We start from the raw sequence: 288358 nt of genomic DNA, 5'->3' as shown, positions 1-288358 counted from the left end.
GAGGTAAGAGGTGGGGTAGTAGGAATTGGGGTGGAGGTAAGAGGTGGGGTAGTAGGGATTGGGGTGGAGGTAAGAGGTGGGGTAGTGGGGTTAGGGGAGGAGGTAAGAGGTGGGGTAGTGGGGTTAGGGGAGGAGGTAAGAGGTGGGGTAGTGGGGTTAGGGGAGGAGGTAAGAGGTGGGGTAGTAGGGATTGGGGAGGAGGTAAGAGGTGGGGTAGTAGGGATTGGGGAGGAGGTAAGAGGTGGGGTAGTAGGAATTGGGGTGATGGTAAGAGGTGGGGTAGTAGGAATTGGGGTGGAGGTAAGAGGTGGGGTAGTGGGGTTAGGGGAGGAGGTAAGCGGTGGGGTAGTGGGGTTAGGGGAGGAGGTAAGAGGTGGGGTAGTAGGGATTGGGGAGGAGGTAAGAGGTGGGGTAGTAGGGATTGGGGAGGAGGTAAGAGGTGGGGTAGTAGGGATTGGGGTGATGGTAAGAGGTGGGGTAGTAGGAATTGGGGTGGAGGTAAGAGGTGGGGTAGTAGGAATTGGGGTGGAGGTAAGAGGTGGGGTAGTAGGGATTGGGGTGGAGGTAAGAGGTGGGGTAGTGGGGTTAGGGGAGGAGGTAAGAGGTGTGGTAGTAGGGATTGGGGAGGAGGTAAGAGGTGGGGTAGTAGGGATTGGGGAGGAGGTAAGAGGTGGGGTAGTAGGAATTGGGGTGATGGTAAGAGGTGGGGTAGTAGGAATTGGGGTGGAGGTAAGAGGTGGGGTAGTAGGGATTGGGGTGGAGGTAAGAGGTGGGGTAGTGGGGTTAGGGGAGGAGGTAAGAGGTGGGGTAGTGGGGTTAGGGGAGGAGGTAAGAGGTGGGGTAGTAGGGATTGGGGAGGAGGTAAGAGGTGGGGTAGTAGGGATTGGGGTGGAGGTAAGAGGTGGGGTAGTAGGAATTGGGGTGGAGGTAAGAGGTGGGGTAGTAGGGATTGGGGTGGAGGTAAGAGGTGGGGTAGTGGGGTTAGGGGAGGAGGTAAGAGGTGGGGTAGTGGGGTTAGGGGAGGAGGTAAGAGGTGGGGTAGTAGGGATTGGGGAGGAGGTAAGAGGTGGGGTAGTAGGGATTGGGGAGGAGGTAAGAGGTGGGGTAGCAGGGATTGGGGTGGAGGTAAAAGGTGGGGTAGTAGGGATGGAAGTGAGAGGTAAAGTATGGCTAGAACTAGTGCTAGGGTTGAACATGAAGCTAGGGTTGGGGTTGAACCAGGGGCAAGGGTTGATCCATGGGTTGAACACGAAGCCAGGGTTAGGGTTGATTCATGGGTTAAACATGAAGCTAGGCTTATGCTTGATCCATGGGTTGAACATGAAGCTAGGGTTATGGCACGGGTTGATCCAGAGGTTGAACATGAAGTTAGGGTTGGAGTTTATCCAGGGTGTGGACATGAAGCTAGGGTTAGGGCTAAGGTTCATCCAGGATGTGGACATGAAGCTAGGGTTATGGTTAAGGCTAAGGTTAAGATTGAGCCAGGGATTGAACATGCCTGCAGACAACTCCTGTCTTCACCAATATGTCCAGTAAAAATATGTCTTATTCTTGTTTATCTAAAATACGGGTCACATTTTATGAGGATAGTCTGGATAGTCTATCTGTAGATGATATCAACAAACTACATGTTGATACATTTAGAATAAGGGTTAGGGTAAGGGTTAGAGCTAGGGATAGTATAAGCCAGATATTTTGACTTGCGGTTTTATGTGTCTTCATACTGACGTGGCTTTATTGAGTTAAGTCTGTGTTTTTTGGGGCCAATGCAACACACAGGAGCTCCAGCAGAACCGAGTTGTATTCAGCCTGGCTGGCACAGCTCCCAAAGTCCCTCATTAGCTCAGGGTTCTCCAACCCTATTCCCGAAGAGCTACAGTCCTGTAGGTTTTTAGCTGGTTGATAAGCTGAATCTATTAGTTACAACTGGGGTTGGATTTAAAACCTACAGGAGGGTAGCTCTCCAGGACAGGGTTGGAGAGCCCTGGCACAGCTGACAACACATTCAAATCAAGTGCATTTGTCCCGTCCCCCCCCTCCCTATTCCTCCCTCCCTCCCCCCTCTCAGCGGCGTGGGTGAGAGTGATTCCATAAAGCAGGACATAAATCCACAGAGACGCCCCAGGCAAGGTCTTCATCAGAAGTTAATTCCTCATCACTTTACATAAAGTTGTCAGTGTACCTGTATAATACACTGTGCTTTAGGGAATATGGGCTGGGAAATGCATGCATCTATGTGAGACTACTCACACAATAAGCAGTATACAATGTAGAGCGCTTTCGAAATGTATTCAGACCCTTTGACTTTAAAAAAATGTTGTTAGATGACAGCCTTCTTCTAAAATGCATTAAATTATTTTTTTCCCTCAATCTACACACATTATCCCATAATGACAAAGCAAAAACACTTTTTTATATTTCTGAAAAAATACAAACCTGAAATATCACATTTACTCAGTACTTTGTTGAAGCACCTTTGGCAGCAATTTCAACCTCAAGTCTTCTTGGGTATGACACTACAAGCTTGGCACTCCTGTATTTGGGGAGTTTCTCCCATTATTCTCTGCAGGTCCTCTCAAGCTCTGTCAGATTGGATGGGGAGTGTTGCTGCACAGCTATTTTCAGGTCTCTCCAGAGATGTTAGATTGGATTCAAGTCCGGGCTCTGGCTGGGCCACTCAAGGACATTCAGAGACTTGTCCTGAAGCCACTCCTGTGTTGTCTTGGCTGTGTACATAGGGTCTTTATCCTGTTGGAAGATGAACCTTCGCCCCAGTTTGAGGTCCTGAGCGCTCTGGAGCAGGTTTTCATCTAGGATCGCTCTGTACTTTGCTCCGTTCATCTTTCCCTCGATCCTGAATAGTCTCCCAGTCCCTGCAGCTGAAAACCATCCCACAACATGATGCTGCCACCACCATGCTTCACCATAGGGATGGTGCCAGATTTCCTCCAGACGTGACGCTTGGCATTTAGGCCAAAGAGTTCAATCTTGATTTCATCATACCAGAGAATCTTGTTTCTCATGATCTGAGAGTCTTTAGGTGTCTTTTGGGCAAACTCCAAGCAGACTGTCATGTGCCTTTTACTGAGGAGTGGCTTCCGTCTGGCCACTCTACCATAAAGGCCTGATTGGTGGAGTGCTGCAGAGATGGTCGTCTGGAAGGTTATCCCATCTCCACAGAGGAACTCTTGAGCTCTGTCAGAGTGACCATCGGCTTCTTGGTCACCTCCCTGACCAAGGCCCTTCTCCCCCGATTGCTCAGTTTTGCTGGGCGGTAGATCTAAACTTCTTCCATTTAAGAATGATTGAGGTCACTGTGTTCTTGGGGACCTTTAATGTTGCAGAAATGTTTCGATACCTTTCCCCAGATCTGTGCCTCGACACAATCCTGTCTCGGAGCTCAACGGACAATTCCTTCGACCTCATGGCTTGGTTTTTGCTCTGACATGCACTGTCAACTATCGGACCTTATATAGACAGGTGTGTGCCTTTCAAAATCATGTCCAATCAATTGAATTCATCACAGTTAGACTACAATCAATATGTAGAAACATCTGAAGGATGATCAATGGAAGCAGGATGCACCTCAGCTGAATTTCGAGTCTTATAGCAAAGGGTCCGAATACTTATGTAAATAAGGTGTTTCTGTTTTGTTGTTTTTATACATTTACAAAAATGTATAAAAACCTGTTTTCGCTTCAACATTATGGATTATTGTGTGCAGATTGCTGAGGATTAATTTTTCTTTAATCCATTTTAGAAAAAGGTTGCAACGTAACAAAATGTGGAAAAGTCAATGGGTCTGAACACCTTCCGAAGGCATTGTATGTACCTAGGTGCATAGTATGGTACATTAAGCTTTTCTGATTGTGGTTTGTCCGCTTTTCTGTGCAGAAGGAGATGCTTTGCCATTCAGAAGCATTTTTTGAATGTGTACTGCGGAAAAAAAACGATGTCTGCATCAAACAAATCATCGCAAGGGGTAAGCTTTGCCCCTGTGAATTCGCTGACAATTTGCATGAAACATTTAATTGTAGTATTTAATCATCAGCATTATCATGACCACGGTGCCAACAGAGAAGACAGGTTTACTGCAGAAATTAAAACACAAATGGAGATAGAGCAGGCAACAGATAGTCAGGTAAGATGAAAAAAATATCGCTGTGGGATTTTCTGATGATTCTGCACTCACCCTCTGTGCTTAATTACATAATTAATTATCCCATCACGGAAAATTGGGGATATTTAACAAGTAGTCATTAGTTAATCTTCAGTTACAATGCACAGACACGAAGGTCAATACCATAAGTCATTTAATTTTATATATATATACGTTCAGATACAATGGCCTGCAGAGGTAGTTTTAGACTGAATTAGACACTGCCACCAAGAGTCATTTGTCATTTTTAATGGGCCTAAAAAAATAACCACTGTGCATTTTCAAACAAAAAGCACGCAGACGTAGCCTTCTTTCCTATATCAACTCTTAACTCTCTTTGAGATTGTGCTATAATATAATTAAAACAATCATCCTCCAGTTAGAATCGGATAGTCTCACATTCGGCAAATTAGTTTGGGTGTGTGTTTGTGCATGTGAGTGTGTGTTGTGGGGTGTAGGTAGATTTGCCTGTGATTACTGTGCCATGCCCCCACTCTGCGAGAGGAAAATAATGTAGGATTCTGTGCCCTTTGTGTTCACAATCTGTGTTAATGCTGAACCTATCAGTTGATTTAACCCTTTGTGGCAGACGGCAGGAAGAGGTAAGGGGAGGTATCTTGCAGGTCACTGGCTCCACCTTCGGGCCTTATATGGACTTCCTGCCCCAACGAGGCAAGGCTGTGATTTGTTAAGCCAGGGAGGGCTTGGGGATAAAATAGGAAGCAGCCTGCACAAAGGGGCAGAGTAGGAGAGAACCAAGAGTGGTATGAAGAGTGAGATAAGCGAGAACAATATCTGTGTGATTACCTGTTGTGACCTGGACTGTCGGATTACCCCCCTTGTGTACCGGACTGGCTGAGGACCTGAGTGTGAGGATTACCCCTGGAAAACTGAACGGACAATGAGAACGGCTTTTGGACTGTGAGGTGATTGGTGCATTTCCCCCTCTTCCCCAGTTTACCAAAACCCCTAATAAACTTCCCATTTGCATTCTATTTGTGCTACTGGTGCCTGTTTTGTTACTGATCTTGGTGATGTGGAAACCCCACACCCTTGAGCCTGCTACACCCTGTGTATTCTTAACATTGTGTATACTCCCCTTATCAAGGTAAAAAATGACACGCCTTCACTAAACCCCTAAAATAAAGCAGCTTAATTGAATTTTAAACCCAAAATCTATTTTGCATGAAGAAACAACCTGTAATTCATCAAACTTTGTGAATATCTGGGGTTTCCCTCTTCACAATGCAGATAGACTGCATTTAATCAGTGGACACCACTTGTTCTTATTACAACACACCTGTCATAATTGTTTTCTTTAGTAAAGTAGAGGTTTATTATTGCTGAAAGTACTGCATGGGTGTACATTTTTTTGTTGTTGCAAGAGATAGCACTTGTATAGCCTATGAAAGTAGCAGAAATGTGCAGAAATTAGTTTTGAATGCATTTTATTGAAGGGAAACAATAACAGTCAAACCTTTTTGGCAGCATAGTGATATTGTTATATAATGAGGAATTCAACTACAAAATACTAGTCTTCTCCCATGTTTTGCACCATTGCCCCCACCCACAAGGTGTATAAACAACAACACAAGATAATAGATACAAAACAAAAATGTGAAGAACATACATCAATCAACTCTTATTAGCATGTTTAGGACAGAATGCAAGTGTGTGTGCATGGATTTTGCAGATGTGTTTCTCACATGTGCAGCACATAGTATTTGTTTTTACAGTCCTCCTTTGGGGGGCAGAACTGGCATATCCTCTTGCCTGCCCCAGCTGAAGCCTCAGGTGGATCAGGACAAGATTCAGTCCCCTGAACAGCTTTCACAAGCGCTGCAGAGGCTTGTGGGGTTACAAGTGCCTTTCCCAGCTGCTAAATTAACACCCTCCTCTTGTTCCACTTATCAGGCATCAAGTTAGGGTTGATCTTGTTCCATTTCATGAAGGCATTTTATGAGGGCACATCGTGATCATGATGTTATGGAAGATGCCCAGGGGCCAGCGGGCAGTTGTCCTCCTGCAGCTGTAAGTTCCAATCCCCTTGTCCAGATTGTCCACGCCTCCTTTGTTGTGGTTGTAGTCCAGGATGATAGCTGGCTTCCTGTCCTCACGATCACTGATCTCAGCCCTTTTGTGCAGTGTGCTCAGGAGGACCACATTCTTGTTCCTCTTTGGGAGGTAAGAACTTAGAGTGGGGGTGAAGGCAAACTTTGATAAGAAGGCTTCTCTCCCCCTTATTGCGAGGAGTGCAGGGGGGAGTTCAGGCTTGTTCTTTCTAACTGTGCCAACCATGGTGATCTTCCTCTTCAGGAGCTTCTGGCTGAGTTCAATCTGTAGCACACATAATCTCAATTTCTCATGTGTGTCTTTGTGGTTTTTGTGGTGTGTAAATTATTTTTTATAACTGCCAGGTCAAAAATGACCCTAAGAAAATCATTGTACCCTGGTGGTGTACAGTTTTCATGGAAATATGAACAAAGGTGATGTTTCACTTTTTCTGATGTTGGTCACTCTAGGAAAAGTAATCAAATTTCAAGTTTTCTCTGCTGTTTAACATAGTGGCGGGTCATTTTTTTTACCCTTAAGACAACACAAGGGTTAAACACCAGGGACTATCGAGACTAACCTGGGATGTGGGTGACTAAAATCCATGGAAATCTAAACCTTGAATCTTTTAACACCCTTGGACACATTTGTTCATACAAAGTTTAAATAGGAGAATCAGGTCATGACTACGAATGACCATTCAGGTATTGTAGGTGGAGACTCCTCTATGCAGTACAGAAGTGTAAAGCCGGTGTCCCTTCAAGTTTCCAGTTCCAGGGTGTTCAGACAGCTCATCCTGTGAGGTCTGAAGGTGCCCTTGACTGACTGACTGTCTGGGCTCCAATGTACTGAGGTTCTGTCACCACTGGGAGAGGAGAGGTGTGGGTGGCATGTTTTAATCACTAGTTAGATATGAGCAGAGAAAGACAGATGAGGTTTTCCATCTGCATATCAAAGAGGACCTGTCATCTATATCATCTATTATGTTGTCACAGAACAATTTTTTCACACTTAGAAATTCACCTGCATTCATAGCTATGTCTTGAAGGAAAAAAGTTCTGTATGGTTTAATAAGATAAAGTACATGTGAAGATGAACTCATATTATGTTAGCGATTCGTCGCATTGCAGCAGAGGTTGGTTGGGTAAGTGTGTTTACATATGGCACATAACAGAAAAGGCCTACAATATTGACACATTCAACTTATCCAGTATATTGGGAGTACCGTGGGTGTCAGTGAGAAACATCACTGTTCTGCTACACTGAGCGTGGGAGAAGAAAAACAAACACAAAAGGTACATCATCAACTCGTATCACCTGGAACCATATATGCATAACCCTTTCACGTACAGATGATTTAACCAAGACGACTTGGGCTTGATTAGATGTTCTCCTGGGATAAAGAGACAGACTGCCGCTTCTTCCCTGTGCCAAATAACACCTGGCCAGGGGCTCTCTAGTCTGTTTGTCCTCAGCCTTCACTGTCAGCGCTCTACGATAGGACTTTATTTAAGTTCCTCCCTATGGATGGGATTTGAGCAGAGCATTGTTGAGATCTCAAGCAGTTCCTTATCACAGGCCTCTCACATTGTGCTCATAGAGCCATCACTCAGTTCACATTGCTGTGCAGTCAAGTACAATAGCGCACTCAGAAAGGGTGAGTCTGTGCAAGTCAGTCACCTTGAGATGGTTGATAAGCAGACGTGTGAGGCTCGACGAGGGAAGATTTATACAATCTTTTTGAGATCACCAGAGAAGTCCCTGGATAGAAAAAAAACGGTGATCTTGGCCAAGAACACTTAAGCCAAGAGATGTGACATCTCCATGACAACTAGGCTGCAGAGCCACCAACCTGTCCCAGAAGAAGCCAGTGAGAGCAGCCAACATTGACAACAGCCCACATAACTTGATTATGAAAGAAAAGCTAAGGGAAAGAATTCTGTAAGAAAGTAAAGCCTCAGAGAAGTCATGAAATCTCAAAGGTCAGATAGGTTATTACAGTAGCTGCTTTGCCAACTTTTCATCCTGATATTTCCTGGGTGAAAGGTGGATGAGTTTGTTCACTTACCCACATTCAAAAATGCACTTTTTAATGCATCTACTGTCACAGTGTGGCAATATCTACCCGCTCATTTAACTCTCTCTCTCCATCTACCTATCCAAACCAGGCTGACATGACTGTGTTATTAAAGGGGTGTTACACCTCTCTGTTCACACATTCAAAAGCTTTTTCTTTACCAAGCTCTGAAGCTGGCTGTGTCTAAACAATCAAAGAGTGCCGTGTCAGTGGATGGTGTTCTGGGGTTTCTTTTCTTGTACGATTGTCTTGGTAAACAGCTGCTCCTCACACTTCAAAAGGCTGGCAGCAGTACTGGGGTAAAGCATGTTTCAGTAGGGTAGTGCTAGGCCCCGGTGTTCTATCCTAAATTCACCTTGCATTGGAAGAAGAAAGAATGCCGGGTCCCATGGGATTTATGAGGGAGCGTTTCACCAGTCGTTAACAAGATGCGTAGAGAATCAAATCAAATCAAATCAAATTTATTTATATAGCCCTTCGTACATCAGCTGAAATCTCAAAGTGCTGTACAGAAACCCAGCCTAAAACCCCAAACAGCAAGCAATGCATGTGAAAGAAGCACGGTGGCTGGGAAAAACTCCCTAGGAAAAACTCCTGAGAAAGGCCAAAAACCTAGGAAGAAACCTAGAGAGGAACCAGGCTATGAGGGGTGGCCAGTCCTCTTCTGGCTGTGCCGGGTGGATATTATAACAGAACATAGTCAAGATGTTAAAATGTTCGTAAATGACCAGCATGGTCAAATAATAATAATCATAGTAATTGTCGAGGGTGCAACAAGCACGTCCGGTGAACAGGTCAGGGTTCCGTAGCCGCAGGCAGAACAGTTGAAACTGGAGCAGCAGCATGGCCAGGTGGACTGGGGACAGCAAGGAGTCATCATGCCAGGTAGTCCTAGGGCTCAGGTCCTCCGAGAGAAAGAAAGAAAGAAAGAAAGAAAGAGAGAATTAGAGAGAGCATATTTACATTCACACAGGACACCGGATAAGACAAGAGAATACTCCAGATGTAACAGACTGACCCTAGCCCCCCGACACATAAACTACTGCAGCATAAATACTGGAGGCTGAGACAGGAGGGATCAGAAGACACTGTGGCCCCATCCGATGATACCCCCGGACAGGGCCAAACAGGCAGGATATAACCCCACCCACTTTGCCAAAGCACAGCCCCCCACACCACTAGAGGGATATCTACAACCACCAACTTACCGTCCGAAGACAAGGCCGAGTATAGCCCACAAAGATGTCCGCCACGGCACAACCCAAGGGGGGGGCGCCAACCCAGACAGGAAGACCACGTCAGTGGCTCAACCTACTCAAGTGACGCACCCCTCCCATGGACGGCATGGAAGAACACCAGTAAGTCAGTGACTCAGCCCCTGTAAAAGGGTTAGAGGCAGAGAATCCCAGTGGGAAGAGGGGAACCGACAAGGCAGAGACAGCAAGGGCGGTTCGTTGCTCCAGCCTTTCCGTTCACCTTCACACTCCTGGGCCAGACTATACTTAATCATAGGACCTACTGAAGAGATAAGTCTTCAGTAAAGACTTAAAGGTTGAGACTGAGTCTGCGTCTCTCACATGGGTAGGCAGACCATTCCATAAAAATGGAGCTCTATAGGAGAAAGCCCTACCTCCAGCCGTTTGCTTAGAAATTCTAGGGACAATTAGGAGGCCTGCGTCTTGTGACCGTAGCGTACGTGTAGGTATGTACGGCAGGACCAAATCGGAAAGATAGGTAGGAGCAAGCCCATGTAATGCTTTGTAGGTTAGCAGTAAAACCTTGAAATCAGCCCTTGCCTTAACAGGAAGCCAGTGTAGGGAAGCTAGCACTGGAGTAATATGATCAAATTTTTTGGTTCTAGTCAGGATTCTAGCAGCCGTATTTAGCACTAACTGAAGTTTGTTTAGTGCTTTATCCGGGTAGCCGGAAAGTAGAGCATTGCAGTAGTCGAGCCTAGAAGTAACAAAAGCATGGATTAATTTTTCTGCGTCATTTTTGGACAGAAAGTTTCTGATTTTTGCAATGTTTCGTAGATGGAAAAAAGCTGTCCTTGAAGCAGTCTTGATATGTTCTTCAAAAGAGAGATCAGGGTCCAGAGTAACGCCGAGGTCCTTCACAGTTTTATTTGAGACGACTGTACAACCATCCAGATTAATTGTCAGATTCAACAGAAGATCTCTTTGTTTCTTGGGACCTAGGACAAGCATCTCTGTTTTGTCCGAGTTTAAAAGTAGAAAATTTGCAGCCATCCACTTCCTTATGTCTGAAACACAGGCTTCTAGCGAGAGCAATTTTGGGGCTTCACCATGTTTCATTGAAATGTACAGCTGTGTGTCGTCCGCATAGCAGTGAAATTTAACATTATGTTTTCGAATGACATCCCCAAGAGGTAAAATATATAGTGAAAACAATAGTGGTCCTAGAACGGAACCTTGAGGAACACCGAAATTTACAATTGATTTGTCAGAGGACGAACCATTCACAGAGACAAACTGATATCTTTCCGACAGATAAGATCTAAACCAGGCCAGAACTTGTCCATGTAGACCAATTTGGGTTTCCAATCTCTCCAAAAGAATGTGGTGATCGATGGTATCAAAAGCGGCGAGAAGGAGTGTGCTTAATGATTTATCCTTTGCTGCCACAGTGGAAATCAAAATGGATTTCTGAAACGTCTTGACTCTTAAATCCCGATCTGGAGGACTGTGATTTATGGGCCTGACGTCAGGAGCGGGCCGCTCTTCGGTGTGTCTTACTGAGCTTGAGTGATACAGCATTGTTGTCTCATTGGGCTCTGTTCTGTTGTGTGTCTTAGGTATTGTGTGTCATACTTTCCGGTCCTATGTGGGATGTTTTGTACTATGCTATCTTTGACATGGTTGGGTTGTGTTGTTGACACAACACCGCTGTCAACAAAGATAAATCACAGACTCACAATCGTTCATGAATAACACTAGAACTGAATGATGTGATGCATAAGCAAACAGAGGTGGATGCAGCTGTTGTGGGAAAACATTGACTCTGCACCAGGCTATCAGTTGTGGTTGAGTTGGTCTCATCGGATGTTAAGGTGTAAATAGGTCTACAGAGAGAACCCCAAGTGTCACTGGGAAAAATTAGCAAGTTTGAGTTCTCTGGTACTTTGTTTAATGACGCAACAGCATCAAGAAGCTGCAACAGTGAAGTCTCCGATCTTTGGTGTATGAAGAAATAGTAATTCATCCCTCGGCTCCAAAGCAGACCTGTCTGAGATGACTTGCTCTTGTGAACATGAAGTACCAAAGATATGAAACAGAGTTCATGTCTCATAGAATTATATTGCTGATAGAGATACTGTTCTTTTCAGAGAAAAGCCATTTGATTAAGTTTAGAACTAACTCCCTGTTGAAAGTGAATTATACACAGAACACGTGTTAATGATCTGGGAAGCAGATAGTTATTTTTGTCTGAATGGTTTGACATATTGATGAAAAAGTAATTGGTATGATTGAATTTTCAAAGTATATTCAATTATTTCATTCTGAATGATCCTACAATTGATGTGATGGCTGACATGGCCTTTAGAAGCCAGAACACTTTGAAGTCGACATACAGTGCCTTCAGAAAGTAATCACACCCCTTGACTTTTCCACATTTTGTTGTGTTGCAGCCTGAAATGAAAATACATTTACATTTGTTTTTTTCACTGGCCTACAAACAATACCCCATAATGTGAAAGTGGAATCATGTTTTTAGAAATGTTTACAAATTAATTAAAAATGAAAGCTGAAATGTCTTGTCAATAAATATTCAACCCTTTTGTTTTGGCAAGCATAAATAAGTTCAGGGCAAAAAATGTGCTTAACAAGTCGAATAATAAGTTGCAGACTGACTCTGCATGCAATAATTGTGTTTAACATGATTTTTAAATGACTACCGCATCTCTATACCCAGCAAATACAATTATCTGTAAGGTCTCTTAGTCGAGCAGTGAATTTCAAACACAGATTCAACCACAAAGACCAGGGAGGTTTTCCAATGGTTCGCAAAAAGAGCACCTATTGGGTAAATAACAAAGCAGACATTGAATATCCCATTTGAGCATGGTGAAGTTATTAATTACACTTTGGAAGGTGTATCAATACACTCAGTCACTACAAAGATACAGGTGCCCTTCTTACTAACTCAATTGTCGGAGAGGAAGGAAACCGTTCATGGATTTCACCATGAGGCCAATGCAGATTTTAAAACAGTTAAAGGGTTTAATGGCTGTGAAGGGAGAAAACTGAGGCTAGATCAACAACATTGTAGTTACTCCACAATACTAACATAAATGTGACCGACTGGCTCGATTCGGTCCTATGTAACAAAATTTGAATTGGTGTTTACTACATTGGATAAAAGTAGAGACTCAGAGCTAGAAAATTGTATATCATACATTGCAGTTGAGGAACAATGGGAAATTAATTCTGCTTTGAATGCTGATAAACTTGTAACCTCACTTTTGAGAAAATAGCTCTTGAATGTTTTTGTACACCTACTGGAGAGCTCGTCTTTGTCTACACCCATTCAGCATCGTTCACACCCTCTTAAGCCCTAGCCACACCCATCTCTTTAAGATTTCAGATGTGAGGCCACGTACTAAACAAGCAAATATTTCAAGACTAAAGGCTGGTTTATACTACGGGTGTGTTCGTTGTAAACTCAGAACGTTGTCAGATTGGCTGAGTGTTGAGCTGAGCGTTCTGGCCTAACAACAGCAGTCAAGCACCCAAGCTAACTGGCTAACATTGGCAAGATTGCTAGCTACTTCCAAACACAAATGAGAGAACAGCTCACTCTGACCATTTTACTCGCCCTAGCAGAGCTCAGATGAGGGTGCTCTGAAATCGGAGTAGATGGCCAGGGCAAATTTACCAGCAATGTCTATCGACAGTTGTTTTAGTGACATGAACATTCTATTGAAATGGTTACTTGCATAGTGGAATATTTTGCTCAGACATGTAGCTAGCTAAACAATGGACAAAAATCCCAACTCATAATGTCACTACCCTGCATGAAACTGCAGGTAGCCATTTGCTTTGCTAGTTAGCTAGCTAACATTAGGCAATAACTAGCAAAGCAATGGCTCTTATATACAAATAATATTACTACACGTAACATTAGCTAGCAAGTCAGCCAGCTAATGTTCGCTAGCTAGCTAACGGTATGCTTTAACTTGAAATAAACGACTTTCTGACTAAATTAGAAATGTGTAATATCTGAAAATGTAGCTAGCTAGACTATCTTACCTGTATACATGGATGGATGCTTCTCCCTCTCTGTCACAGATGCCATGGTTGCCCTTAGTTTGAAGATGTAATCCGGAGACAGGTGTTTTATACAACAGCCTTCTGTGTGTTCTCTTTTCGACTCCCTCCGCATATTTGCAATCAAAAGCCAGAATCTTCTCCATCTCCTTAGCTATCATACTCCAATTCCACAGTAGAGCAACACTTTAGCTTTTTGCAGTTATTATGTTATTATGTTATTTTTGCAGTTATTATGCAGTTATTATGTTAGTCCTCTTCTGGCTGTGCCAGGTGGAGATTTTAACAGAACATGGATAAGATGTCCAAATGTTCATAGATGACCAGCATGGTCAGATAATAATAATCACAGTGGTTGTAGAGGGTGCAACAGGTCAGCACCTCAGGAGTAAATATCAGTTGGCTTTTCATAGCCGATCATTCAGAGTATCTCTACTACTCCTGCTGTCTCTAGAGAGTTGAAAACAGCACGTCTGGGACAGGTAGCACATCCGGTGAACAGGTCAGGGTTCCATAGCCGCAGGCAGAACAGTTGAAACTGGAGCAGCAGCACGGCCAGGTGGACTGGGGACAGCAAGGAGTCATCATGCCAGGTAGTCCTGAGGCATGGTCCTAGGGCTCAGGTCCTCCGAGAGAGAGAGAGAGAGAGAGAGAGAAAGAGAGAGAGAACTAGAGAGAGCATACTTAAATTCACACAGAACACCGGATAAGACACATAAATTACTGCAGCATAAATACTGGAGGCTGAGACAGGAGGGGTCGAGAGACACTGTGGCCCCATCCGACGATACCCCCAGACAGGGCCAAACAGGCAGGATGTAACCCCACCCACTTTGCCAAGCACAGCCCCCACACCACTAGAGGGATATCTTCAACCACCAGCTTACCATCCTGAGACAAGGCCAAGTATAGCCACAAAGAGCTCCGCCACGGCACAACCCAAGGGGGGACAGGAAGATCACGTCAGTGACTCAACCCACTCAAGTAACGCACCCCTCCTACAGACGGCATGGAAGAGCACCAGTAAGCCAGTGACTCAGCCCCTGTAATAGGGTTAGAGGCAGAGAATCCCAGTGGAGAGAGGGGAAACAATCAGACAGGCAGAGACAGCAAGGGCGGTTGAAGTCTTGTGAGGCGTTTGTTTCTCAAACTAGACACTCTAATGTACTTAAAACCTCTTGATGCTCATCCAGCGAAAAACTCCTATCGACATTAGCATAACGAAATTAAATATATATTTTTTTAAAATATAGGACTGTCTCATATCGTTTTATAGATACACCTCTCCTGAATCAACCCACGTTGTCCAATTTCAAAAAGGCTTTACAGGAAAAGCAAAACATTAGATTATGTTAGAGGAGTATATCGTAAAAGTAGCCACATAGCCATTTTCCGACCAACCACATGCATCACAAATAACCAAAAAACAGCTAAATGCAGCACTAACCTTTTACAAACTTCATCAGATGACACACCTAGGACATCATGTTAAACAATGCATGCATTCTTTTGTTCGATAAAGTTCATATTTATATATAAAAACAGCATTTTACATCGGCACATAACGTTGACTAACTATTTTCCCTCAAATGCATCCGGGGAAACAGTGCTACAATTTACTCAATTACTATTCGAAAACATTTTTAAAATGTAATATTGTCATTCTAAGATTTATAGATGAATATCTCTTGAAAGCACCTGTAATACCAGATTTAAAAATATCTTTACGGGGTAATCACACTTTGCGATAAAAGGGGATGCGATACTCAGAAAATTACCTAGTAAATACAGCTCTGCGCCATCTTGGAACAATCGCATATCACATCTAGTCTTGTATACTATTGTCAATAATCCCTTACCTTTGGTTGTCTTCATCAGAAAGAACTTCCAGGAATCCCAGGTCCACAACAAATGTATTTTCGTTCGAAAAAGTTCATCCTTTATGTTCCATTAGCTTGTTGTTGTTAGCGCGTCTGAAGGCTGCTCCAAAACTTCCGTCGGGCGCGGGACAGCTATTTCGACAATTTTTTTTTTTTTCCCATTTAGGTTCGTTCAAACATGTCAAACGTTGTATAACATACATCTTCATGGCCTGTTTCAACAAGAGAGCCAAAAAGATTCGAGGGGGACGATTGTATTGTGTTTCAAAACGTTTCGAAAGGAGGGGGTAGACAGGGCCGCCGGCATCATAATGGTGATGGCCCTCCTCATGTGACCAATTTCAACAGCATGTCATTCATTCAGTTTCCACAGTAGAAGGCTCAAACCACTTTGTAAAGACTGGGGACATCTAGTGGAAGCAATAGGAAGTGCTCAATGAACCATAGCTCACGGTGTGATTAATAGGCAAAGATGTGAAGTTGAGTCCACAATTCAGAATTCCACATCCTGTTACGATCAGTCTCGGGGTTTTGACTGCCATATGAGTTCTGTTATACTCACAGACACCATTCAAACAGTTTTAGAAACTTCAGGGTGCTTTCTATCCACAAGTATTAATTATATGCATATCCTAGCTTCTGAGTTTGAGTAGTAGGCCGTTTAAAATGGGCACAATTTTTTTTCAAAATGCGCTGTGGCGCCCCCTATCCTAGGGGAATGCCAAGAGTTAATTAACCTCTTGCTATGTTGTGCACCGGGGCCTCCCACTCCTCTTTCTATTCTGGTTAGAGACAGTTTGCGCTGTTCTGTGAAGGGAGTAGTACACAGCGTTATACGATATCTTCAGTTTCTTGGCAATTTCTCGCATGGAATAGCCTTAATTTCTCTGAACAAGAATAGACTAAAAGTTCTTTGTTTCTGGCCATTTTGAGCCTGTAATCGAACCCACAAATGCTGATGCTCCAGATACTAAACTAGTCTAAAGAAGACCAGTTTAATTGCTTCTTTAATCAGGACAACAGTTTTCATCTGTGCTAACATAATTGCAGAAGGGTTATCTAATGTTTAATTAGCCTTTCAAAATAATTAACTTGGATTAGCTAGCTAACACAACGTGCCATTGGAACACAGGAGTGATGGTTGCTGATAATGGGCCTCCTTATGCCTATGTAGATATTCCATAAGAAATCAGCCGTGTCCAGCTACAATAGTCATTTACAACATTAACAATGTCTACATTGTAATTCTGATGAATTTGATGTTATTTTAATGGACAAAATATTTGAACGGTAATGTGTGTGTGTGTGTATATATATAGATAGAAAGATAAACAGATCTATAAAAATTGTTTACCTAATTTTCATATCAGACGACCCCTAGGCCATAGTCCAGCGGTTCCCAAGCTATTTCCTACTTTGCAAGGTCTGTACGTGTCACGCCCTGATCTGTTTCACCTGTCCACGTGCTTGTCTCCACCCCCCTCCAGGTGTCGCCCATCTTCCCCCTTTATCCCCTGTGTATTTATACATGTGTTTTCTGTCTGTCTGTTGTCAGTTCGTCTTGTTTGTACAAGCCAACCAGCGTTTTGTCTCCGCTCCTGTTTTTCCCCTAGTCTCTCTTTTTCTCATCCTCCTGGTTTTTGACCTTTGCCTGTCCTGATCCTGAAACCGCCCGCCTAACTACTGCCTGTCTCTGACCCTGAGCCTGCCTGCCGTCCTGTACCTTTGCTCCACCTCTGGATTACCGACCTCTGCCTGACCTGACCCTGAGCCTGCCTGCCATCCTGTACCTTTGCTCCACCTCTGGATTACCGACCTCTGCCTGACCTGAACCTGACCCTGCCTGCCGTCCTGTACCTTGGCCTCTGCTCTGGATTATCAACCCCTGCCTGCCTTGACCTGTCGTTTGCCTGCCCCTGTGGTTACAATAAACATTGTTACTTCTCACAGTCTGCACTTGGGTCTTACCTTGATTCCTGATAGTACGTGCTTAAACCTGTTAGGGACAGACGTTCCGCTAGCGGAACGCCTCACCAATATCCAATGGTATAGAGTGCCGCGAAATGCAATAACTTCAATTTCTCAAACATATGACTATTTTACATCATTTTAAAGACAAGACTCTCCTTTATCTAACCACACTGTCCGATTTCAAAAAGGCTTTACAACGAAAGCAAAACATTAGATTATGTCAGGAGAGTACCCAGCCAGAAATAATCACACACCCATTTTTCAAGCTAGCATATATGTCACAAAACCAAAACCACAGCTAAATGCAGCACTAACCTTTGATGATCTTCATCAGATGACACTCCTAGGACATTATGTTATACAATACATGCATGTTTTGTTCAATCAAGTTCATATTTATATCAAAAACCAGCTTTTTACATTAGCATGTTTTGTTCAGAAATAGCATTCCCAATTTACTAAATTACTCACGATAAATGTTGACAAAAAACATAACAATTATTTTAAGAATTATAGATACAGAACTCCTTTATGCAATCGCGGTGTCTGATTTTAAAATAGCTTTTCGGTGAAAGCACATTTTGCAATATTCTGAGTAGATAGCCCGGCCATCACGGCTAGCTATTTTGACACCCACCAAGTTTGGCACTCACCAAACTCAGATTTACTATAAGAAAAATTGGATTACCTTTGCTGTTCTTCGTCAGAATGCACTCCCAGGCCTTCTACTTCAACACCCAATGTTGTTTTGGTTCCAAATAATCCATAGTTATATCCAAATAGCTCCGTTTTGTTCGTGCGTTCAAGTCACTATCCGAAGGGTGATAAAGAAATTCAAAATATTCCATTACCGTACTTCGAAGCATGTCAAACGCTGTTTAAAATCAATTTTTATGCGATTTATCTTGTAAAATAGCGATAATATTCCAACCGGGAGACGTTGTATCCGTTCAAATACTGAAAGAAGAAAATGGAGTCGTCACACGAGCACACTAGTGTCATTGTTCTCAGAAGTACCACTCTCCAAAACCCCTACTGTTCTTCGCCCAGAGTTATCATTCAATGTTCTGGCACCTTCTGCGAGCCAATGAAAGCCTTAGAAAATGTCACGTTACAGCAGAGATCCTGTATTTTCGATAAAGAGGCTACAGAAGGTCAAGAAATGGTCAGACAGGGCACTTCCCATATAGAATCTTCTCAGGTTTTGGCCTGCCATATGAGTTCTGTTATATTCACAGACACCATTCAAACAGTTTTAGAAACTTTAGGGTGTTTTCTATCCAAATCTACTAATTATATGCATATTCTAGTTTCTGGGCAGGAGTAATAACCAGATTAAATCAGGTATGTTTTTTATCCGGCCATGAAAATACTGCCCCCTATCCCAAACAGGTTAACCAAGATGTAGAATTCAGCATTTGACATTACCTGACATATCTTCATATCTTTTTTAGTATGGGTCCAAACACCAAATATTTGGTTGTAAGCACAAGACATTCCCAGAACCTATTTACAACATGTTGCTTACCAAATAAACCTATGTCCTTGGCCCTCTCCAAGGGGAAGACAGGAGAACATGCAGTGTGGGATGGTACATTTCAGGCCCTGTCTGTCTGTCAGGGTGGTCTCACCTCCAGGGACCTCATTAGTTGCTTTGACACTCTACTTTCCACTCCCCAAATATCTGATTCCATGACACAACTTGCCTTGATTAATTAAGCATTAGCACTGGCCTTTTCCACCAGCCAAGAAACCAGCACACCACATAGAGAGAGGGGGGAGAAAGAGAGCGAGAGAGGAAGAGATTGAGAGCGAGACAGAGACCACCATAAATGTCCCACAACATTGCAGTAGCATCGTATCCAGTACTCCTCAGACCCCTTGTCTTGTTCCTGTTCTAACTGTGGACGTCTCAGCTCTACTGAGGTAAATAATGAGGACCCAGCAGGCCGATAGCAGAACGTCAGAGTTCTCAACAAGAACAAATGACCTCACCAGAGTGCTGCTGCCCCCTCACACATCCTCTCCTCAGAAACAGGACACATGCAGAGGACAGTTGAATCATGCTAACATCAGTCAATCCACTCGTACGATAATGCCTCTGTGGATGCCCAATTATTTCTATACTTTTAGCATTAATTTCTCTCAGACTCATGACGTTTCATGAACTATTTAAGTTTAAAAAGGAACACTTCACTGAGAAAATGCATGCATAATGTTTCTCAACATGCAATCCCTCTCGACTAAGCAAGCCCTTAAAAATCGTTATGATGAAATCTTAAATTTTACCTGGTGAGCCATATTTGATCATTTTTTGGCAATGTAATGAGAATTTTGCCTGTAAGAAATGCTTGAATGGCCAGTAAAATAAAGTGGCTGCAGAATGCATTGTGTAATCATGCATTTAAACCTACAGTATACTCCCTTTCTACAGTAGACATTTTACTGAAGTGGATTGTGTGGAAAGAAATAGAAAGTGAGACTACTCTGGATCTGTGCAAAGTGTATTTGAAGGCCTGTGAGACTGTGGCCCTGTACACAGACTGGAAACCGATGACTGCTTACCTTTAAGAATTATATAGCAATGCATTGTTCACAAACATTGACAAGGTCTAGTCATGCTTATGTGGCTGGGAGAAAAGCAGGAGTTCAAACGATACTTCAATCGTTTTCTTAAACTTGCTGTTGTAAAACACTATAGACTCATAAATACAAAAGGGATGAAAATAAATAGGCCAAATGGCATTTCTGTGTTTTAAAAAGCTTTTGAAAACAAAATGCAAAATAGCTTGGTTAAGTACCTATGTCTTCACCTCAAGTACACAGCAGCGCAACAGTCTGGAGCTATTCAGCAATAAATGTCAGGGCCATAGTTTTGTTGAAGAACATTCAGTATTGTGCTTATATAGTTCAATGTGCACAATAACAGAGTCTACTCATATTTACGAGACAGTGAAACATTGCAAGACCAAAACACATTTGAAACTTGTTGCTGAGTGTTCATCAAAGTTTCAAAGCAATAACCTCAAAAAACCCATAGTATTTGTACAATTCCTAATGGTTTTTGAAGAATACAGCCGAGAAATACCTGAAATAGGGACATAGAGTGTTAAGCCTGCTTCCTCTCTCGGTTTCTTCCTCGGTTCCTGGCTTTCTAGTGAGTTTTTCCTAGCCACCGTGCTTCTACATCTGCATTGCTTGCTGTTTGGGGTTTTAGGCTGGGTTTCTGTACAAGCACTTTGTGACATCTTCGGATGTTAACAGGTCCTTATAAATACATTTCATTGATTGATTGAATCTCCCAGAATAAGAACCAGTCATTAAAAAGGAAGGCTGCAGTATGGAGTGTAGCCTACACTGTGAGTGACTATACTGCTGGGCTTCACCTGCTGAGCAGCTTTTTGGGCTACACAGCCTCCTGAGGGGGGTTCCAGTGGAGAGGTGGAGGGAAGGAGGGTGTCTTATTCATTAATCCCCTCTATGGAGCATCACTGGCAGGCCTGCGATGGGAAAGTTCAGAGGCGTCACAGGGTGAACAGGCTGCAGGATGCTGGATGAGGTGGAGGCTTCAGAGGGTATTCTCCCCAGGATACTCAGCCTGTCTGATCTTAGCAGGTGAAGCCTACTGAACAAGTGTCTTACTGCAGGGGTTTGATGTCAAGGGGGAGGAGACAGGTTGTGTAAATTAGGGGAGAGTTTATGTAAATAGACAAGAGAGCCAATCCACAGGTAACAAATCATTAAGAGATGGAGGCCCACCCCCTCGTCACTCCTCCTCTGGGTGGAGATGGAGCTCTGTGCAGCTCAGGGAGGACAATATAGTTGTATAGAGATCACATTGTTGTATCTTTCCCATTACGGCATCTGTGAGAGCATGGGCAGCACCATTGAGGCCATCTCCATTTTCTTATTTTTCTATTTCCATGAGTTGGTAAACAAACTGAAAGGGTGCATACTCCCACCTGGAGTGTGTTGTTTGAACAGGTATGAAGGCAATGTTGGCGATGTACTGCCACCTGCAGTTATGGAATGGATGCTCACAAGTATAATTCATTGGCTGATCCCTCCTGATGACCTCCTGATGGAATTATGTGATCCTTACCTTAACCCATAGCAAGTCCCGCCCAGTTGACTACTTAAAAATTGTGAAAGTCCTCAATGGTGTTGCCCATGCTAAAACGGCCCATAGAGTCCCCTATATAACTCTATGGGAGGGATTGAGAGAGACTAACCTAACGTAGAAGGTATAAAAGAAACACCTGAGCAGTGTTTCTTTCTTTCTGGTCCTGATGAGAGAGAAAAGATGTCGGGGGAGGTTCTCTTATGCACTATTCAAGCAATACCAGTAAATTTGGAGGAGGAGTTAAGATGGAGTGCATCCGGTTGGCTGCCCGTGCTGAGGGTGGGGAGAGATTGCGAAGGAATGGGAGGGAACGCTTAAAGGCATGTCATGTCAGTCTTGCTGGTGACCATAATTAATTATGGCAGCATGACATTCAACATAGGTGTAACAAGTGTAAAAATGGATTTCACAGGCAAGACAGGCAAAGTTCTCTCATCCTGCATGTCCCTGGTATGCACCAATACACACAGGGCTGCTGTTTCAAAGGCAGGGGTATACTATCCTGCAGAGTTCCCTACAGACATAGTGTGAAAGAGACAACATCCAGATTTCAAACAAACAGCACGTTGTCGTGCGATTCCATGTTAAACCTAGTTGTGGTGCTGCATTTGGCATCCTTTATCAGTTCAATTGAAATTGACAAAGAGTATCGTATGTGGAAACCAATCTGCTCTTTTCCTGGTCAACACCTGTGCGACCAATAGAAATGGAACAGCATTATAACTGTGCAATACATGAAAAGCACATAAAATTGTTTAATATAATTATCTCAATTATGTAAAAAGAAATGTAGATGGAAACATGCATTAAAAAGTAAAAAGAATGCAGTGGATGTTTTCTGAACTATAGCACGTTTCCCTCCAGACCTAGGGATTCATTTGGTTACAGCCATCTTTCTCCTCGGATGCAATTGTGCCATATTTCACTAAATAATACATGTTGCAGCTGTCAAATATAATTGTCCTTTCATAAATGAACAATGTAAGTTTCATGAATAGACAAAATAAAGAATGTTTGGGGGTTTCATTAGTTCAATGATTGACAGAGGAAGCCCATTTCAATTTGTACTCATAGACTGGATAGAATGGCTATCGCTGATGGGGATATGGACTCAATTGGGTTTATAGGCAATGTGAAAACACAGGGACTAGAGCCAGGAGCTTTATCTAGCAGGAGGCTTCCCATAGCTCCTATTTTGGACAGGGTAGGCCCGAACAGGAGTCGAAAAGTCTCACAGACTTGATGAGTCATATATCTATCTCTAATCATTAGCTTTCCTCTCTTACATAAAATGCAAATGTTTTATGGGTAAAGAGTAAATGTTCATGTCTTGCGATCTCTATTGAACCTTGACTTCACATTTTAGTTTTCCTTTTGTTTTGGAAAAACATTCGATTTGACAGGTTATGATAGAGAATACAAATCTTTCCATTAGAAAAGAGCTGTGATGTTGGCAGAGATGCAGAGGGAAATTGAGAAAAAGTTACAGTTCATGGACTGTGGCCATTCCAGCAAAACAGAATGAAATATCCATAGCTAGCTTTTATTATTTCTTTGTGGGGAATGGAAAATGATATAGACCAAAACCGGAAAGTAAAACTGAATATTCTATTCATCCAATAATTGTATGTTGATTTCAATGCAATGACAGGGTGGAGGGTTGTTATGGTTGTGTGAGCACACATTAAGAGTGAATTTACAGACCTGCCTGTTCATCATTTCCTCTTTAACATCTCCTAAATGACCCACTCACAGCAGCTTGTCCTGACAGAAGGGTATCATCATCTGTATCGCTGGGTGTTTATTGGTCTAAAGTAGAGGGGGACTCACACTGAAACAAACAACACTGTCAGGGTGCTAAATTGTAGCTAGGGCTGTGCAGCACCTGTGTTGGCTGTCCCTATAAGCACCAATGAATAACAGCAATAGTAGTACTGTAGTCACCCAGGTGAATGAGCAAGGTGCCAACTGTGGTGAAAGAACCATTCTCAAAAACTCTTCATGGGTATTGAAATAGAGTCCACACTGTGAAGCAACAACTTAGCACTGTTTTAATGGGGAGAGTAATTAATGATAAACCATTATCATGAGAGTGAATAAGGGAGGACGTGGAGGTAGAGGAGGAGGAGAAGGATGACAATTAAAAGAAAGAGAGAGAAAGAGAGAGGGGGGATTTTTGAACTCTATCCCAAGCAGTGGTGACCCGTCATTCAGAGCCCCACCTGTTTTGAGCCCCGCCTGTTTAGCTAAAAAAATATTTACAGTACCAAAAATGTGCAAAACTGTCATCAAGGCAAAGGGTGGCTACTTTGAAGAATCTCAAATATAAAATATATTTTGATTTGTTTAACACTTTTTTTGGTTACTACATGATTCCATATGTGTTATTTCATAGTTTTGATGTCTTCACTACTATTCTACAATGTAGAAAATTGTCACGAATCTCTCCAGTACTGCTGCTCATTCCGTGCACCAGTTCCGGAGTTCTACGTCACCGGCTTCTAGGTGTCACTGAACTGGTTCATTACCACCAACCCCTGTCTTGTCTAATTACGCACACCTGGTTCCTATTTTCCCCTGATTAGTAATTGTATATACAGTATGTGCCCTCTGTTCACCATTGTGTTGTCGGTTATTGTTGCCATGTCCGTTGGTCCTGTGAGTACCTGTGTTGTTGTTTCGGCTTTCATGCTACGTGTTTTGTGCAATTGTTATTACGGGTCTCGTCCCGTGCATTGTTATTACGGGTCTCGTCCCGTGCATTGTTATTACGGGTCTCGTCCCGTGCATTGTTATTACGGGTCTCGTCCCGTGTATTGTTATTACGGGTCTCGTCCCGTGTATTGTTATTACGGGTCTCGTCCCGTGCATTGTTATTACGGGTCTCGTCCCGTGCATTGTTATTACGGGTATCGTCCCGTGCATTGTTATTACGGGTCTCGTCCCGTGCATTGTTATTACGGGTCTCGTCCCGTGCATTGTTATTACGGGTATCGTCCCGTGCATTGTTATTACGGGTCTCGTCCCGTGCATTGTTATTACGGGTCTCGTCCCGTGCATTGTTATTACGGGTCTCGTCCCGTGCATTGTTATTGCGGGTCTCGTCCCGTGCATTGTTATTACGGGTCTCGTCCCGTGCATTGTTATTACGGGTCTCGTCCCGTGCATTGTTATTACGGGTCTCGTCCCGTGCATTGTTATTACGGGTCTCGTCCCGTGCATTGTTATTACGGGTCTCGTCCCGTGCATTGTTATTACGGGTCTCGTCCCGTGCATTGTTATTACGGGTCTCATCCCGTGCATTGTTATTATGGGTATCATCCCATGCATTGTTATTACGGGTCTCGTCCCGTGCATTGTTATTACGGGTCTCGTCCCGTGCATTGTTATTACGGGTCTCGTCCCGTGCATTGTTATTACGGGTCTCGTCCCGTGTATTGTTATTACGGGTCTCGTCCCGTGCATTGTTATTACGGGTCTCGTCCCGTGCATTGTTATTACGGGTCTCGTCCCGTGCATTGTTATTACGGGTCTCGTCCCGTGCATTGTTATTACGGGTCTCGTCCCGTGCATTGTTATTACGGGTCTCGTCCCGTGCATTGTTATTACGGGTATCATCCCGTGCATTGTTATTATGGGTCTCATCCCGTGCATTGTTATTACGGGTCTCATCCCGTGCATTGTTATTACGGGTCTCATCCCGTGTATTGTTATTACGGGTCTCGTCCCGTGCATTGTTATTACAGGTCTCGTCCCATGTATTTATTAGAGGTTTAACCTCGCTCTTTGGTTTGGGTTATATCCCTGTGTGTTTTGTATACGTGTTTGTTTTGGGCTTTGTCCCTGTGCGTTCATGACATGTTGTGTAATCTGGGTGGAGTATTAAAATCCCCTATTACGTATTCCAGCGCCTGTCATTTATACAACGTGACAGAAAATAGTAAAAATAAAGAAAAACCCTTGAGTGACTAGGTGTGTCCAAACTTTTGACTGGTTTTATTTATATATATTTTTTAATTTAACCTTTATTTAACTAGGCACTGTATATATATATATATATATATATATATTATTTTTTGTGTGCCTGTTTTGCATGTTATTTTGGCATTAATACGTGTCACATATCAGTTTGCAAACTATGCCAATTTTTTTTTTATCATTGAGCAAGTAAAGCTGCATACAAACATGGTGTCTTTTTTGCTTTCTTGAGTAAGGCAGCTCCAACATGCAGGTGTTTCAGCCTAGCTCAATGCTTTCTGTGGTGGTGGGGCAGCCAGCAGAAAATATGGAGAATAGGGGTTGATAATATTCTCAAGTTGCGCTGTGATTGGATCAGTGTTCTGTCACTCTTGGGGACACTACGTCACCGCAAAATCTACGGGGAGAGCTCGAAAAATCAAGCCCTTTGGGTGCTGCCATAGAGTTACATTAGAAGTGCCCATCTAAGAAGACTCAACGTCATTGGCCACAGATAAAATGACGACAAATCGCATTATATCTACCGTAGCTTTGATTGAACTGATCATGTCAACATCATATTTTCTAATTCTTAGCCAGCAAGCTAGTAACTGTCATCATCAAGAATCAAGTCAGCATTCTACTCGCAAATCCTTTTCAACCCTTGTTATATAAAGAGAAATGATAGATTAAACGTGTGAGTGCTCATTGGCCATTGGACATAAACACTACACAACAAGTTGGAAATTGCAAATTCAACAATGGGTGGTTTAGAAGGAATCAGTGGCTAACTGCAAGCATTACAAAGCAATCACTAGCTAGCTATTCAGTGGAGTCAGGGTGTGTGTGGTCCAAGTCTGGGATTAAGGGTTTCTTTTCCAAGTTTAAAAGGATAAACATTCAACATTGGCCATGCTGTCAATCCAGCATGACTTCTGTCACGTTCAAAACAACTGGAAACTCAGAACTGGGAAATCTCAGACTTCAGTGAATTCCTGACAACTCGGAACTCTGGGGGGGGGGGGCTCTGACTGGGAAAATACATTTTGAACGGTCATCCAACTCGGAATTCCAAGCCGGGAACTCAGGCCTCTTTCTAGAGCTCTGACCTGAAGATCACTGACATCATGATTCGACCTAGTTTTTTTTTTTAGATCCCAGTTGTCTTGAAAGCACCATAAATCCACCAAAAAATTGGGGGAGTTTGCCCCACCAAGATTGACATGCTAAAATCACCACTGATCTCCAGTAATTAATTTTGAGTACTTCTGTTGCCCGTGGTCAAACAGGTGTCACTTGATTGACATTTCTGAAATGCTACTGCCTCTGGAGGGCAGAGGAAGGAAGACAAATTAAGAGGTAAGGTAAGGTTGCCTGGTGTTGTTTGTGCTGTATTGGTGGGAAGCTACAGCTCAAAAATAAAGTGTACTTATTTTGCTGCTGCTTCAAGATGCCTACATAATGTAGCTCATGTGTCTTTAAGAAAAATGGGGAAAGTGGGGGGTTGGAGTGAGGTCGGGGGGATTGGGAGAGTGGAGGTCAAATCATTGTTAATGTCACATGATACCATGAGTCCTTCAGGCACTTGAACCAAAAATGAGTGAAATGGTCATTTGGAGTGAAAGATAAGATAAGAAAACATCAAAGAAAATGGTAACAATAGTTCGACCCAAGACGTTGGGTCGAACTATTGTTAGTTCCCAGATGTGCTCAATTGGATTCAGGTCTGGGGAACGGGCGGGCCAGTCCATAGCATCAATGCCTTCCTCTTGCAGGAACTGCTGACACACATGAGGTCTAGCATTGTCTTGCATTAGGAGGAACCCAGGGCCAACCGCACCTGCATATGGTCTCACAAGGGGTCTGAGGATCTCATCTCGGTACCTAATGGCAGTCAGGCTACCTCTGGCGAGCACATGGAGGGCTGTGTGGCCCCCAAAAGAAATGCCACCCCACACCATGACTGACCCACTGCCAAACCGGTCATGCTGGAGGATGTTGCAGGCAGCAGAACGTTCTCCATGGCGTCTCCAGACTCTGTCACGTCTGTCACGTGCTCAGTGTGAACCTGCTTTCATCTGTGAAGAGCACAGGGCGCCAGTGGCGAATTTGCCAATCTTGGTGTTCTCTGGCAAATGCCAAATGTCCTGCACGGTGTTGGGCTGTAAGCGCAACCCCCACCTGTGGACGTCGGACCCTCATACCACCCTCATGGAGTCTGTTTCTGACCGTTTGAGCAGACACATGCACATTTGTGGCCTGCTGGAGGTCATTTTGCAGGGCTCTGGCAGTGCTCCTCCTGCTCCTCCTTGCACAAAGGCGGAGGTAGCGGTCCTGCTGCTGGGTTGTTGCCCTCCTACGGCCTCCTCCACGTCTCCTGATGTACTGGCCTGTCTCCTGGTAGCGCCTCCATGCTCTGGACACTACACTGACAGACACAGCAAACCTTGCCACAGCTCGCATTGATGGGTCATCCTGGATGAGCTGCACTACCTGAGCCACTTGTGTGGGTTGTAGACTCCGTCTCATGCTACCACTAGAGTGAAAGCACCGCCAGCATTCAAAAGTGACCAAAACATCAGCCAGGAAGCATAGGAACTGAGAAGTGGTCTGTGGTCCCCACCTGCAGAACCACTCCTTTATTGGGGGTGTCTTGCTAATTGCCTATAATTTCCACCTGTTGTCCATTCCATTTGTACAACAGCATGTGAAATGTATTGTCAATCAGTGTTGCTTCCTAAGTGGACAGTTTGATTTCACAGAAGTGTGATTGACTTGGAGTTACATTGTGTTGTTTGTGTTCCCTTTATTTTTTTGAGCAGTGTAAAACGGTATGCACCAGGGTCGGTGCAGTGATATCGAGCCTATAAAACTTTGTAAATGTATAAGGCGAAGCCCAACTCGCTGCTGAGCAAATATCTTGGATAGATATGTCATTAAATAAAGCCCAGGATGTAGCCATTCCACTAGTAGAATGAGCCCGTAGGCCAGCAGGAGACTGAAGACCCTTACTTGTGTATGCCAAAGCAATAGCCCCCACTATCCAGTGGGAGAGGCGCTGTTTAGTCAGCGCTTTACCTGTGTAAGGTTTTGCCTAGGAAACAAACAGCTGATCATATTTTCTAAACCCCGTAGTCCTGTCCATGTAGATGTGCAGAGCGCGTACTGGGCACAACATATGTAACCCGTTGATGTTCCCGGAGAGGAAAACGGTGGGGGATAAAAAGCTACCAGCTCAAGGGGAAGACGCATCAAAGATGGTTAATAATCTTAGTGATAAAGGTGGGGTTAGGCCACAATGATACCTTATCGTTACCGGGTGCAAATTGGGCACATGACGGGTTCATTGAGAGTGCGTGAATGTCACATACACGCTTGGAGGAGGCCAGTGCTGGTAATAGCGCTGTCTTAAATGAAAGCATCTTCAGATCCACCTAATCCAGGGGTTCAAAAGGCTGTTGGCGTAGAGCATCGAAAACAAGTCCCATGACGGGGCCAGATGTTTGGACACACCGGGCGCAAACGATGTGCACGCTTCATAAAACGGGCGACAAGGGGCTGCTGCCCCACTGTCGTGCTCCCAAAACCCACATGACAAGTCGAAATATCTGCCAGATATACCTTAATAGTAGAAAAAGCCTTTTCTTTGTCTAATAATTCCTGTAGAAACGACAGGATTACTGGGACAGAGCACTGGAATGGCACTGTCTGTGGTTTATAGCACCATTCCTCAAACACGCACAATTTACAATCATAAAGGGACCTGGTAGACGAAGCTCTAGCACTCTGAATTACATTTTGGGGAAGCCCGGCAGTGTTCAGATTGAACCGTTAACAGACCAGGCCCAGACTGCCAACCATTCTGGGTGAGGATGGAAAATCTCCCCGCCCGCCTGGCACAGTAGGTCCTGACTCAGAGGGAGGGGCCACGGTTGACTGCATAGTAGTTGTGTGATCTCCACTAGCTAGTGTTTCTCAATGTGATGTTATTGGTATGAGAGATATACCCTTCTCCTGTACCCTTGCTAGGGTGGGGGAAATCAATGTCAGTGGGGGGAATGCATACAGGAGGATGCGTGGCCACTCGTGCGCCAATGTGTCCACTCCCATCGGTGCATCTCGATCCCTCAGGGAAAAGAACAGTGAACACTGTGTATTCTCCAGACAGAAGTTGGCATATCAGCGTTACCGACTTCAGATGAGTTCTGTGACACTTGTGGGGGTCGTAGACGAAAACGGAGTGGTTATAATAGGCGTTTTTGTGGAAAGACCCGTTGTCAGGATGTCTCATGGTTTGATAAAAACTGCTATAGTTTGGCCACCTTCCACACATATGTGCAAGGCCGACATAGACAGATGTGGTGGATTAAGATGCAGCACATGCAAAAAAACTGATATCGCTAGCTTAAATGGACAGATTTTGATGGGGATTTGTTTTATTATGTTAGATTGACCCACGGGTGTGTCAATAGACGCACCTGTGGGCCTTGGGGTTTACATTGTAGTAAGAGTATCAATATGTCAGGTTCATTTTGCTAGCTAGCTTTCTTCAGTTCAGAGTTGCACCAAATGATGTAGTAATGCTCAAATGTGCACAGCTTACTCCAGGCATTACCACACAACACATTTAGGCAATACGGATTCTCTAAATATTAAGTCGGCTCAAGCTACTTCAAGCTAGGCAAAGGAGCGAATGCTGACCCTGTCCATTACAATGACTCGTGTCAGGAAAGGCTGTGAATGGATAGAAAGAAAGGCATGGATACCCCGGCACCTTTCCTGAGGTTTTGATGCAGTTTTAGCAACAACAACACAAATATTTGAGCATGAAAACACCAGAATCATAGAGAAAAAACATTAGATAACAAAAATAAATAAGAATAGGCTTTCATTAAATATTTTTTTATTATATTATAACAGGGGAAGCATTACCTGCCCCTCCTACCCTAACTACACATCGTTGTAGTTTGGGTTGTGACAATTTGACCATATTACAGTAAGTAGGTATGATATGAGATAAATTACAGTACTAATGAGGCCATTGTAATTGGGGAGCAGTTCTGATATGAATTCAGAGTTAAGGTTCAGTGAGTCATCACCCCCTACTTCTTTACTCCAGTGTCTGTCTGCCTTTGAATCAATACCCTGAGGTGTTTCAGATTCAGAATAATTCTGACCATGGCATCACACTCTTTCTCATTTGCCTATGATATAATGATTCATTCTGGATCCTCATTCATTATTACAGTGACTCCTTTGAGAATGACAAAAGTAAGGACTGATAATTTGAATATCTGTCTTTCTGTGAAGGTGTAAAAGAGCCAGTACCATCTCTAGTTAAATAATTTCTATTCCAAAACCAGTATTCTAGACAAGTGTATTTTTGTATGATTTCACATTCAACTTAACAAATCTTGTTTTTTTTTTACAATGGTTCTTTTTCCAGAATATTCGGAATATTTCCGACTCCATAGCCATATCCTCAAAGGGAAATATCCCATGTAGTGCAGAGCCCGGAGCCTGTCCACTTGATAAGCAGTTCCAAAGATGGTGGCCTGGGGGCTTTGATAATGCCACTACCGATTGGAATCCTTGACATAAATCCCAGCGCCTATTTGAAGTTGCATGCCCTCTCGCTCCGCTTTCATTTTCTCTGGGTTGCAGGTGTCTGCCAACGATACAGCCTCAGGAACAGGAACACAGATAAAGTGGATTCTCATGAACTATTACCAGCAGTTTGATTGACCTGTCAGATCAGCATCCCTCTTCTCCGGTTTCTGTGGGCGATTCCACGCCAGGGTAGCCCAAAAATATTTTTGGTATCTCTGATTGTTCTGCCAATTCTGCCATAGAAATTTCATTGGGAGGAATGAAGGACTTTTGACAAATGTATGAGAAAATCATAATGAAAGTGGCAAACATACTCTTTCAACAAGGTGTGAGACATTTTACACATAGAAATGTACATTATAGGTCATTAACCAACCACAGCCCTCCTTTAGGGTTGAACATTCAGAAAATCACCAGCAGAGTTCCCTTTGAATCCATTTTCAATTCCCTGTGTTGGTGGTGCTCATTAAATTGATCATCATTTCAGAACTTGCAGAGAGCCCACTCGGAAAATTTGACGTACTTTTAGATAATATTGTTTCAAATTATATGTATCTAAATGAACTAAATAAAAAAAAAATACTTTTTATATATTAACAATAATATTTTTTTATGTTGAATAAATACATGTGAAACATTTCATTTCAAAATCTAGACTTACTCCACATGTTGCAGCACACTATAAGTAAAATGACACCATTAAGGTTCACGGATCATAGGGTCTTATAGAAGGCACGTATAAGTGTAAGTGTAAAAAGGGACAAAAAAATGTATACACTATATATGGTGATACAAATGTAAAAAGCATGTCAACAATCTTCCTTTGAATAAAGTCTCCATGTGAGAATTGCCAGAACAATCTGAGAATATTTTTGGGCTGTCCTGGCATGGAATCGCCCATGTTTGTGTTTCTCTTACCTCTGCAACCATACCAGAAACAGTTACACCAGTTATGACCTGGAAAGTGTCTATTTTGGCTGTCTCACATCATCAGTGTTAAAGTGCAAATCCTTGGTAACAATGCATATACCAGGGTTATTCAACTCTTACCCTACGAGGTCCGGCGCCTGATGGTTTCTGTTTTACCTGATAATTAATTGCACCCACCTGGTGTCCCAGGTCTAAATCAGTCCCTGATTAGAGGTGAAGAATGACAAAAAAAGCAGTGGAACTGGCTTCGAGGTCCAGAGTTGAATATGAGGGGGATATATATTACCTAATACTGCAGGAATAACATTGGTAGTCTCCATGTATGTCATACCCATGTAGGTACAGTGTAACTGACTACAGTGTACAGAAAATAATCTCCAGTGCCATTGTATCTGTTGATGTATTGGAGTTTCTGTCAACAATGTATTGATGTCATACTTGGGGAAAGGGGGATACCAACTGAATGTATTCAACTGAAATGTGTCTTCCGCATTTAACCCAAACCCTCTGAATCAGAGAGGTGCAGGGGGCTGCCTTAATCAACATCCACATCTTCAGCACCCAGGAGACAGTGGTTTAACTGCCTTGCTCAGGGGCAGAACAAGATATTTTTACCTTGTCAGCTCGGGGATTCAATCCAGCAACCTTCCAGTTACTGGTCCAACACTCTAACCACTAGACTACCTGCAGTATTATGTGTCATATCATGCCACATTGATGCGAGGTTAATGCCTGGTTTATTTATGAAATTCAATTCAAATAATTTCTGAAGCTGAAAAATTATTTGAGCTAAATCATACATTTCATTCAAAGTAATATATGCTGGCCTGAGAGAGACATTATCAGTGTATATGGATTTTTTTCCTCTCTCAGCGATGGGCATCAGCCATTAGAGAACATCAAACACACCATAACTCAGCCTACTTTCTCCTGAACACTCTTTGATGTGTTCTCACCCCTTCCACGAGCCCAGACATATACGCACAACTTTGGATATCACCCCCATCTCAAAGTCGAATGGTTTTGACCGTTTGGAAGTTATTACTCTTCTTTTCTCCGTAGTGTGCCTCACAAAAGTGATTCCCCGTTATGAAATGATCAACTTTACCCTATATATGTAAAAATGACAGACAGACAGACAGACAGACAGACAGACAGACAGACAGACAGACAGACAGACAGACAGACAGACAGACAGACAGACAGACAGACAGACAGACAGACAGACAACCTCCCACCTCTGGAGAGAGCCTTCTAAATGATATGGTGTCATTTGATACACGTTTGATCCCCTCCAGTCATAGAAGTACAGAGCATTCAGAAAGTATTCAGACCCCTTGACTTTTTACACATTGTTACGTTACAGCCTTGTTCTAAAATGTATTAAATTGTTTCTTTCCCTCATCAATCTACACACAATACCTCATTTTAGAAATGTTTGCAAATGTGAGTATATATATATATATATATATATTAAAAAAAAAATGAAACATCACCCTTCAGTTTTTTTTGGGTTTGACGCTACAAGCTTGGCACACCTGTATTTGGGGTGTTTCTCTCAGTCACATCTGGAGGAAACCTGGCACCATCCCTACCGTGAAGCATGGTGGAGGCAGCATCATGCTGTGGGGATGTTTTTCAGTGGCAGGGACTGAGAGACTAGTCAGGACCGAGGAAAAGATGAATGGAGCAAAGTACAGAGAGATCCTTGACAAAAACCTGCTCCAGAGTGCTCAGGACCTAAGACTGGGGTGAATGTTCACCTTCCAACAGGACAAAGACCCTAAGCACACACCCAAGACAATGCAGGGGTGGCTTCGGGACAAGTCTCTGAATGTTCTTGAGTGGCCCAGCCCGAGCCCGGACTTGAACCCAATCGAACATCTCTGGAGAGGCCTGAAAATAGCTGTGCAGCGACGCTCCCCATCCAACATAATAGAGCTTGAGAGAAGAATGGGAGAAACTCCCCAAATACACGTGTGCCAAGCTTGTAGCGTCATACTCAAAAAGAGTCAACGCTGTAATCACTGCCAAAGTTGCTTCAACAAAGTACTGTGTAAAGGGTCTGAATACTTATGTAAATGTAATATTTTGGTGAGATAAAAAAAATAATATTACAAAATGTAATCCATTTTAGAATAATGCTGTAACATAACAAAATGTGGAAAAAGGGAAGGAGTCTAAATACTTTCCGAATGCACTGTATTTCTCACACAGCCAGCCGAGAACAAGGCCCACACGAACCAAGGGAGGATCAATTGAGAAACCATCCATATATAGCCCAAACATTTAATTTCATTAGTAATCCAACCCAGTAGTCCAAACATATCCATGGTCTGGCTCCTGTAGCTGGGTGGTAGCCAGCCCAGCACTAGGGCTAGGCCCAACTAGCAGAGCATCAGGCAGAGCACCAGGCCTAGGCAGCTCCATAAGTCTTCATTCCCCCTCCCGTCCTGGTGTTCTCTGCCTCATTCCATCCATCCATAAACATCCCAGTAAATATGGAACCCCTAGGAGGGCACGGACGATTGATTTGATGACCTTTGGCAGCACTATTTAGAGCTGTGCAATGGCTTGTGGCTATTAGTGATATATCAAATGAAAAATAAACAGACTAATGAATGGTCTAACTTTTACAGCAGCACATATGGAGATGCAGTCTATTTTTATAATGGTTTATGCAGCTACTCATTCCCCAAATAACATGCAGACCACATTCAGTGATCTCACAGAAGGGAGAAATGTAATGATGATGTCCAGTTCTGATGGACATTTAGGCTGCTCATCGGCATGAAGCTAGCCAGAGGAAGGAGCCGTAAGGCAAGTATTTTGGCCTCCGGATATCTTTAACCCTCCTCAGCCTTTCTACTTATCCCCAGTGAAGCCTGTCTCAACCCCAGTTCAATAGAAGCAGAGCCCTTATGGCCACAGGAAAGCAAGCACCGTTCTCAGGGTTAATTGTACTAACAACCATAATAACACACTGCTCCACCACTGGCTGATAGACTGAAATAGTCTCTAGACTATCGCTTCTGCTCTCTTTCTCTCCCTTTCTCCCTTTCTCTCTCTCTCTCTCACACACACACACACACACACACACACACACACACACACACACACACACACACACACACACACACACACACACACACACACTGGTGTACGTTATATAGCCAGAAAAGAGATAAGAAGCTAATATAGATCCATACCTGGGGAGAAGTAATAGGATCCTGCATGGTCTCATACCCAATCTCCCTCACACACATGCACCCGGACACACACATACACATGTACAGTATATTCATCGTTTTTTTCCTGCCTTTCATGGGTCACTTTTCAACCTGATAAAGTATTACAGAGCTGTCATGAACACAGCATGGGAAACCGGCTAGATAGATCCAAAGGATTAGAATGTGATTGAATTGTTGTGAATTATTTATTTAAGTAAATGTTCGTAAATCCAATCACCCCATTTTGCATCCTCCGTTAAACTTATACCGAAATAATTGCAGGGTTGAAGTTTCCTTTGGCTATGGATAATAAGTTAGAGAAATCAGAGAAAAACACCAAGGAGATGGAAATTGTGGTTTGTGTTTTCTGTTCCAAGGACAGCTTTATCTGTCAGGTACAACCGATTGTTGTCCTAATTGCCTGACACACAAACACATACAAATATATATACAGTACCAGTCACAAGTTAAGACACATCTACTCATTCAAGGGTTTTTCTTTATTTTTTACTATTTTCTACATTGTAGAATAATAGTGAACACATCAAAACTATGAAATAACACCTCATGTAGTAACCAAAAAAGTGTTAAACGTATCAAAATATGTTTTATATTTTAGATTCTTCAAAGTAGCCACTCTTTGCCCTGATGACAGCTTTGCACACTCTTGGCATTCTCTCAACCAGCTTCACCTGGAAGGCTTTTCTAACAGTCTTGAAGGAGTTCCCACATATGTTTTTGTTAGAGATGATCAAGGAGGGCAAGAAATGGTCAGACAGGCCACTTCCTGTAAGGAATCTTCTCAGGTTTTGGCCTGCCAAATGAGTTCTGTTATACTCACAGACACCATTCAAACAGTTTTAGAAACTTTAGGGTGTTTTCTATCCAAAGCCAATAATTATATGCATATTCTAGTTACTGGGCAGGAGTAGTAACCAGATTAAATTGGGTACGTTTTTTATCCGGCCGTGCAAATACTGCCCCCTAGCCCCAACAGGTTAAAGATACAGTGGTTGGAACCAAAAATCTCAAATTTGGACTCATCAGACCAAAGGACAGATTTCCACCGGTCTAATGTCCATTGCTCGTGTTTCTTGGCCCAAGCAAATCTATTCTTCTTATTGGTGTCCTTTAGTAGTAGTTTCTTTGCAGCAAATCAACAATGAAGGCCTGATTCATGCAGTCTCCTCTGAACAGTTGATGTTGAGATAAGTCTGTTACTTGAACTCTGTGAAGCATTTATTTGAGCTGTAATCTGAGGTGCAGTTAACTCTAATGAACTTATCCTCTGCAGCAGAGGTAGCTATGGGTTTTCTATTCCTGTGGCGGTCATCATGAGAATCAGTTTCATCACAGCGCTTGATGGTTTTTGCAACTTCACTTCAAGAAACTTACAAAGTTCTTGAAATGTTCCGCATTGACTGACCTTCATGTCTTAAAGAAATGATGGACTGTTGTTTTTCTTTGCTTATTTGAGCTGTTCCTGCCATAATACAGACTTGGTATTTTACCAAATAGGGCTATATTTTGTATACCCCCCTACCTTGTCACAACACAACTGATTGGCTCAAACACATTAAACACACATTTTAGGTTAGCAACAGCAGTGTGTAACTGGTTCAAAAAGATTGAAGTCATATGAAATGTGTGTTTCGTATGGTAACAAAATATAGTTTTTATGAAGTCGTGTATAGTTTTGACAAAAGTGTTCCATTTTGCAAATGATCTGAAGTGTTGTGCTACTTTGGTGTAGGGTTGTGCTAATTGTGTGTAGTGTTTTGACAAACCGGGCCCTGTTTTCAAAATTGTGCTTAAACAATTGAAAAAAACTGTAATTGAAATGCATTCCAGGTGACTACCTCATGAAGCTTGTTGAGTGAATTCCAAGAGTGTGCAAAGCTGTCTTCAAGGCAAAGGGTGGCTACTTTGAAGAATATAAAATCAACATATAATTTGATTTGTTTAACACATTTTGGTTACTACATGATTCCATATGTGTTATTTCATAGTTTTTGTGTTCACCATTATACTACAATGTAGAAAATAGTAAAAAAAATATGAAAAACCCTGGAATAAGTAGGTTTGTCCGAACCTTTGACTGGTACTGTATATTCCCAAAATAGAATCTCTCTGGTGAGATTCTTAAAATAGAAAAAACTTGGTTTATGCATTCACTTCGACTGGTTATGGTAAGGGTTAAGGTTTGTGATAATGGTTAAAACAGAAAAAAAATAAAATGAGTGCTTAGCACTGGGACTGAAGCGTGCGGTTTAAAGGCATCCTCTATCCCCATCCACAACGCCCTAGCAAGCTGCGAGCCTACTAAATGGTGATGCGTGTGCACGTTGCCTCTAGTGGACGGTATTGAAGGCATCTCCCGACATCCTGGGGACCTGGACAAACGTTCAATACTGAACTCTATCTGGTGTGATCTTGCTGGAATTAGTTGAGAATAACCAGGACCTATACTGAGCAAGAAAATCGATCCTAGAAAAACAAGACACACATCAGTTTCAACAGGGTAAACCATCTACAGTACAGTGTATCTGTCTAGAATAACGTTGGTTACGGTTCACTGTGCAGCTTCAAAACGTCACTCTAGTGTCTAGACAACAGTTATGTTCAGGGGCTATTCAGGGACTGATTCAGACCTTGGATTAGGGTTGTTACGGATAGTCATGAATCATGAACACAGTAAAATTCCATTTGACCGTTGAGTCATGGTAATCTCCTCTTATGCACTCGGTAGTACACAACTCGCTAACAACCATCAGGTCGCTAATGGCCTGGTACTCAGGGCTCTATTGTCCCTCTAACCACTCTGACATCAACTCAATCAAAAGTCACATAAAATACTTAGCATTAAGACAGTGCTTTTAAAACTCACCTCACTGTGATTGAGCAATTTAAAGAAAGAAGTTCAACAACAGGTTAAAACTGAGTGGAAAACATGGTCATTGTGGATGTTGTTTCAAAGGCCTGACACAACGAAATGGACAGTGCTTTCTAAGGTTAATTCAAAACACTCATATGTATATTAGAGTTTATGCAAACGCATAAGGGACGGATTGAAATGTACAGAATGGTTACTTGGAGGAAAATGGGGGAAGGTTTAGTATTTTTTGTATCTAGTCCATGGGAAGGTCATGAAATTTGTAATTGATGAAATTTCAATATTTCTCAGTTTTAGAATTGGTAACTTATTATGCTATGTATCGATGTTTGCCCAATGCTGCCCCTCATCTCTGATTCTCCTCTGGGCCTGCAATATCAAGTGCACCTATAGGCTATTTATTGAAGTCTCAATGAAATGATCCGTAGCCTATAGGCTATTTATTGTGGTCTCAATCACATGATCCATTGCCTATAGGCTACGAAGTGCATGCTCAGAGAAGCACAAAGCAAAGTTATATTTCTAAGATAGCTGCTAGGATGGGGTAAATAAAACTAAGCTTCAATACACACTGTAATGGATATTCCAACCATGAGCCCTGGCCTGCTCTGCTCTTGCTGATCAAAGAAACGTTTTGCGTGCTACTTAATCAATGGCTGTGTTGTGTAGAGCTAAGGTCATAGTTCAGGAGGAGAGTCAAAGGTTTCTTCCGAAAATAATTTTGGATTACGGGGAGTAGTCGATACGCTATGTTCTGTTCAGTTTGTGCTTTTTATTAAGTGTCTGCTCAGCCCACATGCCCACATGCTCTATATAGAGCACATTGGGAAAGTATTCAGACCCCTTCACTTTTTCCACATTTTGTTACGGTACAGCCTTGTTCTAATATTGATGAAGTTGTTTTTTTCTCTCATCAATCTACACATTATACCCCATAATGACAAAGCAAAAATAGATTTTTAGAAATCTTTGCGAATTGAAAAATAAATAAAACTGAAATATGACATGTACACAAGTATTCAGACCTTTTACTCAGTACTTTCTTGAAGCACCTTCGGCAGCAATTACAGCCTCGGGTCTTCTTGGTGTGACACTGTATTTGGGGAGTTTCTCAAATTCTTCTCTGCAGAACCTGTCAAGCCCTGTCAGGTTGGATGGGGTGCGTCGCTGCATAGCTATTTTCAGGTCTCCCCAGAGATGTTTGATCGGGTTAAAGTCCTGGCTCTGGCTGGGCCACTCATGGACATTCAGAGACTTGTCACGAAGCCATTCCTGTATTGACTTGGCTGTGTGCTTAGGGTCTTTGTCCTGTTGGACAAATACCCAGTCTGAGGTCCTGAGCACTCTGGAGCAGGTTTTCATCAAGGATCTCTCTGTACTTTGCTCCGTTCATCTTTCCCTCGATCCTGACTAGTCTCCCAGTCCCTGCCACTGAAAAAAACACAGCATGATGCTGCCACCACCATACTTCACCATAGGGATGGTGCCAGGTTTCCTTCAAACATGATGCTTGGCATTCATCCCAAAGAGTTCAATCTTGGTTTCATCAGACCAGAGAAAGTTGTTTCTTATGGTCTGAGAGTTGTTTAGGTGCGTTTTGGCAAACTCCAAGTGGGCCTTTTACTGAGGAGTGGCTTCCATCTGGCCACTCTACCATAAAGGCCTGAGGAATTCCAGAGGAACTCTGGAATTCTGTCAGAGTGACCATCAGGTTCTTGGTCACCTCCCTGATCAAGGTCTTTCTCCCCTGAATGATCAGTTTGGCAGGTCGGCCAGCTCTAGGAAGAGTCTTGGTGGTTCAAAACTTCTTCCATTTAAGAATTATGGAGGCCACTGTATTCTTGAGGACCTTCAATGCTGCAGACATGTTTTGGTACCATTCCCCAGATCTGTGCCTCGACACAATCCTGTCTTGGAGCTCTACGGACAATTCCTTCGACCTCATGGTTTGGTTTGGCTTGGTTTTTGCTCTAACATGCATTGTCAACTGTGGGACCTTATATAGACAGGTGTGTGCCTTTCCAAATCATGTCCAATCAATTGAATTTACCACAGGTGGACTCCAATCAAGTTGTAGAAACATCTCAAGGATGATCAATGGAAACAGAATGCACCTGAGCTCAATTTCAAGTCTTATAGCAAAGGGTCTGAATACTTTTTTAGATAAGGTATTTCTGTTTTTTATTTTTAATACATTTGTGAAAATGTCTAAAAACCTGTTTTCACTTTGTCATTATGGGGTATTGTATGTAGATTGATGAAAAAAATGTATGTAATCCATTTTAGAATACGGCTGTAACAACAAAATGTGGAAAAAGGGAAGGGCTCTGAATACTTTCCGAATGCACTGTATGTAATGTATACAATAACTACGTATTTATACTATGATCCTCCCATTCTAGGGAATACCCACATCCCTCATTATGTCATGTCTGTTAAAATGTTTAACTTGGTTCTTCAATGATAGACGGAACATATGTGGTTAAATTTGATTCTATAGAAACACCAACAAAATCCACCGTATCACATTGAATGTCCACAGGCTCCATGATGGGAAAGCATATGGTTATCAAACACCTAAAGAAATTGTTAGCAGATGTGTACTTTTGTTGCAAGTGTTACATCTAAATAAAGGAGAAATGAAACATTTAAAGAGGAGATGTGTTGGAAAGGCCTATGCTGCCACCTACTGAAGTAACAGCAGAGGTGTAGGTATCCTGATAAATAAGAGTACACGGGGCTCTCAAGTGGCACAGTGGTCTAGCTGTTCCACTAGAGATTCTGAGTTCAAGTTCAGGCTCTGTTGCAGCCGGCCGCAACCAGGAGACCCATGGGGCAACGCTGGGCCAATTGTGCGCAGCCCAATACGTCTCCCGGTCGTGGGAGAGTTTGGCCAGCAGGGATGTCCTTGTCCCATCGCGCACTAGCGACTCCTGTGGCGGGCCAGGTGCAGTACACGCTGACATGGTTGCCAGGTGCACAGTGTTTCCTCCTACACATTGGTGCGGCTGGCTTCCGGGTTAAGTGGGCAGTGTGTCAAGAAGCAGTGCGGCTTGGTTGGGTTGTGTTTCAGAGGACGCATGGCTCTCGACCTTCGCCTCTCCCGAGTCCGTATGGGACTTGCAGCAATGAGACAAGACTGTAACTACCAATAGGATACAATGAAATTGGGGAGAAAAATGGATAAAAGTAACAACCATTTAAAAAAATATAGGAATACACAATTTCTCAGCATATGGACGAAGAAGGCCTTTTTCTAATATTGAATTGTATCTTACATGGTGAAAAATACACACTGAATTGATTGGATATCCCACCAGGGCCAAATCTGAACGTATCTAGATTGAATTCTATGTATACTAGATCAATCCAGACAGGAACAATTATTTTAGCAGGTGACCTAAATCATACATTTGATTAGATTGACAGACATAGTAATAAAAAAGGAACATTTAGGGAGCCTCCAAAGAGGCTGAACATTTTCCTTTCTACAAATAATTTAAAGGACACCTGGAAATTACTATTCCCAACTACAAAATGTATTTTTTTCTCTGAGTAAGAAAAGTTATTGAATAATTGACTACATTTTTATTTGCAAAAATGCTCTCAATGATTTACTGGATAAAAAAATAACAATGATATTGTGATATCGGATCATTTTCCGGTATCATGCTTAATTACATCAATAAAAAATAAATTTAGTGGCAGAATTTGGAGAATGAACCTCTTCTGGACCCAAATTCTATTAAAGAAGTAAAACATTTTTTTTAACCATTATCACTCCCTAGAAAAACAACCTTATGGAGCAATCCTTGAATATATTTTCAGAATGCATCGATAAATTGTCCCACATGGAAAACTAAAGGCAAAGAAACCGTAAAAGACTAAAATAAATACTTCTATTTCCATGACAGAAAAAAAAGTCCTTTTGGACTGACCAATATAGATAGTTTCAAATACATGCAACTTAAAAGTTACATCACAACATTTTAATTTGAAATCAGAACCACCTTGAGGGAATCTTATTTGAGTCAGAAAAGGATGTTCATATGATAGGGAAGATATACAAAACTTTTCAGAGAGCACATCCAACTGACAATCTCTTAGAAAAAAATATAAACTATTGGAACCAAGATTTTAAAAGAACAGACGTTGGCACAAAATGGAGGGAAAGTTGGAGCATAACTAATGAAATTTCAGTTAACAAAAATGTATGCTTAATCCAGTATAAACTAATGTACAGAATATATTATACGAGAGACAAAATACACAAATTCTACAGCACAACGGCAGATTCATGTCTCAAGTGTAAAACCAATAATGACTCAATAATCCATGCTTTCTGTGTATGCTATAAAGTCTGGAAGTTGTGGGTGGAGCTAGAAAGTTGGCTGTCAGAAGTATTACAATGTAAACATACTTTTAATCCATCTGTCTGCATATTTCCACACATGGCATATGGAGGTGTAGTGAGATACCCAGTGGGCTGGATGATTCTTTTCTCATCACTCGTTTAGAAAAATCGTAGTCAATCAATCCGCCATCACTGACACAATGAAAAAACTCTAATTATTAATTATTGAAATATTGAAATAGCATGGGTGATGAGGAAAAGAAATTGGTACAATTTCAGGCAAAACAGATCCGATTATCTAAAGTGATTTATAACAGCACTTTGGTCTGTGATGCATTATGCTTTAAATACCCGGGAAAGACGTGACTCCGATGCATATGGGGATATCACTGTTTAGTTTCTTTAACATTCAGAAGCTGACTTTCCTTGGGAAGCAATCTACAAAATATAAACGCAACCTGTAAAGTGTTGGTCCCATGTTTCTTGAGCTGAAATAAAAGATCCCAGAAATTTTCCATACGCACAAAGAGCTTATTTATCTCAGATTTTGTGCACAAATTTGTTTACATCCCTGTTAGTGAGCATTTCTCCTTTGCCAAGATAATCCATCCACTTTACAGGTGTGGCATATCAAGCTGATTAAACAGAATGATCATTACACAGGTGCCCCTTGTGCTGGGGACAATACAAGTCCACTCTAAAATGTGCAGTATTGTCACACAACAGAATGCCACAGATGTCTCTAGTTTTGAGGGAGCATGCAATTGGCATGCTGACTACAGGAATGTCCACCAGAGCTGTTGCCAGAGAATTGAATGTTAATTTCTCTACCATAAGCCGCCTCCAACATTGTTTTAGAAAATTTGGCAGTACGTCCAACCGGGCCTCACATCCGCCTTCCACGTATAACCACACCAGCCCAGGACCTCCACATCTGTCTTCTTCACCTGTGGGATCGTCTGAGACCAGCCACCCAGACAGCTAATGAAACTGAGGAGTATTTATGTCTGTAATAAAGCCCTTTTGTGGAGAAAAACTCAATCTGATTGGTTGGGCCTGGTTCCCCAGTTGATGGGCTGCGCCCATTCCCAGTCATGAGAAAGCCATAGATTAGGCCTAATGAATTCATTTCAATTGACGGATTTCCTTATATGAACTGTAACTCAGTAAAATCTTTGAAATTGTTTCATGTTGCATTTTTATTTTTGTTCAGTATAATTCTGTCACTATCAATTGATTAAGCTATTCACTTTCTGTACAATAGAAGATGTTTAAACCCAGACAGCTTTTATTCTGTCTGAGGTGGAAAGGTAGACCTAACTTTTGAAAGTTCCATGCTCAGATTCCTAATGATGTCCTCAGATTTAATTATTTGCAAACAGGGACAGTTTCATTGCAAACAAGACACACTGATTTGTCATTGGAGAAATATGATAAGATAATAGGCCTACCTTTCTGTCCGTTCTTAGGCTGCGATTTCAGTAATGTGTGTGGTATTACAGTTTTTTCCAACTGCTTACACACAAAATCTTTTCATGTCACACGATTTTTGAAACCTCTCACTCAAAGTGCAAAACTACACACCAAATATCCAAAACCATAAGCTATTTCTCAGCCTTTGAGTCAGTTGTCAATTGCATAAAACACTTTTTTTCAAAACACTACACACAATTCTCTACCTAAAACACAAAAATCTAACAGGAAGTGACTTGCTTTCCTTTTCCAAACACAACCAATCAAAATGCTACACTTATTCACCAGGTCACACACACACTCCTCACATGTGCAAACACTAATTGCTTAACTGATCACTAACCAATCACTGCTTTACTGTAGTATAGGCCTATAAATAGGTCAAAGGTCAGATTACCTGTTTTGAACAATGGATGCCAACAATGGACAGACAGCAAGAGGAGTAGGAGGGAGAGGCAGGGGACAACAACGAGGACAAATTCAAAGATGAAGAGTTGGAGGAGGAGGGGTAGGAGGAGGACGAGGGCAAAGAAGAGAAGGAAGGAGAGCCATCTCTGATGAGATTGGGCAACACTTGTTGATCATGTGATTAACCACGGTTTGACCATGAGAGAGGCTGGATTGAGAGTCCAACCCAACTTGAGTCGATTTACAGTGGCGTCCATAATTCGAACCTTCAGAAATGAGAACAGGTATGCAACTATCTAATGACTATTTTAGCATTACAGTAATGTACTGTAAAAAACGTATGACTGCATAGTATTGCATAAACATTTGTAACTTTAAGCCATCCATTTACTGCACTGCATTGAATAAATGAGGTTGGTTATCATGCTGTACCTCATTTTTCTGTACATTGTTTACAGTTCCTATGCTGAACACATACTGTGTTTGAATTCTGTACAGAGTGGAAAGGCAAAGACATGGAGGACGAGGACGCTTGTTTACAGATGTACAAGAGACTGCAATAATAAATATGGTTTTGGCCAACAATGCAATTAGGATTCGAGAGATAAGAGAGCATGTCTTGAATAATGACACCATTGTAACAACTGTCGTCATGGAGAGAAGAAGACCAAGGTGCAGCGGAGTTAGTGTTCATGATTTAATTCAAAAAAAGAACACTGGAACACTACAAAACAAGAAAACACCCGACAGCTAACCAGTACTGACAGCATAACACACTGAACAGAAACAATTACCCACAACCACAAAGAAAAACACACACTACTATATAGGACTCCCATTCAAAGGCAACTCAACACACCTGCCTTCAATTGGGAGTCCAATAACCAACTCACATGTAACACAAACCCCTCTGCCACATCCTGACCAAAACTAATACAATTGCTCCCTCTGCTGGTCAGGACGTGACAACCATGTTTAACAACATCAATGCTGTAAGCCTGTCGACCATACAACGCATCCTCCAACGGCACCGAGTGACGATGAAACAACTTTACAAGGTGCCATTTGAGAGAAAGTCTGACAGAGTCAAGAATATGCGACATGACTTTGTAGCGGTATGTATGCAACACTACTTCCAGTACTTCAGACATACCATATTTACTCATCTGTATATCCTTTTGTCTGTTACAGAGAGTATTAGAGCCGGATGCCCATGTAATTCGCCATGAATTTATTTATGTGGATGAGGTTGGCTTCAACCTCACCAAAACCAGGCGCCGCCGAAGAAATGTAATAGGACAGAGGGCAATTACCAATGTCCCTGGACAGCGTGGGGGTAATATAATTATGTGTGCTGCCATCACTCAAAACGGGGTCCTCCATCACAATGCCACACTGGGTCCGTACAACACCGGCCATATGCTCACTTTTCTGGATGCAATTTACACAATGCTTGTCCCTGATCCAGATCAGGAGCCTGCTAGATTTGTGGTTTTATGGGACAATGTTAGTTTTCACCGGGCAGTTCTGGTCCAAAACTGGTTTGCCACCCATCCACAATTTGTAGTTTTGTACCTACCCCCATATTCACCTTTTCTAAATCCCATAGAGGAATTCTTCTCAGCCTGGCGCTGGAAAGTGTATGATCGCCAACCATATGCCCGCAGGCCGCTTCTCCAGGCAATGGAGGACGCATGTGGGGACATAGAGGTTGCCTCTGTCCAAGGTTGGATACGCCATGCTAGGAGATACTTCCCTCGATGTTTGGCAAGAGAAAACGTATCTTGTGATGTGGACGAAGTATTGTGGCCAGACCCAGCCCGGAGAAGAGATGAAGCGTAGCTTAGCACTGGTGACTGCCCCCCCCCCCTACCAATTCCTGGACTGCCCCCCCGGGACCCCACACACACAATTGTGTTCTTTACTGTATTCTAAAGAATATACTTTTGGTTTACATATGTTTATGGTTTTGTTGTATGCTACTGTATACAACAGTAATGTTTGGCCTAATAAATATTTTCTGTTTCTACATTGCATTGTTGTTTACAGTGTACTTGTTACCCCTCACAGCAGATTACTTTCACTGTAGAACATTGTATTGAAATGTAGATATAAGCCTATGAAAGACCAAAAAGCTTTAGATTTAGAACAGTGTTTACATGGTATGTCCAAAAATGTACTATTATGAAAGCAGTGTATACCTTTTGATGCAAATGCTTCATTCTGACATGTGTTTATGGCATTTTGAATGCAGTGTTACATTTTGAAGGAGATGTGAGGTATTTTGCATTTTGTGTGTGCAGTTTTGGGAATTGTGTGTAGAGTTTTGAAAAAAGGAGACAGTTTTGAAAACGTGTGTAAGCAGTTGGAAAAAACTGTAAAATTCCATGGAATTGCATGAAATGTTTATAAAATACATATTTTTTTTATCTGACCTGCAAATACGATGATAGATTCATGCAATGATTTCACTAGAAATTAGATCTTTCCACCGCTACTCCTGTCTACGGTGGTCTGCGAACCCACAACCTTCTGGCCCACAGCCCTGTGTGCTATAAAAATTCCTGCATTGCCATGTAATGTTAATAGGACAAAGAACAAGAAGTGAGGGTAAACGGTAGACTTGTTATCTGTTATCCACTTTGTTTTAATTATTATTTTGGGTATAGGAGAGGGTCACTTTAATATATATTTTTTTACATTCAGAGGGTTTAGGTAAAATATAGATTTAGATGAAGTGAGGGCCCTCCATTTTCATTTCAGAAAGGTCCAACTTTCAAAATGTAGCCCTCCCTATAAGGGCGGAAGGCGAGACCCAAATGCAGACACTGGAGGCAGATGGTTGAGCTCCAGTATTTATTATAACAAAGGGGGTAGGCAAAAGGCAGGTCGGGGACAGGCGAGAGTTCATAAACCAGGTCAGAGTCCAAACAGTACCAGGCGATAGGCAGGCTCGAGGTCAGGACAGGCAGGGGTTCAGTGATCAGGTCCGAGTCCAAACAGTACAAGGGGATAGGCAGATCACTCACCGGGATGTGCTCCATTTGTTTTTAATGAAACTCCCTTCACGTGTCAGGCTCATACAGCAGTTTAGAGAGAGCTCCCTTTGCCGTGGTGTAAAAGTCCCCCTCTTCCACTGTGTCCATTGTATGAAGCCAATTGGACAGAGCAGCAGTATCATAGCAGCAGCAGCTATTCCTGTTATACCATCAGGTCTGTATTGTGTGGCAGCCATTGTGTTTTCCTCCTATTCGTGCATCTGGTACTGCCTGAATAGAGATGTATTCACTCTCAGTCATTCTGACTCAATCATTAGTATCCTACTTGTATGTTGAATCTAATCATCACAACCATGACTGCCATAGCAGGACAGGGGGAAAACATAATTAATAGAGTTTCCCATTCACGCAGAATGCAGTATAGTGAACAGAGAATGCTTGGTTAGATTGATCATGATGAAAAGTGAGCATCTCTAAACCTGGTCAATGAATGCTGAGTGGGATTGACATAGGTACCACAGGAGGCTGAGGGACCACTCAGTAACGAATAAACACTTTGTCCCTGCTTAACTTTCATTCATTATCACTGAGCCCTCATATCAAGGAAGAAAGTGAGAGGGTTACTGAGCAGGGAATAGTTTCTCAGTCCAAGGTAATTGAATCTGTTTCGGTTGGGGGACTATATAACCTCATAAATGATTTGCTTCCAAATTAGAAATGTTGTTATGTGCTCCAGGCATTCAATTATAGTAACAGATACAAGGTGCAAATTATTTTAGTGTTTGGAAGTTACTGAGATTAACCGTGAATTTATAATGAAATTTCAACCTTACAAGATTTTAACTGTTTATGCTTTCAAGAACTGTAGCTCTGGCTCTATATAAACTATTGGTCTTGGGAAACAAATCAAATCAAATTTGGTCGCATACACATATTTAGCAGATGTTATTGCGAGTGTAGCAAAATGCTAAATCTAAAAAGAGAAAGAATCTCAAATATAAAATATATTTTGACTTGATTAATACTTTTTTGGTTACTACATGATTCCATATGTGTTATTTCATAGTTTTGATGTCTTCACTCTCATTCTACAATGTAGAAAATAGTCAAAATAAAGAACAACCCTGGAATGAGTAGGTGTGTCCAAACTTTTGACTGATACTGTTTACACACTACCGTTCAAAAGTTTGGGGTTAATTAGAATTGTCGTTGTTTTGTCTGTTAAAATAACATCATTGCTACAACAATAAAATCAATGTAATTTATAAAATATGTATTAAATATCTTGTTTTTAATGTTCAGTAATTCATTTTAATTTCTTCTTTTTTAACTCATTGAGTAAAAGGAGTTTTCATAAGGAGGCTCGTAAGGATGTTGCCAGATATACAACCAAAATAGTTTTACAGATGCTGGATGAGGAAGCCATTGGTGCCTCTGACTCAGAATCTGAGCTATACAATTCAGATGCACCTGATAGTCCAGCTGTCTGTCCTAGATGATTCTACAGATGGGGAGGACTCCTCCTCAGAGGAGAGTGAAAACCAGTCAAATAGACTGAGTAAAAAGGGGTCTAACTGGAGTGACCCCCCCCCCCCCCAATAAAGGCAGGACCAGAAGCCATAACATCCTGAGGAGCTGCCTAGGGTCTGTGCCGGGGTCAACAGCTGTGTCACCAAAAGATGCCTGTGAGCTGTTCATTAGTGAAAACATCATTACTAATGCGAACACATTTAGAAGGACGGAGAATAGCGACAGCAAAAGAGACAGAGTGTAGAGAGGTCACCAAAGAGGAACTAAAGGTCTTTATTGGTTTAACCCTCCTCGCCATGTGGAGAAAAGCTGGGATGTCTCCACACGGGAGCTATTTTTGGATCCACTGCAAAATCCAATGTATAAGGCCACCATGTCGGTCTTATACATTGGATTCAAGAGGACCAGAGTGTTCAGAGAGGCAACAGGCCACCTGGCAGCCTTCTGGTATTGTCACGTCCTGACCAGTAAAGGGGTTATTTGTTATTATAGTTTGGTCAGGACGTGGCAGGGGGTATTTGTTTTATATGGTTTGGAGGGTGTGTTTATGTAGAGGGGTGTTTTATTTATGTTTCCGGGGTTTTTTGGTTTAGTTCTATGTTATACAGTTCTATGTCTGTTTCTAGGGTGTTTATTTCTATGTTTAGTATTTGTGATTGGGGCCTTCAATTGGAGGCAGCTGGTTATCGTTGCCTCTGATTGAAGGTCCTATAATTAGGAGTTTGTTTGTTTTGGGAATTGTGGGAGATTGTTCTTTGTACTGCTGTGTGAGCATACAAGGCTGTTTGTCGTCCATTCATCGTTTTGTTTCGTGTTAAATAAAATGAGCATTCACATACCTGCTGCGCCTTGGTCCAATTCATACGGCGGCCGTGACAGGTATGTGTGGGACCTTTTCCTAGAAAATTGTAGAAGAATGTTCATCCCCAGCGACTGTGTCACAGTGGATGAGCAGCTTTCCTCCAGAAGTGACGCTTGGCATTCCGTCTAAAGAGTTCAATCTTGGTTTCATCAGACCAGAGAATCTTGTTTCTCACCTAAAGGTGATAGAGTCCATTAGGTGCCTTTTGGCAAACTCCAAGCAGGCTGTCATGTGCCTTTTACTGAGGAGTGGCTTCCGTCAGGCCACTCTACTATAAAGGCCTGATTGTTGGGGTGCTGCAGAGCTGATTGTCCTTTTGGAAGGTTCTCCCATCTCCACAGAAGAACTGAGGCAATGGTAAGATGTGGGGTGATGAAAGAGAGCCATGCCACCACCACTCAGAGCAGCCAGGGCCAGAAGAGGAAGAGGTGCCAGCTCTTCCCAAGCGCAAAGGGTAGAAAAGTCAGCTGCTGGTGTTCTCAGTGCAACACACCCGTCTGCAAAGAGTACAGTCGCATGCTTGTGGTTTGTCACAAATGCATGGACTAAGACGGCATAAGTAAGCATCACACACACACCTTTTAGTGTTCATGTTTTCTCAATTCACTATTGTTAGTGTTGTTTATATTCATGATGAACTTTGGATTTAAAAATAAATGTTTTGAAATATTATAAAACATGCTTACGGTGGGTTTTATTTTGTTCTTCACACTAAAAGGTTGAATGTGAAACTTTGATTGTAAGAAAAATATGCTAATATTTTCAATGGCCGTTATGAATTTTCATAATATGTTATCATTGAAATGTGTGTATCAAACTGTTGAAGAGCGACTAAAAACATTTCAAACAATAAAATAATTATTGAAAGGTCCAAATCGTCACTCAAAATAATTGGATAACTGGATAATGGATAATATTTTAGACCCATATAAATAAAACACATATTACATTATCGGGTCACTTTGACCCAGCATATGCATTCTTGGGGCATCATGTTAACTCTGCATCCTAGGGTTAACTTGCCTCTCAAAGCACTTTATGACAACAGAAGTGAGTGCTACGGGGTGATAATCATTTAGTTCAGCTACCTTCGATTTCTTGGGTACAGTGACAATGGTGGACATCTTGAAGCAATTGGGGACAACAGACAGGGATAGAGAGAGATTGAATATGTCCGTTAACATGCATCACTAACGTGTACTTGTGCGATCTTTCTCTCTTCTCTGTAATTTGATTATAAATAGAAACATGTTTTCTTGAAAGGACACAAATGCCCAAATTAAATCTGTGTGAAGTCTTGTTTATTTTTTTGACCTTTTTTATTTTTGGGGAAAATGACATTTAGCAAAGTGAAAGGAAGGATGGTTATCAGCACAACAAGCGCTGCAGGATGTCAAGACAGCCTGCGGGACATTTGTTTCCGACACTAGCTTGTCCCTTTAAGGAAAGTTGTTTTATCAGGGGAAATAGAGATAAAACAAGCATGTTTTCTGACTTTATTGTCTGCTCTATTGCATAATTCAGGCATTGAGGAATATGTGTTGCAAATGAATGAGATTTCTCCTCATTGTCAGGCTCATCCTCAGTTAAACGAGGGATCCATCTGCAACATAGAGATAGGGCTGTGACTCATCTCCAGGGAAGGCCACAGAGGTTCTCCTATACAGGGAGGAAGCAACTACAGGGAAGAGACTTTCTAAGTAAAAATCACCAGTTTTCGAGTCTGTTTTAGGCAAATCAGTATATTGCTAGAATATTATTAGCACCTATTATTGACAAAGTCCCATTCCTTTGATAAACACCACTGTTACATCACCTTTTTGTTAATGTTTTTATGCATGCTTGAAAAGTGATCATCTAACCCCAAGAACACCATATAATGTTCATATAATGTTATCCCTGCTTATTTAGTTCATTTTCCAAGTCAAGTCTCAAGCACGAATTAGAGATTAGTCTCAAGACTTTGCAATAAGTCAGAGTATTGCATGCCCTCTCTTTGATTGGCACAATGTCTGTGCAGAGCTATATTGCATTATAATGCTCAGGCCTATCTGTTTCACAGTATTAGTGACTATTTTATTTTCCAACATGTGGTGAAGCACAGAGAGGAACGGTCTCCATGTGAGCCAATTAAGGGTTGTTTATTTTCCTCCTCCGTCTAATAAACGTCACTCGCTGTTTTTAATGGCTTGGAAACAGAGTGTGATTAAAATTCAGCCCCTCAGGGTGACCAAACGTTACCAAATGTAAAGCAGGGCTATCATTTCCCCCCTGGCAGTTCATCATTTGAAATGGATATGGCAACAAAGAAACACATAGAAAATACATACTGGGAAGGATATGATGGACAATAAATTAGCAATGGAGACAATAAATTACAGATCTGAGATGGAAAGTAACATTTCATAGTGTTCATGTAATAATATGATATATAGTCTCAACCAGCACGCAAGTAAATGTAATTATGGGTATAAAACACATTGAACCCTCGTCATAATTGTTATTCACTCGTCATTTGCCATATGGGTTACAGACAGTACAAAATATCAATAGGCCTAGACATAAAAAGAAATCTAACTCAACTTCATCATTTTACACAGCTCACACTTATTGAACCTCTCCTACCTCTGGAAACGATTCTTCAGGCAAAGCAAGATTCATCTGTCATTGTTATAAGAGTGAAAAGCTCGAAGCCTCCCTCACACCCATATTCATTGTTCCCATGACAAAAGCTCTCAAGGAGTTTGTCTGCTAGTTCAACAAAAAACAGTTTGAAAGATAATTGAATAAGTTAGAAAGGGAGTTCTGAAAGGAGCTGCCAGTCAGCTCTGAAAAGCACACAGGAGAATATGGATATTTTATTAGTTCCAACTCCTTAATGAAATGGAAGAGGGGAAAAGGGCAGCACTTCAGGAGCTGACTCAACTGACCGTAAGTATTTAGATATCTGTATTTTCTTCTCTTTTTGGACCTTAACTTCAATTGGTAAAGTCACGGATGCTGTTCCTATTTGTTTGCTGGTGTGAACTATAAAGGGGCATTAACTTTGGCAGTGCATTTAACTACAAACAGTAGGATTTGAGTACTAATGAAGATTAAAATCACCCTTTCATGATAAAATAAAGCAAAAACATAAAATAAAAAAATCTAACAACAATCAAGTCATCACATAAGTTAGCCTATTGGGTTAAATGCGGAAGACAAGTTTCAGTTGAATAACTGACTAGGTATCCCCCTTTCCCTTTCCCATAATGCAAATTATACTGAAGAAAAATATAAAGTAACATGTAACAATGTCAACGATTTTACTGAGTTACAGGTCATATAAGGGAATCATTGGAGGCGGCTTATGGTAGAGAAAGGAAACAGCTCTGGTGGACATTCCTGCAGTCAGCATCACAGTTGCTCTCTCAAAACTTGAGACAACTGTGGCATTGTGTTGTGTGACAAAACTGCACATGTTAGGCTGGCCTTTAATTGTCTCCAGCACAAGTTGCACCTGTGTAATGATCATGCTGTTTAATCAGCTTCTGATATGGCACACCTGTCAGGTGGATGGATTATATTGGCAAATGAGAGATGCCCACTAACATGGATGTAAACATATTTGTGCACACAATTTGGGAGAAATAAGCATTTTGTGCATATGGAAGATTTCTGGGATCTTTTATTTAATTAAGCTCATGCAACATGTTGCGTTTATATATATTTTTATTTTCAGTATATTTCACTGTCTCCTACTTTACCTTCCACAGTGCTATACTGTATCTCTTCATCTTTCTAACTATTGCCTTCTCTCATGTTCATAATTGGATGAGTTATTTCTGACATTTGGAAATAGCAAAAATAGCAAAAGAAAACATTGATGAGAAACACTAGGCGATGAAAGTAAAATCACCAAATCTTTTTGTTCTACCCTTTTTAGCATACAGTTAAATCTAGAGCCATGTGTGTAGTGACACAGTAGAGAAGAGTAAAATAAACCAATTTAATGAAGTCTTCCTCATGAAAATTACCTTTCTTGAATGTTTTAACCTGGGAAGAAAGAAGATGGGTACCTGATAAAGTCCTTATAGAATGCAGCAATTATAGACTTGGAGTGAGAGGAGCACAGAGCAGGATCCTGGACTGCAGTGCTTAGTGGGTACAAAGGTGTCTAACTGAGTGGGTTTGTGGCTGTTTTAGAAGCATGGTGGTTGTTAACTCATTTCAGATTCAAGAAGAAGCCTGGGTTCTGAGAGATTTAGTGCCTCTGGTGGTGCTGAAAGGTAAGCTATGAAGCTGTGTGCACATACATACACACACACACACACACACACACACACACACACACACACACACACACACACACACACACACACACACACACACACACACACACTTCACGCTGTGAAATACAAACCAGCGGGAGATGCTATTAATCAGGAGCATTTTCCATCTGTAATGTCAGGCTTGTATAAATGGTTGGAGTCAGATATTTTGAATTTAATCAGGGAACAAAGGTTATACATGGACAATGAAAACATACAAGCAGCACTGCTGCAGCGTTCAGCTAACCTTTTCTAATATGCATCCATTTCCTTGGAGGAAATAGTTGTCGTTACAGCTTCCCGAGAATTGCAAGTGCAGTGAAACAATCTATTTTTCCTGTTTACGCACAAGCAGAACAGAACAACAGGTATGGAACAAGTGATGGAACACAGATGTTTAACATATCCAGGTGACACTTTTAAAAGCTTCTTAGGTCCCAGGGATTCCCACTGCGAAAAAGCTGAAATTCACTACTTTCATTAATCTACTTGCTCTGCCCTCATATTTAGCCTCACATTGAAGTATTTTAGCATTTTCTTTTCAGGACAACGAGGGCTACTCCAGGACAGTGATACGCCATCCCATCTGTTTTGCGCTTAATGGGACTATAATTTGTTTTTCAACAGGATAATGACCTAAAACACCTCCAGGCAGTGTAAGGGCTATTTGACCAAGAATGAGAGTGATGGAGTGCTGCATCAGATGACATGGCTTCCACAATGTCACGACTTCCGCCGAAGTCGGCTCCTCTCCTTGATCAGGCGGCGTTCGGCGGTCGACGTCACCGGCTTTCTAGCCATCGCCGCTCCATTTTTCATGTATCCATTTGTTTTGTCTTGTTCCCTGCACACCTGGTTTTCATTCCCCAATCAATTCATATGTATTTATTCCTCTGTTCCCCATGTCTTTGTGTAGAATTGTTTGTGTTACGTGTATCTTGATATTGTGGATATTGTTACGCGCATTACTTTTTGTCTATGTTCTGTGTTTTGGGCACATTTTATGTTATTTTTGTGCTGTCATTTTGACCGGAATGAAAAGTGCGCCTGTTCACTACACTCTGCTCTCCTGCACATGACTTCGCCTCCGATACACACTCCTAACACACAATCAACCGACCTCAACCCAATTGAGATGGTTTTGGATGAGTTGGACTGCAGAGTGACGGAAAAGCAGCAAACAAGTTCTCAGCATATGTGGAAAATCATTCAAGACTGTTGGAAAAGCATTCCAGGTGAATCTGGTTGAGATAATGCTAAGAGTGTTCAAAGCTGCTATCAAGGTAAAGGGTGGCTACTTTGAAGAATCTCAAATATAAAATCATTTTGAATTGTTTAACACTTTTTTGGTTACTACATGATTCCATATGTTGTTTAATAGTTTGTCTTCACTATTATTCTACAATATAGAAAATAGTAAAAATAAAGAAAAACCCTTGAATGAGTAGGTGTGTCCAAAACTGTTGCCACAAAGTTGTAAGCACAGAATCATCTTTAATGTCATTGTATTTTGATCCGATAGATTTGTCTGTCGGATTGTGTGATTCGTCACCCCAGAGAATGCATTTCCACTGCTCCAGTCCAATGGAGTCCACTTCAGCCAACGCTTGGCATTGCGCATGGTAATCTTAGGCTTGTGTGCAGCTGCTCCGCCATGGAAACCCATTTCATGAAGCTTGGAACTCGGTAGTGAGTGTTGTAACCGAGGACAGACGATTTTTACACGGCTGTCCCATTCCTGAACATGTATTTCTTATCACTTCGCGGATGAGCTGTTGTTTCTCCTAGACGTTACCACTTCACAATAACAGCACTTACAGTTAACCGGGGCAGCTCTAGCAGGGCAGACATTTGACAAACAGACTTGTTGGAAAGGTGGCATCCTATGACGGTGCCACGTTGAAAGTTACTGAGCTCTTCAGTGAGGCCGTTCTACTGAAGGGTGTGTGGTGGGTGTAAAAAGGCATCCTCGTTTGACAAGCAACCTTGGATGTTTAGTGGGGTAGATTAGGAGATAAAGGGTGAGGGAGGGAAGAATGTTGTGGTTGGATGAATGGGGTTGGGATTGGAGGCAATTTTTTTTCTGTTTCCAAAGTACAATGATTCAATAGTTTGTACTTACCTGTATGTACCTTTTATATATCGTTTTTATTTTTTTATTCAATTGCCACAAAAATAGTTTTAAAATAAGTACATGTGAACCTACATATTACCATATTTAAACTCTTCAGATTGCATTTATTCAAATCATATGATAATCAACTCTCTAAATATCAGTGGATTATAGTATATCTTTATAATTAAGCCCACAAGGACCTGTATGAGGTCCAGTATTTCACATTAGCCAGAGGGAGAAGACCCAAGCGGTTTGGCAGGCTTGCTCTCATGGTTACAGGATAAATATCTATGGAGTCTGTCCTCTGGCCCCGTCCCTTTGCAGGGTCAACAGGGATACCTGGTGGGCCTGCCCTGAGGTGAGGGGAGGTCAGGGGGCAGCACTGTACTGACTCTCCCGGCCAGGAGCCACTGCTAAGGCGGGAACGACAGAGATGGGTTGAAAAGGTGCTGATGGGAAATAAAACAGTCATGTGGATGAAGGAAAGGAAGGTAATTGGGAATAGCATTCTTAAATCTATATTCAAATGAGAAAATCTCTATAACATGGTGTGGGCTATGCGATGATGGTGTGTGGGTGTATGTGTGTGAACATGCGTGTCCATGTGTCTTCTCTGTATGTTTATGTGAGTCTTACTCTGGGCTGGCTGGAGAATCCTGATAGAGACTGCTGTGTGTTCTGTAGTTTAGTGTGTATGTGCTGCATCCCCTTCTATGTGCTATCTGGAGGGTCCCGCGGAGCTCCTTCGGGCCTTGCTCTCCAGTCCCAGTAATGATGGGGGACTAATTACTTATCACACTCTGCTGATTGAGAAGCGCTGAAGGATCCCTTCTGTTACCCCACCCCTCCTCACCCCATCCCCCCTCACTCAAACCCTCATGTCTAGCGCCTTGAAGTAGACTACATCTCCATGGTGACAGCACTCAATGTCGCTATGGTGTAGCTGTGTCCATTAATTATAATTAGCCTATAAATCACATTCTGCGAGCAGGAGGAAAAGCATGTAAAGGGTTCTTGACAATGTGTGCCCACGACCAAGCTGAACATATTGCTTAAGTTCCCCAGTGGGAGGGAGATAATGCATCAGAATGTCAATCTTCCAGTGGAACTCTGGGAAAAGCCCCCAAGTGTTCCAAGAGAAATGGGAATAAATCCTGAGAGTGCTTCAACTCTCATTCTCCTTATCCCACATTATCTGTTCAGCTCTTCTCCAAAAATAGGAATCCGGAATACATCCCTGGACATTGAATGCACATACAAAATTCAGCACATAATACAAACAGAGATACATCGATGGAGGGGAAAGATTAAGGCAGGAGAGAGGGGGTGGGGAGAAGCAGAGAGAGCAGCGCTTGCAAGATGGATAGAGGGGCTCTGCCTGCCTTCCCTGACCTTGGGCTATCATCAGACGTCCTTCTCTCCCTCCTCCATCTGTGTGATAAGGGCAAACATTGTGACAAGCTAGAAAAACAATGTCTGAGAAAGACAAATCACTTTCTCAGATCAGCTAATTGAGTAATTGGCCCAAACCAGGGGTCATTCATTAGACCCCTCTCCCACCCACCCCCTACTCTCTGACATAGCACCCCCCCCTTCTCAATTTGTCACTGCAGGATGATCCCCTGGTTTAAGTGAAAGTGATGAAGATGACTGCAGGCCCACTGCGGACACAGCAGGACCCTTCAGGCTAAAGTGTCCCGATCAATCACAGGCCTATCTGGGACAAGCTGCTCCAAAGATATCAGAGGGGATATAGGACACTCTTCCACTGCTATAGACACAAAACAAACACTCACAGAACAAGATACAAACATCTGATGGACAGATAAGTCACAAACACATTGTACCAAAGACAAGTCACACAATAGTCATCTTTCATATATTATGTAATGACTACACCACATTAGTGGTGTATTATTGTAGGTTGGTTACCACTAGGCACTGGTAAACTGAGCCTGGATAGAAGTGATAGAAATGCCACAAAGCAAGAATAGAGTTATAAAGTGCTCAGTAGTACCAAAGAAGAGCCATACACAGAAATACACTGAGTTATGGGTCTGGAGGGAATGTTCAACAGTATAATAAATATGTGAGAGAACGGTCAGAAGCTTGTCTCTGAGCAGTACTACAGCCAGACGAAGATCACTTGAGCACTGTGGAACAACACTACTCATTTGTAACACCTGGAGGACCATTAAAACAAATAACAGGTTGTGGGCTGCTAGTTCACCAATTAATCGCTCAACAATTAATGCTAGATTAAAACAATTAAGCATTTAATGGATTAGTAAATAGTTTATTCATAATTTATTAATTATTAATCCATTCATAAGATTTTTAATATAGATTAAGTATTTTTTGTGTGGCCTCATCTTAATGGTGGACTATTTATACTTGATAAATACTTTATACATGTTTTGAGTGACTTGTGTATTTCTCACATTGGTAGACATTCCAGCAGCACCTGATGCTCCTTAGCCTAGAACATATCAATGGTAAAAGAATATGCACACGAGGATGTTAAAGGAAATATATGAAACATTTTATTCACAAACACTGTTGTGAAACAACTGTCGCAAGGACTTGAGGAAGAGTTGTAATGTGAATGTTTTGCTAATCTTGACAACCTCGCAAACGCAAGCTAATCATAAAACAGAGATGTAGCCTACACACAACAGCTGTTTTTTCTAGAGGATTTTTATTCCTTCATTACTACTGATATGTGATTGAGGTAGAAATGTTACATGTATGATTTGCGGGTAGAAATGTTACATGTATAACCTTTAAATTCTTTCAGTGCTTCATTCTTTCAACGTAGACTATTTAACATTGACATTTTAGTCGTTTAGCAGATGCTGTTATCAAGACGGAGTTACAATTAGTGCATTCATCTTAAGATATAGCTAGGTGAGACAACAATCGTAGCAAGTATATTTTCGTTCAATAAAGAAGTAATCAGCAAAGTCAGTACTAGTAGGAAAATACATGTGCATCAGGATTTCCTATTGCTGCTCTGTATGGCAAGCACCAGGGTCTTGAGGATTATACGAGATTTCACTGGTTCCCTGTGGAGTGTGCGGAGGAGCGGGGTGCCATGGGAGAACTTGGGAAGGTTGAACACCAGGCAGGCTGCGCTGTTCTGGATAAATTGCAGGGATTTGATGGCACAAGCGGGGAGCCCAGCCAACAGAGTTTCAGTAGTCTAGACGGGAAATGACAAGTACCTGGATTAGGACCTGAGCTTGAGGTGGTGGGCCGACATCCAAGCTTAGATGTCTGCCAGGCATGCAGAGATGAGTGTCACCACCTGGGTGTCAGAAGGGAGGAAGGAGAACATGAGTTGAGTGTCATCTGCATAGCAATGATAGGAGAGACGATGTGAGGATATGACGGAGACGAGTGACTTGGTGTAAAGAGCAAAGACGAGAGGGCCTTAAACCTAGAAGACTTCGCAAGGGTGGAGACTTTGTAAACCGGAACTCCCAATTTCTAACACATATCGACCCAGAAGTTAATCACTCAGCTGACCAAAACTACACAATATTTTAGTTCTAGGTTAACCAAGATTAGACTGCTCTAAGGAGTGACTGCAATCCACACTTTGGTTTTGGTCGAAAACTCACTGCCAAGAAACACTTATGTTAGCATTTACGGACTAAAAACGTTATTTTACTCAGCATATTACAACAGTGTGACTGTTTCAGAATAAAATGTTCAACATATTTTCTTAAATATCCTCTGTATTGTGTATTGTGTATTGTGTGATTATTGTTAACCATTAATATGTTTGTTCTAGGGGACTTTTGAGACCTTAAAGGTGCAATATGCTCGGCCATTTCCTGGTTGCAAAAATTCTAATAGTTACATAATTTCAAGCAATTTATTTTACCAGGTAAGTCAGTTAAGAACAAATTCTTACTTACAATGATGCCCTACGCCGACCAAACCCAGACGACACTGGGCCAATTGTGCGCCGCCCTATGGGACTCCCAATCACAGCCAGACATGATGCAGCCTGGATTTGAACCAGGTACTGCAGTGACGTCTCTTGCACTGAGATGCAGTGTTTTAGACCACTACGCCACTCAGGAGCCCATAGTGTAGAGAATGTATAGTGTATAGCAGGGCTGCCCAACCCTCTCCTGGAGATCTACTGTCCTGTAGGTTTTTGGTCCAACCATAGTTTAGCATATCTGATTCAGCTATTTAAGGTCTTGCTGAGCAGCTAATTAGTAGAATCAGGTGTGTTAATTTAGGGTTGGACTGAAAACCCACAGGACTGTAGATCTCCAGGAAGAGGGTTGGGCAGCCATGGTGTATAGTATAGTGTATAGTGAATGTATAGTGTAGAGAATCATTGTACCATATAAACCTCGGTGAAATATATTTCCAATAACCAAAAATATAGTAATTTAAGTTGTTTGAAGCTGTTTTACAAAACCTGAAATGAAAGATGCATAAACAAAACTTAACAACAGGAAGCATAGAAATAGCGCACATAGATCATATCTACCGGTTCTTAGACTTGCTTTCAATGAATATGACAGATATATAACTCACATTTCTATGTGATTTTGGTCGGGTCTCCCAAAACGTTACATATTGCAGCTTTAAGGAGCTCTAGAGTCTAAATTTAATAAATTATGAATAAAGTACTTACAAATCCATTATAAATGCTTTATTACGTAGAGTTATTATAAAGTGCTAGCAAATAAGGTAATTCTTTTGCATTCCCACTAGCTCAAAATCCTATTGGACTACTGTAATCACAGATTAAATGGAGACAAATGGTAGAGTATTTATTTAATATGGAAGGCCATAGGATTGTCGTGTTGGCTGTGTATAACCCTGGGCTCGCTATTTGAGAAGATAAGAAAATGTATTAAAATATCTGAGAGTTATCAGAGTGCTCAATTGTTGAGATTTATGCCCAGACTAGACTAGCAGCTTCATTAAATATTACCCGCAAAACACCAGTCTCAAAGTCAACAGTGAAGAGGCGACTCCGGAATACTGGCCTTCAAGGCAGAGTTGCAAAGAAAAATACATATCTCAGACTGGCCAATAAAAAGAAAAGATTAAGATGAGCAAAAGAACACAGAGGAACACTGCCCTGAAGGCCAGCATCCCAGAGTCGCCTCTTCACTGTTGACGTTGAGACTGGTGTTTTGTTGGTACTATTTAATGAAGCTGCCAGTTGAGGACTTGCGAGGCGTCTGTTTCTCAAACTAAACACTCTAATGTACTCGTCCTTTTGCTGAGTTGTGCCTCCCACTCCTCTTTCTATTCTGGTTAGAGCCAGTTTGCGCTGTTCTGTGAAGGGACTAGTACACAGCGTTGTACGAGATCTTCAGTTTCTTGGCAATTTCTTGCATGGAATAGCCTTCATTTCTGATAGCCATGATAGATTGACGAGTTTCAGAAGAAACTTCTTTGTTTCTGGCCATTTTAAGTCTGTAATTGAACCCACAAATGCTGATGCTCCAGATACTCAACTAGTCTAAAGAAGGATAGTTTCATTGCTTCTTTAATCAGGACAACAGTTTTCAGCTGTGCTAACATAATTGCAAGGGTTTTCTAATGAGCAATTAGCCTTTAAAATGATAAACTTGGATTAGCTAACACAACGTGCCATTGGAACACAGGAGTGATGGTTGCTGATAGTCGGCCTCTGTAAACCTATGTAGATATTGCATTAAACAAATTCAGCCATTTCCAGCTACACTAGTTATTTACATATACATTTATATATACATACACTACACAACCAAAAGTATCTCATTCCAAAATCATAGGCATTACTATGGAGTTGGTCCTCCCTTTGCTGTTATAACAGCCTCCGCTCTTCTGGAAGGGTTTCCACTAAATGTTGGAACATTGCTACGGGGACTTGCTTCCATTCAACCACAAGAGCATTAGTGAGGTCGGGCACTGATATTGGGCGATTAGGCTCCCAGTCTAATAGTTCCAATTCATCCCAAAGGTCTTCGATGGGGTTGAGGTCAGGGGCTCTGTGCGGGCCCGTCAAGTTCTTCCACACCGATCTCACAAACCACTTATTTGTGAACCTCACATTGTGCACAAGGGCATAATCATGCTGAAATAGGAAAGGACCTTCCCCAAACTGTTGCCACAAAGTTGGAAGCACAGAATTGTCTAGAATGTGACTGTATGCTGTAGCGTTAATATTTCCCTTCACTGGAACTAAGGGGACTAGCCCGAACCATGAAAAACAGCCCCAGACCATTATTCCTCCTCCACCAAACATTAAAGTTGGCACTATGTATTCGGGCATGTACTGTTGCATTCTCCTGGTATCCGCCCAACCCAGATTCGTCCGTCGGACTGCCACATAGTGAAGCATGATTCATCCCTCCAGAGATTGTATTCCCACTGCTCCAGAGTCCAATGGCTGCGAGCTTTACACTACTTCAGCCGACGCTTGGCATTGCGCATTGCGAATTAGTCTTGTGTGCGGCTGCTTGGCCATGGTAACCCATTTCATGAAGCTCCTGACGAACAGTTATTGTGCTGACGTTGCTTCCACAGGCAGTTTGTAACTCGGTAGTGAGTGTTGCAACCAAAAACCAACGATTTTTTATGCGCTACGTACTTTAGTACTCACCGGTCCCGTTCTGCGGGCTTGTGTGGCCTGCCACTTCGTGGCTGAGCTGTTGTTGCTCCTAGACGTTTCCACTTCACAATAACAGCAGTTAAAGTTGACCGGGGCAGCTCCAGCAGGACAGAAATTTGACAAACTAACTTGTTGGAAAGGTGGCATCCTATGACAGTGCCACGTTAAAAGTCACTAAGATCTTCAGTAGGGCCATTCTACTGCCAATGTTTGTCTATGGAGGTGCATGGCTGTGTGCTCAATTTTATACACCTGTCATAAACGGGTGTTGCTGAAATCCACAAATTTGAAGGGGTGTCCATATATTTAATATACATAGTGTATATGTACAGCAGTAGTTAAATAGGATGACCATGAATAGAATACAGTATGGATTGCGTCCTACCTGACAGGTCGCTCCTACCAGGTGGCGTGGCGAGAATCTGTCTCCGCACCACGTGCTCTCACCACTGGTGTCCCCCAGGGCTCTGTTCTAGGCCCTCTCCTATTCTCGCTATACACCAAGTCACTTGGCTCTGTCATATCCTCACATGGTCTCTCCTATCATTGCTATGCAGACGACACACAATTAATCTTCTCCTTTCCCCCTTCTGATAACCAGGTGGCGAATCGCATCTCTGCATGTCTGGCAGACATATCAGTGTGGATGACGGATCACCACCTCAAGCTGAACCTCGGCAAGACGGAGCTGCTCTTCCTCCCGGGGAAGGACTGCCCGTTCCATGATCTCGCCATCACGGTTGACAACTCCATTGTGTCCTCCTCCCAGAGTGCTAAGAACCTTGGCGTGATCCTGGACAACACCCTGACGTTCTCAACTAACATCAAGGCGGTGACCCGTTCCTGTAGGTTCATGCTCTACAACATTCGCAGAGTACGACCCTGCCTCACACAGGAAGCGGCGCAGGTCCTAATCCAGGCACTTGTCATCTCCCGTCTGGATTACTGCAACTCGCTGTTGGCTGGGCTCCCTGCCTGTGCCATTAAACCCCTACAACTCATCCAGAACGCCGCAGCAACCTTCCCAAGTTCTCTCATGTCACCCCGCTTCTCCGCTCTCTCCACTGACTTCCAGTTGAAGCTCGCATCCGCTACAAGACCATGGTGCTTGCCTACGGAGCTGTGAGGGGAACGGCACCTCCGTACCTTCAGGCTCTGATCAGGCCCTACACCCAAACAAGGGCACTGCGTTCATCCACCTCTGGCCTGCTCGCCTCCCTACCTCTGAGGAAGTACAGTTCCCGCTCAGCCCAGTCAAAACTGTTCGCTGCTCTGGCACCCCAATGGTGGAACAAACTCCCTCACGACGCCAGGACAGCGGAGTCAATCACCACCTTCCGGAGACACCTGAAACCCGACCTCTTTAAGGAATACCTAGGATAGGATAAAGTAATCCTTCTAAACCCCCCCCCCCCTTAAAAGATTTAGATGCACTATTGTAAAGTGGTTGTTCCACTGGATATCATAAGGTGAATGCACCAATTTGTAAGTCGCTCTGGATAAGAGCGTCTGCTAAATGACTTAAATGTAAATGTAAGTGGTTAAAATAGTATATAAACTTGATTTAAAGTCACCAGCGTTCCATGACTATGTACATAGTTCAACCAGCCTCTAAGGTGCATGGTAGAGTAACCCGGGTGGTAGCTGTCTAGTGACAGTGACTAAAGTTCAGGGCAGGGAACTGGGCGGTCACCTCCTCCCGGTAGCCTGTCTCGGCATTCTTGGTAATCAGGCCTACGACAGTTATGTTGTCTGCAAACTTGATGATTGAGTTGGAGACATGTGTGGCCATGCAGTCATAGGTGAAGGAGGGGGCTGAGTACGCACCCTTTTAGGGTCCCTGTGTTGAGGATCAGCATAGTGGAGGTGTTGTTACCTACCTTCACATGGGTGCAACCCGTCAGGAAGACCCAGGACCCAGTTGCACAGGACGAGGTTCAGACCCAAGGCCCAGAGCTTAATGATGAACTTGGAGGCTACTATGGTATTGAAGGCTGAGCTGTAGTCAATGAGCAGCATTCTTACATAGGTATTCCTCTTGTCCAGATGGGATAGGGCAGTGCAATGCCCATTGCGTTGTCCGTGGATCTATTGGGGCGGTATGCAAATTGCAGTGAGTCTAGCGTGTCGATTGCATCGTATGTGGACCTATTGGGGCAGTAAGCAATTGAGGTGGGTCTAGGGTGACAGGTAAGTTGGAGGTGATATGATCCTTAACTAGCCTCTTAAAGCACTTCATGATGACAGAAGTGAGTACTACAGAGCAATAGTCATTTAGTTCAGTTACCTTCACTTTCTTGTGTACAGGAACAATGGTTGACATCTTCAAGCAAGTGGGGACAACAGACGGGGATAGGGAAAGATTGAATATGTATGTAAACACTCCACCCATCTGGTTTGCACATGCTCTGAGGAAGCAGCTAGTGATGCCGTCGGGACACGCAGCTTTGCCAGGATTGACACGCTTAAATGTCTTTCTCACGTCGACCACGGAGAACGAAAGCTCACAGTCCACGGGAGCTTTGGTGGCCCACGTCGGTGGCTGTGTTTCCCTCGAAGCGGGTGATGAAGGTGTTTAGCTTGTCTGGGAGCAAGACGTCGGTGTCCGCGACATGGCTGGCTTTCCCTTCATAATCCATGATTGTCTGGAGTCCCTGCCACATACGTCTCGTGTCTGAGCCGTTGAATTGCAACTTCTTCTTCTTGTCTTTGTACTGATGTTTTGCCTTTTTGATTGCCTTACGGAGGGCATAACTGGACTGTTTGTGATTGACCATATTCCCAGTCACCTTGCTGTGGTTAAATGCGATGGTTCGCGCTTTCAGTTTTGCACGAATGCTCCCATCTATGCACGGTTTTTGGTTTGGATAGGTTTTAATCGTCACAGTGGGAACAGCATCCCCTATACACTTCCTGATGAACTCAGTCACCATGTCAGTTCATACATCAATATTATTCTCAGAGGCGATATAGCTGCATTACAGTCCTCTAGGGAAAACCAGGCTAGCATGCTAGCTAGCTCTCCAGTGCAGTGCTCTGAACTGTGGAGTGAACTCTTTCCACATGACTGGCTACCTGAAAGCCCCAGAGTAAAAGGTTTATGGAGTAATTAGTAAGGTTTTCATATGTCTCTGCCTCTGTTAATTACCGGAGAGCTAATGGGTGCGTCCGTCCAGTGGAGAGGGCAGAGTAGAGGGGACAAGTGAAATGTTCCTCTATGTAGTCTCATTAACATTAGGTGAGGCCCCCCCCCCTGTCCTCTTATTGACCCATCATGAGGAAAGTGGAACACACTGCTCACTGATCCATGGCGCTGGAGCTCAGTGTGGTGTCAACCTGTGTGTTTGTCTCATGTAGAGGTTTCAGTATGTACAAGTAAAAGGTGGGATAATAGACACCCTCATGGCTGTTGTCATGTTAATGATTACATTTTGTTTTGTTTTCAGCCCAATGAGATTGCGTTACTTAACTTTAAATAAAACAATTATCACAAAGCTGTTTACAAATAGCCTGGTTGCCGTCTTTGTTCAGCTATTACATTCCACTCCTTGCTACTCCTGTCATTTGCCAACAAGACTGGCTTTTTGGCAATCATCAAATATGAACATTCTATCATTAATGAGCTTGAGGAGGTCAGAGGATTTGAACCTGATTCGATAACCCTCATAGATATCACCCAATCACAATGTTTATGCAAATTACACTGATAGGAAAACAAACTTAATTCATTAATTTGATTGGAAGCATTTTAATGTAATACATTTCACTGTAAACATAAACATTGGGTGTGGGGAGAACAGAGGACTCATGTCTATTGCATTTTTACCACCAGCCAATGTGATCACATCACGCCAGAGAAGCTCTCACTATTCAAACTTCCTCGCCAGTTCACTCTGTGAACGCTGTAGCCTATTTAATATCCAGCAAGCAAGAGCAAGGTGCTTCTTTCATCTAATATATTTTTAATGATCAAAATAAGTGACCAAACTCTATTGCTACATCTGGGACACGAATTGAGCTAGGCTACTGGTTCAATAGCTATAAGAGGGTGTAAAAGAGAGAGGCCAGTGGAGATGCCAGTGGAGATGCATGAATTGCACAAAAAGGGAAGAGTAAAGACAGAGATGTGTAAGTTAGAAGTTAATTCATAGGCTGGGTTTATAATTCACCATTTGTATGCTAGCCTATATATTAGGCCTAGTCTACTACAGTGAATTTAGGCGACCCCCACCTGTGCTATGAAAGCCAGAAGATTGGTTTCCATCCAACTGGAGACAGATTTTCATGTGAAAATTCTAAAATCTGCATAAAAACAATATGCGCATTTTCTCACCCAAGATGTTTCCATCAAATTGACTTGTTGCTGATAAAAGGTTAATTTAGGTTCATTTCCCATCCTTTGTAGGCTCTGCCTGTCAATCAGCAGAAGGGTGCATTTGCTGATGTACTGTTAGCTGATCATGTTTATTTTGGTGACGTCACCGGCATTTTGTATATTTTCATAATTAATAGACTTACACATTTTCTTTAGCTGCAGAATATCTCCATGCATTTTAATGTACTCCCTGCTCTCCTTCATTCCTTTATCCAGCTCTCAGAGAGAAGGGCTGTCAACAGTTTAATGAAATATGTTTCCTTATTGATGTTGCCGAACAAATTTCACTTGGTTTCCCAAATTAAGCACTGGTTAGCTGCAGGAACAGGGTTGGAGAGCCCATGGCATACAGAGTTTGGATGGAATATCACCTGTCATGCGCAAAATAACTGGAGTAGCCTACCAACATTAATGAAACAAACTGGTCCTCCATTTGCCATATGGATGACATGTCTTTTTTCTCTTGACCCTGTTCCTGCCCATTTGATAATGGGCCATTCTAAATCAAATCAAATTTTATTGGTCACATACACATAATTAGCAGATGCTAATGCGGGTGCAGTGAAATGCTTCCTCGCTCCAATAGTGCAGTATTATCTAACAATTCACAACAATACACACAAATCTAAAAGTAAAATAAAAAATATATAATATTAGATCGAGCAATGTCGGAGTGGCATGTGACAAAAATACAGTAGAATAGAATACAGTATATACATATGAGATGAGTAAAGCAGTATGTAAACATTATTTAAACATTATTAAAGTGACTAGTGTTCCATTATTAAAGTTGCCAGTGATTCCATGTCTATGCATATAGGGCAGCAGCCTCTAAGGTGCAGGGTTGCGTAACCGGGTGGAAGCCGCCTAGTGATGGCAAATTTGACATAATAGTCAAGACAAGATTCAATTGAGAATAGTCTGATGTGTGAAAATATGATCACTTGATGAGAGAACAGCTGAATAATTTTTTTGCGATTTCTCAAATCATCAATAGCCTATAGTCGCAGCCCATACAGTTGAAGTCAGAAGTTTACATACACAATTAAATGGGAACAGCATCAAATACAATTATACTCAGTTTTTCACAATTACTGACATTTAATCCTAGTAAAAAGTCCCTGTCTTAGGTCAGTTCGGATCACCACTTTATTTTAAGAATGTGAAATGTCAGTATAATAGTAGAGAGAATGATTTGTTTCAGCTTTTAATTCTTTCATCACATTCCCAGTGGGTCAGAAGTTTATATACACTCAATTAGTATTTGGTAGCATTGCCTTTAAATTGTTTAGCCTGGGTCAAACGTTTCGCGTAGCCTTCCACAAGCTTTCCACAATAAATTGGGTGAATTTTGGCCCATTCCTCCTGATAGAGCTGGTGTAACTGAGTCAGGTTTGTAAGGCCTCATTGCTTGCACACGCTTTTTTCAGTTCTGCCCACAAATTGTCTATGCGATTGAGGTCAGGGCTTTGTGATGGCCACTCCAATACCTTGACTTTGTTGTCCTTAAGCCATTTTGCTACAACTTTGGAAGTATGCTTGGGATCATTGTTCATTTGGAAGACCCATTTGCGACCAAGCTTTAACTTCCTGACTGATGTCTTGAGATGTTGCTTCAATATATCCACATAATTTTCCTGCCTCATGATGCCATCTATTTTGTAAAGTGCACCAGTCCCTCCTGCAGCAAAGCACCCCCACAACATGATGCTGCCACCCCCATGCCTCCTGGTTGGGATGGTGTTCTTCGGCTTGCAAGCCTCCCCCTTTTTCCTCCAAACATAACGATGGTCATTATGGCCAAACAGTTCTATTTTTGTTTCATCAGACCAGAGGACATTTCTCCAAAAAGTACGATCTTTGTTACCATGTGCAGTTGCAAACCGTAGTCTGGCTTTTTTTAATGGCCGGTTTTGAAGCAGTGGCTTCTTTGCGGAGCGGCCTTTCAGGTTATGTTGATATAGGACTCGTTTTACTGTGGATACAGATACTTTGTACCTGTTTCCTCCAGCATCTTGACAAAGTCCTTTGCTGTTGTTCTGGGATTGATTTGCAGTTTTCGCACCAAAGTACGTTCATCTCTAGGAGACAGAATGCGTCTCCTTCCTGAGCGGTATGACGGCTGTGTGGTCCGATGGTGTTTATACTTGCGTACTATTATTTGTACAGATGAACGTGGTACCTTCAGGCATGTGGAAATTGCTCCCATGCATGAACCAGACTTGTGGAGGTCTACAATTTTTTTTCTGAGGTCTTGGCTGATTTCTTTTGATTTCCCCATGATGTCAAGCAAAGAGGCACTGAGTTTGAAGGTAGGCCTTGAAATACATCCACAGGTACACCTCCAATTGACTCAAATGATTTCAATTAGCCTATCAGAAGCTTCTAAAGCCATGACATCATTTTCTGGAATTTTCCATGCTGTTTAAAGGCACAGTCAACTTTGTGTGTGTAAACTTCTGACCCACTGGAATTGTGATACAGTGAATTAGAAGTGAAATAATCTGTCTGTAAACAATTGCTGGAAAAATTACTTGTGTCATACACAAAGTAGATGTTCTAACCGACTTGCCAAAACTATAGTTTGTTAACAAGATATTTGTGGAGTGGTTGAAAAACCAGTTTTATTGACTCCAACCTAAGTGTATGTAAACTTCCAACTTCAACTGTATCTTTTCATTTCTAAGGCATTCTATGGTTTGTATCATTCACAACTAAAGTTGCCAAATAACTCTAAATCTAGTGTATAGGACTTGTTTCAAATTATCACTTTTATGCTCAACATAGCCACTTCATATGCGCACTCTTACTCCGGAATGGGAAAAATATCCTTTATATTTTATTCAGCTAAGTAATATATTCTTCTTTCTATATAAAATCAAAAAATAATGGCATGGGACTTATAAGAATATATTGTCTGATAAATTAACTAGCCTATGGAATGGTGCATAACCAGATAACATACAGTAGGCCAACTCCTATTCTGTTTTTCTGCAATACATTTTCTTCATATTATGTTTCTTTAGACCTGCCTAAAATAAATAACGGGTTTATTGTGATGGTGTATATTCAATTGATTTATTTTACTTTTTTTAATGTAGATATTCAAAAGGCACGCATCAGCAGCTGGTATACGTGGAGAAAAGGAAATGCATTTATGTTAATTAACAGTCAATTACCGGCTGACAACATTTCATGACCGCCACAGCCCTAGTTGTGCAAACCCACAGTTTCATCAGCTGTACGGGAGTCTGGTCTCAGACAATCCCGCAGGTGAAGAAGCCGGATGTGGAGGTCCTGGGCTGGTGTGGTTACACGTGGTCTGCGGTTGTGAGGCCGGTTGAACAAACTGCCAAATTCTCTAAAATGATTTTGGAGGTGGCTTATGGTTGAAAAATTAACATTTAATTATCTGGCAACAGCTCTGATGGACATTCCTGCAGTCAGCATGCCAGTTGCACTCTCACTCAAAACTTGAGACATCTGTGGCATTGTGTGACAAAACTGCACATTTTAGAGTGGCCTTTTATTGTCCCCAGCACAAGGTCCATCTGTGTAATGATCATGCTTTTTAATCAGCTTCTTGACATGCCACACCAGTCAGGTAGATGGATTATCTTGGCAAAGGATAAATGCTCAATAACAGTGATGTAAACAAATTTGTGCACAAAATTTGAGAGAAATTTGAGAGAAGGCTTTTTGTGCATATGGAACATTTTGGGATTTTTTAAATTTCAGCTCATGAAACATGCGACCAACAATTTCCATGTTGCGTTTATAAGTTCATTCAGTATAGATGACTTTATCCAAATATTGTTTGATAATTCCGATGACAGAAGTCCGACTGACAACTTCACCAGGGCGTTTTATTGATAACAACCCATTCTAATTTCATATTGTGCCCAATTTTTTGCGCACCCCATGTTCCATAAAGTTGTCATAAATATGAATGGTGTTTACAACTGCCAATCAGCAGCTGTACTGTAAATCTGGCTGCATATTGAACGTTGAGATTGCCGAAAGGCCAGTTTCTTTGACAAATGACAGGAGTGTCAAGGAATAGAATGTTAGCTAAAAAGACTGGTCCCCAGACTAGCTTACAAAGTCTTTTGTTGAAAATATAAATAATGCACAGCTTATCTAGGTAAATGAGCTATACAAGCCACACCACTTCCCTCTCAAGGCCTTTTCCAGCTAATTAAACAGGGATCAGCTCAAAATAGAATGGGAATCAACCTGCTGCGTATGACAGAAAAAATACTGCACTGTCAAAAAAAGGGAACGGTTAGATAACAGGGACCATTATTTACATCCCCTGTAATATCCTGAAATTGTCAGGATAGCACTTTTATTCTCATTAAAAAACAGTTTACACACGTCTCTCTGGCCATATTGCTGTTATGGTTGTTTTGTCAGACTGTGAGGAAGCACCAGGTGTTGTTTATCTCTCTGTGCCTGTTTGCTTGTCTACTAGCAGTCTCTATGTGGGGTTTTTCTATTTCAGGTCTGAAGAGATCAGAGAATGGCCCAGTATGAGGAAGCCTGTGGTGCAATCAGTTCCATGGTGGGTTTGTGAAAAACACAAAGAGACAGACATGAAAGCTGCTGGTTCACCTGCAGAGTGCTGATGATAACCGAACCGCCTTCCATTCCCAGAAACAAGACTAGTGGCGGGAGGTGAATTAGTCATATTTGTGTGTGTGTTACATGGTTTGCATTTGTGCCATATATATGTAGCCATGAACATATTTTTTGAGTATGCATGAGTGTGTCCATGAGCATGTGTATGAGTGTGTATGAGTGTGTATGTGCATGCAAGAGTGTGTGTGTCAGTGAGAGTCATTGAAATGCATCATGTGTGCTGTGGTAAATGGTAAGCTTGGTGATCCCCGAAGGTTGCCCTTTTCAGTGCCATGTCTCAGCGCCTCTACTCTATTGCCTCATTGTCCCAGTGGCCCTGAGGAATGACACTCATAACTTGCAGACTGTCACTAGACCTCCAACATACCTCCAGTCCTTTACATACCCTTTATCGAGCTCTAACAAAAAGATATTGACATGTAAAGTAGTACTGTTCAGTTTGAATCTGTTTTTGAAAAATGATATAAATAAATTCTGAAGGTAACATTCCTGAATAAAACAATGTTGTAGACTCTGAGCTGAAAACTTCTCCCTGCATCTCCTAACCCTCAGATGTACCCACTAAGAGCCAAAGGCAGAGCCAGTCAGAGTGATTGATTCACTCTACTGATGTTTGTTTCACATCCATTTCAAATGTCCATTTCATTGCACCGTGGTTTGTTAATGGTCCTCTGAACCTCAGACAGTGGAATCACATAAAAGGAAAATGTAAGAACCACTTAGCGGCTCACTGTGTTTTCTGTGAGCTGATGGTGGTAGACAGGACGTGGATGGAGATGTCTGTCACACGACATTAGTATTCTCACATTTTACACCTCCTTTCGGTTTCAAAGGTTCTGTTGGTCCTCAGCAGGTGCACCAGTTGCCTTGAGCCTGTTGGCCTTCAAACACAAATGGGTGTGTTTGATATCAGAATCCTCGATTTTATTTTCAGCATTATTTACCTCTCAAATCTCCTTCAAAGCCGACTGAAGCAGGCGAGCAGAGGCCCTGTGAGAATTCTGACAGAATATTTTACTGTGTCTTGTTTTCTTGTTCTGATGGAGAGCTCCGCCCACCTGCTCATACAGACTGTCAGTCATGGATACCTTCACAAAGAGTCCCCCATTCCCATGACCACAGTGTCACTCTCTCATACATCCTCATCAATAGTGTCAGTCAGTCACACATCCACCCCCAGACTGTCCCTTCCATCTACCTACCATATCCCCTAAGCAAGTGGCAAACGTGTCACTTCGACACAATCATCTAGCCTGCCATCACTGTGAGAGCATTGGGGGATAATTTCTGGAGTTCTGTCAGGCTTTTATGCTAATATTGACTCAAGCTATTTTTATCATCACATTTACAATTCTTTTTATGTGCCAAGTTCCTGTCAAATGTTGTCTGAGACCAACTGGAATGATAATGATGATAATTATATTGGAAATAATGATTGGGACATCATTGTGAAAGCAACACTATGATCAGTAGCGAACCATGGCTATTGGACGCAGGCTTCAGTGGGGGAAAAAATATTCCAAAACGTTGTAGTACATCAACTAAAAAATCAAGAAAAATAACAGAAACATAGCATCACTTAGACCTAACGCGCCCGACTGAATCTGAGGTCTGAGCCACGCTCCGGGCTGCCACTCACACCGATACAATACCCGCTATACTAACAACAACCACACTGCTTACACAACCTATGGTAACCTAACGGCATTACTATCACCAAAAAAGAAAACAGTGACACATCAAAGGTTGAGTTTGACAGGCTCGTGATGCAATAAATCAACAAAAGTTTTTTCAAAAGAATTAAGCACAGTACTGACAGGATTCATCCAGCTTGGCCCAAGGCAAGCTGTGGTGCTATAGTGGGGTTACTGTGGTGCTATAGTGTTGAGGGGTTCATGGGATCTAGGTTGCCATGATGAAAACTCCCCAGACATAATCTGTGTGAAGTGGCTCGCCAAGTAGCTCTGGTCCCTCTCCAAACAGCTCTTTAGTTGAGTTGGCAGAGAGCACCTCATTCCGGAAGTCAGGGACTTGATGAACCACACTGGTTTTCCATTTTGCAGGCCATCCTCTTTATCGCTCATCAGGTCAACAAATATCAAATCAGAGAATCCTACATCTGTAGCAGTACTCCTCTGATCTGTTCTGTTGACAGTGCAAGCACCTTCTCATCCTGGCAAGGTTTGCATGTGCATGGTATCGCTGTGGTGCATATCTCTGCTGGAACTATGCTGTTTCTCGCAAAGGTGGTTTGTATCTCGGCTGGAACTGGACTACTTCTCTCCCCTGTGGTTCATATCGCTGATTGATGCACCCATCTCTTGATAGTGAGACCGCAGTATTCTCCTCAGTGTGGGTATAGACAACTCTGACTTCCCATCCAGATAGCTCTGCATTTGCAGCCCTGGCTCGATAGCTTTTACCACTGCATCCACTATTTTATCTCTGGAGACCCTTTATTCGGTCCGTTTTCGATTTGGTCAGCTAGGCTAGAGAATGTGAGTCTGACAAGCGACCACTTAGATATGGTCATTTTCACGTTTTTATACATTCTTTTACATATACTAGGGCATTTTGGAAAATTCTATAGAAATGTAGAGTGGGAAAGTGGACATGCGTTTGGACAATTAATAGTCACTACAGCAAATAAAACTAAATAAAACCATCTGTCTTGTCCAGGACAGGAGTCTACACAGTCTGCACTTTAGCCAATCAGAGCGACAGTAGACCTTTAAACAAACAAGCCATTTGTCACACTGGCCTGCCATCATTCACTTTGAATGCACTGTGTGTTTACAGGCACTTGCAACAGTGTGACTTTAGATCATTAGAACACATTTGCAAAAGCCACAAAATACACCTGAAAGGATTTCTGCAAATACAGCGCACTCAGAAAGTATTCAGACCACTTGACTTTTTCCACATTTTGTTACGTTACAGCCTTATTCTAAAATTGATTAAATAATTTTGTTTTCCTCATCAATCTACACACAATACCCCATAATGACAAAGCAAAAACAAGTTTATAGAAATAATTTATTCAAAATAAAAAACATAAAAAACTTATTTATATACATTAAATATTCAGACCCTTTGCTGTGAGACTCGAAATTGAGCTCAGGTGCATCATGCATCCATTGATCATCCTTGAGATGTTTCTACAACTTGATTGGAGTCCTGTGGTAAATTCAACTGTTTGGACATGATTTGGAAAGGAACAGCTGTCTACATAATATATAAGGTCCCACAGTTGACAGTTCATGTCAGAGCAAAAACTGTGACAAGAGATCGAACGAATTGTCCGTAGAGCTCCGAGACAGCATTGTGTCGAGGCACAGATCTGGGGAAGGGTACCAATAAATGTCTGCAGCCTTAAAGGTCCCCAAGAAGACAGTGGCCTCCATTATTCTTAAATGGAAGAAGTTTGCAACCACCGAGACTCTTCCCAGAGCTGAGCAATCGCAGGGGCAAACTGAGCAATATGGGGAGAAGGGCCTTCGTCAGAGTTCTGCTGTGGAGATGGGTGAACCTTCCAGAAGGACAACAATCTCTGCAGCACTCCACCAATCAGGCCTTTATGGTAGAGTGGCCAGGGGGAAGCCACTCCTCAGTAAAATGCATATGACAGCCCGCTTGGAGTTTGCCAAAAGGCACCTAAATACTCTCTGACCATGAGAAACAAGATTCTCTGGTCTGATGAAACCAAGATTGAACTCTTTGGCCTGACTGCCAAGCGTCACATCTGGAGAAATCCAGGCACCATCCCTATGGTGAAGCATGCTGGTGGCAGCATCATGCAGTGTGGGCGTTTTTCAGCTGTAGGGACTGGGAGACTAGTCAGGATCGAGGGAAAGATGAATGGAGCAAAGTACATGGAGACCGTTGATGAAAACCTGCTCCAGAGCACTCAGGACCTCATAATGGGGAGAAGGTTCACCTTCCAACAAGACAACATTGAATTGTAGCCTCCTCGTCCTTCTGCATCTTGCCTGCCAATGCATGCTTTCCCAACCAATAACCCAAGCTAACTGGCTAGTTTGCTAGCTAGCTACTTCCAGACACAGATGAGAGAATACCTCTTGGACCATTTTACTCACCGTAGCAGAACTGGTTAGGCTGTTGAGATGTTATCTAGTGCGTTTTTGACTAACTATTGCTTTTTTGGCCTACATTTACTGACACCGGTCATATTCAGCAGGTGTTGCGCGTTCGTAAATTCCTCAGTTGTTCTGCGCTATGGCACACACAGACGAGAGTGATCTGAAATTGTAGTAGATAGCCAGAGTGAATTTGACTGTACAACAGTTGTCAAGTTCTTGATAGCTAAACAAATTACACCTGCATCTCTAGCTGTGTATAGCCACGGAAAAATTATACGAGGGAAAAAGTCAGTCACTCATCCACTCCAATGGCATGACATGACATCTTCCTAGCAACTAGCTAGCTAGCTAGCTAGCTATCTACACTACCAGTCAAAAGTTTGGACACACCTACTCATTCAAGGGTTTTTCTTTATTGTCACAATTTTCTACATTATGGAATAATAATGAACACATCGAAACTATGAAATAACACATATGGAATCATGTAGTAACCAAAGAAGTGTTAAACAAATCTAAATATTTTGTATATTTAAAATTCTTCAAAGTAGCCACCCTTTACCTTGACGACAGCTTTGTACACTCTTGGCATTCTCTTAACCAGCTTCATGAGGAATGCTTTTCCAACAGTCTTGAAGGAGTTCCCACATATGCTGAGCACTTGTTGGCTGCTTTTCCTTATTCCAAACCATCTGGGTTGAGGTCTGGTGATTGTGGAAGTCATCTGATGCAGAACTCCATCACTCTCCTTCTTGGTCAAATAGCCCTTACACTGCCTGGAGGTGTGTTTTGGGTCATTGTCCGGTTGAAAAACAAATGATAGTCCCAGTAAGCGAAAACCAGATGGGATGGTAAATCGCTGCAGAATGCTGTGGTAGTCATGCTGGTTAAGGTTGCCTTGAATTCTAAATAAATCACTGACAGTGTCAACAGCAAAGCACCCCCACACCATCACACCTCCTCCTCCATGCTTCACGGTGGGAACCACACATACAAAGGTCATCCATTCACCTACTCTATGTCTCACAAAGACATGGCGGTTGGAACCAAAAATCTCAGACCAAAGGACAGATTTCTAATGTGCATTCCTTGTCTTTCTTGGCCCAAGCAAGTCTCTTCTTCTTATTATCCTTAACTAGTGGTTTCTTGCAGCAATTCGACCATGAAGGCCTGATTCACGCAGTCTCCTCTGAAAAGTTAATGTTGAGATAAGTCTGTTACTTGAACAATGTAAAGCATTTATTTGGGTTGCAATTTGAGATGCAACCCTCCACTGAACTTATCCTTTGCAGCAGAGGTAACTGTGTCTTCCTTTCCTGTGGTGGTCCTTATGAGAGGCAGTTTCATCATAGCGCTTTATGGTTTTTGCGACTGCACTTTAAGAAATTTTTAAAGTTCTTGACATTTTCCGTATTGACTGACGTTTCATGTCTTAAAGTAATGATGGACTGTCATTTCTCTTTGCTTATTTGAGCTGTTCTTGCCATAATATGGACCAAATAGGACTATCTTCTGTTGTCTATCAACAATGGCACGCCACCGATGTCTGTCAATCTGGATGGAAAATTACTAGGATAATAGCGGATGATATATTGCCACGTCTTCAATTTAAGCCTACTAGAAAGTGTGTGCCCTCTGGCCTGGAGGGAGGCTAAAGTAATTCCACTACCCAAGAATAAAGAAAGCCCCCTTTACAGGCTCAAATAGCCGACCAGTCAGCCTGTTACCAACCTTTAGTACATTTCTGGGAAAAATGGTGTTTGACCAGATACAATTCTATTTCACAATAAAGAAATTGACAACAGACTTTCATAACGCTTATAGGGAAGGACAATCAACAAGCAAAGCACTTATACAAGTGACTGATGTTTTGCTGAGAGAAATTGATGATAATTGTGGGGGCTGTCTTGTTAGACGTCTGTGTAGCTTTGACATTATCATAGTTTGCTGGTGGAAAAACGGAAAAACGTATAAACGTGGATAAAGAGTTACTTGTCCAACAGAACACAGAGGGTGTTCTTTAATGGAAGCCTCTCAAACATAATCCAGGTAGAATCAGGAATTCCCCGGGTAGCTGTTTAGGCGCCTTACTTTTTTCAATCATTACTAACGATATGCCACTGGCTTTGTATGCGAATGACTCAACACGATACATGTCAGCTACTACAGCAACTGAAATGACTGCAACACTTAACAAAGAGCTGCAGTTAGTTTCGGAATGGGTAGGAAGAAATAAGTTAGTCCCAAACATTTCTTAAACTAAAAGCATTGTACTTGGGACAAATCATTAATTTAATTGTTTTATTTATATGTAACGTTTTAATATGTTTGGACCCCAGGAAGAGTAGCTGCAAGGCAGCAGCTAATGGGTATCCCTAATAAATACAAACACAAATACCAACCCTACCTTGTCACAATACAACTGATTGGCTCAAACACATTAAGGAAAGAAGTTCCACTATTTACCTTTTAACAAGGCACACCTGTTAATTGAAATGCATTCCAGGTGACTACCACATGAAGCTGGTTGAGAGAATGCCAAGAGTGTGCAAAGCTGTTATCAGGGCAAAGGGTGGCTACTTTGAAGAATCTCAAATATAAAATATATTTTGATTTGTTTAACACTTTTTTGGTTACTACGTGATTCCATATGTGTTATTTCATCGTTTTGATGTCTTCACTATTATTATACAATGTAGAAAATAGTAAAAATAAAGAAAAACCCTGGAATGAGTAGGTGTGTCCAAACTTTTGACTGATACTGCAGCTAATGTGAGGCTCCATGTTTTTAGATTTCTACATAAATTGACACGCTAGCCTATTAGCCATGTTATGACTGATTTGTGATCATTACCATTGTGAGTTTGATTGTATTGACATTCCCAGCCTTAGTTACATTCGGCTGTTTCTATCCAGAATATTGAGCTATTGAAACTGAAACAGTGCATCCAGAATGGAGGCATCAAACAATGTACCAGGCCAGCTGTGATTTATAACCTGATAGCAATATTTTTGGGACTACCAAGAAATGTATTGGTGAATTATATTAATCATGCATTGAACTGCATCCATCTATTCTGCCAACAATGCCTTAGTGTATGTCATGGAATGTTGAGTCAAATAAAACCTATTTTTAAACTCTCGGTTAAGTTGGGTTTGTAGCATAAACTGTGAATTTGATATTTTTGACTGATATTATGATTGTCTGTTTGTTTCATATCTGCAAAGTAGTTAAAACGCTGTCAGTTCCACTTTAAACTTTAGGTCACTTGTTACTTTGCGTGCTAAAATTATTTTGCAATGGGAAGTAATAGTTGTACATTTCAATCGGGAAACACTTAATGGTTGTGTTTTTGTATTCTTATCTTTGGGACCTACTGGCTTTATGGACTGCTTATCATTTAACGGCATGCTGTGGGTGGCTGCTGTCTTTCCATCAGCCCTATTCAGTGGTGTAGCTGTGCCTGGAGAAGTGGGTATACTCAATTTTGCCTAAAAGTTCCCAAATGGCCACCCAGCGAAGGAAATGCACCATCTGGGAAAAAATCCTGTTTTTGTAATTCGTTTTCCTTTAGATTTTTCAAATTTTCACTATCAAAATGACACTTTTTTAAAATAGAAAAATAGTGAACATTTTTGTTCCTTATTAAAACACATCAATCTGATTGGGTGGGCCTGTCAGGGCCTGGCTCCCCAGTGGGTGGGCCTCTGTCCACCCAGGCCCATCCACGTCTACACCCCTGATGCAAATAGTGCATGATGACAATGGTGTATCACAAATAGCCTATTAACCAACACTTCGGACTAAACTCTTTCAATACCTGGTTTGCATACCCATTGTTGCTTTAGTTAAGCATTTACTGGTAGATATCATGATTTGAAATGTCTTTCCTACCCTACAGGGTACCGATGTCATTCTTCTGTGAGCTGCTCCATTCCAAAGCCAGATGACAGCTGCGACACTCTTGCTTCCTGCAGATGATATTCCTCTGAAACTGGGCTATGTGTGGCGAGCATGTGAATATATTTCATGTGCTTTGCGATTGTGCAGGCTACTTTGTGCATGATTTCTCTATTATACTACATAATTGATAAGTCGTATACCTCCACTACACTACTTTGATATGCATCAGTAGGGATTAAAAAGTGAGTATAAGCATTGCCCATTGAAAGAAAAATGGCACATCCCCTCCACTACACCCCTGGCCCTTTGTGTTTTACCAAAAGTGCTCTCTCCTACATGAGTGCACTGGTATTATGGTTGCTGTCCTTTCAGAAACATGAACCTGTCACACACTGAAGGCCTATAGGTTCGCCTCTGCGCAAACATGTCTATAATAGATATAAAGGCTGTTGAGATAATGTGGCCTGGCGAAGCTGTTTTATGCACTGACTGAATGGAAGCTGATAATTCAGAGTTTTTTTACTTAGCTGGTCTTGGCTGGTCTTGGGAAGAAATTACGACATTACAAGTAGACCGAGACCGCTCGAGTATGACAACACTGACTTATACATCAAAATGACCAGAAGACTCATCACAGTTTAGATACATGTTATCTCAAAATTCTTATAAACAAAACCATGTTAAGAAATCTTACAAACCTGAAAAAGGATAAATAAGGAGACACGGAAAGTTGGCTTCTTTTCACTGGGCTTCTCTTCCAACACATGAAGTAGAGAGGCACATGCCTGCAACCGTTGAGAGTTTATGTGAAATGAGCAGTCTGGAAATTTCCAGTAACATGTTAATGTATAATTAGGAATTTACTATCCCAGAAATTCCTTTATCGCGCAAGTGTTCGTGGATGCACGGGAGTACACACTCTCGTATCGGAAATTCCCACCTACAACCGTTCACATCAAATTTCACAGGTGTCACGGCTGTCGTCGGTGAAGGAGGACCAAAACGCAGCAGGTATGTGCAGGCTCATCTTGATTTTTAATAAATACAAAATGAACACCAAAATAACAAAAAAACGAAACCACGAACAACAAAACAGTCTGGTAAGGCACAAGGCTAAACACAGAACAATCTCCCACAAAAGACAAACACAAACACACCCACATATATGGGACTCTCAATCAAAGGCAAATAGACAACACCTGCCTTCAATTGAGAGTCCCAACCCCAATGAATCCAAACATAGAAACAGACACACTAGACTCAACACAGAATTCATGAAACTCACCCAGTGCCCAAAACCCCGGAATACTAAATCAAATGCCCTCCTAACTCATACAACACCCAGAACCACATAAAACAAATACCCTCTGCCACGTCCTGACCAAACTACAATACTAATTAACCCTTATACTGGCCAGGACGTGACAGTACCCCCCCCTTAAAGGTGCTTACCCCGGAAGCACCTTAAAAAAAAAAAAAAAAAAACAACCCCAAACAACAACAACAACAAAAAAAATTCCCCCTTACTAAAGGGAGGGAAGGGAGGGTGGCTGCCGTCAACGACGGCACTGTGCTACACCCCCCCCCTCCCCAACCCACCTATATCAGGAGGTGGCTCCGGTTCTGGCCGTTCCAGGCAGTCGGGCCACTCTGGCAGTTCGGGGCAGTCTGGCCAGTCTGGCCGCTCGGGGCAGTCTGGCAGCTCGGTGCAGTCTGGCAGCTCGGGGCAGTCTGGGCAGTCTGGCAGCTCGGGACAGTCTGGGCAGTCTGGCAGCTCGGGACAGTCTGGGCAGTCTGGCAGCTCGGGACAGTCTGGCAACTCGGGACAGTCTGGGCAGTCTGGCAACTCGGGACAGTCTGGGCAGTCTGGCAACTCGGGACAGTCTGGGCAGTCTGGCAACTCGGGACAGTCTGGGCAGTCTGGCAACTCCGGCAGTTCAGCGCAGTCTGGCCACTCCGGCAGTTCAGCGCAGTCTGGCCACTCCGGCAGTTCAGCACAGTCTGGCCACTCCGGCAGTTCAGCGCAGTCTGGCCACTCCGGCGACTGTTGACTGGCGGGCAGCTCCGACGACTGTTGACTGGCGGGCAGCTCCGACGACTGTTGACTGGCGGGCAGCTCCGACGACTGTTGACTGGCGGGCAGCTCCGACGACTGTTGACTGGCGGGCAGCTCCGACGACTGTTGACTGGCGGGCAGCTCCGACGACTGTTGACTGGCGGGCAGCTCCGACGACTGTTGACTGGAGGGCAGCTCCGACGACTGTTGACTGGAGGGCAGCTCCGACGACTGTTGACTGGCGGGGCTGGGTTTACGCATTTGAAGGCTAGTGCGGGGAGCGGGAACAGGACGAGTCGGACTGGGTTGACGCACTTCCGGGTCCGCACGAGAGACAGGAGCTGGAAACCCAGGGCTATGGAGGCGCACAGCCGGTCTAGATCTTACCTCCTGCACAACCCGCCTTGGCTGGATGGAACTAGTAGCCCTGTACGAGCGGGGTGCTCGTACAGGGCAGACTGGGCTGTGCAGGGGCCTGATGGTAGCCGTGCGTAGAGTGGGAGTTGGGTAGCCTGGTCCTCGGAGGCGTACCGGCGACCAGATGCGCTGCGCAGGCATCCTCCTACCAGGTTGGATGCCCGCTCTAGCACGGCACCTGCGAGGGGCTGGAATAACTCGCACCGGACTGTGCGTGCGTATGGGTGAGATAGTGCGCTCCTCAGCGAAACATAGCGCTCTCCACCCCATACGCTCCTCCATATAACCACGGGTAGCTGGCTTCCGGCTCTTCCTATGCCTAGCCAAACTACCCGTGTGCCCCCCCAAAAAAAATTATTGGGGGTGCCTCTCGCGCTTCAACGCTAGTCGTGTACCTCGGAAACGTTCCCGGTCCATACCAGCCTTTCGCCTTTCCTCTCTCTCTCTTACCACCTGTCCCCATGGAAGGCGATCTTTTCCGGCTTGGATCTCCTCCCAAGTGTAGGAGCCTTCTCCCTTCAAGATCTCCTCCCAAGTCCATCTCTCACCATAGTCCAACTCAAAATCCCACTGCTCCTTCTTCTGCTGCTTGGGCCTTTGGAGGTGGGAGATTCTGTCACGGCTGTCGTCGGTGAAGGAGGACCAAAACGCAGCAGGTATGTGCAGGCTCATCTTGATTTTTAATAAATACAAAATGAACACCAAAATAACAAAAAACGAAACCACGAACAACAAAACAGTCTGGTAAGGCACAAGGCTAAACACAGAACAATCTCCCACAAAAGACAAACACAAACACACCCACATATATGGGACTCTCAATCAAAGGCAAATAGACAACACCTGCCTTCAATTCAGAGTCCCAACCCCAATGAATCCAAACATAGAAACAGACACACTAGACTCAACATAGAATTCATGATACTCACCCAGTGCCCAAAACCCCGGAATACTAAATCAAATGCCCTCCTAACTCATACAACACCTAGAACCACATAAAACAAATACCCTCTGCCACGTCCTGACCAAACTACAATACTAATGAACCCTTATACTGGCCAGGACGTGACAACAAGAATATAGCAGATCCGATTTCCCCCAGAACTTTTCATGCAGTGCGATGATCTAAAGTTCAAATGCAACAATGTTTCACATGCATAACAAATTATTTTCAGAGATAGCTGGCTAACATCCGCAAGCGGGCTGCAATAAAAAAAAACTGTTCCACTAACCAGTTGATGACCATTTGAAACTTAACTTCTTGTTAAAAGTTAATCTTGAAAACAACATCCTCTTCAATATCACCTGCTGCTGTTGCTGCCGCCGCACAACAGACTTAAACAAAAGCTAGCTAGCTAGACCGTGGAAAAACAACATCTTGCTATTGCGCAGTGATCTGTCAGCCTTCAAGGTGGAAGTTTACATAGGTTTTTGTAAAAACTGTCCCACCCATTACAAGTAAAAATGTGATCTGTTGATTCCACTGTCACTCCAAAATTCTGCCCTAATGCACGTGAACGGCAGATGCCTTCTGAGGGTTGAGTCACGTGGTTCCCAAACTGTGGGGCGTGCCCCAGGGGTCGGCAGGGGGAGGAAGGAAGTAAATCCAGCTTTCAACTTACTCTTGGGTAGTGCATCATCAGTTCCTCTTGTAATGTTAGTCATTGCAGAGAGCTCGCTATAACTTGTCAGAAATGTCCAGATCAACTCGCCCATGTCAGCTAACGTTTTTTACTTGAGGTTTTCTAGCCCAGATATATTGTACTTTTGTAGTCACTCAAATATTACATGAATGCACATTAAACATGGCAAAATGTATAGAATTGCATGAAATAAGCTTTAAACCTGCAAAATTCTCCCACCAACAAGAGTGGTGTGAACAGTTTGTATCATGAACAGTGCTTGTGCCCTCAAGTCTTTCGAGACTTTTAATTGTAAAGTTTAACCTTTGCACATTTCATTTAAAAATGGGCAAACTTAGTTTGAACCTCAATTACTGCTTTCCTACTTCTGTGCAAAGCAGGTTAGAAAAGGTTAGAAAACAATTTTACTGGTCTACTGCATGAGATGATCAGAGGTCTCATTAAGAGTTGAACAAGAGTGTGTAAATCTAAGTCTTGTTTAAAAGAACAGTGTAACAGGGAGCAGCCATGGACAGCCATGAACACAGACTGTCTCTACTGTTTACTGCCCCTGAGGAAGAGGAGGACATCCCTGTAAAACAACTTCATGTTTCTGTCAATACAGCATGTGTGTGTCCTACAGCATGTGTGTGTCCTGCTGTGCACCTCAAACAATGATGAGAAAGTTACTGTGGCTGTTTATCACTTACAGGGAGGCAGTTGTTAATGTTGACTTATGTTGACATTACTTATCTGTATTGTGTGCGTGCAGCAGAGGAAACCTCTGGAGCATGGACAGTGCCTTCCCAGGATATAGCCTAGTACAGTGTAATGGATTTTGTTAGTGTTTCTGTGTGTTAACCAGATAAAACCCTTTTGTAATTTAACATCAAGGAAGAGTACAATTCAGGGATATACTGTTATTAAGAGCACACCTGTGCAGTAGAGATGATGTATTGTCCCGTGACCTCCTTCTACTCTGATCTGTGTCTTTTCTGTAGTCTACATCCATCATTCCCAACACTGGACCGAGGACAGGGCAGAGCTATTTTTCCTCATCTGCGCAAAATTGGAACACATGCTTACTTCATAAAATAGTTCAGAGGAGAGAGGGTAAGAGGGAAGGTCTATTACAATGTAATCCTCTCTTCCTGACTCTAAAAGAGGTCATGAATGATCGACATTCTAATGAAGAAGTTTTGAAGGAAAATGGCTCCATGTTGGTTGATGAAAGGGTAATGCATTTCTTACAGTGCATTTTTGGCATTTTACAACAGTGGTCAGTGTCTCGACTATTTGGCTGGATGGCTGAACTGTTTGATTTTGTGTTGTGTGTTCTGAGCTGTGTCTGGCATACAGTGCCTTCAGAAAGTATTCACACCCGTTTACTTTTTCCATATTTTGATGTTATGGATTTAATTGTCATTTTTTATCAACGATATACACAAAATACTCTATAGAAATGGAAGAAAAATGTATGTGTATATATATATATATATATATATATTATTTATTTAATGGAAAATATAAGACTAAGATATCTTGATTAAATAATGATTCATCCCCCTGAGTCAATACATGTCAGAATTGTCTTTGGGAACAATTACAGCTGTGAGTCTTTCTAGGTCTCTAAGAGTTTTGCACACCTAGATTATACAATATTTGCCCATTATTCTTTAAAAAGTTATTCAAGCTCTGTCAAGTTGGTTGTTGATTATTGCTAGACAACCATTTTCAAGTCTTGCCTTACATTTTCAATCAGATTTAAATCCAAACTATAAGTAGGCCGCTCAGGAACATTCAATGTTGTTCTTGGTAAGAAACTCCAGTGTATATTTCACCTTGTGTATTAGATTACTGTCCTGAAAGGTGCATTCGTCTCTCAGTGTCTGTTAGAAAGCAGACAGAACCAAGTTTTCCTCTAGTATTTTGTCTGTGCTTAGCTCTATTCTGTTTATTTTTATTATAAAAACTCCCTAGTCCTTGCCGATGACAAGCAAACCCATAACAGGATGAGCCGCCACCACCATGCTTGAAAATATGAAGAGTGGTACTCAGTGATGTGTTGTGTTGGATTTGCCCTAAACATAACACTTTGTACTCAGGAAAAAAATGAAAATATTTTACCAACATTTTTGCAGTATTACTTTAGTGTGTTATTGCAAACAGAATGCACATTTTGGCATATTTTTATCCAGTAAAATCCTATGATAGTATTGTGGAGTAACCATAATGTTGTTGATCCATCCTCAGTTTTCTCTTATCACAGCCATTAAACTCTGTAACTGTTTTAAAATCACCATTGGCCTCAAGTTTGAAATCCCTGAGTGGTTTCCTTCCTCTACGGTGACTGAGAAGGAGGAAGGGCACCTGTATCTGCCACGACTTCCGCCGAAGTCGGCTCCTCTCCTTGTTCGGGCGGCTTTCTAGCCATCGCCGCTCCATTTTTCATGTATCCATTTGTTTTGTCTTGTTCCCTGCACACCTGGTTTTCATTCCCCAATCAATTCATATGTATTTATTCCCCTGTTCCCCATCATGTCTTTGTGTAGGATTGTTTGTGTTACGTGTATTTCCATATTGCGGATATTGTTACGTGCATTACTTTTTGTCTATGTTCTGTGTTTTGGGCACATTTTATGTTATTTTGTGCTGTCGTTTTGACCGGAATAAAGAGTGACCCCTTTCACTACACTCTGCTCTCCTGTACCTGACTTCGCCTCCGATACACACTCCAAACAGAATCCTACACCTACCATGGAGTCAGCAGGAGCAGGTACCCCGGTCAGAGTCGTCGATGAATGCGTCCAGGAACACGCGGCTATGCTACATCGTCTCGGTGCCATGATGGATTGCGTTGTCCAGACCATGGACCGCTGGGAGAGACAGGAAGTCTATCCAGCGCCTCGACCAGCTCAACCGGGGTTATCGCTACCCGTCCCGTCCGGATCCAGCTCCAGTGGAATACGTCTCTCCCTTCCCAGGGAGTATGATGGGACGGCCGCACAGTGCCAGGGGTTCCTTTTACAACTGGACCTACACCTGGCCACTGTTCACCCAGCTCCCTCAGGAAGGGAGTGAGTATCTGCCCTCGTTTCATGCCTCTCGGGGAGAGCTCTGGAGTGGGCAAACGCCGTGTGGGGAGAGGAAGACGCGGCGTTGGACCACTTTGAGGAGTTTACCTGCCGTTTCCGGGCCGTCTTTGACCATCCGCCCGAAGGTAGAGCGGCGGGTGAACGACTCGTCCATTTGAGGCAGGGGACGAGGAGCGCACAGGATTTCGCGCTGGAGTTCTGGACCTTGGCCGCCGGAGCAGGATGGAACGACAGGGCCCTCATCGACCACTATCAATGCAGCTTACGTGAAGACGTCCGATGGGAGTTGGCCTGCAGGGATGACACCACCCCCTTTGACCAACTGGTGGATATGTCCATCCGGTCGGATAACCTGCTGGTCATCCATGGACGTCCTGAGGGGGCTCTGTCGGTTCCATTTCCCAGCACTCCCACTCCGGTGCCCATGGAGTTGGGAGTGGCTGCGCGTAGGGAGGCTGGAGGAGGAGCCTTCACGTTGGTCCCTCTGGGAGTAGAGGCAGCAGGCAGGGCACTCTGACGTCCCCCCAGGTGAGTATGCACCACTCTCATCCAGAGTCCTCTGTTGTCCACCTGTTTGTTTCCCTGAGTTCTCCCCGCATTCCTAGCATAAGGCGCTCATCAATTCAGGCGCAGCTGGGAATTTTATTGACAGAGCGTTAGCACTTAGTTTAGGGATCCCCACTATTCCTGTGGATAGACCTTTTCCAGGTTCACGCTCTGGATAGTCGACCATTAGGGTCTGGGCTAATCAGGGAGGCCACCATCACCCTGGCCATGGAGACGCAGGGTGAGAGAATCAGTCTCTTTCTCATTGACTCTCCTGCATTTCCCATGGTACTAGGCCTTCCCTGGTTGGCTCGTCATAACCCCACCATTTCTTGGCAACAGAGGGCTCTCACGGGGTGGTCGCGAGAGTGCTCGGGGAGGTGTGTAGGGGTTTCCGTTGGTGCTACCACGGTGGAAAGTCCAGACCAGGTCTCCACCGTGCGCATTCCCCCAGAATATGCCGATTTGGCTCTCGCCTTCTATAAGAAGAAGGCGACTCAATTACCACCCTATCGACAGGGGGATTTTGCGATAAATCTCCTGGTAGATGCTGCACTTCCCAGGAGTCACGTGTATCCCCTGTCGCAAGCGGAGACGGTGGCTATGGAGACATATGTCTCCGAATCCCTGCGTCAGGGGTACATTCGGTCCTCCACTTCACCCGCCTCCTCGAGTTTCTTTTTTTTTGTGAAGAAAAAGGATGGACGTCTGTGCCCGTGCATTGATTATAGAGGTCTCAATCAAATCACGGTGAGGTACAGTTACCCGCTACCTCTTATCGCCATGGCAATTGAGTCAATCCACGGTGCGCGCTCCTTCACTAAACTGGATCTCAGGAGTGTGTACAATCTGGTGCGTATCCGAGAGGGAGATGAGTGGAAGACGGCGTTTAGTACCACCTCAGGGAATTATGAGTACCTCGTCATGCCGTACGGGTTGATGAATGCTCCATCAGTCTTCCAATCCTTTGTAGACGAGATTTTCAGGGACCTGCACAGGCAGGGTGTAGTGGTGTATATCGATGACATTCTGATATACTCCGCTACACGTGCCGAGCATGTGTCCTTGTTGCGCAAGGTACTTGTATGACTGTTGGAGCATGACCTGTGTCATGGCGTTGCCCCCTTTGGACACTGCGAGCACCATCCCCCGACCTCTATACTTCTGACACCATGCTCTGTAAGAGCGGTCGTAAATTCCTACGAGGAGACCCTCTCCTCATGGCCCCAGTATAGAGAGAACAAAGGAGTTCTTCCACCTCACAGAACTGGAGAACCGAACAACATTATGTCTGGAGAAGGTATAAAAGATCGGTGAAGAATCCAGCAACGAACTGGTCCGTTTGGTACAATTTTGTGAAACTCATGAGAGACAATACGGCCACATTACCATAATCATTTTTATAGAAGAGTCTCAGGTATGAGACTTACATCTAAATGGTTGTATAAAATGAATGAATAAGGATGGAACTGTTTGTGAAATTGTGTAATGTGATTTTGGACTGTTTAATTAGGGACAGACGTTCCGCTAGCGGAACGCCTCACCAATATCCAATGGTATAGAGTGGCGCGAATTACAAATACCTCAAAAATGCAAAAACTTCAATTTTTCAAACATATGACTATTTTACACCATTTTAAAATCAAGACTCTCCTTTATCTAACCACATTATCCGATTTAAAAAAGGCTTTACAATGAAAGAAAAACATTAGATTATGTCAGGAGAGTACCCAGCCAGAAATAATCACACAGCCATTTTTCAAGCTAGCATATATGTCACAAAAACCAAAACCACAGCTAAATGCAGCACTAACCTTTGATGATCCACATCAGCTGACACTCCTAGGACATTATGTTATACAATACATGCATGTTTTGTTCAATCAAGTTCATTTTTATATCAAAAAAAGCTTTTTACATTAGCATGTGACGTTCAGAACTAGCATACCCACCGAAAACTTCCGGTGAATTTACTAAATTACTTACGATAAATGTTGACAAAAAACATAACAATTATTTTAAGAATTATAGATACAGAACTCCTTTATGCAATCGCGGTGTCCGATTTTAAAATAGCTTTTCGGTGAAAGCACATTTTGCAATATTCTGAGTAGATAGCCCGGCCATCACGGCTAGCTATTTTGACACCCACCAAGTTTGACACTCACCAAACTCAGATTTACTATAAGAAAAATTGGATTACCTTTGCTGTTCTTTGTCAGAATGCACTCCCAGGACTTCTACTTCAACACCCAATGTTGTTTTGGTTCCAAATAATCCATAGTTATATCCAAATAGCTCTGTTTTGTTCGTGCGTTCAAGTCACTATCCGAAGGGTGACGCGCCGGCGCGTTTCGTGACAAACAAATTCTAAATATTCCATTACCGTACTTCGAAGCATGTCAAAAGCATGTCAATCGCACCATTCAAACAGTTTTAGAAACTTTAGGGTGTTTTCTATCCAAATCTACTAATTATATGCATATTCTAGTTTCTGGGCAGGAGTGAAAACCAGATTAAATCGGGTAAATTTTTTTATCCGGCCGTGAAAATACTGCCCCCTATCCCTAACAGGTTAACCACTCTAGGGTAGGTGGCACCAAATCGTCCCACCTACGTAACAGCCAGTGGAATCCTGTGGCGCGTTATTCAAATACCTTAGAAATGCTATTACTTCAATTTCTCAAACATATGACTATTTTACAGCATTTAAAGACAAGACTCTCGTTAATCTAACCACACTGTCCGATTTCAAAAAGGCTTTACAACGAAAGCAAAACATTAGATTATGTCAGCAGAGTACCCAGCCAGAAATAATCAGACACCCATTTTTCAAGCTAGCATATAATGTCACAAAAACCCAGAAGACAGCTAAATGCAGCACTAACCTTTGATGATCTTCATCAGATGACACACCTATGACATTATGTTATACAATACATGCATGTTTTGTTCAATCAAGTTCATATTTATATCAAAAACCAGCTTTTGACATTAGCATGTGACGTTCAGAACTAGCATACCCACCGAAAACTTCCAGTGAATTTACTAAATTGCTCACGATAAACGTTCACAAAAAACATAACAATTATTTTAAGAATTATAGATACAGAACTCCTTTATGCAATCGCGGTGTCCGATTTTAAAATAGCTTTTCGGTGAAAGCACATTTTGCAATATTCTGAGTAGATAGCCCGGCCATCACGGCTAGCTATTTTGACACCCACCAAGTTTGACACTCACCAAACTCAGATTTACTATAAGAAAAATTGGATTACCTTTGCTGTTCTTTGTCAGAATGCACTCCCAGGACTTCTACTTCAACACCCAATGTTGTTTTGGTTCCAAATAATCCATAGTTATATCCAAATAGCTCCGTTTTGTTCGTGCATTCAAGTCACTATCCGAAGGGTGACGCGCCGGCGCGTTTCGTGACAAACAAATTCTAAATATTCCATTACCGTACTTCGAAGCATGTCAAAAGCATGTCAATCGCACCATTCAAACAGTTTTAGAAACTTTACCCCCCGCAAACTTCCGGCGAATTTACTAACAATTTACTAAATTACTCACGATAAACGTTCACAAAAAGCATAACAATTATTTTAAGAATTATAGATACAGAACTCCTCTATGCACTCGATATGTCCGATTTTAAAATAGCTTTTTGGTGAAAGCACATTTTGCAATATTCTAAGTAGATAGCCTGGCATCACAGGGCTAGCTATTTAGACTTCCAGCAAGTTTAGCCTTCACCAAACTCCGATTTACTATTAGAAAAGTTTGATTACCTTTGGTGTTCTTCGTCAGAATGCACTCCCAGGACTTCTACTTCAATAACAAATGTTGGTTTGGTCCCAAATAATCCATAGTTATGTACAAACAGCGGCGTTTTGTTCGTGCGTTCAAGACACTATCCGAATGGTAAATAAGGGTTACGAGCACGGCGCATTTCGTGACAAAAAAATTCTAAATAGTCCATTACCGTACTTCGAAGCATGTTGTCACAGTTGTCGTCGGTGAAGGAGGACCAAAACGCAGCAGGTATGTGCAGGCTCATCTTGACTTTTATTAACTATCAAAATGAACACCAAAATAACAAACAGAAATACGATCGACAAAAAAAACAGTCTGGTAAGGCACAAGGCTAAACACAGAACAATCTCCCACAAAATACAAGACAAGCACACCCAACTAGTATAGGACTTCCAATCAAAGGCAACACCAAACAGCTGCCTTCAATTGGAAGTCCAACCCCAATTAACTCAACATAGAACCACACACACTAGACTAAACATAGAAATACTTAAAAACCAAACAGCGCCCCAAAACCCCGGAATACTTATTCAAACACCCTTTTAACAAACACACCACCCCGAACCACATAAAACGAATACCCTCTGCCACGTCCTGACCAAACTACAATACTAATTAACCCTTATACTGGCCAGGACGTGACAATACCCCCCCCTTAAAGGTGCTAACCCCGGAAGCACCTTAAAAACAAAAAACAAAAAAAACAACAACCCCAAACAACAAAACAAATTTCCCCTCTACTAAAAGGGAGGGAAGGGAGGGTGGCTGCCGTCAATGACGGCACTGTGCTACACCCCCCCTCCCCAACCCACCTATATCAGGAGGTGGCTCCGGTTCTGGCCGTTCCGGGCAGTCGGGCCACTCTGGCAGTTCGGGGCAGTCTGACCAGTCTGGCGGCTCGGGGCAGTCTGGCGGCTCGGGGCAGTCTGGCCAGTCTGGCGGCTCGGGACAGTCTGGGCAGTCTGGCGGCTCGGGACAGTCTGGGCAGTCTGGCGGCTCGGGACAGTCTGGGCAGTCTGGCGGCTCGGGACAGTCTGGGCAGTCTGGCGGCTCGGGACAGTCTGGGCAGTCTGGCGGCTCGGGACAGTCTGGGCAGTCTGGCGGCTCGGGGCAGTCTGGCCACTCCGGCAGTTCAGGGCAGTCTGGCCACTCCGGCAGTTCAGGGCAGTCTGGCCACTCCGGCAGTTCAGGGCAGTCTGGCCACTCCGGCAGTTCAGGGCAGTCTGGCCACTCCGGCAGTTCAGGGCAGTCTGGCCACTCCGGCAGTTCAGGGCAGTCTGGGCACTCCGGCAGTTCAGCGCAGTCTGGCCACTCCGGCAGTTCAGCGCAGTCTAGCCACTCCGGTGACTGTTGACTGGCGGGCAGCTCTGACGACTGTTGACTGGCGGGCAGCTCTGACGACTGTTGACTGGCGGGCAGCTCTGACGACTGTTGACTGGCGGGCAGCTCTGACGACTGTTGACTGGCGGGCAGCTCTGGTGACTGTTGACTGCCCACGTCCATCCTTCCTCCTCGTTCCTCTGCTGCTTGGTCCTGGTGAGGTGGGAGATTCTGTCACAGTTGTCGTCGGTGAAGGAGGACCAAAACGCAGCAGGTATGTGCAGGCTCATCTTGACTTTTATTAACTATCAAAATGAACACCAAAATAACAAACAGAAATACGATCGACAAAAAAAAAACAGTCTGGTAAGGCACAAGGCTAAACACAGAACAATCTCCCACAAAATACAAGACAAACACACCCAACTAATATAGGACTTCCAATCAAAGGCAACACCAAACAGCTGCCTTCAATTGGAAGTCCAACCCCAATTAACTCAACATAGAACCACACACACTAGACTAAACATAGAAATACATGAAAACCAAACAGTGCCCAAAAACCCCGGAATACTTATTCAAACACCCTTTTAACAAACACACCACCCCGAACCACATAAAACGAATACCCTCTGCCACGTCCTGACCAAACTACAATACTAATTAACCCTTTTACTGGCCAGGACGTGACACATGTCAACCGCTGTTTAAAATAAATTTTTATGCCATTTTTCTTGTAAAAAAGCGATAATGTTCCGACCGGGAATCTGCGTTTAGGTAAATAGACGAAAGAAAATAAAGCACGAGATCGACTCGTGCACGCGCCTAAGCCCATTATCCTCTTATCGGCCACTTGCCAAAAGCGCAAATGTGTTTCAGCCTGGGGCTGGAATGACATCATTCAGCTTTTTCCCGGGCTCTGAGAGCCTATGGGAGCCGTAGGAAGTGTCACGTTACAGCAAAGATTCTCAGTCTTCAAGAAACAGAGACAAGAAGAACAACAACTTGTCAGACAGGCCACTTCCTGCATGGAATCTTCTCAGGTTTTTGCCTGCCATATGAGTTCTGTTATACTCACAGACACCATTCAAACAGTTTTAGAAACTTTAGGGTGTTTTCTATCCAAAGTCAATAATTATATGCATATTCTAGTTACTGGGTAGGAGTAGTAACCAGATTAAATCGGGTACGTTTTTTATCCGGCCGTGTAAATACTGCCCCTATCCCTAACAGGTTAATGAAGGAAACTCCAATTCCCTTTTGAGTCTTAACTAAGTCCTTGGCACGCCCTCAGGGACACAGACAGGACCTGGCATCATGAGACAGCCTTTTTCTGCTCTTCCGAATAAAACCCCCACCTTGGTTTTCTATCACCAGACCGAGCTTACCTCAATTACAAGATGGCTAAAGGTTGGAGACCAGCTTACCTCGATAAAGAGAGGGCCAAGGTTTGACCGTGCATTCCTCTTTCTGAACTTTAACCATACCACGTGGTTCAACTCTTAGACTATCGATACCAAGTCTTTGATATTAATTACTAGTCTGCAGCTAGGAATTCGGTATCATTGAACGTGAAGAACGACAACCGATGAAAACAGCTATTCAATAATGACATGAATGAATGTCACTCTGAACTTTTCAACAGAGATCCTGACGACACACTGAGCGTAAATATATATATTGATTGCAATTATTCCCGAATGAGTGAGCGTTCATGTGCAAAGGATTAGCATTTCAATTGTTATAATTATCAACTCTGTAGTGTCTTCTCAGCTGACCCCAACCCCCTTTTGTCTAACAAACCACCATGCCAGTTTAGCCCACTAGGGCACATTCCTCTATCATTTCTTTGTAAACATATCTACTGTTTGTTATGCATTTCTGTGAATTACTTAGTTAGTAAATAAATGATTTTAAGACAATTGATGTATGGATGACTCATAGAGAAGACTGGGTTTGTGCAGATAACCAACAATTTACGACGTTTGGAATGAGACTGATGAGGTAAAGAATACGTCATTAATCAGGTACGGGTGCTGTCACGGCTCCTCTCCTTGTTCGGGCGGCGTTCGGCGGTTGACGTCACTGGCTTTCTAGCCATCGCCGCTCCATTTTTCATGTATCCATTTGTTTTGTCTTGTTCAGGGGTACTCAGGTGCACACCTGGTTTTCATTCCCCAATCAATTCATATGTATTTATTCCTCTGTTCCCCATCATGTCTTTGTGTAGGATTGTTGTATTTTGATATTGTGGATATTGTTACGCACATTACTTTTTGTCTATGTTCCGTGTTTTGGGCACATTTTATGTTATTTTCGTGCTGTCATTTTGACCGGAATAAAAAGTGACGCCTGTTCACTACACTCTGCTCTCCTGCACCTGACTTCACCTCCCATACACACTCCTAACAGTATCTTTGTAATGACTGGGTGTATTGATACACCAATCCAAAGTGTAATTAATAACTGCACCATGCTCAAAGGGATATTCAATGACAGATTTTTTTCTACCAATAGGTGCCCTTCTTTGCAAACCATTGGAAAACCTCCCTGATCTTCATGGTTGAATCTGTGCTTGAAATTCACAGCTCAATTGAGGGACCTTACAGATAATTGTACAGTATGTGTAGGGTACAGAGATGGGGTAGTCATTTAAAAATCATGTTAAACATTATTATTACACACAGTGAGTCTATGCAACTTTATTGTGACATGTTAAGCAAATGTTTACTCATGATTGTATTTAGGCTTGCTGTAACACAAGGGTTGAATACTTATGGACTGAAGTCAATTCAGCTTTTCATTTTTTATTAATTTGTAAACTTAAAAACAAAATCAACTTTGACATTATGGGGTATTGTGTGTAGATCAGTGAGACAAAATCTCAATTTAATCCATGTTAAATTCAGACTGTAACACAACAAAATGTGGAAAAGGTCAAGGGGTGTGAATACTTTCTGAAGGCACTGTAATTGCCCATGGCATGGTGCGAGTGGCCACTGTGAGTGCTGCTTGTGAATGGATTGGTTCTCTGGAGAATTAAAGTCTCCTGTTGGCCCGATGGGTCTGAGTTTGCTGCCAGATCAAAGGGGACTCAGGCAGGTTCTGTGTCTCTGGCCTCTCCTCTCCTTTTATCTCAGGCTCCACTACACCCTCAAAGTGCTATCCCTGAACAAGACCCTTCTTCACAAAGTTCAATATTGTCATTTTCCTCACCCCTTTCTTAAGGTTATAGCTTTTTTCATTGACTGACCGTGTCATTCTTTCACCGTATGGCCTAAGGCCTACAGGAGGTACTGTTGCCTGAGATGACACAGTCTATTGCCCTGAGAGGTTTTGCATCGAATACACACACACACAAGTCAGGGGTGCTTTTACAGTGTATCTGTGTGCATCTTTTAGAGAGATTGATGATTCATTTGTCAAATGTAAATATATGCCTCGTAATGTGAGCTATAACTATAAAACGTGAGATGTTATGGATGAGACTGCCTTCTCACTAGAGGACATGATACATTGGAGAGTAATAACGAGTAAGAGAAATTGGGCAGGAGACAAAGAGAGGAAACAAATGGCTCCAAATGAAATATTCTTCCTAAAGTATGAGAGGTGCTCAGTCTCTCGTGGCCAGTCATCTCATCCCCACCCTGATGGACAGGAACCTTGAGATTTGGCACTGAGCTCAGGGAAGTTCGGCTTCGGCTTGCCTTTGGTCCAAATCAGTGCTATGCGATTAATCCCTTTCCAGATCTCCGTGCTTCGTCAGCCTCACTCCCAGTTGAGATAAATCAGGCCAGCCCAGTCTTTAACGAGGAGATTCTGATGGTAAAGTCTCCCTCACTACCTCATTAACCTGTCTGGGAGAAAAGGACACAGAGAAGGAGAACATTCATTTTGTCTTAATCTCTAACTTCAAACACGGTTTCCTCTCGTGCTAATTGAAAGGAATGGTTTTCTTTGATTGAAATTATATTTAAACGAGTGATTCCATTGGCTGTGGCATTGGCAGTGGCACAATAAATATTTAGGAGGATAACATCTTTACTAGAGCAAGATCAGCTCCAGGAATTCCAGCAACATAGTAAAAATTGGTGGATCCTGTGGCATTCAATTGAGTATGTTCATCTTTCTCGACACTCCGTTGACACACACACACAGTCCACCTGCTGTGGAAGAAATCAATTATCACTCCAGTCCACAAGAAACCATGCCCTGTAATGAATGACTTTAGACCAATCGCGCTCACATCCGTAGTGATGAAGTCCTTAGAGAAAATCATGGTTGGAAACCTACGCACTGATCTCCAAAAATCCCTAGATCCCTATCAGTTTGGGTACAAGAAGAAGACAGGCTTGGATGACGCTATTGGCACAATAGTGCATCTTATCCTAAAACACAGTGAAAGCCCTGCAGCATACCTAAGGCTCACGTTCATTGACTTCAGCTCCGCCTTAAATACTATCCAAGTGCATGTCCTACTGGAGAAGCTGAAACAGATGAGTTTGCCATTCATAATAAGGTGGTACCACTCCTTCCTTACCAACAGGATGCAGCAAGTCAGAGTTAACTCTATGCTCTCTGATGCCCTGACCACCAGCATGGGAACGCCCCAGGGCTGCGTGAGTACCCCTATCCTCTTCACGCTGTAAACAAATACCTGCATCAGCAGGCACTCCAACTACCTGGTTAAGTTCTCGGATGGCACCGATGTCCTCGGGCTCTTAAACAAAGGCTCTGAAACCAACGGCTGCAGGGCAAAGATTTAAGGATTTGTCATATGGTGTGATGAACAAAAAACAGAGTTGATCCTTGAATCTATTGGGGACCACAGCACCATAGTGGTACACGGGGAGAACGTTGAGCAGGTGAACTCATACAAGTACCTGTGGATCCACACTGACAGTGGGCTGTGCTGGCACAACCATGTGGAGAGCGTTTGCTCAAGCATCCAACAGCGTTTGCACTTCCTGCATCGACTCAGTCTATGAGTCAACCAGAAGCCAGCATGAGTAAGACCTTTAAACAGGTCAACATTCACAAGGCTGCTGGGCCAGACGGATTACCAGGATGTGTGCTCCGGGCATGTGCTGACCAACTGGCAGGTGTGTTCACTGACATTTTCAACATGTCCCTGATTGAGTCTGTAATACCAACATGCTGTGCCCAAGTGCCCAAGATCACTAAGGTAACCAGCCTAAATGACTACAGACCCGTAGCACTCACGTACATAGCTTTGAAGTGCTTTGAAAGGCTGGTAAGGGCTCACATTAACACCATTTTCCCAGCAACCCTAGACCCACTCCAATTTTCATACCGCTCAAAAAAATCCACAGATGATGCAATCTCTATTGCACTCCACACTGTCCTTTCTTTCCTGGACAAAAGGAACACCTACGTGAGAATGCTATTCATTGACTACAGCTCAGCGTTCAACACCATAGTGCCCTCAAAGCTCATCACTCAGCTAAGGATCCTGGGACTAAACACCTCTCTCTGCAACTGGATCCTGGACTTCCTGACGGGCTGCCCCCAGGTGGTGAAGGTAGGTAGCAACACATCTGCCACACTGATCCTCAACACTGGAGCCCCTCAGGGGTGCGTGCTCAGTCCCCTCCTGTACTCCCTGTTCACCCATGACTGCATGGCCAGACACAACTCCAACAACATCATTAAGTTTGCCAATGACACAACAATGGTAGGCCTGATCACCGACAACGACAAGACAACCTATAGTGAGGAGTTCAGAGACCTGGTCAGGTGGTGCCAGAATAACAACCCATCCCTCAATGTAATCAAGACTAAGGAGATGATTGTGGACTAGTGGAGCAGGTTGAGAGCTTCAAGTTCCTTGGTGTCCACATCACCAACAAACTAGAACGGTCCAAACACACCAAGACAGTCGTGAAGAGGGCACGACAAGACCTATTCCCCCTCAACAATTTGGCATAGGTCCCCAGACTTAAAAGGTTAAACAGCTGCAACATCGAGAGCATCCTGACTGGTTGCATCACTGCCTGGTACGGCAACTGCTCGGCCTCCGACCGCAAGGTACTACAGAGGGTAGTGCGTACGGCCCAGTACTTCACTGGGGCTAAGCAGCCTGACATCCAGGACCTCTACACCAGGAGGTGTCAGAGGAAGGCCCTAAAAATTGTCAAAGACCCCAGCCACCCCAGTCATAGACTGTTCTTTCTGCTACCGCATGGCAAGTGGTACCGGAGCGCCAAGTCTAGGACCAAAAGGCTTCTCAACAGCTTTTACCCCCAAGCCATAAGACTCCTGAACAGGTAATCAAATGGCTACCTGGACTATTCGCCCGCCAACCCCTCTTTTACACTGCTGCTACTCTCTGTTTATCATCTATGCATAGTCACTTTAACTATACCTACATGTACATATTACCTCAATTAGCCTGACTAACCGGTGCCCCTGCACATTGACTCTGTACCGGTACCAGCTGTATATAGCCTCGCTGCTGTTATTTTCACTCTTTTTCCCCCCTTAACTTATCTATTGTTTACCTAATATCATTTTTTTCCCTTCAAAATTGCATTGATGGTTAGGGCTTGTAAGTAAGCATTTCACTGTTGTATTCGGAGCTCGTGACAAATAAAGTTTGATTTGATTTGAGAAGATTTATAGATCCACCAATGAGTCAATTATACGCTACGGCATTGTTACATGGTTTGGTAGCCTGACAGTGCAGCTCAAAGCCCATACCTTGAGACTTACCAAGACAGCCATGTCACTTCCCTTCTCTATCCAGGATATTTTCAAGGAGAAAATCATCAGACAGTCCAGAAAGGTCATATCAGACCCAATACATGCACTGAACACAGAGTTCCAGCTGATGCCATCGAAGAGGCGTTATAGGGTGCCAATATGCAGGCTGAACAGATATAAACATTAGTTTGTACCCCTGTCAATAACACTGCTTAACAGCAGCGGAGACATACTGTAGAGACAGATGAGGGAGAGATGGCAATGACGGACTGGAGCTTTGCCTGGCATGAACATATGAATTTACTGTGTGGATGGGGAGACGGGTGTTTGATGGGGGGTTATTCTCTATGGTATATATGTGGAAGCAGCAGCACCCTCTATTGTCCAAGTCAAATTTCCCCTTGGGGACAATGAAGTAGAGTTGAAGTTGGAAATTTACATACACCTTAGCCAAATACATTTAAACTCAGTATTTCACAATTCCTGACATTAAATCCTAGTAAAAATTCCCTGTCTTAGGTCAGTTAGGATCACCACTTTATTTTAATCTTCATTAAATAGTACCCCGCAAATCACCAGTCTCAACGTCAACAGTGAAGAGGCGACTCCGGGATGCTGGCCTTTTAGGCAGAGTTGCAAAGAAAAAGCCATATCTCAGACTGGCCAATAAAAAGAAAAGATTAAGATGGGCAAAAGAACACAGACACTGGACAGAGGAAATCTGCCTAGAAGGCCAACATCCCAGAGTCGCCTCTTCACTGTTGATGTTGAGACTGGTGTTTTGCAGGTACTATTTAATGAAGCTGCCAGTTGAGGACTTGTGAGGCATCTGTTTCTCAAACTAGACACTCTAATGTACTTGTCCTCTTGCTCAGTTGTGCACCGGGGCCTCCCACTCCTCTTTCTATTCTGATTAGAGCCAGTTTGCGCTGTTCTGTGAAGGGAGTAGTACACAGCATTGTACGAGATCTTCAGTTTCTTGGAAAATTCTCGCATAGAATAGCCTTCATTTCTCAGAACAAGAATAGACTGACGAGTTTCAGAAGAAAATTCTATGTTTCCTACCTTTTTTAGCCTGTAATCAAACCCACAAATGCTGATGCTCCAGACACTCAACTTGTCTAAAGAAGTCCAGGTCCATTGCTTCTTTAATCAGACAACAATTTTCAGCTGTACTAACATAACTGCAAAAGGGTTTTCTAATGATCAATTAGCCTTTTAAAATGATAAACTTGGATTAGCTATCACAACGTGCCATTGGAACACAGGAGTGATGGTTGCTGATAATGAGTCTCTGTACGCCGATGTAGATATTACTTTAGAAATCAGCCATTTCCAGCTACAATAGTCATTTACAACATTAACAATGTCTACACTGTATTTCTTTCAAAAACAAGGACATTTCTAAGTGACCCCAAACTTTTGAACGGTAGTGTACATTGTAGTATTGTTGTATGGTGGTATTATACATTGGACATATTATATATTATGGCTCCCAAGTGGTGCAACGGTCTAAGGCACTGCATCTCAGTGCAAGAGGCATCACTACTGTACCTGGTTCGAATCCAGGCTGCTTCACATTCAGCCGTGATTGGGAGTCCCATAACGCGGCGCACAATTGGCCCAGCGTCGTCCTGGTTTGGCCGGGGTAGGCCGTCATTGTCAATAAGAATTTGTTCTTAACTGACTTGCCTAGTTTAAGAAAAAAATACATTTTGTATTGTAGATATGTAGTGGTGTAATAATCTTATATGATGTACTGTTTTATCTTTTGTTTTATTTGTAATCTAAGTGCCTTAATATGTTTGGACCCCAGGAAGAGTAGCTTCTGCCTTGGCAATAGCTAATGGGGATCCCTAATAAATTCAAATACAAAGGGTTTTAACTATCACCAAAAAGGGTTCCCCCATGGGGACAAACCGAAGATCCCTATTTGGTTCTATTTACCACCTTTTTTCTAAGAATGTAGTCCAGAGGAAATTACATAGGTGTTACTTTGAACAGCCCTGATTGAAATGGCTACGAGCTTTCAGATAATGCAGGGTCAGAGGATAAGATCACAACTCATTAACAGGGTTGCAGATTATTTCATCAAGGATCTAATGAACTGTTGATACGGCTGACACAGGGGGTTGGTGAAATGGACTTAAGGGCTTTATATCATGCTGGTTTTATGCACCTTGTCTCGCACTGAAATCAGTACACATATACACACGTGCATGCACATACACATGTGCATGTGTGCGCATGTCAAAAGCAGAGTTCTAAAAAGCATACGTTTGATTGGTTCTGTTTAAAACAAATAAGTGCCCAGTTAGGAACATTTAAGGAGGATAAGAGTTAGGACTATAGGCTACCATTATGGGGCAAACTAACACAACACTCAGATTTCATTCATAGAGCAGTGGTCAATGTTCGTTCTATCGTTCGGCTCTACCCGAGCAGGGTTTGTGACGTTCGTTTGTTAGGTTCTACCCGAGCAGGGTTTGTGACGTTCGTTTGTTAGGTTCTACCCGAGCAGGGTTCTTTCGGCCCTTCTTCCCGAGCAGGGACTTGTTAGTCGATTGCAGGTCCGGTAGCTGATGGCTGGTTCGGTCATTTGAGGCTAGCTCTGTAGTTGTTGGCTTGCTGCTGGTCTCTCCCTCACTCCAAGCCGGGTCATCTGTGGTGTAGCATCACTAGCCTCTCGCAGCTGCGTCGGGCGTGTCCCCCGTATTTGTAGTCGCGGGGGACAACAAACATACAATTAGTGCACGCACTGTAAAAAGTCAACTAATTAAATGTTGGGAAGGTAAAATAACAAAGTTGTGTCAACATTTTTGTGTGGATTTAATTGAGAAAAAGTATTATATTATGCGTGTGAAATTCCTCTGCAAATATGCTGAGTGAACTTCCAGATTCAAGTCCAGTCAACATGTTTTTGTTACCTGAACAGGCGCTAGTGGGTGTTGTGACACATTTTTTGGAAGGGCGAATGCGCATTCAATATTTGAGGAGCAACGAGGCACATGACGGAATTTGGAATTGTATATCTCCAGGCAAGACATTGTGGTACTTTGTTGAACAACGGGATCTGGAAATGTACGGAGTGATTTTACTATTCCGAGAAAACATCCATCGATGTACCGATAAGTGTAACTGACTTACTGTAATGTTTGCTCTGTTAATGGGTTTTGGTATTTCCTGCAGTTGCCTGGCTGTAGACTTGTTAGCTAGCTAGCTAACTAGCTAATGTTTGGCGTAGCTGCTAGTAAGCTAGCTAACGCTATTTTGCTAACTAACTCAAGACGGGCCAAAATACAATGGCTACTTTGCTCTGTGGTAATACCAAAGAGACTCTCCTTGTTGTTGAGTTGGCTAGCAAGCCGCGCTACTAAAAAACTAGGCCTTGGCTTGTTGAGCCATATGACTTGTGTTGTCGCAAACTATAGGCAAAGACATTACAGTATGGTAGTTTTAGAAACTCTGTACTATACGACCTTTAATGAGCTATTTAGGTAATGTTGGCTAGCTCGTTTGTTTTGCATGGGAGCTAATGTTAGCAAAATGGTGTTCTTGCTTAAAACCTCTTACATCTAGATGTTCCGCTAGTGGAACGCCTCGCCAATATCCAATGATAGAGCGTGGCGCGAATTACAAACACCTCAAAAATCCCAAAACTTCCATTTTTCAAACATATGACTATTTTACACCATTTTAAAGACAAGACTCTCCTTTATCTAACCACATTGTCCGATTTCAAAAAGGCTTTACAACGAAAGCAAAACATTAGATTATGTCAGCAGAGTACCCAGCCAGAAATAATCACACACCCATTTTTCAAGCTAGCATATAATGTCACAAAAACCAAAACCACAGCTAAATGCAGCACTAACCTTTGATGATCTTCATCAGATGACACTCCTAGGACATTATGTTATACAATACATGCATGTTTTGTTCAATCAAGTTCATATTTATATCAAAAAACAGCTTTTTACATTAGCATGTGACGTTCAGAACTAGCATACCCACCGAAAACTTCCGGTGAATTTACTAAATTACTCACGATAAACGTTCACAAAAAACATAACAATTATTTTAAGAATTATAGATACAGAACTCCTTTATGCAATCGCGGTGTCCGATTTTAAAATAGCTTTTCGGTGAAAGCACATTTTGCAATATTCTGAGTAGATAGCCCGGCCATCATTGGCACTCACCAAACTCAGATTTACTATAAGAAAAATTGGATTACCTTTGCTGTTCTTCGTCAGAATGCACTCCCAGGACTTTTACTTCAACACCCAATGTTGTTTTGGTTCCAAATAATCCATAGTTATATCCAAATAGCTGCGTTTTGTTCTTGCGTTCAAGACACTATCCGAAGGGTGACGCGCCGGTGCGTATCGTGACAAAAAATGTAAAAATATTCCATTACCGTACTTCGAAGCATGTCAAACGCTGTTTAAAATCAATTTTTATGCGATTTTTCTCGTAAAATAGCGATAATATTCCAACCGGGAGACGTTGTTTTCGTTCAAACACTGAAAATAGAAAATAGAGTCTTCACATGCACGCGCATTTCTCTTTTGTGCTCCAAATCAGAGAGGTGATGCTGTGGAGAGGCACACCAGAGGGGTGAGAGTGCGAAGTCAGCGGTGGATGTGGCTGTCGTGCTGGAGGGAGAAGTTGTCCTGTAGGGCCTTCCAGGCTTCCCAACTGCCTTTTGAGTGCTTGTCGGCCTGCTTTACGCTCTCAACATTGAGTATCCCCAGGAGTGGAAATATTTTTTTGAGGCTGTGCTAAAGATCTTCTTGCATCTCTGTGAACAATGTTCAGCTCAAATTCAGTCACTGAAAAACAATGTTGCAGTCTATGGCGGACACTTTTCTGTAACACAGGGGTGATCTTTTTGCTGAGATCTGACTCATAGCAGGGACATGAGAAAGGCTTGTGTCCAGTGGATATTGCTGTACTGTTCTTTAATGTGTTGTGGTCCACTATAGTAATGTTGAAAAACAAACCATTTACAAGTTATGTGAGACCTTGAAAATCAGGCTACTTTTAAAAATGTTGTAGCCATTCAACATTTGCTCACATGCCTGATGTGAATTATTATGGGTGAAGTTAACTTTTTTATTGTTGTCCTGAAATGCATTTGCTTGCATGTTTATTGCACAAATGCAATACGATTTTGAGTCATTTCTGGAACACAAGGTTGCAGCATTGTTACTTTACATGCAAACAGTTATGTATCTAGGAATGCTAGATATTCCAGTTATTGAGGACAATTTACATATAAACAATACTGTTTAACTGGAAAGGGAGCTCTTGCCGCATGGTAAGAGATAGGATAATTTAAAAAATAAGCTGACCTTTTAAAGGGTTAATACATTGTGTTATGACTAACTGTAAGGTCTCCTTTTTTAGGAGACCTCTGTGTGTGTATTCACACCTGTTTTGAGTGTTGTGCCCTTCAGACACTATCAGAAGGTGGAAACTGCCTGTGTTCATACTCCTCCTGTCTGGACCCCACCTGGCTATCTGAGGTTCTGAGAATACAACTGGTTTTGTGAGAACTCAAGGCTGCCGCAGGCCTAATGAAAACAGCCACCTTTCAGAAGATGCTTGGACTTGTTCACCTTGTTATGACCCTATACTTGTGATGAAAGGTCAAGTTTCGGTCAAACCCACTTCTGAGCTTTTAATTGCTGACAATATGGTTGCTGCTGTCAGGGGGAGGTTAGATTTATTAAAATGTTGTTGCCAGGGAAACTCACGCAAGGAGGACTGGGAGAGACTATATGAGTTACAAGATGTCTTAGACATTTTGCAGAACCTGGGGAGAGCTATCATATACTGTACTCTGTACCAACTTCTGCCTACAATTGTATTACTGAAGGATCATTTTAATACTTAAACAAAGAGTCTGTGTTTCCTTTCTATTACCAATATGTATACACGTTTGATAATTATATAGACCTGATCATCTGTTGAAGAAATTGATTAACACTTTGGCGAGCTTGCCAGGAGCGGGTGACCACTTCGCTGGACTGACCATTGACCCACTTGCAAGCGCTACAAAATTATAAGGTAAGCGGACGCATGTTGTGGTTAATGAGCCATTCTGGCAAGTAAGTGGCGCCTCGCTCTTAAATTTATACGAACCTACATTTCTGTGTAATGATGAAATTATTGAAAGTGTGAACCTATTGTTGTGCAATTCATGGGAGGAAGCACAGACCACCTAGGTGGAAATAGGTTATGAATTCCTGTGTTAAATGTTTATGATTATGAGACTTGGTGATAGGACATAGGGCACAAATACCAAGTATAAACGCTGATTGTTGTGATAGAGTTAAGGGTTTGAATATTTTTCAGATAAAGTATTTTGTAATTGTTCTATGTATCATGTTTTCTGTGTGGTATGATTGGATGGTGGGACATTAAATCAGGAGTTAGTTATAAGCAATATAATGCCTGTGTATTTGTTTAGTGGACATTTGGATCAGATGCTCGAAGATTTGCCTGTGAGGGTAAAACCTTAATGCATACACCCTTGCTGTATTAGGAAATAGACCTACCCATGTGTTACTGACCCATGTTATTTAAAAAATAAATAGTTTGAAGTAATAGTTTCTCCCTTGGAAGGAGAAGATTATCACAGAGATACCAGGATTGTTGTGGAGGTCACACCAAAGTTTAAACCAGCTATAAATCATCTTGAACCCTTTACTATTTCGTGGTTGCTCCACAGAGGACAATTATTTTACACCACCCATACATTACATGGTATTCAGTTATCATTTACTTATTACCCTGCTTTAAATACACTTTTGCGTGTTAAGGGATTGACTTTACACATATAGGGTTATTTTGCATTCATTTATATGTATTCACATTACAAGTAGACCCTAAAAAAAAAAAACATTCGATATGGCAGACGGGAGCTCAGAGTTGTCTGAGGGGCCGGTCGCAATGAAACCCGCCACCCCTCTACAGTTTTTAATAGGGAAATACCCCACTATGGAAGAAGACTTAACCTGGATTTTCAAGAAATAGCATAAGTGGACCAAAGAGTCTTTTGAATACAGATGGGTCATTTAACAAAACCAAATATCAACATGTTTTATTTTTGTATTTATTTATTTCACGTTTATTTAACCAGGTAGGCCAGTTGAGAACAAGTTCTCATTTACAACTGCGACCTGGCCAAGATAAAGCAAAGCAGTGCCACAAAAACAACAACACTGTTACACTTAAACAAACATACAGTCAATAACACAAATAGAAAAATCTATGTACAGTGTGTGCAAATGTAGAAGGGTAGGGAGGTAAGGCAATAAATAGGCCATAGAGGCAATAAATAGGCCATACAATTTATCATTAACACTGGAGTGAAAGATGTGCAGATGATGATGTGCAAGTAGAGATACTGGGGTGCAAAAGAGAAAGTGGGTACGTAATAATATGGGGATGAGGTAGTTGGGTGTGCTATTTACAGATTGGCTGTGTACAGATACAGTGATCGGAAAGCTGCTCTGACAGCTGATCCTTAATGTTAGAGAGGGAGAGATAAGTCTCCAGCTTCAGTGAATTTTGCAATTTGTTCCAGTCATTGGCAGCAGAGAACTGGAAGGAAAGGCGGCCAAAGGAAGCGTTGGCTTTGGGGATGACCAGTGAAATATACCTGATTGAGCGCGTGCTACGGGTGAGTGTTGCTATGGTGACCAGTGAGCTGAGATAAGGCGGGGCTTTACCTAGCAAAGACTTATAGATGACCTGGAGCCAGTGGGTTTGGCAACGAATATGTAGTGAGGGTCAGCCAACGAGAGCATACTGTACAGGTCACAGTGGTATGTAGTATATGGGGCTTTGGTGACAAAACGGATGGCACTGTGATAGACTACATCCAGTTTGCTGAGTAGAGTGTTGGAGGCTATTTTGTAAATGACATCGCCGAAGTCAAGGATTGGTAGGATAGTCAGTTTTACGAGGGCATGTTTGGCAGAATGAGTGAAGGAGGCTTTGTTGCGAAATAGGAAGCCGATTCTAGATTTAATTTGGGATTGGAGATGCTTAATGTGAGTCTGGAAGGAGAGTTTACAGTCTAACCAGACAACTAGGTATTTGTAGTTGTCCACATATTCTAAGTCAGAACTGTTCATAGTAGTGACGCTAGTCGGGTGGGCGGGTGCGGGCAGCAATCGGTTGAAGAGCATGCATTTAGTTTTACTTGTATTTAAGAGCAGTTGGGGGCCACGGAAGGAGTGTTGTATGGCATTGAAGCTTGTTTGGAGGTTTGTTAGCACAGTATCCAAAGAAGGGCCAGATGTATACAGAATGGTGTCGTCTGCGTAGAGGTGGATCAGAGAATCACCAGCAGCAAGAGCAACATCGTTGATTTATACAAAGAAAAGAGAATTGAACCCTGTGGCACCCCTATAGAGACTGCCAGATGTCCGGACAGCAGGCCCTCCGATTTGACACACTGAACTCTATCCGAGAAGTAGTTGGTCAACCAGGCGAGGCAGTCATTTGAGAAGCCAAGGATATTGAGTCTGCCGATAAGAATGCGGTGATTGACAGAGTCGAAAGCCTTGGCCAGCTCGATGAAGACGGCTGCACAGTACTGCATTTTATTGATGGCGGTTATGATATCGTTTAGGACCTTGAGCGTGGCTGAGGTGCACCCATGACCATTTCGGAAATTAGATTGCATAGTGGAGAAGGTACGGTGGGATTCGAAATGGTCAGTGATCTGTTTGTTAGCTTTTGAATATTTTAGAAAGGCAGGGCAGGATGGATATAGGTCTATAACAGTTTGGGTCTAGAGTGTTTCCCCTTTGAAGAGCCGGATGCCCGCGGCAGCTTTCCAATCTTTGTGGATCTCAGGACATTGTGAAAAGAAGACAGAAAAATATTCCACCCTGTTTTCTGTGACTGCTAGGGCAATGTTACAAACTGAGGGTAACCTATTCTGGACTCAACAGAAAGCTACCGGTTTGAAAAAGGAATTGATAAAAATTAAAGACCCTGGCTCTCTCAAGGCGGAGAAGTTCCCTGTTGAGTGTAGCGCTCCACCATATGCTCCACCACCACCTCCTCCCTACCATGGACATACATTTGAAGGAATCTATCCATTACTCCCGAACAAACTACTGGCTCCAGGTGTTTGGTCTCCAGGGTCTGAGAGAGACAAAGTCCAGAGCCAAGGAGGGGAGTCAGAAGTTACCAGGAAGGTTGTCTTCAGTGGAAACTTAACCCTTCTGAGTAAGAAGACACAAGGACCTGTTTCCCTGTCTGACCAAGGCGATAACTCTTCTCCACCACCAGGTAGAATGTATCAAGAACTTGGAGAAATATGGAATGATGCCAAGACACAATCAACACCTCTCTGTCCTAGAGTTACCACGGCAAAGGACCTCATGGCAGCTCAAGAAAAGAAGGTGCACAGAGAAATGGATAACGCTGTTGAGGTTATCAGACAAGGTCGTAATGACTCTGTTGGACTCCATTATAGGTTACCCTCAGTCTAAGTGGTAATCACACAGTGAATGAAGAGAACAGAAGAGAGGAAGAAGAACTGATACGACTGAGAACAGAATATGAAGAAAAAATTAATTGAACAACACTGGAGATAGTGGAAAGAAAGGAGGAGAGAGGAGGCAGAATGTGAACTACTGAGAAAAAACGAATTTGATGCTGATAATATGAAGAGAAGGACTCTCAAGTGCGTGCTGCCGGTTCACAAAGTATGAAGGAACAACTGGATCGCTCGAAGGACAAACTCAGGCGCCTGTCACACCAGGTGGAAAGTGACATTGCAACTTCACGGGGTGAATTGAAAAACATGCAGCCCCAGACATCTCAGAGACTGGCGATGAAAAGGACTGAATGGATGAAGACACAGCCATGTGAAGATGACCATCCTGCGGGAACGTATCCCCTGGTAATAAAGACCTCTGGTACAAGACAACTGTACTATGATTACAAACCATGGAGTTTTGGAGACTTGTTTTGGAATTTTGGAGATCACCGCAGAGCCTGGAAAAAGATGAAGACTGATGAAAAAGCAAGGAAGACTGGTCTTGACACACAACTCAAGAAAGCCCAACTGGACAAAGGAAAAACCAACAATCTAATGGTGGCTGTAACCCCAGCTGCGATGCAGCAGCAGTCTCCTCCATCACCTGCTCCACAGTTTACCCAAGCACCTGCTACTCAGTTCCCTCCTCAACCATATGGGAACTCACAACCATACCTACCCACACAGAGACAACCGCTGGTGTGCTGGTACTGCGGTGTGTCAGTAGAGAGGGAGAGGTCAATGGAGAGGGAATGCTGCCAGGGAACTTCCAAGGTGGTAGAGGTGGAAGACCAGCCTACACTGGACAGCCTCAGCCTGCCTTTTCCCAGACTCAACCAATGAATGGTCGACAATATGGATGGCCCCATCAGCCTCCTGTGACAAACCAGGCATGGTTCCCACTGCAGAATAATCAACAATAGGGATGCCCTGACCCCCTTCTCCAGTGTCACCAGTACATATTTCCTGATGTTACCAAAGAACCAAATCATTACAGCCTCACCTTACGATTCAACGATGCTCTGTTGTTAACCCAGCACAACTGCACTTTTCTCTGGAAGATGGAGAACCACACTACTGTTCTGATCAAGTCCAACACGATTTCAAGGCCCAACCTGACCTTTATGATGAACCACTTGAGCTTCCTGATGTTACTGTCTTTGTTGATGGCTCTGCCTTTATTGGTAGCGAGACTGGTAGGAAACATGCAGGGTTTGGTATAGTCTCACTGGATAGGTCATTGTTGATTGAACAGCCCTTGCATGAACATTGCTCAGCACAACAAGCTGAGCTCTAGCACTTACTGAAGCATGTATATTAGGTAGTGGTTTGAAGATTAACATTTATTCTGACTCTGCATACGCCATTGGTGTTTGCCTCTCATGGGTTGGCGTTTGGAAGGGTAGGGACTTTGTTAACACGTCTGGTACCCCTATTAAACACTGTTTACAGTGTTACACTGCTTGAAGCTATTTTACTTCCTGCCAAGTTGGCTATTCTTAAGGTCCATGCCCACACAGGCAACACTGATAGCATTAGTTTAGGTAATGCAGGTGCTGATGCTGCTGCTAAGAATGCTGCTTCCCGCTGCCATACTCATGCGGTTCTGCTTGCCTCCCCGTGTACGTCTGAAATCACTGATCTGGACCAACAGCAGGCTGCGGATGCACTTAATCACCCCTTGTGGGAATCTAGGGGCTGCTCCAGAGGCGCTGATGGCCTGTGGAGGAAATCACTCTCTGGCAAACCAGTTCTGCCTCTACCTCTCGTCTCCACTGTGTGTCGCCGGGCCCACGGGTGGGTCACACGCCAAGGGGGAGATGGTAAGACTAATATCCGTCACCTGGTTTTGTCCAGGTTTTTACAAAACACGCGTATAAATGTACTAAACTCAGCAAAAAAAGAAAGGTCCTTTCACTCTCAACTGCATTTATTTTCAGCAAACTTAACATGTGTAAATCTTTGTATGAACATAACAAGATTCAATATCTGAGACAAACTCAACAAGTTCCACAGACATGTGACTAACAGAAATTAAATAATGTGTCCCTGAACAAAGGGGGGGAGGGGGGGTCAAAATCAAAAGTAAGTGTGGCCACCAGCTGCATTAAGTACTGCAGTGCATCTCCTCCTCATAAACTGCACCAGATTTGCCAGTTCTTGCTGTGAGATGTAACCCCACTCTTCCAACAAGGCACCTGCAAGTTCCCGGACATTTCTGGGGGAAATGGCCCTAGCCCTCACCCTCCGATCCAACAGGTCCCAGACGTGCTCAATGGAATTGAGATCCGGGCTCTTCGCTGGCCATGGCAGAACACTGACATTCCTGTCTTGCAGGAAATCACACACAGAATGAGCAGTATGGCTGGTGGCATTGTCATGCTGGAGGGTCATGTCAGGATGAGCCTATAGGAAGGGTACCACATGAGGGAGGAGGATGTCTTCCCTGTAACACACAGTGTTGAGATTGCTGGCAATGACAACAAGCTCAGTCCGATGATGCTGTGACACACCGCCCCAGTTCATGACGGACCCTCCAGTTCCAAATTGTACAGGCCTTGGTGTAACGCTCATTCCTTCGAAGATAAACGCAAATCCGACCATCACCTCTTCAGTGAAGAGCTCTTTTTGCCAGTCCTGTCTTGTCCAGCGACGGTGGGTTTGGGCCCATAGGCGACGTTGTTGCCGGTTATGTCTGGTGAGGACCTGCCTTACAACAGGCCTACAAGCCCTCAGTCCAGCCTCTCTCAGCCTATTACAGACAGTCTGAGCACTGATGGAGGGATTGTGCGTTCCTGGTGTAACTCGGGCAGTTGTTGTTGCCATCCTGTACCTGTCCCGCAGGTGTGATGTTCGGATGTACCAATCCTGTGCAGGTGTTGTTACACATGGTCTGCCACTGCGAGGATGAACGGCTGTCCATCCTGTCTCCATGTAACGCTGTCTTATGCGTCTCACAGTATGGACATTGCAATTTATTGCCCTGGCCACATCTGCAGTCCTCATGCCTCCTTGCAAAATGCCTAACTTCTTTGGGATATGGGGGCAGTCTTGAGTAGCTTGGATGAATAAGGTGCCCAGAGTAAACTGCCTGCTACTCAGGCCCAATAGCTAGAATATGCATATACAGTGGGGGAAAAAAGTATTTGATCCCCTGCTGATTTTGTACGTTTGCCCACTTACAAAGAAATGATCGGTCTATAATTTTAATGGTAGGTTTATATGAACAGTGAGAGACAGAATAACAACAAAAAATCCAGAAAAACGCATGTCAAAAATGTTATAAATTGATTTGCATTTTAATGAGGGAAATAAGTATTTGCATTTTGTTCATTAATTGTTTATGGTTCATTGAACAAGCATGGGAAACAGTGTTTAAACCCTTAAACAAATTATCTTTGAAAGACAGGGTCCTGAAAAAGGGACATTTCTTTTTTTGCTGAGTTTACATGCATGCTATACAAAATTGGTAAAGGTATCCCCCTGAAACCAGGGAAATTTCCAGTGCCGGCCTGCTCGTTCACCCATTTAGCTATGGATTTCATAGACATGGCTGAACAAAAACAGAGATACTGTCTGGTAATAATTGACCGCTTTACCAGGTGGGTTGCAGCATTTCCAACTGTGCGCTGTGATGCTAAAACGGAAGCAAAACTTCTGGTAAGGGAAATTATCCCTAGATTTGGTATACCGGAAATTCTCTCCGCAGACAATGACACCCATTTCACAGGAGATGTGGTTGCACAGGTGGCTGCCCAATTGGGGATAGATCAGAAGTTTGTTTGTATCTACCATCCACAAAGTATTGGGATTACTGAGAGGGCTAATCAAACCATAAAAGGGGGGCTTGCCAAAGCATGCCACTCCACAGGGAAGTAATGGGTTGAGTGTCTCCCATTAGTCCTGATGAAAATGTGCGATAATTTAAACCGCAGAACAGGGCTTAGCCCACATGAGCTCTTAACTGACCATCCAATGAACATTCCTTTACACAGACCAATGACTCCAAAACTGACTGACCTGACTACACTGGATGATGATTTAAAGGAACATAACTGCACTGGATGAATATATTAAATATATGAATATATGAAGGAACTAACCCACGCTGTTAGGTCTTTGTATTCCCAATACAGAAAAGCCCAGGAAGTTCCAGAACAGGGTGACCCAGACAGCCTACCTGTTGACGTTGGGGAATGGATCAAGCTGAAGGTCCACAAAAGGAAGTGGAACCACCCCAGATGGATGGGTCCATACCAGGTCATCACAGCGACACCCATAGCAGTGAAGGTGCAGGAGCATCAGGGGTGGCACCACCTATCGCACTGCCAGAAGACGTCCCAGCCATCATAACAGATAAGAATGCACACACACCCAGACCCAGATGTTGTTGCACATGACCACTATGGTCACATTGTTAAAAACAAACTTGGGGTAAACCTTTGATCATCCACCAGCAGCCTTTGTTGGGGGGAATAGAGATCCAAGGGAATCAATTGAAAACCAGTAACTAATAGGTAAGAATGGTCCAGAACGTGAGCCGAAAAGCCACGCCTAGTGGTTCGTAAGTAGTCATCTTAAAAAACCCTCAGTCAGAGTGAATTGTTTGGATCAATTGTAGTCCCATTGCTAAGTACGCCTACCGCATGCAGTGTCCTCTCATGCATCCTCCAACAAGATAAGACTGCTAGGAATCAACCCAGATGCTTCCAATTATATGTCTCCAAAGAGTATTCCGTCACGATTAACCAAACTATTGGCTCTCATAAGGTTTCTAGTCAGCTTACCAATCCATGTGCCCAAATGAGAAATATACACCCCAGGAATGGGTCCATCAAGAACCTTAGTCTAGGATCTGCCCTTATGTTTAGGGGTAGTAAGTATGCCACCTCTGCTATTGAATGTCCTAAATATCCCGTTCATCCACTGCCTTTGTCATTTGGAAATAAGAAGATAGAACCTGTCTTGAACAATTTGAGACCTGTAACCGAACCCCAACTTTGTCTTTGTGGTAGAGGTAGTATTACCATGGGCCTTTCAGACAACCTTAGGAGTTACGCGGGTGTGCCACCAACTACCGAACCCTCTCTTAATATGAATCATGCATTAACCTTCTCTGACTCTATAACTGGAATACCATATCCGTTATAGGGTCTGGATTGGGGGCTGTTTATGGTGTTATGTGGGTTTGCAGTGAAAATGGCTACCTACAATTACCTAATGGGTGGGATGGTTGCTGTTATTTAGGCCAAACTCAAATTAAAGTCGCATCATACCCCTGCTGACCCTATTGGAAGCTAAGCATAACACCACAGCACACCGCAGTAGCCGTGTGAAATGAGCAATGGCAGATAATGGCTTGGCTAGTGGATTTTCTCGTAGCAATGGTGAACTATTCGGATTGGCACTCTTCCCAGGGTTTGGAATTAGTGTTAGGGGATTGGATTTACCTGTTGAGGACAGACGTTCCGCTAGCTGAACCCCGTTCCGCCTGCGGAACCCCTAGCCAACAGCCAATGGCATCGCACGGCGCGAAATACAAAACCAACTAAAATACCACAATTCAATTTTCTCAAACAATCAACTATTTTACACCATTTTAAAGATAATACTCTCCTATATCTAACCACATTGTCCGATTTCAAAAAGGCTTTACAGCGAAAGCAAAACATTAGATTATGTTAGGAAAGCACATTACTGTACTTAGAAGCATGTCAAACACTGTTTAAAATAAATTTTTATGCTATTTTTCTTGTAAAATAGCGATAATATTCAAACCGGGAGACGTTGTATTCATTCAAACACTGAAAGAAAAACATGGAGTCGTCTCATGCACGCGTGCTCCAGTGTCATTGTTCTCAGCAGGACCACTCACAAAAACTCCTGCTGTTTTTCGCCCAGAGACTGGAGAGCTCTCATTCCACTTTCTGGCACCTTCTGAGAGCCAATGAAAGCCTTAGAAAATGTCACGTTACAGCAGAGATGCTGTATTTTTGATAGAGATGCCCTAGAATGAGAACAAATTGTCAGACAGGGCACTTCCTGTATAGAATCTTCTCAGGTTTTGGCCTGCCATATGAGTTCTGTTATACTCACAGACACCATTCAAACAGTTTTCGAAACTTTAGAGTGTTTTCTACCCAACTCTACTAATTATATGCATATTCTAGTTTCTGGGCAGGAGCAGTAACCAGATTAAATTGGGTACGTTTTTTATCCGGCTGTGAAAATACTGCCCCCTATCCCAAAGAAGTGAATAACATCACCTACTCAATGCAGGCCCATATGAATTTGACTATTGGTGGTTTTGCCCTTCTTTCTACTGATGTTCAAAATCTTAAAGCTGTTACAGCCAGGCATAGCCTGGCATTAGACTACATCCTGGCTAAGGAGGGTGGATATTGCAGGGCCCTAAATTCTATTTTCCCCATTGAATGTGTTATGCTTCTCCCTGACTCCTCTGATAATATGACAGAGATTTTGAAAGAATTAACACAGTTGGCTGATACCTACACCCCCACAGGAGAAGACTCCTGGTTCCCATTTGAGTGGTTGAAAGATAAACTAGGACATTTTGGAATTAAGTCGTTTTCCATTTTGGTTCCATTACTGCTCCCACTGATCGTTTTGTTAATATGCATTTGTGCATTCTGTGCAGCTGGCATATATGTACTTCATAAGGCTAGGCCAGGCATGTTTATGCTTCATGTTCTTCATCCCCCAGACCCTTATTTCTATCCTCAATTTCCTGAGGATTGCTTGCAATCTAATAAACCTTTTATGGATGATTCTTATAATCACTATGCTTGAGTTACTTTGCTTTTGTTGAGGCCTGGTGGTCTCAAAGGGGGGATTGAAGGGGTTAAACCAAGACCTCATACCGTTTTAAAGGGTTAATACATTGTGATATGACTAACTGTAAGGTCTCCTTTTTTAGGAGACCTCTGTGTGTGTATTCACACCTGTTTCGAGTGTTGTGCCCTTCAGACACTATCAGAAGGCGGAAACTGCCTGTGTTCATACTCCTCCTGTCTGGACCCCACCTGGCTATCTGAGGTTCTGAGAATACGACTGGTTTTCTGAGAACTCAAGGCTGCCGCAAGCCTGATGAAAACAGCCACCTGCCAGAAGATGCTTGGACTCGTTCACCTAGTTATGACCCTATACTTGTGATGAAAGGTCAAGTTTCGGTCAAACCCACTTCTGAGCTTTTAATTGCTGACAATATGGTTGCTGCTGTCAAATCAAATCAAATCAAATTTATTTATATAGCCCTTCTTACATCAGCTGATATCTCAAAGTGCTGTACAGAAACTCAGCCTAAAACACCAAACAGCAAGCAATGCAGGTGTAGAAGCACGGTGGCTAGGAAAAACTCCCTAGAAAGGCCAAAACCTAGGAAGAAACCTTGAGAGGAACCAGGCTATGAGGGGTGGCCCGTCCTCTTCTGGCTGTGCCGGGTGGAGATTATAACAGCACATGGCCTAGATGTTCAAATGTTCATAAATGACCAGCATGGTCAAATAATAATAATCATAGTAGTTGTCGAGGGTGCAACATGTCAGTAACACAAGAGTAATTGTCAGTTGGCTTTTTCATAGCCGATCTTTGAGAGTATCTTTACCGCTCCTGCTGTCTCTAGAGAGTTGAAAACAGCAGGTCTGGGACAGGTAGCACGTCCGGTGAATAGGTCAGGGTTCCAGCAGGTCTGGGACAGCAGGTCTGGGACAGGTAGCACGTCCGGTGAACAGGTCAGGGTTCCATAGCTGCGGGCAGAACAGTTGGAACTGGAGCAGTAGCACGGCCAGGTGAACTGGGGACGGTAAGGAGTCATCAAGCCAGGTAGTCCTGAGGCATGGTCCTAGGGCTCAGGTCCTCCGAGAGAGAGAAAGAAAGAAAGAGAGAAAGAAAGAATTAGAGAAAGCATATTTAAATTCACACAGGACACCGGAAAAGACAAGAGAAATACTCCAGATGTGACAGACTGACCCTAGCCCCCCAATACATAAACTACTGCAGCATAAATACTGGAGGCTGAGCCAGGAGGGGTCAGGAGACACTGTGGCCCCATCCGATGAAACCCCTGGACAGGGCCAAACAGGTAGGATATAACCCCACCCACTTTGCCAAAGCACAGCCTCCACACCACTGGAGGGATATCTCCAACCACCAACATACCATCCCGGGACAAAGCCGAGTATAGCCCACAAAGATCTCCGCCACGGCACAGCCCAGACAGGAAGACCGCGTCAGTGACTCAACCCACTCAAGTGATGCACCCCTCCCAGGGACGACATGGAAGAACACCAGCAAGCCAGTGACTCAGCCCCCGTAATAGGGGTAGAGGCAGAGAATCCCAGTGGAAAGAGGGGAAACCAGCCAGGCAGAGACAGCAAGGGCGGTTCGTTGCTCCAGCCTTTCCGTTCACCTTTACACCCCTGGGCCAGACAACACTTAATCATAGGACCTTCAGTAAAAACTTAAAGGTTGAGACTGAGTCTGCGTCTCTCACATGGGTAGGCAGACTATTCCATAAAAATGGAGCTCTATAGGAGAAAGCCCTGCCTCCAGCTGTTTGCTTAGAAATTCTAGGAACAATTAGGAGGCCCGCGTCTTGTGACCGTAGCATATGTGAAGGTATGTACGGCAGGACCAAATCGGAAAGATAGGTAGGAGCAAGCCCATGTAATGCATTGTAGGTTAGCAGTAAAACCTTGAAATCAGCCCTTGCCTTAACAGGAAGCCAGTGTAGGGAGGCTAGCACTGCAGTAATATGATCACATTTTTTGGTTCTAGTCAGGATTCTAGCAGCCGTATTTAGCACTAACTGAAGTTTATTTAGTGCTTTATCTGGGTAGCCGGAAAGTAGAGCATTGCAGTAGTCCAACCTAGAAGTAACAAAGGCATGGATACATTTTTCTGCGTCATTTTTGGACAGAAAGTTTCTGATTTTTGCAATGTTACGTAGATGGAAAAAAGCTGTCCTTGAAACAGTCTTGATATGTTCTTCAAAAGAGAGATCAGGGTCCAGAGTAATGCCAAGGTCCTTCACAGTTTTATTTGAGACGATTGTACAACCATCCAGATTAATTGTCCGATTCAACAGAAGATCTCTTTGTTTCTTGGGACCTAGAACAAGCATCTCTGTTTTGTCCGAGTTTAAGAGTAGAAAGTTTGCAGCCATCCACTTCCTTATGTCTGAGACAATGTTTCATTGAAATGTACAGCTGTGTGTCATCCGCATAGCAGTAAAATTTAACATTATGTTTTCGAATGACATCCCCAAGAGGTAAAATATATAGTGAAAACAATAGTGGTCCTAAAACGGAACCTTGAGGAACACCAAAATGTATAGTTGATTTGTCAGAGGACAAACCATTCACAGAGACAAACTGATATCTTTCCGACAGATAAGACCTAAACCAGGCCAGAACTTGTCCATGTAGACCAATTTGGGTTTCCAATCTTTCCAAAAGAATGTGGTGATCGATGGTATCAAAAGCAGCACTAAGATCTAGGAGCACGAGGACAGACGCAGAGCCTCGGTCTGACGTCATTAAAAGGTCATTTACCACCTTCACAAGTGCAGTCTCAGTGCTATGATGGGGTCTAAAACCAGACTGAAGCGTTTCGTATACATTGTTTGTCTTCAGGAAGGCAGTGAGTTGCTGCGCAACAACTTTTTCAATTTTTTTTGAGAGGAATGGAAGATTCGATATAGGCCGATAGTTTTTTATAATTTCTGGGTCAAGATTTGGCTTTTTCAAGAGAGGCTTTATTACTGCCACTTTTAGTGAGTTTGGTACACATCCGGTGGATAGAGAGCCGTTTATTATGTTCAACATAGGAGGGCCAAGCACAGAAAGCAGCTCTTTCAGTAGTTTAGTTGTTATAGGGTCCAGTATGCAGCTTGAAGGTTTAGAGGGGGGAGGTTAGATTTATTAAAATGTTGTTGCCAGGGAAACTCACGCAAGGAGGACTGGGAGAGGCTATATGAGTTACAGGATGTCTTAGACATTTTGCAGAACCTGGGGAGAGCTGTCATATACTGTACTCTGTACCAATTTCTGCCTGCAATTGTATTTCTAAAGGATAATTTTAATACTTAAACAAATAGTCTGTGTTTCATTTCTACTACCAATATATATACACGTTTGATAATTATATAGACCTGATCATCTGTTGAAGAAATTGACCAACAGAAGCAGGATGTGAAATCTGACACCACTTGAAGCTGGGATGTCCCTCCTACCATTTAATTCGCTCTTCTGATTGCCCATCACCTCCTGGCTGAACCTTACGTCACAGCAACTAACAATTTGCCTGAAATTGTCACGTCCTGACCAGTGAAAAGGGTCATTTGCCATAGTAGAATGGTCAAGGTGTGGCAGGGGGGTTGTTTTGTGTGTTTTGGGGTTTGTTTGTTTCTTTTGGTGGAATGTGTTCTAGTTTTCATTTTCTATGTTTCGTTTTCCAGGTTTGGCCGAGTATGGTTTCCAATCAGAGGCAAGTGTCTTTTGTTGTCTCTGATTGGAAGCCACACTTAGGCAGCCTATTTTCCTTTGGGTTTTGTGGGTGGTTGTTTTCCGTTATAGTCTTTGTACCTTACGGAACTGTTGGTCGTTGTTATTTTTCTGTTTAAGTGTTCTCCTATAATTAATTAAGAATGAGCACTCTACACGCTGCACCTTGGTCTGTTCACTACGACGTTTGTGACAGAAATCCTTACATAATAACGTAGCAGGAGATAGTGCTTTCGGCACTGTAGCACATTCAGAGACTGATTTATAGTCAGTAATCTAAAATAATTCATATATTTGAAACAAAAAACACTTTGTGTGTCATGAAAGGCGAGTTCCTAACGAGTCCAGGAAGCCAAGCTAGAGCTCTGTGAAACGTTCACAGTGATGGGGGAAGACATTTTGATCAAGAAAATATGCACATTTTCTCTAATACTAAACATATATGTATTTTACAGGTTAAATCTTATAGTATGTCATTTCAAGCCTTATTCATACAGTTTTGTTGAATAGGAATTACATCATAACAAATATTTCATATTTTTATCATAATTGTACTGTGTAATTGAGCTTGTGTCTTCAAAACTGTCTACACCTCAGAACTGTATAACTATTTTTAACAGAAAGGTGAGATTTGAACCTTTCTTGGAGTATGCATCAATATTATAGTAGTTATTGTGTCTGGCCCTCTCATGTTTAATCACAAATTTTGGGGATTACGTAGATTATATTTTAGATTACATTTAAGAGGCTATTACACAGATTTGTGTTGTCTTAAGTCTAACCTAATACGATCATGTTTTGGTGCCATGTTATTTGAATGTGTTTAAAAGCAAAATTTATTGAAGCCATTGACCTTTTTTCACCCTGAGGATTTTTTTTCTTTTTTCAGTGTAGCTTCTGTGCTGCGTCGGTCGGGTCCCTTTAGGCTGTAGTTGAGGAGGACAATAAACAAACAATTAGAGTGTATACTGATCAATTATTAGAGTCATACTTTCCTTTAGTAGTGCTATAAAGTATTTTTCCCACAGGCAATCAGTTGAGAGGGACACTGGTCAAGGAGCAGTGAGGAGTCAGACGGTATGTTGAAGGTTGTGCGCATTTCCTTTTGTTCCTAGTTCTGTGGTGCAATTAGTTTGGGATGGGAGGTGATAGGGATTGGCAACAGCTGTCTCATAGTCAATATAGTCCATGCCAAACTGTATAATCATAGCACACCACGCAAAGCAAGAAAATGGTTCACTCAAGTAAATTTTATACGTGAGAATGTAAAAAGCCAAATGAAAGGAAATCGTTGCAAATAACACACCACACGTGAGTGAAAGGCACTTGTAAAATAGGGGATGATAGCAAAATAAGATATGCTGATAAGTAATATAATAAACATGCTGATAATATAAATATAAGGTAGTCTCTAGTTTAGCAAGAGTCAGTGGCCATGTATGAATACCCATACTTGCATCCAAAATAGTAGGATGTTTGAGTATGCGACATTTCGAAAATCAAGTATACTGTAATGTGTGTGCTGGGAGTCAGGAAGCAAGTTCAGGGAGTGAATAATTTAATAAATGAACGAAACGTAATACAAAACAAGAAACACGAACAACACACAGACATGAAACTGAAACAGAAACAATGACACCTGGGGAAGTAACCAAAGGGAGTGACATACATAGGGCAGGTAATCAAGGTGATGGAGTCCAGGTGAGTGTCATGAGGCGCTGATGCGTGTGACAATGGTGACAAGTGTGCGCAATAATCAGCAGCCTGGTGACCTAGAGGCCGGAGAGGGAGCACACGTGACATATACTTTAAATTCCCTGATGTCATACTCATTTTCGGCTTTGACAACAGCTGAACAATTAGATATGGGGATGCACTCCCGAAGTCACCGAAAAACAGGAAATAACTCAATCGTGCATTATGCATTTTAAGTATGCGAAAATATAATATTTTATGGTATGTGAGTTTTCAAAAATCGAGTATGGTTTTAATGCCAAGATGTTATACTCATTGTGGATCTTCATCTAGTAGATTTCTATGCACGCCACAATTCCTTTGGAAGAGGTGGACTGCGAGTGATAGGACCTAGTTCTCTTCAAGTAGCCAAACAACAAAACTAGGCTACTTAATTGGGAAGATGCTGAATAGCAAAGCTTCTGCCGTAGTGTTCAAATTTAGACTAAGTACTTTCTGTTCTCCTTAAAATGATCACGAGAATTGCATTGTAGGCTACATCTTAGAAAACAGAAGTCTTTTGGGATTTATGTTTTCTCCTTGAACATTTTTTCTTGTTCACTTGGCCTTCGTCAGAGCTTTTATACTAAACAATCTTTTGATTTCTGAAATTGTAGAACCTTTGATCCACATTTTTTTTAACAATTGCTTCTGGTGCTATCCCTAAGATCTTGAAAGCGGCGCATGTCCTCCCCCTTTACAAATGTGGGGATCCTTCTGACCTAGATCATTTTCACCCAATTTCTAAACTATTTTGCCTTGCAAAAATATTAGAATCACTGGCAAACTCTCAGCTAAGAACTTTTTACATTTCAAATGATATTCCTAATGTGTATTAGTCTGGTTTTAGACTTGGACATACTGTATCTGGGATTTTGGTTTGACAATAATTTGACCTTTAAACAACCATACGGATGAGCTAGTTAAGAAGCTGAGATTTAAAGTAGGCTTCCCTTTTAGAAATAGATCATGCCTCTTCCTAAACAGCAGGAATCAGAATGTACAGTAAAATTTCCTGCCAGTTCTTGACTATGGTGACACCATTTATCGGAATGCAGCAGCCACCACTCTTAAACCTTTGGATGCCGTCTACTCTAGCGCCCTTCGCTTTATCACAGGTGACAGTTTTAATACGCGTCACTGCATCCTGTATCAAAAGGTTGGCTGGTCCTCATTGAAGTCCCACAAATTCCTTCATTACTCCCTTTTTGTTTACAAAGTTCTACTACACAAGCTTCCGACCTACCTCACTTCACTGTTACAATTAAAAAATATGAGACCTGTTCACAAGAATGTTTAACTCGCAAGGCTCCACTAGTATGTACTGATCTAGATAAATCCACCTTCAGTTTTAGAATAGCAGTTTTAGAATAGCCTACAAAACTCCCTACATCTTGACTGTCTGGTGCCTCTAGGGCAGTTTAGGATGAATCTAATGAGATTTGAATGTAAGTAATAACTGTATTTGTGGTGTTTGAAGCTGTATTGTTGATTCTGTAATTTGTATTTTATTGAATTTTTTATGATTTGTTGTATTGTTGTCCTCAGGGTACTATTGTAAATGAGCCAAAAAAAACTAAATGTGCATTTGAACCCAATAATGGTTGAATTCAAGAAGTGTAAGCTGCCTATCAATCATTGTTTTTGAAACCAGTGGACAGCCAGTGAAAAATGCGCTCTTGCAACAGCAGATCCCAGCCTATGGAATAAAAGGGGGCTTTTTGATTATCTAATTAATGCTGATAAAATAAATCCATAGGCCTAATGGACACACCTTTTATAGACTTAAAGGGACAATCTGTAGTTGCTACATCCATTTGAAAACCCAAAATGTAATATTGCTTTTCTCCAATGTTTGTAAACCTTGTAAATGTAAACAAACACTGTATAGCCTCATAACATGGTTAAAACAATACATTTGTTATAATGGATGGTCAGTCCTTGCATCCATAGCTCTGTCTATTAATCTGAGAGTGGTTACATTTCTCCAGGCCCATCCCTAAGCTTTTTACCAAAAACAGAGCCGGGGCAACCGTTTTGATATTGTTTTGTTTCATTTGTTGATTTGCCCTTTAAACAGCTGCATATTATCCAGATATCAAAGTGTCATCAACAAAAAGGTAAACAATAGGCCTATAGCAAATGCAGCATATGGCATTAATTTTTCACATGTAAATAGCAATTTTCAGTAGTGCTTAAAGCATGCCATTCCATGAGCGCAGCATCCATTTTTTAACTCGAATCAATGAGTCCAATCAGTCCTCCATGACAACAAAATCATAAACAACAGAGTAGGGCTGGCTAATAAGTCCTTAGTCTTGGGGTTATACTCAGGTAAAACAATTTGGCTAATCTATACCTCCATATTTCCAAGTCCTATTCTTGAAGATCAAGGGGTATAACATTTATTTGAACGACTGGAATTCTGATAGACTTTGGTTTTTAATGTAAAGATATAATTTAATCGTATTATTGTAGTAGAAAGCGATGGGTTAGAAGAAGCCTACATAACCAACCCATAAAGTAATTTAACATCCAAATATGGCCAGCTTTGTGAACTTTAACATTGATTTATCCTGCAATAGATGGGTAAATGGTACATGCTAAATAGTACGTGACGATGAATACATAGTATGCAATTTATGTATATCATACACTAGTATGGGAATTTGGACATGGCCAATGTCATTTGTGACACACCCTTACGCACACACGCACACACACACATATACAAATACACACATCAGTGAAAGGACCAATGTCTTTAAGCCTAGAGTGTATTAAACCCAGCATGTGATCATGTCAAAGTATTTTTGATGGCCACACATCAGATATTGGATTTAGAAGAAAATAAATGTGGGATTATCCTAATCCACACCTTCCACTGACAGCTATTTATGGTTCAGATTTGATTTCAGTCATTGTTGCAGAAGAGATACGTACAATCTCCTGCATTATAAAGCCTCAGAGAATGTATGGCTTTGAATTTGACACCAATAATTAAGTCCCAGAGCAACAGTGTCACATAAACCAAAGGTAGGCCTACTTAGATTAAGCCTGTGAAATGACAATTTCAAAAGTTCAATTTGTGACTATTGGAGATGTAAGATGGCAGTTGTCACATAAGCTGGCACATCTGAGGCTGCGTCTACACAGGCAGCTCAATTCTGATACATTTTTTCCCACTTATTGGTCTTTTGACAATTCACATCAAGGCCTGGATTCACAAAACTTCTTGAGAAGAAATGTCTTCTTAACTGCCATTAACTTTAGACTTAAAGAAAGTTAAGCAAAGCTGATATTCCTCAAAAGGTATTTCTTTATCTACTTTCCCAGAGTCAAATTAACTTGTGGATACCATTTTTATGTCTTTGTGTAAAGCTAACTAGCATTAGCGCAATTACTGGATATCTACTAGCATGCTAGCATACTTAGTGGAGATGGTCAAAAATGTAAAGTTCCTCTGCGTACACATCTCAGAGGAGATGAAATGGTGTAACCACACGGACACTGTGCTGAAGAAGGCACGGCAGCGACTCTTCAGCCTCAGAAGATTGAAGAAATGGGCCCACAGAGTGTTCTACAGGAGCACCATCGAGAGCATACTGTCGGGCTGCATCACAGCCTGGTACAGCAACTCCACTGCCACGGACCACAATGCTCTACAGAGCTCACTGCCTGTCTTACAGGACACCTACAACACCAGGTGTAGCAGGAAGGCCTAGAAAATCATCAAGGACCTCAGCCACCCGAGCCACAGCCTGTTCTACCTTCTTCCATCACTCAGACGTGGGCAGTATACAGTAGGAGCATCATGGCAAAAACTGTCAGGCTGGCCAATAGCTTCTACCCCCAGCTGCTACCTGCACCCCTGTCCCTCTCCTGCCACCCCTGGACTTCCTACCCCTGGTTTGTAAGAAAATCATGAAATCTTAAGATATTATTGAGGAATTAATTGCATACCTTATGAACTTCTTACTTTCTTCTTAAGCGTCTTCATACGCTTTGTGTAATAATTGTTTTGTGAATCTGGGCTCAGATCTTTTCACATCAGATTTTTTTCAAAGCTGATCTGATTGGTGAAAGACCAATTAGTGAAAAAATTATTAACTGAAAAATAACTGCTTACAGAAAGCCCCAAAGCTATAGCTAGCCTTCTGTAGCTAGCCAACATTACATCCTTCAGAGAGAGTAGGTTATTCATTGGAGTTATGACTAATACTTGGTATTTCCTTTATGACCTTAGGTACGTCTAAATATTGTATTACTGTTATTCTACAGCAGCTGTTAGAGAGAGGCTCACATCAAAGCCCGCGAAGCTTTCATTCACACTCCCTGTTTATACAAATGGAAAGCAGAATTGCCGGCTCATATTTATCTTACTGTGACATCTTATTTACTAAGTGCAGAGTGTTTGGAACTCAGGTCACATGAGAACCATATTATTGAGTGTAAAGGCTGCATGCGGGCAAATGTGTGCCGGAGGAATAGGAGGTGTGCTGTACACACACACACACACACACACACACACACACACACACACACACACACACACACACACACGGATCAACTGGAGTGTATTGTGTGAACAGCAGTCAATAGCATGAAATTGGACTGTGGTCTAGGTCTCAGAGAGGGGGAGAAGGTGAGGTGAGTGTTGGTGCTGCTATTGACTTATGATCAGAATCTGTTGATAAAGAACATACTGTAGCTGTGTTAAATTTCACAGCATTGTCCAGCTTATTTATTGTCATTCCTGTTGTAGCTGCAGATTTCTCTTTGAATGTATCATAGATGGAGTTTGTGACTCTGTAGTGTGTGTGAAGAGAGAAAGTACAAATACTGCATTATAATTTCAAAAGAGTATATATACATACCATGTTCTATATTTGGTTTTACAGGTCCATAAACATATGTATCTAATCAAAATGATGAAAAGAGAATGAAAATAAAGAAACAGATAAGTATTATTTTACTAATTAGTAACCCACAGTATAACTACTGGGTCAATACACTCCACCATTACAGCTTGAATTCTAGGCATCTCCACTCCCATAAGGTGAATCATCTCACCCCATGTCAGCACACGTCACCAGGAATAACGCCTGTATTTAGACTGAATACTGGCTCTTTGCGCTATAGAGAAGTGAGGCATAAAGAGGAGAAAGACATGGTCAGTTGAAAGGTGACTCAAGATGTATTTTGTTTTTCAGGTATCAGTTTGTTGTAAAAGTTAAGTAAAGTAGTCCTACTGTTGTCATAATCGTCTGTAATTGAATGAATACATGAACTTTTCCCCCCCGACAAAATACATTATAAAAATATTAATTAAATGTGTTGTCAACTAACATGAAAGCCTTCATTTTGCCATGGTTATGCTGGAAGGCACTTTGAATCATTAACTAAATCAGAGTAATTACACAGTTTGCTTGTCCTTGCTTGTTCCTCAATTAGAGGATACATATGCTGCTATTGCAACTGCTATTTACTGTGATTAAACATATTATTTACTTGTGAATCTGACCTTGTCACCTTAAACGGTTAATCGACCATCATTCCTTCAAATATGGAGCAACTAAGATAATAAAAAAGGGCCCATTGACTAGGAGTATGAGGTAACAGTTCCACCATCTTATTATGTGAGACTGCGATATTGAATAGATTTCTCTTCATAATGATAATGGAAAAGCAACGAATATTATACAAAATCCTATTCAGCCCCTTTGAAAAGGTCAAAAACTATTTCTCTTTTTAAAAAGCCGACAGATATGGCCCAATCATAAAGCCTGGTTTCCACGAGGCCTTTGAAACACTCCAACTCCAGTGAATGTGTCAACCATGTAAATGTATAAAGAGGGGAGAGGGGCTTGTGAGATTGTGGTTTTGAGCTGCTGAACAGCTTGTGTGGAATTCAACCATGCAAATGCAGTCCCCATTAGAAACTATTAAAGAGATTCTACGATACTTTTGTATACTTCTTAGCCAGTAGTTATAAAAGTAGCCCCCACGATCCAAAAGTGGTCTCCGAAAATTGCAGACAACGTCACATATGTGCAGTGTTGTGTTCAAGACCATCTAAAGTGAGACCGATTCAAGACTGGAGCGAATCGAGTCCGAGTCAAGACAAAGACTGGAGGGTGGGCAAGACCGAGTCAAGACCGAGACCGGGATGGGGGTGAGGGGTACGAGACCGAGTCAAGACTAAGACCACAAAAATGCAAGTCCAATTCAAGACCATGATTGTAAATTTGTCAAATCACCAACATAAGAGTTCAAAATGTCCAGAACTTATGTGATCGTATTTTAGATAAACATATGTATTCTTTAAACATTCAGAATGGTGAAAGAAATGCATGCTGAAGGCAAATAGAGCCACTCTACAAATGATTACTAACCCAAACACAGTGGGGAACAATGACGACCTTCTAGCCTTTCAGAAAAAGGCTAAGGATTTATAAAAAATAATGGAAATAATAATACTTACATAATTATATTATTTCCAATAACGTTCTGATTTAATCTTAGCAGTTTTTGTTAGAAAGGAAAGGGTTAACACTGAAGAGAAAAAAAGTCATCAACCAATCACATTGAATTGTAATGGGTGGGATCATTTTTACAAAAATATATGGAAACTTCTGCCTTCTTGAAGGCTAACAGGCCACTGTGTAATAGCGAGCAGTAGTTGTCCCACCGACAAGCTAGCTTTAGTTGTAGGCTAGTTTGCAGCGGCTGCAGCAGGTGTTATCGAAGAGAATGTTGTTGTTAATTTGTTAGCTTATCCCTTTTCAAGAATAACTTTCAACAAGAAGTTCAGTTTTAAATGATCATCATCTGGTGAGGGGAACTGTGTTTTTTATTGCAGCTTGCATGCTGTTAGCTATCTCTTTAAAAAAAGTAGCTATATGTGCATTTAAACTTTAGATCACGTGTTACTTTGTGTGCTGAAATGTTTTTTGTTGTTGCAATGGGAAGTAATAGTTCTAAATTTCGATTGGGCAACGCTTAGCCTAATGGTTGTGTTTTTGTATTCTTATGATTGCGACCTACTGGCTTATTTTGTCCAAGTGAATGGACTGCTTTTGTCCGAGTGAATGGCCCAATGCAGTAGTGCCCAGAGCAGTGGATCCTGTGTGAAGGAAAGGTCCCCGGTGTGAAAAATCCTATGTTTTCCCATAGATTTTTCAGATTTCCACTCCCAAAATCACACTTTTTAAAATAAAAAATACTAAAATGTGATGTTCTAAGTCTACAACAATCCTTAAACCACTTTTGAGGTCTCTCTCTCTTTCTCGGCAATTTGAGCTCATTGGATAGAACTTGAATTGCTAGGGGGCTGGCCTACGTGAGGGGAAATGTAGGGAAAATGGTCTCATTCAAGTTAGGGATCGCATGGCTAATTGAGATAAGAAAGTAATTGTTCTTATAGATTCCGCAAATATAAACTATACATTCACACATCCAGCCCAAAGTAGGAGGTTTAAAAAAAAAAAAACGTACTAGTCAACAAAGTTCCGGAGCATGTCTTTAAATTCCCATTCATTTTATCATTACAGGTTGTCAGGGAGTCACCTACTGTGCAGAAGGCTCTCAGCTAGAAAATGCTTGTCTAGACGTTTGAAGGAGACAGTAAGCTTCTAGTGGTTTCCTAAGTGGGACCTTATGACAATCAATATGGAGACAAAACAATACATGTAAATCTCACTATTATAAGGAATCCTGCTGATATGGATTATAATTCTAAATAGAGAAGCGATATTACAATTACTCATTTGCTTAGGCTTAGTTTTAATTATTACTAATGCCTCAACATTGCAATAAGACCAGAGAAAATATGAAAATATGACATAACTGACACTAACCACCCACACACTGCCAAGGTGAATGAGTCTGAATATACCATGCTCCTCATCTCCATATCTGGATCTAAGCTTAATGCTACTTTTAACAAGCACACTTGCCTGAAGTGCTGACTGCCATATTCCTCTGCCCTCCTCTGAAGTCTATCTATTCATTTGGAGCTCAACCCATCTTTTAAATTCTAGTACAGATCCTCTACCCACACGCTCTCACCCTTCTGCTTACAGCAGCACTTTACTACTGGAATGCACAGGCCCTATTACCAGGCCCAGTCATCACCTCAGCCACCACCTCATGGTGTCAACACCAATTATCTATAGGATAGGGTTCCCCAACTGGTGGCTCGTGGGGCCGAATTTGGCCCACGGGTGATTTAATTTGGTCTGCCAAGTTTTCTGAGCAAAAAATTATAATAATATTTGTTTTGTTTTTCATAAATGGACATAAAATACTATATAACACCAGGAAATCATCTCCAAGTTATTTTAATGTAAGAAGTCTGTTCAAGTATTCCCACACATCATGGAGAGGCAGGTGATCATATATACAATGAGGGAAAAAAGTATTTGATCCCCTGCTGATTTTGTACGTTTGCCCAGTGACAAAGAAATGATCAGTCTATAATTTTAATGGTAGGTTTATTTGAACAGTGAGAGACAGAATAACCCCCCCCAAAAATCCTGAAAAACGCATGTCAAAAATGTTATAAAATGATTTGCATTTTAATGAGGGAAATAAGTATTTGACCCCTCTGAAAAAATATGACTCAGTACTTGGTGGCAAAACCCTTGTTGGCAATCACAGAGGTCAGGCGTTTCTTGTAGTTGGCCACCAGGTTTGCACACCTCTCAGGAGGGATTTTGTCCCACTCCGCTTTGCAGATCTTCTCCAAGTCATTAAGGTTTCAAGGCTGACGTTTGGCTACTCGAACATTCAGCTCCCTCCACATAGGTTCTATGGGATTAAGGTCTGGAGACTGGCTAGGCCACTCCAGGACCTTAATGTGCTTCTTCTTGAGCCACTCCTTTGTTGCCTTGGCCATCTATTTTGGGTCATTGTCATGCTGGAATATCCATCCACGACCCATTTTCAATGCCCTGGGGGAAGGAGGTTCTCACCCAAGATTTGACGGTACATGGCCCCGTCCATCGTCCCTTTGATGCGGTGAAGTTGTCCTGTCCCCTTAGCAGAAATACACCCCCAAAGCATAATGTTTACACCTCCATGTTTGACGGTGGGGATGGTGTTCTTGGGGTCATAGGCAGCATTCCTCCTCCTCCAAACACGGCGAGTTGAGTTGATGCCAAAGAGCTCCATTTTGGTCTCATCTGACCACAACACTTTCACCCAGTTTTCCTCTGAATCATTCAGATGTTCATTGATGTTCACTTCAGACGGGCATGTATATGTGCTTTCTTGAGCAGGGGGACCTTGCGGGCGCTGCAGGATTTCAGTCCTTCACGGCGTAGTGTGTTACCAATTGTTTTCTTGGTGACTATGGTCCCAGCTGCCTTGAGATCATTGACAAGATCCTCCCGTGTAGTTCTGGGCTGATTCCTCACCGTTCTCATGATCATTGCAACTCCACGAGGTGAGATCTTGCATGGAGCCCCAGGCCGAGGGAGATTGACAGTTCTTTTGTGTTTCTTCCATTTGGGAATAATCACACCAACTGTTGTCACCTTCTCACCAAGCTGCTTGGCGATGGTCTTGTAGCCCATTCCAACCTTGTGTAGGTCTACAATCTTGTCCCTGACATCCTTGGAGAGCTCTTTGGTCTTGGCCATGGTGGAGAGTTTGGAATCTGATTGATTGATTGCTTCTATGGACAGGTGGCTTTTATACATGTAACAAACTGAGATTAGGAGCACTCCCTTTAAGAGTGTGCTCCTAATCTCAGCTCGTTACCTGTGTAAAAGACACCTGGGAGCCAGAAATCTTTCTGATTGAGAGGGGGTCAAATACTTATTTCCCTCATTAAAATGCAAATCAATTTATAACATTTTTGACATGCGTTTTTCTGGACTTTTTGTTGTTATTCTGTCTCTCACTGTTCAAATAAACCTACCATTAAAATTATAGACAGATCATTTCTTTGTCAGTGGGCAAACGTACAAATTCAGCAGGGGATCAAATACTTTTTTCCCCTCACTGTACATGTAAGCAAGGTTAGAAATTATGTTGTTTTAGACAAACATATCTGTTTGGGCTTCTTGTGTCTAATTCGCAGTCCCCGATCATCTCTTAAAGAAAAAATCTGCCCACAGCTGAATCTAGTTGATGGTCCCTGCCATAGTATGTTGTGGGAAGCAGCTCTTATTCTGAATATTAGGTCTCAGTCATAAATTGAGCATCTTGTCTAAAAAGTTGTTCTTCATGCAATTTGTATTATTAGTATTTCCATTTCCTCTAGACTGGAAAGTAATATTGTATGTATATTTAATCGTAAAACTATTCCCTTTCATAAGTATCTTTTGCTACAGTAAAGAATTTGGCCACCCAGTTGTTGCAGGACAGTACAAACTTGTATTGTATTTAAGTTTTACTTGATATTCCATAACTAAAAATGTATCAACCCCTACAAAAATGTACATTTATTATAATCCACACAATAATTAATATTTCCTGTTGCTGCAGGATTCTTTTTCTGCTGTGAGAAACTGGTCAAATAAAGATCTTAAATGTGTACTTGCCAGCGCCTGTTTTCATGTGTTTGAACCCTGTACAAAACCAGACAGACATACTGTACATCACTTTTCTAAATGGTTTTCATAACGGTTCTCATACGAACAGTTGAAGTCCAAGGTTTACAAACACTTAGGTTGGAGTCATTAAAACTCATTTTTCAACCACTCCACAAATTTCTTGTTAACAAAAAATACTTTTGGCAAGTTGGTTAGGACATCACTTTGTGCATGACACAAGTAATTTTTCCAACAATTATTTACAAACAGATTATTTCACTTATAATTCACTGTATCACAATTCCAGTGGGACAGAAGTTTACATACATTAAGTTGACTGTGCCTTTAAAAATTCCAGAAAATGATGTCATGGCTTTAGAAACTTCTGATAGGCTAATTGACATCATTTGAGTCAATTGGAGGTGTACCTGTGGATGTATTTCAAGGCCGACCTTCAAACTCAGTGCCTCTTTGCTTGACATCATGGGAAAATCAAAGGAAATCAGCCAAGACCTCAGAAAAAATGGTAGACCTCCACAAGTCTGGTTCATGCTTGGGAGCAATTTCCAAACACCTGAAGGTACCACGTTCACCTGTACAAACAATAGTACGCAAGTATAAACACCATTGGACCATGCAGTCATCATACCGCTCAGGAAGGAGACGCGTTCTGTCTCCTAGAGATGAACGTACTTTGGTGTGAAAAGTGTAAGTCAATCCCAGAACATCAGCAAAGGACCTTGTGAAGATGCTGGAGGAAGCAGGTACAAGAGTATTTATATCAACAGTAAAACGAGTCCTATATCGACATAACCTGAATGGCCGCTCAGCAAGTAAGAAGCCACTGCTCCAAAACCACCATAAAAAAGCCAGACCACGGTTTGCAACTGCACATGGGGACAAAGATTGTACTTTTTGGAGAAATGTCCTCTGTTCTGATGAAACAAAAACAGAACTGTTTGGCCATAATGACCATTGTTATGTTTGGAGGAAAAAGGGGGATGCTTGCAAGTCGAAGAACACCATCCCAACCGTGAAGCACGGGGGTGGCAGCATCATGTTGTGGGGTTTTTTTTGCTGCAGGAGGGACTGGTGCCCTTCACAAAATAGATGGCATCATGAGGGAAGAAAATGATGTGGATATATTGGAAGCAACATCTCAAGACATCAGTCAGGAAGTTAAAGCTTCGCAAATGGGTCTTCCAAATGGACAATGACCCCAAGCATAATACCAAAGTTGTGGCAAAATGGCTTAAGGACAACAAAGTCAAGGTATTGGAGTGGCCATCACAAAGCCCTGACCTCAAAGCCATAGAACATTTGTTGGCAGAACTAAAAAAGCAAGTGCGAGCAAGGAGGCCTACAAACCTTACTCAGTTACACAAGCTCTGTCAGTAGGAATGGGCAAAAATTTACCCAACTTATTGTGGGAAGCTTGTGGAAGGCTACCCGAAACGTTAGACCCAAGTTAAACAATTTAAAGGCATAATGTGCTATTGGAATGCCCGCAGATTACATGGGAACTAGTTGGCCTCAAGGGTCTCATATGCTGCCCACAGGGTTGGGCAGTAACTGACTACATGTAATCTTATTACAAAAAACTAACTGTTATCAAATATGTTACCAGCAAAAACAATGTAGTCAGATTATAAATACTTTTGAGAAACTAGATGATTACTTATTGGATTACTTTTAAATTCAGAAAGGATGTTTGTAGAAAAAAATACATTATGGTACCTTTGTTTTCTCGATGACATTCAATTCAGCGTTGAATAAAGGTGAACGTTTAAAGCGACAATGTGTCATAGAAATGTGAGTTATAGACTTGAAAGCAAGTCTAAGAAGCAGTAGATCTTTTCTATGTGTGCTATTTATAGGCTTCCCGTTCTGGAGTTTAGTTTTTGTGTAGTTTACTTTGGGTTTTGTACACCAGCTTCAAACAGCTGTCTATACAATATTTTTGGGTTACGGAAAATATATTTCACAGCGGTGTAGATGGTACAATTATTCTCTACACAATAAACTGAAATCAGACAAACTATTCGAATTTGTGATTTCTTCATAGTGCATCTTTAAATTGGCTCTACCTGAGTGAGTCTGAACACAAGTCAGAGACGACTATGATGACACACCAAATGCATTTTATGGATACTTTTTGTCGTCTTCTAATTCCTCTTAAGAGAAAAGTGATAAAATTACTGAAAGTATTCAGATTACGCTACAAAATGTGGTTAATCAAAAAGTTACTTTACTGATTACAATTTTGGACAGGTAACTAACAGATTACATTTAGAAAGTAACCTACCCAACCCTGGCTGCCCATTACCCATTATCTACATCAATCATCTGGTCCCTCAGGGAACTGAAGGTCTTGAAAAGGCTCACCTATTTTCCAGAAGCAGATTTATGTACAGTATTAACAAACAAATACATTGAAAAGAAAGCAGTACATTAGTGAACACAGCTGAACAAGGGGACTCACTTCAATGGGCTAATATTCAATAATTTCCTGTAATTTTGATACATAAGTTTCTGAAAACACTGCTGTAATAGCTTTTTCAACATGTTCCTACACATTGTTTGGACAAGCAATCCCTGGAATGAATAGAATAACAAACACAGCTGTTCTGTGATTGGGCCTTCCAATTAGAATTGCAAACATTATTTACTATGACTAATAATGACTTACCGTAGATATGTACTATGCTTTAGGACAAATAGAGCCATCATAGACATAACAAATTTCTGTTTTTCCACAGAGTAAAGCCCATTGCCAGATCGCGTCAAATCCACTGCATTAAAACACTGGAACATCCTCAAAAATGATCAAAATCGATAAGTTCATAACATTGCCTTCTTGCATTTGTTTTATTTTCGCCTTGCACGAAATCTAGCTGATTCCGTAACGCACAGCATGCAGCTACCCAAGAAGCTGACACTAGGTTCCCAGGCCCGCCCAATAGCAATTACAAGTGTGACCACTGTGTGCATTGTGACAGTACGACCAATAGTCATGTTTTTTTTACCACTCGAGAACAGGTAAATAATACAAAATTCTAAGCTTCATTAATTGTAGCACCACAAATGTCATATACATATACAGTTCAACTTTGGTTTCATCACACCAGAAAATCTTGTTTCTCATGGTCTGAGAGTCTTTAGGTGCCTTTTGGCAAACTCCAAGTGGGCTGTCATGTGCCTTTTACTGAGGAGTGGCTTCTGTCTGGCCACTCTACCACAAAGGCCTGATTGGTGGAGTGCTGCAGAGATGGTTGTCCTTCTGGAAGGTTCTCCCATCTCCACAGAGGAACGCTGACCAAGGCCCTTCTCCCCTGATTGCTCAGTTTGTCTGGGCGGCCAGCTGTAGGAAGAGTCTTGTTGGTTCCAAACTTCTTCCATTTAAGAATGATGGAGGCCAGTGTGTTTTTGGGAACCTTCAATGCTGCAGAAATGTTTTTGTACCCTTCTCCAGATCTGTGCCTCGACAAAATGTTTGCTCTGACATGCACTGTCAACTGTGGGACCTTATATACACAGGAGTGTGCCTTTCCAAATCATGTCCAATCAATTTAATTTACCACAGGTGGACTACAATCAAGTTGTAGAAACATCTCAAGGACGATCAATGGAAGCAGGATGCACCTGTGCTCAACTTAGAGTCTCATAGCAAAGGGTCTGAATACTTACATGAATAAGGTATTTTATATATATATATATATATATATATATATATATATATACACACTATCATTCAAAAGTTTGGGGTCACTTACAATTTTTTTGCCCATTAAAATAACATCAAATTGATCAGAAATACAGTGTAGACATTGTTAATGTTGTAAATGACTATTGGAGCTGGAAATGGCTGATTTTGTTTGGACTATTGTAACGATGTGCGCTGAGAGTCGGGAAGCAAGTTCAGGGAGTGAGTGTATTAATAAAATAAATGCAACATAATACAAAACAAAAACACTAACAGCACACAGACATGAAACTGAAACAGAAACAATAACGCCTGGGGAAGTAACCAAAGGGAGTGACATATATTGGGAAAGTAATCAGGGAAGTGATGGAGTCCAGGTGAGTCTGATGACGCGCAGATGCGCGTAACGATAGTGACAGGTGTGTGCCATTACGAGCAGCCTGGTGACCTAGAGGCCGGAGAGGGAGCACACGTGACAAATATCTACATAGGCGTACAGAGGCCCATTATCAAGAACCATCACTCCTGTGTTCCAATGCCAGGTTGTGTTAGCTAATCCAAGTTCATCATTTTAAAAGGCTAATTGATCATTAGAAAACTCTTTTGCAATTATGTTAGCACAGCTGAAAACTGTTCTTTTGATTAAAGAAGCAATAAAACTGTCCTTTAGACTAGTTGAATATCTGGATCATCAGCATTTGTGGGTTTGATTACAGGCTCAAAATGGCTAGAATCAAAGAACTTTCTTCTGAAGCTCGTCAGTCTATTCTTGTTCTTAGAAATGAAGGCTATACCATTCGAGAAATTGCCAGGAAGCTGAAGATCTCGTACAACGCTGTGTACTACTCCCTTCACAGAACAGCGCAAACCGGCTCTAATCAGAATAGAAAGAGGGGTGGGAGGCCCCAGTGCACAACTGAGCAAGAGGACAAGTACATTACAGTGTCTAGTATAAGAAACAGACGCCTCACAAGTCCTCAACTGGCAGCTTCATTAAATAGTACCTGCAAAACACCAGTCTCAACGTCAACAATGAAGAGGGGACTCTGGGATGATGGCCTTCTAGGCAGAGTTGCAAAGAAAAAGCCATATCTCAGACTGGCCAATAAAAATAAAAGATTAAGATGGGAAAAATAATACAGACACTGGACAGGGGAACTCTAGAGCTTTGTAAAAAGGAAATAGTGAAGTGATCTACCAACTGAGCCACATGTGGTCCTGTGTGGCTCAGTTGGCAGGGCATGGCATTTGCAATGCCAGGATTGTGGGTTTGATTCCCACGGGGGACCAGTACAAATGAAAATGTATGCAAGTTGCTTTGGATCTACGAGATTACATTTTTTACAACTCAGTTAATAAACATTACTACATCATCATAAAACTCATGAAACATTTAGTTTAGAAACATAAAAAATGTACATATTAAGAGACAGAAATAGCATGTGTCTTCCATTTTGGCTGCAGGGGAGAGGTCAGTGTGATGTATCTTCCTAGTGACAGCCTAGCGTTCTTCTGATTTCTTTTTCTTCTTTTGAATGTTCAAATGTACAATGTCTGTCATTAAATAGTGAACAAAAAGGTTAACTAGATGTTTCATTCGTTTTTTTGTGCAATTTTGTATAAGTGTGTCACGTCCTGAACATAGGAAGCTGTTATTTTCTATGGTAGAGTAGGTCAGGGCATGACAGGGGGGGTTTCTAGTTTAGATTTTCTATGTAGTTATGTTCTAGATTTGTATTTCTATGTTGGGTTTTGTTTTGGATGATCTCCAATTAGAGGCAGCTGGTCATCATTGTCTCTAATTGGAGATCATACTTAAGTAGGTGTTTTTCCCACCTGGGTTGTGGGAGATTGATTTTGAGTAAGTGCATGTTAACTCTTCGTCACGGTTTGTTGTTTTTGTTCATTCAGTTTATTTTGTATGTATTGCATAGTTTCACAGTTCAATAAAATATGTGGAACGATAATCACACTGCACTTTGGTCCGCTTCATCCTACGACAACTTTGACAAAGTGAGAGTTCACAAGGAATGTCACACTGACCTCTCACCTCTCACAAAATAGAAGCAGCATGCTATTTCTGTCTCAAAATATTTCGTGTTTATAATTGTTTTTAATGTGCAAAAGTTAAATGTAAGTCTCAAATAGTGAACTAAAATTCTTAACTAAACGTTTCAAAAATATAAATGCAACATGCAACACTTTCAAAGAGTTACAGTTCACTTAAGGAAGTCAGACAATTTAAATAAATTCATTAAGGCCTAATCTATGGATTTCACATGGCTGGAATACAGATATGCATCTGTTGGTCAGAGATACTTTAAAAAAAGTGTGTGGATCAGAAAACCAGTCAGTATCTGGCGTGACCACCATTTGCCTCATGCAGCGTGACACATATCCTTCGCATAGAGTTCATCAGGCTGTTGTTTGTGGGGTGTGGAATGTTGTCCCACTCCTCTTCATTGGCTTTACGAAGTTGATGGACATTGGCGGGAACTGGAACACACTATCATACACGTCGATACAGGGCATCCCAAATGTGTGCAATGGGTGGTGAAATGTCTGGTGAGTATGCAGGCCATGGAAGAACTGGAACATTGTCAGCTTCCAGGAATTGTGTACAGATCATTGTGAAATGGGTCCGTGCATTATCATGCTCAAACATGAGGTGATGTCGGCGCATGAATGGCACAACAATGGGCCTCAGGATCTCATCATGGTATCTCTAAGCATTCAAATTGCCATCGATAAAATGCAATTGTGTTTGTTGTCTGGAGCTTATGCCTGCCCATACCATAACACCACCGCCACCATGGGACACTCTGTTCAAAACGTTGACATCAGCAAACCGCTCGCCCACACGACGCCATACAGGTGTGTCTGCCATCTGCCCAGTACAGTTGAAACCGTGATTCACCCGTGAAAAACACACTTCTCCAGCATGCAAGTGGTAATCGAAGGTGAGCATTTACCCACTGAAGTTGGTTACGACGCAGTCAGGTCAAGACACTGGTGAGGACGACGAGCACACAGTTGAGCTTCCCTGAGACGTTTCTTGCACGCTCCCAAAACTTGAGACATCTGTGGCATTGTGTTGTGTGACAAAACTGCACATTTTAGAGTGGCCTTTTATTTTCCCCAGCACAAGGTGCACCTGTATAATGATCATGTTGTTTAATCAGCTTCTTGATATGCCACACCTGTCAGGTGGATGGATTGTCTTGGCAAAGGAGAAATGCTCACTTACAGGGATGTAAACTAATTTGTTCACAAAAAGCTTTTTGTGCATACGGACAATTTATGGGATTTTTTATTTCAGCTCATGAAACATGGAACCAACACTTTACATGTTGCGTTTATATTTTTGTTCAGTGTAGAAAAACTAATTGAAAATTACTGGTAGTTATTTGACAGGGTGTGTCTTGTTACAGTTGTTGTTACCAGGTCCATTGCTCTAAGATTTGTTCAAGGTTGGTAGAATCTTCTTTAAAATAATTCACAGCTGTAATGGCAGCCAAAAGGTGCTTCCACCAAGTATTAACTCTGGGGTATGAATACATACACAATCAGTACATCCAAATGTTTTATTTTTTATTCATTAATTATTTAAAAACAAATGTGGAGTAGGTTGTGTAGATAGGTAAAAAAAATTAAGGCAGCAAAATGTGAAGACTGCGCATGGGGTGTGTAGACTTTCACTAGCAACTGTAAATCATGCAGGATTTGGCCTTGGAGACTCAAGTTAATAAGAACTGCAGTGACAACACACAGGACATGACATCGCAGTACTGGAAGTGAGTAGCCTTTAGCCCTCCTAACATGGAGCATTTGGAGAACTCTTGTGAAGTTATAGTCCCAGGTTTGCTCTATAATTATCTCCCTTGGTGATCTATAATTATCTCCCTTGGTGACAAGGAAACCGCAAATGTTGAAGTTTGTGTACTAGTGCATGTCATTTATATTAAAGCTTAGCTAAATTTAGGAGTATAACAATTATAGATAACAGGGCTAAGAAATATTATTGCAAATGTCATATTCACTTTAACAAAATAATTCAATTGAGTTTAAAATGATACTTTCACATATTCGGTGCACATTATAATAAAGAATTACTGATCCATTAAATTACAAAACATAACAATTCATAAAAATTATAGTGTCAGAAACAAAGGATCCACAGGGTGTAAATAAGAGAAACAAAACACACTTGACAACCTTCTAAAATAAGTTGTTAGCAATTAAATACATGCACGCAAAGAATGTTGTTGATTCAAATTGCTATTTAATTGAAGAATTTGACAATGCTTGAGTGGTATGCAATCAATGGTTTAAGATGGACTGAATGATTGACTCACCAACACCTCAAGCAAAATATGCACCTATAACACTAAAACTGGAGCTTAACGAGGGAACTGCTAGAATGGTTTTTCAGAATTGGGTAATCTTTCCATATTTTCCATTTCCATTACATTTACATTTAAGTTATTTAGCAGACGCTCTTATCCAGAGCGACTTACAAATTGGTGCATTCACCTTATGATATCCAGTGGAACAACCACTTTACAATAGTGCATCTAAATCTTTTAAGGGGGGGGGGGGGTTAGAAGGAGGAGGGAGCTTGTTCCACCATTGGGGTGCCAGAGCAGCGAACAGTTTGGACTGGGCTGAGCGGGAACCGTGCTTCCTCAGAGGTAGGGGGGCCAGCAGGCCAGAGGTGGATGAACGCAGTGCCCTTGTTTGGGTGTAGGGCCTGATCAGAGCCTGAAGGTATGGAGGTGCCGTTCCCCTCACAGCTCTGTAGGCAAGCACCATGGTCTTGTAGCGGATGCGAGCTTCAACTGGAAGCCAGTGGAGAGAGCGGAGGAGCGGGGTGACGTGAGAGAACTTGGGAAGGTTGAACACCAGACGGGCTGCGGCATTCTGGATGAGTTGTAGGGGTTTAATGGCACAGGCAGGGAGCCCAGCCAACAGCGAGTTGCAGTAATCCAGACGGGATTTTCCTACCTGCTTTTGTGATGCAAAATTACTGATTAAAAAGATCCCCCATGTAATAGCCTTTATATAATCTGGGAGCCCAGAATGAAGAATACAGAGTTTAACTTAATAAAAATGTTCTTCTGCTCACTGAAAGGGAACAAAACAAATCGATATACTCTTTTCATGGGCGATTATACCCTTTTCAAAATTAAAGTGAAGGGGCTGGAGGGAAGAGAGGAGAGAGAGAGGTGAGGTCCAGGTAGAAAGGCCTTGTTCCCCAAGGCTGACAGCCAAGTTTGATTGGGAAGACATGCTCTGTCGGTAATCACTCCTCAATATCAGTTTACGAAGCATTTGACAAACAAAATTTGATTTGATCCCTCAGTCTACTGTCATTTTCATTGGCTGTCGATCCAATCAGACTACATCTCATATTGATGAATTAGACTATCACCATGGGGATCTGAGTCCTGCTATGAGCACATAATGATGAGAGGCAAGACTAAAAAATCTATTTTTCAATTCTGCATGAGTAATGATTTGCTTTCTCTCATTTTAGGGGGGGAAAAGCATTATTCTCTAGATGCCAGCCCGCCAGATATGTGTATGCAGAGGAAACACAGTCAGCCCTTACAATTTATGGCATCGTACCAACACAACCAATCATGACTGAAGGGCACATGGAATGCTGATTCACTTACAGACTAGAATATTTATCTAATTACATTTACATATAAGTCATTTAGCAGACACTCTTATCCAGAGCGACTTACAAATTAACATCATATGTGTTCCTTTATCACCATATTTCCTTCAAGGGAGAGAAACATACTAACAGAGGTAAATTCATCATCACAATATGTTTTACAAGCTTGGCATGATTTTGGCAACATTTGTTGGATTGCGTTGTTCTGTGGATTGGACGCTATAGGCCAAAACAAGAGCTGACTGTGTCAGTATGGGTCGCGCTCAGTCATGGGAGGGCTGTCTGACTTCATACTGTACAGGGAAGTAAACAGAGGATGAGAGGTTAGAGACTGTGCACTGACGCAGTGACTCAGCAGTTTATTGAGCAGTCTCGTCTGCCTTCTGAAATGATCCCCCGCTATACTGTGTACTGTGTGTATGTAGTATATATGTAGTATATCCACAAGACATATTCTTGGCTGTCTAATGATCAATCCAAGACCCATTTATCACAATCCGGACTGTGCCACCCTATGGGGCTTTGACAGTCAGAGCATAAAGGGATTTCTTCAAACATTTCTACCCAATGCAGGTTCTTTGAGTTGTTCTGAAAGGGCTTTAAATGAGTCTGACGTTTTAAAGTCCAGAGTGAAGGGGCTGCGTTGTCCTCTGTATGCACCCTCTATGTGGTCTATAACATGACAGGATGAGCGATGTAGAAACGATGCTTTCTGACAGAGTCCATTCCAATGACAGTCTCATGAGGCTCATTATGTCGAGTCTTGTTTCAGCTCCCTATCTGCCTCTGATCTACTCCCTACTTAATTACACAACTTCCTATGTTCCTGCGATGAGCAGTCATCATCAGATCCATGGTGCTCTCTGTGAATCACAATTGCAGATTTGACAAATATTTCAGTATTGTTTGTGACATGTGCTTATACACTGTCAAGAGTCATACGTAGGGAAGCGGAAGACATCTCACTGAATCTAGTGGTCTCCAACTTGATTTACCCCCCCCCCCCAAACAGCTGCAATCACAGAGCTATTAGGGAACTGCTGCCACACTTTGCAATTTGGCTGTCAGCCAGACAATTTTCAATGCGCACAGGAAAACAATGACAGGGAATCAATTGACAGAATTCAAAAAGCGAACAGAGATGCTGTTTACTTTTTATTGACAGCTATGACTTTTTATCGGACAATGTGAATGTTGGGTTATTCAACAATAAACCCAAAGAATGAAAAAAGTTCCCAATGTACTTGGGCGATACGATTGTGGAGGACAGAAAAAAAAATGTGCGGAAAGACTGACAATGAATAAGAGGTCAAATATCACTGGGTAAATAGACAGACTGAGCTGTATTGTGTCCCACATTGGACAGCTGGCAACCCACCTAGACCTGTCCACAGGTCCCCTGCCTCTCTCACATTGTGTCCAGTCTAGATAGCAGGAGCTCATTAAGTAATTTGAGTGTTTGGGAAAAAATGTATCAACCCTCCTTTATATCGTTTACCTCAGGTCCTACAGCAACATTACCAAAGCAGTGACAGAGACTTGTGTGCCACCAGTGGCATCTGCCACAGGAGGGGGAGCAGTGTCATGCTGCTTCAATCATTTAGTCAAGCTGTGTACAAAGGGCTTCATAAAACAAACAGTTGGACTTACATTAAATAATGTCAATTATTTTACATGGAATGCAACAATACTTTGATACCATGATACTTTATTTACTTTATCACAAACAACAATATCACTAACTTACTGGATGTTATTGGTACTGTCCTGTAACCCTGCACTATTATTCAGTGTTTGGGCTTATGAATAGTATGTGTGTTGTCCTGTAGCATAGAATGGTAGGCACTACTCCTTAAGGAATGTAATCATGGCGAACACCCGCTTAATTCTGAAGATAATGGCACAATTAGCCACCCTGCTCTGTCAAATGACCTAAAATTAAACATTTAAACTCTTTTCATTGAAGAAAAGAGTATAATAATATAGAGAAGCTTATTCTGGAATAGTAATGAACCCATTTCTAAGCCTGATAACATAGAGCATTCTGTTGATTTGTAGTTACTCTCAAGAGAAGTATGCCAGGATTTCTTTGTAGGATCTCTCTACTATGCAAAGTTTAAATATGAATCTCATGAGGAAAGGTTAAGTGAGGTTGCTCAGCTTTATTACTGAAAGAGGATATGATAATATAGATCAAATATGTTGCACTCAGTATACTGAATCTCACGAAAAGCAGAAAATATCATTTTATTATTGACTCATAGCGGATGTATTTGTTTTGATAATGTTCAAAGTCGTTATTTCTCCAACACCCATGTTAATTCATTTAGGAAAAGGGGATTGTGAACAGTGTTTGCCTCCCCAGTGTTTGACCATGTGATATCCATCTAGACTCCTAGACCAACAAAACAACATGTCCACCTGCCATGTAAAAAGAGAATAAATGTCCATTGTAATGTCCGATGGGATGGTTTGAGCATGCAGACATGGATGACAACCTGTCAAACTGGAATCTTGCTTGACGATATCCATCCTTTAGCATACGACTTGTGGGATGATGGACAAGAAATCCAGCAGGGGAACTGATTAATTCCTGTAACTAATGCCATTACGATGTTGCTCCAAAATTCTCTACAATTGATTAGTTTCCCTTTGACTTTCTCACAGAGAGGTGAGAGGTTTTTCTCATTACCAATTCATTGTAAAAACAATTTAGAGTTTTGATTGCAGGAACTAGAGGAGCAGTAGACCAGGCCTGTCACTAAATGATAATCTACGAATATGTAATTCAGGGCTCTAGTTTAACAAGCTTAATGCAATGGTGAATCTAAACGCTGGCAGTAGGGCTACAGGACTGTAGATCACGTCAGAAATTATTAGCGCAATAACTGGTGGTGGCGCAAAAGGGTTGGGTTTTGATTAATAAATTAATTATCGGTGTGATTTCATGGCTTAATACTGCATGCCATTGTCTCAAGTTCTGTAGGTTAATGACAGTGTTTGCGTTGTCATCAGCTCCAATTCAGCTGGGGGCACAGAATATTATCTTCCTAGTCCATAGACACAGCTTATTCAATAGCACAGGCTACAGTAACGAATAATAGCAACCAGTGTTTTCTCAATATGTTTAGAGTGTTGACGGTCAACGTTGTTGTATTTGTAAGTATAAGGTTTTATGCATTGCACTTCTCCTCAAATACTAACTACTAGGCTCTTGTAAATTGTATTGTAAGTATGAGGCATGTTCTCAATAAGCAAGATATAACCAAGGCCTGCTGTTGATATGGCGTTGCAGGACTGAATAACTTGAATATCTTTGGAGGAGTGTGTCTTTGGTAAAAGGACAAGTGGCCCTCTTTGGAAATGGGGATGGATACAAGCCGAATGGAGGAGCCTATGCACTACAGGTAGGCCTATTCAAAAGCATGCAGTAAAAGCCTAACGAGTAGACCATTTAGAAACCTTTTATGGATAGGCTACTTGGCTAATGCATGGCCAGGATAAGAAAGACACAGGACTAGAGGTCTTCACGGCACCAAAAAGTTGGACCCGTTCTGAAATGGACCTGTGGCTTCCCACCCAGACTTAATATATAAATATATTTTTTAAATGAACGGAGACCTGTTCTGAATGGACTCGAAGACAGTCAGACCCGTTTCCGAAAAGGCCTGTGGAAAAACAGACCCAAACAGACCTGTACCTATTCGGATCCGAGAGACCCGTTTAGATCTGAGGGTAGAAAGAGAGAGAGAAAGAAACCCCCGACCTGGCGCAGCCAGCACCATCAATAAACAATATATATTGGCCAAATGATCTACATTTGTGTCCTTAGAAACAGCCTAGAACAAATTACAAAAAAACGATTCCGTGTGTTTCGATGTGTAGCATATTCAAAACTTTATAGCCTATTTTATTGGTTTTTACTTCCTGAAACAATAATTGTCCACCTCACGGTTAAGAGATTTGAGCTCTAAATGCATCCAGGCGTTTCATGCATAGGCCTATAGGTTTAACTGTATGATATTAATATTTAAAATCAATTCATTTACCACAGGGGATATAATAGCTTCTAAAAAATAGCTGTGAATTCAGTTTTATCACAAGTACATAGGCCTACAGACAGGAAGACCTCAATTTGGGCTGCACATGTGCCAAAAGCTCCTTGCGTTGTGGCCACAGACATATAATCCATAGGAGTTCAGAATTACTAGAAGGGTTTTGACTGTTAACCTCATGGGTTAAAAAGCACTGGCTGCCAGAGCTGACTTGAATGGTGTCATGACTTTGGATATAGTAAGCACCAACTCTCTCTCTCTCACAACTTCTCTCTTCCCCCTTTGTAAATTCCCGGAGGAGACTCTCTCCCTCATGCAGTATAGAGAGAGATGGTTCACAGTAAAACAAAGGAACTTCTTCTACCTCACAGAACTTGAGAACTGAACAATATCCATGTTTTGGAGAATGTGTATCCGGTCGGTGGAGAATCCAGCAACAAGCGGGCCATGTTGTTTAAAGTTTGTGACCTCATTGAGAGACAATACAGCCACATTACCATAACTCTGTTTATACAAGAGTCTCCGTTATGAGATTTGCATCTAATTATTGTATAAAATGAATGAGTAAAGATGAAACTATGTGAAATTATGTAATGTGATTTTAAACTGTTTAATGAAAGAGAATCCAATTCCCTTCAAAGTTAACTAAGTCATTGGCCCACCCCATGAGCACAGACATTGATCTGCCATCATGGGACAGCCTTTTCTGATGTTCCGAATAAAACCCCCACCTAGAGAAGCCCACTTTAGACCAAGATGACCTCGATTACCGAGAGGGCTAAGGTTTGAGTAGAGACCATGCATTCCTCGGTTGCTGAATTCTTAACCATACCACGTGGTTAACTTCTTGTGGATTAGTGGGACACTACCGTCCCATTTCGACAATTTCCGGTGAAATTGCAGAGCGCCAAATTCTAATTAAATATATTAAATATAATATACTATAAATATTAAACTCATGAAATCACAAGTGCAATACATCAAAATAAAGCTTAACTTGTTGTTAATCCAACCGCAGAGTCAGATTTCAAAAAGGCTTTACGGCAAAAGCAAACCATGCGATTATCTGAGGACAGCGCCCAGCACACAAATGCATAACAAATCATTTTCAACCAGGGAGTTGCGACACGAAAGTCAGAAATAGCGATATAATATATGCCTTACCTTTGAGGATCTTATTCTGTTGGCACTCCAAAAGGTCCCAGTTAAATTACAAATGGTCCTTTGTTCGATAATGTCCTTCTTTATATCCATATCCTCGGGGTTTCGCCTGCAATTTCAGTTATACTCACAGACATTATTTTAACAGTTTTAGAAACTTTAGAGTGTTTATAATCTACCAATTATATACATATCCTAGCTTCTGGGCCTGAGTAGCAGGCAGTTTACTTTGGGCACGCTTTTCATCCGGACGTCAAAATACCACCCCCTATCCCAAAGAAGTTAAACTCTGAGACTATCGATACCGACAGAATAAGAGCAAATCTTTGGTACTATTTACTAGTCTGCAGCTAGGAATTATGTACCATTGAATGCGAAGACCGACAACCGCCGAAACATCTATTCTATAAGAACATTTCTGACTGTTACTTTGAAGTATCCACTCTAACCAAAGACTCCAGGGACGCAGAGAGAATCTCGGATGAACTTTCCAACAGAAAAGGACGATTCCAACAGAGATCACGACGAACCACTGAGCGTAAATATATATATTGATTGCAATTATTATTATAAGTGAGCGTTCATGTGCAAAGGATTAGCATTTCAATTGTTAGAATTATCAACTGTATAGTGTCTTGTCTTTCGCGCCCTTCTAAGTCCCTTTGTCTACCAAGCCGCCATACCAGTTTAGCCCACTAGGGCACATCCCCTATAATTTCCTTGTAACCATACCTACTGTTTGTTTGTTAGTTTAATCACGTAATAATAATTACAGAGAATTGATTTGATAAAATAACAGTCTTCACTTTAATGATGCTAAAGACACGACAACGGGAACAACCCTATGGATTATATTGTAGCGACCTTAACCAAGGAACCAGCGACCTCTTCGAGAGGTTCAGACCTACAGTAACGGTTAAGTTGTTGGCTTGACCATTGCTTGACCTGGGTTCGAGTCACGGCTGCCCCCCAAATTCAATACAATGTTTCTATGATTGGTTACAGCCGTCAGTTTGCCTCTCTCTCCTCAGCAGCAGGTGTACGTAAAGGGGAGCGTCCAAAAACAGTCGCAGTTGGACCTGGCCGGCCTAAGCTATAGGTCTACATTTTATTAAGTTGCAATTGGCTGACAGAGATAACAAGCTCACGCAGTTCTAATCACCTCACAATTAACAGAGGACGGGTCGAAGCGCATCCAGTCAGTAAATCAATTTTAATTGCACATACACAAGACGCATGGCAATTAAATCAGACCCAGATGAGAGAAAAAAATCTGAATTAAGGATGCGGATGCTCGGGTTGGATCTCGAAATTTCAGGTCTGGTGGACCCTTGAAGACCTTTACACCATACGCATTGTTGTGGAACCAGCTTTGTTATAGTCAGATAAGAGTATCCTTTAAGGGCTTGTTTTTTATCTAACGAAACAGAAAAAAGCAGTTGTTACAGGAAAATAACTTAACATTTTTTAATTACAAGTGTCACCAAATCATCTCATCTCTCGTTCCACGATGGGCAAATAGCCTACAGTGCATTCAGAAAGCATACAGACCCCATCCATTTTTGAGATTTAGTTACATTACAGCCATATTCTAAAATGCATTCAATAATACGAAATCCTCAATATAAACATAATGACAAAGCAAAAAGAGGTTAAGACATTTTAGCAAATTTATTGAAAATTAATAACCAAAATACGTTATTCAGAGCCTTTGCTATGACAAACAAAATTGAGATCAGGTGCGTCCTGTTTCCATTGATCATCCTTGAGATGTTTCTACAACTTCATTGGACTCCACCTGTGGTAAATTCAATTGATTGCACATGCTTTGGAAAGTCATACACCTGTCTATATAAGGTCCCACAGTTGACAGTGCATGCCAGAGCAAAAACAAGCCATGAAGTCGAAGGAATTGTCCGTAGAGCGCCGAGACAAGATTGTATCAAGGCACTGATCTGGGGAAGGGTACCAAAAAATATCTGCAGCATTGAAGGTCCCCAAGAACACAGTGGCCTTCATTCCTAAATGGAAGAAGTTTAGAACCACCAAGACTCTTCCTGGAGCTGGCGACGGGCCAAACTGAGCAATCGTGGGAGAAGGGTCTTGGTCAGGGAGGTGACCAAGAACCCGATGGTCACTCTGACAGAGTTTCATAGTTCCTCTGTGGAGATGGGAGAACCTTCCAGAAGGACAACCATCTCTGCAACACTCCACCAATCAGGCCTTTATGGTAGAGTAGACAGATGGAAGCCACTCCTCGGTAAAAGGCACATGACAGCCCGCTTGGAGTTTGCCAAAAGGCACCTAAAGACTCTCAGAACCATGAGAAGCAGATTTTTCTGGTCTGATGGAACTCTTTGATTGAACCCTTTGGCCTGAATGCCAAGCATCACATATGGAAGACACCTTGCACACTCCCTATGGTGAAACATGGTGGTGGCAGCATCATGCTGTGGGGATGTTTTTCAGCTGCAGGGACTGGGAGACTTGTTAGGATCAAGGGAAAGATGAACAGAGCAAAGTACAGAGAGAGCCTTGATGAAAACCTGCTCAGGACCTCAGACTGGGGTGAAGGTTCACCTACCAACAAGACAACAACCCTAAGCACACAACCAAGACAACGCAGGAGTGGCTTCAGGACAAGTCTCTGAATATCCTTGAATGGCCCAGCCAGAGCCCGGACTTGAACCCGAGCTAACATCTCTGGAGAGACATGAAAATAGCTGTGCAGCAACGCTCCCCATCCAACCTGACAGAGCATAAGAGTATCTGCAGAAAATGGGAGAAACTCCCCAAATACAGGTGGGCCAAGCTTGTAGTGTCAGACCCAAGAAGACTTGAGACTGTAATTGCTGCCAAAGGTGGTTCAACAAAGTACTGAGTGAAGGGTCTTATACTTATGTAAATGTTATTTCAGTTGTTTTTATATACATTTGAAAACATTTCTAAAAACCTGTTTTTGCTTGTTCATTATGGAGTTTTGTGTGTAAATTGATGAGGGAATTTTTTTAATCCATTTTAGAATTGGGCTGTAACGTAACAAAATATGGAAAAAGTATAGTGGGCTGAATACTTTCTAAATACACTGTATATGGAGGGGTTTTATACACATCCAAAATAATAACAGGAGCTGGCTAAAATAATATACTTTAAAAAAAATCTATGTAGGCTATTGTAATCTTTTAATAAAGCTTTGGTAATTAAGATTTATTTCAAAGTGGTCTTATGAGCCAAACCCTTTATGATAGCCTTGACTACTTGGCGAATGCATTGGGCTGGACAATAGGGAGGCTATGCTTGGTTTTTAATCAAATGAAATTACATTTTTCTAAATAAGTGGTTTACTGACACAAAAAGCACATCTCTGTTGATCCATGTGCATATGGGCACTGTGCATCCCGGCTTGATATGCTGCGCTTCTGCTGTCAAAATCTATTCCACAACCAGCCATGTTACCGCTAAGACCAGCTTTTGGTTGGTCTTAAATATCCTTACCAGTGCTGCCAGAAATTTGTACTCTGGCATATGTTTTTAAGGACATATCTCAAATATAGCCACACCTCCCACCTCAGCTCATGTGAGCTTTATATAAGACAGCTAAATTACCAATCCTGGCGCTAGGGTTTGAAAATGGAAGAGCGCCGGCTTTAACAGATGGAAATTGCAAACGAGCATGCGTTTGACAATTGCGCTGGCTTATCGCCAGCTGAAAAAAGAGCCATTAGTGTCTCTACAGCACCTGCTATTTTTTATTGAGAATATCTATACTGCAGGGGAACTTCACAAATGAGGTCTGCCTCAAAGTGAAGTATGACTGTGTGTGTAGGGCTGTTGCGGTGATGCCATTATAGCCACACCGGCGGTCACAGGTCACGAAGGCAGTCAAATTCCACATGACTGTTTATTCTCGGTAATTAGGCTTCTCCAAGCTCTGATGAGCTGATGGTCAGTAGTAACCTACCAAACTTGCTATTGTCCCTCTAATCACTCTGACATCAATGCAAATATTTGAAAATCAAACACTTCATGAGAGCCCATGAACTGATATTGCACAACATTTTTATTGGCTATGAAATTTCTATAGGGTATGCAATCGTCTGGGGAATAAGACTGATGGCCTCTTAAAGAGGATAATCCCATCAGCTTTCTAAATGCTAGGCCTACTATATATACACTACCAGTCAAAAGTTTTAGAACACCTACTCATTCAAGGGTTTTTCTTTATTGTTACTATTTTCTACATTGTAGAATAATAGTGAAGACATCAAAACTATGAAATAACACATATGGAACCAAAAATCTCCAATTTGGACTTCAGACCAAAGGACAAACTTCCATCGGTCTAATGTCCATTGTTTGTGTTTCTTGGCCCAAGCAAGTCACTTCTTCTTATTGGTGTCCTTTGGTAGTGGTTTCTTTGCAGCAATTCGACCCTGATTCACACAGTCTGCTCTGAACAGTTGATGTTGAGATGTGTCTGTTACTTGAACTCTGAAGCATTTATTTGGGCTGCAATTCTGAGGCTGGTAACTCAAATGAACTTATCCTCTGCAGCAGAGGTAACAATGGGTATTCCATTCCTGTGGTGGTCCTCATGAGAGCCAGTTTCATCATATCACTTGATGGTTTTTGCAACTGCACTTGAAGAAACTTTCAAAGTTCTTAATTTTCCATATTGACTGACCTTCATGTCTAAAAGTAATGGACTGTCATTTCTCTTTGGTTATTTGAGCTGTTCCTGCCATAATATGGACATGGTATTTTACCAAATAGGGCTATATTCTGTATACCCACCTACCTTGTCACAACACAACTGATTGGCTCAAACACATTAAAGAAAGAAATTACACAAATTAACTTAAGAATGCACACCTGTTAATTGAAAAGCATTCTAGGTGACAACCTCATGAAGCTGGTTGAGAGAATGCCAACAGTGTACAAAGTTGTTATCAAGGCAAAGGGTGGCTATTTGAAGAATCTCATATCAAATATATTTTGATTTGTTTGTCACGTGTGCTCCCTCTCCGGCTTCTAGGTCACCAGGCTGCTCGTTATGGAGCACACCTGTTACCATTGTTACGTGCACCTGCGCATCTTCACACTCACCTGGACTCCATCACCTCCTTGATTATCTGCCGTATATATATATATATATGTCACTCCCTTTGGTTCCTTCCACAGGTGTCGTTGTTTCTGTTCGTGTCATGTCTGTGCGTTGTTTGTGTTTCTTATTTTGTATTTAGTTGCGTTTATTTACCAAAACACTCACTCCTTGAACTTGCTTCCCGACTCTCAGAACACTTGTTACATTGTTTAACACTTTTTTTAACTACATGATTCCATATGTGTTAATTCATAGTTTTGATGTCTTCACTACTATTCTACAATGTAGAAATGAGTAAAAATAAACCATGAATGAGTAGGTGTTCTAAAACTTTTGACAAGTGGTGTACTTCAAAAATGTCCTAATATTTAGCACATTGCTTATCTTTACAACAGGAGTATAGCCTACCTGTCTGGCATAAAAATTAACCACAGGAAAAGCGTCCTCCATTTGCTATTTATAGTGCATTTGGAAAGCATTCAGACCCCCAGCCTTATTCAAAAACGGATTCAATAGTTTTTTCCCACTCATCAATCTACACACAATATCCCATATTTTTGCAATTTTTGGGCTGTGATTACAGCCTTGGGTCTTCCTGGGTATGATGCTACAAGCTTGGCACACCTGTTTTTGGGGAGTTTCTCAGATTCTTCTCTGCAGATCCTCTCAAGCTCTACCATGTTGGATGGGGAGCATCGCTGCACAGCTATTTTCAGGTCTCTCCAGAGATTATCAATCAGGTTCAAGTCTGGCTGGGCCACTCAAGGATATTCAGAGACTTGTCCCGAAGCCACTCCTGCGTTTTCTTAGCTGTGTGCTTAGGGTCATTATCCTGTTGGAACGTTAACCTTCGCCCCAGACTTTGGTCCTGAGTGCTCTGGAGCAGGTTTTCGTCAAGGATCTCTCTGTACTCTGGTCACTTTTTCCTCGACCCTGACTAGTCTCCCAGTCCCTGCAGCTGAAAAACATCCCCACAGCATGATGCTGCCACCACCATGCTTCTCCATAGGGATGGTGCCACGTTTCCTCCAGATATGACGCTTGACATTCAGGCCAAAGAGTTCAATCTTGGTTTTATCAGACTCTTGATTCTCATGGTCTTAGAGTATTTAGGTGCCTTTTGGCAAACTCCAAGCGGGCTGTCATGTGCCTTTTACTGAGGAGTGGCTCGCGTCTGGTCACTACCATAAAGGCCTGATTGGTGGAGTGCTGCAGAGATGGTTGTCCTTCTGGAAGGTTCTCTCATCTCCACAGAGGAACTCTAGAGCTCTGTCAGAGTGACCATCGGGTTCTTGGTCACCTCCCTGACCAAGGTCCTTTTCCCCGATTGCTCAGTTTGGCCAAGTGGCAGCTCTAGGAAGAGTCTTGGTGGTTTCAAACTTCTTCAATTTAAGAATGATGGAGGCCACTGCATTCTTGTTGACCTTCAATGCTGCAGAAATTTGTTTGTACCCATCCCCAGATCAGTGCCTCAACATAATCCTGTCTCAGAGCTCTACAAACAATTCCTTCGACCCCATGGCTTTTTTTGCTCTGTCATGCACTATCAACTATGGGACCTTATATAGATAGGTGTGTGCCTTTCCAAATGATGTCCAATCAATTTAATTTACCACAGGTGGACTCCAATGAAGTTGTAAAAACATCTGAAGGTTGTTCGTTGAAAACAGAGTGCGCCTGAGCTCAATGTCGAGTCTAATAGCAAAAAGTCTGAATACTTATGTAAATAAGCTATTTCTGTATTTTTATTTTAATAAATGTGCAAACATTTCTAAACACCTATTTCCGCTTTGTCATTATGGGGTATTGTGTGTAGATTGCTGAGGATTTGTTTTTATTTAATTTCTCATTTCAGAATAAGGCTGTAACGTCATAAAATGTGGAAAAAATGATCAGGTCTGAATATTTTCTGAAGGCACTATATATATATGTGTGTATGTACAGTGCTGTGAAAAAGTATTTGCCCCCTTCCTGAGTTCTTATTTTTTTGTACATTTGTCACACTTAAATGTTTCAGATCATCAAACAAATGTAAATATTACACAAAGATAACCCAAGTAAACATAAAATGCGGTTTTTAAGTGATTATTTTATTTATTAAGGGAAAAAAGCTATCCGAACCTTCATGGCCCTATGTGAAAAAGTAATTGCCCCCCTCTTGTTAAATCATGAATTTACTGTGGTTAATCACATTTTTTGGAAAGCTGAGTTCAATTTCACTAGTTTTAAACTGTCTAAAGGAGTAGAACATGGTTGTCCACTATCGGCATATCTATTTATTATTGCCATTGAAATGTTAGCTGTTAAAATTAGATCCAAAAATAATATTAAGGGATTAGAAATCCATGGCTTAAAAACAAAGGTGTTATTGTACGTTGATGATTCATGTTTTATTTTAAAACCACAATTAGAATCCCTCCACAGCCTCATAGAGGATCTAGATACTTTTGCTAATCTCTCTATTTACTATTTTAAACCTAGGGTTACTATACATAACCTTAACCCATTTTATAAGAGATTCACCAAAATTGAAATATTCTAGGCATTTATATATAAATTCCAGTCGTACTTTATCAAAAGCCTTTTCAAAATCGGCTATGGAAACCAGGCCTGGTGTCCCCGATATTTCATAGTATTCTATTGTTTCCAGTACTTGTCTTATATAATCTCCAATGTTTCGTCCATGTAAAAAACCTGTCTGATTAGGATGAATAATATCTGACAATACTTTTTTAATTCTATGCGCCAAGCATTTAGCTAGGATTTTTGAATCACAACACTGAAGTGTAAGAGGCCTCCAATTTTTTTAATAACTGGATCTTTATAAATACAACTTCTGTCCTGTTTCAGTAATAATGATATCAGACCTTCTTGTTGCGTGTCCGATAATCTACCATTTACATAGGAGTGGTTAAATCATGCTAATAATGGTCCTCTGAGTATATCAAAAAAAGTTTGGTATACTTCCATTGGTATGCCATCCAGCCCTGGAGTTTTCCCAGCTTTAAAGGCTTTATTGCATCAAGAAGTTCCTCCTCTGTAATTAGGCCTTCACATGAGTCTTTCTGTACAGATGTTAATTTGACATTATTATTGGATTGGAGATGCTTAATGTGAGTCTGGAATGAGAGTTTACAGTCTAACCAGACAACTAGGTATTTGTAGTTGTCCACATATTCTAAGTCAGAACCATCGAGAGTAGTGATGTTAGTCGGGAGGGCGGGTGCGGGCAGCAATCAGTTAAATGTATTTAGTTTTAGTAGCATTTAAAAGCAGTTGGAGGCCATGGAAGGAGTGTTGTATGGCATTGAAGCTCGTTTGGAGGTTTGTTAACAGTGTCCAAAGAAGGGCCAGGTGTATACAGAATGGCATTATCTGCGTAGAGGTGAATCAGTGAATCACCAGCAGCAAGAGCGACATCATTGATATATACAGAGAAAAGAGTCGGCAAGATAATTGAACCCTGTGGCACCTCCATAGAGACTTCCAGAGGTCCGGACAAGAGGCCCTCTGATTTGACACACTGTACTCTATCTGAGAAGTAGTTGGTGAACCAGGCGAGGCAGTCATTTGAGAAGCCAAGGCTATTGAGTCTGCTGCTAAGAATGCGGTGATTGACTGAGTCGAAAGCCTTGGCCAGGTCGATGAAGACGGCTGCAAAGTACTGTATTTTATTGATGGCGGTTATGATATCGTTTAGGACCTTGAGCGTGGCTGAGGTGCAACCATGACCAGCTCGGAACCAGGTTGCATAGTGGAGAAGGTATGGTGGGATTCGAAATGGTCAGTGATCTGTTTGTTAACTTGGCTTTAGAAGACTTGAACAGCAGGGCAGGATGGATATAGGTCTGCAACAGTTTGGGTCTAGAGTGTCACCCCCTTTGAAGAGGGGGATGATCACGGCAGCTTTCCAATCTTTAGGAATCTCGGACAATACGAAAGAGAGGTTAAACAGACTGGTAATAGGGCTTGCAACAATGGTGGTGGATAATTTTAGAAAGAGAGGGTCCAGATTGTCAAGCCCAGATGATTTGTACAGGTCCAGGTTTTGCAGCTCTTTCAGAACATCTGGATTTGGGTGAAGGAGAAGCTGGGGAGGCTTGGGCAAGTTGCTGCGGGGAGTGCGGCGCTGTTGGCCAGGGTTGGGGTAGCCAGTAGGAAAGCATAGCCAGCCGTAGAAAACTCCTTATTGAAATTCGCGATTATTGTGGATTTATTGGTGGTGACAGTGTTTCTTAGCCTCAGTGCAGTGGGCAACTAGGAGGAGGTGCTCTTATTCTCCATGGAATTTACATTGTCCCGAAACCTTTTGGAGTTAGAGCTACAGAATCAAAATTTCTCTTTGAAAAAGCTAGCCTTAGCTTTCCTAACTGACTGAGTATATTGGTTCCTGACTTCCCTGAAAAGTTGTATATGGCAGGGACTATTCAATGCTATTGCAGTCCTCCACAGGATGTTTTTGTGCTGGTCGAGGGCAGTCAGGTCTGGAGTGAACCAAGGGCTATATTTACATTTTACATTTTAGTAGACACTCTTATCCAGAGCGACTTACAGTAGTGAATGCATACATTTCATCCATTTTTCCCCCATACTGGTCCCCCGTGGGAAACGAACCCACAACCCTGGTGTTGCAAACACCATGCTCTACCAACTGAGCCACACATATCTGTTTTTAGTTCTAAATTTTTTGAAAAAGGGCATGAAAAGGGCATGCTTATTTAAGATGGTGAGGAAATTACTTTTAAAGAACAACCAGGCATCCTCTGCTGACGGGATGAGGTCAATATCCTTCCAGGATACCTGGGCCAGGTCGATTAGAAAGGCCTGCTCACAGAAGTATTTTAGGGAGCGTTTGACAGTGATGAGGGTTGATCGTTTGACCGCGGACCCATAACGGATGCAGGAAATGAGGCAGTGATCGCTGAGATCCTGATTGCAAACAGCAGAGGTGTATTTGGAGGGCAAGTTGGTCAGGATAATATCTATGAGGGTGCCCATGTTTACAGATTTAGGGTTGTACCTGGTGGGTTCCTTGATAATTTGTGTGAGATTGAGGGCATCTAGTTTAGATTGTAGGACTGCCGGGGTGTTAAGCATATCCCAGTTTAGGTCACCTAACAGAACGAACTCTGAAGATAGATGAGGGGGCAATCAATTCACATATGGTGTTCAGGGCACAGCTAGGAGCTGAGAGGGGTCTAAGAGAGACTTATTTCTGGTGAGAATATTTAAAAAAATTAGAAGCTTGAACTTTTTGGGCATAGACTTGGAAAGTATGACAGAGCTTTGCAGGCTATCTCTGCAGTAGATTGCAACTCCTCCCCCTTTGGCAGTTCTATCTTGATGGAAAACGTTGTAGTTGGGGATGGAAATCTCAGAATTTTTGGTGGCCTTCCTAAGCCAGGATTCAGACACGGCAAGGACATCAGGATTGGTGGAGTGTGCTAAAGCAGTGAGTAAAACAAACTTATGGAGGATGCTTCTGATGTTAACATGCACGAAACCAAGGCTTTTACGGTTACAGAAGTCAACAAATTATTCTGTATATATGAATTACAAATCAGCTTTTACTTAAATCATGTTTCCAGTCTATTGCATAGTTACAATGTGCAGGCATTGATGTCCCAGGAGCAGGAGTGCTAAACACTGTTATAGTGTATAATTGTAATACATACATGCAGACACAGCATCATTCAAATAATGGAGTTTGATACACCTGGTATTGTATATGCCGAAAAAAAACTTGCTAAATTGTGATATTCTTAAAAGAACTTTATGACAAAAAATATGCACAATCGTTTGTCTCTACATTAACTAACATATTCCTCTCAATTGTAAATGTTTTGCGTGACTCGTTATGACGTTATAACTACTTACATTTTCTGCCCCGCAATATTTTGTCAGCCATCTTTGCTGAAGAAAGTCACCAGGGATGGGTGGCTCGCGTCAAATTCGTCATTGGAACCACTCGATATGATTGGTCATATAAAAACCTTGGGACCCAAATGCATAAGGAGTGCTCTAACTCCCCCTCATGGTGGTCTGGAGCAATGAAGCAGTGACGCTGGGTATCTCTAAGTCCCCCGGTGTAAGCTCGCAACTTTTAAAGGAGGAACCACTGTACCAGTTTTAAATGACTATGTACAGTGAGGGAAAAAAGTATTTGATCCCCTGCTGATTTTGTACGTTTGACCAATGACAAAGAAATGATCAGTCTATAATTTTAATGGTAGGTTTATTTGAACAGTGAGAGACAGAATAACAACAAAAAAATCCAGAAAAACGCATGTCAAAAATGTTATAAAATGATTTGCATGTTAATGAGGGAAATAAGTATTTGACCCCTCTGCAAAACATGACTTAGTACTTGGTGGCAAAACCCTTGTTGGCAATAACATAGGTCAGACGGTTCTTGTAGTTGGCCACCAGGTTTGCACACATCTCAGGAGGAATTTTGTCCCACTCCTTTTGCAGATCTTCTCCAAGTCATTAAGGTTTCGAGGCTGACATTTGCCATCTCGAACCTTCAGCTCCCTCCACAGATTTTCTATGGGATTAAGGTCTGGAGACTGGCTAGGCCACTCCAGGACCTTAATGTACTTCTTCTTGAGCCACTCCTTTGTTGCCTTGGCCATGTGTTTTGGGTCATTGTCATGCTGGAATACCCATCCACGACCCATTTTCAATGCCCTGGCTGAGGGAAGGAGGATCTCACCCAAGATTTGACAGTACATGGTCCCGTCCATCGTCCCTTTGATGCGGTGAAGTTGTCCTGTCCCCTTAGCAGAAAAACACCCCCAAAGCATGTTTCCACCTCCATGTTTGACGGTGGGGATGGTGTTCTTGGAGTCATAGGCAGCATTCCTCCTCCTCCAAACACGGCGAGTTGAGTTGATGCCAAAGAGCTCCATTTTGGTCTCATCTGACCACAACACTTTCAGCCAGTTTTCCTCTGAATCATTCAGATGTTCATTGGCAAACTTCAGACGGGCATGTATATGTGCTTTCTTGAGCAGGGGGACCTTGCGGGCGCTGCAGGATTTCAGTCCTTCATGGCGTAGTGTGTTACCAATTGTTTTCTTGGTGACTATGGTCCCAGCTGCCATGAGATCATTGACAAGATCCTCCCGTGTAGTTCTGGGCTGATTCCTCACCGTTCTCATGATCATTGCAACTCCACGAGGTGAGATCTTGCATGGAGCCCCAGGCCGAGGGAGATTGACAGTTCTTTGGTGTTTCTTCCATTTGTGAATAATCGCACCAACTGTTGTCACCTTCTCACCAAGCTGCTTGGCGATGGTCTTGTAGCCCATTCCAGCCTTGTGTAGGTCTACAATCTTGTCCCCGACATCCTTGGAGAGTTCTTTGGTCTTGGCCATGGTGGAGAGTTTGGAATCTGATTGATTGATTGCTGCTGTGGACACGTGTCTTTTATACAGGTAACAAGCTGAGATTAGGAGCACTTCCTTTAAGAGTGTGCTCCTAATCTCAGCTCGTTACCTGTATAAAAGACACCTGGGAGCCAGAAATCTTTCTGATTGAGAGGGGTCAAATACTTATTTCCTTCATTAAAATGCAAATCAATTTATAACATTTTTGACATGCGTTTTTCTGTATTTTTTGGTTGTTATTCTGTCTCTCATTGTTCAAATAAACCTACCATTAAAATTATAGACTCATCATTTCTTTGTCAGTGGGCAAATGTACAAAATCAGCAGGGGATCAAATACTTTTTTCCCTCACTGTACATAGGGCAGCAGTCTCAAAGGTGCAGGGTAGAGTACCAGTTGGTATCAAGCTAGAGACAGTGTCTAAGGTTCAGTGCAAGGTACCGGGTTGAGGCTGGCTAGTCATGACTGTTTAACAGTCTGATGGCGTGGAGATAGAAGCTGTTATTCAGTCCCTCGGTCCCAGCTTTGATACACCTCTCCGCCTTCTAGATGGTAGTGCGGTGAACAGGCCGTCAATCATGTTGCGTAGTGTTTGAAATGCACTAGATAAATTTGGGATTATAAACCCACAGAATATGGTGTTCATAGGTTATTAATCCTCTGACAAATTGCATGCCAGTTTGGCCTTCTTCTTTAGTTGGACTGACTCATACAGCCTCACAATATGAAATCTTATAGAAATCTGTAAAGCTTTATCTTTAGGTTTAACCTATCAGATGTGGTTATTCTAATCTCTTCTGTCATATTCTCCCTTTTCCCGTTTATGTCCTAGATGAAAGAATGTTCCATAGTATCTGGCCCATTTGGATGTGCTTTCACAGGCATTAGGTCACCTCTGATACTTCAGAGGTCCTGGATTTGACAGCATTCCTGACTTGATTCCCCCAGCATCGACAGAGGCTTTGCTGGGCAACACATCCCACATATTTACCTTTCAAGTTCAAGCGGTGCTTCACGCTTTATAGCAATTTCTGTCTCCAAGTCTGAGAACAAGTAGTTTCATCAGAGCTCTTCCCCTTAAAAAAAAACATGGATAACAGCTTCTCTCATGGAGTGCGCTCAAAGTGAACACATTTGCTTAAACTCCTCACAGACCACAAAGGGTTGTCAAGTGCCATTAAGACCGGCATCGGTAAAAAAAAAAACATTGTTATCACAAGCATTTCTAATGCTGTCATAACAATGCAAAAAGTGAGTTTGGCCTTAAATATTATATTGACATTTGAAATTGGTGAGTCCAATTCCTTGCATTCCCTTCGTAAGTAAATTAAATGTTTATTCCCACGCTCTGATTCCATTTCAAAATCAGTGGCGTTTGAGGCAATTACATATTCTGCAACATGGATGGGTAGGAAGATGATTTGGTTAAGTGCACCTGTGAGACTGTACGCCTCATTTCACAAATGAGCTTAGTGACGAAAGACTGTCATTCAAACTAGAGGTCATGTTTCTTGAGATATTGTGTGGTATAGAAGATTGTTATAATGGTTGAGGCAGCTAAAATATTGTAGTTTAAATGAAATGTAGGTCTTAAACCGAAATACACTAAATACCACATTGAAATACTGTGACTGGTGCCTCGAAATAGAAAAATCATAGCTCATCATTCATAATCGAGGAATTTCTTAAATTATGCTAACACCTCTGGACAAGGATAATACCTATGTACGAATGCTGTTCATTGACTATAGCTCAGCATTCAACACCATAGTACTCTCCAAGCTCATCATTAAGCTTGAGGTCTCAACCCTGCCGTGTGCAATTGGGTACTGGACTTCCTGACGGGCCGCCCCCATTTGGTGAAGGTAGGAAACAACATCTCCACTTCACTGATCCTCAACACTGGGGCCCCCTCTTGTACTCCCTGTTCACCCATGACTGCGTATAGATGCACGCCTCCAACTCAATCATCAAGTTTGCAGACGACACAACAGTAGTAGGCTTGATTACCAACAATGACGACAGCCTACAGGGAGGAGGTGAGGGCTCTCGGAGGGTGGTATCAGGAAAATAACCTCTCACTCAACGTCAACAAAACAATCGTGGACTTCAGGAAACAGCAGAGGGAGCACCCCTCTATCCACATCGACTGGACAGCAGTAGAGAAGGTGGAAAGTTTTAAGTTCATCGGTGTACACATCACTGACAAACTGAAATGGTCTACCGACACAGACAGTGTGGTGAAGAAGACACAACAGCGCCTCTTCAACCTCAGGAGGCTGAAGAAATTTGGCTTGGCTAAAATCCTCAAACTTTAAAAGATGCACAATTGAGAGTATCCGTCGGGCTGCTTCACCTGGTACTGCAAGTGCACCGCCCACAACCGCAGGACTCTCCAGAGGGTGGTGCGGTCTGCACAATGCATCACCGGGGGCAAACTACCTGCCCTCCAGGACACCTACACCACCCGATGTCACAGTAAGGCTAAAAAGATAATCAAGGACAACAACCACCTGAGCCACTGCCTATTCACTCAGCTACCATCCAGAAGGCGAGGTCAGTACAGGTGCATCAAAGCGGGGACTGAGAGACTGAAAAACAGCTTCTATCTCAAGGCCATCAGATTGTTAAACAGCCATCACTAGCACAGAGAGGCTGCTGCCTACATACAGACTTTAAATCATTGGCCACTTTAATAAATGGAACAGTAGTCACTTTAATAATGACACTTTAATAATGTTTACATATCTTGTTTTACTCATCTCATATGTATATACTGTATTCTATACTATCTATTACATCTTAGCCTATGCACTCTGACATTGCTCATCCATATATTTATATATTCTTATTCCTTAGATTTGTGTGTATTAGGTATTTGTTGTGGAATTGTTAGATAATACTTGTTAGTGCTGCACTGTCGGAACTAGAAGCACATGCATTTCGCTACACTCCCAATAACATCTGATAACCATGTGTATGTAACCAATACATTTGATATGATTTGACATCATTACAAATAGGACATTCCCTTACTTAAATAGCCCTTATGCTCCTAGACCTTGGTGCTGCCTTTGACACCATCGATCACCACATTATTTCGGAGAGATTAACACCCAAATTGTCCTACACGGACAAGTTATGGTATGGTTTAGATCTTATCTGTCAGTAAGATATCAGTTTGTCTCTGTAGATGGTTTGTCCTCTGACAAATCAATTGTAAGTTTCAATGTTCCTCAAGGTACCGTTTTAGGACCACTATTGTTTTACCTCTTGGTGTCAGAGACGTCGATGAACGGTGACCAAAACGCAGCGGGTATAGTGCTCATCTTCTTTTATTTATTAAAGAGAGTGAACACTTAAACAAAAATAACAAACCGACTATCAACAGTTCTGTAAGGTACACAGACTATAAAGAAAGCAACCACCCACAAAAACACAGGAAAAAACAGGCTGCCTAAGTATGGCTTCCAATCAGAGACAACGAAAGACACCTGCCTCTGATTGGAAGCCATACTTGGCCACACATAGAAAAACAAACATAGAAATAGAAAACTAGAACCAAAATCCCCTAGAAGCAAAAAACCCCAAAACACACAAAACAAACACCCCCTGCCACGCCCTGACCAACTACAATTACAAATGACCCCTTTTACTGGTCAGGACGTGACACTTGGTGATGTCATTCGGAAACCATAATGTTAACTTTCAATGCAGACAATACACAGCTGTACATTTTGATGAAACATGGTGAAGCCCCAAAATTGCCCTCCCTGGAAGCCTGTGTTTCAGACATGAGAAAGTGGATGGAGGCATTTTTTACTTTTAAACTAAGACAAAACAGAGGTTCTAGGTCCCAAGAAACAAAGAGGTATTCTGTTGGATCTGACTATTAATTTTGATGGTTGTACAGTCATCTCAAATAAAACTGTGAAGGACCTCAGTGTTACTCTGGACCCTGATCTCTCTTTTCACGAACATATCAAGACTATTTCAAGGACAGCTTTTTTCCATCTATGTAACGTTGCAAAAATAAGAACATTTCTGTCCAAAAATGATGCAGAAAAGCTAATCCATGCTTTTGTCACATCTAGATTAGACTACTGCAGTGCTCTACTTTCCAGCTACCTGGATAAAGCACAAAATAACCTTCAGTTAGTGCTAAACATTGCTGCTAGAATCTTGACTAGAACCAAAACATTTGATCATATTACTCCATTGCTAGCCTCTCTACACTGGCTTCCTGTTATGGCTAGGGGTGATTAAGATTTTACTACTAACCTACAAAACAATAAAACATTACATGGGCTTGCTCCTACCTATCTCTCCGATTTGGTCCTGCCGTACATACAGTTGAAGTCGGAAGTTTACATACACTTAGGTTGGAGTCATTAAAACTAGTTTTTCAACCAATATACACATTTCTTGTTAACAAACTATTGTTTTGGCAAGTTGGTTTGGACATCTACTTTGTGCATGACACAAGTAATTTTTACAACAATTGTTTACAGACAGCTTGTTTCACTTATAATTCACTGTATCACAATTCCAGTGGGTCAGAAGTTTACATACACTAAGTTGACTGTGCATTTAAACAGCTTGGAAAATTCCAGAAAATGTCATGGCTTCGGAAGCTTTTGAGTCAGTTAGAGGTGTACCTGTGGATGTACCTTCAAACTCAGTTCCTCTTTGCTTGACATCATTGGAAAAACAGAAGAAATCAGCCAAGACCTCAGCAAAAAATTGTAGACCTCCACAAGTCTGGTTCGTCCTTGGGAGCAATTTCCAAACACCTGAAGGTACCACGTTCATCTGTACAAACAATAGTTTGCAAGTATAAACACCATGGGACCACGCAGCCATCATACTGCTCAGGAAGGAGACGCGTTCTGTCTCCTAGAGATGAACGTACTTTGATGCGAAAAGTGCAAATCAATCCCAGAACAACAGCAAAGGACCTCGTGAAGATGCTGGAGGAAACGGGCACACAAGTATCTATATCCACAGTAAAACGAGTCTTATATCGACGTAACCTGAAAGGCTGCTCAGCAAGGAAGAAGCCACTGCTCCAAAACCGCTATAAAAAAGTCTGACTGTGGTTTGCAACTGCACATGGGGACAAAGATTGTACTTTTTGGAGAAATGTCCTCTGAACTTTTTGGCCATTATGACCATTGTTATGTTGGGAGGAAAAAGGGGGAAGCTTGCAAGCCGAAGAACACCATCCCAACCGTGAAGCACGGGGTTGGCAGCATCATGTTCTGGTGGTGCTTTGCTGCAGGAGGGACTGGTGCACTTCACAAAATAGATGGCATCATGAGGGAGGAAAATTATTTGGATATATTGAAGCAACATCTCAAGACATCAATCAGGAAGTTAAAGCTTGGTCGTAAATGGGTCTTCCAAATGGACAATGACCCCAAGCATACTTCCAAAGTTGTGGCAAAATGGCTAAGGACAACAAAGTCAAGGTATTGGAGTGGCCATCATAAAGCCCTGACCTCAATCCTACAGAAGATTAGTGGGCAGAACTGAAAAAGTGTGTGCGAGCAAGGAGGCCTACAAACCTGACTCAGTTACACAAGCTCTGTCAGGAGGAATGGGCCAAAATGCACCCAACTTTTTGTGGGAAGCTTGTGGAAGGCTACCCAAAACTTTTGACCCAAGTTAAACAATTTAAAGGCAATGCTACCAAATACTAATTGAGTGTATGTAAACTTCTGATCTGCTGGGAATGTGATGCTGAAATAAATAATTATCTCTGCTGTTATCCTGACATTTAACAATCTTAAAATAAAGTGGTGATCCTAACTGACCTAAGACAGGGAATTTTTACTCTTATTAAATGTCAGGAATTGTGAAAAACGGAGTTTAAATGTATTTGGCTAAGGTGTATGTAAACTTCTGACTTCAACTGTATACTCAGCCTTGTCTCAGGATATTAAGTTGGTGGTTTGAAGATATCCCTCTAGTGATGTGGGGTCTGTGCTTTGTCAAGTGGGTGGGGTTATATCCTGCCTGGTTGGCCTTGTGCGGGGGTATCGTCGGGGCCACAGTGTCTCTCGACCACTCCCGTCTCAGCCTCCAGTATCTATGCTTTAATCGTTTTTGTGTCGGGGGGCTAGGGTCAGTCTGTTATATCTGGAGTATTTCTCCTGTCTTATCCGGTGTCCTGTGTGAATTTAAGTATGCCCCCTTCAATTCTCTCTTTCTCTCCCTCCCCTCCCGCTTGACCTGAGCCCTGGGACCATGCCTCAGGACTACCTGGCCTGATGACTCTTTGCTGTCCCCAGTCCACCTGGTCGTGCTACTGCTCCAGTTTTAACTGTTCTGCCTTGGCTATGGAACCCTGACCTGTTCCCCGGATGTGCTACCTTGTCTCATACCTGCTGTTTTCGACTCTTTCTTTCTACCGCACCTGCTGTCTCTAACTCTGAATGCTCGGCTATGAAAAGCCAACTGACATTTACTCCTGAGGTGCTGACCTGTTGCACCCTCTACAACCACTGTGATTATTATTATTTGACCCTGCTGGTCATCTATGAACGTTTCAACATCTTGGCCATGTACTGTTATAATCTCCACCCGGCACAGCCAGAAGAGGATTGGCCATCCCTCAGAGCCTGGTTCCTCTAGGTTTCTTCCTAGGTTCCTGCCTTCCTGGGGAGTTTTTCCTAGCCACGGTGCTTCTACATCTGCATTGCTTGATGTTTGGGGTTTTAGGCTGGGTTTCTGTATAACACTTTGACATCAGCTGATGTAAAAAGGGCTTTAGAAATACATTTGATTGATTGATTGCATTTATTAGTGGGTGATCATGGTAAATCAATGAGTTATTTTGTAGTATTTCAAGAGGCGTGGGTCTGGGTTGTCAAGAGATATAAAGTACCACCCTAGCTACAAAGTTTTCAGGAAAGTCATCATAGGACAGGTTCTTCTCCTGAACACAATTTTAAAAAACTATAAAGACAAGCGATGTGTTATTTTCTGGACAGCCCCAGAGAAGGAGAAGGTAGGAGCTTACTGCCCTTTTGAAAAATTCCCATTGGATATCATTGGATATAAATGGTAGTTCATGGGACATTCCTGGGTCACCATGGGAATCCCATGTAAACTCATGGTGCCACCATAGCACCCCCATGAGACGCCATGGGTACCCATGGGAGATTATCGGGTACCCATGGGGCCCCCACGAACTGTCAAAGGGTGCCAATGGGACCCCCACGAGCTTTATATATATACTATACACTGAGTGTACAAAACATTAGATACACTTTACTAATATTGATTTGCACCCCCCCCCCCCCCCCCCCCCCCCCCTACAAGGTGAAAGCGTTCCACAGGGATGCTGGCCCATGTTGACTCAGCAGTTCTTGACACACTCAAACGGTGCGCACCTACTACCATACACTGTTCAAAGGCACTTAAATATTTTATCTTGCCCATTTACCCTCTGAATGGCACACATATACATTCCATGTCTCAATTCTCTCATCTACACTGATGGAAATCGATTTAACAGGTGACATCAATAAGGGATCATAGCTTTCACCTGGACTGTCTATGTCAGTTTATGTTTGTACACTCACTATATACAAGCAGCAACTGACTTGTTGACAGGCTAAATAGGCTGAATTAGGCTACTTCAAATTAATTGCAAAGGTGTTCAATTGTCAGATTCATGTGGGTAGCATGCCTGATATGAAGGCTTGTGTTATTTAGTAACTGCAATAAGTCTAAAAGTTGTTATAAGTACAAATATCAGGCCCGTGGTTCAATCCGTGCTAGCCTGTACTTTTATCCGCTGTCAGCAGATAGACTCTGAAACACACATAAAGCTTCCTTCTCTTAACCCATGTACTGTACATATAAATGATCCAATGGGAATTTTTCATAAGGGATGTTAACCACCTTGAAATTAGGAAATGCCAAAGAGGTGCTGGAGCTGTCCTGCGATGCCAGATGCTAATTGCCCTCCCTCCAGCTGAACATGTCCCTACTGGTGTCTCCTCAGGTAGAGGAGCAGTGTGTGGCAGCGGTGTGAAACGGAATCTCTGAGAGACGTGATCAGGGGGAGAATACACGTGGAGGACAGCCTTGATCTGGGCAAGGAGAAGGAAGGGGACCCTCAGAAATATGACTGATCTCGACAAACTCGATCCTCCCACCGTGAAACTGTTGACAGTCATTGTTCTACTACTGAGACATATGCCAGGACTTTGGGCCCTGTTTCTAGAAAGATCTCAAGGGCGATGACAATACGTCATCATGAATGCGAATCATCAAATCAAATCAAATTTTATTTGTCACATATACATGGTTAGCAGATGTTAATGCAAGTGTAGCGAAATGCTTGTGCTTCTAGGTCCAACCATGCAGTAATATCTAACAAGTAATCTAACCTAACAATTTCACAACTACCTTATACACACAAATGTAAAGGAATGAATATGTACATTAAAATATATGAATGAGTGATGGCCGAACGGCATAGGCAAGATGCAGTAGATGGTATAGAGTACAGTATATACACATGAGATGAGAAATGTAGGGTATGTAAACATTATATAAAGTAGCATTGTTTAAAGTGGCTTGTGAAACATTTATTACATACATTTTTCCATTATTAAAGTGGCTAGAGATGAGTCAGTATGTTGGCAGCAGCCACTCAATGTTAGTGATGGCTGTTTAACAGTCTGTTGGCCTTGAGATAGAAGCTGTTTTTCAGTCTCTCGGTCCCCGCTTTGATGTACCTGTACTGACCTCGCCTTCTGGATGATAGCGGGGTGAACAGGCAGTGGCTGGGGTGGTTGTTGTCCTTGATGATCCTGGAGGGCAGGTAGTTTGCCCCCGGTGATGTATTGTGCAGACTTCACTACCCTCTGAAGAGTCTTACGGTTGAGGGCAGAGCAGTTGCCGTACCAGGCGGTGATACAGCCCGACAGGATGCTCTCGATTGTGCATCTGTAAGAGTGTGTGAGTGTTTTTGGTGACAAGTCGAATTTCTTCAGCCTCCTGAGGTTAAAGAGGCGCTGCTGCGCCTTCTTCACAACGCTGTCTGTGTGGGTGGACCATTTCAGTTTGTCCGTGACGTGTACGCCGAGGAACTTTCCACCCTCTCCACTACTGTCCCGTCGATGTGGATAGGGGGCTGCTCCCTCTGCTGTTTCCTGAAGTCCACGATCATCTCCTTTGTTTTGTTGACATTGAGTGAGAGGTTATTTTCCTGACACCACATTCCGAGGGCCCTCACCTCCTCCCTGTAGGCCGTCTCATCATTGTTAGTAATCAAGCCTACCACTGTAGTGTCGTCTGCAAACTTTTATTTATTTATTTATTTTATTTATTTCACCTTTATTTAACCAGGTAGGCCAGTTGAGAACAAGTTCTCATTTACAATTGCGACCTGGCCAATATAAAGCGAAGCAGTTCAACAACATACAAATACACAGAGTTACACATGGAGTAAAACAACATACAATCAATGATACAGTAGAAAGAAATAAGACTATATACAATGTGAGCAAATGATGTGAGATAAGGGAGGTAAAGGCAAAAAAGGCCATGGTGGCAGAGTAAATAAAGTATAGCAAGTAAAACACTGGAATGGTAGATTTGGTATTTGAAGAAAGTTCAAAGTTAAAATATAAATAATATGGTGCAAAGGAGCAAAATAAATTAAATAAATAAAGTAGGGGAAGAGGTAGTAGTTTGGGCTAAATTATAGATGGGCTATGTACAGGTGCAGTGATCTGGGAGCTGCTCTGATAGCTGGTGCTTAAAGCTAGTGAGGGAGATAAGTGTTTCCAGTTTCAGAGATTTTTGTAGTTCGTTCCAGTCATTGGCAGCAGAGAACTGGAAGGAGAGACGACCAAAAGAGGAGTTGGCTTTAGGGGTGACCAGAGAGATATACCTGCTGGAGCGCGTGCTACAGGTGGGTGCTGCTATGGTGACCAGTGAGCGGAGATAAGGGGGGACTTTACCTAGCAGGGTCTTGTAGATGACCTGGAGCCAATGTATTTGGCGACGATTATGAAGCGAAGGCCAGCCAACGAGAGCGTACAGGTCGCAGTGGTGGGTAGTATATGGGGCTTTGGTGACAAAACGGATGGCACTGTGATAGACTGCATCCAGCTTGTTGAGTAGGGTATAGGAGGCTATTTTGTAAATGACATCGCCGAAGTCGAGGATTGGTAGGATGGTCAGTTTTACGAGGGTTAGTTTGGCAGCATGAGTAAAGGATGCTTTGTTGCGAAATAGGAAGCCAATTCTAGATTTAACTTTGGATTGGAGATGATTGATGTGAGTCTGGAAGGAGAGTTTACAGTCTAACCAGACACCTAGGTATTTGTAGTTGTCCACAAATTCTAAGTCAGAACCGTCCAGAGAAGTGATGCTGGACAGGCGGGCAGGTGCAGGCAGCGATCAGTTGAAGAGCATGCATTTAGTTTTACTTGTATTTAGGAGTAGTTGGAGACCACGGAAGGAGAGTTGTATGGCATTGAAGCTCGTCTGGAGGGTTGTTAACACGGTGCCCAAAGAAGGGCCAGAAATACACAGAATGGTGTCGTCTGCGTAGAGGTAGATCAGAGATTCACTAGCAGCAAAAACTTGATGATTGAGTTGGAGGCGTGCATGTCCAAGCAGTCATGGGTGAACAGGGAGTACAGGAGAGGGCTGAGAACACACCCAGTGTTGAGGATCAGCGGGGTGGAGATGTTGTTACCTACCCTCACCACCTAGGGGCGGCCAGTCAGGATGTCCAGGACCCAGTTGCACAAGGCGGGGTCGAGACCCAGGGTCTCGAGCTTAATGACAAGTTTGGAAGGTACTATGGTGTTAAATGCTGAGCTGTATTCGATGAACAGCATTCTTCCATAGGTATTCCTCTTGTCCAGATGGGTTAGGGCAGTGTGTAGTGTGATTGCGTCGTCTGTGGACCTAATGGGGCGGTAAGCAAATTGGAGTGGGTCTAAGGTAGGGTGGAGGTGATATGGTCCTTGACTAGTCTCTCAAAGCACTTCATGATTACGGAAGTGAGTGCTACGGGGCGGTAGTCATTTAGCTCAGTTACCTTAGCTTTCTTACCATACTATTGCATGTAATACGGCTATAAGCCCTTCTCTCTACATGTCTGAATGTGTAATCCACCTCCCTTGATGCTTCACTCTTGGTATTAGCGATTCTAGGCACGCAGATTTCCGCACAAAGTAAATTATTTAGCTTGGCCGGCCGGAAGCTGGGAGCGATTCATAAATTGCAGGCAGATCTTGGTGCTATTTCATAAGGGAGACCATGGTTAAATGGAGCTAAACATCACAGCAGAAAATAGCATCCAAAATCAAGTTAATGGGAACCAATGCATGTTTGCTTGTTTATTTGAACAGAATTTGACCTTTAATTCCTACACCTTTATGTTCATAAAGCGAATGTATCAACTGTAGAGGTTACAGTAGGTACGTGCTTGACTTTCCCGAATAGTTTCAGTAATATGTGGCAAATTGAACAGTAGGTAAACACTTCTGCTTAATCAGATATTCAATGAATGTCAGTCAGGCATGATCAGTGATCACAGCCCAAGATGGAAGGAGCAGCAGAGTTCATAACCTGATGTATCTCTTCCAGGAGACATTTCATCCAGCTCCGTTCTGAAAAAGGCTGATGGTTTGGTGTATTTTGTTCTCTGTTGCTCATTACCTTCTTTGACGGAGTGATGAGTCTACGAGAAGTGGGTGAAGGCTGCCAGTCTGGTGGTGGTGAACACAGATTCCAGTGTGTGGATGAGCTCAGCAGGGCAGCCGCCATGTTTAGTAAGGGATTCACTTTCCTCAGACCTCTGAGTGACTGTTCACACGCATGGGCCAAGGGCAGGGGCTAGGACCCTTTGTAGCCTGTACACATAGAAGCACACACAGCAGATACTGTACGCTGTGTACAGTAACTACAACTGTTGCATGGGAAAGTGCCAGTTGACAGTCATCGGAGATGTGACCCTTATCTCTGATAATGAAACATTTCTGTGTGTCACATCAAAGTGAGGCCTAGCCCTTGTATCTCCAAGGTGCTCGTTATATCAGCCAGTCTGTGCGATACAGTAACCATGTGAGGAGTTATTCTGTTACCTCAAACAATCTCTTCCTCTATAGCTACAGGCTTTTTCCCTCAAGTGGACATGATCAAGGATTAACGTCAAAAGGAAATACTTTTCAGGCTTTCTCCTGCCTAGTCTCAATTATCTTCCATACATAAAGGACTGATAGAAAAATTCCTAGTAGGAGGTTAGAGCTTTTCAGTTGAGTCAGTATTCTAAGGGTCCCCTTGCTTCTTGTTCCTTGCCCAGCCTAAGGCTGTCCTTCTCTCTTATCCTCCCCCTGATCACGTCTCTCACAAAGAATCCAGCTGGAGGGAGGGCAATTAGTGTCTCTGGCATTGCAGTACAGCTGTAGCATCTCTATGACATTTCCTACTTTCAAATATACAGCAGCAACCTTTCAACTGCAAATATAGCCCTATTTTTATTCCCATTACAGTTTGGGACTTGGAAAAAAAGTGTTCTGCTTTTCTGTAACCACAGCCAAATGGTGAAGTCCTTTTTTCCCCCTCACTGATAATGTGCGCTTTGGAAGAAGCATGAGTATGTTTGACAGTGAAATGCAACCGAAACTGGCTCATTTGCTTTGCTTCTGGCGGTCTCGTCCCTTTGTGTATTCATTATGCTTTGGCATGTAGAACTTACCCCTTCCTCCACTGGCGTTTGGTCTCAGTTGGCACATCTCTCTGTGTGCAGTGAGGAAAAAGAACACTCACGGGTGTGGAAACGGCAGATCTTTCATTTTGATATCATTTGTACAGGGGGCAGACACTTCCAGTCAGAGAAGTCAAATTGATTTCCAGAACCGTTACAGTTTACCTCCCTCTCCCACTGTACATAGCCTCGCTATTGTTATTTTACTGCTGCTCTTTAATTATTTGTTACTGTTATTTTTTATTTATCTATTTTTTACTTAACGTTTATTTTTTCTTACAACTGCGTTGTTGGTTAAGGGCTTGTAAGTAAGCATTTCACTGTAAGGTCTACACCTTTTGTATTCGGCGCATGTGACAAACACAATTTGATTTGATTTTCTGTGGGTTGTTGTGAAATATGGTGATATCTCAACTCAGACTGCTATTGCCTGTGATAACAATCTTACTCGCATTAAAGAATTCTAGAGTAAGATTGACATTAGATTACATTTTCAGTTATCTTTAAAAAATGATTGATTCATGACTGTAGGACCTTTCGTTATTCTCTATTGCATGGAATATCACTTTTTTGTGTTTTCTGTCTCCATGTACTGGCTGCCAAACTTAGTCAATGCGGGTTGACTTTGCGACAGAGTATCTATATCTTTTACATTTTTTGAATATACAGAGCCTTCAGAAAGTATTCATACCCCTTGATTTATTTCACATTTTGTTGTTTCAGCCTGAATTCAATATTAATAAAAAAAAAATTTAAATCACAATCTACACACAATAGCCCATAATGACAAAGAAAAAATGTTTTTAGAAATGTTTGATAATCTATACTGACAATAAAATACAGAAACATTTTAATATTTTTAATACAGAAATGAGCTGTTGATGTTCCTAGAGGTTTCCACTTCATAATAACAGCACTTATGTTGACCGGAGCAGCTCTAGCAGGGCAGAAATTTGATAAACTGACTTTTTGGAAAGGTGGCATCCTATGATGGTACCACGTTGAAAGTCACTTAGCTCTTCAGTAAGGCCATTCTACTGCCAATTGTTGTGTATGAAGATTGCATGGCTGTGTGCTCAATTTCATACACCTGTCAGCAACAGGTGTGGCTGAAATAGCAGAATCCAGTAATTTGAAGGAGTGTCCACATACTTTTGTATATATAGTGTATCTAATATACAGTACATAAGTATTCACACAGCTTTGAGTGTATATTATTTATATTCATTACAGCTTTGAGTATTTTTGGGTAAGTCTCTAAGAGCTTTGCACAACTGGATTGTACAAGATTTGCCTATTCTCATTAAAAAAAAATCAGGCTTGGTCATGTTGATTGTTGATCATTGCTAGACAGACTTTTTCAAGTATTGTCATAGATTTAAGTAAAAACTGTAACTAGGCCAATCAAGAACATTCAATGTCGTCTTAGTAAGCAACTCAAGTATAAATTCGGCCTTGTGTTTTAGGTTATCGTCCTGCTGAAAGGTAAATTCATCTCCCATTGTCTGTTGGAAATCATACTGAACCAGGTTTTCCTTTATGATTTTGCCTGTGCTTATAGCTGTATTCTGTTTGTTTTTATTCTTACAAACTCCCTATTCCTTGCTGATGAAAATCATACCCCGCTCTATGGGGTATTGTATGTAGATCAGCGACACAAAAATCTAAATTTAACCCATTAAAATTCAGGCTGTACCACAACAAAATATGGAAGAAGTTAAGTGATGTGAATATACATTTGATATTTGTTGAGAGGTAGAGAAAAAGGTAATACGATTGATCTATGTACCCTCTACCAATAAACGAGGTAACACCAGTCAACATAAGGATTCTATACAGGCTTCCTTCTTTTCACTCTATTGGGTATTGTATGTACATCAGTGAGAAAAAAAATCTCAATTTAATCCATTTTAAATTCATGCTGTAACTGAGCAAACGTATTATCTGTGCTTTCAGAGTGAGTGCACTCCATGACAGAAGCCATTCCTTATGTTTGTCTAAAGGGGAACAGACCGGATGAACCCGCTGGCTCTCAGACAGGGAGACAGAAAGAGCAATAAAGCATGAAGCACAGCCTGAAATTGAATTGAATCAAATCAAACTTTATTTGTCACCTGCGCCAAATACAACATGTGTAGACCTTACCGTGAAATGCTCATGTACAAGCCCTAAATCAACAGTGCAGTTCAAGAAAGAGTTAAGAAAATGTTTACCAAATAAACAAAGTTAAATATGTGGGGTCTGTGGCCCAGCAAAGCCTCTGTTGATGCTGGGCGAATCAAGTCAGGACAGCTCTTAAATCCAGGATCTCTGATGAGATATCAGGGGCAACGCAATGACCATGAAAGATCCACTGGGCCAGATACTATGGAAGAATATTATCTTGGATGTACAGGACTATGAACTCAATTCAATCAGACCTATGTTGCAGTGCTTACGTAGTAGCATGTAAACATGCCATGTATATATTCTTATATTGTCCATGTCCACATTGAATTTCTGTAAGTGACGTTTCAGCAGGCAATTGAAATTCTGTGTTAATTTGCAATATATGGCTATAATCAATTCAGGACCGTTACCAGGGTATAGGGTTATTTTTTTCTGTTGATTTTCATGCCTGATTATTATTGTATGAATATTCATCTTATACATGTATGTATTCTGCAAGTATGTTGAACAACCTACAACCTATTGATTTGTATTTAACTGTGATATTTGAGAGAATGTGTCACGTTGTATAAGGATCGGAGACAGGCGCAGGAATAGGTAATAGGGTTTTTTATTACTCCACCCAAAATACAACATGTCATGAAAAAGGCACGGGGACGAAGCCCAAAACAAACACGTATATAAAATACACAGGGATGTAACCCAAACAAAAGAGTGGGGTTTAAACCTCTAAATATTACACGGGACGAGACCCGAAATAACAAGTGCACAATATACGTAGCACGAAATCCGAAACAAAGCACAGGTACTCACAAGACCAACGGACCAATGTTGAATTTTTTTTAATCGACCTGTGCCAGTCAGTTGCTAAACATTCAAACAGTTTTTCTAATTGTATTATCAACTCACCATATATTTTTTATGTGGGTCTATTACAGTGAATTGTAAATCAGTCTGACACAATCTCTCTTATATCACCACCACTAATGAGATGGGTGTGCTTGATGAATGTCGCGTCGGAGCATCTCAAAGTCAGGGGGCATGGTCGACAGTGTGCACCTAACCTCTCCTGTCACATCCCACCTGGATCAATATTTGTTTTTAAGGCACACGAGAGCACTGAATCAGCATACCATGAGTTTTAATGCTCGGAGGGAGACAGCACAGTATTCACTTTGAGTCAGAAATGAAAACTCCTCCATAGGGATCCATGAATACGTTGTCTGCAGCATTCTGTCACATGACACATCGATCAGCTGTTCGATTTCACTTACTGGCATGTTTTTTGAGCCAGTATCACAGTCAAACAGATTTAGCTGATTTAGCTGATCTCTAGATTTTTGGGGGTATTTCCCCTGCATGCTTGAGTTCAGTTTAAGTTTCCCAAATATGTCTGTTACATAGGCAAGGAGACATGTTTCTTTAATAAAATTTTTTTTAAGCAAATTCTTTTTTAGCTTACAGCACCTTTTTATTCCCAGGTGGACTAAGATCCAACTACTAATCAGGCTGCTTAGCTACCGAGATCAGACATGTTCAGGGTGGTATGGCCACAATAATATTTTTTTTAACTACATTTTCTTCCCGAATTACGATCTTGGCTCATCGTTGTAACTCCCCAATGGGCTCGAGAGGGGTGACGGTCGAGTCATGCGTCCTCTATGACCCACCTGGACGCGCTAATTCTTATTACACTGCTCGCCAATTTGTCGGAGGAAACACCGTTCGACTGACAACTGAAATGTCAGCTTGCAGGTGCCTGATCCTGCCAGAAAGAGTCGCTAGAAAGCAATGAGCCAGGGAAAGCCCCCTGGCCAAACCCCCCCTACCCCGGACGGCCAATTGTGCGCCATCCTATTGGGTTCCTGGTCACAGCCAGGATCGAACCCCTGGCTGTAGTGGCGCCTCAGCACTGCGATGCAACGCTTTTGACTGCTTCGCCACTCAACAACATTTTCTTTTCATTACACAGAAAGTCAAAGTATTTATTCTTTCATCCATTGCGAATGACAACAGTTTTTCCTCTTAATTCGTCCATATGGCAGAGGGAGACACATAACTACAGTGCAGAGGCCTGCACACTGTCCAGTGATAGATGGAGCCCCATTTGTGGAAAAGCCCACCATTCGAGCCCATGGAATACATTTTTCTTCAATATAGCCACGCAGAACACTGAACATCCCCTGTGCCGTTTCATCCTTGGGAATTGTGAAACAGAACAATGTGTCCTTGTGAATAACATCCCCCGACATGTAGCGAACAGAAGTCACTGCATCTCGGCTCTCACAGCTAACGTCCAATTGGAGAGCATAAGGTGGGGAGTTTTTGAATTGTTCAGTTATTGCATCAATTCTTAGTTTCACAGTGTTATCTGAGAAAGGTACTGATGTGAGTTTATAAATTGGAAATCCTAGTTGGTGTACACTAACAAGTTCTTGCCTTGTTTAGATCTTATCTGCTGGAAAGATATCAGTTTGTCTCTGTGGATGGTTTGTCCTGACAAATCAATTGTACGTTTCGGTGTTCGTTTTAGGACCACTATTGTTTTCACTATATACAGTGGCTTGCGAAAGTATTCACCCCCCTTGGCATTTTTCCAATTTTGTTGCCTTACAACCTGAAATTAAAATGGATTTTGGGGGGGTTTGTATCATTTGATTTACACAACATGCCTACCACTTTGGAGATGTAAAATATTTTTTATTGTGAAACAAACACGATATAAGACAAAAAAACAAACCTGAGAGTGCATAACTATTCACCCCCCCAAAGTCAATACTTTGTAGAGCCACCTTTAACAGCAATTATAGCTGCAAGTCTCTTGGGGTATGTCTCTATAAGCTTAGCACATCTAGCCACTGGGATTTTTGCCCATTCTTCAAGGAAAAACTGCTCCAGTCATACCACAGATTCTCAATTGGATTGAGGTCTGGGCTTTGACTAGGCCATTCCAAGACATTTAAATGTTTCCCCTTAAACCACTCAAGTGTTGCTTTAGGAGTATGCTTTGGGTCATTGTCCTGCTGGAAGGTGAACCTCTGTCCCAGTCTCAAATCTCTGGAAGACTTTCCCTCAAGATCCCTGTATTTAACGTCATCCATCATTCCTTCAATTCTGACCAGTTTCCCAGTCCCAGTGATGAGAGGTGTTGGGTTTGCGCCAGACATAGTGTTTTCCTTGATGTGTAAAATGCTCAATTTTAGTCTCATCTGACCAGAGTTCCTTCTTACATATACCTTTTGGCGAACACCAAACGTGTTTGCTTATTTTTTATTGAATTAATGGCTTTTTTTCTGTCCACTCTTCCCGTAAAGCCCAGCTCTGTGGAGTGTATGGCTTAAAGTGGTCCTATGGACAGATACTCCAATCTCCATTGTGGAGCTTTGCAGCTCCTTCAGGGTTATCTTTGGTCTCTTTCTTGCCTCTGATTAATGCCCTCCTTGCCTTGTCCGTGAGTTTTGGTGGGCGGCCCTCTCTTGGCAGGTTTGTTGCGGTGCCATATTCTTAGCATTTTTTTATTATGGATTTAATGGTGCTATGTGGGATGTTCAAAGTATTTCTTTATAACCCAATCTTGACCTGTACTTCTCCACAACTTTGTTCGTGACCTGTTTGGAGAACTCCTTGGTCTTGGTGGTGCCCCTTGCTTAGTGGTGTACATATACTGAGATCATGTGACACTGAGATTGCACACAGGTGGACTTTATTTAACTAGTTATGTGACTTAAGGAAATTGGTCGCACCAGATCTTATTTAGGGGCTTCATGGCAAAGGGGGTGAATACGTATGCCTGCACCAATTTTCCGTTTTGAATTTATATTTTTTATATTTTTTTAAACAAGTAAATGGACTATTGTGTTTGTCCATTACATGAAATCCAATTAAAAATATATTTAAATCACAGCTTGTAATGCAACAAAATAGGAAAAACACTAAGGGGGATGATTACTTTTGCAAAGCACTGTATTCTACCTCTTTGTGATGTCATTCGGAAACGCAATGTCAACTTTCATATTGCTATGCGGTAGACACACAGCTGTACATTTCGATGAGACATGGTGAAGCCCCAAAATTGCCCCCCCTGGAAGCCTATGTTTCAGACCTAAGGAAGTGGATGGGGCAAATGGTTTACTTTTAAACTCAAACAAAACAGAGATGCTAGTTCTAGGTCCCAAGAAACAAAGAGATCTGCTGTTGGATCTGACAATTAATTTTGATGGTTGTACAGTTGTCTCTAATAAAACTGTGAAGGACCTCGGCGTTGCTCTGGACCTTGATCTCTCTTTTGATAAACATATTAAGAATATTTAACGGACAGCTTCTTTCCATTTTCAGAACATTGCAAAAATCTGAAACTTTTTGTCAAGAAATTATGCAGAAAAGCAAATCCATGCTTTTGTCACTTCTAGTTTAGACTACTGCAATGCTCTGCTCTCTAGGCTACCTGGATAAAGCACTAAATAAACTTCAGTTAGTGCTAAACACGACTGCTAGAATCTTCACTAGAACCAAAACATTTGATCATATTACTCCAGTGCTAGCCTGTCTTCAAGGTTTTACAGCTAACTTACAAAGCACTACATGGGCTAGTTCCTACTTATCTCTCCGATTTAGTCCTGTTGTACATACCTACATGTACGCTACTATCACAAGACACGGGCCTCCTTATTGTCCCTAGAATTTCTAAGCAAACAGCTGGAAGCTGGGCTTTCTCCTACAGAGCTTAATTTCTATGGAATAGTCTGCCTATTCATGTGAGAGACGCAGACTCGGTCTCGACCTTTAAGTCTGTATTGAAGACTCATCTCTTCAGTAGGTCCTATGATTGAGTGTAGTCTTGCCCAGGGCTGCGAAGGTGAATGGCAAGGCACTGGAGCGATGAATCGCCCTTGCTGTCCCTTCCTGGCTGGCTCCCCTCTATCCACTGGGATTCTCTGCCTCTGACCCTGTTACAGGGGCTGAGTCACTGGCTTACTGGTGCTCTTCCATGCCGCCCCTAGGAGGGGTGCGTCACTTGAGTGGGTTGAGTCACTGACGTGATCTTCCCGTCTGGTTTTGCTCCCCCTCAGGCTCGTGCGGTGGAGGAAAACTTTGTGGGCTATACTCAGCCTTGTCTCAGGGTAGTAAGTTGGTGGGCTGTTGATATCCCTCTAGTGGTGTGGGGGCTGTGTTTTGGCAAAGTGGCAAAGGGTTAAATCCTGCCAGGCTGGCCCTGCCTCTGCTGCAATAGTCTATGTGCTGGGGGGCTAGGGTCAGTCTGTTACATCTGCTGTAATTCTCCTGTCTTATCTGGTGTCCATCATGATTGATAAACTAAAATGCCCACAATGTGGTTGCTAAAGTCCGATTTGGATATATTTGTCTGTTTCCACTGCATAACATTTAGTAGTCCCTTTTCAGATTTAGAAGAAGGGACTGATAAATGCTAACTCCCATTCATATAAGTTGGTATCATAGCTAGCATAAAGAAATTGATGGTGGGAGTCAGTCATTTTTACCTTTAATGCAGTTGATTGGTGACGATGACATGAACATATATTGGTGTTGACATCCATACAAGCATTATACTAAGTTTTTTACCACAACATAGAGAAATACACATATAAACAATAGCCTAAATGTAGGCTAATTTAGCTGGGAGTCAATGATGAGATTCGGGATCTTCCCCTACTGCATTTTCCCCAATGTGTTTCCATAGCATTCCCATTGTTTTGGTGGAGCTTGACCTCTTTACCGCATCTATTTCAAGCAGTGCTACTGGTGATATTCAAGACTCAATTGGTTATGGCATCGATTTTACCAGTGGAGGCGCACAGTATACAGTGCATTCAGAAAGCATTGACTCCTTCTCTTTTTCCACATTTTTGTTACTGTTTTATGTGCTATTTGTTCTATACAAGACCAATGTAATGTTGATTAGAAGGTCTTTACTTAAGCATCATTCGGTAGCATGAATACAGCTCCATTCAGTGCATAGTAAGTAATGCCAAACTTGGCTTGCTAGTATCACACTCAGATACACATAACAGCAGTGCCATCTATTGACTTGGCGACATATCGTAACATCTTCCTTTACACAACAAATGAAGATAACTGCTCCTCGACTCATAAACAGGAGAACTGAGGTTAGACCCTTGCCAGTGAAAACATTACACTGTTAACAAAAACATATAACTGTGTTCTTATTCAAGTACCTTCAATAAGCATCAACTTTAAAGTCAATAAGCAGACTACCCTCTTCCTCTTACAAAGAATTACCAACAATTTATAACTTTTAAGATTAAACAACATAGTCTCTGGAATATCTCACGGGCAGCTTGATATTTGCCCTGGTTCTGGTGTGTCTCCGAGTTACATTTTCAGATAGTGAGGCTGCTTCCATATAAGCAGCCTGTTGTTCACCACCTGCTTGGATGGCAGGTTCGTTCCATGGTCCTCAGTCATCCTCATCCGTGTTTGTTTGTTGGTCGTTCGGGGGGATCCTGAGTTGTTCAGTCACTGCACGAATGTCTGTTTCTGCTATATTTTTTACCATTCGCTAGTACTTCATATGACCAGTCACTGAGTTGATCAGTGCATATGCCCAGCATCCAATTGCTGGCTGAGTTGTTGGGGTGGAGAAGAGCCCTTACTGTTTGTCCTTGGATGATGTTGGGCATGTCACAGGCATGTGTGTCATAGTTGTGTTTTGCTGGCAGCCCTTTTGCTTCTTTTCTTGGAATGACATTTGTGACCCGATTCATGAAAGTAGGCGTATGTCGCAAGTCAAGTCTTCACAGGAGAGCCTTTTGAACGTGTGAACTTTCATGTGCCTTAATATCAGACTTGAATGTCATCTGTAAATACGAATAAAATTGTTAAATTACGAGCCTAGTTGGTTTAGCCACAGAGAAAGACAGCATCCTTCTCGCTAGCCATTATTGGTTGAGAGAATGACTGGGCTGGACATGCCAAGAGAGAAGTTTGCATTGGTCTGCGGTTTTGCACCTTGTGTCTATAAAATGAGCTGCTCGTAATGCATAGATAATCCTTTCTACTGCAGTTTTTTTTTAAAGATATAACGTTAGCCATGGAGAACTGCAAATATGTTGCTACTGCTCTCAATAACATTGCTGCCCTGAATTTATCAGGTGCTATCAACAAAGGTCAGTGGAAAAAAGTTGTGATGGACTACTTTCTGGATGACGATTGTGCCATTCAATGCTGACTCACTCTGAAAATAACACGTTTTGAAATCAGTGGATCACGACAGACCATACAATCTGTGCAGACTAAGTTGAAACAACACAGGATGTCTTATAAAAGGGGTTGCAGTCTGCCGTGAAGCTTTCATCCATGTATACATGTAAGAATCTAGCTACAGATTTAGATATTATACATTTCTAATTTTGTCAGAAAGTTGTTTTCATTGCAAGCTAAAGCTTGCAGTTAGCTAGCCAGATGGCGTTTGATGGCTGGCTTGCTAACTAACATTGACCCTAACGTTATTTGGTTAACTTTAGCTTGCTATGACAATCGGCTTGTATTGCTAGTAACGTTATTCTGTAGGAAATGTATTAGCCAGCTAACATTAATGTGACATGTCTAAACAAAAGACCAAGTTAAAGCTTACTGTTAGCTCGCTAACATTAGCTGAGGTTAGGTGACTGGCTTGCTAGCTAACATTTACTAATGTGTATGAAGTGTGTGTAATGTTAGTGATATTTTCTCAGAATGCCATTTCACATTGCTAGTTATAGCCAAATGTTAGCTAGCTAACTAGCTAAAGCTAACCAATAAGTTCAATGTTAGCTATCTATGACAATCGGTTTGCATTGTTAGTAAACTTTTTATGGCTAGGGGGCAGTATTTTCACGGCCGGATAAAAAACTTACCCGATTTAATCTGATTATTACTCCTGCCCAGAAACTAGAATATGCATATAATTATTAGCTTTGGATAGAAAACACTCCAAAGTTTCTAAAACTGTTTGAATGGTGTCTGTGAGTATAACAGAACTCATTTGGCAGGCCAAAACCTGAGAAGATTCCAAACAGGAAGCGCCCTCTCTGACCATATCTTGTCCTTCGTGATCATCTCTAACCAAAACAGGGGATCTCTGGCATGACGTGACACTTCCTACGGCTCCCATAGGCTCTCAGAACCCGGGAAAAAGCTGAATGACGTAATTCCAGGCCCTGGCTGAAAAGCATTAGCGCATTTGCTAAGTGGTCTATCAGCGGACAATGGGACTGAGGCTCGTGCACGAGACGACCCCATGTTTTTATTCTTTCGTCTTTGAACGGATACAATGACTCCCGGTCGGAATATTATCGTTTTTTTACGAGAAAAATAGCATAAAAATTGATTTTAAACAGCGGTTGACATGCTTCGACGTACGGTAATGGAATATTTTGAATTTTTTTGTCACGAAATGTGTCGTGCGCGTAACCCTTCTTTACCATTCGGATAGTGTCTTGAACGCACGAACAAAACGCCGCTATTTGGATATAACTATGGATTATTTTGAACCAAACCAACATTTGTTATTGAAGTAGAAGTCCTGGGAGTGCATTCTGACGAAGACAGCAAAGGTATTAACATTTTTCTTATAATAAATCTGACTTTGGTGAGTGCTAAACTTGGTGGGTGTCTAAATAGGCTAGCCCGTGATGGCTGGGCTATCTAGTCAGAATATTGCAAAATGTGCTTTCACCGAAAAGCTATTTTAAAATCGGACATGGCGAGTGCATAGAGGAGTTCTGTATCTATAATTCTTAAAATAATTATGTTTTTTGTGAACGTTTATCGTGAGTAATTTAGTAAATTCACCGGAAGTTTGCGGGGGGTATGCTAGTTCTGAGCATCACATGCTAATTTAAAAAGCTGGTTTTTGATATAAATATGAACTTGATTGAACAAAACATGCATGTATTGTATAACATAATGTCCTAGGGTTGTCATCTGATGAAGATCATCAAAGGTTAGTGCTGCATTTAGCTGTGGTTTTGTTTTTTGTGACATTATATGCTAGCTTGAAAAATGGGTGTCTGATTATTTCTGGCTGGGTACTCTGCTGACATAATCTAATGTTTTGCTTTCGCTGTAAAGCCTTTTTGAAATCGGACAGTGTGGTTAGATAAAGGAGAGTCTTGTCTTTAAAATGGTGTAAAATAGTCATATGTTTGAAAAATGGACGTTTTCGGATTTTAGAGGAGTTTGTATTTCGCGCCACGTCCATCATTGGATATTGGAGCAGGTGTTCCGCTAGCGGAACGTCTAGATGTAAGAGGTAAAGCTTTGTTAGCTAGCCAGCTGACATTAGATGGCTGGATAGCTACAGTATCTAACATTACCTGTATTATAGTATAATAATACTAAAATATCTGGAATTTATTTTCAGCGTCAATCAGTAGAACACGCCTGACTCTAACCAACCAGTCATCAAAAAGAGAGCTGGCCCAAGCAAGCAAAGGCAGCAGCACAGTCATCAACTACATGCACCATGTCTTCACCAACTACGAAGTTGGGAAAACATGTGTGGACCTGAAATGTGATAACTGCAGTGGCAAAAACAAGAACAAGTTTGTGCTCTGGTATTGTGCCTGACCATGCACAAGCTCCACCACAATCTGGACCTTCACTTCCTGATCACAGGACACACCAAGTTTGCCTCTGACTGGTTCTTCGGCCTCATCAAGCAGCGCTTCAGAAAGACCAGGGTGAACACTGTCTGAGATTGCTGGTGTTGTGAAGGACAGCACTGTGACAGGGGTCAACATCCTACAGCTGGTTGGACTGTAGGATGGTACGGTGCTGGTGGAAAGCTATGGCTGGCAACAACACCTGACTCCATACTTCAGGCCACAGCCACAGATCAAGCAGTACCTGCATTTCCGGTAAAAAATTATTTGCATTGTACAAAGGGAAGCACAGCCGCGAGCTGCCCAGTGACACGAGCCTACCAGGCGAGCTAAATCACTTCTATGCTCGCTTCGAGGCAAGCAACACTGAGGCATGCATGAGAGCATCAGCTGTTCCGGACGACTGTGTGATCACGCTCCCCAGGGGTGCGTGCTCAGTCCCCTCCTGTACTCCCTGTTCAACCACGAATGCATGGCCAGGCACGACTCCAACACCATCATTAAGATTGCAGACAACACAACAGTGGTAGGCCTGATCACCGACAATGACGAGACAGCCTATAGGGAGGGGGTCAGAGACCTGGCCGGGTGGTACCAGAATAACAACCTATCCCTCAACGTAACCAAGACTAAGGAGATGATTGTGGACTACAGGAAAAGGAGGACCGAGCACGCCCCCATTCTCATCGACGGGGATGTAGTGGAGCAGGTTGAGAGCTTCAAGTTCCTTGGTGTCCACATCAACAACAAACTAGAATGGTCCAAACACACCAAGACAGTCGTGAAGAGGGCACGACAAAAAGCCTATTCCCCCCAGGAAACTAAAAAGATCTGAAATGGGTCCTGAGATCCTCAAAAGGTTCTACAGCTGCACCATCGAGAGCATCCTGACTGGTTGCATCACTGCATGGTACGGCAATTGCTCGGCCTCTGACCGCAAGGCCCTACAGACGGTAGTGCGTACGGCCCAGTACATCACTGGGGCTAAGCTGCCTGCCATCCAGGACCTCTACACCAGGCCGTGTCAGAGGAAGGCCCTAAAAATTGTAAAAGACCCCAGCCACCCCAGTCATAGACTGTTCTCTCTACTACCGCATGGCAAGCAGTACCGGAGTGCCAAGTCTAGGACAAAAAGACTTCTCAACAGTTGTTACCCCCAAGCCATTAGTCTCCTGAACTGGTAATCAAATGGCTACCCGGACTATTGCACTGTGTGCCCCCCCAACCCCTCTTTTTATGCTGCTGCTACTCTGTTTATCATATATGCATAGTCACTTTAACTATACATTCATGTACATACTACCTCAATTGGGTCAACCAACCAGTGCTCCTGCACATTGGCTAACTGGGCTATCTGCATTGTGACCCACCCACCACCCGCCAACCCCTCTTTTACGCTACTGCTACTCTCTGTTCATCATATGCTTAGTCACTTTAACCATATCTACATGTACATACTACCTCAATCAGCCTGAGTAACCGGTGTCTGTATGTAGCCTCGCTACTTTTATAGCCTGTCTTTTTACTGTTGTTTTATTTCTTTATCTAATTATTGTTCACCTAATACCTTTTTTGCACTATTGGTTAGAGACTGTAAGTAAACATTTCACTGTAAAGACTACACCTTGTTGTTGTTGTTCCCTGTTTTACAGCCTCGATGCTCTGGAGCCTGGCGTTGTCGACAAAGAGCGTTCGGACTGTCGGGACCAGGTTTCAGCTGCTGCGCAACGCTGACATCCTGCCTGTAAAAGCACCACCTCTCCGAATATAGATTCCCTTGTTCATGTGTGGTTTGGACGGACCAGTCATCAGCACTCTCTGCAGTGCCTCTATTCACATGACTCTCTCCTAACACACAAGCCATACGTTGCTGCTACAATTGTTTTTTATCCTGCTGCTCAGCCACTTTACCCCTGATTGTATGCATATAACAACCTCGTCTATCACTCATACCGTTATTGATATTGTTCTTAGACATACTGTATATTTTATTTACATTGACACAATCTATTTCTGATATTGCTACTGTGCAAGTAACCATTTGACTGTACCGTTTACAACTTCTGTAGAGACCATCCACTTAGCAAGACTTAGCAAAATATTGATATTTAAAATGAATATTGATATGTGTGGTCGTAACATGATTGTGTAACATACCACAACAATATAATGTGACCGTATCAAGTGTCCACCACATACATATATGGTGCATGTATCTGTTTATGTACTGTACATGTGCACCTCACTCAGGTTTCAACTTAGGTTGCATGGCCTTAACTCATGTATGGAATACTATGTGATAAGTGCATGTCTAACAGTATATAAAGTATGCTAGTGTACTGGTGTGAAGGCATTTGGTCAGTGGTGTAAAGTACTTAAGTAAAAGTGCTACTTAAGTAGTTTGTTATCTGTACATTACTTTACTATTTGTATTTTGGACAACTTTTACTTCACTACATTCGTAAAGAAAATAATGTACTTTTTACTCCATAAATTTTCCTAGATACTCAAAAGTACTCATTACATTTTGACAGGAAAATTGCCCAATTCACACACTTCAAAAGAACATGCATGGTTGGATCTACTGCCTCTGATCTGGCAGACTCACTAAACACAAATGCTTCATTTGTAAATTATGTCTGAGTGTTGGAGTGTGCCCCTGGCTATCCTTAAAATATCAAAATAAAACAATTGTGCAGTCTGGTTTGTTTAATGTAAGGAATTTGAAATGGTTTATATTTTTATGGTTTTATTACTTAAGTACATTGTGCCCCTGGCTATCCGCCAAAAATAAATAAATACATTTGTGCCGTCTGGTTTAATATAAGGAATTTGAAATTATTTATACTTTTACTCAAGTATGACAATTTAGTACTTTTTCCACCACTGGATGTGGCTGGGGGTTGTAGCATTTATTTCACATGACCCATCAATTTAGACAAGTGTGTCTGGGTAAGTGTCATCTAATATTTATAACATCTTTTTATCTGGACACTTTCTGTTACATGGAGTTGTTCCTTATTGTAGGCTACTACCACTTTTAGTCTTAATCTTTACTACACTACATGACCTCACATGTGAATCCTTAAAGAGATGGGTGCGGCTGGCTTAAGAGGGTGTGAACAATGGTGAATGGGTGTAGACAAAGGAGAGCTCTCCAGTATGTACTAAAACTTTCAAAGGCCCTTTTCTCAAAAGTTTATCAACTTTCAAAGCAGAATTACTTTGCAATTGTTCCTCAAAAATGCAGTGTATGATATATCATTTTGTAGCGCTGAGTCTCTACTTCATCCAATGTAAAAAAAAACATTTCAAATTTTGCTAGATAAGATCGATTTGAGCTGGTCAGTCACATTTTGTAACACTTGGAGTTCCAGCAGTTTTTTCATGGTGGGTAGGATCGTGCGTGTGCGTCTGGACATGAGTTGCTATATGGGAGAACAGTTAAGTCCTTCTGTTAGAGTATTATGCCATGCCAACACTGCTTTCCATGGGTCGTCATCATCCATCGCAACCTTTTTTAGGGGCGTTTTGGCAATTTTCACCGCTGATTCCGCTTTGCTATTACTTTGTGGGTGATAGGGTGATGACTTCACATGGTTAAAGTCCCACTCATCAGCACATTTTTGAAAGTCCATTCCAGAGAAGGGGGGTCCGTTATCAGAAACAACAGTGTGAGCAATGCCATGTCTGCTGAACTGCTTTTTGCAGCATTCAATGATGGTGTCTGATGTGGTGTCACTCAGCTCGTCGAGCTCCCAGTAGTCTGAGTAATAATCAACCATGATGAGGTAGTTGCTTTTGTTGACTGTGAGTAAGTCCATCCTGATCTTGGACCATGGGAGGAGAGGGATTTGGTGGGGGATGAGTGTCTCCTTTTGTTGTCTCTTCTGGATGGAGTTGCAGGTGGCACATTTGCTGATAAAGACCTTTACATCCTCCGTAATCCTTGGCCAGAAAACAGCATCACGTGCCTTTCTGACACTGGCCTCTATGCCTGAGTGGCCAGAGTGTATTTTGTGTAGAAAGTCAGTGCGTAACATGTCAGGGTTAAAGACCGTGTTTCCTTTAAATATCAGACCCTTTTCTGTGGTGAGCTCCTCTTTGTACGTCCATTCATCTTTCAGTGCGTGACTCACAGCCTGTTTGGTTCCAGGCCAGTCGTTGTTGATTTGTGCGTGCAGAGCCTGAAACAGTGGGTCCTGGGAACAGTGTGCTTTGATTGACTCCATTGTCTTAGTTGAGATGTTCACATCATTGGTGTGATCCACCTGTTCCAGGACAGTTGTGGCTAGACCCAGAGCGTAGACCATGGCTGGTGTTTGCATTTGTCTGTGCTATGTGGTTGATTGAGCTGTTCTGGACAGGAAGTCAGATACATGTAGTTCTTTGCCTTGTTCGTATTGCACATGGAGTTGGCATCTTTGTAGCCTTAGCAACATTCTCTGCAGTCGCTTAGGTGCTATGAGTAGGAATTTATTGATGATTGTCTGAAGCGGTTTGTGGTCGCTGTGTAATGTGATTAACTCTCTGCTATGTAGATACTGGTCAAACTTGTCACATGCAAAAACTATGGAGAGACATTCTTTCTCAATCTATGCATATCTTTGTTCTGTCTGAGTCAATGTTCTGGAGGCAAATGTAACAGGTTATCCTTTCTGTAGAAGGGCTGCGCCCAAACCTGTTTCACTGGCATCACACTGCAGTGTGACTTCCTCATTCAAGTCATAGTATTTGAGCACTGGGTGTTGTTAGACTAACCATTTGATAGTCTCAACTGCTGCGTCATGCTGTGGTGGCCATGTTAGTCTTTTGAACGGCTCACACACATCAGATAGGCAGTGCATGAATTTTGCAAGATAGTTCACAAACCCCAACAGCCGCTGTAGTGACTTGACATCAGTCGGTGTACCCATGCTCTGAATGACTGTTATTTTCTCTGGGTCAGGGCGAAGGCCCTCTGGGGTGAGAAGATGACCCATGTATGTCACACTCGGCAGCTTTAACCAGAGTTTCTTTTTGTTCAGCTTCAGGTTGACATCTCTTGCTCTCTGCAGGAGACCTGTAAGGTTTCTGTCATGATCTGCCATCGCCTTTCCGTGTGTGTCACCATATCCATAGAGTAGAAGGTCATCCGCAATCACACTCACTCCTTTTAGTCCCTGTAGTACTTCACACTGTCTGTGCTGGTATTCTTCAGCTGCTGGCTTGATTCCAAATGGCATTCTCAGCCATCTATATCTGCCTAAAGGTGTCCAGAAAGTTGTTAGATAGCTGCTCACTTCATCAAGTTTGACTTGCCAATATCCATCTTTCCATTGAGTACTGAGAATACCTTTCCATTGGATATCTCTGGTAGAATCTCTTCTATTGTGGGTATCTGTAAGTGCGATCTCAGTAAGACTTTGTTGAGTGCACTGGAGACCATGCATATTTGTAGCTTATCAGGTTTTTCAATGACAACCAAGTTGCTGATCCAAGGTTTAGGCTATGTGAGTTTCGTGATAATGTCTGCATTGTCTATTGAATGTATGGGCTTTGTGATCCTTTCCTTCAGCGGAATAGGTATCCGTCCTGGTAGCTGCTGCACAGGCCGGGCTGCAGTCTACTTCTAGGTGTAGCTCTCCAGGAAGGCATCCAAGCCCATTGAACACGTCCTTGTACTTGGAGATGATCTCCTCAGTTGTCATGATGACCTGTGGATGTGGTGCTTGGGGTGTCGACGTGATGTAACACAAATGGCATTCTCAGCCATCCAAATGGCTGTGTTTCACATGTAGTAGGCTGAGTCTTTCACATGTGTCAGCTGACAGCAGAGGAAGCTGGGATGTGTCCATGACCTGAAATTTGAAATGAAACATTTTCCCATCATGATCTGCTTTGAGATTGCATTCTCCTGTTGGCTTTATCAGTGTGCCGTCATATACCTTGAGTGTAGCTTTCCTTGGTAGGACAACTGGATTGCCGTCTTGACTGATTGCTGTTGATCCTGTGTCTAGTTGACATTTAATTGTATGGCTGGGGTCATACCATATCAATGGCTCATCACTCAGTGGCGCTAGATTAAGGTTAATGAACACTTTTTTTGCCTTGCTTTCCACAGAATTAACCTGTGAGATGTACCATATTGCATGTGTTGTTTGGTCATCCGACTCATTACCTTCCTCTACTAGAATGAGTTGAGGTTTGTGTTGTGCTTGTTTACAAACCCTGGTAAAGTGGTTTCGTTTGCCACATGCTTTATAGGTGACGCCGTATGCTGGGCATTTTGCTTTGGCATGTAATGACAGGTCACGTCGTTTGGCATTCTATGTTTGCTATTACCCCATGTAAACTCTGTTCTGATTCTGAACATCGCTCACGGGAGGTATAATGTACAGTCTGGTTCACCATCAATTTTCCTGATTTTCCTTTGTGCTTGTTCATTTGAAAGACACATGTCAATAGCTTTGTTCAGTGTGAGGTTCGGTTCTCTGAGCTCGCGCAGCTATATCTTTAGTGCCTATGACAAGCCTGTCACGGACTAGTTCCTCTCTTAAAACCTGTTAGGGACAGACGTTCCGCTAGCTGAACCCCTCACCAATATCCAATAGTATAGCGGGGCGCGAAATACAAACACCTAAAAAATGCTATAACTTCAATTTCTCAAACATTACTATTTTACACCATTTTAAAGATAAGACTCTCGTTAATCTAACCACACTGTCCGATTTCAAAAAGGCTTCACAAAGCAAAACATTAGATTATGTCAGTAGAGTACCCTCCCAAAAATAATCACACAGCCATTTTCAAAGCAAGCATATGTCACAAAAACCAAAACCACAGCTAAATGCAGCACTAACCTTTGATGATCTTCATCAGATGACACTCCTAGGACATTATGTTATACAATACATGCATGTTTTGTTCAATCAAGTTCATATTTATATCAAACACCAGCTTTTTACATTAGCATGTGATGCTCAGAACTAGCATACCCACCGCAAACTTCCGGTGAATTTACTAAATTACTCACGATTAACGTTCACAAAATACATAACAATTATTTTAAGAATTATAGATACAGAACTCCTTTATGCAATCGCGGTGTCCGATTTTAAAATAGCTTTTCGGTGAAAGCACATTTTGCAATATTCTGAGTACATAGCCCGGCCATCACAGGCTAGTTATTTTGACACCCACCAAGTTTGGCACTCACCAAACTCAGATTTACTATAAGAAAAATTGGATTACCTTTGCTGTTCTTTGTCAGAATGCACTCCCAGGACTTCTACTTCAACAACAAATGTTGTATTGGTTCGAAATAATCCATAGTTATATTCAAATAGCTCAGTTTTGTTTGTGCGTTCAGGTAACTATCCGAAGGGTGACGCGCCGGCGCGTTTTGTGACAAAAAATTTCAAAATATTCCATTACCGTACTTCGAAGCATGTCAAACGCTGTTTAAAATAAATTTGTATGCGATTTTTCTCGTAAAATAGCGATAATATTCTGACCGGGAGACGTTGTATTCGTTCAAAGAGTGAAAGAAAAAAATGGAGTAGTCTCGTGCACGAGCCCACCAGTGTCATTGTCCTCAGAAGGACCACTCACAAAAACCCCTGCTGTTTTTCGCCCAGAGACTGCAGAGCTCTCATTCCACTTTCTGCCGCCTTCCTAGAGCCAATGGAAGCCTTATAAAATGTCACGTTACAGCAGAGATGCTGTATTTTTGATAGAGATGTCCTAGTAGGAGAACAAATTGTCAGACAGGGCACTTCCTGTATAGAATCTTCTCAGGTTTTGGCCTGCCATATGAGTTCTGTTATACTCACAGACACCATTCAAACAGTTTTAGAAACTTTAGAGTGGTTTCTATCCAAATCTACTAATTATATGCATATATTTCTGGGCAGGAGTAGTAACCTGATTAAATCGGGTACATTTTTATCCGGCTGTGAAAATACTGCCCCCTATCCCTAACAGGTTAATGCGCCAAATTCACGTGTCTGCTAGTTTTCTCAGATTTGCAAAGCGCTCTGTTGTTTCACATCGACTTTGTTGACAAGCATTAAACATGTACCTCTCTCATAGATCACGTTTCTGGATGGATCAGAGTGTTTCTGTAGCGCCTCTCTAATTTTTACAGGGTAATTTCTCTCTGCTTCAGGTATATGAAGATGCCGCTGTAAGAGATGACATTACCTTCCCATCACGGTTAGCAGAGGTGCTATGCAGACTTTTGCTTCCTTTTTGTCCAGACCGGTAGGTAGTTTTCCCATTGTGCGGGAAAAAATGTCCAGTTGTTTTATGTTTTGCCCTTCATGTCCATAGGCTCTAGTCCTGGAATTACCAGGTAAGCCATTGTTGTCATTATTCTTTTTTGTAGCTGGTTAGCTAGTTGGCACGTCCCTTCCTACTGTGCAAAAATAATAATACCTTTTTTACATAAGTATTCAGACCCTTTGCTATGATACTTGAAATTGAGCTCAGGCACATCCTGTTTCCATTGATCATCCTTGAGATGTTTCTATAACTTGAGCTCCAGAGTTCCTCTGTGGAGATGGGAGAACCATCCAGACGGACAACCATCTCTGCCGCACTCCACCAATCAGACCTTTATGGTAGAGTGGCCAGACGGAAGCCACTCCTCAGTAAAAGGAGCCCGCTTGGAGTTTGCCAAAAGGCACCTAATGGACTCTCAGACCATCAGAAACAAGATTCTCTGATCTGATAAAACCAAAATTGAACTCTTTGAACTGAATGCCAAGCGTCACGTCTGGAGGAAACCTGGCACCATCCCTACCATGAAGCATGGTAGTGACAGCATCATGCTGTTGGGATATTTTTCAGAGGAAGGGACTAGGAAATAAGTCAGGATCGAGGGAAAGATGAACAGAGTAAAGTACAGAGAGATCCTTGATGAAAAAAAACTATTAAATCCATTTTAGAATAAGGCTGTAACGTAACAAAATGTTGAAAAAGTCAAGGGGTCTTTATACTTTCTTAATGCACGCTGTAAAACAATGTAAAACTTTTCTCTGTAAATTTAAAGCATTATACTGGCATCACAAAATTCTGGGTGAAATAAAACAAGTGAAATAAAACAATACAAAATAAAAAATAATAATATACACATTAACAACTGCTGCTGTGATGAATGTCATTGTCAGATGACATATTGGTCAGTCTTCCAGTTTTCAGCATAATGCTCCTGTGCTTCCCACGTCTGAGTAATGGAAACGGTTAGAACCTGGCCACTAGGAGCGCCGCCTCTGGATGAGTGTGGTGGTGTGTAGATAGCTATGAGAAATACAGAAACTCTTTAGGTAGATAGTGTGGTCTACAGCTTAACATGAGACACTACCTCAGCCGAGCAAACCTTGAGACTTCCTTAGATATCGTGCACCAGCTGTTGTTTACATATATGCATAATCCACCACCACTTGTTTTACCAGACGCCGCTGTTCTATCCTGCCGGTACGGCGTATAACCAGCCAGCTGTATGTTGATAATGTCGTTGTTCAGCCACGACTCAGTGAAGCATAAGATATTCCAGTTTTTAATGTCCTGTTGGTAGTTTGTTTCTTTTATAATGCAGGGTCCTTCTAAGGCAATTAAATGCATGGTGCATATGGAAAAGATGAATGGAAAAAGGTATGGACTGAGATATTATTATCCTGATTTTATGTATTTAAAACATTTCTGAAAATGAATGCTGGTAGAGCGAGTGTGTGAATGATTTGTATTCTCAACAGATGGAGGTTGATGTTGCTATTTGGCCAGACTCTAGAGCCCCACCACTTCTCAGGTGCCTCTTTCATTTCAAATTTGTCCTCTTTTCTCCGCTTCCTTTAATGCCCAAGGCTGGTTTACCATTCAAACAGCTCTGTCTGTCTAACTGATCTTTCTTCCCCTGCCCAAGACTCTGTCTGATTCCATTTCATTTCTCCCTCTCCAACTTGAGACTACTTCATTGTCTCCACTGAAACTGAAGGTCCTTCTCTTAAGACAAAGTGAAGACCAGAAGAAACTCCCTTCATTTAGTCACATAGTTTCCTAAAAATCAACAAATTGGATATGATATACAAAGCATGGATCAAAGCCCATCAACACTCAGACATTTTCTCTAGAAGTTAACGTAGTCTACAAAGCACTTTGTGTACTAGTGCATTTTGCTAGGATCTTTAGTTGCTCATTGACTCATTGATTCTTAAGAATAACTTATAAATGCCTCATGAGCTTAGTAGTTTATTTACTCCAATGTTTTTAAACAATGTAAACGTAAACAAACACATTCAAAACATGGTAAAACTACAATGTTGATATCATGGATGGTCAGTCCTTGCCTCCATAGCCCTGTCTATGAATTTGAGAGTACATTTCGCCAGGCCCATCCCTCAGCTTTTTACCGAAACTGAGGTGGGCTAACACCTTTGTTGTTATTTTAATTAAGGATTCTACTCTAGCTTTAACAGGATTATGTGATCAATGAAGTCAAATTCTTCTGAATGACATGAGGTTAAGCCATTGTGGATAACTTACTCCAGAGTGTGTTACAATTCCTATTTTACAAACACTATGCAAATATGGCCTGCTCCACATAAGCATTATTAAGAAAATGAATCATAAACTGTTTGTCATCGGAAAATTATAGTATAGCACTTAGGTAGTATTTCAATAAGAATAAATCGTTGTTGCCTTTTTTAAAACCATACTAAGGGCTTCTACTTGCACACTCATCTTCTGCACAGTGTTTAATTGCTATATTGTTATTATTTTGCCACTATGGCCTATTTATTGCCTTACCGCCCTTATCCTACCTCATTTGCACACACTGTATATAGACTTTTTCTATTGTATTATTGACTGTATGTTTGTTTATTCCATGTGTAACTCTGTGTTGTTGTTTGTGTCACACTGCTTTGCTTTATTTTGGCCAGGTCACAGTTGTAAATGAGAACGTGTTTTTTGTTGTTCTATATAGTACCAGTCAAAAGTTTGGACATACAGTGGGGGAAAAAGTATTTGATCCCCTGCTGATTTTGTACGTTTGCCCACTTACAAAGAAATGATCAGTCTATCATTTTAATAGTAGGTTTATTTGAACAGTGAGAGACAGAATAACAATAAAAAAATCCAGAAAAACGCATGTCAAAAATGTTATAAAATGATTTGCATTTTAATGGGGGAAATAAGTATTTGACCCCTCTGCAAAACATGACTTAGTACTTGGTGGCAAAACCCCTTGTTGGCAATCACAGAGATCAGACATTTCTTGTAGTTGGCCACCAGGTTTGCACACATCTCAGGAGATATTTGTCCCACTCCTCTTTGCAGATCTTCTCCAAGTCATTAAGGTTTCGAGGCTGACGTTTGGCAACTCGAACCTTCAGCTCCCTCCACAGATTTTCTATGTGATTAAGGTCTGGAGACTGGCTAGGCCACTCCAGGACCTTAATGTGCTTCTTCTTGAGCCACTCCTTTGTTGCCTTGGCCGTGTGTTTTGGGTCATTGTCCTGCTGGAATACCCATCCACAACCCATTTTCAATGCCCTGGCTGAGGGAAGGAGGATCTCACCCAAGATTTGACGGTACATGGCCCCGTCCATCGTCCCTTTGAGGCGGTGAAGTTGTCCTGTCCCCTTAGCAGAAAAATACCCACAAAGAATAATGTTTCCACCTCCATGTTTGACGGTGGAGATGGTGTTTTTGGGGTCATAGGCAGCATTCCTCCTCCTGCAAACACGGCGAGTTGAGTTGATGTCAAAGAGCTCCATTTTGGTCTCATCTGACCACAACACTTTCACCAGTCCTCTGAGTCATTCAGATGTTCATTGGCAGACTTCAGACGGGCATGTATATGTGCTTTCTTGAGCAGGGGGACCTTGCGGGCGCTGCAGGATTTCAGTCCTTCACGGCGTAGTGTGTTACCAATTGTTTTCTTGGTGACTATGGTCCCAGCTGCCTTGAGATCATTGACAAGATCCTCCCGTGTAGTTCTGGGCTGATTCCTCACCGTTCTCATGATCATTGCTACTCCACAAGGTGAGATCTTGCATGGAGCCCCAGGCCGAGGGATATTGACAGTTCTTTTGTGTTTCTTCCATTTGCGAATAATCGCACCAAATGTTGTCACCTTCTCACCAAGCTGCTTGGCGATGGTCTTGTAGCCCATTCCAGCCTTGTGTAGGTCTACAATCTTGTCCCTGACATCCTTGGAGAGCTCTTTGGTCTTGGCCATGGTGGAGAGTTTGGAATCTGATTGATTGATGGCTTCTGTGGACAGGTGTCTTTAAGAGTGTGCTCCTAATCTCAGCTCGTTACCTGTATAAAAGACACCTGGGAGCCAGAAATCTTTCTGATTGAGAGGGGGTCAAATACTTATTTCCCTCAATAAAATGCAAATCAATTTATAACATTTTTGACATGTGTTTTTCTGGAAATTGTTGTTGTTATTCTGTCTCTCACTGTTCAAATAAACCTACCATTAAAATTATAGACTGATCCTTTCTTTGTTAGTGGGCAAACATACAAAATCAGCAGGGGATCAAATACTTTTTCCCCCCACTGTACCTACTCATTCAAGGGTTTGTCTTTATTTTTACTATTTTCTACATTGTAGAATAATGGTGAAGACATCAAAACTTTGAACTAGCCTAGTGGTAGCCTAGTGGTTAGAGTGTTGGGTCAGTAACTGAAATGTTGCAGGATCGAATCCCTGAGCTGACAAGGTAAACATTTGTCATTCTGCCCCTGAACAAGGCAGTTAACCCACTCTTCCCTGGTAGGCTGTCAGTGTAAATAAGAATTTGTTCTTAACTGACTTGCCTAGTTAAATAAAATAAATAAAAATGTGTGTATAGCATCATCACCACTGCTAAATTAATTTGTTTCAAACCTTGACCCTTATGAAGGGACTTATCTGTAGATTATTTATCTCGGATACCATTTAAAGACAGACTGTTTCCTCAATGAACACAGGATTTGATGATTGGCAACAACACCTCCTCCACACTGTCTCTTAAAACAGGAGCCCCAAGGGGTGTGTCCTCAGTCCTTTGTTGTTCTCCTTGTTTACCCACGACTGCGTGGCTTTTCACAACACCAACTCCATCATCAAGTTTACTGATGACACCATGGCTGTAGGCCTGATAGCCTACAACTACTATAGGGAGGAGTTAAGTGAACTGGCATTGTGATGTCATGACAACAACCTCTCCCTCAACGTCAGCAAAACAAAATAGTTGACGTCAGGAAGCAGAGGAGGGAACATGCCCCAGTCCACATTAAAGGGACTGCAGAATATATTCTACCACCGCACTATTGAGAGCGTCCTGATCAGTTGCATCATGGCCTCTTCCGGGAATTGCTCCATCCACAACCACAAGGCCTTCTAGCGGGTGGTGAAGACGGACCAGTACACCACTGGGACTGTGCTGTCACCCATCTAAGATCTACTTGAAAAGGTGCCTGAGGAAGTCCTGCAGCATCATCAAGGACCCCATACACCCCAGCCACGAGCTGTTCTCTCCCTTACTGCCGGGCAGACAGTATCAGAGCATGAGGTCTGATAGAAACTATCTCTGAGCCTGTTGGTATCTACAAACCATCAGACCACTGAACACATGAACTGGACTGACCAGCTGCTCTGATTCTCTGCACCTTAACACACATGCATTCACTCATGCACACACATCACAACTGCTTCTACCAGACTCTTATTATCCTGCTCAGTTTATACACTGCCCCCATCCCCCACTTCCCCAATACACGTGTATATATTGGACTATAAATTATGCATTCCTGTAATATACTTATGCCAAAATGTTGAGCCATTTACTTTATGTTAATATTCTCATATTTTATTATTTCTTAGTTGATAAATTGTTGAGAAGGAACCTGCAAGTAAGCATTTCATTGGATGATGTATACCCTACGTATCCTGTACATACGACTAATAAAATAGTTTAGACTGCTTTTCAAATTCAGCATAGATTTACCTAGACCAAGAGTAAAACTTCCCAGAGACCTAGGCCCATAAAGCCAACCACTGTGTTGAAAAACATCCACACTCAAACATTCATCAAATAGGAGGTTATTAATGAGTCGTTTCTATATTTTGAAAATACTTGGTAGATTAAAATATATAGCTAATTAATTATCTATGGGTTATAAAGGAAATGCACATTTTTTGTTTTAGAAGGAACAGAGGAAAAGAAAACTCCATGAAGGTTGGTTACTAGTGACGAAATTATGTAATCAATATTCCACAGTCAGGCAGATTAACCTACTGTATCTATTGTAAAGTTCCCCTGAGCTGGCCGCTGGTGGTATTAATATTATTTTTTCCTTTCTTTTTATGGTATCCAATTGGTAGTCTTGTCCCATCGCTGCAAGTCCTGTACGGACTCGGGAGAGGCGTGCGTCCTCCAAAACACAACCCAGCCAAGCCGTGCTACTTCTTGACACAATGCCCTCTTAACTCGGAAGCCAGCCGTACCAATGTGTCGGAGGAAACATCCTTTACCTGCCGATCATGTCAGCGTGCATTGCGCCCTGCCCGCCACAGGAGTCACTAGAGTGCGATGGGACAAGAACATCCCTGCCGGCCAAACCTTCCCCAAACCCGCACAACGCTGGGCCAATTGTGCGCTGCCCCATGGGTCTCCTGGTCACGGCCAGCTGTGACAGAGCCTGGACTTGAACCAGAATCTCTAGTGGCACAGCTAGCACTGCGGTGTAGTAGTGCCACTCGGGAGGCGGTATTAATGTTCTGAATTAAAAATATAAAGGATAACTGCAGATGCCATAGAGTGAGACACTAAAAGAAATATGAGTGGTGGATTACTTAGTGATCCCCACTCATAGTAATCTAGTAACCTTTATTGATTTTTATTTCACCTTTATTTAACCAGGTAGGCCAGTTGAGAACAAGTTCTCATTTACAACTGCGACCTGGCCAAGATAAAGCAAAGCAGTGTGACAAAAACAACAACACAGAGTTACACATAAACAAACGTACAGTCAATAGCACAATAGAAAAATCTATATACAGTGTGTGCAAATGTAGAAGATTGGGGAGGTAAGGCAATAAATAGGCCAGAGGTGAAATAATTACAATTTAACATTTACACTGGAGTGATAGATGTGCAGATGACGATGTGCAAGTAGAGATACTGGGGTGCAAAAGAGCGAAAAGATAAATAACAATATGGGGATGAGGTAGTTGGGTGTGCTATTTACAGATTGGCTGTGTACAGATACAGTGATCGGTAAGCTGCTCAGACAGCTGATGCTTAAAGTTAGAGAGGGAGATATAAATCTCCAGCAGTGATTTTTGCAATTCGTTCCAGTCATTGGCAGCAGAGAACTGGAAGGAAAGGCGGCCAAAACTAGGCGTTGACTTTGGGGATGACCAGTGAGATATACCTGCTGGAGCCCGTGCTAAGGGTGGGTGTTGCTATGGTGACCAGTGAGCTGAGATAAGGCGGGGCTTTACCTAGCTAAGACTTATAGATGACCTGGAACCAGTGGGTTTGGTGACGATTATGTAGCGATTGCCAGCAAACAAGAGTATACAGGTCGCAGTGGTGGGTAGTATATGGTGACAAAATGGATGGCACTGTGATAGACTACATCCAGTTTGCTGAGTAGAGTGTTGGAGACTATTTTGTAAATTACATCGCCGAAGTCAAGGATTGGAAGGATAGTCAGTTTTACGAGGGTATGTTTGGCAGCATGAGTGAAATAGGAAGCCGATTCTAGAATTATTTTTTGAGTGGAGATGCTTAATGTGAGTCTGGAAGGAGAGTTTACAGTCTCACCAGACACCTAGGTATTTGTAGTTGTCGACATATTCTAAGTCAGAACCATCCAGAGTAGTGATGCTAGTCGGGCGGGAGGGTGCGGCCAGCAATCGGTTGAAGAGCATGCATTTAGCATTTAAAAGCAGTTGGAGGCCACGGAAGGAGTGTTTTATGGCATTGAAGCTCGTTTGGAGGGTTGTTAACACAGTGTCTAATGAAGGGCCATATGTATACAGAATGGTGTCATCTGCGTAGAGGGTGATTAGAGAATCACCAGCAGCAATAGCGACATCATTGATATACACAAAGAAAAGAGTCGACCCGAGAATTGAACCCTGTGTCACCCCCATAGAGACTGCCAGAGGTCCGGACAACAGGCCCTCCGATTTGACACACTGAACTCTGTCTGAGAAGTAGTTGGTGAAGCAGGCGAGGCTGTCATTTGAGAAGCCAAGGCTATTGAGTCTGCCAATAAGAATGTGGTGATTGACAGAGTCAAAAGCCTTGGCCAGGTCGATGAAGACGGCTGCAAAGTACTGTATTTTATGGATAGTGTTTATGATATCCTCTTACGACGAGTTTGACAATAGCCAGTGAAAAATCAGAGCGCCATATTCAAAACCACAAATCTAATAATTTCTATTTCTCAATGATAGGACTATTTTACACCATTTTATAGATACACTTCTCCTGAATCGAACCACGTTGTCCGATTTCAAAAAGGCTTTACAGCGAAAGCAAAACATTAGATTATGTAAGGAGAGTACATCGACACAAATAATCACACAGCCATTTTCCATGCAACTAGCATGCATCACAAATACCCAAAACACAGCTAAATGCAGCACTAACCTTTGACGATCTTCATCAGATGACACTCCTAGGACATCATGTTACACAATACATGCATTTTTTTGTTTGATAAAGTTCATATTTATGTATAAAAACAGCATTTTACATTGGTGACGTTCAGAAAATATTTTCCCTCAAATACTGCCGGTGAATCAGCGCCACAATTTACAAAAATACTTGTCATAAACGTTGATAAAATATTAAACTGTCATTCAAAGAATTATAGATGAACATCTCCTTTATGCTAACGCTGTGAAAATTTCAAAAAAGCTTCACGAGGAAAGCACTCTTTGCAATAATCTGAGTACTGCGCTCAGAAAAAGACATCAAGCAATACAGATAGCCGCCATCTTGGAGTCATCTAAAATCATAAATTGCATTAGAAATATTCCCTTACCTTTGATGATCTTCATCAGAAGGCACGTCCAGGAATCCCAGGTCCACAATAAATGTTGTTTTGTTCAATAAAGTTCATAATTTATGTCCAAATAACTCCTTGTTGTTCGCGCGTTCAGTTCAGCTATTCCAAATGTAGGAAGCGCGCGGACAATGTCACAATGAAAAGTTAAAAAAAGTTGTATTTACGTTCGTTCAAACATGTCAAACGTTGTAAAACATCAATCTTTAGGGCCTTTAGAACGTGAAGATTCAGCAATATTTCAACCGGACGGTTCCTGTGTCTTGAAAAACGTTTTGGAACGGAGGATCCACCCTTGTGAATGCGCACCAATGAAGTGATGTCATTTCATGGCTCACCAACTTCCCCACCTTCTCATTCGGTCTCTGTTCATCGTAGACGCCTCAAACAACTTTGTAAAGACTGTTGACATCTAGTGGAAGCCTTAGGAAGTGCACAATTATTACTACGTCACTGTGTATTCAATAGAAAACGACTTGAAGAGAGCCCATGCATCCAGATTTCCACTTCCTGGTAGGATTTCTCTCAGGTTTTTGCTTGCCATATGAGTTATGTTATACTCACAGACACCATTCAAACAGTTTTAGAAACGTCAGTGTTTTCTATCCAAATCTACTAATAATATGCATATCCTAGCTTCTGAGTTTGAGTAGGAGGCAGTTTAATATGGGCAGATATTTTTTCCGAAATTGTCAATACTGCCCCCTATCCTTAAAGAGCTGTAAGAAGATATCGTTTAGGACCTTGAGCGTGGCTGAGGTGTACCCATGACCAGCTCGGAAACCAGATTGCATAGTGGAGAAGGTACGGTGGGATTCGAAATGGTCGGTGATCTGTTTGTTTACTTGGCTTTCGAAGATTTTAGAAAGCATTGAGGCAGTGATTGCTGAGATCCTGGTTGAAAACAGCAGAGGTGTATTTAGAGGGCGAGTTGCTCAGGATGAAAGCTAAGAGGGTGCCCATGGTTACGGATTTAGGGTTGGACCTGGTAGGTTCCATGATAATTTGTGTGAGATTGAGGGCATCTAGCTTAGATTGTAGGACGGCCGGGGTGTTGAGCATATCCCAGTTTAGGTCACCTAACAGTACAAACTCTGAAGATAGATGGGGTCAATCAATTGACATATGGAGTCCAGGGCACAGCTGGGGGCTGAGAGGGGTCTATAACAAGAGACATTGGTGAGAGACTTGTTTCTGGAAAGGTGAATTTTTAAAAGTAGAAGCTTGAATTGTTTGGGCACAGACCTGGAAAGTATGACAGAACTCTGCAGGCTAACTCCACCCGCTTTGGCAGTTCTATCTTGTCGGAAAGTGGTAGGGGATTGAAGTTTCAGAATTTTGGTGGCCTTCCTAAGCCAGGATTCAAACACGGCTAAGACATCAGGGTTGGAAGTGTGCTAAAGCAGTGAATGAAACAAGATTAAGTTGGAGGCTTCTGATGTTAACATGCATGAAACCAAGGCTTTTACGGTTACAGAAGTCAACAAATGAGAGCGCCTGGGGAATGGGAGTGGTGCTGGGGGCTGCAGGGCCTGGGTTAGCCTCATCACCAGAGGAACAGAGGAGGTGTAGGATAAGGGTACGACTAAAGGCTATAAGAACTGGTCGTCTAGTGCGTTCGGAACAGAGAGTAAAAGGAGCATATTTCTGGGCGTGGAAGAATAGATTCAAGGCATAATGTACAGACAAGTGTATGGTGTGATGTGAGTACAGTGGAAACCTAGACATTGAGTGACAATGAGAGAGCTTCTGTCTCTAGAGGTGCCAGGTGGGGTCACCGCATGTGTGGGGGGTGGGACAAAAGGGCTATCTAAGACATGAAGGGCAGGGCTGGGGGCTCTACAGTGAAATAAGACAATAATAACTAACCAAAACAGCTATAGACAAGACATATTGAAATTAGGGAGAGGCATGTGTAGCCGAGTGATCACAGGGTCCAATGAGCAGCAATAGGTGAGTCAGGGAGCCGTTCAGTGGTCGCTACTATGCTAGGCGAGCTGGAGATGTGGCGATTCAGACAGCTTGCGGGCCGGGGCTAGCAGATGGGCCTTCGGCGACGTCGCAACGGATGAGCCTGTTCAAACCACTTCGGACAATTACGTAGAGAAACTGATCTATGTTTCCCTTGGTTCACTCTTCATCAGACCCAGATCAAATCAAATCAAAACAACAGTGAAGAGGTGACTCCGGGATGCTGGCCTTCTAGGCAGAGTTGCAAAGAAAAAGCCATATCTCAGACTGGCCAACAAAACGAAAAGACTAAAATGGGCAAAAGAACACAGCCACTGGACAGAGGAACTCTGACTAGAAGGCCAGCATCCTGGAGTCACCTCTTCACTGTTGACATTGAGACTGGTGTTTGGTGGATACTATTTAATGAAGCTGCCAGTTGAGGACTTGTCAGGTGTCTGTTTCTCAAACTAGACACTCTAATCTACTTGTCCTCTTGCTCAGTTGTGCACCGGGGCCTCCCACTCCTCTTTCTATTCTGGTTAGAGACAGTTTGCGCTGTTCTGTGAAGGGAGTAGTACACAGCATTGTACGAGATCTTCAGTTTCTTGGCAATCTCTCGCATGGAATAGCCTTCATTTCTCAGAACAAGAATAGGCTGATGAGTTTCAGAAGAAAGTTATTTGTTTTTGGCCAATTTGAGCCTGTAATCGAACCCACAAATGCTGATGCTCCAGATACTCTAGTCTAAAGAAAGACCGTTTTATTGCTTCTTTAATTAGACAACAGATTTCAGCTGTGCTAACATAATTGCAAAAGGGTTTTCTGATCAATTTGCCTTTTAAAATGATAAACTTGGATTAGCTAACACAATGTGCCATTGGAACACAGGAGTGATTTTTGCTGATAATGGGCCTCTGTACGCCTATGTAGACATTTCATTAAAGACAATCAGCCGTTTCCAGCTACAATAGTCATTTACAACATTAACAATGTCTACATGGTTTTTCTGAGCAATTTGATGTTATTTTAATGGACAAAAAAGAGCTTTTCTTTCAAAAATAAGGACATTTCTAAGTGACCCCAAACTTTTGAACGGTAATGTATATTACTCTGCCGTTAGGGCTAATATTTGTAAACGATACAGTGAAATGCTTCTGTAATGAGCAGGGTTGATCATTACACCTCACTTAGAGTGAAGTTGTGAGAGACATGACATTTTGTAAATACTGTAAAGTATTTCAGTATAGATCCATGGCTTTAGATTAAATACATATTGATGCAATTATTCTGAACTTGCACGGGTGCTTCTCTTTTGTCTTACCAATGCTATATTCATAATTTGCTTATTTTATATTGCAGGGTCCTTCTGAGGCAATTAAACGCATGGTGCATATGGAATAGATGAATGGAAAAAGGTATGGACTGAGATATTATTATCTTGATTTTATGTATTTAAAACATTTCTGAAAATGAATGCTGGTAGAGCGAGTGTGTGAATGATTTGTATTCTCAACAGATAGAGGTTGATGTTGCTATTTGGCCAGACTCTAGAGCCCCACCACTTCTCAGGTGCCTCTTTCATTTCAAATTTGTCCTCTTTTCTCCGCTTCCTTTAATGCCCAAGGCTGGTTTACCATTCAAACAGCTCTGTCTGTCTAACTGATTTTTCTTCCCCTGCCCAAGTCTCTGTCAGATTCTATTTATTTTCTCCCTCTCCAACTTGAGACTACTTCATTGTCACCACTGCTGACTGAAGGTCCTTCTCTTAAGACAAGGTGAAGACCAGAAGAAACTCCCTTCATTTAGTCGTACAGTTTCCCCAAGATCAACAAATTGGATATGATATACAAAGCATGGATCAAAGCCCATCAACACTCAGACATTTTCCCTAGAAGGGAAAGTAGCCTACAAAGCACTCTGTGTACTAGTGCATTTTGCTAGAATCCTTAGTTGCTACCTACATTTTGTTGACTTTTAAACGAATGATATCTACCCATTGATTCTTGAAGAATATAACGTATAAATGCCTCTTGAGCTTAGTAGTTTATTTACTTCAATGTTTTTAAACAATGTAAATGTAAAACAAACTATCAAAAATTGTGAAAAATATAACTGTGATATCATGGATGGTCAGTCCTTGCCTCCATAGCTCTGTCTATGAATTTGGGAGTACATGTCTCCAGCCCCATCCCTCAGCATTTTACCAAAACTGAAGTGGGGTGTCACTTTATTGCGGTTTTAATTAAGGATTCTAGCTTTAACAGGATTCTGTGATCAATGAAGTCAAATTCTTCTGAATGACATGAGGTGAAGGCACTCTAGATAACATTCTCATGCAAATATGGCCTGCTCCACATTATTTAAAAAAATGATCATAAAATTTTTTGTTTTCGGAAAATTAGGTATTTTTTTTAATAAGAATACATAATTCTTGCCTGTGATTTGAAACGCAATTACCGGGCTTCTAATGACGACATGGATTTTCACGTGTAATGTTCTGTGGAGATGTTCTATATCATAGTAGGAATTCATTGAAGTAAGATATAGAAGTTTTGAACATTGATTGTCCAATGATGTACCGGTTTAGAGAAAATAAGTGAATCAGCTCATTTTGAACATTCATTACAAGACAAGACTTTGAGTCAGGATTAGGCCTATCAGAAGCTGGTCAATTCCACGGTTACATAGTGATGCTGAGATTCACATTTTCACTTTAAAATGTATGTCAATCAAAAACCAATGACTGCAAAGTTAAACAAAACATACAACTTTATCCACAAGGACTAGTTTAAAGAATTTCCACAGAAAATTTAACAAAAACACATTTAGTTGACAAACAGTGCCGATGCATTACAGAATGACGGCACAAAGCGCAAACCGTAACTCTTTTACCAAACTTGCATCTGCACTGTTCTTTACGCAAATGTGTTTTTGTAAAATGCTCAGTGGAAATTGATTAAAGTAATCCTTGTGCATAGAGTTGTATAGTGTCTTTAACTTTGTTTTTGTTTGACATACTTTTAAAATGGACAAATCAGAGTCTCAGCATCCATATTTTACATGGAATTTCCCAGCTGTAGGTACCCGCTGTTTCTACAGTTCACAGGAAAACATTTCTGTGTTTTATTCCTGAGATATCCTAGACATCTCAAATACCAGGGAGCGATTTTTAAGTACAGTATCTCCTATCAAATACATTCTAGATGAACATGTTTAATTAGATATTGCGTTATTGATATCTGTATCTACTCTACTAAATTGGCAGAGGATTCATTTTGACTGTGATGTGGTCGCTCTCCTGTTTTGCATAAATCTATGACAAAGGGAGCAGCAACAATCAGCCAGAAATACTTAAATTCACATCCCAGCTTAAAAGTCTGTCTTTCTCTTATGTGCCAAATTAATGCATTCCCCTCACTTCAATTGGGACAGTGTACTGCTGAACTCCGGAGAAGCGCACAGATAATCATCCCTAAGGTACTGGACTGGAATTATGAAGGAAAGTTAATAAACAAAGTTAAGGGAGAACAATGAGGGACAGAACATCTGGTGTGTGTGTGTCATGTTCATTACATGTACTGTATGTGGACATGTCCAACAGACACGGTGCATGTTACAGTTGATTAACATAGGGTAAAACCAGTGTGTAAGTTCTCAATGGGCCCATTAAAGTGGTTTAGTGTTTCTTGGCTAGTTGTCCTCCTAAGGGAACTACATTTTATTTTGGCTCTTGTCCTTAATTAAAACATAGATACAATCATAGCAGAAACTTAGGCACTTTTTTTTTTTTACATTTGCTGGAGCACGGAGTAATTCATTGTATCATTAGCATCTGCTTTGTATTTCAAATGAGAGCCTCAGCAGGTTGATTCCTCAGAGAGAGTGTCTTGTATACTATAGTACAGTGCCAAACACAGACTATACCATGGCTACTGTGTACTGGTTCCACACAAACTGGCTATGATTGCAGTTCTATTGATAATCCGTTTTCAAGAAACACAGTCACCATGCTTTGTGCCATATGCCATTGGTGGCCCATGCGGTTTCATTATACTGCAGAGGCTCTGTCACTGCTATTCATTTGTTTTTCCCTTTGTTCTGTACCTTAGTACCTTTGGTAAATAAGGGAGGGCGGATTCTGATTACCTTGTCAAGACTGCTCACCCTGCATCTTCATGCATCCCACTACCTCAACCGCTTGTGTTCCATCCAAGGAGTTAATTAGTTGTGGTATCGGGCGGGAACAGAATGTAAGAGAGGCACGGAGTCTGGACACAAGCTCAGGTTGCATGCGGTTACATTGATCAGAAAGCCAGTGTGACATTATCTACAACTTGGTGCATGCATCGCAACTTCAAGTTCTAGTATTTTTTTTTATACCTAATTGCATTTTTGTTTACTCTCCTAACTCACTGTTGTTTCTCCCTGACATTCTTTCTCCTCCTCTTTCTTATTCACAGAAAAACATTATTCGGGGTAGGGCAGATTTCTCTGAATATTGATTGAGCAGCATTGTTTTGATACTTTATATTACTGAGAACATGTTCAGATTACCTCTAGAATATTTATTTAACATTTAGGTAGGTGTTGATACTTCCAAGAATTGAATCCCAATTTTGTCAAATCCATTGCATTTTAGGGGACCCGGTGTGGCCCAAGAGCATCCCCAGAAGAAAATATTTTGTTATGTTACTTTAATATGTGCTTGTCCTTCTAAAATTAGCATGCACATTCACATAGTTACTTTTTATACTGGTGTCTCCTCTATAAAAAATATGTCATAAGAAAATTAACACATGTACAAGCGGATTACCTCAATTATGTCACCAGATTATTTGCTATATTAAATGTTTGTCTATTATAACAAGGTTCTGGGGTCACTGTTAACCTTACACTCATGGGAATTGGCCTATATGGATAGGGCCAAATTGAAATGTTTCAAGCAGAAGAACTATAAAAATCATATTCAGGACCATGTTAGCAATTGAAAGAGAACATTCAGGAGATAATGGGGAATTTATCAGACCAAAGGTGAGGAGACAACCGTTTACCTGACACTACTGAATCCTAACATTACACTGTTGATTTTATGTGCATTTTACATTTACTGTACTTTTCTCAGCATTTGTCAATAACGAAATCAGAAAATACTCTGGATACATTTAGTAACATAATAAGACTAGTCATTGACATTTTGGAGTAGGTGCAAGATGAGCAAATACAATTACAAGGGTTTGATTGAGGGGTCTAACTGGTGTCTGCTAGTGGCCACATACCTCTCCAAACTGTGCACAGTTCCTAAGTATTTTCAATGTACTTTCATGACTAAAAGGAAAGAGCCTTCAACTATAAGGTGATTTTTTTTTAGCTCTTCTTGTTTTTGCCATTGAGGAACTGAAGCAAGCACACTTGTAGTTGTTTGGAACACAGCCCTGCATCCCCACCATTACGTCATCACATCAACACCATCATGCCAGAAACCCTAGATCCACTCCAATTTGCATACCACCCCAAAAGATCCACAGATGACGTAATCTCAATTGCACTCCACACTGCCCTTTCTCACCAAGACAAAATGAACACCTATGTGAGAATGCTGTTCATTGACTACAGCTCAGCGTTCAACACCATATTACCCACAAAGCGCATCACTAGGCTAAGGACCATGGGACTGGATACAGGTGGTAAGGTAGGCAACAGCACATCTGCCACGCTGATCCTCAACACTGGGGCCCTTCCGGGGTGCGTGCTTAGTCCTCTCCTTTCCTCCTTGTTCACCCACGACTGCATGGCCAAGCATGACTTCAACAACATCATTAAGTTTGCTGACGACACAACAGTAGTAGGCCTGATCACTAACAACGATGAGACAGCCTATATGGAGGGGGTCAGAGACCTGGGGTGCGAGGACAACAACCTCTCTCTCAATATGAGCAATAAAATAAGGAGCTGATCGCGGACTATAGGAAAAGGAGGGCCGAACAGGCCCCCATTAACATCGACGGGACTGAAGTGGAGCGGGTCGAGAGTTTCAAGTTCCTTAGTGTTCACATCACCAACAAACTATCATGGTCCAAACACAACAAGACAGTTGTGAAGAGGGCACGACAACACCTTTTCCCCACAGGAGACTGAAAATATTTGACATGGGTCCCCAGATCCTCAAAAAGTTCTACAGCTGCATCATCGAGAACATCCTAACAGGTTACATCACCGCCTGGTATGGCAACTGCTCGGCATCTGACCGTAAGGTGCTACAGAGGGTAGTGTGTATGGCCCAGTACATCACTGGGGCCAAGCATCCTGACATCCGGTACCTATATACAGTGGCTTGCAAAAGTATTCACCCCTTGGCCTTTTCTCTATTTTGTTGCCTTACAACCTGGAATTAAAATGGATTTGGGGGGTTCGTATCATTTGATTTACACAACATGCCTACCACTTTGAAGATGCAAAATATTTTTATTGTGAAACATACCAGAAATAAGACAAAAAAACATAACTATTCACCCCCCCCAAAGTCAATACTTTGTAGAGCCACCTTTTGCAGCATTTACAGTTGCAAGTCTCTTGGGGTATGTCTCATCTAGCCACTGGGACTTTTGCCCATTCAAGGCAAAACTGCTCCAGCTCCTTCAAGTTGGATGGGTTCCGCTGGTGTACAGAAATATGTAAGTCACACCACAGATTCTCAATTGGATTGAGGTCTGGGCTTTGACTAGGCCACTCCAAGATATTTAAATGTTTCCCTTTAAACCACTCGAGTGTTGCTTTAGCAGTATGCTTAGGGTCATTGTCCTGCTGGAAGGTGAACCGCCGTCCCAGTCTCAAATCTCTGGAAGACTGAAACAGGTTTCCCTCAAGAATTTCCCTCTTTTTAGCACCATCCATCATTCCTTCAATTCTGACCAGTCCCTGCCAATGAAAAACATCCCCACAGCATGATGCTGGCACCACCACCATGTTTCACTGTGGGGATGGTGTTCTTGGGGTGATGAGAGGTTTTGGGTTTGCACCAGACATAGCATTTTCCTTGATGGCCAAAAAGCTACATTTTAGTCTCATCTGACCAGAGTACCTTCTTCCATATGTTTGGGGAGTCTCCCATATGCCTTTTAGCGAACACCAAACATGTTTGCTTATTTATTTCTTAAAGCAATGGCTTTTTTCTGGCCACTCTTTTGTAAAGCCCAGCTCTGTGGAGCGTACGGCTTAAACTGGTCCTATGGGCAGATACTCCAATCTCCGCTGTGGAGCTTTGCAGCTCCTTCAGGGTTATCTTTGGTCTCTTTGTTGCCTCTCTGATTAATGCCCTCCTTGCCTGGTCTGTGAGTTTTGGTGGGTGGCCCTCTCTTGGCAGGTTTGTTGTGGTGCCATATTCCTTCCATTTTTTAATAACGGATGTAATGGTGCTCTGTGGGATGTTCAAAGTTTCAGATATTTTTTATAACCCAACCCTGATCGGTACTTCTCAACAACTTTGTCCCTGACCTGTTTGGAGAGCTCCTTGATCTTCATGGTGCTGCTTGCTTGGAGGTGCCCCTTGCTTAGTGGTGTTGCAGACTCTGGTCCCCTTCAGAAAAGGTGTATAAATACTGAGATCATGTGACACTTAGATTGCACACAGGTGGACTTTATTTAACTAACAATGTGACTTCTGAAGGTAATTGGTTGAACCAGATCTTATTTAGGGGCTTCATAGCAAAGGGGGTGAATACATATGCAGGCACCACTTTTCCGTTTTAAATGTTTTTTTCTTATTTTTTTAAATAAGTATTTTTTTTCATTTCACTTCACCAATGGACTATTTTGTGTTTGTCCATTACATGAAATACAAATAAATATCTATTTCAATTACAGGTTGCAACAAAATAGGAAAAACGCCAAAGGGGATGAATACTTTTCCAAGGAACTGTTCTAGGCGGTGTCAGGGGAAGGCCCAAACATTTGTCAAGACTCCAGTCAAGCGATACCAGAGCGCCAAGTCTAAGACCAAAATGCTCCTTAACAGCTTCTTCCCTCAAGCCATAAGACTGCTGAACAACTAATAAAATGGCCACCCAGACTATTTACATTGTCTGATCCCCCCGCTGTTTTTACTCTGCTGCTACTCACTGTTTTTTTTTTATCTATGCATAGTCCCTTTCCAAATTACCTCGACTAACCTGTACCCCCACACATTGACTGGGTACCGTACCCCTTGTTTATAGCCTCGTTACTGTTATGTACATTTCTTGATACTTTTTATTGATTCGGTTTTTTTAAACTTTAACTCTGTTTCTTGAACTGCACTGTTGGTTAAGGGCTTGTAAGTAAGCATTTCACGGTAAAGTCTACACTTGTTGTATTTGGCGCATGTGATAAATACAATTTGATTTGAATTGATTTGACATTAATGTTGTTGTTTACGCAGTCCAGAAACGTTGCATTACAAATCGCAGTCTGGGTCAGGTGGGCATAATTTGAAAGATTATTTTTATTTATTTATGTTATTTCACCTGTATTTAACTTGGCAAGCCAGTTAAGAAAAAAAATATTTTTTACAATGACTTATTCTATTGCCAACATGCCTAGTTAGGTTATAAAATATTATCTTTTTTACCTAGGCAGGTCAGTTAAGAACAAATTCTTATTTTCAATGATGGCCTAGGAACAGGGGGTTAACTGCCTTGTTCAGGGCAGAAAGACATCTTTTTACCTTGTCAGCTTGGGATTTGATCTTGCAACCTTTCGGTTACTAGTCCAATGCTCTAACCACTAGGCTACCTGCCACCCCATCTTACAGCGTAAAGCTTTCAAAAGACACTTCAGACATACAGATTGTCATTTTGGTGTGCATAGAATGGAGTCATGAGTGGATTCAAGTTTGTGTTCCATGAAAAATGTCCTTCACAATATGACAAACATAGGCTCATTCTGTTCAGGACAGTCCAGGGTATAATGCATGTCGTCCTTGTAACTGTAGATCAAACCTAGCGATCATTAACATTGATACTGTAAATGATATGGGTTTTCAAATATGGAAATGTGAAGTGCACATTAAATGCGTGGTTAGCTTGTATGACATCAAAGCAGTATTTTTTATATTCCTCAACTTCTCATCTTTCAGAACACATTGACTCCTCTCGATTTACAGCATTTATTTCACTCAGGCACCAACAAATGTGCAAAAGTTGGCCAATTAGCAGGAGGGATGGGGGCTTCTCCTTGTCGTGCGCGATTCTCAAGATGAAAATGGATCAGTCTAAACCCATACAGCGCTGTGAAGCAAAGAACCTGAGCTCTGACATCATGCATAGCATGTTACTGTACAGCCACTGCGTTCCAATTTAGGGGCTTATCAATTACAAAATCTGCCATTTTCAACCTGTATACGGGATGACAGGGGTTGTGAGCATAAAGGCCTACCCTCACTTGTCTCTCCTCACCCCATTTAATTGAATGGTACAATGCATTGCTGCCAAATGCACCACAGCATAATTTAAATTAAACCCAAGTACATGGAATTGAAAACCAGGTATAGAGTAACTAAAGAGTACAGTGACCTTGTATTTATCCACTTTTCTAATAGTTTTACAATATGCATGACATTGTCAGAATGAACACATGGACTGGATTAGGAATGCAAATTAGAACAGTTACTCACATCTAATCCTGCTCCTTTTCCTAAAAGAAATGTTCATACCCTTTCATAATGACTCTCATTACTTGTGTTTGTCTACTTAATTAATGCCTTTTTACAATACATGTACTGGTCAATGGTTATGAGAGGTCAAGCTGATAACATTTCACACCTCTCATTCATCAGAAAATGTTTGGCATTTAAGTCTCTTTCCCTAACATCTCTGTCCTAGTATACAGATGTTATGCCAAGGAGAACCCACCAATGGATCTCACTGAAATAGTTTTGAATTATATTTTAGGTCTTTCTCTATATGTCCTTCAAAGATAGAATATGAATAATTGAATTGGTCTTTTTCGTTCTGTCCCTTTCCCCTAGTTCTCCAAAGGCAGTACATAAGCATGCTTAATCTGAGCCACCCGCCTTCCCCATAACAGAGAACACTCTTTGTGAAATAAGAGAGAGGAGTCACTCAACTGGCATCAGATGTACTATTTCCAGGAATAACGAAATTAAGATTTCACTTCATCGGTCATGTAGACCCATAGTCTCAGCTCACCACTTCACAACCTGCCACATCTCCTGGGAGGTCCATCAAGGAATTTAATGAACATTTCGCTTTATCTTCTTCTTGTTCTTTTCACTCTCTGCAGTAATAGTTCATTTTTATTAATTTCTCTCTTTATGTAGTTTCTATTTTATTCCCCATGTATTGCATAGTCTCTCCATTCCACTTCTTCCCATAGGGGGTCTTTTGTGTGGTCATTGCTATGAGGTCAGTGAGGCATGAAGTCAGTAACACTCAGTCCAGCAACCATTTTCTTTTCTTGAGTCATCATTCATTCTCACAGTTCTTGCTAGCCTTTCTCATTGTGGTTTTCAATAGTAGGACAGTAAATTCTGCTCCAAATCTCATGTTATGTAATTGCCTACTATATAATCACTGCCAACAAAAGCCGAAGGTGTTTGAATAATGTTTTCCATCTCTTGAATGCTTTAAATAGTTTGTCATTTGCACTACTTTAGCTGTGTCTGCAGATTGAGGTTAATTTGATAGCTTGGGTTTAAAAAAAAACAGTTAATCAGTTACAAAATAGCCACTGAACATTTTAGAAAACACATTTACTTGAAGAACAGTGCTGATGCATAACAGAATGACAGCACAAACAGCACAAACCATAATTCTTTTACCAAACTTTTCATCTCCACTGTTGTTCAAGTAAATGTGTTTTTGTAAAATGTTCAGTGGAAATTGATAACAGTAATCCTTTGATAGCTTGGGTTTAAACAACAGTTTATCAGTTACAAAATAGCACTAAAATGGCTTTGCTTCGGTAGTTAATTTACTTGTTTATGAACCTCCTGTGAAGCCCATTGGGAACACCAGGTTTGAAGTTGTTGACCTAAAACATAAACACATTTTCTTTTTTGGTTGATGGTCTTGGAACAGGTCCTTTGCTAGAGGCTATATGTTATTCAGACACTGCATTGCCAACTAATGAGAACCCTGTGACCATCTCTGATTAAATATGACTGCTCGTCCCCTTAGGTGAGCAGGATGTTTAATTAAGCAGAGATTAGATCGGAGGCCGAAACTGTACAAAAGGATGAAGACGTCTACATCATGCTTTGACCAGGCCTTTGTGGAAATAAACACACACTGCTCTTCCAGTCATAAACACTGAAAAGTGGGCACACGAGAGGGCAGAGGAAGCCTTTAGGTCCATATAGACACAGTTCAGAGGTGAAAAGAAGGAAATGAAAAAGGTAGTGAGAGAAATCTAATTTTCTGAGGCTGTATGCCAAAAGAATATTGCTAAGTAGCTGCCAATGGTGATGCATTGACGGTCTGGTTTAAAGGAAGACTCTAGAGCAGGTGTAGTTAACACTGTTCCTGGAGTGCTACAGGTACTGCAGGATTTTGTTCCAACTAGACACCACAACTGACTAACTGAGCTAATTGATCAGTTCAGTGACTGCTTACATTCAACACACCTGGTCTTCCAGGTTGGTTAAGAGGTTCATTTGTATCTCTGATCTGCTCTTGCCTCTGTTTAAATGCAAAAAAGAAAAACACATTTCAAAGAGAAACCTAAGCCAATCGGTCCTATCCACATAATTTTAAATGTCATCGACATCAATAACCAGGTTTCCATCCAACCTTTTTATGCAAGTAAAGTACATGATCATGTCATCAGAATAAGACTCCCGATATTTATTGGAAGGCAGCATCAAGCTCATCACCATGCACTTTCACCCCCCTGTGAAGTTCATCGTAATTTATTTCATCTGTAGCCTAAAAACGGCATGGTTTCCTGATGAGTCGTAGTGGAAGGACCACACAACCTGTTATCGCGTGACTCCAAGTTTACTTCGATATGATAGTTATTTTATCAATATTTGGGCATAAAGTTGTTTCCACTGCCATTTCTTTACAAACACAAAAAGATCCCACCGTGTCAAATGAACAAATTGTCTGTCGGCATTTATACAATTTTACCAGCATTTTGTCACGACTTCCATCGAAGGTGGCTCCTCTCCCTGTTCGGGCGGCGCTCGGCGATCGTTGTCGCCGGTCTACTAGCTGCCACCAATCCCTTTTCCTTTACGTTTGGTTTTGTCTGTCTTGTGTTTCACCTGTGTCTAGTTTAGGTTCATTAGTGGGGTATTTAATCTCGCCCTACCTGTTTGGTTTCGTGCGGGAATGTTTGGTTACCTGTCGTTGGTTTTGGGTTGCGTTTAGTTTTGTTTGGGTAATACAAGTGTATTGTCTGGACTGTGTTCCGGTGTATTTCGTGGGCTGCTGTTGGTCCTGTGCCCATTCTATGAATGGACTCTTGAATAAACGCCTTATCTATAATTTTACTCTCCTGCGCCTGACTTCACACCCACCTCTCCTAGGGAGCATCTGACACATTTCATGTTTACATCAGCCAGTAATTACTTTTTTCATGCATCAAGTAATTCATCCACATGAAATGGTTGGATGGAAACATGGTTAGTCATAACCCCTAATGGAACCATGCAAAACGTCAAGATCAACACGTGCACAACATTAATACATGCTTCTATCTGTGTCGACCACATCACGTTGTCCTTTTCTGTGACCAATTAACTCCCATAGACCATCTGCAGGCTCAACAAACTTTAGAGCATTTTACTCTGTCAAAAGGTGCCTGGAGAAATTCTTAACACCCTTTTAGTTGCAATGCTTTAGGGTTTTTAATGCTCTGAGAATGCAATAACTCAATTTAAACTCGTAATGAAAAATGTCCAATCCTTAGGTCTCGTGTTATTGCCTTCAGGATAGTAGTCTATAATTAAACATGTTAAAGATACCACCTTTTATGGGTAACAGCTTCAATTTGCCTGGTTTTGTATCATCAGATCTGATTCGCTGAGACAGAATAAAGACATCATCCATCTATCTCAGTCAGAGAATCATTCTGTAATCATCATTACACACATGTGGGAAATAGAAAAGTAGGTTGTTATTGACATCACTCTCCCATCATATCAGTACTCAAATCCCATGTGTTGGAATCTAATTGATTGATTTAGGGGTTCCGGATTTTAATAGATGCTTTGAATCCCTGCAGGTATAAGACAGAGAGTCTTGTGTATCTCGTTTTAAGGAGTAATTACCCAGAGGCATCTCCTTTTCAATAAGACCTGTCAGCCTGACAGAACGGACCCTTTCTACCTGGACCTGTCAGTCCGTACTCTTCCCCTTCAGCAGCTGGAAATGAACAGCCCTTCACTTTAATTGAAAAGAGGAATAATCACAAATAGGAAGATTGATATCTCTGCCTTAAATGAAGGAAAGGAAATGAATTAAACTCTACCTCCTTGATTCCTGGTTCACTATGGGTGGGAAAGCAATTATGCCGGGTTCATTCTAATCAGTCCCTTTACTGAAAGGTGAGAATACAAGGGGAAGTTGTTCTTGCTTATAACTTATGGGGTGGATAGGCAGGTCATTTTTCCAACATTAAGTGAAAGGTTATAAATACCCAAATATAATCCTATTCACATCATACAAATAATTCATGTAATTATAAATAACGTCTCAGTGTATTTGAATAAAAAAAAAAAAAATGTAGATGATGCCACGAAAAAGACGAGGCAAGATGTTCAGTCAGAGTTCTCTGAAATAGATTCAGCCATTTTCATTAGAAGTTTAATTTTCAAGCAAGAGCCACTGCTCCATGACTGCAAACCTTGGAGCCAGTAGCCAATTCATTGTAATTCCCCCTTATTCTAAATTAACCAAGGGTCAAAGCCAAGCCCCAATCACTGCAGAGCGGTCCCAGTGGACATCACTTGTGTAATTAATCCATTTTAGCCAATAGTTTTCATACGGCTAGCTTCATCTGATTTCTAGCTAAATGTCTGTAGAGCTTGAATTTGTTATTAATGGTAACGGTTCGAGGAATACACACAAGGGATCAGATGTTTTAATGTGTGTCATTGTATTACTTGTAGAATTCTAAGCTAAAAACAATGCTATGCCTAACTTTAATGGCACAGTGTGGTTCCTGTACCACAGTTCCATATTGCCATGTATTGAATTATCCAAAATGCTATCAAGGTCATGGAAGAGAGCTTGCTGAGTAAAGGTCTCGGCACTATTGACATTTGGCCAAGTGAGATTGAGTTAGACACCCAGGGTCATCAGAGGGGAGCTGTGGTGGGAGGTAGGGCTCGTAGGTGGAGGGATGAAGAGTCAATGGTGAAGGTTACTGTTAACATGATATTATTCTCTCAGCCTCCTCCCCATTGGTATTCCAAAGGGCCCTGTCCTAAATTTGACCCATACCATGAGGTCTTAGGAAGTGGTACAGTCTGACATTGAACAGATTCTTATTTATCTGAAGCACAGAGAGTAAGCATTTCACTACACCAGCAATAACATCTGCTAAATATGTGTATGTAACCAATACAATAATTTTCATACGGCAGGGAGTATAACAGTTGAACAAGTGTGAGAATGATATGGTTCATTGTATTCATTACTTCCGTTTTAATAGACAATAGTGCAACCAATGTGGGTACGTTGTGCGTATGGAAACCCGATTAAAAATGTGCTTGCAAAATTGATAGTATCTAAACTGTTATTACATTTTACAAGCATTTGCAGCATTTTTATTCTAATTGACAACAGTGTGAGGGTGAGCACACTGTATAATTACAAGCAGTTGGTTAATGATTCACAGTGCCTTCAAGGAGATCCTTCACTAAATTAGGCTTTTATACGAAGATCCCATTCTAGTTGACAACAAATTTAACATGTCATCATATGACAGTTTTCTAAGGAAACATTAATTTGGTTTATTCATTGAGTCAGTTAAGGGTACACCAGAAGCGGTTTGCACAGTGTGTGCAGAACTAAAATGACATAACACTGTAGACTGACTATGGTTTGATATGGGTTGCCCTTTGTTTGCCCTGTCCACATTTCTTCAACATCAAACACACAAAGACAAGAAAAAAAATTGTATTTAAATTTCCCCAGTTATTCTTCCCAAAGACTGAGAGTTTTTATGATTCTCAAAAACGAGTGGACTCAAATCAAATCAAAGTTTATTTGTCACGTGCACTGAATACAACAGGTGTTGACCTTACAGTGAAATGCTTACTTACAGGCTCTAACCATTAGTGCAAAAAAGGTATTAGGTGAACAATGTGATTGAGGTTGTATGTACATGTAGATATGGTTAAAGTGACTATGCATATATGATGAACAGAGAGTAGGAGTAGCGTAAAAGAGGGGTTGGCGGGTGGTGGGACACAATGCAGATAGCCCGGTTAGCCATTTGATTACCTGTTCAGGAGTCTAATGGCTTGGGGGTAAAAACTGTTGAGAAGCCTTTTTGTTCTAGACTTGTCACTCTGGTACCACTTGCCATGCGGTAGTAGAGAGAACAGTCTATGACTGGGGTGGCTGGGGTCTTTGGTAATTTGTAGGGCCTTCCTCTGACACCGCCTGGTGTAGAGGTCCTGGATGGCAGGCAGCTTAGCCCCAGTGATGTACTGGGCCGTATGCACTACCCTCTGTAGTGACTTGCGGTCAGAGGCCGAGCAATTGCCGTACCAGGCAGTGATGCAATCAGTCAGGATGCCCTCGATGCTGCAGCTGTAGAACCTTTTGAGGATCTCAGGACCCATGCCAAATATTTTTTGTTTCCTGAGGGGGAATAGGCTTTGTCGTGCCCTCTTCACGACTATATCCTTTTGAAGTGAGTGGTGTGGAAGTCTGTGGGCGAGGTCAAGTTTAGATAATTTTCGCTGAAAGCGCCCTTGGTGCCCATTAAAACTCAATATTTAGTATCACTATTTCTAGATACCAATTGGTCTATTTATCACTGAATCATTGGACTGGACTTCACAGACGTCCCATTTACAGTTGAAGTCAGAAGTTAACATACGCCTTAGCCAAATACATTGAAACTTTTTCACAATTCCTGATATTTAATATCCCTTTTAGGTCAGTTCGGATCACCACTTTATTTTAAGATTATGAAATGTCAGAATAATAGTAGAGAGAATGACTCATTTCAGCTTTTATTTCTTTCATCACATTCCCAGTGGGTCAGAACTTTACATACACTTAATTAGTATTTGGTAGCATTGCCTTTAAATTGTTTAACTTGGGTCAAACGTTTTGGGTAGCCTTCCACAAGCTTCCCACAATAAGTTGGGTAAATTTTGGCCCATTCCTCCTGACAGAGCTCGTGTAACGGAGTCAGGTTTGTAGGCCTCCTTACTCGCACACGCTTTTTCAGTTCTGCCAACAAATGTTCTAGAGGATTTAGGTCAGGGCTTTTTGATGGCCACTCCAATACCTTGACTTTGTTGTCCTTAAGCCATTTTGCTACAACTTTGGAAGTATGCTTGTGGTCATTGTCCATTTGTAAGACCCATTTGCGACCAAGCTTTAACTTCCTGACTGATGTCTTGAGATGTTGCTTCAATATATCTTCATAATTTTCATCCTCATCATGCCATCTATTTTGTGAAGTGCACAAGTCCCTCCTGCAGCAAAGCACCCCCACAACATGATGCTGCCACCCCCGTGCTTCACGTTTGGGATGGTGTTCTTCGGCTTGCAAGCCTCCTATTTTTGTTTCATCAGACCAGAGGACATTTCTCCAAAAAGTACAATCTTTGTCCCCATGTGCAATTGCAAACCGTAGTCTGGCTTTTTATGGTGGTTTTGGAGCAGTGGCTTCTTCCTTGCTGAGCGGCCTTTCAGGTTATGTTGATATAGGACTCGTTTTACTGTGGATATAGATACTTTTGTACCTGTTTCCTCCAGCATCTTCACAAGGTCCTTTGCTGTTGTTCTGGGATTGAGTTGCACTTTTCGCACCAAAGTATGTTCATCTCTAGGAGACAGAACACTTATCCTCCTGAGCGGTATGCCGGTTGCATGGTCCTATGGTGTTTATACTTGCATACCTTTGTTTGTACAGGTGAACATGGTACCTTCAGGCGTTTGTAAATTGCTCCCAAGGATGAACCAGACTTGTGGATGTCTACAATTTTTGACTGATTTCTTTCGATTTCCCCATAATGTCAAGTAAAGAGGCACAGAGTTTGAAGGTAGGCGTTGAAATACATCCACAGGTACACCTCCAATTGACTCAAATTATGTCAATTAGCCTATCAGAAGCTTCTAAAGCAATGAGATCATTTTCTGGAATTTTCCAAGTTGTTTAAAGGTACAGTCAACTTAGTGCATGTAAACTTCTGACCCACTGGAGTTGTGATACAGTGTATAATAAGTGAAATAATCTGTCTGTAAGCAATTGTTAGAAAAATTACGTGTCATGCACTAAGTAGATGTCCTAACCGACATGCCAAAACTATAGTTTGTTAACAAGAAATTTGTGAAGTGGTTGAAAAATAATTTTTAATGACTCCAAGCTAAGTGTATGTAAACTTCCGACTTCAACTGTATATCATCTCAGATCGCAGGATCAGAGATAAAATTTATGGAGTCATTTTTGTGTGCTAATATCTGTTACACTCCACTAAAGCTCAAGACCTAGCAGAGACAGCTCCATGATAGCCTACTTCCACGGCCATAGTGTTCTGAAGGATGGTAATCCTTCAATCATATCATCATTGCCAATGGGGAACTGTTGCTTACTGTATTAAAGACGCAAACATTTGAAAATAAAATACTACTTAGCCTGTGTATTACATAAACAGGAGTGAGATAGGGACAGTATGTATTGAATGTGAGAGATTAAGACACAACTAATGTTCTTCTTTTCTGTGTCCTTTTCTCCCAGACAGGTTAATGAGGTAGTGAGGGAGACTTTACCATCAGAGTCCTCTCGTTAAAAAGTGGGACGGCCTGATTTATCTCAACTGGGAGTGAGGCTGACGAAGCACGGAGATCTGGACAGGGATTAATCACTCGGTCAACGCTAATTTGGACCAAGGGCAAAACGAAGCCAAACTCCCCTGAGCTCAGTGCCAAACCTCAAGGTTCCTGTCCATCATGGTGTGGATGAGATGATGGCTAAGAGAGACTAAGCACATCTCATATTTTAGGAAGCATATTTCATTTGGGACCTTTTTAAACTATTTATCGAATTTCTTACTCCTGCTCCATTTTTCTTTCTCAACACTTATCCCCAGGTGACACTGCAGGTTATTCATGAGTATTCTCCTTGTGACTGTATCTCCTATTTTCAAGTTATTTATCCATATCAATTGAGGTGTTCTTTTTTGTGTACATACGGGTTTGTATTTGTGGGTGTACAGTGTGTGACTGTAGGTAGAGTTCTTCCTCTTCCCAAATGGACCTTGTGCTTTCCCACCTGGACACGATATGCATAAGTAAATGTTTTAAATATAGAGACCCCTTCTGAATGAACAAGAGGACAACTAGACCTATTCCATATAGACCTGTTGGGATCCAGACCCAGTCCTATATGAGTGAGGGAAGCAGCAGAAAGCTACTTTTATCAACCGGAGCTGAGAGGAGGGAGAGAGGTGCTGCTCTAGTAGGCGGGGGAGGGGCCATACTGTGAGCGAGGGACATGAGGAGCAGGGAGGGAGAGAAGAGAGACAGCAACCAACCAAGCTGTCTCATGCTTTAGTAGACAAATACAGTAACTAACGTTTGCTAGCTAGGCTAATTGAGGCTGCAGTGCATGCACTTTCTCATCCTACAGTTACAAATAACAACTCCCTTCAGAATGTTAAACAGCAGCCTACCCTGTTGGCTGTTGGTCATTGTAGCCTATCCTTCTCCTTTGACCACTTAAGGATCCTTTTTTTAAATTTTAGCCTAGAATTACATACACAAATCTAACTGCCTGTAGCTCAGGACCTGAAGCAAGGATATGTATATTCTTGGAACCATTTGAAAGGAAACACTTTGAAGTTTGTGGAAATGTGAAAAGAATGTAGGAGAAAATAACACATTAGATCTGGTAACAGACAATACAAAGAAAAAAGCATTTTTTTTGTATTTTTTTTTTACCATTTTTGAAATGCAAGAGAAAGGCCATAATGTATTATTACAGCCCAGGTGCAATGTAGATATTGGCCACTAGATGGCAGCAGTGTATGTACAACATTTTAGTCTGATCCAATGAACCATTGCATTTCTGTTCAAAAGGTTGTATCAAGACTGCCTAAATGTGCCTAATTTGTTTATTAATAACTTTTCATGTTCAAAACTGTGCACTCTCCTCAAACAATAGCATGGCATTATTTCACTGTAATAGCTACTGCAAATTGGACAGCGCAGTTAGATTAAGAAGAATTTAAGCTTTCTGCGAATATCAGATATGTCTATGTTCTGGGAAACGTTCTTGTTACTTACAACCTCATGCTAATCGCCTTAACCTACGTTAGCTCAACCGTCCCGCAGGGGACCCACCAATACTAAAGAAGTTTAGAAGAATTTAAGCTTTCTGCCAATATCAGATACGGCTATGTCCTGGGAAATGTTCTTGTTACTTACAACCTGAAGCTAATCACATTAGCCTACGTTAGCTCAACCGTCCTGTGGGGGACCCACTGATCCTGTGGAGGTTAACTTTTAATTCCATCTTCCATTGTTTTGATATCCTGTAACACATGGAGGCTCTATGACTGTAGCCTATTGCCGCTTTGATGACTTGTGATTGGCCAACAAAATCAACAAGCTACACACGCCACTCTTGTGAAAAGTAAGAGCAGCAGCGTAAATTCTAACAAGTTCGGAACTGTACTGGCCCTTCTGGACAAGTCTGTTAAAATTACACACACCCGAGATCTGTGAAAATCATGTCAGATCTGACCCATGACAATATTTAGAATTCTGAATCTAGACCCACTTGGGTCTTGGATCGGGTCTCGGGTATTTGGGTACAGGCATATCCGTATAGACCTCTAATTGTAGGTAGACACCTTTCTGCGTAATAGACAGAAGGTTGTGTCATGTACCGAAAAGGAGTGACATTCAGGATCAATAAAAAAAAGTCAATCTTGAGAGAAAGGATAGGATAAAGTAATCCTTCTAACCCCCCCCCCCTAAAAGATTTAGATGCACTATTGTAAAGTGGTTGTTCCACTGGATATCATAAGGTGAATGCACCAATTTGTAAGTCGCTCTGGATAAGAGCGTCTGCTAAATGACTTAAATGTAAATGTAAATGTAGAAAGAGGAGAGGAAAATCACAAGATTGCACCTTATGAAGAAGGGTCTGGTTCAGGGCTGGGACTTTGAGGGTGTAGTGGAGCCTGAGATAAAAGGAGAGAAGAGGCCAGAGACACAGAACCTGCCTGAGTCCCCTTTGATCTGGCAGCAAACTCAGACCCATCGGGCCAACAGGAGACTTTAATTCTCCAGAGATCCAATCCATTCACAAGCAGCACTCACAGTGGCCACACATCCTGTGCCATGTGCAATTATGGTTAGGAGGAAAATGGGTCAGTTAGGCATCTTTGTCCACAGTATTAATGTCAAGGACAGCATGATTCGGCCACTAGGATCTCTGTTAATGCATTGATATTTGTATTGTTATTCCTATTAAATTTTCCCAAATGATTACACCGAGTGTATGCTGTATCCTTTACTTAAGAGAAAGATTGGCAATGATCACATTAAATATTTGTAGACATCCACCTCGCCAGCACATGCTGTATTGACAGAAACATTAAGTTGCTTCAGAGAGGTGTCCTCCTATTCCTCAGAGGTAGTAAACAGTAGAGACAGGAGATACGTTCAGCCTCATGCCTGCATGCTCTCCCTGTTACACTGGTCTAGTTAAACCAGAATGAGACTGACATTTACAGAATATTGTTCCACTCTTAATGTGAGCTCTGATCATCCCATGCAATAGACCAGTAAGGGGATAACTTTTTATTTAAAAGAAGGCAGTCCACAATGAGATTTACATACACTTTACCAGTCCCTACAGGCAGGTGCCTCCAGGCTAAGTCTATAGCCTGATCATTCCCACCACAAACCCCATATTAATTCTAATAATCAGATCAGTTTGTGTGGACAGGAAGTCCACACACTCATTCAGACTGCCATAAGAATGGTAACACCTGAGATCAACATGTAATGTGTTGGTCTATAGATCCAGCTAAGTGTCGGTGCTGGAGATAAGAGGCAGAGAGGGTGATAATGACTGTGACAGGGTGGTGATATCCTGTGAGACTGGCTTTCAAATGATCCAATGGGGTTATCCATTAAAAGGACATTTTACCCTGGGGGAATCTGTGCTTGTTTTCATCATGTCTGAGGCAGTTTAAGGACAGGGAGATATGTTTCACACATAATTGCCCAGGAAGAAAGCAGGTCAGGGCTTTGCACGTTGAATGATACACCCTATGACGGCTTCAGTTGCATTGGGGGGAGATCTAAAAATTAATGTAGTCCTGCTTTGTGGCATTTTGCGAAGGCTCTATGTTGTACTGATCACACTATACGTTTTTGTGGGTGTAGATATGGTTGTCCTTGTTCAATAGAACCATTGGACGTCTTTCGGCGATGTTCCTATAGGCAAATTCATTGCTAAATATTCAAGCAGACACATTTTTTCCAGTCTCTGAAAGAACACAACTTGAGTTGGGAGGTGCTCTTCATGTTCTGGCTCCCGCCCCTCGCCCAAAGCGGCCTTTTATGAAAAGGAGACAGACACTGACAACAATCCTTTGGGCAAAACTAAAAGAACTGACTAGACGCAATGGCTTCAAGTGATTCCTCTCATCAATATATAACTAAGTTAGCTAGCTAAACCACTACCAGTATCCATATCTATGACTAAAAATAGTAGTTTTTACAATCAAGATATTTTGTATCTCAATTGTAAAACCTGTTCTCTTTTTAGGCATAGATATGGCTAGCTACTAAACAGCAAGTGACAACGTTACAACCAGCAACCTAAAGCTAAACTTAACAGCTAACGTTAGCACATGACTAGAGTTGGCTAGCTAGTTAGCCTGGCACCTGCTAACTTGTTATGCGCCATGCCTAGCATTTGTAACTTGTTCGCAAACGTGTAAATTCAGCAACTGTAAATGTTTTTACTAACTACCTACGTAACAGAATTAACGAGGGTTGACATTGGTAACAGTTATGACATTGGATGCATTTTAATCTCACTAAATTATAGGCATGATGCAAGACAGGATTTCAAACAGACGTAAATAACAAGTATTGCATGTCCAGCAAGCTAGCTAGCTAAGTTTACTAGAAAACAGTGAGGAGAAACAATAATACAACAATTTACTGTTGTAAATCTCTAAAACTAAAGCTGGTTTTACTATAAAAAAATATTTGCCCAAGTATGCCTGACAGACTTGACTGTAGGTAGATACTGTCTGCCTACCTACCATTTGTAAGGTCTGGTCACTGTGGAAAAGGTGAGAGTTATGCCATATTTATTTTAGGCATGATATTGTTGTAAATGTAACCTATGTGTCTGTGCACATGTATGCATGTTCGACTAGTCTACCCTAATGTTGATGTTATGCTGGCACGGTTCAACTGTTGTTCAAACTACACAATAGACTATACATTTTCTTTGTCTTATAGAAAATATTGTGTGGTGCCTGGGCTTCTTCCTGAAGTGGATTCTAGATACAGAAACAGAATTCCTTTGCCTGCTTGTATCATTGTAGCAGAACTGTATTCCGTGAACTGCATCCTTCTCGAGGGATTAGACATTATGCTGGATTTCAAGCAGAAAGACAGTTTGATCATGACAACACTCCTCATAAAGCTTTACAAGTATTCCCTAAACTTACTGTATTTTTAATTGAAATTTCAATTTCATCATGACCACCTCTCCCATCATCTGCTGATCACCAGTTCTCTTACCTACAGATGGTTACACCAGATAATGTGATTTAACCAAAGATTTTTGGTATCCATTACTGGGAGTTACAGGATAGGTACTGATTGGTGTAGCACAGATCATTTTCAACCAACCTTAGCGATGCCGTCTTCATCCTCGATTTGGGGGAACAGGAGTCTCATAAATTGTCTGTGTCTGTCACATCCTGATCAGTTTCACCTGTCCTCGATATTGTCTCCACCCCCTCCAGGTGTCGCTTGTTTTCCCCTGTGTATTTATCCATGTGTTTCCTGTCTCTCTGTGCCAGTTCGTCCTGTATGTTTCCAAGTCAACCAGCGGTTTTCCCGTTCTCCTGCTTTTTGCATTCTCCTTTTTGTAGTCCTCCTGGTTTGGACCCTTGCCTGTTTCTGGACCTTTTACCCACCTGCCTGACCATTCTGCCTGCCTTGACCACGAGCCTTTCTGCCACTCTGTACCTCCTGGACTCTGATCTGGATTTGACCTTTTTGCCTGTCTACGACCATACTTTTACCAAATAACATTCTTGTTGAATTCCCAGTTCTCTTGAGCTGGCATTAAAGTGTACACTCGCCTGTATTTTAGGATTTGACAAAAACAAATATTCTTTGGATATCTGAATGTCTAGTCATCTGTTTAATGCTACAGGGCCCTTTGCAGCTTATATAAATACACACACACACACACACACACACACACACACACACACACACACACACACACACACACACACACACACACACACACACACACACACACACACACACACACACACACAATCCAGTGAGTTCATAATAATGTATTCTAATCCCAGCACCAATCTCTCCATAAGGAAATGCATGTGAAAGATAGTAAACTACACTATTATCATCAGCACTCTGCAGGTGAACCAGCAGCTTTCATGTCTGTCTCTGTGTTTTTCACAAACCCACCATGGAACTGATTGCACCACAGGCTTCCTCATACTGGGCCTTTCTCTGATCTCTTCAGACCTGAAATAGAAAAACACCACATAGAGACTGCTAGTAGACAAGCAAACAGGCACAGAGACAGAGACCTCATTTATCAACAGTGCATACATTACTCACAAAATTCAGGCGTATGTGGAGAGTCTAGGACTTGAGTGTGCAGCAAATTATTGGGATTTATCAAACTGTCGCACGCAACATGTACGCATGTTTTCATTGATAAATCATTGCTCTCGAACAAGCTACCAATTACTTCACACTGGAAGAAGATAAGCTACACTAAAGCTACCCTTAATAACCTCACAGATGGAAAGTCCCCTGTTTAGGGGACCTGCCTTGTTCTGGTACCCTATTTGACTGACATTTTTGCTCATAAATCAATCTGGGGACAACGTAGATTAAAATGGCTTTCAATGAGCAGTAGCCCTGGTTTTCAGGGACACAGGAGTATTTTTCTGCCTATGTGATGTAGGATGTGAAATCTGACACCACTTGAAGCTGGGGTGTCCTTCCAACCATTCCATTCGCTCCTCCGACTGCACATCAACTCAGACAAGATTAATATAAGATGAAATGCTCGGTGTGACTTTCACAGTGGTGGGTCAAACGTTTTGATCAAGAGAGACCGTTAGAAAATATGCACATTTTCTCTAATACTAAAAATACAAAATATACACTTATAAGGAAGGTGAAATGTTATAATTAGTCATTTTATAGTTTGATTATACTATATTTCAAAAGCATTTAAGTCATTTCAAGCTGTATTCATACAGTTTTGGTGAATACATAATATGTAATATTTCACTCTTCGTACTTGGTGACTTCAACCTCCTGGCGTCTGACTTCGATTCATTTCTTTCCAACGCCTTTGCCTCTTTCGACCTCACACTTTCCCAGTCGCTTCCCACTCACAAGGCAGGCAATATACTTGACATCATCTTTACTAGAGAATGTTCTCCTACTAATCTCACTGCAACCCTCCTCCAGGTCTCTGATCACTACTTTGTTTTCTTTTCTGTCTCCCTTTCCTCCTACCATAGCCACTCAGTCCCTACCCTGATGGTCATGCGGTGTCACAATCTTTGCACTCTCTCTCCCACTACTCTCTCCTCTTCTATCCTATCATCCCTCCCTTCTGCTAAATCCTTCTCCCTCCTGTCTCCTGATTTTGCCTTTTCAACCCTACTCTCCTCCCTTTCCGCATCCTATGACTAGTACTGTCCCTCCTGGCTGGCTCGGCCCTCCCCTCCTGCTCCGTGGCTGAGTGACTCATTGTGAGCTTACAGAAAAGGGCTGTGGCAGCTTATCCAAAAATGAAGGGAAACCTTCCTCACCCTCCTGTCTACCTTTTCTTCCTCTGTATCCACTGCTAAATCCAATTTATATCATCTTAAATTTCAAGCTTCTGCCTCTAACCCTAGGAAACTATTTACCACCTTCTCCTCCCTCCTTAATCCTCCACCCACTCCCGCTTCCTCCACCCTGTCGGCAGACAACTTTGTAAACCACTTTTAAAAGAAGGTTGACATCATCCGCTCCTCATTCCCTCAGCCTATTGTGTTCACTGGTCCCATTCACACCTTTCTTTTCTTTCCAAAACACTTGAGCATGCTGTCTCTGACCAACTCTCTCCCTACCTCTCTCAGTACTATTTTCTTGACCCTAACCAGTCAGGCATCTAGATGTGTCACTCAACCAAGACTGCTCTTCTCTGTGTTACGCAGGCTCTCCGTACTGACAAACTTCATCCTCCTAGATCTATCCGCTGCCTTCAACATCGTGAAACGTGGAGAGGATCTGTGTCTGTACCACGTACTCTTAGGACTGGTGTCTCCCAGGGCTCGGTTCTAGGCCCTCTCTTCCTCTCTCTATACACCTAGTCACTCAGCTCTGTCACATGGTCTCTCCTATCATTGCTATGCGGATGACACTCCACTACTTTTCTCCATCCCCCCTTCTGACACCCATCTCTGCATGCCTGTCAGATATCTCAGCTTGGTTGCCGGCCCACCACCTCAAGCTCAACCCCGACAAGACGGAGTTGCTCTTCCTCCCGGGAAGGCCTGCTCATTCAAAGACATCACGGTTGACAACCCCATGGTGTCCCCCTCCCAGAGTGCAAAGAACATTAGCGTGACCCTGGACAACACCCTGTCGTTCTCTGCAAACATCAAAGCAGTGACTTGCTACTGGAGGTTCATGCTCTACAGCAGCTGTAGAATATGTCTCTACCTCACACAGGAAGAGGCGCAGGTCCTAATCGAGACACTTGTCATCTCCCGTCTGGACTACTTCAATTTGCTGTTGGCTGGGCTCCCCGTATGTGCCAATAAACCCCTGAAACTTATCCAAAATGCTGCAGCCCGCCTTGTGTTCAAGTTCTCCCATGCCACTCCTCTGCACATTCCACTGGCTTCCTGTCGAAGCTCGCATCCACTACAAGACCATTGTACTTTCCTACGGAGCAGCAAGAGGAACTGCCCCTCCCTACCTTCAGGCTATGCTCAAACCCTACCCCCCAACCCGAGCACTCTGTTCTGCGACCTCTGGTCTCTTGGCCCTCCCACCCCTACAGGAGGGATGCTCCCGCTCAGCCTAGTCCTAGCTTTTCTTTGTCCTGGCACCACAATGGTGGAACCAGCTTCCCCCTGAAGCTAGGACAGCAGAGTCCCTGCACATCTCTCCATAGCTACATTATCGAGGAAAATTTTACTTACTGTGATATGTGGTTGTCCCACCTAGCTATGTTAAGATGTAACTGTGTCTGCTAAATGACTTAAATGTAAATGTAATTTTTATATTTTTATAATATTTGTACTGTGTACTTGAGCTTGTGTCCTCAAAAGTGACTACACCTCAGCAATGTATAACTATTTACAAATGTATTTTAACCTTTCTTGGAGTATGCAGCATTACTAGTTATTGTTTATGGCCTTCTCATGATAAATAATAGCTTTTGGGGATTTGTAGATTACATTATATATTACATTCAGTTACATTTTTACTTAACTAGTTACTTTGAAAAAGTAGTTCACTACATCCAAGCTACTTCACAATATATTATCTATCTCATCTAAATCTGAAATGTCATAGACTATAAATTGTAAGAAAAGATCACTCATGAGTCAGATGTTAAAACTTCTTAAGGCTAGGGGGCAGTATTTTGATGTCTGGATGAGAAAGCGCGCCCAAAGTAAACTGCCTGTTACTCAGGCCCAGAAGCTAGGATATGCATATAATTGGTAGATTTGGATAGAAAACATACTAACGTTTCTAAAACTGTTAAAATAATGTATGTGAGTATAACTTAACTGATTTGGCAGGCGAAACCCCGAGGACAAACCATCCAGGGGAGGAAAAAAATTGAGGTCATAGGATTTCCCAAATGTTTTCTATGGGAAGCCCTATTTATGAGGAACCTGGTTGCAGTTCCTATGGCTTCCACGAGATGTCAACAGTCTTAGAAATTGTTCGATGTTTTCTTTTGAGAAATGAAGAAGTAGTGCTATTCATTGTAAGTGTCACTCCAGGTGGACTCTACTGTTTTTGTGTGCGTGAACTGGAACGCGCTTCACGTTGTTTTTATCCGGTATTAGAAACAGTTTATTCCATCTCAAATTTTATCGATTATTTACATTTTAGGACACCTGAGATTGGATCAGGAATGTTGTTTGAAATGTTTGGACCAAGTTCACAGGTAATTTATTAGATACTATGTAGTCATGTTGGGTGAGTTGGAACCGGTGTATTTCTTAACCTGTCTGGGCTAGGGGGCAGTATTGAGAATTTTGGAAAAATATGTTCCCATTTTTAACTGCCTCCTACACCAACTCAGAAGCTAGAATATGCATATTATTGTTCAGGTTTGGATAGAAAACACTCTGAATTTTCTAAAACTGTTTGAATGGTGTCTGTGAGTATAACAGAACTCCTATGGCAGGCAAAAACCTGACAAGGTTTCAAGCAGGAAGTACCCTGTCTGACAAGGAGTCGTGCGTCTTGCATCTTTTTATTGAAAAGTAAGGATCTTAGCTGTAACGTGACAATTCCCAGGGCTCCAATAGGCTCTCAGAGCCCGCGAAATAACTGAAGGTTTACGAGGGAGCCTCAGGTTGAAACATATTATCGCCTTTTGTAAGTGGATGCTCCGAGGACCTTTGAATGATGCGCGTGCATGAGTCGCTTCTGAGGAGAAATTTTATTCGGCTGTTTAGGCTCAATGCATACTCCCGGTCGGAATATTATCACTTCTCTACGACATAAATGGCATAAAAATTGGTTTTAAACAGCGGTTGACATGCTTCGAAGTACGGTAATGGAATATTTAGACATTTTTGACACGCCAATGCGCCATGCGCGAAACCGGGAAGAAGCATTCTAGAACTCACGAACAAAACGTCGCTGTTTGGATATAACGATGGATTATTTGGGACCAAACCAACATTTGTTATTGAAGTAGAAGTCCTGGCAGTGTATTCTGATGAAGAACAAGCAAGGTAAGAACATTTTTCTTATAGGAAATGTGATTTTGGTGGATGCTGACCTGGGTGGGTATCTAAATAGCTAGCCCTGTAATGCCGGGCTATGTACTTAGATTATTGCAAAATGTGCTTCATCCGAAAAGCTATTTTAAAATCGGACATATCGAGTGCATAGAGGAGTAATGTATCTATAATTCTTAAAATAATTGTTATGCTTTTTGTGAACGTTTATCGTGAGTAATTTAGCAAACTGTTAGTAAATTCAACGGAAGTTTGCCGGGGGTTATGCGTTTTCTGAACGTCACATGCTAATGCAAAAAGCTGTTTTTTGATATAAATATGAACTTGATTGAACAGACATGCATGTATTGTATAACACAATGTCCTAGGTGTGTCATCTGATGAAGATCATCAAAGGTTAGTGCTGCATTTAGCTGTGGTTTGGGTTTATGTGACATGATATGCTAGCTTGAAAAATGGCTGTCTGATTTTTTCTGGCTGGGCACTCTGCTGACATAATCTAATGTTTTGCTTTCGTTGTAAAGCCTTTTTGAAATCGGACAGTGGGGTTAGATTAACGAGATTCTTGTCTTTAAATAGCTGTAAAATAGTCATATGTTTGAGAAATTGAAGTAATAGTATTTCTAACGATTCAAAAATCGCGCCACTGGAATATCAGTAGCTGTTACGTAGGTGGGACGAAATCGTCCCACATACCCCAGACAGGTTAATCAAATGCGCCAAATAAATGGACATTTTGGGGATATAAAGAAGGAATTTATCGAACAAAACGACAATTCATTGTATCAATGAGACATTTGGGATTGCAAAAAGAAGAAGATCTTCAAAGGTAAGGCATTTATTTTATGGCTATTTCTGACTTTTGTGTCGCACCTGCCTGGTTGAACAATTATTTTCATGTGTTTGTATGCTGGGCGCTGTCCTGAGATAATCGCATGGTCTGCTTTCGCCGTAAAGCCTTTTGAAATCTGACACAGCGGCTGGATTAACAAGAAGTTAAGATTTATTTTGATGTATTACACATATATTTTCGTGAATGTTGAATATTGATATTCCTGTAGTTTGAATTTGGTGCACTGCCATTTCACTGGATGTTGTCAAATCGATCCCGCTAAAGGGATTGGCGCGTGAAGGGATCCATAAGAGGATTTACACAGAATGTGTAATTTATCCTATTAAACACAAAAACTATGTTTGAAGTGAGAATCGGCCAGGTTAATGCCAAAAAAGAAAGGAAATGATTTCCTACATCACCCAAATTTAATTTTTTGAAAAATAAAGTAATATGTAGTAAGCTACACTGCTATGTGGCAAAACAAGTTTTTAAATACTGAAAACATTACCAAGATTTGAATTGATACTAAACAAAAATATTATTGCAACATGCAACAATTTCAAAGATTTACTGAGTTACAATTCATATACACACCACATGCCGGATTATGATAATGCACGTTCTGACATTTCTTAATCTCTTGTTCATGTGATCTTTTTTTCTATTCTTTTTTTTCTTGGGATTATTTGTGTATTAGTATTGTACTGTTAGACAGTTACTGCACTGCTGGAGCAAGAAACAAAAGCATTTCACAGCACCTGCTTAAACATCTGCTAATCTGTGTACGCAACAAGTAAACTTTGATTGGATCTTAATTGGTCTGTGGTATTTGCGGTTTACATTCCATTTTATAATGTCATATTGTTGATGTCAACATTTTGTTTGTGAAGCAATATGAATTAACATAACAACAAAGCATCTGAAATGTGACAGGTAGTAGCGGAGGCCTCCACGGAACTATAACAGTATTGCACAGATGGACATAATTGGGTCATTCTTGAATTGTGGTGGCATTTGTGTCCCTTGCCTTTGTAATCATGAAAAACAACAAATAACAAATAGTTACACACCATACAAGTATTTGTTTATATTGAACTGTTTGTCAATGATAAAACATAATGCAAGTGATTTATAAAGCAAACTTTGTTTATGCAATATGTAAAGTACTTAGGGTAAGCAAATTGACTTGTCCCAGTAGTGATTTGTAGAGTTTTAGTGACATGTTTTGGGGATTTGTATTTCATTTAATTCATTTTAGAATAAGGATGTAATGTAACAAAATCTGGAAAAAGTCAAGTGGTCTGAATACTTTCCGAATGCACTGTATACAAGGACCTCACTGCCTTCCTGAAGACAAACAATGTATACGAAACACTTCAGTCTGGTTTTAGACCCCATCATAGCACTGAGACAACACTTGTGAATGTGGTAAATTACCTTTTAATGGCGTCAGACCAAGGCTCTGCATTTGTCCTCGTGCTCCTAGACCATAGTGCTGCTTTTGATACCATCGATCACCACATTCTTTTGAAGAGATTGGAAACACAAATTGGTCTACACGGACAAGTTCTGGCCTGGTTTAGATATTATCTGTCGGAAAGATATCAGTTTGTCTCTGTGGATGGTTTGTCCTCGGACAAATTAACTGTAAATTCCGGTGTTCCTCAAGGTTCCGTTTTAGGACCACTATTGTTTTCACTATATATTTTACCTCTTCGTGATGTCAATTCGAAACATAATATTAACTTTCAATGTTATCCGGACGACACAAAGCTGTACATTTCGATGAAACATGGTGAAGCCCCAAAATTGCCCTCCCTGGAAGCTTGTGTTTCAGACATAAGGAAGTGGATGACTGCAAATGTTCTACTTTTAAACTCGGACAAAACAGAGATGCTTGTTCTAGGTCCCAAGAAACAAAGAGATCTTCTGTTGAATCTGACAATTAATCTTGATGGTTGTACAGTCGTCTCAAATAAAACTGTGAAGGTCCTCGGCGTTACTCTGGACCCTTATCTCTCTTTTGACGAACATATCAAGACTGTTTCAAGGACAGCTTTTTTCCATCTACGTAACATTGCAAAAATCTGAAACTTTCTGTCCAAAAATAATGCTGAAAGTATTTAATGCTCCAGTATTTATGCTGCAGTAGTTTATGTGTCAGTGGGCTAGGGTCAGTCTGTTGTATCTGGAGTATTTCTCCTGTCTTGTCTGGTGTCCTTTGTGAATTTAAGTATGCTCTTTCTAATTCTTTCTTTCTCTCGGAGGACCTGAGCCCTAGGACCATGGCTCAGGACTACCTGGCTTGATGACTCCTTGCTGTCCCCAGTCCACCTGGCCGTGCTGCTGCTCCAGTTTCAACTGTTCTGCCTGCGGCTATGGAACCCTGACCCGTTCACCGGACGTGCTACCTGCCCCAGACCTGTAGTTTTCAACACTCTAGAGACAGCAAGAGCAGTAGAGATACTCTGAATGATCGGCTATGAAAAGCCAACTGACATTTACTCCTGAGGTGCTGACCTGTTGCACCCTCGACAACCACTGTGATTATTATTATTTGACCCTGCTGGTCATCTATGAACATTTGAACATCTTGACCATTTCTGTTATAATCTCCACCCGGCACAGCCAGAAGAGGACTGGCCACCCCTCATAGCCTGGTTCCTCTCTAGGTTTCTTCCTAGGTTCCTGCCTTTCTAGGGAGTCTTTCCTAGCTACTGTGCTTCTACACCTGCATTGCTTGCTGTTTGGGGTTTTAGGCTGGGTTTCTGTACAGCACTTTGTGACATCACCTGATGTAAAAGGGGCTTTAGAAATACATTTGATTTGATTTGAGCATTCTCTCCTGTGGCAAACTGAGGGAGGGGTCTATATTCTAAAACATTATTAGCTAATCACACCCTTTTAATATGTCATACATTGATCATTTGTTGTGTCTAAATCTAGTGTCACTTGGTGTTACTCAATTTAACTTAAATTAAGGGAAATAACATTGTGAGCAAAATCGATTAATCATAACACTAGGCGGCAGGTAGCCTAGTGAGGTGGCAGGTAGCCTGGTGGTTACGACAGATTTTGGGCCAGTAAACGAAAGGTTGCTGGATCGAATCCCCGAGCTGACAAGGTAAAAATCTGTCATTCTGCCCCTGAACAAGGCAGTTAACCCACTGTTCCCCGGGTGGCCGTCATTGTAAATAAGAATTTGTTCTTAACTGACTTGCCTAGTTAAATAAAGGTTAAATTCAAAAAATAATAAAGTAAATTAATTTTAAAGGCTTGGTGACCTTAGATTTGAGCATTTGTGGCATCCATTTCAGAAAATCCTCATATACATAAAATGTCTCATTGGTGTTACTACACTTACTGGTGGCACAATGTTATCGTAATGGTAAACATTATTTAATGTCGTTAAGCTACCTATTACTTGATTTAGAATAGGAAGATGTAATGAAATACATTTAAATATATGCAAATTCTTTCCAAAAGGCCATGCCCAAATGCCACTGTAATTCAAAAACAACCCATTTAGTTACTCTCTCCACCTTCGAAGTTATTTAATTAAAGATGACAGGGACATGGGGGCAACCCATATCACACAGTAATGATCCCACAGTACCCTTTATTAAGGACAAGGTTTCTCTTGCTGTGCACATGGTAGTTTCTCCTCCGTTATCAGCCTGAATAGCACCCAGAATGCAGTAAGTGTCAGAGGTGTTTGTGTGTCTTAGTGCCAGTTCTCAAGATCTTCTGTGAAGCTTTCATTTCCCACTCTCTTCTCTGAAGCTCTCATTTGATCCTCTCCTCTGGCATCTCCGTTCAGTGGACCCTGACAGCGCTTCATGAGACGACAGGTCCACAGAGATCTTACTGAGACAGAGCCTTTTTTCTCTTCACAACTGCTCCAAACTAATATTGTTATTGTTCAAGTCCCAGAGCTCTCTGCTAAATGACGGTTAATGAGATAAGACAACATGGCTGCCCTCCTCTGGAGATGGACAGAGCTCAGGCTGGGAGACTAGAATGTTACACTTCTTTGAATTAAGAAAGGAAGTTATATTTGTCTTCAATCAGTTTTGTCTTCGAATCCTCTGTGTGTGCATCCTCACCAAACAAACATTTAGGGAGGCAGCATCATCCAAATGAGGCATGAGGAGAATGGAGGCCTGCCAACAGTAGCACTGGCCTCACAGATGTTTAAATGCGGATAGGGGGCGGCTGTGGACGCTGATTAGAACACTGGAACACTCTGATTACACATGGATGGCCCTCTAATTTCAATCTGCTACCGGGCACAAGTGCTCTTCCACTGGGTGTACTCTCACAAGATAAGGAGTTGTGGACTGACTACACCATTCTGCGTCGATTTGCCCATAAATTGGCATTTCCCATTAGTTACTGTATTTGTTTTGTTGAAAGGTTGCATGTATCTTATTGTGTAGTGCTTCTGTGCGTGTTTGTTTTGTGTCTATAGCAGTAGAAGAGTGTCCTATATCCCCTCTGATATCTTTGGAGCAGCTTGTCCCAGATAGGCCTGTGATTGATTGGGACACTTTAGCCTGAAGGGTCCTGCTGTGTCCGCAGTGGGAATGCAGTCATCTTCATCACTTCCACTTAAACCAGGGAATCATCCTGCAGTGATAAATTGGGGGGGTGCTATGTCAGAGCAGCACACAGCGAACAGGCTGGGGGCACATAGACTGAGAGGAGGGGGTTGGAGGGAGGGTACTAATGAATGGCCCCTGGTTTTGGCCAATTACTCAATTAGCTGATCTGACGAAGTGCTCTATCTTTCTCAGACACTGCTTTCTAGCTTGGCATAATGTTGGCCCTCAGCACACAGGTGGAGAAGGGAGAGAAGGAAGGATGTCTGATGAGATCCCAAGGTCAGGGAGGCAGGCAAGGATTCTCCTTTTCTCTCTCAACAGATGGCCTCGAGCCATGTTATATACAGTGCCGTGCAAAAGTATTCATCCCCCTTGGCATTTTTCCTATGTTGTTGCATTACAACCTGTAATTGAATAGATTTTTATTTGGATTGTATATAATGGACATACACAAAATAGTCCAAATTGGTGAAGTGAAAGGAAAAAAATAAGTTGTTTAAAAAATATATATATATATACTGCTCAAAAAAATAAAGGGAACACTTAAACAACACATCCTAGATCTGAATGAAATAAATAATTTTATTAAATGCTTTTTTCTTTACATAGTTGAATGTGCTGACCACAAAATCACACAAAAATAATCAATGGAAATCCAATTTATCAACCCATGGAGGTCTGGATTTGGAGTCACACTCAAAATTAAAGTGGAAAACCACACTACAGGCTGATCCAACTTTGATGTAATGTCCTTAAAACAAGTCAAAATGAGGCTCAATAGTGTGTGTAGCCTCCACGTGCCTGTATGACCTCCTTACAACGCCTGGGCATGCTCCTGATGAGGTAGTGGATGGTCTCCTGAGGGATCTCCAGCCAGACCTGGACTAAAGCTTCCGCCAACTCCTGGACAGTCTGTGGTGCAACGTGGCGTTGGTGGATGGAGCGAGACATGATGTCCCAGATGTGCTCAATTGGATTCAGGTCTGGGGAACTGGCGGGCCAGTCCATAGCATCAATGCCTTCCTCTTGCAGGAACTGCTGACACACTCCAGCCACATGAGGTCTAGCATTGTCTTGCATTAGGAGGAACCCAGGGCCAACCGCACCAGCATATGGTCTCACAAGGGGTCTGAGAATCTCATCTCGCTACCTAATGGCAGTCAGGCTACCTCTGGCGAGCACATGGAGGGCTGTGCGGCCCCCCAAAGAAATGCCACCCCACACCATGACTGACCCACCGCCAAACCGGTCATGCTGGAGGATGTTGCAGGCAGCAGAACGTTCGCCACCAACAAGATGAAACATCTGTCAATGTGCCCTTGAGCAAGGTATTTGACACATTTTCTCCAGGGGTGCCTTACTTCTATTGCTGACCCTGTAAAACAACACATTTTATTGCACCTATCTGGTGTACGTGACATTAAAACCTACATACAGTACCAGTCAAAGGTTTGGACACACCTACTCATTCAAGGGTTTTGCTTGAAGGAGTTCCCACATATACTGAGCATTTGTTGGCTGCTTTTTTTCTTCCCTCTGTGGTCCAACTCATCCCAAACCATCTCAATTGAGTTGAAGTCGGGTGCCAGGTCATATGATGCCGCACTCCATCACTCTCCTTCTTGGTCAAATAGCCCTTACATAGTCTGGAGGTGTGTTTTGGGTCATTGTCCTGATGAAAAACAAATGATAGTCCCACTAAGCGCAAACCAGGCGTATCGCTGCAGAATGCTAGGGTAGCCTTGCTGGTTATGTGTGCCTCGAATTCTAAATAAATCACAAAGACACAGCAGTTGGAACCAACAATCTCCAATTTGGACTCATCCGACCAAAAGGACAGATTTCCACCGGTCTAATGTCTATTGCTCGTGTTTCCAAGCCCATTGTGTTTCCAAGCCCATTATTATTGGTGTCCTTTAGTAGTGGTTCTAAACTGTTGATGTTGGGATGTGTTTGTTACTTGAACTCAGTGAAGCATTTATTTGGGCTGCAATTTATGAAGCTGGTAACTCTATTGAACTTATCTTCTGCAGCAGAGGTACCTCTGGGTCTTAATCAAGAGAGCCAGTTTTATCACAGCGCTTGATGGTTTTTGCAAATGCACTTGAAGAAACTTTCAAAGTTCTTGAAATGTTTCATATTGACTGAACTTCATGTCTTAATAACAAATAACCCTTTCAGGCTCTAGATCAGGAGAAAGCAACCCTGGTCCTGGAGTGCTACAGGCAATTTATGTTTTTGATTTAACCGACCTGGAAGACCAGGTGCAACACTCCAGGACAGGGCTGCCTATCACTGCTTTTATTCAAAGTGTATAATGTCCCATTTACATAGCAAACTGAAACTGACAATGAAATCATATTAATTATGTGTATGCACCATTGATCCCCAAATGTTCCCCTTCTCCTGCTAGCCTAATTTTTCTCCCATTGTCTCACTCTTTTTTGGGCTGAAGTTTACAATTTCTCTCTATCATATTTGGGTAGAGTTTTTCTGCATTGATATTTTGGAAATGTCAATAGCGTGCAGACAGACACAAGGCAAACGATAATCTAGCAACTGATTAGCTTTCACTTGTTGCAAGTGCAAGAACTCTTGTGGCGTTTTCGCCATATTGAAACATGAGCATGACAGTGAGTATGAGCATACATATAAAAAAATAACTCTGTGTATGTATGTATATATATAAAGAAAAAAAGAAAGAAAGAAAAACCCTTGAATGAGTAGGTGTGTCCAAACTTTTGACTGGTACATATCACGTCCTGACCAGTGAGAAGGGTCATTTTGCCATAGTAAAATGGTCAGGGCTTGGCAGAGGGGTTGTTTTGTGTGTTTTGGGGTTGGTTTGTTTCTAGGGGCATTTGTTCTAGTTTTCTGTTTCTATGTTTCATTTTCCATGTGTGGCCGAGTATGGTTTCCAATCAGAGGCAGGTGTCTTTCGTTGTCTCTGATTGGAAGCCATACTTAGGCAGCCTGTTTTTCTTTGGGTTTTCTGGGTGTTTATTTTCCGTTTAGTCATTGTACCTGACGGAACTGTTGGTTGTTTGTTATTTTGTAAAGTGTTTCTCATTAAAGTATCAAGAATGAGCACTATTCACGCTGCGCCTTGGTCTGTTCAATACAACGCCTGTGACAATTTTTACTATTTTCTACACTGTAGAACAATTTTGAAGGCATCAAAACTATGCAATAACACATATGAAATCATGTAGTAACCAAAGAAAGTGTGAAACAAATCAAAATATATTTTAAATGAGATTCTTCAAAGTAGCCACTCTTTACCTTGATGACAGCTTTGCAGACTCTTGGCATTATCTCAACCAGCTTCATGAGGTAGTCACCTGGAATGCTTTCCCAACAGTCTTGAAGTTCCCACATATGCTGTTGATGCACTTGTTGGCTGCTTTTCCATCACTCTGCAGACCAACTCATCCCAAACCATCTCAATTGGGTTGAAGTTGGGTGATTGTGGAGCCCAGGACATCTGATGCGGCACTCCATCACTCTCCTTCTTGATCAAATAGCCCTTACACAATCTGGAGGTGTGTTGGGTCATTGTCCTGTTGAAAAACAAATGATAGGACTATCGGGACAGCCAAAGAACCTTTTTGGAACTCTTTTTTCTAGGTTCATGAATAGATCTTACATGCTTTCCTTGCACATCACTATGAAAATGCTAGTGCCGGTGTCACACTATCTTTAATATACAGTACACATCAACAGCTGTAAGGGTGATCATTCATACTTCAGGGTATAACAAAAGACAATTTGGCAGCTAAACCTGCATTGTCTGTCAAATGACTTCAGGCCTGTTCCATTGCCCCATGCCTTTCCATTGAGAAGTTGGAAAATGCCTAAATAAAGGACTTCTTATTGTCCTATGTGCATGTCACAAAGTCTACCGAAGGTGGCTCCTCTCCCTGTTCAGGCGGCGCTCGGCGGTCGTCGTCACCGGCCTACTAGCTGCCACCAATCCTCTTTTCCTTTTTGTCTGGTTTTGTGTTACACCTGTTTGAGTTAGGTAATTAGTGGGGTATTTAGTCTTGCTGTCTGGGTTTAGGTTTTTGTGCGGGATTGTTCGTTGTTGCCTGTCGTGGGGTTTAGGGGGGGGGGGGGGGGGGGGGGTTGTTTTCATGATTCCTTTTGTGGAACACATTATTTTTGTTTCTGGACTGGTTTCCGACCCTGTTGAGGTGGACATTGATATTTTTGTCTGGTTCGTTTTCCTTTTTCATTTCCTGATTTGGATTCGTTGGAATTAGGAAATAAAACACCCTACTACGTATCTTTGGTCTCCTGCGCCTAACTTCACCCCATCACTCTAGTGGTTAACAGTGCAGATAAAAAAATGTATCGATAGGTCTTCTGAAAACTGTCATTTACAATACCATTTTTCCTTTTTTCTTAGAAAAAGCTGTTTTAATAGAAATGGTCGATATGTGTTTCAATAGTTCTCCCTTTTCATAAAGAGATTAGTCTGACAACATGAAAAAGGTTATGAAAGTCTGATCAGTGTGTCATGGTCGTGATAATGGACAGACCAAGTTGCAGCGTGTGTTGAGTTCCACATCTTTATTTGCAGTGAAAACTTAACCAAAAAACAACGAACGTGAACTACGTGGTGCTGGATGCACTCACACAAAACAATATCCCACAAAAGCAGGTGGGAACAGGGACACCTTAAGTATGATCCCCAATTAGAGACAACAATAATCAGCTGCCTCTAATTGGGAACCACACTCAATCCCAAACATAGAAATAAATAGACTAGAACACCCCCTAGTCACGCCCTGACCTACAACACCATAGAGAACCAAGGGCTCTCTATGGTCAGGGCGTGACACAGTGGCATAGCGCAGGGTCTTGATGCCCCTCGCAACATTCGAGTGATGGGGCAGAGAGAAACAATTACATTTTTATAGCTAATCTCAAGCTATTTCACACACATTTTGCCATGATGCTTGGAGAAAATGTTGCTGTTTTAGAGCTCAGGGATTCTTTCTTTCCAAAAAAATTTGTCTTAATATTTGAAATATAGATTTTGATAGACCAAAGTATCAGCTATCACTCCATGTCAAGGAACAACCTCCTAAAGTATTTATTTTTCATAAGATGTGTCAGAATATTTAGAAGATAAATACACAACGCAGAGGACTAGAGGTCAAGAGGGAATTAACGATCAATGGAAATTGTTTTTTTTCCTGTAATAGGGAATTAATGATTAATTGTCCCTAGTATTTCTAAGCAAACAGCTGGAGGTAGGGCTTTCTCCTATAGAGCTCCATTTTTATGGAATAGTCTGCCTACCCATGTGAGAGACGCAGACTCAGTCTCAACCTTTAAGTCTTTACTGAAGACACATCTCTTCAGTAGGTCCTATGATTAAGTGTAGTCTGGCCCAGGGGTGTGAAGGTGAACGGAAAGGCTGGAGCAACGAACCTCCCTTGCTGTCTCTGCCTGGCCGGTTCCCCTCTCTCCACTGGGATTCTCTGCCTCTACCCCTATTACAGGGGCTGAGTCACTTGCTTACTGGTGTTCTTCCATGCCGTCCCTGGGAGGGGTGCGTCACTTGAGTGAGTTGAGTCACTGACGTGGTCTTCTTGTCTGGGTTGGCGCCCCCCCCTTGGGTTGTGCTGTGGCGGAGAACTGTGTGGGCTATACTCGGCCTTGTCTCGGGATGGTAGATTGGTGGTTGGAGATATCCCTCCAGTGGTGTGGGGGCTGTGCTTTGGCAAAGTGGGTGGGGTTATATCCGACCTGTTTGGCTCTGTCCGGGGGTTTCATCGGATGGGGCCACAGTTTCTCCTGACCCCTCCTGTCTCAGCCTCAAGTATTTATGCTGCAGTAGTTTATGTGTCGGGGGGCCAGTGTCAGTCTGTCACATCTGGAGTACTTCTCTTGTCTTTTCCGGTGTCCTGTGTGAATTTAAATATGCTCTCTCTAATTCTCTCTCTCTCTTTTTCTTTCTTTCTCTCTCTCGGAGGACCTGAGCCCTAGGACCATGCCTCAGGACTACCTGGCTTGATGACTCCTTGCTGTCCCCAGTCCACCTGGCCGTGCTGCTGCTCCAGTTCCAACTGTTCTGCCTGCGGCTATGAAACCCTGACCTGTTCACCGGACGTGCTACCTGTCCCAGACCCGCTGTTCCAGACCTGCTGGAACCCCGACCTGTTCACCGGACATGCTACCTGTCCCAGACCTGCTGTTTTCAACTCTCTAGAGACAGCAGGAGCGGTAGAGATACTCTCAAAGATCGGCTATGAAAAAGCCAACTGACACTTACTCTTGTGTTACTGACTTGTTGCACCCTCGACAACTACTATGATTATTATTATTTGACCATTCTGGTCATTTATGAACATTTGAACATCTTGGCCATGTGCTGTTATAATCTCCACCTGGCACAGCCAGAAGAGGACTGGCCACCCCTCATAGCCTGGTTCCTCTCTAGGTTTCTTCTTAGGTTTTGGCCTTTCTAGGGAGTTTTTCCTAGCCACCGTGCTTCTACACCTGCATTGCTTGCTGTTTGGGGTTTTAGGCTGGGTTTCTGTACAGCACTTTGAGATATTAGCTGATGTAAGAAGGGCTATATAAATAAATTTGATTTGATTTGATGGGTCAGAGACATGGGAGGAATTTCAGTCCAGGACTCATAGCTACATGGCAAGTTCTCATTGGTCCAAATTGTCTACGCATAGAGCCTGAAATGGGATACTTGTTATATGGTCATTGGCCTAATTTTATTATCTGGAATTCTAATTGGTCAACCACAGGCTAGGGTTGGGGTATAAAACAACATCCTGTGACTTTGTTCTGTGGAGAGAATCACTGAGGACAAGGGAAAATGAATATCTACCTCTCAGCATAACATCTATAATTTGTCCTCATTGAATAAACCAATTTTTCTCCCCCTGATTTGCTTTGGGGTCTGCATCTAAAAATACAATTTCAATACAAACATTTGTAAAATGTAAATGATTAATTTGAAAATCCCCAATAAAAACAAGCATTATTGAATTGATGTTGGACAAAAATTTGATCGAGTTGATGTTTTACAAAGTTGACAAAAATTGCATTTGTCTTTTTCAATCAAGTGGTATAAACAGTATCATTTTGTTTTTCCACAGTTGTTTTATGACTCTCTTAAACCTAATTAAAGGTAACATTTTTTAACCAAAAATCATATTCTATCTTAATCTATCAGGTAGATGGAGTTGTCATTTTTTGGTTTTGACCATGGTGATTCCAATACAGTGCATTCGGAAAGTATTCAGACCCCTTGACATTTTCCACATATTTTTACGTTACAGCCTTATTCTAAAATAAATAAAAAATGTTCCCCCTCAATCTATACACAATACCCCATAATGACAAAGTGAAAACAGGTTTTTAGAAATGTTTGCTAATTTATTGAAGATAAAAAAACAGAAATACATTGTTCAGACCCTATGCTATGAGACTCAAGCTCAGGTGCATCCTGTTTCCATGAATCATCCTTGAGATGTTTCTACAACTTGATTGGAGTCCACCTGTTGTAAATTAAATTGATTGGACATGATTTGGAAAGGCACACACCTGTCTATATAAGGGCACACAGTTGACAGTGCATGTCAGCCCAAAAACTAAGCCATGAGGTCGAAGGAATTGTCCGTAGAGCTCCGAGACAGGATTGTGTCGAGGCACAGATCTGGAGAAGGTTACCAAAACATTTCTGCATCATTGAAGGTCCCCAAGAACACCATCATTCTTAAATGGAAGAAGTTCGAAACCACAAAGACACTTCCTACTGCTGGCCGCCCGGTCAAACTGAGCAATAGGGGGAGAAGGGCCTTGGTCAAAGAGGTGACCAAGAACCCAATGGTCACACTGACAGAGCTCCAGAGTTCCTCTGTGGAGTGGGGAGAAACTTCCAGGACAACAATCTCTGCAGCACTCCACCAATCAGGCCTTTATGGTAGAGTGGCCAGATGGAAGCCTGCTTGGAGTTTGCCAAAAGGCACTTAAAGACTTTCTGAGCATAAGAAACAAGATGATCTGGCCTGATGAAACCAAGATTGAACTCTTTGGCCTGAATGCCAAAGTATCACGTCTAGAGGAAACCTGTTACCATCCCTACGGTGAAGCATGGGACTGGGAGACCAGTCAGGATCGAGAGAAAGATGAACAGTGAAAATTACAGAGAGATCCTTCATGAAAACGTGCACCAGAGCACTAACGGCCCCAGACTGGGGCGAAGGTTCACTTTCCAACAGGACAATGACCCTAAGCACACAACGAAGACAACCCAGGAATGGCTTTGGGACAACTCTCTGAATGTCCAGAACCTGGACTTGAACCAGATCGAACATCTCTGGAGAGACCTGAAAATAGCTGTGCAGCGATGCTCCCCATCCAACCTGAGAGAGCTTGAGAGGGTTTGCAGAGAAGAATTGGAGAAACTCCCCAAATACAGGTGTGCCAAGCTTGTAGCGTCATACCCATGAAGACTCCTGGCTGTAATCGCTGCCAAAGGTGCTACAACAAAGTTCTGAGTAAAGGGTCTTAATACGTATGTAAAAAACTGTTTTTTCTTTGTCATTATGGGGTAATGTGTGTAGATTGATGAGGATATCATTTAAAAAAATCAATTTTAGAACAAGGTTGTACTGTAACAAAATATGGAAAAAGTCAAGGGGTCTGTGTACTTTCCGAATGCACTGTGTGTGACTGACTGGCTCGATTCGGTCTTATATAGCAAAATTTGAAATGGTGTATTTTACATTGGATCAAAGTAGAGACTCAGAGCAAAAAATTGTATATCATACACTAAATTTGAGGAACAATTTGAAAGTAATTCTGCTTTGAAAGTTGCTAAACTTCTAATCCCACTTTTGAGAAAATGGCTCTTGAATAGTTTTGTACACCTACTGGAAAGCTCTTTTTTGTCTACACCCATTCAGAATTATTTACACCCTCTTAAGCCTTAGGCTGACCCATCTCTTTAAGGATTTACATGTGAGTCCATGTGCTAAACAGTGAGCACGGTAGTGTACTAATCAACCAAAGATTTCATGACTAAAGGCTGGTTTATACCACGTCTATCGATATGTCCGTATACAGTTGTCACAGTGAGCATTTTCGTCCAACATCAAACTTGTCATTGTTATGAAAAACTATTAACGTTAGCTGGCTATTCAGTTCAAATAATGACCATATCATATAGCTGACAATGTAACTTTAGCTCGTTTGTATTTATTATTACAGGAAAATAAACTCACAACAAGATCCTTATTTACACTTTAATTACAGAATTACAGAAAATAGCTTATGGTTGTGAGTGTGACAAAATAAAAGCAGGGCATTCTACCAGAGAATTTTAGAACTTGGACACTGTCTTGTTGTCCTAAAGTTGTATCCTAATTTGACTTTGTTGCAGGTCATGTTGTTCTAGACATACGGTACCTGGTAAACAAACACTATATCAAGTAAAATCAAAGTTTATTTGTCACATGCACAGGATACAGAAGATGGTACAGTGAAATTATTACTTGCATTATGGAGTCTTTTGTTTAGCTAGCTAAGGTCATTTTTCAGTTAATACCCATTATTGCCTTTTTTGGAGTTTGAAATTGATATCCTTTGCTCCGGACAATGGCATTTCCAGGTATACAGTCGACATGGACATTTATAATATTGAAAGTATTTATAAAATCCCCAAAACAAATATTTCCCCCCCAAAAAATCCTGTAAATGTACATTAAGCTCAAACAATGTAACAATAAATAAATAAAATGTAACTCTAAAAATATATATATTTTTTTGCTGGACAAGGATTGACCTGACTTTCAAAAACTCCATAGCTAAATTCCTGCTATTCTCCACATTTAGCCATGAGGCTGAGAAAAAAAAAAGAGTTTTAAAGCGAATTTCCTATAGCTTTGTGGGGGGCGTGTGCTGCGCCATTGAGTCTGATTAGTTTTCATTACAAGATCTCTTAAGAGCACGAAGACATGTTGACATGTAATCAAAGCTGCTTAAAACCTCTTTGGGCTAGGGAGCAGTATTTTCACGTCCGGATGAAAAGCGTGCCCAAAGTAAACTGCCTGCAACTCAGGCCCAGAAGCTAGGATATGCATATTATTAGTATATTTTGATAGAAAACACTCTGAAGTTTCTAAAACTGTTTGAATAATGTCTGTGAGTATCACAGAACTGATCTGGCAGGCGAAACCCCGAGCACAATCCATCCAGGGAAAATAATTTTAATCTGTTTTCCATTAGGTTTTCTGTTTTCCATTAGGTTTCTATGGCAATCCCTTTTTAATAGAAATATGCTTGCAGTTCCTATGGCTTCCACTAGATGTCAACAGTCTTTAGAAATTGGTTGATGTTTTTCCTTTGAGATCAAGAAGTAGCCCTTTCCTTTCTGAGAGTCAAGCCAAGTGTACTTTTTTGTTTGGGGCGCGCGATCTGGAACTCGCTCCACTTTCATTTTATCCGCTATTGAACACAATATATTCCGTCTTAAATTTTATCGATTATTTACATTTTAAAATACCTAAAGTTGGATTAGGAGAGTTGTTTGAAATATTTGGACAAAGTTTACAGGTAATTTATTAGAAACTTTGTAGGCATGTTGGGCGAGTTGGAAGCAGTGTTTTTCTGAATCGATCACGCCAAATAAATGGACATTTTAGGGATATAAAAAAGCAATTTATCGAACAAAACAACCATTTGTGATGTTTATGGGACATTTTGGAGTGCCAACAGAAGGAAGATCTTCAAAGTTAAGGCATGAATTATATCGTTATTTCTGACTTTTGTGTAGCACCTGCCTGGTTGAAATCTGATTTTCATGTGTTGGTATGCTGGACGCTGTCCTCAGATAATCGCATAGTCTGCTTTCGCCGTAAAGCCTTTTTGAAATCTGATACTGCGGCTGGATTACCTTCTCTGGGGTAGGTGGGACATTAGCGTCCCACCTGGCTAACATCCGATAAATGCATAGCTCTAAAATTCTAAATACACCATTCATAATATTAAACATTTATGTAAATACATGTATCTTACATCATTTAACCTCTCTGGGCTAGGTGGCACCAAATCGTCCCACCTACGTAACAGCCAGTTGAATCCTGTGGCGCGATTTTCAAATACCTTAGAAATGCTATTACTTCAATTTCTCAAACATATGACTATTTTACAGCTATTTAAAGACAAGACTCTCGTTAATCTAACCACACTGTCCGATTTCAAAAAGGCTTTACAACAAAACATTAGATTGTGTCAGCAGAGTACCCAGCCAGAAATAATCAGACACCCATTTTTCAAGCTAGCATATAATGTCACAAAAACCCAGAAGACAGCTAAATGCAGCACTAACCTTTGATGATCTTCATCAGATGACACACCTAGGACATTATGTTATACAATACATGCATGTTTTGTTCAATCAAGTTCATATTTATATCAAAAAACAGCTTTTTACATTAGCATGTGACGTTCAGAACTAGCATACCCCCCGCAAACTTCCGGGGAATTTACTAACAATTTACTAAATTACTCACGATAAACGTTCACAAAAAGCATAACAATTATTTTAAGAATTATAGATACAGAACTCCTCTATGCACTCTATGTCCGATTTTAAAATAGCTTTTTGGTGAAAGCACATTTTGCAATATTCTAAGTACATAGCCCAGCCATCACGGGCTAGCTATTTAGACACCCAGCAAGTTTAGCCTTCACCAAAATCAGATTTACTATAACAAAAATGTTATTACCTTTCCTGTTCTTTGTCAGAATGCACTCCCAGGACTTCTACTTCAATAACAAATGTTGGTTTGGTCCCAAATAATCCATCGTTATATCCAAACAGCGGCGTTTTGTTCGTGCGTTCCAGACACTATCCGAAATGGTAAATCAGGGTTACGAGCATGGCGCATTTCGTGACAAAAAAATTCTAAATATTCCATTACCGTACTTCGAAGCATGTCAACCGCTGTTTAAAATCAATTTTTATGCAATTTATCTCGTAAAAAAGCGATAATATTCCGACCGGGAATCTGTGTTTCGGTAAATAGAGGGAAAAAAAGAAAGACGGGGGCGGCCAGTGCACGAGCCTAAGCCCTTTGTCCTCTGATCGGCCACTTGACAAAGGCGATAATGTGCTTCAGCCTGGGGCTGCAATGACGACATTCTGTTTTTTCCTGGGCTCTGAGAGCCTATGGGAGCCGTGGGAAGTGTCACGTTACCGCAGAGATCCTTTGTTTTGGAAAGAGATGTCAAAGAAAGCCAATAAATGTTCAGACAGGCCACTTCCTGTAAAGGAATCTCTCAGGTTTTTGCCTGCCATATGAGTTCTGTTATACTCACAGACACCATTCAAACAGTTTTAGAAACTTTAGGGTGTTTTCTATCCATATCTAATAAGTATATGCATATTCTAGTTACTGGGTAGGAGTGGTAACCAGATTAAATTGGTTACGTTTTTTATCCGGCGGTGTAAATACTGCCCCCTAGCCCTAACAGGTTTAAAAGATGAACTTCTTGTTTATCCAGCCGCTGTGTCAGATTTCAAAAAGGATTTTAGGGCAAAAGCATACCATGCAATTTTCTGGGAACAGCACCCCGGACACACAAGTATTACTAGCATTTTCCAACCAAGCATTAGCGTCACAAAAGTCAGAAATAACAATAAAATAAATCTCTTACCTTTGAAGCTCTTCCACTGGTGGCAATGCCAAGTGTCCTAACTACTTAGTGAATGTCCGTTTTGTTTGATAAAATCCATTTTTACAGCCTAACACGAAACATTTGTAAACCGCTTGCGTCGTGATTTCCGTCTCTTTCAACTTTGGACGACACATTCGTGGTAATTACACACACACAAAATAAAAGTTTATCCAGTCACGGTTGGTTTCATTGCAATCCTCTGGTTGTTACTAACACAACTATACTTGATGGTTCTTTTCCCGGGACGTATTGAAACAAACTGATTTGAAGACAGCAATCAATGACCTCATTGCACACCAATGGTAGGACCGGTCTATTGTTGAATAACTGTATTTTGGCCCAATGACAACTGATCATCTTGAAATCTAGTTTGGAAGATAGCCAATGAGCTAAGGTAAATGACAATGTGTAATGGTTATTCATTGGAAGACCAGCCTTTGTCGTAAACTCTGGCGTAAAAGAGGTTCATTCGCCATTGCAAATCCTACTTGACGGAGCCACGAGTGTTACGCAAAGCAGTACATAGTCAATAGCATTTTCAGCAAGTTAATATATTTAAATTATGGCTAATAAATCAGGAAAAGCTAAAATAAAGTCTAGGTATACAGATTTAAGCCAAATTATAGAGGAAATTGATAGAGAAAGCGAGACCGTGTTGCTAGAGGAAGATGAATCTTTCAGCGAAGCTAGTTTTGACTCCCAGGTGGAAGACATGTTTCTGCATGGAGAGGATGCCATGCTGGACAAGTAAGTTCTAATGCTAATGTCTAACGGCCGTCGTAGGAAGTGGACCAAAATGCAGCGGGTACGCGAATTTTCATATTTATTTTTATTACGAACTCAACACAAAAACAACAAAACTAAACCACGAACGACAGCTAACAGTTCTGCAGGCTAAACATAGCAGTGCACGAATACAACTTCCCACATAGGGACAGGTGAAAACAGGCTACCTAAGTATGACTCTCACTCAGCAACAACGATGTACAGCTGTTCCTGATTGAGAGCCAACCCAGGCCAACACAAAGAAATACACAACATAGATAGAACCTAGAATACGACACATAGAACATAACCCAAAAACCCCGGAATACTCTAACCAAATACCCCTGTACATAAACACACACCCGAACCACATAAAACAAATACCCCCCTGCCACATCCTGACCAAACTACAATAACAAATGACCCCTTTACTGGTCAGAACGTGACAATGTCGTTGTTTTAAATTAATAATATCAAATATTCCTCATTTGAGATTTTTTTTTAGATTTTCTTATTTTATTTGCAATATATAAAAATATCATTAGTAATGAAATGTGTAAAGTGCACATTGGCTATACTGTGTGTGTGTTATATATTTTTTAAATTTAATTTACATAAACGTGGAATGGAACAGCACTTCACCATAGTGATTATGTTCCCTGTACCCTATATAATACATATCTGTTTATTTTATGTGTTGATACAGGGCTCATACGTGAAAGTATTCTTACTGATTTTTGTCTTTTGTTCACAGAGGCAGTGATTCTGATTATGAGCCACCAATGTCTAGGTGTCCATCCCCCTCTGAAGCTGGTTCATCCAGCCAGACCCCTGCTGTCTCCGGCTCCACACCTACCCGGCCATCTAGAGGTGTGAAGTCAGTGACAAAGAAGAGGAGGTGGGGAAGAGAGAAACCTGCAGACAGAGGGCCAGAGGGTCATTGGCACTCTGTGTTAGAAGACGATGTGGAACCAATTCCACTAGTTTTTAGACCAAAAAGGCAGCCAGGACCTCAACATGACCGCTAAGTACAGCCCCCTTCAACTTTTTCAACTGTTTTTCACCTCATCAGTTGTTGATTCCCTGGTGTTGAACACCAATAAGTACGGGGCTAAGAAGCAGGCAGGAAAGAAAGAGGCATGGAAGCCCATTTCCATGTCAGACCTTTTCTGCTACCTTTCAATGGTCATTTACATGGGGCTGGTGAAGTTGAAAACTCTGAGGGACTACTGGAAAACGTCAGCTGTCTATCAACTGCCTTTCGCCATGACTGTCATGTCTTGTAAAAGGTTTCTGACTATCTCACGGGCGCTTCACATCAGTGACCCAGAAGTTGATGGGGAGAATGACAAGAGAGGCACACCAAGGTTTGATAGGCTTTGCAAAATCAAACCTCTCTACCCCAACATCGTTGAGGCCTGCAAGACCTATTTTCAGCCTGCCCAGAACCTGTCCATCAATGAAAGAATGGTAGCCTCAAAGGCCAGAATCAGCCTCAAACAATACATGCGTAACAAACCAACCAAATGGGGTTGCAAACTGTTGTTTTGGCTGATTCTGTGTGTGCCTACACTTGTCATTTTTTGTTTATGAGGGGAAAAACAGTTTTGCTACCGGTAATGGACTGAGTTATGATTCCGTTATGGAGTTATTATATTTTCAACTGCTGGGGAAGGGCTACAAACTGTTTGTAGACAACTTCTACACAAGCCCAACCCTGTTTACAGAGCTGAGGAAGCGGGATGTGTGGGCTTGTGGCACCATTCAGACCAACAGAGTGGGCTTTCCGAAAACAAAGGTGAACGTCATGCCTAAGCGGGCTGAGCGGGGTATGATGCGATGGATTCGTGAAGATGGCCTGCTCTTTGTGAAGTGGATGGATACCAGAGATGATCATGTGCAGTACTATCCACAAGTCCTTCAGTGGCGATCACGTCGTCAGGCGTGTGAAGGACGGTCGCGGGGCATGGACCACAAAAAATGTCCCCATTCCAGCTGCTGTGAAGGACTACAACAAGGGCATGGGAGGTGTGGACCTGTCAGACGTACTGAAAGGATACTACAATGTTCTCCACAAGACAATGACATTGCTGTGGTGAATTCCTTCATCCTCCAGAAGGAAATGGCCAAGAGCTGTGGACAGCCCCCCATCTCACAGCTAGCCTTCAGGGAGCTGCTCATCCAGGAGCTTGCTAGCTACAGCAAGTCCACTGCAGAACCTTCTGTCCCCTCTACCTCTGTCCCTTCTGCTCCAAACAGTGGTGTTCACCTGCCCAGATTCATCTCTGCAGGCATGAATGTGCCTCAGGGCAAAAAGGGCACAGTAGGGAGGCGTCATTGTGCCCTTTGTCACAGGAAGTGCCCCATCACCTGCACCACCTGCTCAGTAAGCCTCTGCTTTACAGCAGAAAGAGACTGCTATGGGCCATGTCACCAGCAGCATAATATTGTGTAGAGGACTGAGGGTCTTCACAATATTGTAACTAGAAAATGTTTAAATAGTTACCCTTGTTTATTTTGGGGGGGACAGGTGTGTTAGAATAGCATTTATGCATTTTGTATATAGTTCTTTCCTTCAAAGTGTATCACTGTACCAATTTGGCCACTTGGATACATTTGGGTACATTTGGGTACATTTGTGTGGGACACCTGCTCAATGTTATGTATCTCACTCATTTTTGAGGTTATCTGTCTAAAACTTTATTCAGCTATTGTTGCCATCTAATGTCCTTCATTCAAATCATCCCCAGCGTCCTATCTGAATGTTTGGCAGTTCTTGGTCATTTGAAGATGATGCAGCAACAATAAAAAAACAGAAAACGTATATTTATTTCCTTGTATTTTCTTCTACCAGATCTATTGCGTTATATTCTCCTACATTCAATTCACATTTCCACAAAATTCAGAGTGTTTCCTTTCAAATGATACCAAGAATATGCATATCCTTGCTTCTGGGCCTGAGCTACAGGAGAGTTAGATTAGGGTATGTCTTTAGGCGGAAATTGAGAAGAAGGTGGGATACCCCGAAGAAGTTAACAAGAAGTTAATCTTTAAACTGATGTATAACACTTGTATGCTTTATTAATTCTTATTATGAGTATTTCTGTTTTTGAATTTGGCGCGCTGCAATTTCACTGGGTGTTGTCAAATCGATCCCGCTAAAGGGATTGGCGTTCGAAGGGATCCATAAGAAGTTAACAGCTTTCTAGAACATACCATTCAATCAGAAAACTTGAGCATTGTTCTGTATAAAACATATTGTTCTACTAAGTATATGAATAGAAATGCAGTTTTGCTGCAATGGGAAACAATGGAAAATAAGCAATGGGTATTCCAGGAAAACAGTTTACATTAAAAATGCCCGTTGTTGTAATTACATGAAAGTAAGTAGGCTACCAGAGGTTTTTTCTAGCCGTGGTTGGTTTTCATAATAGCACACCAGTGACTTCGTTGCTCTGGATATGTTATAAAGAAGGTGGAGAAGCTCTCGATTATTATTTCAATTATCCTAACCTCCAATAATAGTGGGGATAGGGCAGCCATGTCACATGAGGAACCTCCAGGGTGGAAGTGGTGGCACTGCTTCACGTTTGGTCACCCTGAGGGGCGGAATTTTAATCACACTCTGTTTCCAAGTAATTAAAAAGAGCAAGTTACGTTTATTAGACAGATGAGGGAAATAAACAACCCCTTAATTGGCTCAAATCTCTCAGTTTTGCCATTCAATTGGAGGTTAAAGCTGCTAGTGAGTGAGGTGTAGAGCTCAGGTATAGAATGACCTTTGAATTTTAGCCTTCTCTCCTCTCCATGTGCTCAGTAAGCAAATAGAATGTTGTCCATAACATGTTGAATGGTTGAACTAATTCCCTGACTGCAATGTGGACCATGATAGTATAGTTCAGTTATATTAGCCTAGTTCCTTCAGCCATGTCCACTGAGCTTCCTGTTCAGCCATGTCCACTGAGCTTCCTGTTCAGCCATGTCCACTGAGCTTCCCGTTCAGGCACGCACACTGAGCTTCCTGTTAAGCCATGTCCAATGACCTTCCTGTTCAGCCATGTCCACTGAGCTTCCTGTTGTACGCGTAATGAGGAAGAGCTCGGTTTTGTTTTTTGAAAAGTTTGTTGTTTGTAAGTGTATTGGAAAGTTATTGGTAGCTAGCAGTTGGCATCAGTTGCTGGGACTGCTTGTATCTTTCCAGTGATCTTGCCGACCAAGGACGGGTCTGAGGAGCTATTTGGCGTCGCATATCAAGCTAGTGGGGTTTTCTTGAACGCAGCCCGCAACGCAACTAGCCATTGTGGCTGGGACCGCAGATTGTCACGGGTTTGTGACTGTGCTGTTTGTTGTTTTCAATCTTCCCTGTGACCTGCCCTGTCTGGAACCTACAGTGGCTTGCGAAAGTATTCACCCCCCTTGGCATTTTTCCTATATTGTTGCCTTACAACCTGGAATTAAAATTTATTTTTTGGGGGGGGTTTGTATCATTTGATTTACACAACATGCCTACCACTTTGAAGATGCAAAATATTTTTTATTGTGAAACAAACAAGAAATAACACAAAAAAATAGAAAACTTGAGCATGCATAACTATTCAATCCCCAAAAGTAAATACTTTGTAGAGCTACCTTTTGTAGTAATTACAGCTGCAAGTCTCTTGGGGTATGTCTCTACAAGCTTGGCACATCTAGCCACTGGGATTTTTGCCCATTATTCAAGGCAAAACTGCTCCAGCTCCTTCAAGTTGGATGGGTTCCGCTGGTGTACAGCAATCTTTAAGTCACACCACAGATTCTCAATTGGATTGAGGTCTGAGCTTTGACTTGGCCATTCCAAGACATGTAAATGTTTCCCCTTAAACCATTCGAGTGTTGCTTTAGCAGTACGCTTAGGGTCATTGTCCTGCTGGAAGGTGAACCTCCATCCCAGTCTCAAATCTCTGGAAGACTGAAACAGGCGCCATCCATCATTCCTTCAATTCTGACAAGTTTCAAAGTCCCTGTAGATGAAAAACATGGGGATGGTGTTCTCTGGGTGAAGGGAGGTGTTGGGTTTGCACCAGACATAGCGTTTTCCTTGATGGCCAAAAAGCTACATTTTAGTCTCATCTGACCAGAGTACCTTCTTCCATATGTTTGGGGAGTCTCCCACATGCCTTTTGGTGAACACCAAAAGCAATGGCTTTTTTCTGGCCACTCTTCTGTAAAGCCCAACTCTGTGGAGTGTACAGCTTAAAGTGGTCCTATGGACAGATACTCCAATCTCCGCTGTGGAGCTTTGCACCTCCTTCATGGTTATCTTTGGTCTCTTTGTTGCCTCTCTGATTAATGCCCTCATGAGTTTTGGTGGGTGGCCCTCTCTTGGCAGGTTTATTGTGGTGCCATATTCTTTCCATTTTTTATAATGGATTTAATGGTGCTCTGTGGGATGTTCAACGTTTCAGATATTTTTTATAACCCAACCATGATCTGTACGGAGAGCTCCTTGGTCTTGCTTGGTGGTGCCCCTTGCTTAGTGGTGTTGCAGACTCTGGGGTCTTTCAGAACAGGTGTATATATCCTGAGATCATGTGACACTTAAATTAAGTCCACCTGTGTACAATCTAACTAATTTGGGGATTTCTGAAGGTATTTGGTTGCAACATATCTTATTTAGGGCTTAATAGCAAAGGGGGTGAATACATATGCACGCACCACTTTTCCATTTCAATTATATATATTTTTTAACAAGTTATTTTTTTCATTTCACTTCACCAATTTGGACTATGTTGTGTATGTCCATTACATAAAATCAAAATCAATTTAAATTACAGGTTGTAATGCAACAAAATAGGAAAAACGCCAACGGGGATGAATACTTTTGCAAGGCACTGTACATTGCTAGCTACCATGACAAAGACCAAAGCCAGGGGAAGTACCATTGAGGACAGTACTGTCTCTCTATCCCAGGTGAAGGATCTTTTAAATGAACAAAAAGAGACCTACAAGCAGTTCTTATAACAACAAGAAAATGGCTTCAAGTGTTTTGGCCAAATACTTGTGGATTCTACTAATAAATAATGGATGACCTGACCAGAGAGGTCCAGGACCTGAAGAACAGTTTGCAGTTCTCCCAGGGTCAGCTTGATGAGTTGAAACAGGAAAACGACAAGATGACAACAATCTGTAAGTCATTGAGAGAGGACATCAGTTCTGTGTGTGAATCCATGATAACAATGACAGATAAATCTTGAGGGACAATCAAGGCAGAACAACATGGTGGATGGAATTAATGAATCTTCACATGAGACCTGGACGGAGTCTGAGGAAAAAGTGAGGGAAATGATCTCTGAGACGGACCACAGGAGGATTGAGGTGGAGCGCGCCCACAGGACTAGAAAACCCACCATCGGCCAAGGTGATAGGCCCAGGCCAATAGTGGTCAAGTTCCTGAGGTTCAAGGACAATGTAGCTGTTCTGGAAAGTTCAAGAACTTGGCAGGAACGTATATATTCCTCAACGAGGACTATCCTGAAGCTGTGAAAGAACTGATCCCAGCCATGAAAGCTGCCAGAGCACGTGGGGGCATTGCTTACATCCGCTATGGCAGGCTCATTGTCCACCCTTCCTCCCAGAAGCCTGGAAGGGATGAGAGAGACAAGCCTATGGGTTCGTAGCTTCAACCCCACAGCACACACACACGCACACAAATTGATTAATGGACTGCTGAATGTATATTTTTTTCTCTTGCTTTGTTTTCTCTTTTCAGTATTATGTCTATCTCTTATAAGCTACCCAGGAAAGGGCTGAAAATAGCCCATATATGTAGCCTTAGAAATAAGGTTCATGAAATCAATAACTTGCTAACATCAGTTAACACTCATATATTAGCCATTTCTGAGACTCACTTAGATAATTGACACAGCAGTAGCAATACAAGAATATAACATCTATAGAAGAGAAATGCTTATAGGGGAGATGTTGCTGTATATATTCAGAGCCATATCCCTGTCATACTTAGAGAAGATCTTACTGTATGTCAAGTGTTATTGAAGTGTTGTGGTTGCAGGTTCACTTGGCACATCTAAAGCCTTTTCTTTTGGTGTGTTGCTATAGGCCACCAAGTGCTAACAGTCAGTATCTAAATACTATGTGTGAAATGCTTGATAGTGTATGTGATGTCAAGAGAGAGGTCTATTTTCTTGGCTTCTTACTGTAACCAGTGCCTGTAATCTGGTTCAGGTTATTAATGAAACAACCAGGGTGTTTACAAACACTACAGGAACAAGATCATCCACATGTATCGATCACATTTTTACTAATACTGTACAACTTTGTTCCAAAGCTGTATCAGTTCTCATTGGATGCAGTGATCACAATATAGTGGCTATACCCAGGAAAGCCAAAGTTACAACAGCTGGGCCTAAAATAGTGTATAAGAGATCATACATTAGATTTTGCTGTGACTCTTATGTGGATGATGTTAAAAATAGTTGTTGGTCTGATGTGACTAATGAGGAGCATCCAGACACTGCACTTGATGAATTTATGAAATTGCATCTTCCACTTATTGATAAACATGCACCTGTTAAGTAACTGACTGTTAGAACTGACTGTTAGGCTCCATGGATTGATGAGGAATTGAAAAACAGTATGGTTGAAAGAGATGGGGCAAAAGGAGTGGCTAATAAGTCTGGCTGCACATCTGACTGGTTTACTTAATGCAAACTGAGAAATTATGTGACAAAACTCAACTGAAAGAAGAAACTGTATTATGAAGCCAAGAACAATGATATGAAGATTGATGGGAAAAAACATTGCAATACTTTAAATTAAATTATGGGCAGAAAGACAAATTCAACTCCATCTTTCATCGAATCAGATGGCTTATTCATCACAAAACCATTTGATGTTGGCAATTATTTCATTGGCAAAGTGGGCAAACTTAGGCAGGAAATGCCAACCCCAAAAAGTGAGCAAATGTATTCATGCATAAAAAAAACTAATAATGAAAGAAAAGCTTTGCAAGTTTGAATTTTGTAAAGTTAGTGTGGGAGAGGTGGAAAACTTGTTATCAATCAATAATGACAAACCTCCTGGCATTGACAACTTAGATGGAAAGCTACTGAGGATGGTAGTTGACTCTATAGCCACTCCTATCTGTCATATTTTTAATCTGAGCCTCAAGGAAAGTCTTTGTCCTCAGGCCTAGAGGCATCAATAATCTTGACTATTGTCCAGTTGTGCGGTCCAGTGCTTCAAGGAAAGACCTAGTTAAGCTGCAGCTGGCCCAGAACAGAGTGCCACGTTTTGCTCTTCATTGTAATCAGAGGGCTGATATAAATACTATGCATGCCAGTCTCTTTTGGCTAAGAGTTGAGAAGAGACTGACTGCATCACTTCTATTTATAAGAAACAGTGTGTTGAAAATCCCAAGTTGTTTGCATAGACAACTTAGACACACCTCTGACACACACACTTATCCCACCAGACATGCCACCAGGGGTCTTTTCACAGTCCCCAAATCCAGAACAAATTCAAGAAAAAGTACAGTATTATATAGAGCCCTTATTGCATGGAACTTCCTTCCATCTCATATTGCTCAAATAAACAGAAAACCTGGTTTCAAAAAACAGATAAAGCAACACCTCACGGCACAACGCCTCTCACCTATTTGACCTAGATAATTTGTGTGTATGCATTGATATGTAGTCTACGTGTGCCTTTAAAAATGTATGTAGTTCTGTCCTTGAGCTGTTATTGTCTATTGATGTTCTGTATTATGTTATGCCTCGCCCGACGCCTCAGGTCCAGGATGGCTCGAACAGCATACGCTGGGGCCCCCTCGATGTCCAGAGGGGGCAGAGGAACCTCCCGCACCTGAGACTCCTGGAGTGGACCAGCCACCACCGGCCTGAGGAGAGACACATGGAACGAGGGATTAATATGGTAATCTGGGGGATGCTGTAACCTGTAGCATACCTCATTCAGTCTCCTCAGGACTTTGAATAGCCCCACAAACCGCGGGCCCAGCTTCCGGCAGGGCAGGCAGAGGGGCAGGTTTCGGGTTGAGAGCCAGACCCGGTCCCCCGGTGTGAACACCGGGGCCTCACTGCGGTGGCGGTCGGTGCTCGCCTTCTGCCGCCTCATGGCCCGTTGCAGGTGCACATGAGCGGCGTCTCAGGTCACCTCCGAGCGCTTTAACCAATCGTCCACCGCAGGAGGCTCGATCTGGCTCTGATGCCAAGGTGCCAGAACCGGCTGATACCCCAGTACGCACTGGAAGGGGGAGAGGTTAGAAGAGGAGTGGCGGAGTGAGTTTTGGGCCATCTCTGCCCAGGGGATGAATGCCGCCCACTTCCCTGGCCGGTCCTGGCAATATGACCGCAGAAACCTACCCACATCCTGGTTTACTCTCTCCACCTGCCCGTTACTCTCGGGGTGAAAACCTGATGTGAGGCTGCCCGAGACCCCCAGATGTTCCATGAACGCCCTCCATACCCTGGACATGAACTGGGGACCCCAATCAGAGACTGTCCTCAGGCACCCCGTAGTTCCGGAAGACATGAGTGAACAGGGTCTCCGCAGTCTGTAGGGCCGTAGGGAGACCGGGCAAAGGGAAGAGACGGCAGGACTTAGAAAACCGATCCACAACGACCAGGATTGTAGTGTTGCCCTGTGAGGGAGGAAGATCTGTCAGGAAGTCCACCGACAGGTGCGACTATGGCTGTTGTGGAACGGGTAGGGGTTGTAACTTCCCTCTGGGCAGGTGCCTGGGAGCCTTGCGCTGGGCGCACACCAAGCAGGAGGAAACATAAACCCTCACGTCCTTGGCCAAGGTGGACCACCAGTACTTCCCCCTAAGACAGCGCACTGTCCGACCGATGTCAGGATGAGCAGAGGAGGGTGATGTGTGGGCCCAATAGATCAACCGGTTGCGGACAGCAGACAGAACATACAGATGCCCAGCTGGACACTGGAGAGGAGTGGGCTCTGTACGTAACCCCCGCTCGATGTCCGCGTCCAGCTCCCACACTACCGGTGCCACCAGGCAAGAAGCCGGGAGTATGGGAGTGTGATCCATGGAGTTTGATCCATGGACACCCTGCCCGTGCAGGTCCCAGAAAATCTCATCAACAAAGGCCTGGAAGACTGATGGAGCGTTCATCAACCCGTACGGCATGACGAGGTACTCATAGTGCCCTGAGGTGGTACTAAATGCCGTCTTCCACTCGTCCACCTCCCGGATGCGCACCAGGTTGTAAGTGCTCCTGAGATCCAATTTTGTGAATAAGTGTGCCCCGTGCATTGACTCGATCGCACTGGCAATGAGAGGCAGCGGGTAGCTGTACCTTACCGTGATCTGATTGATACCCTGATAGTCAATACACGGGCACAGACCTCCATCCTTCTTCTTTACAAAAAATAAACTTGAGGAGGCAGGTGAAGTGGAGGGCCGAATGTATCCCTGCCCCAGGGATTCAGAGACATATGTTTCCATAGCTGCCATCTCCTCCTGTGACAGAGGATACACATGACTCCTGGGAAGTGCTGTGTCTACCAGGAGATTTATCGCACAATCCCCCCGTCGATGGGGTGGTAATTGAGTCGCCGCCTTCTTACAGAAGGCGAAAGCCAAATCGGCATATTCTGAGGGGATGCGCACAGTGGAGACCTGGTCTGGACTTTCCACCGTAGTCGCACCGATGGAAACCCCTACACACCTCCCTGAGCACTCTCGTGACCACCCCTTGAGAGCCCTTTGTTGCCACAAAATAGTGGGGTCATGACAGGCCCACCAGGATAGGCCCAGCACCACGAGAAACGCAGGAGAATCAAAAAGGAAGAGACTGATTCTCTCCTTGTGACCCTCCTGCGTAACCATGTCTAGTGGAGTGGTGGCCTCCCTAATCAGCCCTGACCCTAATGGTCGACTATCTAGGGCATGCACAGGGAAGGGCATATCCACAGGAACAAGGGGGATTCCTAAACTATGTGCAAATGAATGGTCAATAAAATTCCCAGCTGCGCCTGAGTCTACGAGCGCCTTATGCTGGGAATGCGAGGAAAACTCAGGACATTTTATAAACACATACATGTGAGCAACAGGGGGCTCTGGGTGAGCCTGGTGCCGACTCACCTGGGGTGACACGATAGTGCCCTGCCTGCTGCCTCGACTCCCTGAGGAATCCCCCCAGCACCGACCAGCAGTGTGCCCTCTGCGGCCACAGATGGTGCAGGGAATGGCCCCTCCTCCGCTCGCCCTAAGCACCTCGCAGCTCCATGGGCGTCAGAGCGGAGGTGCTGGGGGATGGAACTGACAGGCCCCGATCCGGACATCCGCGGGTAGCCAGCAGGTTGTCCAGCCGGATGGACAGCTCCACCAGCTGGTCCAACGTGAGGGTGGTGTCTCGGCAGGCCAAATCCCGACGGACGTCCTCGCGCGGATTGCACCGGTAGTGATCGATCAGGGCCCTGTCGTTCCATCCCGCGCTGGCGGCCAGGGTCCGGAAGTCCAAAGCGAAATCCTGCACGCTCCTCGTCCCCGGCCTCAGATGGAACAGACGTTCACCTGCCACTCGACCCTCAGGCGGGTGGTCGAAAACTGCTCTAAAGCGGCGGGTGAACTCTGCGTAATGGTCCAACGCCGCGTCTCCTTCACTCCAGGGCTTTGCTTGAGAGGCAGAAGACGAGGGTGGACACGCTCTCACGTCCCGAAGGAGCCGCGTGGACGGTCGCCAGGTAGAGTTCCAGCTGGAGTAGGAACCCCTGGCATCCGGCAGCCTTCCCATCATACTCCCTCGGGAGCGCAAGCTGAATCCTGCTGGGACCGGGTGAAGGAGGGGTGGACAGTGGGGGCTGGTGGAGGCGCTGGAAGACCTCCTCCTCTCTCCCAATGATCCATCGTCTGCAGCACGCGATCCATGGTGGTGCCCAGACATTGCAACATGGTTGTGTGCTGCTGGACATGCTCCTCTACCACCACAGGGAGGGCGTCTGCTCCTGCTGACTCCATTTGAAGGTGAGTGATTCTGTTATGGGTCTGGGTGTAGCTGGTGCAGAGGAGTCAGGCGCAGGACAGCAGAGATGAGTAATACACGTAATTTTACTCAAGACTTACAAATACAAGTCGAATATACCTAGCCCACAATACGGACCGTAAATACAACAAACAAACAATCACTCACAAACAAACATGGGGGAACAGAGGGTTAAATAATGACGTAATTGGGGGAGTGAAACCAGGTGTGTAAGACAAGGACAAAACAAATGGAAAATGAAAAGTGGATCGGCGATGGGCTAGAAGGCCGGTGACGTCGACCGCCGAACGCTGCCCGAACAAGGAGAGGGACCAATTTCGGCGGAAGTCGTGACAGGACACCAGGAAGAGTAGCTTCTGCTTTTGCAACAGCTCATTTATTTACCTTTATTTATTAGGATCCCCAGCTAATGGGGATCCTAAGAAATGACCAAAATACCCAAAATTTACCTGATATTAAAATGTGTCATTTGCCTGTAGTGCAGGGAACTGGAAGTAAACACAGTGTTTTACTTTGCTTTGTTCTTAGTCTCAGTCACAATAAGAGAATAGCACCCTGAGCGTGATTCTAAGAAATCACAGGTGGGAAATGTGTTGCCATCAGAGGAAGATGAGGTTGAGGAATCTGTCATGAGGTGTAGCAACATCTGACATTTTCTTTGCAACAACAAAGATCCAGTAGACAATATCAAATAACACTTTATGTTCTGCAGATGTACGGTGTTACATTTCATCATGCTGGCAACTCTACTGCAGTAGCGGTACGTGGGTAAAATGACTGAGGAAGCCAAGCCAGTAAAAAATCCATATTACAACCTATGTTTTGAAAATTGCGTTGTTTGTTCTATAACCCGTTAGTTCATTTGCTACTGTGATATACAATAAGGCTGTGACAACAAAAAGACAATAGTCACACAGTGGCGGAATAAATTGAACTACACAAACATTTGTTTCATCACAAAATCGGAGAGCAACATCTGTCTGGTGAAGTCCACAAAGCAAATATTGCATGTACAGTAACAAACAGTTATATATCACCTACAGCATGTTCAAGCAAGTTACGTTTTCAACACTGCCTCCACTATTCAAGCACCATTTCAACTTGAAAACGTTAAACATCATCAAATCAACAAGGCTATTTACAGTGCATTCGAAAGTATTCAGACCCCTTGACTCTTTCCATATTTTGTTATGTTTTAGCCTTATCGTAAAAAGAAAAAAAATGTAAAAGCATATCAATCTACACACAACACCCCGTAATGACAAAGTGAAAACAGGTTTTAAGACATTTTTGCAAATATGTAAAAAAAAAAAAAGATACCTTATTTACATAAGTATTTAGACCCAGCATCCTGTTTCCATTGATCATCCTTAAGATGTTTCTACAACTTGATTGGAGTCCACCTGTGGTAAATTCAATGGATTGGACATGATTTGGAAAGGCACACACCTGTCTGTACAGGCTCCCAGAGTTGACAATGCTTGTCAGAGCAAAAATCAAGCCGTGAGGTTGAAGGAATTGTGAATAGAGCACAAAGACAGGATTATTTCGAGGCACAGATCTGGGGAAGGGTACTAAAAAATATCTGCAGCATTGAAGGTCCCCAAGAACACAGTGGCCTCCATCATTCTTAAATGGAAGAAGTTTGGAACCACCAAGACTCTTCCTAGAGCTGGCCACCTGGCCAAACTGAGCAATCGGGGGAGAAGGGCCTTGATCAGGGAGGTGACCAAGAACATGACGGTCACTCTGACAGAGCTCCAGAGTTCCTCTGTGGAGATGGGAGAACCTTCCAGAAGGACAGCCCTCTCTGCAGTGCTCCATCAATCAGGCCTTTATGGTAGGTGGCAAGTCGGAAGCCACTCCTCAGTAAAAGGCACGGCAGCCCATTTGGAGTTTGCCACAAGGCAGCTAAAGGACTCTCAGACCATGAGAAACAAGATTCTCTGGTCTGATGAAATGAAGATTGAAGTCTTTGGCCTAAATGCCAAGTGTCACGTCTGGAGGAAACCTGGCACCATCCATATGGTGAAGCATGGTGGTGGCAGCATCATGTTGTGGGGATGTTTTTCAGTGGCAGGGATTGGAAAACTAGTCAGGGTTGAGGGAAAGATAAACGGAGCAAAGTACAGAGAAATCCTTGATGAAAACCTGCTCCAGAGTGCTCCGGACCTCAGACTGGGGTAAAGGTTCACCTTCCAACAGGACAACGCAGAAGTGGCTTTGGGACAAGTCTCTGAATGTCCTTGAGTGGCCCAGCCAGAGCCCGTACTTGAACCCAATCCAACATCTCTGGAGAGACCTGAAGGTAGCTGTGCAGCGACACTCCACATCCAACCTGACAGAGCTTGAGAGGATCTGCGGAGAAGAATGGGAGAAACTTCCCAAAATATAAGTGTGCCAAGCTTATAGCACCATACCCAAGAAGACTCAAGGCTGTAAACGCTGCCAAAGGTGCTTTAACAAAGTACTACTGAGTAAAGGGTCTGAATTTGCAACAATTTCTAAAAACCTGATTTTGATTTGTAATTATGGGGTATTTTGTCTAGATTGATGATATACTTGTTTTTTAAACACATTTTTGAATAATGATGTAACGTAACAAAATGTGGAAAAGGTCAAGGGGTCTGAATACTTTCCGAATGCACTGTATGCTTAGTGTAGTACGCTGAAAACAATCTTAAAGATACTGAAAACGATTTAGTCCAATCAATGCTGCTAAATATCATGTGGCTGTCCATGGTACGGATTTATGTGTGTGTGTGTGTGTGTGTGTGTGTGTGTGTGTGTGCATGTGTCTGTGCGTGCAAGTAAAATAAAACATTTTGACTCACCCTACTAGTTGAACTCCAATGCCATCCTTTCTTTCATGTTAGCAAAACAGTCTGTGACTCTATCATACAGTTCGTTTTTGTTGTCATAGGGTATCTAGCTAAAATGCTTGCTAGTCTAACTTCCTGGCATGGGCAACAATGAACCAGCTAAGTTAGCTAGCTAGTTATCGTGAGCCTACTAGGCTACATCTAGGCTACATATTGAACTTCAATCGTCTCAGGCCTGTGGAACAATATTAATGTATGGTTAGGATCAGCCCTTGGAGGGCGTTTTTCTACACCAGGACAACCCACAGTTGAGCTCAGCTCAACTCTGATTGGCTAATAATTACATTTTTTTATTTTTTATTTGATTGTATTTAACCTTTATTTAACTAGGCAAGTCAGTTAAGAACAAATTCTTATTTACAATGACGGCCTACGAAAAGGCAAAAGGCCTCCTGCGGGGACGGGCCCTGGGATTAAAAATAAAAAATAAATACAATATAAATATAGGACAAGACACATCACAACAAGACAGACCTAAAACAACAACATAGCATGGTAGCAACGCATCATAGCAACAATATGGTAGCAGCACAAAACATGGTACAAACATTATTGGGCACAGACAACAGCACAAAGGGCAAGAAGGTAGAGACAACAATACATCACACAAAGCAGCCACAGCTGTCAGTAAGAGTGTTCATGATTGAGTCTTTGAATGAAAAGATTGAGATAAAACTGTCCAGTTTGAGGGTTTGTTGCAGCTCGTTCTATTCGCTAGCTGCAGCGAACTGAAAAGAGGAGCGACCCAGGGATGTGCTTTGGGAACCTTTGGGGGAGTGAGGCCCAAGAGGGTTTTAAAAATAAGCATCAACCAGTGGGTCTTGCGACGGGTATGCAGAGATGACCAGTTTACAGAAGAGTATAGAGTGCAATGATGTGTTCTATAAGGAGCATTGGTAGAATTGGTGGCAAATATGATGGGGGGGGGGATTGTGCCAAGCCTTTCGCCAAATGGAATTCTTGAGGTGGAGTAACTCTGCAAGATCACGGTCGAACCAGGGGCTGAACCTTTTCTTTATGGGGATCAAGCTGATTCTATACTATTTTACAGAGGCCAGTTCATGAAGGAAGGCTTGCTCATTAAAGTTTTTTAGCAAGCGTCTATGACAAATCAGGACAGGTCATTTCACTGAGCAACCATTACGAACATAGTAGTCATTACAAACAAGGACTTGACCTCAAGGGAGGTCAAGTCCTTGCTGGCATCAATCAATCAAATGCTACGGCGGCAACATGTTATACTTTTTTGGTCCAGACAGCATCATATACTGTACATGGGCCTCACATACTGAGACAGATGGGCTCTGTATCCCTCGCTCAAATTATTTCTCCAGTGTGATTCAGCGACTTGTGAAGTGACGTAAAATTATGAAAACACAGAGGTAGACGAAAGATAAATCATTTTGTAATTAAAAAATGTTATTGGTCAAATATTTGGCATGCATGAATACATGCCACTGCATTACTGTACCCATCAACTGCTCTGCTTGATCAGCTAGTTTCCTCTAATAATATTCTGAAATGTACTTATGATCATTTTAGTGAAAATACCAGTCATCATGATCTATATCATTAAAGGGTCACTCTCAATAAAATCATAGCATAGCATAGCATCATCTTGCATTGGATTTACTCTACTGTTTCAGGCATCCAATTATTATGGATATAGTCAAGTATCCAGCAGTAAGGAATAGGAATGTCAGATCCAGCTATCCTCCCCATGCTTACACCCTTGTGTGATGCATGGAGAGGATGGCCACAGTTGACATAGAGTACGTTTCAAGACACCAGCACTGCAAAAGAGAACAGATGTATCTTATTGGTACTCTGTAAGGCCTGGACAGAGATGAGAAATGATCAGGGGGGAAATTATTTCTAGCCAGGTAAATAACTAAATGCAACATAGCTGCCAAAAAAGGCCTTTGGGGACTGTCATTCCCTCCTCCCCGTGGACACTGCATTGGTTAGCTTTAACTGTTCTTTCTTTCTGCTTTTGAGGCAGGAACAAAGTGCTCAGTAACAGCTGTTTGGCAAACAACATGATTTAGTATTGCCAGCTACCAATAGCAATGGTGATTGTAACTCACTAACAAAACAAAAAAATACCTACTGACACAACACCCTCAATATTTCCTCAGTAGATCTTGTATTGTCCAGTCATTCATGGTTTGTATGGCCATTTTTAGAATTCTGAGAGAGAATGAAGTCTCTGTTCAGATTGTATCCTATGCATGAGTGGGAGGCGAACACAATGGCTGCAACACAATAAAGAGCTGATGGCATTACAGAATAGTGGCTGCTGCTGCTGTTGCTGCTGTTGCTGCTCTGTCCTATTGGGTCCACACAGTGGAAGAGAAGGACTTTCATACCCAGACAAAGGGAACACGACGTCCTCCTCTGAACTGTGCACACTAACAAGTGTGGGGAGTCTCATTAAAAACACAGACAAATTAAACACAAGTCATGGAATGACACAACTACATTATTCATGACTTTGGAACTGCCTTCTGAACGTATCTCGCCAAAAGTCTGTCTTTAAAGGGCTCTCTTGAAAAGGAATCTCAATAGTACTACTTGCTGATAATATATTACAATGTTTGTGTGTATTATTTTTCCTTCCTGTGATTCCTGGACTTGAGAGAATACTGTCTTAAAATTGTTATTTGACTTTATGTTGATGTTAGTTATGTTTCAGATAATTGTTTCCACGCTCTAGAGTCGGGGAACTTTGAATAAGCTATGACTGATGTAGTGAACATTTCCCCAACTTTTAGTTCAGACTGCGTCACAACATGAGGAGTAACAGTTCTCTGTACCTATTAACAGAGTTCAGTTCCAACAGGAATGTGAGTGCAGGAGGTAATTAATAACATTATGTTCTGTAATTACCTTCTCCCTGTCCTCAAGGCTCAGGGGAACAGTACTGCTGCTAATGAGAAGCGCTCCAGGTCCCTAGAGCAGACTGAATGACCAACAAGCGAGAACTAAATCACTACTACCCTCTGATTCCTCTCAAACCAAAAGGTTGATTGATTTATTTGCTAGAAAAAAAAAACACATACACACAGTACATACATTTTAAAAATGTGTCACAAATATGACGAAAGGTACAGTATTTCCATCGTGGTCCCTAAATTCCATGGTGCAAAAACATTACAATATTACATAGATACAGATACATTAAATATATACAGACACATTACATAGATAAAGACATAGAAAAATGCTTATATTGTTCGGTCATCAGACAGCTTTTGACATTATTTTTGAACAAAGAGGGTTGGCACCCACTTGGGTTCGTGCCACGAGGGAGATCTTTGTGGGTTGGCCCTGTCCAGGGGTGTCGTCGGATGGGGCCACAGTGTCTCCTGACCCCTCCTGCCTCATCCTCCTGTCCCCAGTATCTATGCTGCAATAATTTGTGTCAGGGGCTACGGTCAGTCTGTTATATCTGGTGTAATTCTCCTGTCTTATCCGGTGTCCTGTGTGTGATTTTAAGAATGCTCCCTTTAATTCTCTCACTCTCCCTCCCCTCCCGGGGACCTGAGCCTTAGGACCATGCCTCAGGACTACGCCTCAGGACTACTCAGCCTGATGACTCTTTGCTGTCCCCAGTCCACCTAGTCGTGCTGCTGCTCCAGTTTAATCTGTTCTGCCTGCGGCTATGGAACCCTGACCTGTTCACCGGACGTGCTACCTTGTCCCAGACCTGATGTTTCGACTCTTTCTACCACACCTGCTGTCTCGAACTCTGAATGCTCGGCTATGAAAAGCCAACTGACATTTACTCCTGAGGTGCTGACCTGCTGCACCCTCTAAAACCACTGTGATTATTATTATGAATGTTTGAACATCTTGGCCATGTACTGTTATAATCTCTACCCGGCACAGCCAGAAGAGGACTGGTCACCCCTCAGAGCCTGGTTCCTCTCTAGGTTTCTTCTTAGATTTCTGCCTTTCTAGGGAGTTTTTCCTAGCCCCCGTGCTTCTATATCTGCATTGCTTGCTGTTTGGTGTTTTAGGCTGGGTTTCTGTGTAGCACTTTGTGACAGCAGCTGTTGTAAAAAGGGCTTCATAAATACATTTGATTAATTGATTAATGTTCGGCATGGCTTTGAGTTACTGTGGTAGTTTGTACACTCAGAACCGCCGGTGAGTTCTTACCAGATAGATTCTTAAATTTAAAACAGGCAATATCAGAGGCTCTGGCTCTGGTGTTGTATTAGTGGACATCTCTAATATAAGTAAAATCATTTGATAGCTACCTGTGGGCTGAGTCAGTAATAATGCTATGGACCAGACCAAGTTGAACTAATATTACATATCTACAGATAAGCAGCTAGGCTGGCTAAAATGCTCAACCTCCAGATGAGTATGAGGGTGAGGGGGGAGTTTCTGTACAATTCTCACAAGCTTGTTTTGGCTGGTCTGTAGCTTATTCTTTAGATCAGAGCTCTCCAGCTCTGCTCCTGGAGATCCTGGAGAGTTACCATCCTGTAGGTTTTCATTCCAACCCTCATCCAGCACACCTGATTCTAATAATTAGCTGGTTTATAAGATGAATCAGGTTAATTACAACTGAGGTTGGAGTGAAAACCTACAGGAGGATAGCTCTCCAGGAACAGGGGTTGCTAGTGAACCATGATATGCACACATAATCTAAGTGACACTGAACTAACTCACCTACCAGAGTATTTAGCATGCCACTACTAAGATATGTTGAGGTCCGAGCTAGGAAATACATTTTTTGGTTTATCTTGGTTAACACCTTTAGGGCCATAGTCTCACCAGTCAGGTACCTATATAATTCACACTGTGGTTTTTGTTGTAACCACTGAATTGCCCAGTTAGACAATAAAACCAAGGGACCTTTATTCTGAAACCAAATAAGATGGATTCTGTTTTTCCAAGATGCAGACAAAGTTTGTTGTCTGAAAGCCATGTAATGATATTGGATAACTCTGCACTAAGGATCTATTCCACTGAGGCTTTGTTCTTATGGAACAAAAATAGAGCAGGGTCATCTGCATACAAAAACAATTTACAAGAGCAGGCTGATTTCATATTGTGAATGTACAGCAGGAAGAGAAGTGGGCAAAGGCTGCTCCCCTGAGGGACACCACAGCTAATCTCCTTTGCACTAGAACGTTTCCCATTAACATCCACCATTGGTCTCTAGTCAATGGCCCTGCAGTTAAAACCAAAGGTGGATGTAAATGATCAACCGTGTCAAATGCCGCCTGCAGATACAGCATTACCATTCCACTGAAATTTCCTTGATAAAGTTGTTAAAAATGTGTCAGTGGAGTGGGACTTTCTAAAACCAGACTCTACTTCGTAGAAAATATTATTCTTTCTAGTATATTCCTCTATCTGTTCATAATTTACTTTTTCCAGCACTTTTGACAGCACACTCAAAACAGATACAGGTCTATAGTTGCCCTTGTCTGTTTTGCTGCCCTTCTTGTGGATGGAGATCATTCTTGCATGTTTCGTATCTGTTGGAACTCTACCCTGCTCAATAGAAATGTTAATTAATTGGGTAACACGGGGCATCACGTTCAGCACCATCTCTTTAAAACCTGGCAGGGATATTGTCAAACTCTATAGCTTTAGAGGAGTTTAGTTCGAACAGTCTCTTGACAACTTCAGCCTGAGACACTGCTGTAAAGGAAAAGGCATCAGCTTGTACACTGATCTTGGAGTAATAGCCTAGGACCTGTTCCTCGCCATACACTCCAGTACAATCAGGTAGCTTCTCAAACAAATAAAAATTGAGGCAACTTGTTAAAAAGGTATTGAGATTGTTAGCTACCAATTCCTTATCAAATGTTATTTCACCATTGACTTCAAGAATCAATCCAATTGTTATCTGTTAATTACTCTATCCCAACTGTTTTAGGGACTGCCACAACTTCCTAGGATTATTCCTATTCTCACCCAGTTTGTCTTTAATAAAATATGATTTTGGGAGGGTATTTTCAATCATCTGACTAAGTTTGTTCCTTTGGGTTCTGTGTCTAGTGAAAGCATCTTCCTCTTTGGTTCTGTTATAGTCTTGAAATGTAGCATTCCTTGATTTAATGGCCTCCAGGATTTCCTGATTCATCCAAGGTGCAGTCTTTTTAATTACATGTTTAAATCGTCCCTGTATGTCTAATCAATCACTGTGTATGTTTAGTTATGAATATTGAATATTGAATATCATTTATATATTTTATAATTTCTTTCCCAGAGCCTCCTTGGGCCACTGAAATGCCCAATCAGACTGTGTGGGGATGTAGATAAACATTTGAATATGTTTGCATATACAGTCCTGATTGGCTGATAGAATCGTCTAGAGCCCACCCCCTTAGCCCTCCAAAAAACAACAACAACAAAGGAACATGGTATTCAGTTGGAGCTGGAGTCGAACCCTGAAAGTGACAAAATTACACAGGGGTGTAGGCTACTTTGTTTTGTCATCAAAATAGTCATGCATCTTAATTTTCCATATCATTGTTGTACTGTTTTCACCAGCAGTTGAAGACAGGTCCCAAAACAGCCTGTTTGCATGGTGGACCATTCTGGCCTGTACCCTACCTGCCATCTATTCATTTCAGAACGCCATGATAATCTGTAAGGCAGACTATAGCCTCTGCGTCTTAGAGACCAAAACACAGTAAGTAATACTGAATAATACTGATCATATAACTTATTTCAATTTGACTAATGAGTAAACACTCTTGAATGCCACCGATCCCCTTTTCCTTTTTCGTTTGTGTCTGTCTGTTTTTTCCCACCTGTGTTCAGTTAAGTTGATTTCGGTGGGTTTATATACACCCCGCTGCATACTAGGCTTTGTGCGGGATTAATTGTGTGTATTGCATGTTAGGGGTGCGTGCCTGCACCACGGGGTTTTCGATTTATTTTCGGTAGATGTTACCATGTGCTTTCGTGGCTGTGTTTTTGGAGTCGAGGTTTCTCCTCCGTGTGTGTGTTTATTCCCTGTGGGTGGCGACTACGTATGTGCGTGTTTTTTCCCACTTGTTTGTATTTGTGAGTTCGGGATCGCCTTATTAAACGTTGTGTGCACACTAGAACTTCTTTGCTCTCCTGCTCCTGATTCCTACACCCACCCCTCCTACTAGGAGGCATTGTTACAGGAATGTTCTTTTTTTGTGATATAGTTTGTATTATTTTTTATTTGACAAGACTACCAAATCACCCTCCCCATCCCACCCACAGGACCTGCTAACTTAAGTACATATCTTAAAGTAATGATTTCATACTGCCAAGTGTTGGAGTCCGTATGCTAATATTCTCAGATTTTGCACCATACAGTCGAGCGATTGACTGTTCAAGTTGAGCTATGACCATGAATAAATGCATACATTTCTGATGTGGCAGAGCGTGTGGGGCTTGCCATCATAAGGGGCAATCATTCTCTTGGCTGCTGTTAGGCCAGCAAGCCAAATCCTTCTCTGCCTGTATGTTTAGTTCAGTGAATAGTCATCAAGCAGTGGCACATTGGGCAGACATGGGATGGGTTTAGACAAAATGCCTAAAAATGATGAAGCCACAGATTGACAAAATGAAAAAACCTCTGGACACTTCCAGACCATATGAATAAATGTGCCAGCAGTAGCCTGGGGTCAGAGCATAGACAATGGTTGAGTTTAAGTTGATCTGGAAATGTTTTTTTGGAGTCACATAAATCATATGGGAAAAATGGTAGTGGGTCATTTGGTGATGTTAATATCTACTGTTGGTACAGTTGAAGTCAGAAGTTAACACACCTTAGCCAAATAATTTTTTTTTTTTTCAATTGTTTAATCACAATTTTGAAAACAGGGCCCGGTTTGTCAAAACACTACACACAATTAGCACAACCCTACACCAAAGTAGCACAACACTTCAGATCATTTGCAAAATGGAACACTTTTGTCAAAACTATACACGACTTCATAAAAACTATATTTTGTTACCATACGAAACACATTTCATATGACTTCAGTCTTTTTGAACCAGTTACACACTGCTGTTGCTAACGTAAAACACTTTTAGCAAGTCTAATTGTCAGTGATTAGAGTACTGTAAATGAAGTACTCAGAGAAAGTGCAACTATACAAACACTACACAAGACCAATGCTGCAGACTGAGGAAAATATCATTTATTTCTCTCCATATACCCAAATCAGTCAACATGTCAACATGAAGAATCACAACAAAACATGTCCCAGTTTTCATGCTACTACAGTAGTGTGCATAACACTGTTAGCTCAGCAAACAGACAAACGTAAAATACTGTATCCAGTACAGGTTACAATTACAGTAAATAACAACATAAAAAATAATCTGAAAAAAACTGACAATATTGTACAGAAAATACTACAATAAACATACTATACATTATCTCTTCGCCTAGCTGGATCTGGCCAGAGAATTAACAACATCACAAGCAATATCCTCATTAGCAAGACAACGTGGGAAGAACCGTCTTGAATGTCGAATCCATCCTTGCACAGCTGCGGCGTCGACTTGGTCACAGGCGTCCTCCATGGCCTGAATGAGGGGTACCTGAGCCTGGGGCTGGAGATCGTAAACCTTCCACCGCCATGCAGAGAAAAACTCTTCCATAGGGTTTAGAAACGGAGAGTATGGTGGAAGGTATAGTACTGTCAACTGTGGATGGTGTTGAAACCAGTTCTGGACCTAAGCAGAGCGGTGGAATGACACATTGTCCCAGATGACAGTGTATTGCATCTGGTGCATTTCATTACCTGCTGTGACGATGTGGTGCAATCGGTCCAAAACTGCGAGAATGTGAGGTGTGTTGTAAGGGCCCATTTTGGCATGACGGAGGAGAACCCCATGCTGTGAAATGGCAGCGCAAAGGGTGATGTTACCCCCATGTTGCCCTGGGACATTGATTATAGCCCTGTGGCCAATGATATTTCTGCCTCTCCTTCTTGCTTTTGTGAGGTTGAACCCCGTCTCATCAATATATATGAATTCATGCAGGATTTCCTCAGCATCCATCTGCAAAACTCCCTGAAATACAGTGAAAGACAAGATTGTGTAGTTCAGGATAGGTCTAGTATATGTAAAAAAGTCATGTGTGCAGTATGCAACGTCACAGTGCTAAAGTGAACAATACAAACCTCCACATACTCATGCCGCAGCCATTTGACCCTCTCTGAATTGATTACTCTGATTACTGTAACTGTAGACAGATCTTTTACCTGTTTTCCTGTCGAAAAGTCCTTATGACAGATGCCACTGTATATCTGCTAAGATTTGGCTGAACTCTCAGTCCAGCCTCCCTCAGTGTCAATCCGTGGTTCACAACATGGTCCACAAATGTTGCGTGAATGTCATTTGATAAGTTTGGTCCTCTTCTTCTTTGTGCACGTTCTCCTCCAGCTTCAGGTCTTCCTCGACCTCTAGCTCGGCCTCTTCCTCTACCTCCTTCTCTATGTTCTCCTCCTCTCACCCTCACTCTTCTTCTGACTCCTTCCATTTTGGTTGAAGGCAGATGAACCTACCTGCTGCATTTTTATAGTGCTTAAACCTGATTGGTGTGTCTACAATTTAGCAATCATGTGTTTGTGCACCTGATGGCTGTGTTTAACAGATTGGCTCATAGGTGTGATAATTTGACAGTCAGTGCTTTGGAATTGCAAGGAAGTGACATCATGAAATACTTCTGTGTCTGATGTATACAAGTGTGTTTAGTGTTTTGCAAATCACCGTGTGTAATGTTTTGCAAATAGTGTGAAGCTGACAATGTGCTTACAGTTGTGCAAAACTAGCCTTGTGTTTTGCTCCTTGAGTGTAAGGTTTTGCTAATTGTGGGAAAAGTAAAATTTGAGTGTGTTAGCAATCGTAAAAAACTGTAAGCTCCGTTTTTCACAATTCCTGACATTTAATCCGAGTAAAAATGCCCTGTCTTAGGTCAGTTAGGATCACCACTTTATTTTAAGAATGTGAAATGTCAGAATAACAGTAGAGAAAATGTTTTATTTCAGCTTTTATTTCTTTCATCACATTCCCAGTGGGTCAGAAGTTTACATACACTCAATTAGTATTTGGTAGCATTGCCTTTAAATTGTTTAACTTGGGTCAAATGTTTCCGGTAGCCTTCCACAAGCTTCGCACAATAAGTTGGGTGAATTTTGGCCCATTCCTCCTGACAGAGCTAGAGTAACTGAGACAGATTTGAAGGCCTGCTTGCTCGCACACAATTTTTCAGTTCTGCCCACACATTTTCTATGAGGTCAGGGCTTTGTGATGGCCACTCCAATACCTTGACTTTGTTGCCCTTAATCCATTTTGCCACAACTTTGGAAGTATGCTTGGAGTCATTGTCCATTTGGAAGACCCATTTGCGACCAAGCTTTAACTCCCTGACTCATGTCTTGAGATGTTGCTTCAATATATCCACATAATTTTCCTGCTTCATGATGCCATCTATTTTGTGAAGTGCATCAGTCCCTCCTGCAGCAAAGCACCCCCACAATATGATGCTGCCACCTCCGAGCTTCATGGTTGGGATGATGTTCTTTGGCTTGCAAGCCTCCCCCTTTTTTTCCTCCAAACATAACGATGATCATTATGGCCAAACAGTTCTATTTTTGTTTCATCAGACCAAAAAGTCTGATCTTCGTCCCCATGTGGAGTTGCAAACTGTAGTCTGGCTTTTTTATGGCGGTTTTGGAGCAGTGGATTCTTCCTTGCTGAGTGGCCTTTCAGGTTATGTCGATATAGGACTCATTTTACTGTGGATATAGATACTTTTGCACCTGTTTCCTCAAGCATCTTTACAAGGTCTTTTGATGTTGTTCTGGGATTTATTTGCACTTTTCGCACCAAAGTACGTTCATCTCTAGGAGACGGAACGCGTCTCCTTCCTGAGCGGTACGATGTCTGCGTGGTCCCATGGTGTTTATTCTTGCGTACTGTTGTTTGTACAGATGAACATGGTACCTTCAGGCATTTGGAAATTGCTCTCAGGGATTGTCCAGACTTATACTCTTAAAGGGAGTGCTCCTAATCTCAGCTTGTTACCTGTATAAAAGACACCTGTCCACAGAAGCAATCAATCAATCAGAGTTCCAAACTCTCCACCATGGCCAAGACCAAAGAGCTCTCCAAGGATGTCAGGGACAAGATTGTAAACCTACACAAGGCTGGAATGGGCTACATGACCATCGCCATGCAGCTTGGTGAGAAGGTGACAACAGTTGGTGCGATTATTCGCAAATGGAAGAAACACAAAAGAACTGTCAATCTCCCTCGGCCTGGGGCTCCATGCAAGATCTCACCTCGTGGAGTTGCAATGATCATGAGAACGGTGAGGAATCAGCCCAGAACTACACGGGAGGATCTTGTCAATAATCTCATGGCAGCTGGGACCATAGTCACCAAGAAAACAATTGGTAACACACTACGCCGTGAAGGACTGAAATCCTGCAGCGCCCGCAAGGTCCCCCTGCTCAAGAAAGCACATATACCTGCCCGTCTGAAGTTTGCCAATGAACATCTGAATGATTGAGAGGACACCTGGGTAAAAGTGTTGTGGTCAGATGAGACCAAAATTGAGCTTTTTGGCATCAACTCAACTCTCCGTGTTTGGAGGAGGAGGAATGCTGCCTATCACCCCAAGAATACCATCTTCACCGTCAAACATGGAGGTGGAAACATTATGCTTTGGGGGTGTTTTTCTGCTTAGGGGACAGGACAACTTCACCGCATCAAAGGGACGATGGACGGGGCCATATACTGTCAAATCTTGAGTGAAAACCTCCTTCCCTTAGCCAGGGCATTGAAAATGGGTCGTGAATGGGTATTCCAGCATGACAATGACCCAAAACACACGGCCAAGGCAACAAAGGAGTGGCTCAAGAAGAAGCACATTAAGGTGCTGGAGTGGCCTAGCCAGTCTCCAGACCTTAATCCCATAGAAAATCTGTGGAGGGAGCTGAAGGTTCGAGTTGCTAAACGTCAGCCTCAAAACCTTAACGACTTGGAGAAGATCTGGAAAGAGGAGTGGGACACATCCCTCCTGAGGTGTGCAAACCTGGTGGCCAACTACAAGAAACGTCTGACCTCTGTTATTGCCAACAAGGGTTTTGCCACCAAGTACTAAGTCATGTTTTGCAGAGGGGTCAAATACTTATTTCCCCCCATTAAAATGCAAATAATTTTATAACATTTTTGACGTGTGTTTTTCTGGATATTTTTGTTGTTATTCTGTCTCTCACTGTTCAGATAAACCTACCATTAAAATTATAGACTGATCATTTCTTTGTCAGTGGGCAAACGTACAAAATTAGCAGGGGATCAAATACTTTTTTCCCACACTGTAAAGTGCAGTGTTTAGGAGGGCAATTAAAATGGTACACTTTAGCTGTGAGACACAGATAAAGTTCCCGCGGGAGAAAGACACTTAACCCGGCATTTCCAATCCCCTGCACATTTGTCTAACTCCCCCAGCTTAATACAGGACTGTAGCCATGGGACTGTTCATTCCCACACTTCTCATTATTTTAGGAGAGTTCAACTGAGGACTCCCATAAAGGGTACATTTTTACTTTATCTCTATCAGGGCATCCTCAACAGTTGTTATGGTATAGGCAGGTTGATGCTGTGTCACGAGCTGTATACATTTGTGTACAGGAAATGTTATGTATCTTGCCAAGTCATTGAATCATTTCTGTAACCATGCAGGTTATTCTCACGGAGCCTTACATCAAAAAGTTCATTCAAATGTTTTTCTCATCAGGATTTGGCCTTTTCCTGTCTGATATCTCTTAATGTCTCACTGACTGGTTCTTAACGATGTAGGAGTGTTTATAAAAAAGTTTAAATGACTCTGAATTCCTCAGGCTTTTGAAGTGTTAAGGTTCAATTTAGCATTTTTCTCTCCTCTATTTTTATTAATTATAAGTTGTATCACAGCCTTCCTGCAGGTCAGACAGCTGGCTAGAGTGAAAGACAGCTGGTTCGACTTATCAGTAAGCTCTACCAGAGTGCAGATAACGGTTGAGCAGTGTTGTGTTATGGGTGTCACGTACAATTAACCCTCAGAACTGTGCTTGCTTTGCTGTGGCCATCAGGGATCTGCCTGGAATTGGACCAGGGTTGAAGCAGAATCCACTGGTGAGACATTCATGGCTAAGGAGATCTTAGGAAATTCACAACCCAAAGGATTTGAACGTAAGGGGTTGATAACCAGGCCTTTCCTCTGGTCGTTGAACACCTGTGAGCAGTAAAAGATTCATCAGGCCTGTACATACACTGCAGTGTACTTTGTTTCGTTTGTGGGAGGCTATACAAAACATTCCTAATATTGAGTTGCACCCACTTTTGCCCTCAACAGCCTCAATTCATCGAGTCATGGTGTCGAACTGCGTTCCACAGGGATACTGGCCCATGTTGACTCCAATGCTTCCCTCAGTTGTGTCAAGTTAGCTGGATGTCCTTTGGGTGGTGGACCATTCTTGATACACACAGGAAACTGTTGAGCGTGAAAAACCCAGCAGCGTTACAGTTCTTGACACACTCAAAGCGGTGCGCCTGGCACCTACTACCATACTCCTTTCAAAGCCACCCCTGCGGGACGGTTGAGCTAAGTAACAAGAACATTTCCCAGGACATAGACATATCTGATATTGGCAGAAAGCTTAAATTATTGTTAATCTAACTGCACTGTCCAATTTACAGTAGCTATTACAGTGAACGAATGCCATGTGATTGTTTGAGGGGAGTGCACAGTTTTGAACATGAAAAGTTATTAATAAACAAATTAGGCACATTTGGGCAGTCTTGATACAACATTTTCAACATAACTGCAATGGTTCATTAGATCAGTCGAAAACGTTGCACATACACTGCTGCCATCTAGTGGCCAATATCTAAATTGGACCTGGGCTGGAATAATACATAATGGCCTTTCTCTTGCACTTCAAAGATGACGGAACAAAAAATACAAAAAAAGTAGTTTTTTTTCTTTGTATTATCTTTTACCAGATCATATGTGTTATATTCTCCTACATTCTTTTCACATTTCCACAAGCTTCAAAGTGTTTCCTTTCAAATGGTACCAAGAATATGCATATCCTTGCTTCAGGGCCTGAACTACAGGCAGTTAGATTTGGGTATGTAATTTTAGGCGAAAATGGAAGAAGAGGGGCCGTTCCTTGTCATCCACACTGATTGAAGTGGATTTAACAAGTGGCATCAATAAGGGATTATAGCTTTCACCTGAATTCTGCTGGTCAGTCTATGTTATGGAAAGAGAAGGTGTTCCTAATGTTTAATGTTTTGTATACTAACTGACACTATGATGTATGATATATGGAGAATGATAGCCATAAAACTGTATCAACCGAGCAACATTACTGTTTTACATCACCAGTTGCTATATAAACTTATTGCATCTTTAACCCCCTCTCAAAGTGTGCTGTAAATATTGCATTAGACCTCATGCATTATTCTTTTGATTTTCCTTGTGATATATCTCTAATGGTCCAGCCGACAGACCATTTTACGCCCAGTACTGTGAACCACAACTCTGTTTGTTGTTGCCAGAGGTCATCATAACCAATCGGTCTGGGCCCTCCTATGGGTTCCATATTTATTGTGATGTTTATGGATAGAGGGAATGAGGCAGAGACCACCAGAACTGAAGGGGGAACGAAGACTGATGGAACTCTGTGGTGCTGAGCCTTGTGCTGGGCTAGATACATGGATATGTGTTGAGTCCAAGGGCTCTTGTTACAAGTGCTTGGAGGTGCTGCAGTATGAAAATGAGAAGGTAGCTGTTTGATGTACGTATTTGATGTGCCCATGACCTTTTGATTTGTGCCCCCTCTCTGCACGTGGGCCTTGTGTAATATGTTAATATGAGACGCGCGGTGGGGAATACAAGGTGACAGATTTAACTCTGCAGCGCTTTGCTATAGTCCTGATCCCTTTGACTGCCTGATAAGCTAATGCACAGGGAGAGGAGCCATCAAAGAACATTCAGGAGAAAACAGCCTGGATTTGACTGTTTGATGTTCTAATGGCCAGTGGATGAAAGAGAATAGCAGCCATATTACTGTGTTAATTTACCTCTGATCTCTCTGGCCAGGATTTCATTTCAGTTTGAAGTGAGAAGTGACGTTCAACAATGAGTCAAACAGTGATTGAATAAAGATAATGTCTTCAATAGCTAACAGCATTTAATTCAGCTGGGTTGAACAGATGACATTGCTTGCTTTTTCAATGTATGACACGTTTGCCTCATATACCTATATGGCTTATTAGGAAAGAAAAACTGATGGGACTACTTTATCTTGCTGCACATGTAAATTGGAGTCAGAGGGAAATGCAGACATGTCAGATTTGACAGAAACAGGAGAAGAGGGATGCTGATCTGACAGGTCATTCAAACTGCTGGTAATAGTTCATGAGAATCCACTTTATCTGTGTTTCTGTTCTTGAGGCTGTATCATTGACAGACACATGCAACCCAGAGAAAATAAGAGTGACGCGAGAGGTCCCACAACTTCAAATAGGAGCTGGGATTTATGTCAAGGATTCCAATCGGCAGTGGCATTATCAAAGCCCCCAGGCCACTATCTGTGGAACTGCTTATCAAGGGGACAGGCTCCGGGCTCTGCACTACAAGGTAGATTTTCTTTTGAGGATATGGTTATAGGAACAGATATATTCCGGAAATTATGAGACAGTTAGTCAAAATAGGCATTACGTCATGATTGTTATGACACAGGATCCAGCAAACCAAACCTTCATAAATAATCACCCAATATCATGGCATCAGCAGGAAATATGAAAAAGTAATCGTTTTAAAGGCCATTAGAGGTATTTTTAGCAGTTAGTGACACCTGAAGATAATATCTTCCTATATAATGTTATCCTCACAAATAATCCTGATAGGTACCAGTCTGGTGTTTTCTGTAATGACCTTAGTGATCACTGTTTTACAGCCTGTATTCCTAATGGCTGCTCAGTGAAATGTCCTGTCCTGATTTGTCATAGACACTTGCTAAAAAACTTTAATGAGCAAGCCTTCCTTCATGACCTAGCCTCTGTAAATTGGTATAGAATCAGCTTCATCCCCTCTGTCGAAGAAGCTTGGTGTAATGGCTCTCGTCGGAAGAAGTGGACCAAAACGCAGCGTGGCAAGTGTTCATGATTTTTATTTATCACCGAAACACTCAACGAAACAAAACGAAAAGCGCACAGTGCTGTCAGGTACAGAATACAAAACAGAAAACAACTACCCACAAACACAGGTGGGAAAAGGCTGCCTAAGTATGATTCCCAATCAGAGACAACGATAGACAGCTGCCTCTGATTGGGAACCACACTCGGCCAAAACAAAGAAATAGATAACATAGAATGCCCACCCTACATCACACCCTGACCTAACCAAATAGAGAAATAAAACGGCTCTCTAAGGTCAGGACGTGATAGTATCCCCCCCCAAAGGTGCAGACTCCTGGCCGCAAACCTGAACCTATAGGGGAGGGTCCGGGTGGGCATCTACCCTTTGTGGCGGCTCCGGTTCGGGGCATAGCCCCCGCTCGGCCTGCTGATCCCTCCGCTTTTGTGTCACCGGACCGTGGATTGTCGCCGGAGGAAATGGACCGTGGATCAACACCGGAGGCTCCGAACTGCAGACCGTCGCTGGAGGCTCTGGACCGGGAGACGTCGCTGGAGGCTCTGGACCAGGGACCGTCGCTGCAGGCTCCGTGCCATGGATCATCGCTTCAGCTTCCGCGTCATGGATCATGGCTGGAGGCTTCTTGCCATGGATCATCACTGGTGGCTCGGGCCATGGATCATCACTGGAGGCTCCAGGCCATGGATCATCACTGGAGGCTTCTTGCCATGGATCATCACTGAAGGCTTCGGGCCATGGATCATCACTGGAGACTTTGTGCGTGGAGCCGGAACGGGTCTCACCGGACTGAGGAGACGTACTGACAGCCTGGTACGTGGAGCTGCCACATGGCGTACCAGGCTGGAGAGACACACTGGAGACTGGGTGCGTGGAGCAGGCACAGGGCACACCAGGCTGGAGAGACGCACTGGAGACCGGGTGCGTGGAGCAGGCACAGGGCGTACCAGGCTGGAGAGACGCACTGGAGGCCGGGTGCATGGAGCAGGTACAGGGCGTACCAGGCTGGTGAGACGCACTGGAGGCCGGGTGCGTGGAGTAGGCACAGGGCATACCAGGCTGGAGAGATGCACTGGAGACTGGGTGCATGGAGCAGGCACAGGGTGTACCAGGCTGGAGAGACACACTGGAGGCCAGGTGCGTGGAGCAGGCACATGGCGTACCAGGCTGAAGAGACGCACTGGAGACCGGGTGCATGGAGCAGGCTCAGGGCGTACCAGGCTAGAGAGACTCACTGGAGGCCGGGTGCGTGGGGCAGGCACAGGATATACTGGGACGTGGAGGCGCACTGGAGGTCTCGAGCGTAGAGCTGGCACAACCCATCCTGGCTGGATGCTTACTTTCGCCCGGCAAAAGCGGGGCGCTGGCACAGGACGCACTGGGCTGTGAATGCGCACTGGCGACACAGTGCGCAGAGCCGGTGCAGGATATCCTGAACCGAGGAGGCATACTGGAGACCAGGAGCGCTGAGCTGGCACCAGCCTTCCTGGCTGAATGCTCACTCTAGCCCAGCAAATGCGGGGAGCCGACAACGAGCGCACCAGGCTGTGAATGCGCACTGGAGATACATCGCGCATCACCGCATAACACGGTGCCTGACCAGTCACACGCTCCCTACGGTTAGCACGGGGAGTTGGCTCAGGTCTCAACCCTGACTCCGCCAATCTCCCCGCAAGAAGTTCTGGAAAATGGTTAAAGACCTGGAGAATAAATCCTCCTCCTTTCAGCTGCCCATGTCCCTTAAAGTTGATGATGTGGTTGTTACTGACAAGAAGCACATGGCTGAGCTCTTTAATTACCACTTCATTAAGTCAGGATTCCTATTTGACTGAGCCATGCCTCCTTGCCCGTCCAACATTTCCTCATCTCCCACCCTTCTAATGCGACTAGCCACGATGCTCCTCCCTCTTTTCCCCTGCAGGTTGTCACTGAGTCTTAGGTGCTAAAGGGGCTCCTTAAACTTGACCCCCAAAAAACATATGGGTCAGATGGTTTAGACCCTTTCTTCTTTAAGGTTGCCACCCCTATAACTGCCAAGCCTATTTCTGACCGTTTTAACCTGTCTCTCCTCTCTGGGGAGGTTCCTATTGCTTGAAAGGCAGCCATGGTTAGTCCTTTATTTAAAGAGGGAGCTCTAGCTAGGAGTGGCAGGTAGCCTAGTGGTTAGAGCATTGGGCAAGTAACCCGAAAGGTTGCTGGATCAAATCCCTAAGCTGACAAGGTAAAAATATTTTGTGTTAACAAAGCAGTTGCATTTAACCTGCTGTTCCCCAGTAGGGGAAATAAGAATTTGTTCTTAACTGACTTGCCTAGTTAAATAAAGGTAAAATAATATGATCCTAATTGCTATAGGCTTATTTATTTTGCCCTGTTTATCAAAAGTGTTGGAAAAACGTATCAATAATCTAGTGACTGGCTTTCTTGATGTATTCTATCTGGTATGCAATCTGGTTTCGGCTCAGGTTATGGATGTGTCACAGCAATGTTAAAGGTCCTCAATGGTGTCACCATTACCCTTGATTCAAAGCAATGTTGTGCTGTTATATTTATTGACTTGGCCAAAGCTTTTGATACGGTAGACCGTTCCATTCTTGTGGGCCGGTTAACCTCTCTAGGGCAGGTGGAACCAAATCGTCCCACCTACGTAACAGCCAGTTGAATCCTGTGGCGCGATATTCAAATACCTTAGAAATGCTATTACTTCAATTTCTCAAACATATGACTATTTTACAGCATTTTAAAGACAAGACTCTCGTTAATCTAACCACACTGTCCGATTTCAAAAAGGCTTTACAACGAAAGCAAAACATTAGATTATGTCAGCAGAGTACCCAGCCAGAAATAATCAGACACCCATTTTTCAAGCTAGCATATAATGTCACAAAAACCCAGAAGACAGCTAAATGCAGCACTAACCTTTGATGATCTTCATCAGATGACACACCTAGGACATTATGTTATACAATACATGCATGTTTTGTTCAATCAAGTTCATATTTATATCAAAAACCAGCTTTTTACATTAGCATGTGACGTTCAGAACTAGCATACCCCCCGCAAACTTCCGGCGAATTTACTAACAATTTACTAAATTACTCACTATAAACGTTCACAAAAAGCATAACTATTATTTTAAGAATTATAGATACAGAACTCCTCTATGCACTCGATATGTCCGATTTTAAAATAGCTTTTCGGTGAAAGCACATTTTGCAATATTCTAAGTAGATAGTCCGGCATCACAGGGCTAGCTAAGTAGATAGTCCGGCATCACAGGGCTAGCTATTTAGACACCCAGCAAGACACCCGATTTACTATTAGAAAAGTTTGATTACCTTTCCTGTTCTTCATCAGAATGCACTCCCAGGACTTCTACTTCAATAACAAATGTTGGTTTGGTCCCAAATAATCCATAGTTATGTTCCAACAGCGGCGTTTTGTTCGTGTGTTCAAGACACTATCCGAATGGTAAATAAGGGTCACGTGCACGGCGCATTTCGTGACAAAAGATTTCTAAATATTTCATTACCGTATTTCGAAGCATGTTTAAAATACATTTTTATGCCATTTTTCTCGTAAAAAAGCGATAATATTCCGACCGGGAATCTGCAATTAGGTAAACAGACGAAGGAAAATACAGAATGGGGTCGACTCGGGCATGCGCCTAAGCCCTTTGTCCTCTGATCGGCCACTTGGCAAAGGCGAAAATGTGTTTCAGCCAGAGGCTGCCTCGATATCATTCAGCTTTTTCCCGGGCTCTGAGAGCCTATGGGAGCCGTAGGAAGTGTCACGTTACAGCTAAGATCCTGAGTCTGCAATAAACAGAGGCAAGAACAACAACACCTTGTCAGACAGGCCACTTCCTGCATGAAATCTTCTCAGGTTTTTGCCTGCCATATGAGTTCTGTTATACTCACAGACACTATTCAAACAGTTTTAGAAACTTTAGGGTGTTTGCTATCCAAAGCCAATAATTACATGCATATTCTAGTTACTGGGCAGGAGTAGTAACCAGATTAAATCGGGTACGTTTTTTATCCGGCCGTGTAAATACTGCCCCCTAGCCCTAACAGGTTAATGAGTATTGGTGTCTCTGAGGGGACTTTGGCCTGGTTTGCTAACTACGTCTCTCAAAGAGTGCAGTGTATAAAGTCAGAACATCTGCTGTCTCAGCCACTGCCTGTCACCAAGGGTGTACAACAAGGCTCGATCCTAGGACCCACGCTCTTCTCAATTAACATCAACAAGATAGCTCAGGCAGTAAGAAGCTCTCTCATCCATTTATATGCAGATGATACAGTCTTATACTCAACTGGCCCCTCCCCGGACTTTGCGTTAAACACCCTACAACAAGCTTTCTTAGTGTCCAACAAGCTTTCTCTACCCTTAACCTTGTTCAGAACACCTTTAAAACAAAGGTCATGTGGTTTGGAAAGAAGAATGCCCATCTCCCCACAGGTGTGATTACTACCTCTGAGGGTTTAGAGCTTGAGGTAGTCACATCATACAAGTCCTTGGGAGTATGGCTAGACGGTACAATGTCCTTCTCTCAGCACATATCAATGCTGCAGGCTAAAGTTCAATCTAGAATTGGTTTCCTCTATCGTAATCACTCCTCTTTCACCCCAGCTGCCAAACTAACCCTGATTCAGATGACCATCCTACCCATGCTAGATTATGGAGATTTAATTTATAGATCGGCAGGTAAGGGTGCTCTTGAGTGGCTAGATGTTCTTTACAATTCGGCCATCAGATTTGCCACCAATGCTCCTGACAGGACACACCACTGCACTTCTGTAAACTGATAATATCTCTATACCCGTCGCAAGACCCACTGGTTGTTGCTTATTTATAAAACCATCTCAGGCCTCACTCCCCCCTATCTGAGATATCTACTGAAGCCCTCATCCTCCACATACAACACCCGTTCTGCCAGTCACATTCTGTTAAAGGTCCCCAAAGCAAACACATTCCTGGGTCGCTCGTCTTTTCAGTTCGCTGCGGCTAGCAACTGGAATGAGCTGCAACAAACACTCAAACTGAACAGTTTTATCGCAATCTCTGTTGCTGCCATGCTATGTTGACGTCTTAGGTCTCTCTTTATGTAGTGTTGTGTTGTCTCTCGTCGTGATGCATTTTGTTTTATAATCGCAGCCTCCATCCCCGCAGGAGGCCTTTTGCATTTTGGTAGGCCGTCATTGTAATTAAGAATTTGTTCTTAGCTGACTTGCCTAGTTAAATAAAGGTTAAAATAAATAAATACAGATAAAAATAATTTCATGTTAATCTACATCATATACATTTCTGTGTCGAAACAGGACATTTGGGTCACAGTTGTCACATCATGAATGTTTTCTTTTGAAGTTAAGAAATAGTGATTCTCCTACTGTCCCGGTATTGTGGATGTGGATGTCAAACTCTTTTAGCTCTGTTGAAGTCATTATAACGATAACTGCAAAGTCCAAGGTTATCAGTAAGTCACCACATTGCTGTTGCCACCATCTTGTTGTCTAATTATTTTTATTCTTCTTCATCCCTAAGGAGATGTCACATGGTTTTTATATCTTCCATGTCCATCGTATCGTATTAAACCATGGACCAGTCTATGTCATGAGCAATGACCACCACCCATGCCTTGGCTATGTGCTTCTAGGAATCAAATACCCATATCAGCGTGCTGTGACATTTGAAGAGAGAATGTGATATTGTATCTAAAGGAGAAATAAACAGCATTGTGGTAATAACGAGAGTTGCTTCTACAAAAAAACAAAACACTTCAAATGTGCAGTCAACAGACGCACCAGTGAATCAATTTAAGTTATATAACAAAAAAATCCCCATCAAAATCCATAAGTTTAAGCTAGAGATATCAGGTTTTTTTCATTGGATGCATCTCAATCGACCATATTCACCAGTTTTGCACTTCCACATCTGCGGTGAAAGGTGGCATTCCAAAAAACGGTCTTCTCACGAAAATGTCAATAGCTTCCAAACTGTTTGGGCTACAAACTAATGGGGAGGGCTACAAACTAACCCCACTGTGGAAAGCGGAGATTCTCACGAACATGATGGTGTTCTCAGTTTTGCTCTCGACCCCTAAAAGTGTAACATGACTTGCCTGAAGGTAACCAGTACCAGTGAAAAAACAAACAAATGAATGTACCAGTAAAAAAAAACGAAGGTTGTTTTGTGCCTACCCAAAAAAAGGGGTTAAATACATGAATAACGTTTTTATTATATAAATATATATACATATTACCTGAGTTTTATTTATATCTCCTAGATTTAGGACAAACACTTCAAAACCTTGTTTCTTATGATTTGCCATTTATGAATGTGTAATCAATGCATTTCTATGGGCTTTAGTAGTAAATGCCAAAATCAATATTTTATCAAACAATGTTTGTATATATTTTTTGATACCTACAGGGATCCTAAAATGTAAAATCAAATAGTTAGTATGACCATCTTAAAACATTTCCATATGTCAGCTTAGCACCCCCCCACCCCCAACGTCTTAGACTCTAAAGAAATGAACTTCACATGTGAAACCATATTTTCACATGTATTACATAAACAGAAGCCCATTGAAAAAACTGAGAAGCTACGTGTCTCCTTATTTATCCTTTTTAACATGTAAAAATTAGAGCCATCAGTTAACTCAAGTTAACTTTTTGTAATTTTAGTGGACTTTTTTGATCGCACTGAAAGCGTAAAACATTCACTGTAATCATCCAAAATGAATAATCTACTGTATACATGTAAAAACAACAATGCAATGTCAAAAACGCATTGAATAACACATTTTTAAATGGCAAAAAAGACAGTAAAATTAAATCATAAGGAATAAGGTTTTGAAGTGTCTGTCCTACAGTACAATATATCAAGGAGTTAAGAAATACCTTTTTTTTTTACACACATTTACCCCTTACTTTTTGGGGGCACAAAACTACCTCATACTTCCATTTGTTTGTATGGGCTATCTTCAGATGAGTCCCATGACACTTAAGGGGGTCATAGAGCAAAACTGAGAACTATATTGTGTTCGTGAGAGTCTCCCCTTTCAATAGTGGAGTCCTATGAGTTTGTAGCTCAAACGGACACTACAGACGTTTTCACCAGAAGACCGATTTTCGGGATGTCTCGTGGTATGCCAAACAGCACTGTAGCTCGGCCACCTTGCATCGCAAATGCGGAAGGCCAACATAGATGGTTGAGGTGGATTGAGACGCAGCCCATGCTTAAACTGATGGATAGCTTAAAGTGACAGATTTTGAAGGTATTTTATTTATTATGTTACTTAGATTGACGCACAGGTCAATTTTCACATGATTTGTTCACACGTGTTATGTCACATGATTTTTTTTGATGCTTTTTTTCTGTAAGGGTGAAAATATACTCCATGGACTATAATTGTGAGTTGTGAGATAATACCTTGGACTCAGTATGAAGG

Source organism: Salmo trutta, chromosome 23 (genome assembly GCF_901001165.1).
Source record: "Salmo trutta chromosome 23, fSalTru1.1, whole genome shotgun sequence".
NCBI lineage: Eukaryota > Metazoa > Chordata > Actinopteri > Salmoniformes > Salmonidae > Salmo > Salmo trutta.
Note: the sequence above shows the minus strand (reverse complement) of the source record.